Below are 288,358 nucleotides of genomic sequence, written 5' to 3'. Positions count from 1 at the left end.
GGAAACCTGGGTTTGAGTCCTGGGTTGGTACAAATTTTCACTTGTCGCCTCTGAATTTACTTAAATTCTTGTTTGCGGCTATTGAAAGAGTTTCAATTTCGTCATTACGATTATGATCACGAAAACCGTTCACAGTTGCAGTGTAATTATGTTTGACTTCGCAAGGGCAGGAAAACGCCCATATTGTAAAGGAAACAGCGTAGAAGATGTTAGTATGATCAATTCTAGAGGATTGTTTGGAGTGTTTGTGAAGTAAACATGACAGAAGATATCAAACGAAATGACAGGTACCCTGCTAATGTCGTAACAGTTATTATATACATCCGAGATCAAAGTGTAACGCGATGGATTAGGTTTAAACTGAAATTCAATGCTTTGGGTATAAATTTCTCTGATTTCGATACAATATTTGTTGATTTCAGCATAAAACTGACTTGAAAACTCAGAGATTTGCTAGTGTATGGAATATACTGTAAACATGTCGCATTGCTAGCAAATAGCAGTATCACCTCCATCATCAATGATGTCATCAGATATCTGGCAACAATATACTCTATCCTCGTTCACTGCTAGTTATACTGCAGCCGTCCATCATCAGAAGGAGAACAGACGTAAAATAGGCATCATCTGGTCGACGCCTTGGCGTCACGCTCGACAGACGTCTAACATGGCTCCAGGCCATGGAAGTACGTGGCAGGGCCGTTGAACGACTATAACGACTCTGGAACCCATATTCAGTTCTCAACCCACACTCTGGACTACCCGCCCTTATCGGTATTATTATCTAAAAATGCCTAGTACGACCGCTGCATTTGTGTGCAACAGTTGCTTCGGACATCACTGCCGAGATCCATTTCCGATGGCCACAACGAATTCAGGACTCTGCGACTGACTATATATTTTTCTCGGGACTATCTATCACAAGAACTGCACCTACTGGGTGATGTACCGTGACTGAGAGAATAGTATCGAGAAACTGCGAAAAAGTTCTACCAACAGACCAACAGTTCTGTAAATATACACATCAGAGACCTGGGTAACAAAGGCAAGTACCGGTTCACTCTATGATGATCACACTACCTTCGAGAATAATGTGCCGCGATCTTCTTCTTCTCTTTCGTCGTCTTCTTCCTCTGCCAATACAAGACTAGGCCATATAACCTATTCCGGCCTCACTAACTCTTCCTCAGTCTGCCTACACTCCTTTTTCCAGTAGGATTGAGTCCATTCGTAGTCGATGGGTTCTATGAGGTGACATGGGCTCTACATGCTCTTTCCACGCCTGCTTTAGTTGGGTCACTATTTCAGTTAATTGATATACCCCCAGAAAAGGATACTATGACAAAGAGATAAACAGGTGGTCACACCGTAAAAGTTTAGAGTTTCTAATGAGAAGGAACCAACTAAAAGGAAAGTTTCCTTCCATTTGCCGGCCGGAGTGGCCGTGCGGTTCTAGGCGCTACAGTCTGGAGCCGAGCGACCGCTACGGTCGCAGGTTCGAATCCTGCCTCGAGCATGGATGTGTGTGATGTCCTTAGGTCAGTTAGGTTTAATTAGTTCTAAGTTCTAGGCGACTGATGACCACAGAAGTTAAGTTGCATAGTGCTCAGAGCCATTTGAACTATTTTTTCCTTCCATTTGTAGAAATTATCACAGGTCACATCAGAAAAGTACGCAGAAACACAGTATCGATATGGTGTTTAAACCAAGAAGTAAGGAGCGCGAATATTTGAGCACTATAAAGGACATACACCTGCCATTTGCCATGACAGGGCACATAAAATCCCATGCACTTCTGACTACATGTACATCGGAACTACAAATAGGAGCACCAACACCCGCCTCAAGAAAGACAAGAGCAATTATTGCCTGGGCAAGACGGATAAATTGGCAGTAGCAGTTCATGTACTAGGATCAGGAAATTACTGCCCTAGGATGTACAGGGGGACCATAGAAATTCCAAAGCACAAAAATAATTTCAACAGAAAAGGAGAAGGATTGAAGTTAGACAAGTTGTGGGCCCTAGTATTAAGTAAAACAAACGCCGCCAACTGTTTCCCAGTAGAAGCTCCATAGCATACGTCAGCACGACTCCACGCTCAGCGGTCTGATGACGTCGCTAATCGACCGTTGTTTGGATGCTTATAAACGGTTTGGCTTCCTGAGCTTGGTTTGAATCCGCAACAGCTTTCTGAGTTGCTAAATCCTCTGATGAAATCTCCGAAAGTGGAAGACGAAACATTAGGCAGACAATTATGCCTTGGACCGAGGCCTGATACCCACAAATGAAGTGTCAGCATACACGCAAAAGGATTGTGGGATAGGATAGTCATAGTCAGCAGAAACAGCCGAAGCAGACAGGGCAATGTACCCACACCAGGGCCAAACGCTTGAGAGCTGCGTGACTGGGGTCTGGATAGTAATGCAACAAAGGCGCCTCCGAGACATGTAAATAGGTATGAATTTTGAGGCAGATTCGTTATGAGTCCAGCAGCAGGATCATGACACCAGGTCCATTCCAAAGGATGAGTCGACCGGGCACTGCCAGCTGCAGCTATGGTTCGTGACCGGGTCAGGCAGCCACTGCTTGCGTTGAGTCTCATTGCAGGACTTGGTGCCACATGCCGTCCGCGTCTCTCATTACCAGACTCCTGCTCAGGGTCAGAGGGTCGTGTCCCGGTCATGGCAGTATTCATTCACCTGCGCAGCGGACGCATTTGGGGACTGAGTGGCCGAGGGCGGCCGTCCCCCAGAGGAACGCCGCTGACGTCAAGGATGCGGTCTACTGGGTCTTCCCCAGGACGGAAGCAGCCACTGCCGAGCCGACACCATCCAGCAACACCGGCCAGGGTCGCAAGAGTGAGGGGTGTCCGCCTCGCATTTCTAACGATGTGGTGCGTAGTTAAAGTTGAATAAAACATTTCTCTCGGTCATCAGTGTGTCTCTGGACCTCCACACACGCACCTCCGGCACTCAGCAGTACAATGGGTCGTGCCATGACTATGTGAAATTTTATTTTGGTTACTCTTCTCGTTTAACCCTTCAATGTTCTTTGTGGCGTGCTACATATACACTCCTGGAAATGGAAAAAAGAACACATTGACACCGGTGTGTCAGACCCACCATACTTGCTCCGGACACTGCAAGAGGGCTGTACAAGCAATGATCGCACGCACGGCACAGCGGACACACCAGGAACCGCGGTGTTGGCCGTCGAATGGCGCTAGCTGCGCAGCATTTGTGCACCGCCGCCGTCAGTGTCAGCCAGTTTGCCGTGGCATACGGAGCTCCATCGCAGTCTTTAACACTGGTAGCATGCCGCGACAGCGTGGACGTGAACCGTATGTGCAGTTGACGGACTTTGAGCGAGGGCGTATAGTGGGCATGCGGGAGGCCGGGTGGACGTACCGCCGAATTGCTCAACACGTGGGGCGTGAGGTCTCCACAGTACATCGATGTTGTCGCCAGTGGTCGGCGGAAGGTGCACGTGCCCGTCGACCTGGGACCGGACCGCAGCGACGCACGGATGCACGCCAAGACCGTAGGATCCTACGCAGTGCCGTAGGGGACCGCACCGCCACTGTTGCTCCTGGGGTATCGGCGAGGACCATTCGCAACCGTCTCCATGAAGCTGGGCTACGGTCCCGCACACCGTTAGGCCGTCTTCCGCTCACGCCCCAACATCGTGCAGCCCGCCTCCAGTGGTGTCGCGACAGGCGTGAATGGAGGGACGAATGGAGACGTGTCGTCTTCAGCGATGAGAGTCGCTTCTGCCTTGGTGCCAATGATGGTCGTATGCGTGTTTGGCGCCGTGCAGGTGAGCGCCACAATCAGGACTGCATACGACCGAGGCACACAGGGCCAACACCCGGCATCATGGTGTGGGGAGCGATCTCCTACACTGGCCGTACACCACTGGTGATCGTCGAGGGGACACTGAATAGTGCACGGTACATCCAAACCGTCATCGAACCCATCGTTCTACCATTCCTAGACCGGCAAGGGAACTTGCTGTTCCAACAGGACAATGCACGTCCGCATGTATCCCGTGCCACCCAACGTGCTCTAGAAGGTGTAAGTCAACTACCCTGGCCAGCAAGATCTCCGGATCTGTCCCCCATTGAGCATGTTTGGGACTGGATGAAGCGTCGTCTCACGCGGTCTGCACGTCCAGCACGAACGCTGGTCCAACTGAGGCGCCAGGTGGAAATGGCATGGCAAGCCGTTCCACAGGACTACATCCAGCATCTCTACGATCGTCTCCATGGGAGAATAGCAGCCTGCATTGCTGCGAAAGGTGGATATACACTGTACTAGTGCCGACATTGTGCATGCTCTGTTGCCTGTGTCTATGTGCCTGTGGTTCTGTCAGTGTGATCATGTGATGTATCTGACCCCAGGAATGTGTCAATAAAGTTTCCCCTTCCTGGGACAATGAATTCACGGTGTTCTTATTTCAATTTCCAGGAGTGTATGTCGACAGGCGTTAATTTTATTACGTATGTCTTTCTCCTCTTCAAAATATAATTAACTTCCTAGATACTGCAAATGGGACACATGTTCTGTTCTTGTGTTGCTGATTATCTTAGTCCTTCTGGAGTAGTGTTCTTATTTTTATTGTTGATATTTTCAGATTATAATTTAGAAAAGTGTTCAAATGTATGTGAATTCCTAAAGGAACAAACTGCTGAGGTCGTCGGTCCCTAGACTGTGACATGGAGCCTCCATCCGCACGGCCACTCCGCGCGGCTATAATTTAGAGTATAACGCTATTTAGGAATGCAATTTGTCGTCACTATCCTGCACGATTACCTGGTCGTCTCCAAACAGCATCGTATTTAGAAATTCATCTATCTCAGTTCTTATACCTTGAGGTATTCTGTCCTTATATATTCTATGCCCAGATCATCGATATATTTGTTGAAGAGTATTGGTGACATTCTCCCTGGTTTATCTCGATTTCTGTTGTCAACTCTTGGTAGGTGCCTGGAGGAACAGCTTTTCTCTATTACTGACCAGAACTTTCTTCTGTGGGTGCAGCAAATGTTTTTCCATAATCGTCAAATGCTAGGTGTGGTTACAGTTTGAATTCTCGTCCTTTTTTGCATAATTTATTTTAAAGTGAAAAAATGGTCAGCACAAGATTTTCCTTTACGGCAGCCTGCTTGCTGTTCTAAGAAAATTAAATCAGGGATGTTTCGAAGTCTTTCATCAATATTTTTCTGTAGATTTTAGGAGAAGAAGTCAGAAGACTAATTTCCATGTACTCAGTTGTGTTACTTCTGTCTCCTTCCTTGAGTACATCTCCATTCTTCTAATATTACACCTGTACATCAGGACATGTTATAGAGATGGAGCATTCTGAATTCTAGATATGTTCCACCATATCTCAACTTTTAAGTTAATTCCTCTAATCCAAGTGCTCTTTAATTTTTGTTTTCTTAGATATATATTTTAATTCTGTCAAATCTATGGAATATATTCTTTTGTCCACCGTTTTCTTCCGTTGGCTTTTCTGCACCTGGATTACATGATAATTTTTTATAGTGATTTACCGAGTCTTCTGAAGGAATGCTATTTATGCTTACAATATCTTTGTCCGCTATTTTTAGCTATCTGACACTATTTCATACCTACCGTGAATGTTATGTTCGACTCTACTTATAAATGTATCCGATGATGGTCTATGTGCCTGTTTTACTATCTTTTTGGCCTCATATCTGATTTTATTACTTTTTCTTTAGCTTCCTCGGTCTGTTTCTGCGAGAACTCCCTAAATGTTTTATTTTTCTTTTCTGTGGCTACTTCAGTTTCTTCTGTCCAACTGTTAAGCCCCATATTTCGATCTGTTTTAGGGTATCACCTAGTACTTCTTTAGTGACTTGTATTGTGATACTTTTAATGTTTGTCGATTCTTCAGTTGGCTCTTCACTTGAAAGCATTCGTCGGATTAGTTTACTCAACCTGCACTGATGTAGATGCCTCAGACTCTCTTCGTGGAGCAGATACGGCTTAAGAGTTTACTTTGAGTTTGTTCCCTTATAACAAAGTGTTATTTATTTAATACGATATATTATTTTGAGTAGACGTTGTTTAAGAAACTTCATCGTACCATTAAAACAGCTAGGATTACTCTTTACTGTAATGACTAGTTTCGAACAGTTTTAAGACCACCTTCTGGTTATCTGTACCGAAAGAAAATGCCATTACAGAAAGTTAAAACAAATTTGAGATAATACTTACATAATAAGTAATTTTCTGAGCGCCATACCTACACATTTACTTTATCGAATGTGAACCACAAACAGCACAAACAGAAAATCTGCAGACAATAATGTATGTTGTGTGAATAAAATTCTTGTTCTGTTATTTCAAGTATTTTTCTGAATATTACGTTAACCACTCTGGCACAGTTAACATTTGCTGATACGAAAAACAGAAGAAAACTGGTCCCACTGTGTTATTCCACATGCGGCCACTATCAAACACGTGACCTGCTGGTGATTTAATACTGCTCAAAAGAGCTTCTGTCATACGTTACTCACAGTGTACATGACCTCTACCTCGATTTTTCATACAAACGTTTATCCTGCAGATGACCTGCAGCTGTATAATATTAAATGTCTGCCAGACTCCCAGTCTATTAAAAATAATCCTGTAGTCCGTCAACTGACATTTCGCACTAAGCTACATCTCGTACTGCTACATATTCATGCTGGCAAAAATATATCTAAGGTAGGAATCCAAATATTTCCAAAACCAAAATTTGGGTGTTAATATAAAACAGTAGTTTATTAAACATTATCAGGTTATTTACAAATGTAAATCCAGTGCTCAGTGCACTTATTTTGTATCAAGCTATAGGAAGTTATCCATTCACGTTGTAGGTTTTATGAAGTAACTTTCCTGATTGTGTGACTTTGTAAGCGTAAGTTTTCAAAGAAAGCTTTTACTTTTACATCTCGGTGAAACTTTTAGACTTTAATCTAACTGTGCACGTAATGTAATTACGCTCACTAGTGGTTGTATCAATATGTATGCGACTGCATGCGCTATCAATATGTTCCAAAACGCCGCGCATAAAAGCGGGATTCTTTCCGCGGCTCATTCCTCGGGTTCTGTTGATGACAGGTAAGTCAATTGTTAAGGGTAGCCCTTACTGTAACTTTCCTACAGTACAGGTTCAAAGTTTGAATATTGAACACTTCCTCTAGCTTAGCCAAATGGAGGAAATCGGTTGGCTCTTCTTGCATTAGAAGTGGTCTACGGCGCTCGTTATGGGGTTTACGGAGGCACCATTTAGTTCATGGTATGTTCCCGAGAAAACCCGAAAAAACATTTTTCACCTTTTTCTCGCCGTCAACAGCGGATATCTAAATAACTAACAGCAGGAAATTTTTTGAAAGACATCATGTTTACGCCAGTGACTGTTAAACTTTTTATTTCCACTATTGAAATTTCGCCCTTAGGTCATTATCAAGTGCAGATGTTTTGGTTTTAAGGCATGTCAACTTTATACACGCTGGCACATTTATATGTCGTTGTCATTTGCTATTATATAGGTTCGTAACGGTACTAACGCTACTAACGCGTTACGAATGTATATAACAGCAAATGACAACGACATATAAGTGTGCCAGCGTGTATAAAGTTGACATGGCTTAAAGCCAAAACATCTGCACTTGATAATGGCCTAAGGCCGTAATTGCAATAGCGGAGACAAGAAGTTTAACAGTCATTCACGTAAACATGATCTCTTTCCAAAAATTTTACATGACTGTGAATCCCAGTTATGAAAAGTTAATTAACAGGAAATTGCTCAAATTTTAATGGTATGTTCTCTGCATGGACAATCAATTCTCTGCCTGATATTCACTATGGCTTAACTGTGCAACAGTGTGGATAAACAGCTTTACCTTGCAACTACCTTCATGAAATAAATTACGCTGCTTCGTTATAATTTAAATAATTTTGCCATAGGCAGTGCAAGATATTGCGCGAGCTTAACATACAGTTAACGGTCAGATCTCGCGAACTGCAATGCGAGTCCGAAATACTTGGTTTTTGATAGCAAGTGGGATGAGGAGCCTCAGTGTCGAATAAGTTGAGAACTAATTTCGCTTCAAATTTGTATTGCTTCGGCAAAACCGAATAAGAACATACCTACATGAATGGACATTGTTTTTAACAGACAGGTGGAATTTGGAGATAGACAGTACATTTACAAAATTAGCTCTTTGACAAAACTAACATGAAATTTAGTTCTTTGAAAGGATTTGTATTCAGCATTTAAAAGTGAAAAGGTGTATAGAATGATTTACTTCTTTCCTGAGTTCATGCAGTTACGAGATAATGAAACAACAGTACCAAATAGTCAAACAGTGAAAGTAATGAATATTTTCAGAGCAGAACTGAGAATGTTCCCTAAACGCGAAATCCCGCTTTCTGCAAAGCTAGCTCATGCGCATTGATATAACCCTCTTTAGTAAATTCCAAGTTACGGCAACTGCATTTCGAAATTAGATTTCTGCACCAGTACACGAGTCGGCTTCCATCCATAGTCAACTACCAAGTCTCTTTCTCTCTCTCGCATACTGATTACTTGACAGTGACATGAACTTTGGAATCCCAAGATTCTCTTTTATACACGTACTCAGGGAAAATGTTATACGTGGTCAATACTACATATAAAGGTGCCACTTCTCATACTGTAACAGCCCTTCAACGTGTTATCATCTCCATTTGAATTAGTAGCTCATAATCCATATGATAATACAGGATATTCGGAAATTCCCGTTACAAATTTCTCGGACTTGCTTAGGCGACTGAGTAGACAATATTTTGAATCGGAACGCATGTCCGGAAACATACCGTTTCCGTGCTACGGCCATCTGAAAAATTTTGGCTAGGTTAGTACGCAACAGGATAGCCATGGTAGGGGGTGCTTACGTTGGATAGGCTGATGCCATTTGACGTCCATGCTACCACTCGACCTGGTTCGAGCCTCAACGCGACAGCTTCACAGCCGGCAGGCGCGACTGTGGTGCTCCAAGAGATGCCTCACACCCGAATTGCTGAAGACAAGAAACTGATTAAGTTTCCTTTTTGTTTCTTTGATTATTAATCACTGGCATTGTAAAACGAGTGATGTATTGGGGGACGACTAATAAATTACTTGCAAAAGTGGTCGCCTTACCAACGTATTTTCAAATGGTTGTAGCACAGAGACGCTATGTTTCCGGACCTGGGCTCCTATTCAAAATAAGATGTACTCACTCCCGTCTTCAAACCTAGAAGTTTGTAACGGGAATTTACGAACACCCTGAAAGCAAAAACACGATGGTTATATACATTTAAGTTTAATCACCAGGAAAGGTACATACATAAATAAAAATAAATTGTTTGTAATTTAGTATTAGAATCCTGAAAACAACCGACGGAAAAATGTTACTGTGTAAACAAAATTAAGTACACTCCTGGAAATGGAAAAAAGAACACATTGACACCGGTGTGTCAGACCCACCATACTTGCTCCGGACACTGCGAGAGGGCTGTACAAGCAATGATCACACGCACGGCACAGCGGACACACCAGGAACCGCGGTGTTGGCCGTCGAATGGCGCTAGCTGCGCAGCATTTGTGCACCGCCGCCGTCAGTGTCAGCCAGTTTGCCGTGGCATACGGAGCTCCATCGCAGTCTTTAACACTGGTAGCATGCCGCGACAGCGTGGACGTGAACCGTATGTGCAGTTGACGGACTTTGAGCGAGGGCGTATAGTGGGCATGCGGGAGGCCGGGTGGACGTACCGCCGAATTGCTCAACACGTGGGGCGTGAGGTCTCCACAGTACATCGATGTTGTCGCCAGTGGTCGGCGGAAGGTGCACGTGCCCGTCGACCTGGGACCGGACCGCAGCGACGCACGGATGCACGCCAAGACCGTAGGATCCTACGCAGTGCCGTAGGGGACCGCACCGCCACTTCCCAGCAAATTAGGGACACTGTTGCTCCTGGGGTATCGGCGAGGACCATTCGCAACCGTCTCCATGAAGCTGGGCTACGGTCCCGCACACCGTTAGGCCGTCTTCCGCTCACGCCCCAACATCGTGCAGCCCGCCTCCAGTGGTGTCGCGACAGGCGTGAATGGAGGGACGAATGGAGACGTGTCGTCTTCAGCGATGAGAGTCGCTTCTGCCTTGGTGCCAATGATGGTCGTATGCGTGTTTGGCGCCGTGCAGGTGAGCGCCACAATCAGGACTGCATACGACCGAGGCACACAGGGCCAACACCCGGCATCATGGTGTGGGGAGCGATCTCCTACACTGGCCGTACACCACTGGTGATCGTCGAGGGGACACTGAATAGTGCACGGTACATCCAAACCGTCATCGAACCCATCGTTCTACCATTCCTAGACCGGCAAGGGAACTTGCTGTTCCAACAGGACAATGCACGTCCGCATGTATCCCGTGCCACCCAACGTGCTCTAGAAGGTGTAAGTCAACTACCCTGGCCAGCAAGATCTCCGGATCTGTCCCCCATTGAGCATGTTTGGGACTGGATGAAGCGTCGTCTCACGCGGTCTGCACGTCCAGCACGAACGCTGGTCCAACTGAGGCGCCAGGTGGAAATGGCATGGCAAGCCGTTCCACAGGACTACATCCAGCATCTCTACGATCGTCTCCATGGGAGAATAGCAGCCTGCATTGCTGCGAAAGGTGGATATACACTGTACTAGTGCCGACATTGTGCATGCTCTGTTGCCTGTGTCTATGTGCCTGTGGTTCTGTCAGTGTGATCATGTGATTTATCTGACCCCAGGAATGTGTCAATAAAGTTTCCCCTTCCTGGGACAATGAATTCACGGTGTTCTTATTTCAATTTCCAGGAGTGTATTACTCACACGAATTACAGTTATATGTCTTGACTAATAGCTGCAGTGTGTAATGGTCGTGTGACTAGGGCCTGCCGGTCGCTGTGACCGAGCAGTTCTAGGCGCTTCAGTCCGGAAACGCGCTGCTGCTACCGTCACAGGTTCGAATCCTTCCTCGGGCGTGGATGTGTGCGATGTCCTTAGGTTAATTAGGTTTAAGTAGTTCTAAGTCTAGGGGACTGATGACCTCAGGTAGCGCTTAAAGTCATATGAACCATTTTTTTACTAGGGCCTCCCGACGGGTAGACCGTTCGCCAGGTGCAAGTCTTTCAATTTGATGCCACTTCGGCCATTTGGGCGTCGATGGGGATGAAATGACGATGATTAGGACAACACACAACACCCAGTCCCTGAGCGGAGGAAATCTCCGACCCGGCCGGGAATCGAACCCGGGCCAGTAGGGTTGACATTCTGTCGCGCTGACCACTCAGTTACCGGGGGCGGACAGATCTGATGTCATGATTAGACGCCAAAGGCGCTGAATCACACATCTCACTACAGAAGGCGATGGAAACTTCTTACGTAAAGGGACTTCCGAGCACGCACTCAGAGCCATGTGTAGGTGCTTTGAGTAAACTCTCTGACAGACAACTTTCTCTGGATTCACGAAAACCGAGCTTGATATTAAGGTCAGAGCGGGGTAGAGGAAATCGAATCGAGCTCAATTTTCCTGGCAGCCATAGGTCGGAAATGCAACAGTGTGGAAATGCTGCCAGAAAACAGCGACCAATCAACAACGAGAGTGCACAAGTTTCTCCAATAAGCAGGCCCTGCCGGATAGAGAGCGCGGCGTTGCGGTTTTGCTCTACTACGCCGCCGCCGCTGCTGCTGCTGCAGCTGTTGTGTTGCGCTGCACTCCTACTGCAGCTGATACTATAGTCGAGTTTTAGCCACTAATCGTCTCAGAAGAATACTTGACTAACGTCAAAAGTCTTAGACATAAAACATTGTTCAGCTTAGGCAAATAAATTTATTTACATTGCCTGACAAAAAAGTGAAGCACCGACCACAATCGGTTGAGACAGTACGTGGTGTAATTTGACTAATTAACATATCGAGTCAAATTTGCTAGGAACATGACAGTATGAGCCTACTTATAACGTTGCACCCCGTGAAGACTGTATGAATGCACTAGTTCGGTTTGGAAAGACGTCATGCATCCTCTGTATCCTTTTCTGAGGCAAGCTGGCTCTCAATTGCTGTAACTGGTCTTTGCTACCACGGTTACTGTCACTAGGATGGAGCTGACGTACTACCTTGTCTTACACCGTTCTACTGGATACAGAACTGAGGACCTTGCTGACCACATGTGCTTTTCAAAATAATGCATACAGTACATAGACACACCTGCCACATGTGAAGGAGCATTGTCCTGTTGAAAGGTGACACCACAGTAATATCACCTGAGAGGTAGCACATGAGGATGCATTATGTCCAGGTAGGCAACCACATGAGACGCTTCTGATGCTAGTTGTATACCACAGTCACTGGCGCTGAGATGGAGCTGATATACTAGCTTGTCCTACACCGTTCTAATGGGCACAGACATGGGGATCTTGCTGACCACATGTGATTTTCAAGATATAGCAGACAGTACATAGACACACATGCCACATGTGAACGAGCATTGTCCTGTTGGAAAGTGCAGGTGGGCAACCATGTGAAACGCTTCTGATGCCAGTTGTCTACAACAGTCACTGGCACTGGGATGGAGCTGATGTACACACGTGCCACATGTGAATGAGCATTGTCCTGTTGAAAGGTGACACCACAATAATATCACCTGAGAGGTAGCACATGAAGATGCATTATGTCCAGGTAGGCAACCACGTGTGACACTTCTGATGCCAGTTGTCTGCCGCAGGCACTGGCACAGGGATGGAGTTGACATACTAGCTTGTCCTACACCGTTCTACTGGGTACAGACATGGGGATCTTGCTGACCACATGTGATTTTTCAAGATATAGCAGACAGTACATACACACATATGCCACATGTGAACGAGCATTGTCCTGTTGGAAAGTGCAGGTGGGCGACCACGTGAGACGCTTCTGATGCCAGTTGTCTACAACAGTCACTGGCACTGGGATGGAGCTGATGTACACATGTGCCACATGTGAATGAGCATTGTCCTGTTGAGAGGTGACACCACAATAATATCACCTGAGAGGTAGCACATGAAGATGCATTATGTCCAGGTAGGCAACCACGTGTGAGACTTCTGATGCCAGTTGTCTGCCACAGGCACTGGCTCAGGGATGGAGTTGACATACTAGCTTGTCCTACACCGTTCTACTGGGTACAGACATGGGGATGTTGCTGACCACATGTGATTTTCAAGATATAGCAGACAGTACATAGACACACATGCCACATGTGAACGAGCATTGTCCTGTTGAAAGGTGACACCACAGTAATATCACCTGAGAGGTAACACATGAGAACCCAGTATGTGCAGGTAGGCAACCATATGAGACGCTTCTGATGCCAGTGGTCTACAACAGTCACTGGCACTGGGATGGAGCTGATGTACACACGTGCCACATGTGAATGAGCATTGTCCTGTTGAAAGGTGACACCACAATAATATCACCTGAGAGGTAGCATATGAGGACGCAGTAGGTCCAGATAGGCAACCACGTGAGACGCTTCTGATGCCAGTTGTCTGCCACAGTCACTGGCACAGGGATGGAGTTGACATACTAGCTTGTCCTACACTGTTCTACTGGGTACAGACATGGGGATCTTGCTGACCACATGTGATTTTCAAAATATAGCAGACAGTACATAGACACACATGCCACATGCGAACGAGCATTGTCCTGTTGGAAGGTGACACCACGATAATATCACCTGAGAGGTAGCACATGAGAACACAGCATGTGCAGGTAGACACTTCTGATGCCAGTTGTCTACCACGATTGCTGACACTAGGATGGAGCTGACGTACTACCTTGTCCTACACTGTTCTACTGGGTACAGAACTGGGGATTTTGCTGACCACATGTGCTTTTCAAAATAATGCAGACAGTACATAGACACACGTGTCACATGTGAACGAGCATTGTCTTGTTGAAAGGTGACACTACAATAATATCACCCGAGAGGTAGCACATGATGACGCAGTATGTCCAGGTAGGGAACCACTTGAGACACTTCTGATGCCAGTAGTCTGCCTTCAGGCACCTACGACCGTTTCACAGATTTTACCACCAATTGATACCACCCCACATGTGTCATACAGTTGGAAACGGAGCAGCGAGTTTCCGTCTAACGCCGATAGTGATCGCAAGCGATCTGGCTGACCGAATGGTGTGCGCCTACTGAGCCACGTCTTCAGCAGCTTTGGACTTTATTTCCTTTCATTTAATTTATTTCATACTGAAAGATCTGCTACCTATTTTAAAAAGCAGATCGTACACTTTCCAATATTGCATGTTTTAATACAATTTCAACTATTTCTTTGTCTTCAGCAATAAAACAACAGTAACAATAATGACTCGGTACTGATAAAACGAACATACGTAGAGGAAAAGAAAACAGAAACAATTTAAAAATTTAGAAGAACGTAATATATGATAGGAGAGGTTATTAACAGAAGAAACTGTTCCACTACCAGCTTGTTCCAGGTAGCAGGGCATCGAAACAACTTCGAGCCAGTCCCAAATGGAGCAGCAATTTACTTAGATCTAAATACAAATGATGTTAATATGTTATTTACAATTCTTCATTAAATATGATAAATTTGTAGACATTTCTCATATTATTTTATTGTTGATTATTGGCAGTGTCATGGCTTTTTCTAGCCGGCCGGTGTGGTCGTGCGGTTCTAGGCGCTTCAGTCTGGAACCGCGTGACCGCTACGGTCGCAGGTTCGAATCCTGCCTCGGGCATGGATGTGTGTGATGTCCTTATGTTAGTTAGCTGAGCACATGTGATTTTCAAGAAACACAGTAGTGAACTCGGTGTCTACAGAAATCTGTCTAGTTCGAGTCGGAGCGGCTAGGTCAGCGTCGGCTGACGACAAACAACAACTCTGCTGCGATGAACACACAACTGACTAGCAAGTACACAATTCGGAGGCGAGTATACAACTGAGCGGCGAATACAGAACTGTCCTAGCGCTCGCGACTCCAGTTCTAGGGGACACAGATGTTAAGTGTTATGTCCTAGCCAGTAATGCCACCCGAGCAAGCTGCCAAAAGGTTGGCAGCATCAAAGTCCGGACGCCGTCCGCATAAGCAGCGCCAGCGAGACAGCAAATCGCCGCAAGTCTGCGCGCGCCACCGCTGGCTTCTGGGTTCTTAAGCGCTGGAGTCGCGAGCGCTAGGACAGTTCTGTATTCGCCGCTCAGTTGTATACTCGCCTCCGAATTGTGTACTTGCTAGTCAGTTGTGTGTTCATCGCAGCAGAGTTGTTGTTTGTCGTCAGCCGACGCTGACCTAGCCGCTCCGACTCGAACTAGACAGATTTCTGTAGACACCGAGTTCACTACTGTGTTTCTGTATCTTCATGAATAAAGATAAGTACCGACTTTTATTTAATCTGAGTGTTTGGGGTTTCATCTTTCTGTTCACTGTTCCAGCGGACCGGTCGGCCCGCTATTAAAAGTGTGGCGGTGACTTCGTAAGCCATTTCCACAGCCAAGTGTTTGTCGCTACGAACACCGCCACAAAACTGGCGACGAGGTCTTCCGAACTCGTGTGCAGGGCTGGTTCAACTTGTTCTTGTTATACTAATTATAGAGATAAAATTTTGGGGGCTGGTTTAATTTGTGTTCACTATGTCTGCCGAATCACAACAGTTGATCTTGTTACAGAGTCAGCAAATACAAAGTCTGGTGGAAGCAATTGCCAAACAAGCGGCTAATCCTCCAACACAAAAGGAACAAGCACAGGCAGCACCACAGTTCCGGGCTTTTAATGAATCCAGAGAAGAATGGCGAGAATATTTCGCGCAGTTGCAGGCGCACATGACAGTCTACAAAATCACAGGTACTGAGCGGCAGCTTTATTTAATTTCCACTGCAGGCGTGGAAATCTATCGACTACTTTGTAAATTGTTCCCGGAATCCCAGCCAGAAGCTTTAGACTATGACGTTGTTGTTAACAAGCTTGCTGAGTATTTCGAGTCGCGAGTTCATGTGGCAGCAGCTAGATTCAAGTTCTTCAGATTAAAGAAACTGCCACATCAATCTAATAAACAGTGGTTAACAGATTTACGGGGCCTCACCCGACAGTGCCGATTTAATTGTGTGTGTGGAGCTTCCTACAGTGATGTCATGTTACGAGACGCTATTACTCAAAACATTGCAGATTCTCGTATTCGTGCTGCTATCTTAAAGTTGCCTGACCCGTCCTTAGAGACTGTGATGAACATCATTGAAGCCCAAGATACTTTTGACTATGCTGAGTGTGAGTTAGATCAGCCATGTATTTCTCAAATTGCCTGTGCTAAGCAAGTTAGGTCACGCCCGCGGCCCCACCGGCAGAGTCAGACTGTAAACACTAGCCGGCCGCGTCATGTTAAACACATTCGTCAGCCGCGTGTGCAAAATGGTAAAGTTAAGTCTTGCCCTAAGTGTGTTCTTGCTCATCCTCGTGAACGTTGCCCGTTGAGAAACGCGGTTTGTCACTTTTGTCAAAGGAAAGGACACATCCAGACTGTTTGTTTGCGTAAACGCAAGAACAATTCTAGTGCTGCCCAGCCCATGGATATTCATGTTCTTCAAAGCCAGCCCGCCCAGAAGGTCGCGTTTAAAGACTCTTCCACGGTTCGTGTGGGTAATAAACTTGTTCGCAATAAGCCACCCACCCAGCCCTCTGCTATGCGACCCAAGTGTAATTCAAACGCTGTAAACAGTAATGTACAGACTGCAAGTGAAGCGGGAGTTGTTGTTCCCCCCGCCCAACCCACGAGTTGTCGTAAGCAGCGAACACGCGCTAAACGCGCTGACTTTGTGTCTTCCGCCTCCACTGCACCGATCCAGAGACAGTGTAATAAACTATATGTGAAGCTACGCATCCAGGATAAGACCTTCAATTTTCAATTAGACACTGGTGCGTCTGTGACTCTCATAAATAGTGCTACGTATGCGGCTATCGGCCGCCCTAAACTTTCAGCGGCAAAACATTCTTTGGCTACTTATAGTGGAGAACAAATTCCTGTGTTAGGTGTATGTAGCGTGCCAGCCACATTCCGTGGCAATACAAAAATAGTTTCATTCACAGTGCTCCGCGCTACAGACAGTGTAAACATTTTCGGATTGGACTGTTTTGACTTGTTTGGCCTGTCTATCCAAGACAATGTGTTGCAAATTAATTCTGTTGTTGTTCCTCAAGACAGCATAACCGATTTGTGTAAACGATACAGTGACATATTTAAAGACGAACTAGGTTGTGCTGCGAACTTTGCCGCTCATATTACGTTAAAAGATAATGCTCAGCCTCGATTTTGTCGTGCTCGTCCAGTGCCTCACGCCCTCCGGGCACCTGTAGAAGATGAACTTCGTCGTTGGCAAAACAACGGTGTTATTCAACCCGTTTCAGCGAGCCAGTGGGCTTCTCCCTTAGTTATTATAAAGAAACCGTCTGGCAAGTTACGTTTGTGTGCTGATTTTAAGTCGACAGTGAATCCTCAGACTGTCATTGATTCTTTTCCTTTGCCTAGACCGGACGAGCTGATGGATAAGTTAGGGGAAGCTCGTTTCTTTTCCAAAATTGATCTCCGTGAAGCATATTTGCAATTGCCTCTCGACGAGCAATCACAACAGTATTTTGTCATAAACACGTCGTTGGGGTTGTTCCGTTTTCTGCGTTTGCCTTTTGGTTGTGCGTCAGCTCCAGCTGTTTTTCAGCGTTTTTTGTCACAACTTCTGGCTAATGTGCCGTCGTGTTGCAACTGCCGGCCGAAGTGGCCGTGCGGTTAAAGGCGCTGCAGTCTGGAACCGCAGGACCGCTACGGTCGCAGGTTCGAATCCTGCCTCGGGCATGGATGTTTGTGATGTCCTTAGGTTAGTTAGGTTTAACTAGTTCTAAGTTCTAGGGGACTAATGACCTCAGCAGTTGAGTCCCATAGTGCTCAGAGCCATTTGTTGCAACTATTTAGACGATATTGTTGTGTCCGGTCGGACGCCTGCTGAACATTTCCGTAATTTGGAGTGTTTGTTTAAAGTGTTGTCTCAGGCAGGCCTACGTTGCAACATCGATAAATGTTCATTTTTCCTTACGGAGATGGAGTATCTGGGCCATGTTATTAATGCTCAAGGCATTCATCCCTCCCAGTCACATTTAGCAGCTATTCGTGATTTGCCCGCCCCTCGCAATCTGCATGAATTGCAAGCAGTTCTTGGCAAATTGACATATTATATTAGGTTTATACCTAATGCATCATAGATTGCTGCACCGTTGCATCGTCTCCGCCGTAAGAATGTTCCGTTTGTGTGGTCAGCTGATTGCCAATCAGCCTTTCAGCAGCTTAAAGAGGCTTTATTGAATGATCGTTGTCTGGTGCGTTACGACCCTAACAAGCCTCTGGTGTTAGCTTGTGATGCCTCTTCTTTCGGCCTCGGTGCTGTGTTGTCTCACCGAGTCGGTAACACCGAACGTCCTATTGCGTTCGCCTCTAAATTGCTAAACAAAGCTCAGTGTAACTATAGCCAATTGGACAAGGAAGCGTTGGCTATTGTGTTCGGTGTCACAAAATTCCATCACTACCTCTATGGTAGACCATTCTATTTAGTAACAGATCACAAGCCCCTGACGTCACTGTTTCATCCGTCTAAACCAGTTCCTCAGCGGACAGCTCAAAGACTACAACGTTGGGCTCTTTTGTTATCACAATACCAGTATGAGATACTGTATCGCCCTACAGCTCAGCATGCAAACGCTGACGCGCTTTCTAGATTGCCGATTGCTGCGGATGATGTCTTCGATTCCTCTGACGCCTCTTGCCATCAGATTGACGCCGATGAGCGTCAATCCCTCCGGGATTTTCCGATTGATTATCGTCAGGTGGCACGTGAGACAGCTACGGATCCTCATCTGAGTTTACTATTACGTTTTGTTCAACGTGGTTGGCCGTCCAAGGCAAAGGACATATCGGATCCTGTGGTTCGTCGCTATTATCCGCAACGTCATCTGTTGTCTGTTTCGCACGGAGTTTTGCTGTTACGCACCGAAAATGACCAGCTTCGTGTCGTGGTTCCCCAAGTGCTCCAATCCAAGGTCCTCGCCTTGTTGCATCAAGGTCATTGGGGAGTGGTCCGCACCAAGCAGCTTGCCCGCCGTCATTGTACATGGATCGGCATTGATAAGCAGATTACGCAGATGTCTACAGATTGTTCGACGTGTGCCGAACACCAAGCTGCTCCACCTCAACGCTATTTTGAGTGGGCACGCCCTGCCGGTCCCTGGCAGCGAGTACATATTGATTTCGCTGGTCCATATTGGAATTCTCGCTGGCTCATCGTGATAGATGCATTTAGTAATTTTCCATTTGTTGTGCCCATGGAGTCTACAACGTCTGCACAAACTATACAGGCGTTGACTTCAATTTTTTGTATTGAGGGTCTTCCAGAAGTTTTAGTGTCTGACAATGGTCCACAATTTACCTCTGCTGAATTTGAACGTTTTTGTTCTGCCAATGGCATTCGCCATGTTCTTACTCCGCCGTTCCACCCTCAATCGAATGGTGCAGCGGAACGTTTTGTACGCACATTCAAGGATCATATGGACCGCCTTCGTGCTACGCACTCTCGTCAGCAGGCCCTCATCACGTTCCTGTCGTCGTACCGGACCACGCCACGCGACGGCCCTTCGCCTGCAGAGCTTCTCCACGGCCGTCGTCATCGCACCCTACTACGGTTGTTGCACCCCCCGGATCGACCCGCCGCTTCTGAGCATCGCATGCGTTTTCAGCGCAACGACGCCGTTTTTTTCAGAGTTTATCACGGTCGCCGTCGTTGGGAACGTGGTACCGTGATAAGTGTCCAGGGTCGCGGTTTTTATACTGTTCAAGGTGCTACTGGGGTGCACAGGAGGCATCAGAACCAGTTGCGCCGCGCTGGCCGCCCGGATTCTGCCGCTCGTTCTTTGTCCACAGATTTGGTCCGCGGCGGGTTCCAGCCGCGCCTTCCGACTTCGCTGCCGCCCCCAGGGCAGCAGCAGCAGCAGCAGCCGTCGCCGCTACCACGCCGACAGCCCGTCCCGTTGATGCCTCCCGCGCAGCTTCATTCGGGAGCGCCCCAGGGGGTCGCTCCGGCGCCTGCGGTCCCTCTTCAGTCGCCACCGCCTTCGGAGCTGATGGACGTCGACCCCTCAGCCGGGCCGCCTTCCCAAGCGGTGGCTGTGCAGCCTGTCCTGCAGCCGCTTTCCTTGGGCACCCCCAAGGAGTCTGACACCGCAACGCCTTGTCCGGCGCCCACTCAGCAGCCGTCGACGCAGCGTCAGGGGACGCTGCCTCTCTTCGTGGATCCCGACGCCCCGTCGCGTCCAGTACCAGAAGCTGCGCCCGTGGTCACAGGCGTGCACCCTGACCTCGGTTTTCAGTCGGTGTTTCCCGAGGCCCCCCGCAGCCAATGCTGGGGTGCGGACCGGGGACTGCCACCGACAACAGTCTCCGCCCCGGTCTCTTCTGCTACGCCTGCGGCCCGACCCCTCCCCCGCCGTCGACGCTCGCCACGTCATTATTCAACGACGGTGCGGCGATTTGGGGGGGGGGAGGAGTGTTATGTCCTAGCCAGTAATGCCACCCGAGCCCGCTGCCAAAAGGTTGGCAGCATCAAAGTCCGGACGCCGTCCGCATAAGCAGCGCCATCGAGACAGCAAATCGCAGCAAGTCTGTGCGCGCCACCGCTGGCTTCTGGGTTCTTAAGCGCTGGAGTCGCGAGCGCTAGGACAGTTCTGTTTTCGCCGCTCAGTTGTATACTCGCCTCCGAATTGTGTACTTGCTAGTCAGTTGTGTGTTCATCGCAGCAGAGTTGTTGTTTGTCGTCAGCCGACGCTGACCTAGCCGCTCCGACTCGAACTAGACAGATTTCTGTAGACACCGAGTTCACTACTGTGTTTCTGTATCTTCATGAATAAAGATAAGTACCGACTTTTATTTAATCTGAGTGTTTGGGCTTTCATCTTTCTGTTCACTGTTCCAGCGGACCGGTCGGCCCGCTATTAAAAGTGTGGCGGTGACTTCGTAAGCCATTTCTACAGCCAAGTGTTTGTCGCTACGAACACCGCCACAAAATTAAGTCCCATAGTGCTCAGAGCCATTTGAACCATTTGGCTTTTTCTGTGGTAGGGGAGCTTCGGAAGTTCGTCGAGCCTCGCCTGCCCAGGAAGTTTCAGCTCATTGTATTTCTGTACTGTACGTCATTATGAAGTTACTTACCTATAGTTACAATCCTTTTACGCTTTATACATTTTTGTACTTTTTTATTGTTGGATGATGTTCAATATATACATTTTTCATTATTCTTCTTATTTTTTATTTTATTCTATGAATCTATATTGCCTTATTCTGGGTTTGTTGAGGCAGTCGAGTCAGTTGTTGCGTTGTTGTCGGAATCGTTTAATGTGTTGTGTTGTCTTGTGGTGTGATTCCGTATTCTCCGTCTCATGTATGGCCGTTCCTGTCTGTATGCTGTGTGGAGTGCTTGTGAAATTTTGTCGGTGGTGGTGTTTGGTTCTAACCAGTCATCTGGCTGTCTAATCATTTGTTGTATGTCATTGTCGTACTGCTGCGGTCGTATGTGTCTAAACATATCGCAATATAATGTGGTGTATTCCGCTGTGCCGATTTCTCCACATGTGCATATGTCTGTATCACTTAGTCCGACACGAGGGGGATGTTGTGGGTACGGTCCATGTCCCCTAATAAAGTGGACCACGGGGCTCTCTGCCGCCGCATTGTAGGACGGCCAGGACAGCCAAAGACCGCAGTCGACTTGGAGCCACGCAAACGCCACCTTGTCGCGGCTCCGACTTCACTGTTCATGCTTTAGCATAGAGGGACTCGTTATTTCTGTTGTGATAGCTGGACTGTACTTTTTGCTGCATTATTTGTAATGAGTCTTCGTATGCTTGGAAAACACAGGTTAAGTAAATTTTCTTTTTACAGTGTTAACTTGTTTTCTGATCATTTCTACTCCTGTCCAGCTTCCTTTGACAACAGTTGCCGCACCACTCTGCAGCCCACCTCTCGTTACCGTTACGTAAGAAGTGGTACACAACAATAGGCATATTTTTAAAATTCTCAATAAATGTGAGTGGTTTCCACCGATAGTTTTTCCGAAAAGGGGGGGGGGGTCTTAGAGAGATCTTTGGTCGTTTTCTTCACGCATATAACAATGATGTTACACCCCTCCGTGATAACGCAACAGGAGGCTGTGAAACAGGAGCGCTGAAGAAGAATAAGCATCATTTGCTGTTTCGGATCACGTTCAAATTTCATAAAATGGGTTTGAATGGTCCCTAGTGATATCACCCTGTACACTAGAGTAAAAATTGCTGTCGCACTGCACTCCAAAGGGGTGAGACCACGTCCAGTGCTGTTGCTAGCACAACGTGTCGTTAGAGAAGGTTTGAAGCGTCAGGGAGATGCCAGCAGTAACAAAGATTGCAAACTTTCGTTTTTGACCGCCAAATGTGTAGGAATCAACGTCCCAAAGAAAGGCGTGGTTTCACTGACGCTCTTTATGCCATTCCCTGAGGCCTTTACAAGTCGGTTCAGAGGGGCGGTGTGTCTGAAATGCTGTCTTCGGCCGTTAATAAGAAACCTGCGCGATTTCAACGCTGGGTGTCGCGGTCCTGACCTCCATCGTAGAGGCGTCAAAGGAAGGGCTGAAATGTGGTAAGAGGGGCTCTGACGACCTTTCCGTCATGTGACACGTCCTCGGTGGCGTTGGGCAGAATTATGGGGAAATTCGGTGCCAATGTGACATTATTAACCCACTTCACATGACACGTGAATTTCTGCGCTGTGGCCCTTCTTTGTCATGTGTCGTCTCCTTACAGTTTGAAGCGTCTCTTGTGCCCGAAGGTGACGTTACAGGGTCTCTCGGTCCTGCACCATTACAGAGGGATGTCGTTGGCGCCTTTGAACCAGATTCCAAATACATGTATCGCATTGGGAGAGAATTCAAATCAAATGGCTCTAAGCACTATGGGACTAACATCTGAGGTCATTAGTCCCCTAGATTTAGAACTGCTTAAACCTAACTAACCTAAGGACATCACACACATCCATGCCCGAGGCAGAATTCGAACCTGTGACCGTAGCAGCAGCACGGTTCCCGACTGAAGCGCCTAGAACCGCTCGCCCACAGCGGCCGGCTGGGAGAGAACTACGGGGTTTCGAAAATATGATACTTTAATTCAATTGCGCAGAGTATTTACGTATCACGAGAGACCAATTAAGTTTAATTTTGCCTTCCAGATGTCCATGTACCAGGCCAGTAACATAATCGCATATTTGTTATACCTTGATAGGGAGCTGTACGTAATTTCATGGGCGTTTCTCTAGTATTCGGTTGTCATTAACGCTTAAGCGCAATGTCGTCGGAGATGCTCTGTCGCCTGGTGACTTCCTTGGAACCTCCTCTGATTTGCAAGGTGCGCGGGGGAGATGCGCACCGTTAATCATGAGATGTGGGGAGACAATAATCGACAGTGGCATATCATGAGTTGTAGTACGGCATAGGACGAGTGATACGGTTGCAGTTGTTTTGTGAGGAACGGGAACATATTGATTCACTGAGTAGTTATTTGAGATGAGAAAAGAGATTGAAGCGTTTTGAGAAGAATATTTTATTACGATTATTTTGATGAGTAATAGAATAGGATTGCCAAAGGCCTTGCCACAGTGGTGACACCGGTTCCCGTCAGATCACCGAGGTTAAGAGAATTCGGGCTGGGCTAGCGCTTGGATGGGTGGCCATTCGGTCTGCTGAGCGCTGTTAGCAAGCGGAGGTCCACTCAGCCCATGTGATGCCAACTGGGGAGCTACTTGATTGGGCAGTGGCGGCTCGGATCACGAAAACTGACAACGGCAGGGAGAGCAGTGTGTTGACCACATGCCCCTCCACATCCGCATGCAGTGACGCCTCAAAAACTAATTACATAGGCGACGCGCTTTCAAGACAAGAACAGTCTCACGGTGTTTCCATTACGCAACAGGTAAGTCGAAATTCTATTATAAGAAAAGAACATTTAGGTTTTCCAGGACGAATTTTTCGGTTTAAAATTTTAGTGATTCACAGTGTTGAATTCAAACAGTTTTCTTGCCATTATGAATGTTTAAAAAGACAGGGAACCAAATAGGCACTTTCAAGTTACATTTTAGCAGTCAGATTTTGTAACACATTCCCGCAGTCGAAATTGTAGAGATCAAAATGGGCGAATTCCTATGTTGAATGTTTACGTAAGCTTACAGCTAGCTTACGCTGCCAGCAAGCAAAACAACAGTCTTATTACTTTTAATAAGATAACTTCCATACTTTTTCATATGTACTTAACACGAATTTATTTTTCATTCTACATCTATATCTACATTCTTATGGTGTGTGGCGGGGGGTACTCCTGTTACCATCGTCTGTTGCCTCCTTCTGTGTTCCATGCGTCAACGGCGCCTGGGGAGACTGACTGTCGGTAAACCTTCGTATTAGTTCCAATTTTTCGAATTTTCTGATTGTGCTCATTTCGTGAAACAATGTGGAAGGAAGTAATATGTTGCCTGACTTTTGCCAGAACGTATATCCTCGGAATTTGAATAATAAACTGTCGGTGAAGTACAACGCCTCTTTTGTAGCATCTACCATTGGAGTTTTTCAAAATTTCTCCGTAATGATCCCATATCCACTAAACAATCCCGAGCCGAGGCGCACGACTCTTCGTTGGGCCTTGTCTGTCACTTCTATTAATGCAACCTGATAAGGGTCCCTGACGTGAATAATAGTCAAAGGCTCAGTCGCAGAAGTATTTTGTTAGGCATTTCTTTCATGCGTCAATTACTCGTACATTTCCTTAAGATTCTTCCAGTGAAAGCCTGGATCTGCTATTAAAACGCTGTGTGTGTGTATGTGTGTGAGATGACAGGTGCTGTTGTTGTATAAAAGGGAAATATCTTTGATTGTTTGCCCTAGCAAGTCAAATATGCTGTGATGACAAGGAATTTCTTCAACTGCTGCCTAGGCCATAGCACCTCTAATGTGGCTCTCAGATGGGAGCACAAGTGCAGATGAACCAGAGTTTTTCTTTGTATGTAACTGCAAAGTACACTTGTGTGTGTGTGTGTGTGTGTGTGTGTGTGTGTGTGTGTGTGTGTGTGTGTGTGTGTATGTGGGTGTGTGTGCATAATGTGACAAGATTCTTACACAGGGTGATTTTTTCTACCGTGCACAAACTCTAGGGATTGATCGATGAGAGGCCACGGAGCAAATAAGTCTAATCAACTTACTTCCGGAAATGCATGGTTTCCATGCTAGAGATCATTTATTATTCAATCATACTTCGTTACAGAGACTGCGATATAATATGCAGTGTACCATGCAGCCACAGTTACAGTATGCATGGTTTCCTCCTAGAGGGTGGTACTGTTCCTCATATGTCATGTCCTAGTGCCCTCTCCTGCCACAGTAATTGGTAGTGCTATGTTTGATTCACTTCTCTTGCTGACTCACCTTGTAGTGGATGTCATACAGTGTTGTACACAATGCTTCCGTATTGGAATCGTGAGCTTGCCGACATGGTGTTTACTTACAGAAAGGCAAATGGGAATGGGCAGAGGGCAGCAAGGTTTTATCAAGAGACTTATCCCTGCCGGCAACAACCACAGCATTCAATTTTTGCAACAGTGTTTCGCCGTTTGTCTGAGAAAGGGTCGTTTCAGGAAGCAGGAAATCATGAACCCACCCGAAATGTTCGGACACTAGACCTGGAGGAAAATGTGATTAACACTGTGGAAGGCGACCGCTGTGTCAGTACCAGGCAGTTGGCCCACCAGTACAGGTTAAGCCAGACGACTGTGTGGAACATTCTCTATGACAGTTGTTACTACCCTTATTACTTACATCGTGTGCAGGGATTACTAGCGACAGACTTTCCACATTGGGAGCAGCTTTGCCAATGGTTTCTTCACCAGACAATCACGATTCTGGGATCTGTGTGATCCATCCTATACACAGATGAACCCACCTTTACTTGGAGTGGTATCAACTTTCATAACAGTCATCTGTACGATAGTAAGCAGAACCCCCATGGCATGGTGACTGCGAATCATCGGGATCGGTGCAGCCAGAATGCCCTGGTCAATGGATCGGACGAGGGGGTACAGCTGCACGGCCTGCTTTTTCACGGGATCTCAACCTGTGCGATTTCTGGTTATGGGGCCTTCTCAAAAGTATCGTGTACGCAGAGCCCAATCCAGATGAGGAGACGATGGAGTCGTGTATTCATACTGCCTCTGACCTTGTTCGGATGCAGCCAGGCTGATGCGAGCATGTGAGACAGAACATGCTACGGCGCATGCATGCATGAGTGGAGCCACATGGGAACCATTTTCAGCACATACTGTAAGTGTGGTGGTATGGTGCAGTGCGTATTAGACTGAAGTGTCTGTAAAAATGTATGATTGAATAAATGATCTCTAGACTGCAAACTATGCTTTTCTGGACATAAGTTCATTAGATCTCTTTTGTTCCATATCTTCTCATCGATCAATCCCTAGAGTTTGTTCGCAGTGGAAAAAAATCACCTTGCAGCTTGTTACGTGTGTGTTTCAGAATTCCTCGATGATAGCATGGCTTACAGCACTGCGGCCAGGCCTGTCATTGATGTGACCATTGATCCCCGTATCACCACAGTCTAGCAGTAGCAGGATGGTGCCATCGACATCTGCGTCACCTCCTCTGGTGCAATGAGGCTACTGTCCCCATCCTAGCAATAGCAGTGTGGTACTACTGATGTCTGTGTCACCTCATCCAGGGCCATAGTGCTAACGCCCTCAGCCTAGTGGTGATAGTGTAGCACACTCGAAGCCTGCTTTACCCCATTCCCGATCTAGCTGTAACCACACCACGACCTGTCTTTTTCACCAACAACAAGTAACTCACACAGCCACATTTAACTACTCCATGCAGGGTAGGATCCTGCATTCCCAATTATAACATCAATGCTGGATTTAGAGATCCAGCTACCATCTTTTATGCGCGCCAAGCACTGTTGCTAAGGGAGCTTCCTGGAATTAACAATACTCAGGTGGTATCTTCCATTAGTTGCACAGCAGTTCTTTTCTGTGAGCTGTCGCAGTGTGAATCTGCAGATATCCCACATTAGTGCGGTAGTCGACTGGTCTTTTTTATTTGTCTGCGTCCCTATGTAGTCAGCTTTTGTCAATTGATGTCATTCCTGCCAGCTTCACTGAGCACCTAGCTATTTCAACAAATCTTAAGCGTCGCCGAGCGGTTCTAGGCCCTTCAGTCCGGAACCGTGCTGCTGCTACGTCGCAGGTTCGAATCCTGCTTCGGGCATGGATGTGTGTGATGTCCTTAGGTTATTTAGTTTTAAGTAGTTCTACGTCTAGGGGACTGAAGGCCTCAGATGTTAAGTCCCATAGTGCTTAGAGCCTTATGAACCATTTTTTGACTCTTAATCACGTCCCGTAGTGGCTACATCTTAGTCGTCCTTGCTAAATATTTTACATCTGGTGGCCCCCTCTCCGAATGATGTCATCGCTGCCTTGTGGGGGCGGGCAAGCTATTCCCAAGTGGTTTATCGCTCAGTTATAGAATGATGGGTTGCCACTGCCAAACCTCAGCTTCGCATTGCACTCACGCGTTTTAGAGATGGTAGAGCGGCCGAGTTGAGGGAAACTCGGCAATTTTATTATCCTCCCCTTTTTTTATCTTTATGATAGCGCTTGAGATGTCCCTTTGAGTCTGCTGATTTTACTTCCTTCCTTGATAGTGTTGTTATGCCAACCCTCCATGAGGAGTTTTTGGCATATTTTCACCGTGATAAGTTATCTGACATTCGCTCTCCCTCCCGCAAATCACCTGATTTGATTGGCTTTCCGAAATGATTTTTGTTAAATTTTGGACTCTGATGTGAGATACGATAACATCTATGGCGAATGAACTGGTGCAAGGCGTACACATGTCGCTCTTCTATAAGGTCGGAAAAATTATTTTAATTCCCAAAAACGCGGTACGTCTGCCTTGGTTCAGATCCGATCAATAACGCTATTACATTTTGATTATAAAATCTTAACGTTGGCGGTAAATAGCAGTTTGTTTTGCTTGTTCATATTGTCGTACATTATTAAAGTTGTCTCCTTGTTCTTACTCCCCTGACTCCCGTTGCTGAGTGTTGCGAGCTCATCTCAATTGCTTCCACTGTTCCTCTGTCGGGAGCTTTACTTTTTATTCATGTCAATCATGCATTTGACCGAGTTAGTCATGATTTTCTGTTGCGAGTGTTGACGGCTGTTGATTTCAATGATGCTACATGAAAGATGTTCGCCTCTCTAATTACTGGTTTTAATGCGTCTATTGACTTGAATGATCCCTTACTCCCCCAATAAAAGTGTGTCGAGGTGTCCTGCAAGGTGTTCCCTATCTATGTCATTATTCGTACGATTTCTGGAACCCTTATTGCGATCCATAGCTGCCCCATTGGGTGGCTCGTCGTTATTGAGAGAAAGGTTTATCGTCCGCGCGTACGCCGTTCTTCGTACTCATGACGCTATACCGGTTTTCAAGTCCGTTATGGATGCATTTTGTCGTTTTACAGTAGCACAGGTTAACGATCAGAAATGTCAGTTACTCAGTTTGTGGGGACTAGACGCGAATGAGATTCCATGGGATGTGGTGGTCGCCCGCCATCGATTGTTGGTTGTTATTAGTGATCGTTATCGAATTAAGGTGGCTGTGTTAAATTGGTCCGTCACGGGGGGGTTTCTAGGAGCGATCGTTGAACACGAGCGTAGCTCTCTTTCGTTGCTTCATAAGGATAGGACCTTGGAAATTTGTGTGTTGAGTAAAGCCTATTTTGTTGCACAAATTTTTTCCTTTCCTGCGATGATCTCCCGAAATCTTCAACGATTATCCATCAAATTTACCTGGCGAGTCCACGGTTGTTGGGAGGTTTGGGCATCCCTGATGTGCGAGATAAGATTTCAGCTTTATTTCTTCGACGCAATATTTTAACGTGTCTTCGTGATCCCCAGTCACTTACAGCTCGACTTTTTCCCTGTCTCCGACCTGTGTGCTTAACCCCTCCAGCAGATGGTGACAGGGTAAATAAGAAATTAGGGCATATTTGGGAATTGTTTTTGATTAAATTATTTGGGAGTTGATATTCTTTTCCAGTTGAATCTCCATGTAAAAAAAATGCTATTGTATCGCTGGACGTTTTAGATCGCGTTTACTTCGTGGAGTCCCTGTCGCGAGACAGATTGGATGGTTGTTTCGTCCAATTTCAGCCTACTTATTTTCCTTATGGTAGAAGCGGACTCATGGTACTAAGTTCTTCATAAACTTGTTCCCACGAACGTTCGACTTTTTCGCATTGTCCTTAGTGAAACAGATCTGTGTAGTCGATACCATGACACGGATACATAACGTCAACCGTTGGTCGCCTGCAGACACAGATAGTGGAGTTGGCTCTGCTGTCAATTGGCCTTTCTTGATACCTCCGGTGATATTCTTCTGCATCCCACATCACTCTTCTTTCCTACACGAAGAACAATACAGTTATGTGGCTTGTTGGGCGTTATGTTCATTCGTGGTGTGAAGCGGGTATGACCCGGACCATTGTGCCTTTAAATCTTGTTACGGCCCATTGGACGTAGCAAAGGATGCTACGCTATCGTGCGCTTTTTGAGACTACCTCGTATCTAATGGTCAAGGAGTTGGATAATGCACAGAGTCCCTTTTCTGTTCGGTCGTTTCATTACCGTTACCTTGCTTTTGGTGTACAAGGAAAGGTAAGTTAACCGCTCTTCATTGTATTTTCGTCATGGTCCTCTTTCAGGTGTACTGTTATAGTGTTTCATTTTCTTTTGATCCTGCTTGTCTTGTTTATTTTAACTATAAAAAATTGTTGCAGGCAATGGCTGGAAATGAATTTTTTATCCCTTTTCAGAGGCAAAAGGCATGTGGGATTAACTCCGATTTTATTTACTTCTTTTTTGAATTAAAAAAAGGGGTAGCATCTTTGACTAGTAATGAAAACGTCCTCGGTCCCAGGTTCTAACCCAGCCACTGCTTAAATTTTGAATAAAAATCATCAGTGGCCTTGTCAAAAAGAGCGGAGGGACGGACAGAGGTTCAGAGAACTCTGTTGCCCTTGGGGTGGGAAACTGCTCCCGAAAGGCGGCAAGCGATGATCAGCCGCATAAGGATGAAGATGGCAATAAAACCACTGCATTAAAGACATGTAATGTATATCTACAGAACATGTGAACTGTAATTGAAAAAGTGTCGTGATGATCTCTCCATTGGCAAAAGATTCCGGATCAGCCCCCCCTCTCCCCCTTCGGATCTCCGGGACTCTGGGAGGGGACTGTCAAGGCGGAGGTGACCATGACGAAAAGATCGAATAACCAATGAAAGGATAACGTTATACGAGTCGGGGCACGGAATGTCAGAAGTTCGTACATAGTAAGAAATCTAGAAAATCTGAAAAGGGCAGTGCAGAGGCTCCGTCTAGATGAAGTGGGTGTCAGTAAAGTGAAATTGAAAGAGGACAAGGCTTTCTGCTCAGATGAGTATAGGGTAATATCAACAGCTGCAGAAAATAGTGTAACGGGAATAGGACTCTTTGTGCATAGGAAGGTAGAGCTTAGAGTGAGTTACAGTGCAGTGACAGGGTTGTTCTCATCAAAATCGACAGCAAACCGACACCGACAACAATAGTTCAGGTATACATGCCAACGTCGCAAGTAGAAGATGAAGAGGTAGAGAATATATATGAAGATACGTAAAAGGAGATGAGAACCTTATAGTCGTGGAGAATAGGAATGTGGTTCTAGGGGAAGGAGTGGAAGAACAGGTTACGGGAGAATATGGGCTTGGTGCTAGGAATGAGAGAGGAGAAAGAATACTTAAGTTCAGCAATAAATTTCAAATAGGGAGTACTCTGTTCAAGAATCACAAGAGTAGGAGGTATGCTTGAAAAGGGCAGGAGATACGCTAAGATTCGAATTAGATTACATCATGGTGAGGCAGAGAATCCGATATGAGACGTTGGTTCGTCAAGAGTACCAAGGAGACTCAGATCACGATTTAGTCGTGATGAAGAGTAGGACGAAGTTTAAGAGACTAGTCAGAAAGAAAAAATATGCAAAGAAGTGGGATATGGAAATACTAAGGACTGAAGAGATGTGCTTGAAGTTCTCTGAGGCTATAACCACTGCGACAGTGAATAGCCCAGTAGACAGTTCAGTTGAAGAGGAATGGACATCTCTAAAAAGGGCAATCACAGAAGTTGGAGTAAAAAAAAAAGGTATGAGGAACCTTTAGCTGATCGACGAAACGAGTGAGTAAAAAAATATTCAGGAAAATACAAAAATACATAGATACAATTCACTTAGGAATGAAATAAATAAGAAATGTAGGAAAGACAAGGTGAAATGAGTGCACAAAAACTGTGAGGAAATCGAGAAAGAACTGATTATCAGAAGGAATGACTCCGCATGTAGGAAAGTCAAAACAACCATCGGTGAAATTAAAAGTAAGGGCGATAACATTACCAGTGCTATGGGAATTCCAATGTTTAATGCAGAGGAGAGAGAACAAGTGGAAAGAATATACTGAAATCATCTACGAGGGCATAAATTTTCAGATGATGCTATAGAAGAAGGAACAGGAGTCGATGGGGAAGAGATAGGGGATCCAATACTAGAGTCAGGATTTAAAAGAGCTTTGGAGGACTTAAGATCAAATAATGCAGAAGCGATTGATAACATTCCATCGAAATTTTAAAGCCGTTGGGGAAAGTAGCAACAAAACGACAATTCACGATGGTTTGTAGAATGTATGAGACTAGCGATATGCCATCTGTCTTTCGGAAAAAGATCGTCCACACAACTCCGAAGATAGCAAGAGCCGACAAGTGCAAGAATTATAGCACAGTCAGCTTAACAGTTCATTCATCCGAGTAACTGACAAGAATTACTTACAGAAGAATGGAAAAGAAAATTGAGGATGTGTTAGATGAAGATCAATTTGGCTTTAGGAAAGGTAAAGGCACTAGAGAGGCACTTCTGACGTTGTGGTTCTTAACGGAAGCAAGACTGAAGAAAGATGAAGATAGCGTTCATAGGATTTCTCGACCTGTAAAATGGTGCAAGATGTTTGAAATTTAGAGAAAAGTAGATGTAAGCTGTAGTGAAAGACGGATAATATGTGATACGTACAAGAACCAAGAGGGAACAAGAAGAGCGGGAGATCAACACCGAAGTGCTCGGATTAAAAAAGGTGTAAGACAGGGTTGTAGTCTTTCATCCCTACTGCTCAATCTATACATCGCAGAATCAATGACGAAATAAAAGGAAGATTCAATTGCACGATTAACATTAAGGCCGAAAGGATATCAATGATAAGATTCACTGATGACATTGCTATCCTCAGTGAAAGTGAACAAGAATTACAGGACCTGTTGAATGGAATGAAAAGTCTAATGATTACAGAATGTGGACTGAGAGTTAATCGAAGGAAGACGAAAGTAATGAGAAGTAGGAGAAATTAAAACAACTAGAAGCTTAACATCAGGACTGATGATCACGAAGTAGACGAAGTCAAGGAATTATGCTATCTAGTCAGCAAAATACCCCATGATGGATGGAGCATGGAGACATAAAAATCAGACCAGTACTGGCAAAAAGGGCATTCCTGGCCAAGAGAAGTCCACTAGTGTCAAACGTAGGCCTTAGTTTGAGGAAGAAATTTCTGAGAATGTACGCTGGGGCACAGCATTGTGTGATAGTGAAACATGGACTATGGGAAAAGCAGATCAGAATTGAATCGAAGCTTGTAACCTCCCCACAAAATTTAAAAGAAAATGAAAAAGACAATACTTAATAGAAATGGGAGCCGAACGTAACCTCCCTAGCAATTAAATTTAATGACAATAAAAGTGAGAATCGCAATCTGACTCAAGTATAAGTTTTTCATAAAAAAATTAAAGTCCATTCAGTGACAAGAAAATTCAATTAAACCGAAATATCGGTCTTTGGCCCTGTGCAAAACAATCAGAATTAAAGTCTTACCTCAGAATAAATGGATGTCACATTTCTGCTCTTTTTTGTGCGCACGGCTTGGAGGAACTGCATTGCAAATAATAATATTTCTTTTTTTGGTGATTTTACTGAAATTTTTCTTTAAAAAAAAATGGAGTGAAATGGGAAGTGCAACGAAATCTTTAGTTCAATAAAAAATAAAATTTTTTGAAAAAAATGCTTTTGAAATCAAAATTATTATTGGGGCATTTGTTGGAAATTAATTACAATAAACAAATTTTTACATTATCTAATGATTATATTAATTAACAGTATACCTCATTCAGTAGCTTGACCAGTGTTGTCGCCAGACCACATCACGCAATCCCACTGGACTGCTACCACTGACCGACCGCTCTGCATGACGACTACTAGCGTACTGCACGCGACGACTACTGACAGAGTACTGCACTCAACTAGACAGAGCCACAGACTCGCAACGACTGACTGACAGACTCGCAACGACTAACTGACAGACTGAGAACCGCTCGCAACACTCGCGCGGTCAAGCGCATACTCTCTGGTCACAGATGCTACAATGCCTCGCCATCGCTGCTATGTTACATACGTGTTTCATAACCCTCCACTGGGGGGGCAAAAATTTGGCAGCGATGGTGAGTCATTTGGACTTGCCAATCGCGGCAAAATTTTTTAATTAATTAATAAACTTCTACAATTTACAGAATAATTAGATGTAGTACATAAAGTAAATGTTGTGCACACGCACTAAGTACAAGATATATCAGGCAAAGACAAGATGTGAGTACAAAACATAATAACAAATCAGAAAAATGTATATACAAATTATTTGACAGATAACAAAGTGCACAGGCACTGAAAAAATTCATTGGCATATTCAGAACAAATAAACAGATTGGCAAAAAATATTATGTTGACAAGTGACATGAGTGCACATGCACTGCAGTTGAGAACATATCAGTAATTGATGAAATGTATGTACAATTAGTAACAAATGGCATAAGTGCATTCGCATTAAAGTATTGAATATACAGAATAGTAGAAAACATATTGAAAAATGAGAAAAGTGTACAGGCACTGAAGTTCAGTAGAAAACATATTAACACCTAACAGAAGTGCACATGCACTGTAGTTCAGAACATATCATAAAAATAAAAATGTATATACAATATAAAAGACAAGAGTGTACATATACTGTACTTCAGAACAAATCGAAAAATGTCTTTAGCATTTTCGCAATAAATAAACATAATGACAAAAAAAATCATGTCCAAAGTGCACACGCACTGAAAAAATGTCTTTAGCATTTTCAGAACAAATAAACAAAATGGCAAAACATCATGTCGACCAGTGACATAAGTGTACTCGCACTGGAATTCAACAAATCGAAAAATGTATAACCTATGAACATAAATGATGTTACCAAAAATTTTTTTTTTTTCTTTATGTGACAAGAATTAGGATAGGAAAGGGAAGGATTGCATCATGGTTGTAGCACTTTAGATTGCACACAGCTGCTCTGAAAGTCCATATCTTTCCACAGAAGTACAACACCAAGTGACACAACTTGAAGTTCTTTTCCCATCAGAATTTATCAGTGTAGCCAAGACACTGAACTGTCGTAGTAATGTTCCATGTTTTCATTTTGGCAGTACATTGGGTACACCAAACAGTGGGACCATAATAACGTCTTCATCGCTCACGGTGGTGGACAGCATGTCGCGTCAACACCACTCTCTTACAAGGCACACCCACGTAGAATTAGTGCAAAACCAAATATAGTGCTCCATGATCACTAGGATAAACAGGACAAATGGACATTGCAATAATTCAGGGTAGTCAGCTTATGAGGTGAAGGACATCAAGTCACATAATATTGACAATTAGAGACTTAATTAGTTTGTGGCATTCATAGCCCAGTTATTGAACATTTCTGTACCAAGTATGTAGTATTACAGAAAAATGTTCATTAATTGTTTTACATGGAATCAGTAGCCTTCTTTTCCTGGTTACAAAGCATTATTAAATAATCGCATTCTTTTCAGTTACAGAGTGTAATTAAGAATCATTAACCTTCTCCTAATTACAGTTAATTAATCATTTGTCATTCCAATAGTAAGAATTATTAGTCTTCTCCTAATTACAAAGCATTATTAAACAGTACCATAGTTAATTAATTATGTGTCATTCCAATCTATTAAGAATCACTAGCTGTCATCATGGGTAATCGTATTACAATAAACAGTGGCAGTCCTTGGCCAGTTACAAAGTATATTTAGTATGACAGAATAATGTTCATCAGAAGTCTTAGTTGAAAAGGAGAGTCAATTATTGGCCTAGCATTAACATAATACATTGAGTGATACAAATTATTGGCACTCATTGGCCATTAACCAAAACATAAAAACTCAACATGGAAAACAAGAGCTAATTAATGGCATAATTAATAACATAATTCGTTGATTGACATTAATTATTGGCACTCAGTGGCCAGCAAGTATTGAATAGAATAAAACATAGTTCATCATTCAGTATTATTCAGATCATTACGAAGTCATTATTAAAAACAGTTAATTACAGTCATAGCATTAATAATCACAGGCATTATATGTAGTCTCATTACAATAAACAGTGTTTCTCCTTCAGTAGTATTCAGATCATTACAAAGTCATTATTAAAATCAGTTAATTAGTCATAGCATTAGTAATCATAGGCATTATAAGTAGTCTCATTACAATAAACAGTGGCAGTTATTAACTAGTGACAAAGCATTATTTTAAATATATACTTTTTTTTTGTCTCATTAAGAAGTCATTACTCAAGCGACATACTATTCAGAGCTAATCAGTATTATTCAGAATTATCATAAACTAGTGACATTATGTGGGACTGGTAATACATTTTTTTTTTGTTAGCAGTGCATTGCGTTGGGATCGATAATTGATTGCTGAGGCATAACACTATTTGTTTTTGACCTATTGCTGCAAATGAGGATAGGTAACGTCATTCGTCATGAGTCAGCTGTACCAAGGTTATGTAACAAGGCAGTATATGTGATCACATTTATAAATGATAGACACAAATGGGTAAAAAAAAATAAAAATGCAAGTACTAGAACAGGTATAATAACTAACAGGTTTAGTAAGTATCATGAAAAGCTTCTCCTGAAAAAAAAATACAAAATGTATTATTGACCTGAAAGAAGAAACGCACACTATGCTGAAAAGTAGTGAACTTCGAATTAACAGGTAGTGAAATGTGTATAAAAATGTGTTCCATAGCTGTCCTTTCCAAAACTTTCCGTCATCCTACTATGCAATATAACACCTGCTGTCAAAACAAACTGCAACAAATACTTAAATAACTACGTAGCATAAATACATAACTTCAACATTATCCTCATCTGTAAAGAAAAAACTTCATTATCAATCACTTCATTATCCATATTATCATAACTTCACTATTATCATCACCTGTAAAGAAAAACTTCATTATTCATAATACCATTTCCTTCATCATTATTCATCAGTATTCATTATCATCTGCAAAAAATCACTTCATTACTCATTATACAACTATTCCTTATCTCTAGCATATTTCATCACTAAAACTAAGATGTGTAGTTCAGTCTGACAGCCTGCATCAATTACCTTGTATTCTGAAAGAAAAAATTAGTTAAGACTGCTATTCTATGATGAGTATAGTATATTCTTGTTAATGCTTGTTAATCCTGATCCATTTACTCTTCCTCATAAAGTTATTGCATCTCCTTTCGTTTATTCCGTAGGTGAAATTCCCATTTCTGCTGAATTTATTTCTTACATGCATCATTTCTTTCTGAAATTCATGAACAAAGATTAATGTCCTGCATTTAAATCATATACCCACTAAATAATGACTGGTTTATGGTGACACAATTAAGCATACAGCATAACATGACAGAAAACGTAATATGTCAAAGACATTGACAGTGTTCAGATGCAAAATTGTACACAGAATATCACAATGCAGCAGCAAAAAAATGTAAAACAGTCACGATGTTGAGATGTCATAAGGCAAAAAAAAAATCTCATAGTCAACTGGTGTGTTATATCTTCACTATTTCACAGTACATACAAATAAAACTGGAGTACAATCATACAAAAAAAATGGAGAATGTGCACGGTCTGATGTGTAACGACAAGAAAAGCGACCTGCTAACCTTACCTTGCCGGGCACTTCCCAAGAAAAATACGATAATCATCAGTAATTAGTCAGGTGAATATAATTGCATTAGTAAATGGCATCATAGTGTGTTGAATCATAAAGTGTTTTCATTCAATAAACGGTTTAATGTTTGAGATATGGTGATTGCCTTTCGATTTTCTGGTTCTCAAAGTTTCGACGTGTACAACAGTGGGGTGAGGGATGCTGCGAATCCGATATGGACCTGCGTATAGAAGTTCAAATTTACTGCACTTACCTTTTAATTTGCTGGATAAATAGTGTGTACGTATTAATATCTTCTGTCCAACGTGAAAGTCTCGGCGTCTACAAACCTGTTTTTGCTGTCTTCTCCGGCGCTCTGCGGCACGTTTGATGTTGTTTAGCGCAATGTTAATTATTTCGTGGTCTCGTAGTCGACGAGATGTAGGAAAGTTTACTAATTCTGTAATTGTGTTAGGTGGTTCAACATCTTTCAGTATAACAGACGGAGGTAGCATAGTGGATTCAATTGGAATGGAATTAATTACATCTTGGAATGAGAGTATGTGTGTATCCCAATCAATATGTCTTTTGTGGCAGTACATTCGGCACAGCTTACCAATTTCTTTCATTAACCGTTCACAAGGGTTCGAAGAAGCATGGTACTTGGATATATAGATCGGAGAAATGTTTCTGGCTCGTAACATGCGTGTCCATACGCCACTACGAAATTGAGATCCATTGTCAGAAATTACTCTCATCACATGCCCTACATGAGATAGAAAATGTTTTACAAATGCTTTTGAAACAGTTTTAGCAGTAGCTTTGCGTAACGGAGTGAAGGTAACAAATTTTGAAGTGAGCTCAACAGCGACAAAGATGTAGCAAAAACCTCTGTTAGTTCTCGGAATCGGACCAAAAATATCTACTGCGGCCATATGTCTTAATTTAACAGGTATAATGGGATATAATGGAGGAATATGTGAAGTGGTGTCTGATTTAGCTTTCTGGCAAATTTTACAAGACGCTAAAACTCGTCGTATACGTTTCTCCATGTTGGTAAAGTAACAGTTCTGTCTCAGTATAAGAAAACATTTTCGTGCTCCGTAATGTGCGTAACTTAAATGAGTGTACCAAATTAATTTGTTAACCAGTTCGTCAGGAATGCATAATAACCAAATGTTGCTGTCAGGATGAGAGCGGCGAAACAGAATGTCATTGCGTACAGTGTAGTGGTTCCTAATCGTAACATTATTCCTATCTTGCCATAGGTGTTTAATTTCTTTCCACACATTGTCTTTATTTTGCTCCTGTGCTATGTCCTGTAATGACGATGAAATAAAATTTTCAAATGCTACTTGCTGAATGTACATGACACTGAAATTTGTTTTGCAGAAGTTGGTTGCTATTTCTTGCTGATTGTTGCCGAGAGAACGCGATAGTGCGTCTGCTATAACATTTTGCGTGCCGGGAATGTGAACAATTGTAAAATTAAATTCTTGTAAATAAAGTTTCCATCTACTTAATCTGTCATGAGTAAATTTAGCTGAAAGTAAAAATTGTATAGCTCTATGGTCTGTGTAAACGGTGGTATGTCTGCCATAAAGAAAGTGCCGAAATCTCGTAAAAGCCCATACCACATAATGTTTCAAGTTCTGTAACAGAATAATTTCGTTCAGCAGGTGACAAAATGCGGCTTGCAAATGCGATGTTTTTAATTACTATTGAACCATCTTCTTCAATTTCCTTTAAAATATGTACGCCTAAAGCGGTGTTAGAACTGTCGGTGGCAATGGAAAAATTTCTGGTAAGATCTGGGTGCGATAAAAGTGGAGCATTCAACAAAGCATGTTTCAGGTTCATGAATTCAGAGTGTGCTTGCTTATCCCATGACCAAATAGTGTTTTTACCTGTTAATTGGCATAGTCTAGGCGTGTCTAAAGCGGAGTGGTGAATAAATTTACGAAAAAAGTTAATTAAGCCCAAAAAACTGCGTAATTGCTTCTTCGTCGTAGGAACAGTAATGTCACATAGAGCTTGAAGTTTCTCTGGATCAGGTGCAATGCCTTCTGCTGAAATTACGTGTCCAAGAAATTTTATAGAAGTTTTGCCAAAGTGCGATTTACTAAGATTAACTGTAAGTCCTTGTGCATAAAAAGTTTGTAACAGTTGTTCAAGAATCAGATTGTGTTCAGACCAGTTAGCTTCTGCGATAAGAATGTCGTCTACATACGTCGTAATTCTGTCCTTAATGCAAACGTGTGTCGGATGGCGTCAAAATTAATAACATTTTCGTGAAGAAGATTCTGCGTGTCAAAATTATTGCTTACGTTATTGGAATATGAAACCTGTACTGTGTCTGGTCAAATTCTGTCGTACGTGCTATTATTTACGCGAGAATATTGTGGCATATCCACTATATGAACTGTTCTGTTATTTCTTACTGACGTGTTACGCTATAGATCACGCCTATTGTCTGTTTCATTCATCATTATCCGTTGTTGCTGATGTTGTTGCTGCTCATAAGATCGACTGTTATTAAATGTACGCTGAAAATTGTGCTCGTTATTTTTACGTCTCTCATGATAGTAATTTCTATACGGCGCATTGCGATACGAGTTGAAATAGTGTGTTGTCTGTACGTAGTTTTTTCTTTGCTGCCATGCGTTACTATTTGTTGGAGCTGGGACTATACGTGCACGCGGCGAAACATTAAAGTTTGGTTGACCTTGTAGACTGCATTGTTGGTTACGTATGCTAAGCGGCTGACTTTCATGCTGTTGCGGTGAAAAACGTCTATTGTTACAAAAAATGCGTTTGCGACTACTCAAAATTTTATACATACTGATGATTACGATTTTAGCTGTAATGAAAATTACGACGGTAGTTGTCATTATGGGAGTGCCTACTGAAAATTGTCACATTCGGTAAAAGTTTGTCATATCCGGTTTTCATTACATGTTTCTTAATACTAGGTAGAGCAATAGTTAAAGAGCAGTTTGGATAGATATAAAGGATAGTAGAAGAAAAGGCAGCAGTGCAGAAAACTAAAGATGAAACAGCACTACTACAGCTCGGGGCCCTATGCTCGCTACGGCACATATTCATTAAAGCGTAATGAATCCCCTGAGGTCAATTACGCACTGCAAATAAATTTTAGCTTTTGCGTTGCAAGCAATAGCGGTAAAATTCCAAAAGTAAATCGCTGTATTCTTGCTAACTCCAGTTTCTGCATAATACGTAATGCTGATGAAAATACAATAGCAAATTGTCGCCTCAGGTTCAAGGCTAGCTTCTGCATTACAGGTAATAGCGGTGAATGTACAAAGATAAATTGTCGTATACAGTGCAAAGCGTGTACCAGTACGCTGTCATTATTAAATTCTTTAGATTTTCTTACAAATGCAAATTGCTCGAAATCTACGTTCTCGTCACTCAGTTTGATAACACGTTCAGGTTTGTGTGTGAATCTGTTCGTCTGTGTCATTTCGGATTTCAAGTTGCGTAGTTTTTCATATTTTAAGTCGCGTGGCTTTTCGGATTTTACGTCTCGTAGTCTCTGTAAATTGCTCACATTATACGTGTTGCGCGAGTCTGACGGATGTTCGCGAAGTGGCGTCTGTTGTGGCATGTTATTAACTGAAATGTTTTTCATCTCTGTTACTTCTTGTTGTAAATTTGATAACTTCCTACGTAACGTGTTGTTAGATGAATCGATCTCATTAATTGTCTGCTGTAAATTTTGAAATTCAGGTGTTTGGATAAATGAAACAGGTGCAGTATCGTCTGATTTATTGTCATTAGTATTTTCGATAACATCAATACGACTGGCCAATTCATCACATTTTTCAGTCAGTATTTTAACCTGATCATCGGTTTTAGAATCAGACGCATTAATCTGTTTTTGCAACTTGCGCGTAGTTTCGCTCAGTTTTTTAACATCAGCTTTGATAACATCACAATCCTGTGTTAGATCTAATTGTTCGAATCTATCTGTCACTGTTTGAATATTTACTGTGTGTGTATCTGTTTTTGATTTAAGGTCAGAAATTTCATCCCGTAATTCCGCGTTCAATTGTTCTATGGTATTAATTTTGTCGGACACTGTAGTAATATTATTGTCTACATACGTATTCGCTTTCGCGAATATTTTACGTTTGTCCTCATGTCTTTGTGCAGTGATTGTTTCCATGACTTGTCGTTTTACTTTGTTTTGATCCTGAATAAATCTGCGGAAACGCGTATCACTGTTCTGTATGTGCTGATTAAAGCGCTCGTTAATGTGAGTGTTCTGCTGTTCGAATTTCGCGTCTATCTTTGCGTCCATAGTGCGCGAAAGTTCTACCGTCATTGCTTTAAACTCGTCCCGTAATTGTGTACCCTTTTCAGAGCATTGTTTAGCGACAGTACTAATTTCCACTCTAAGTGTTTCTGTTGCGGCTGTTTGCATTTCTTTTAATTCTTGCGCAACATACTTAATTTCTTCGCTATTTTTTTGTGAACAAGCTTTAATTTCCACGCGCAACTGTTCCTTAGTGTCGTGGCACTGTGCGGCAACGGCTCTAATTTGTTCACCAAGCTGTCTGGAATTGTCGTCTAATTTTTCATTTAAGTATTGTTTGAGTTTTTCGTTATTATTGTCAAGTTTTTCATTTAAGTGTTTGTTATCTTCCCTAAGTTGTCTAAAATCTTCACTTTGTTGTTTGACCTGTTCACTAAGTTGTTTGAGATTTTCGTTCTGTTGTTTGGAATTGTTATCTAGTTGTTTGATATCTGCACTAAGTTGTTGTTTAAGATCCTTACTACTGTTGTCTATTTTCTCACTTTGCTGTTGTAGCAAACTTCTCATAATTCGTACCAAGTCAAAACTAGCGTTTATATTCTCTGTGCTGTTTAGTTGTGGATCTGGAATTTTCTCGTTTTGCGTGACCATTTGGTCATTCTGAGATTTAGAAAAAGGTTTGTCAGTCGGATGTACACTGTCAGACATTATTTCGGAATTAAATGGATCCGTCGTACTTTCAGTATGCTGTTCATTTTCATTAGACAAATTTGTCTGTACGTTATCTGAATTTTCCAAATCGGGTGTGTTAAGCTCGGCAGCGCTCATTACAATAGAGCGTTCTGCGTCATCAATTGTCGTCCAATTAACAGACGAGACAATTGAGTTCGTTTGTTCATTATCAGGGTAAAAGTCATCACTAGTGGTTGGAATGCACTGATTGTTAGTGAACGCAGGATTGTCATCATTACACTGCGTGTCACATGTCCTATCGGTAAAGTTGTTTGAGTCGGTAATTTCATTCATAATACCTCGCGATACACTATTCACAGTCTTTCGCGGCATTTTTACAATAGTCAAAATTTTTCACAAAACAAATAAACAATGCAAAAGCAACACACAAATACAACAAAGCAACAAATTGCCGTTGACCTGTAGAAGGAAAGTCACAAGATTAGTAAAAGCGTTGCGCCAAATCCTAATTATATCTAAGCAAATAAGAGCAGATATCTGACTGTTTTTCAAAAGATTCTCAACGAAATACGATCCTGGACTGGGTGTCGCCAAGTGTAACCTCCCCACAAAATTTAAAAGAAAATGAAAAAGACAATACTTAATAGAAATGGGAGCCGAACGTAACCTCCCTAGCAATTAAATTTAATGACAATAAAAGTGAGAATCGCAATCTGACTCAAGTATAAGTTTTTCATAAAAAAATTAAAGTCCATTCAGTGACAAGAAAATTCAATTAAACCGAAATATCGGTCTTTGGCCCTGTGCAAAACAATCAGAATTAAAGTCTTACCTCAGAATAAATGGATGTCACATTTCTGCTCTTTTTTGTGCGCACGGCTTGGAGGAACTGCATTGCAAATAATAATATTTCTTTTTTTGGTGATTTTACTGAAATTTTTCTTTAAAAAAAATGGAGTGAAATGGGAAGTGCAACGAAATCTTTAGTTCAATAAAAAATAAAATTTTTTGAAAAAAATGCTTTTGAAATCAAAATTATTATTGGGGCATTTGTTGGAAATTAATTACAATAAACAAATTTTTACATTATCTAATGATTATATTAATTAACAGTATACCTCATTCAGTAGCTTGACCAGTGTTGTCGCCAGACCACATCACGCAATCCCACTGGACTGCTACCACTGACCGACCGCTCTGCATGACGACTACTAGCGTACTGCACGCGACGACTACTGACAGAGTACTGCACTCAACTAGACAGAGCCACAGACTCGCAACGACTGACTGACAGACTCGCAACGACTAACTGACAGACTGAGAACCGCTCGCAACACTCGCGCGGTCAAGCGCATACTCTCTGGTCACAGATGCTACAATGCCTCGCCATCGCTGCTATGTTACATACGTGTTTCAAGCTTTCGAGATGTGGTTCTACAGAAGAAGTCGAGAAATACGTGGATTGATAAGATACGGAATGAGGAGGTTCTTGGCAGAATCGGCGAGGAAAGGAGTATATAGAAAACACTGACGAGAAGAAGGGACCGGATGATAGGATACCTGTTAATACACGGGCGAATAACTTCCTTGGTACTAGAGGGAGCTGTAGAGGGAAAAAAACTGTAGGGGAAAATATAGACCGGAATACATCAAGCAAACAATCGAGGACAATAATAAGCAGGTCGTGTTTCATTCCTCTTTCTCCATATATAGCTACTAAAAAGGCATGTGTTAATGTCCAGAATCTGGATGAGAAGGATGAATATTATTTCGTATGGTCGCTTCTAACGCTGACGCTGACGCTGACGCTGAAAAGACGAGCCTATCCTTGGCTCGAGGTGGTGCAGTTTAGACAAAATTTGTCATTCCTGCGGTTCCTGTAAAAGAGAGAAAGATATATTATCACTCTTGTTGATTGGTCCTAGCTGATGTAACCTGAACACTTCTAGCGCACGATACTAATTACCGAAAACATGCATTTAATGTCTTCAGGCATTATAAACTTGAAGGTATTTCATTGCCCACCAATGTCCCAGATCTGCCAAAATTGGAGAGACTGAACCTAATTATTCAGTTCACGTTTATGGTCTGGATGTAAATGAGAAGAGAAGCAAGCCAGGAGACGTACAGTAGAAGGTAACTGGACGCCTTTGCTTTTCAGAAGTTGCCGGTTAACTTTCTGAACGTGAACACTACGACTGGGTCGAAAACATTTACTGCCTACTTTTTGCCCAAATGTCGAAACATTTTGGCAGAAAGCATTTTTCATGCAGGTATCTCAACTCTTCTGCTAAGCCTCAGTATTTGGAAATACATTTGATTTATTGCGTGAGCCAGGAACTGGTACGTTTGGAATTACCCACTGAGGATAACACGCTGTTATAGTTTAAGAATTCCCACCACCAGGAATGATGCCGCTTTGTAGTATATGCTGACTTTGAGTGCTAAGTAGCTCCTGTGGCGCATTGTAAAGGTGATCTCAATCCCTCTCACATCACTTTCACAGAAGGACGCGCACTGTCTGCTGATATGATTCCAACTCGAACAAACTTGACTCATATGTCGGGGATAATTCTGCAAGATGGCTGCTCTCAGAGCTCGAAAACCTAGCGTGGGACGTTGATAGGGTTTATAGCGAAAACATTCCAAAAATTAACGCAGAGGGGAACGCTGTCTTATACATGCTGGCAGTTAAATGCCATACTTGTGACCTGCCTCTGGATAGAAAAGTGGGAACCCCATGTAGAGACCACTGTCGTCTAACAGGTGAGTTCCGCAGAGCAGCTCACAATGTATGCAGCTTGATGTATAAACTGCCACGACAGATACCCATCTTCTTCCTTAATTTGAGTGTGCATGGTGCTCAATTTCTTGCTGAGCATTTACGGTAATTCGTGTTGGGAATAATAAGGTCAGTATCATACCTGAAAATGTGGAAAAACACATTTCATTCTCCAAGTGAATCACGCCAAGAATATCACTCCGCTTCCGGGATTCGCTGCGATTTATGCAGACATCTCTTCAGAAGTTTGGTGATCGAAGCACCGGTGTATATGCATATCACTCTACCAGCATTTCCCTATGATCGAAAGTTTCAGCACGTAACAAAGAAGGTGGTCTTTCGATATGAACACTTGAAGTCGATGGAGAGACACCGCGAAACCACGTTGCGCGATAGAACTACATTCGTCATTAAACTCACAGGCGCTGCCATAATGGAAGCAGAATATAGACACTCGGTGAATGTTTGGTAGGAGCTCAACATCTTCGATTTAGAGGGGTGTGCTAAACTGGACATGGAAACAGATGCCTACTTGCTCTTGGACGTTTTTGAAAAATTCTGGATTGTATCCTTGGCCACTTACACTCTGGACCTTGGCTTCTATTACACTGTGCCTTGGCTTTTGGGGGACGCAATGTTAAAAAAGTCACGTGTCGACATCAAACTGTTGACTGATGTTGATACGTTGCTTTTTTTCGAAAGCGGTATTTGCAGGGTACTTTGCCAGTGTGTTCATAGGTTTGGCAAGGTGAATAACCCGCGATTGGGTGAGCCCATCTGATGATTTGAGTTATGTTCTATACTTGAATGCAAACAATCTGTACAGCTACAACGAACTCTGGTTTGGAGGGTTCCGATGGCTGTCCAAAGACGAAACTTCTCGATTGCAATGTAAGATCCACGATGCGGCTGCTGTGCTGGTAGGGGATATCTCCTGGAGGCAAATATGCAACATCCCACCTTACTGCACGATGAGTGTCCGGAGAGCCCAATCCTACAAAATGGTTCCACGCACAAGCTGATGGCAAGGCTGGGAAATAAACAGAGATACATTCTATGCAACAGAAACATCAGGCAGTGTCTCATGTTGGCGAAGCGACTAAATTGTATCACCTGTGGCATCTGCTTCAACCAGCGTCCCTGGTTGAAGGATTATATTGATTTAAACATCGAACAAAGGGCTCTCGCAGTGTGTTGTTTTGAAAAAGATTGTTGTAAATTAATGAATAATTCAGTTTTCGGCAAAACCATGGAGCATGCGAGAAACTGTGACGAAATTCATTTTTTCTACTACAGGGATGGGTATTATGATGGAACAGATTGTGTTAACAGGCCAAATTTTAAGCGGGCCACAATCTTCAATGAAGGACTAGTCGCGATGGAGATGGCTAAGGTTTCGGTGGAATTCAAGAAGCCTGGCTACATCGGTATGCATGTCCTGGACGTCTTCAAACTCCACATGAACCAATTCCACTACAAATTAGTAAAACCAAACATCACTGATGCCAAATTACTTTATGTAGTTACAGATAGTTAAGCTATGGGTGAAAGGTACAAACCCGAGGAATTTGACACGTCTGGATATGTGGCCGACAATTCCCATTATATAACACCTCAGAACAAGAAGGTTTACAGTGTGATAGAAGACAAGGCAAATGGCTTGCAGAATGTGGAGTTTGTAGGGCTGAGATAGAAGATTTATGTATACTGTATAGACGTAGGTGCGACCCAGAGACAGACTAATGGTGTGCATGATGCGACCTCACAGGCGCTCACGATTGAGGACTATAAGGTGTGTCTGTTTGTTGATAATGAGTCTGCTCTACGGTGCAGCATGTAGTCTTTCGGCTGTGGAACAATGAGGTGCATACTGCCTTACAAGTGGAAGTCAGTATGTCGCATCATGACGACAACCGCTTGGCCTGTGCGGATGGGGTAGGGATCCTCCCATTCTCACACTACTTGTTTCAGTGATTTTGTGTGTGTGTGTGTGTGTGTGTGTGTGTGTGTGTGTGTGTGTGTGTGTGTGTGGGTGTGTGTGTGTGTGGGTGTGTATGCGTACATGTGAACTATATATTACTATGTGTACCATGTACACAACTTCACACCATGTATGCTTATAAAAATATTGTATTTATACACTGAGGTGACAGAAGTCATGGGATAGCCATATGCACATATGCAGGTGGCGGTAGTATGGCCTACACAAGGTGTAAAAGGGCAGTGCGTTGGCGGAGCTGTCATTTGTACAGAGGTGATTCATGTGAAAAAGTTTCCGACGTGATTATGGGCGCATGATGAGAATTAACAGACTTTGAACGCGGAATGGTAACTGGAGTTAGATGCATGGGACATTCCATTTGGGACATCGTTCGGGAATTCGAAATTGGGAGAGCCACAGTTTCAAGGGCATGCTGGGAATACCAAATTTCGGGCATTACCTCTCAGCACGGACAACGCAGTGGCTGACGGCCTTCACTTAACGACCGAGAGCATCGGCGTTTGCGTAGAGTTTTCAGAGTTAACAGACAAGCAACGCTGCATGAAACAACCACGGAAATCAATGTGGAACGTACGACGAAAGTATTCGTAAAGACAGTGTGCCGAAATTTGGCGTTAATAGGCTATGGCAACAGATGACCGACGAGAGCACCTTTGCTAACAGCACGACATCGCCTGTAGCGCCTCTCCTGGCTTGTGATCAAATCGGTTGGTCTCCAGACGATTGGTAAACCGTGGCCTGTTCAGACGAGTACCGATTTCAAATAATAGGGGTTGGAGTGAAAAGTGGGTCACACAGGGGTATAACTCAGGTAAATCTAGAACAATTTCAGCTATATTTGGAATTTATATATGTATCACTCATTATTTGTATAAAATGGGTGTGAGGGACGGTGAGAATCCGTGATATGAAAAAATACATTCTATAACAGCCCTTTTTAGTTTTAGTTTTCTGTGTCTCCAAGCTCATTGATGAGAGTTATGATGACATTTCACCCTTAGGGTGTGGGTGGGACTGAGTGCAAAACAGAGTGAGGTACTAAGAAAAGCTACTCCTCATACATCCAGAATCAAATATATCGAGTTGCGGTTTTCGCCAAGTTATAGCGGAAATGTGGTGAATTTCCTGATGAAACATCCCCTTCGAAAAATTATGAATGACTGAGCTGGGAAAACTCTTACGTTATTTGATTTTCTAACAGCTGAGCAAAACTGAACGTACTCAGACATTTCTCTCTTTACTTATTCTGATCAGCACTAAACTGACACACAATATTTTTAGCGCAATTCAATCTGACTTTCAATAATCCCTACAAAAGAATGGCCGTGACTAACAATAACCTATACCTTACATGAATCACTTACCTCACAAAAATCTTCGTTACTCGAACTATTGCAATACAGCGAGCGCCTATACTGCCAGCTAAATAAAAGTTTCGAACTACTGAAAGCACTAACTACTGATAGACATAGTTAGCAAATGAAAGATTTTGATAGAGAACAAACCATGTATTTACCTTAATAGTGCTCAAAAATCATAATATATATAACAGTTCATGGCATCCAGTCTTATAAATTTCGTTTTTCTGACGGACACACGTCCAGACCGTCCGCTCTCAAAATTCTGCCATCTCTCTCCCCACATCCACCACTGCTGGCGGCTCACTTCCAACTGCGCAACGCTACGCGCTGTTCACATCCAACTACCCAACATTACAATAGCAAATATTCCAACAATGCAAATCAGCCACAGACTGCACATAGCACAGTCAGTGATTTTCATACAGAGCGCTACGTGCCGTTACCAACATAAAAACCTAAACAGCCTACTTACACTGATACACACAAGTAATTTTTATCACTTGTAGTTGCCGAATTACAACACCCACTTTTTCTCATGTAACTATATACTTTTTTCTGTAGCATTTGAAAGAATCTTCTAAGAGAACTGCAACAGCATAACATGTATGGGACCTGTTCAAATAGTATCAAGATAACAGCGCCGCAAAGCACTGTCCTGCCGTCAAGGGAAGAGATTCCACAAACGCCTGCCCTGCTGTACCACAGCAGGGGTTGACACTCTGGACTAGCATCCGGCAGGAGACGGTTCAAACCCGCGTCCGGCGATCCTAATTTAGTTTTTCTGTGGTTCCTCTAAATCATTTAAGGCAAATGCTGGGATGATTCCTTCGAAAGGGTGCGGCCGACTCCTTTCTCCATCCTTCCCTAATCCGATCTTGTGCTCTGGCTCTAATGACCTCGTTGTTGATGAGACGTTAAGCACTAATCTCTTCCTATTATACCAAATGTTAATTCTGGGTATACTTGCCGTGTCCTGTCTTAGCTGCCCCACCTTGTATACATATTTTCACTTTTGTCAATACTTAGCTCATACCAAATAACAAGTTTAAGATCTGCGTCTCCTACAAAACTCATGTAAAAAATTCTGTAACTCACTTATTGTATGGATATTTATAGTGTTTCAGCTAAGTCCCGTCCGCCACCGGTAACTGAGTGGTCGGCGCGACAGAATGTCAACCCTAAGGGCTAGGGTTCGATTCCCGGCTGGGTCGGAGATTTTCCCCATTCAGGGACTGGGCGTTGTGTTGTCGCCGGCCGCGGTGGCCGAGCGGTTCTAGGCGCTTCAGTCCGGAACCGCGCGACTGCTACGGTCGCAGGTTCGAATCCTGCCTCAGGCATGGATGTGTGTGATGTCCTTAGGTCAGTCAGGTTTAAGTAGTTCTAATTTCTAGGGGACTGATGACCTCAGATGTTAAGTCCCGTAGTGCTCAGAGCCATTTGAACCATTTTTTGTGTGGTCCTTATCATCATCATCATCATTTCACCCCATCGACGTGAGAGTCGCCAAAGTGGCGTCAAATCGAAAGACTTGCACCTGGCGAACGGTCTAACCGACAGGAGGCCCTAGTAACACGACATTTGCATTTTAGCTAAGTCCCATTTTGGATTTTCATCGCACATCGTAAAGCGCAAGAATCTGAATGTTACAGGCATCTCCAACTGCAACAGATCACTGCCAACTCAGCAGTAATGGCAACAGAGGGACGAGTATGGGGATGGGGGGAGGGGAGTACCGACTGCAGCATGTTCCCACTGGTGTATTGGTTCCGAGAGCAGTCCAGCGCGCTGGCTGTCAGATACCATCTACCTCGATCAAAATAACAAAGTGATTGACAGCCGAGCATGAGAGGGAGCTACGCAGTCGTTTAACATTGATCTGCCCACAGAATATGCCTGTTGCGGCAACAGCTGGGCGGTCCCATTCTGAATACATTCACATGCTCCCAGGTACCGTGCATTATTGGGTTTGCTTAGCAGGATGGTAACCGTTTTCCTACGAATTCCGTATCAAGTTTAGGACATTCTTCCGTGTAAAATAAACACGCCACTCAGAGCAATAATGTATATAACGAAATCGAATCACAGTTGGTTAACGGCCGCAAGAGTCGTCTGAAGATGACTAACAAGGTAGCAGAGCGACATGGCATCAGTGAACAGGTCAGAAAGTGAGACCAAGCTCATTCTCTGATTGGTTGTTGTTAGGGAAGGGCTGAATTGTAATTCTGCGATAACAATGATCTACGTGAATGGTACTTTTCGGTATTTTTAGTTGCGATTTTACAGTTTTTAGTCATATTTTACGAATTTACGATCTGTATCCCTTCGCACTACACCAATGTTATAATGAGCCTTCTATTATCTATCACTGTAGCTGTTATAATGTGGTTAGTCACGTGTAACAACTAAGAGCCGCTGGCAAGTTTACCTGCTGACTGGTATGGCCACGTGGTCTGTGGCAATGCAACAGAAGTGGTATGTTGTTGTCTGTAGAGGCGATTACTTGTTAGCATTACCAAAAATCCAGCTGAGAAAAAAGTTTTATGAGATGATATTGTTAATATCTGCAACTATTCTTCCTCAGCTGATACACAAAATACAATCATTACTTGAGAAGTGCACAGCTTGTGCACAGGAAAATTTCCATCCCGACAAAACAGTCTGTAATATGGTTTACAGTTTGGCTTTAAATTTTGTAGTAATGAAACAAGCGTGAAAATATTATTAGTGTGATGTTGAGAATCATAACATAAATTGACACAACGTACAGTACGAGTTCTTGTGTAGAATATGGATTCTAACGGTTTTCTTATGTTCATATATGTCTGACTACTTTTCCAGCAACTCAATACAGAGATTATTGACAGCAGAACTGGAGAAAATGTACTGCTCCTTCAGAGAATCATCTTCAGAAGGAAGAGATGGAGCGTGGTATTTGACTTCTCCCTTTCTTCCAAAATCTTGGATGTGGTGACACTGATCTACAGCATAGCCCAAGACCTGTGTTAGGTTGGAAAGCAATAATTTGGTTGCAAGTTGGCGAAACTAACGAATGTGAATCCAAATGAATGTAGCTGTAACACATTGACCTGTCGCGTAGCCTAATGTTTACATTCGTGTCATATTTAACCCACTTTGCCATATTTAACTTACCTTTTCTCATACAAATTAAAAGTGCAACGTAAATTAAGAAAAACTAAATTACATGGTGTGCATGTCTCCGGCGAGTATTATTATGCATATTATTCACATATATCATACATAAACTACGAAAAATGGAACGGGTGTCCACTAAGTAAATTCTACCGAAGAAAGGCTAGTTTTTGAGTCTCCGAATGCGCTTAAGTGAGATTGTTTATTGCAAATGTAAAGAACTCACACTCTCAACTGCTTTCGTTTCCGGTACTGGAAATATTAACACTTGTGTACGATGGATAACATCGCTAGTTATCAGTAACAGTATGAAAGTATAATAATCCTCGTGATTTTCTAGCCCTAGTTCCCACTGGGATAAAAGGCCGATCTACACAGGCTATACATCCACATCTTGGAGAGAGAATCGTGAATATTCAATATATATAGGAAGCGTGCAAAAAGTTTCCTTTTGAGAGCGTTGCTGCAGCGTGTAAACAACGTAGCGCGACTCCCATGTGGAAATATTAGTACCGACATGTACGGAAGGTATTAGGGTGACATTTGTGTCTTTCCGACATGCATGCGGTAAATGTGGAAACGTGGACTACTACGACGTTATTACCAAATGCGTCCAGTGTATTGTTATTCTTATCTTGGCTGCCAAAGGCCAAATACCGGTAAACATCCACAGGAGATTGAAGAAAGTGTACGGGGCAGCATGTCTGTCGAAGGCTACCGTTATGGAATGGTGCGCCAAATTCTGTGTTGGTCGCGTTGCGACACAGGACGCCAGTCGATCTTGGAGGCAAGCCTCATATATTATGGAAACGCTGGAGACACTCGAACACGCACCCTGTAGCCTTGATCTCTTCCCATCCTATTATCACACCTTCAGTCCCTTAAGAAAGGCCTTAAACGGTCGGACGAGGATGTGCGACAGGCACAGACTTCTTCATGCAGCAGTACATAGTGTTTAACCGAAGAGATGTATTCAACTTGGTGCATAGGTGGGATGTTTATGTCAGTACTCTTGGTGATTTTGCCTGATTGGCACAGTGATTCTGGACTGTATGACCTTCAAACAGAAACATTTTGATCGCACTTACATAGTGACAGCGTCAGACACAAGGTTCTTAGAACAAAATATGAAAGTCGGTCAACAGATGGCACATGACATTGAATGTTACAATTCTACTTTTATTTGCTATTTGCGGATACGAATACTGTTCGTAAGAGCAATCGAAATAATATTATACCAGTCGATACTTGATAGCATGAACTTCGGCCAGCAGATGGCACATGGTGTTGAATGTTGTAATTCCACTTTTAGTTGTTATTTGTGATTTCTAGTTGTGACTGAAATCACAGACAGATACCGACAATCTGTTATGGTGAAAACTGCGACTTTTTTGGTAATTTGTAACAGAAGTGTGAGTTTTCGCCCACCTCTAGTTTTTCTATGGCAGCTGTCTTGGGAACAACTAGCCACCAAACACGTTGTTATTATGATCCAGGTATAGTTCAAATCGATCACCGACAAACATGGAAGCTTCATCTATCAACCAATCAACAGAAAGCCCATACCAGACTAAAATTCTTATAACTACTAACTGGCTGAACATGGGGATTGTAGACATTCAAGTTCTTCCACTCCTATAAATCCTTAATCCGACGCATCCTCTGCGATGCACATATGGCATGGACTTCCGCTCCTCCTTCTTTCATCACACCCTACAGATCCTCGAACGCCATGCAATCTTCCGACTCAGAACCTCTAACAACAGAATTCTCCACCCTACTCTTCAATCTTGAACATCTTCAAGTATCTGACGTTACCTGGTTGCATTAATCACCTGCTAATTTTCCCCCAGCTCACTGATTCTAGTACTCTCCTGTGCCTTCTGTGGTATCAACGTTCGACACCACACTTGTTAGGGGTTGCAGTTATCGACCGCGGTCCGTACTAGTGTCGTTGTACTAGTGAGTCGAGACTAGCGCTGCTAGCGTCCTCCGCGGCTTGCAACAAGTCTCTAGCGTGCGCTCGGCCACTCTTCTTCGGGGCGTCAAGTAGAAAAGTAGGATAGCCTTCAGCTGATAAGAAGCAACCTCTAAGAAGGCGCTTAGTTAAAGTATGGTCTATGCGATGCCTCTATAGCTCTCTGTTAGTAATTATATTCCCCCTGAGTATGAAGACTCCTGTACCACCAGTGAAGTACAATATGTTATTTTTTTACCAACGACTTCTAATTATTTTAGTCGTTGTAGACCCAGACCAAGCAGTCAGCTCCTTATCGACTTCACTGACAAACCTCCTGTATATGCAAAGAAGAGATTTGTATCTTTCTGTTTAGCATTGGCCACCGGTCATTCACATCCGCGACGATTCAAAAAAGTTTTCAAACGTGTGTGAAATCTTATGGGATTTAACTGCTAAGGTCATCAGTCCCTAAACTTACACACTACTTAACCTAAATTATCCTAAGAACAAACACACACACCCATGCCGGAGGGAGGACTCGAACCTCCGCCGGGATCAGCCACACAGTCCATGACTGCAGCGCCTTAGACCACTCGGCTTACCCCGCGCGGCGGCGACGATTCGTTCATCGTCATCATAACACCTTCAGCATCACGTTTCCTCAACACTACATCTCCACACTCTTCACGTTCTCTTCCAACGAAGCTTTAAGCACCTTCACTTACCCGACCATGGAACCAGACCTGATACTTACCCTTCCTAGCAGATCTAGGAGAATCCACGCCTCCTCCTCTTGTCAGGGCTCCCTCCTCTTCACTTCCATCCATCCTCATCCTAAGGTTTGAATGGAAAACGCACCCCTTTTCTATCTTCCATATCCCTCCTCCAAACATCCGCCCACTCTACAACCACCTACACACTACTCCGAACACTAGATTCCCATGATACCCATATCCCGGCAGTCTGCTTCCACTCATTACTTCACTCATCTATTTTACTCAGTCAACACATTGGCTTTCTATCTTTTAACTTTTGCAACTGACCACATGTCTTTTATATTATATGAAAAATTCATTTTCGAGTCTTCTATGTATGTGCGCTGTCCACTCACATTAATATGATCACCTGTCAAAAGCCTGAATAACCAACTTTCGCAGTGCAAACTGCTGCGAAACGTCCAGGAAGAGAGTGAATGAGTTTCAGGAATGTACCAAAAGGCGTGGGTAGCCAAGCCATTTCCAGTGCTGTGGCCAACTTGTCTAGGTTTCTCGGTCGAGGATCCATGGCCCAAACAACTCAATCGAGGTGGTCCCAAAGACTCTCTGTTGGGTTTAAATCCGGGAAGTTTGATGGCGAGGAGGAAACGGTAAACTCATCCTGGGCTCTTTCGAACGCACATGTACACTGCGAACTGTGTGATATGTTACAATGTCTTGCTGGTGGATGGCGCTGTGGCGAGGAAAAGCAAACTACATGTAGGGGTGAATCTGGTCCTCAAGGATAGATGAATATGCTGATCCATTGTGCCTTCCAGAATGGCTGGATCACCAAGGCAGTACCATGTAAACATTCCCCAGACTACAACGCTCCTCCTCCTCCCTGGACCTTTCATGTTTCGCTGTCGTATACATCAGCTGCCATCTGTCCAATGGAGCACAAAATGTGACACATCTACGATGAGAAGCCACTGTTGGTAGCCCCTTGGTTCATCTGGGTGGTCAGTTACTCAACAACTGCACGTCTGTTTGCCCATACACATTTCCGCAGCCGAAGTCTACAACTGTCATCTGTGGTCCGCGGCGCACTTCTGATATCTCGACGCCAGTTTCGGGTACCGCCCTTTTGCCGTGAATGGCAGCAAGCGAACAGTTTACAGACATTGCCTTTTGGGAAATGCTTCCACCTTGACCCGAAAGCCAATGATCATGTTCTTTTGGCCGTCAGATATATCGCTCCGTTTTTGCATTACGATAACGACTGCACTATTATCCGCGTCTCCCTCCCCCCTACTGGCTGTGGTCACATTAATGTGACTCTATAGTGTGTTTTAATTAATTAACTTTGTTTTAATTAATTTGACTGACTGTTTCGTCGGTTCTTGGTAGAATGTTTTTCACATTATGAGCGGAAAAACACACAACAATGGTGTAATATTCCACAATATTTATTATTTGTTTCACAAACGTCATTGTCAGGTACAAAGACAAGTACTTGGTGCAGTGAAATTTTGTTGTATCAAAGATTTTGAACTAGTCTATCTACAGTGTGTCTCCATTTGCAGAGATGGAATATGTTAACGTTAGGTTTAGGAATAAAACAGGAGGATTTATTTAAGTGTGGATGCGATGTAAAGTTATTTAACTAAGATAAAATATGTGACACATTAACTAGTAAACTATATAGAAATTAGAACAGTTGTTCATAGAAGAAAACAAACTGCACAATAAACTTTGGTGAGATGTTCCAAAGGTGTGGCGGCACAAAATAATAGTTTCTTTAATAGGTCCTAGATTACAAGTAGATAAGACATAATAGTGACATTAAGCAGGTGAGAGAAGCAGATGTGATTATACAAAGTAAAATTTTTCGGCATAATAGGACAAATTATAGTAACTGAAATAAAGGAAAGAGGGGTAATTTACAACTTCGCTGGATGGGATTATGAGTAGTATCTGCAAGTAGAGGTGGCGACTAAGGGAATTGTTTCTGGTCGTTCAGTACTAAGCTTCGGCTGATGGACATATGTTTATTAACTTTCATTACTTCAAGATAGTTCATCTTTCTTCCTTTATGGATGTGAAGTAATACTTCATTTTCCATCTCGTAACTATGGTCTTTTTTAAGCAGGTGGTTTGCAAAAGTAGAGTTTCCTTATCTGTTTCCAACATCAGTGCTGTTCCTTCCAGTGGGTGCATATTGCGACCTGCATAAAATCTGCGACAATTACAAGTGATTTTATACACACTACTGGCCATTAAAATTGCTACACCAAGAAGAAATGCAGATCATAAACGGGTATTCATTGGACAAACATATTATACTAGAACTGACATGTGATTACATTTTCACGGAGTTTGGGTGCACAGATCTTGAGAAATCAGTACCAAGAACAACCACCTCTGGCCGCAATAACGTCCTTGATACGCCTGGGCATTGTTTCAAAGAGAGCTTGGATGGCGTGTACAGGTACAGCTGCCCATGCAGCTTCAACTCGATACCACAGTTCATCAAGAGTAGTGACTGGCGTATTGTGACGAGCCAGTTTCTGGGCCACCATTGACGAGACGTTTTCAATTGGTGAGAATGTGCTGGCCAGGGCGGCAGTGCAACATTTTCTGTATCCAGAAAGGCCAGTACAGAACGTGCAACATGCGGTCGTGCATTATCCTGCTGAAATGTAGGGTTTCGCATGGATCGAATGAAGAGTAGAGACACAGGTCGTAACACATCTGAAATGTAACGTCCACTGTTCAAAGTTCCGTCAATGCGAACAAGAGATGACCGAGACGTGTAACCAATGGCACCCCATACCATCACGCCGGGTGATACGCCCGTATGGCGATGACGAATACACGCTTCCAATGTGCGTTCACCGCAATGTCGCCAAACACGGATGCGACCATCATGAAGCTGTAAACAGAACCTGGGTTCATCCGAAAAAATGACGTTTTGCCATTCGTGCATCCAGGTTCGCCGTTGAGTACACCATCCCAGGTGCTCCTGTCTGTGATGCAGCGTCAAGGGTAACCGCAGCCTTGGTCTCCGAGCTGATAGTCCATGCTGTTGCAAACGTCGTCGAACTGTTCGTGCAGATGGTTGTTGTCTTGCTAACGTCCCCATCTGTTGACTCAGGGATCGAGACGTGGCTGCACGATCCGTTACACCCATGCGGATAAGATGCCTGCCATCTCGATTGCTAGTGATACGAGGCCGTTGTGATCCAGCATGGTGTTTCGTATTACCCTCCTGAACCCACCGATTCCATATTCGGCTAACAGTCATTGGATCTCGCCCAACGCGATCAGCAATGTCGCGATACGATAAACCGCAATCGTGATAGGCTACAATCCGACCTTTATCAAAGTCGGAAACGTGATAGTACGCATTTTTCCTCCTTACAAGAGGCATCACAACAACGTTTCACCAGGCAACGCCGGTCAACTGCTGTTTATGTATGAGAAATCGGTTGGAAACTTTCGTCATGTCAGCACGTTGTAGGTGTCGCCAGCGGCGCCAACTTTGTGTGAATGCTCTGGAGACCTAATCATTTGCATATCAGAGCATCTTCTTCCTGTCGGTTTAAGTTCGCGTCTGTAGCACGTCATCTTAATGGCCAGTAATGTATTAAAAACTTTTCCGAAGCTGAAGTGCTGTATTTGACACTGGGCAAAAAGCATCCAGTACTGCTGTCCACATAAAATGATACTTTTACGTTCGTGGAATTAAGCATTCTGGCTACATCCAGTGAGACTTCTTGTATATAAAGAGTTGTCCATCATTTACTGCATGCTTGAGCCTTTGGTCTTTTAACTTATGCAAATGTCCATCTGTATTTTTACTGTGTAAAACATTTACTTTTTGCTGCCGCCATGTCAATTTTATATGTCTTAAAATTTTTAGTGCAGTATGCCTGAAGAGCACAGGCTAATCCCCGCCCATAAGAAGCGAGGGAGATGAAACTACAGTGAAAAAAAAAGAGTTTAAATCGGACTATAGTCACCCAGGAATAAGGGTCGGTGCTAGATCGGTTATTGAGTCCAGAGAAGAGGAAATGTGACGGAAAAAGCAGCAGAGGGAGAGTGGGCTCGGGAGCGGTCATCTCCCCCACCCTCACCTCCCCTCCCCATCCTACGCCTCGAGCCTTCACCGTTCGGCATCGCCCCTCCCCTCTCCCCGCCCCCTCACAGCTATCGGTCAGCGCATTAGCTGCAGTCGCTTCCGCTTCCGCTTCCTCGCCACGGCTGGGCCCGCCGGGCCGCCCTGCGGCGAGACGATCGATGCTCCGCCACCGCAGAGGCACCGCCGGCGCGTTTTTACCCCTCGCCGGCTCCGCCAAATTGCTTCCCCTCCCCTCTCCCCCCACCATACCCTATAACCCTACTAGCACTGCACACACGCGGCCACGGGCCGGCCCGCCGCCTCGTCACCCGGGGGGGGGGGGGGGGGGGAGAGGTCGCGTCGGAAAAAAGGGGAGGGGGTTAGCCGAAAGAGCTCTGCCAAGGAGGAGGAACACACGGCCTAATTAAACCAATTAACCGAGTCTCCCGGCAGGCGAGCGTTAATGAAAATACTGCGCGCGGCGCAGAAGGGGGAGGCCGAGTCACGCCCGGCTGACACGTCGTCCTGTCCCTGACGGATCTGCTTAGAATTAGGGCCCGGCTGCTAACAGATGCGCGGAATTTCCTTCATTAAAACTGCACGGACTGTTTACGGCCGGCACACGGGCACACGCGGCCTAATCTCATTACCCGCGGACAGGTGCGGAGCTCGGGTTAGGAATCTTCATTACGGGAACGCGTTACACACTCTCTCTCCCGCTTATGCCCTGCAGGTGGCAGCTGATTTCGCCAGAGTCTCTGAACGCTCAGATCCTTAACTCACTTGTAGCAGTCAGTTTTTGCGATGAAAAGACCTGTCTGTCGGACCAGGGTTTAAACAACTAACTTCCTAATATACCAGACTGACGCATAGATTTAGTAAAACAAATCTATGAACATCAGACTCGGAAGGAGCTGGACTGAAATACCTTTCCAAAAATTGGAAGATCTTCTCGCTGCACTAAACCAATATAAAAGTTCCTCGCGTTAACTGCGATTCCGTAGAAAGTGGCATAGTTGACGTACAGTCCATTGAGGTGTCAAAAGTCGTGGGCTGGCGATACGCTCGTAAACAGATGGCAGTAGTATCGCGTATACAAGGTATACTCGGATTATTCAAGTGAAAAGTTTTCCGATGTGATTATGACTGCACGACGGGAATTAACAGAGTTTGAACGCGGAATCGTAGTTGGAGACATTCTATTTCGGAATTTTTAGGGAATTCGGTATTCCGCAATCCTCAGTGTCAACAGTGTGCCGAGAATACCAAATTTTAGGCATTATCTCTCACCACGGACAAGGCAGCGGCCGACGGCCTTCACTTAACGACCGAGAGCAGCAGCGTTTGCGAAGAGTTCGCAGTGCCAACAGACAAACAACACTGCATGAAATAACCCCAGATATCAATGCTAAGCTAACCCTTCTGTGAATTATCTTCGTTAATCGGCCTGTAGGATTTACTCCTACTTCTTTTGTACAAATCTCCCGTAGATGTACTTCGTCAAAGCAGTTCTTGTAGCACACTGAATTCTTCGAAAAATTCAAGCATATTACCTGTGATTATAATTGGACATGCAGATAGCTAATTTACTTGAAATAAGTCCCGCGTTGCCATTACTGTATGTTTATCAGCATACTCCGTAAAATAGCAAAAATTTAATAGTCTGAAACGATTCATATCAAAAAGCTAATACATTTCGAGGCCATGGTCAAGTCTACTATCACGTAAGAACAGGCTCCGTGTTTTCCCTGACGCCGACTGGCGATAACGCCGTGCGGCCGAAATCTTTTGCTTACATCATAAAACTTCATAGCTCTTCGTACATTTCCGGTAATAACGGTTTAGTTTGTTTACTGAATTAACTTGTTTGTTGCACTGCGGTTTCATGGTATAGAACCCTGATGACCTCTAGGCTTCTCCTAGTATTTGCTCTGTCAAAAGCGGACTTTAATAGCTAGTATTTAATGAAGAAAATTCTGAGTTTCACGCTAGAATCCTACATATTGAATGCCTAACAAGATTCGCTCTCAAGGCTCGCACCATATAGGTCACTCATCACTATTACCCTCATGGGGACCAGCTACCTATTCACTGATGCATTGCCGTCGTATTCTGCAGTGCTGCTTAAGGCAGCGAATTGCTTTTACTGTCTGTCGAGTTCTAGTAAACGTAAAATTGAAAAACTAAAATGCGGTCCAAAACATGAATCTCGCAAACTCCGCCTTCAGATCTTTCCACTTCAATTGAGTACTTAGGTGAAACCTTTGAAAAGGGCAAGCTCGATCCATTTCTCTATTTTTCACCAACTAGTGCTCCCTAATGACCTCCGAGGCTATGTTATAACTGTAACCATCCTTCTTTCATTTCTTCTTATCGAAGTGGTTTAGCGAGTACAGTTTTATGACTCAAAAATGTTCTTTAAGAAATTCAAACATTTTATGTGGACTGCCGGACAAAAGTCCTTTTCGCTCATTTAAACGTTCCTCGTCATAGAAGATGACAACACAGTCGTGTGACGAGTCCAGCTTATAAAAAAAAATTAGCCCTTGGCGGATTTGTGCTATATTCCAGATTTAGCTAACTTCATTTTATTAATACGCGTTTCCTTTATTGACAAGCTATCTGTTTCCACTCTCAGGTGTACAGTTCATATAACGATAAAGTGGTCCCTTGTGCAACATGAATATGTAGTCTTCCTTCACTATTGTGCTGCCTCTTACAGGAGGTGGACAAACGTATGGAAACACCACCAACACAACACATTACCATGCCAATTCGATGTAGAAAAACCGTTGGGAATCAAAAGAAGTTCCAGCGGCCTCGGAAAGGATAAAAAAGGTCTAAATAGTTTTTCAGGGAATGTTATTCCATTATTCCTGCGAAACAATGACAAATTCAGGTAATGATGTTGGAACTGCATAGCGATCACCCGTGCTTCTCTCCAAAGTGGACCGATAACACTCAATAACAGTGAGATCTGGTGACCGTAGTAGCTAGGGGGGGACGTGACAATTCATCTTCATGATCACAGAACCAGTGCTGGACGATGCGAGCTGTGTGGACACTGGCACTGCCATCTTCGGACACAGCATCATAAAAAAAAGATTCAAATGGCTCTGAGCACTATGGGACTTAACATCTTAACATCTAAGGTCATCACTCCGCTAGTCTTAGAACTACTTAAACCTAATTAACGTAAGGATATCACACACATCCATGCCCGAGGCAGGATTCTAACCTGCGACCGTAGGAGGAGTGCGGTTCCGGACTGAAGCGCCTAGAACAGCATCATCATTTTGGAACAAATATTGTACCATGGGATGGACCTGATCAGACAAAATGGTCAGTAACCCTTGACAGTAAGGCGACTTTGCAGAATTACCGTGGAACCCATGGAATACCATGATCTGGCTGCCAAAATTCATCAGTGAACCGCCGCCGCACTTCACTCTTGGAACCTAATCTCGCCCAGAAGTTGCAAACAGTGTGTAACAACAGTCATCCTATCAAATGAATTTCTTCCACTGTTTCATAGTCCAGGTTATATGGCTTCGGCACCACGTTTTACTGTTACGGCCATTTACATCACTGATGAATGGTTTTGGAATTCCAACTCGTCCTGCATTTCCATGATGAAACCTCATTAGTTTTGCTTAACGGCACCTTTCTGACTCACGTTTATATAAGCAAAAAAAAGCGCGGACTAGGTTAAACATACGGAAAAATTAAATTATGTTTCATATTGAACACGATAGTTCTTATTGAATCTGGTAACTATTATTTCACGTTTTTACAGGTGAACAAGTACCTCATTTTAACCCATGATCATCTGGCCAATGTAACACAGAATATTATTTCATTATGTTTTATTGTCTTTTTGAATAAATGTCACTCGCCTTTATCATAAGGTTCTGACTTTGTTCTTAAATCCATAAATGTTGATAAAAGTAGAGTGATACACACTCTATCTGAAAATGATTCTTAACTCAAATGTAAACTGGTTGCCAACATTATATGGCGACATTAATATGGACCAATTATAAAATGTTATTGCATTAGTGTTTGGCCCACGACTAATGTTAGGGGGACAGTTTTTCCCACAACTGCTCCAGAACCTGATTAACCCCGCTATTGAAATCAGAAAGAAACGCCAATGACACCTAATCTCAAGTACTTCTTCATTTCATTTTCATGTGGTGAAGGATATACGTAATATTTTTCTGTAAACTGGGTCCATTGGTTGACTGAACCGGTCATTTTACAAACAACTCCACATTATATTTAAAGTGAGTTATTTATGTCCATGTCTTCTTTAGCCGTAGCCGCAGCGTTATGTACAGAAACGACGTATTTCCATTTACTTGTGTATGTTTTTTGTGTCTGGTGAGTTTGTGTTAGTTTTAGAAACAACGTAACTCTGGAGTTGTGGTATTTCTGATCTTAACGTGGAAGCACTGTTGATTCTGTTGGCAATGCTGTGTGGTCTGTTTGTTTTAGTAATAAGATTTGTCACTTTTGAAGAATTCACTGTCTTTTAGACAGAACAGAACATTCTTGATCTTGGTTATAAGATTAAAAACAGCCGACCAGTTGCAATGGATAAAGTAATCTTTACCTAGGTTTCGACAGATTTAAATCTATCTTCTTCAGAAGGCGGCAGTATTACATTAATATGGAATGATATGTCATTGTCGTTTTTACAAATATCTGCATAGATCCATTAGTCCAAAATAAAATATAGCCCTGAAAATAGGGTTTGTCATGTAAATAAAAATTAGTGCATGGAAGTTGCAGAGCTCACAAGCGACTCAATTAATGTAATACTGCCGCCTTCTGAAGAAGATAGATTTAAATCTGTCGAAACCTAGGTAAAGATCCATTGCAACTGGTCGGCTGTTTTTAATCTTATTACGTGGAACCGTTGCTGATGCGCAGCTATGTTAAAAATACTGAAGATCTTGGTTATCTTATTTTATTATAAGTTGCGGGTTGATACCACCTTTATTTTAAAGTTCTGTGATAATGGAAAACTTCACGAAACGAGAGGAGTATGAGGAATGAAGGTGAATACAAGAGTGACGTAATTAAAAGACCACGTGTTCCTAGAAGTGAATACATAAACTATGCAGGAAAAACAGCATGTTTTGCTAATGTTGATATATTTCATCAGAAATTTTTGTCAGATAGATCTGATAATTTCAAGAGCAAGACGAACAGGTTATACACTTTACAAGGTCTCATCGCCTAAGAGAATGCACTAAGACCTCGTCCGTCTAAAAGTATGTTAACCATTAAGCGTCACAATTTTAAGTACTTCATCATACTCAATGATGAAAGGAATGAGTTCTACCAGAAGGCATTTATAACTTTCCATGGTCTTAAGGGTGACAGTAGAATCTGTCGTCTAACAGAACTGTTGATAGCAGGTAAGTCTCCAGTTGATTTAAGAGGAAAAAACCCCACACCAGATTCAAAGCCTGCCTAAATTAAGATGCTCATTCATCAATATATTGAGTCTTTTCCAAGAAAACGCACTAACTGTTCCCCCAAGGTAAAACATCACCTTGATGCAAAGTTAAATGTGAAAATCATTTTTCAGAGAGTCAATAAAGTTTTACTGGGTTTGTGAACGCATTGTCAATATGTAAAACTACCAACGTTTCGGTCACTGTTGCAAGTGACCTTCTTCAGGGTGTTTCTGTTTACGGTAAACAAAAACACTCTGAAAGTTACTTGCAACAGTGCCCGAAACGTTGTAGTTTTACATACTGACAATGTGCACACAAACCCAGAAAAATTTTATTGACTGTGGCCGCGGAAGCATACATGTATACATTTGTCAGATGTTTATGGAAAAACATCCTGACGTAGATATTACATGTCAGTGCCAGCTAAATACTTCAAAGACCATTTACATCTTACTTTTGGAAGGCCTCAGGTCGATACCTTCTGTACATGCAAAGTTATTGAACAGAAACTGAAGTCCCCATTCCCTAACGACAAGGAAAAGAAAGTGAACATGAACAGTCACAACCGTAAGAAACTTCTTTTTCTTTGAGGTTACAGTTAGCTTTCGTGGAGACATAGAGCCTGACCCTTTCGCCGCCACCATCTACAATCATAATGGTAGGTCTGAAGATATTCTAAAACAGACCGAAACCATAACCTCATAAAAAAAGAAAAAGTTTGTTTATTCTTAAGTAAAAATCCCACTGTTCTCCAAGAGACATGTTCTCAAAAATTACTGCAAAGAAGGTTGTTGAAGCAAAATTAATGATCCCCAAAAGAAAACAAATTTTTTTTTCAATACTCTTCAAGCTTCAAAGAACCTGTACAAAGAAATGGAGGATCTGGTTCTTATAACATCTGACTACATTCAGAATATTTCACTGCCTAATATTCCTGTGCAGGGCTGTTTTATCTTCGACAGTTAGCCGTCAAATTTTTGAAATTCATAATGAAAAATCAGAAGAAGATCATTTTTACGTCTATGATGAAACCCACGGTAACAAAGGACGAAATGATGTTGCCCCTTTTCTTCTGCGTTACGTAGGTAATCGCATTCCGAAGGACATGAAGGAACTGCACCTCTTTAGTGATAACTACGGTGGTCAAAACATAAATCACACCATAGTAATATTTTTAATAGCTCTTGTAGGAACAATGCGTTTTGATAAAACCCAGCACATCTTTCCCTTCAAAGCTACCAATTCTTCTTCTACTGTATCTCTTTCCCCCATTCCTGTCAATCGTTCCCTAATGCTCTCCCTGAAACTCTCTACAACCTCTAGATCTGTCAGTTTATCAAGGTCCCATCTTCTTAAATTCCCACCTTTTTGCAGTTTCTTCAGTTTTAATCTACAGTTCATAACCAATAGATTGTGGTCAGAGTCCACATCTGCCCCTGGAAATGTCTTAAAATTTAAGACATGGTTCCGAAATCTCTGTCTTACCATTATATAAGCTATCTGAAACCTTCCAGTGTCTTCAGGCCTCTTCCATGTATACAACCTTCTTTCATGATTCTTGAGGACGACGGGTCAATCCCGCGTCCGGCCATCCTGATTTAGGTTTTCCGTGATTTCCCTAAATCGCTCCAGGCAAATGCCGGGATGGTTCCTTTAAAAGGGCACGGCCGACTTCCTTCCCTAATCCAATGAGACCGATGACCTCGCTGTTTGGTCTCTTCCCCCCCCCCCCCCCCCCCAAACAAACCAACCAACCAACCATGATTCTTGAACTAAGTGTTGCATCTACAGCTCAATCAAGCGGCTGTCAGGGAAATGTAGTGATACTGGTCACTCTATGTTGTATGTAAAGGTCAAAATTTTAGCGTATCCTTCTTCTTTTTGGGGCTCAGTGGAAAAAGAAGCAATTGAAATTCGTCTTTCGACGAATTTAATTAATAGAAGTAGCGGCTTCAGTTTGGATAAGCCATGGAATCCGGCAATTTCTGTAATAAAATTGCAAAGACGTCATCTCAGTGCAGCACACAGTGACACATCGAGATCTCAGCGTGGATCGACCGCGCTGCCACAGATCTAATTCTTGCATGTGTGTACTTCTTTGCCGCCGATCAACGTCTATGGCGCCTGTGTACACTATGTAATGAAAAGTATCCGGACACATGGCTGAAAATGACTTACAAGTTCGTGGTACCCTCCATCGGTAATGTTGGAATTCAATACTGTGTTGATGACAGATTCCAGTGTCGCAGGCATACGTTCAGTCAGGTGCTGGAAGGTTTCTTGGGTAACGGCAGCCCATTCTTCAAGGAGTGCTGCACTAAGAGGCCTGGCACGAAGTCGGCCTTCCAAAACATCCCCAAGGTGTTCTACAGAATTCAGGTCAGGACTCGTTGCAGGGATGTTACTGTCGGGTAACCGCTCCGCCACAGGCCGTGCATTATCAACCGGTGCTCGATCGTGTTGAAAGATGCAATCGCCATCCCCGAATTGCTCTTCGACAGTGGGAAGCAAGAAGGTGCTTAAAACGTCAATGTAGGCCTGGGCTGTGATAGTGCCACGCAAATCAACAAAGGGTGAAAGCCCCCTCCATTAAAAACACGACCACACCATAACACCACCGCCTCGAATTTTACTGTTGGCACTACACAAGCTGGCAGATGACGTTCACCTGGCATTCGCCATACCCACATCCTGCCATCGGATCGCCATGTTGTGTACCGTGATTCTTCACTCGACACAACGTTTTTCCACTGTTAAATCGTCCAATGTTTACTTTCCTTAGACCAAGCGAGGCGTTGTTTGGTATTTACCGGCGTGGGGATGTGGCTTATTAGCAGCCGCTCGATTATGAAATTCAAGTTCTCTCACCTCCGGCCTAACTGTCATAGTACTTTCAGTGGATCCTGATCCAGTTTGGAATTCCTGTGTGAACGTCTGAATAGATGTCAACCTATTACACATTACGACACTCTTCAACTGTCGGCGGTTTCTGTCAGTCAACAGACATGGTCGGCCTGTAGGGTTTTGTGCTTCACGTGTCCCTTCACGTTTCCCTTTCACTATCACATCGGAAACAATGGACCTAGGGATGTTTAGGAGTGTGGAAATCTCGTGTACAGACATATGACACAAGTGACACCCAATCATCTGACCGCGTTCGAAGACCTTGAGTTCCGCGTAGCGCCCCATTCTGCTCTCTCACGGTGTCTAATGACTACTGAGGTCGCTGATATGGAGTACCTGGCAGTACAATGCACCTAATATGAAAAAACCTATGTTTTTTTGGGTGTCCGGATACTTTTCACCACATACTGTATCTGTGGCCGCATGCACAATAGCGCGGTCCGGAAGTTTAAAAGGACGAAGCGAGTGCTGACTTTCGAATCACTTTGAAGATGGCTGAGCGATATACAGGCGAAATATTAGAAGAAGAAGCGGTATTTATACGGCTGCGCACCTGAAATTCAGTGGAGCACACGTTATCCACACTTAAAGAAATTTGCCACTCATTATACCAAGCGAAAATTAGGTCTAAGTCTCTCTGCATTTCCTCTCGAAAGTTCAGCATGATACTTCCCTGTAAAACAATGTCAACAGTGAACAATCCAGTCCTGCTGCTGATCCTGTGTAATAAATAATTATGTACACTGAAAACATTAGAGGTCTTATTAAGGTTCCTTGCGCCTTTGATTGTGGCACCATACACAATCATGCCCTTCCATATTCCTCCACTGGGTTAATTCCTGTCTGGTGCGTCCACGTCGCGGGGGTGGGCACCCTACACTTCAGTAGGCCGGAGTGCTAGGATGGCTGAGTTCAGGCAGGGATCCAATCCCGTGGGGCATAAAACGGAACCCATGCCCAGGGTTACGGGTGAAGACCTTAATGGCAGCGACGGCGGAGAAGGAAGACTTTGGAACGGCGTAGCTGACAGATGAGGCAACCCTCCTTTCTGGGGATTAAATGAGAAGGGAACCACTACCTTGTGGTGGAGGAGAAACTCCAAAGGCTAAGGGAGACAACCCCAACAGAAGATACTTTCTTGCGTTAGGCCTAGCAAGCCAGTAGGAAAGTCTTCATATATTGCTTTCAAAACACAGACGAGCCTCGGAACGAACCACTCAGCGTTTGACCCCACTGCCTCTTCAAGCACTGATGCAAATGATGGGAGACCTGATGATATTCATCAGTACAAGAAGATGAAACCAACTGGACTAAAAAATAACCTAAATATTGGCACCCTTGATATATTTACCCTCAATGGAAAAATGGAAGAAATGACAGATGTACTAACAGAAAGGAAGTTAGATATATTGGGATTAAGCGAAACAAAGTGGAAGGGAAAAGGTGAGAAGAATTTGAGAGGAGAAGGAAAACTGTACTGGGGTGGGAATAACAGGTCTGGAAGAAATGGTGTGGCAGTGATGGTGAATAAGAATGTACAAAGCTGTATTGAAAATGTGAGATATATATCAGACCGGATCATAATCTTAAACCTGAGATTCCAAAAAGAAACAGTAAAAGTAATCCAGATTTATGAACCTCAAGTGGGATGTAGGGAAGAAGAGAAGATGGACTTTGAAAATGTGTTAGAAAACCCTATAGAGAGTGCTAATATAGTGATGGGAGATTTTAATGCACAGGTAGGCAAAGACAGAAAGGGATTTGAGCAAGTATTGGGATGTTTTGGATATGGAGGCAGAAATGAAGAAGGGGAAAGACTCCTGGATTTGTGCCTGAGGAATGGAATGAAAATAGCAAACAGCTGGTTTATGAAGAGAGGAAGTCATGTTATCACCAGATACAGTTGGGATGGAAGAACCATGAGTGTAATTGATTATATTCTAGTAGATAGGGAATGGGGAGAGAAAGTAACAAACGTGAAGGTAATTCCAAGTGTGAGTGCAGATGGAGACCATAGATTACTGGTGGGACAATGGAAAATGAATCAGTGTGTGAAAAATAGAAAACAGAAGAAAGTGATGAGGATACGGGATTGGAAACTGAAGGAGGTTGAATGTGCTGAGAAGTACAGAGAATTAATCACACAAAAATTTCCAAAAAAGTTTTCTGCGATATAGAAAAAGAATGGAGTTTATTCAAAGACACTTTAGTCGAAGCAGCACAAAAAGTATGTGGCAGAACATCTGGAAAGGAAAAAATAAGACAGACAAGTTAGTGGGATGATACCACAATCCAAGCAGTTGGAAGAAAAAATGGAGCATGGAGAAAATGGTAGAAAACTAAAAATGACGAAGACCATAGAAGATAAATAGAGGAAAAGAAGAAGTGCAAAGAAATAGTGGAAACAGCAAAGAAAAAGACATGGGAAGAGTTCACAAAAAAACTTGAAGAAGATGTGAAGAGCAATAAGAAAATGTTCTATAAAATGATGAAAAATAAAAGGAAGGCTTGTGAAATACCAGTAAAGATGGAAACAGAGGACGGTACCATTATTGAAGATCCAGGGAATGTAAAAGATCTCTGGAAAGAACATTTTAAGAAGCTGTTAAACGATGAGGAGCAGGTACATGAGGAAACAACAAATAATGGAGAAATGGAGAGAAGTTGGGAAGCAGAATTAGGACAAATTACACGGGAAGAAATGGAAAAAGCTGTGAAGAAGATGAATGGGGCGAAAGCCCCAGGATCTGATGAAGTATCAGTGGACATGATAAGAGCAGCAGGTCCAGTGGGAATTCAGTGGCTGTATAGAGTACTATCAAGCATCTGGAGAAATAATACAATACCTGACGACTGGAGAACAGGAGACATTGTTCCCATCTTCAAGAAAGGCAATAAAAGACTTTGTAAAAACTACAGAGGAATAACCCTTATGAGTCATACAGCCAAGATTTAAAAAGAATTTTACTAAATCGAATAAGTGAAAAGATAGAAAAGGAGCTGAGTGAAGAACAGCATGGGTTTAGGAAAGGAAGAAGCACGATCGACCTGATATTTTCTATCCGTCAACTGATGGAGAAAAGTTGGGAGTATGACAAAAGGGTGATAATGGTTTTTATAGACATAGAAAAGGCATATCACTCAGTTGACAGGAAAAGACTCTGGGAAGAAATGAAGAAGATAGATACAGAAGATGGATACGTTAATGTTATAAAGACAATGTACAGAGGACACAATTGTAGAATTAGAACACCATTGGGGAACTCTGAATACTTCGAAATAAGACAAGGACTTAAGCAAGGAAGTATTCTATCTCCTGCACTTTTTAATGTTGTGATGGAGGGAATGAATTGTGCAGTTAAAGATATAGTACAAAAAAGACAAAAAGATGATTTTTGCAGATGATATGGTAATATGGGGTGATAAAGAGGTAGATGTTCAGTTACAGTTTGATGCGTGGAAGGAAATAATGAAAAGGTATGGATTAAAAATAAATAAAGATAAGATTGAAGTAATGGTATTTGGAAGAAAGAAAGGGATCAACGGAAATATTACCTTGAATGGAGAACACCTCAAAGTGGTAGAAAGTTTCACTTATTTAGGGAGTGAAATATCTAGGGATGGAAGAATAACTAACGAAATTAATAGGAGGTTACAGAAGGGAGGCAATTTCTACCAAGCAATAAAACACCTGATTTGGAATAATGAAGTTTCAGAAATAGCAAAACTCCTTATGTATAAGAATTATTGCATCCCTATTATCACCTATGGTGGAGAAACATGGACAATGACTGAAAGGGACTGGAGCAGACTGCAGGCAAGGGAAATGAAGTTTCTCAGGGCAGTTAAGGGAAATACAAGAATGGACAGGGTAAGGAATGTAGAGATTAGAAAGGACCTTATCAAGAAAGTATGAGAGAAGAAATTGAAAGAAAGAGATTAAGATGGTATGGGCATGTTAAGAGGATGCATGGGCAGAGACTCCCCAAAATTATGGAAGAACTAAAGATGGATGGGAAAAGACCTAGAGGGCGCCCAAGAACAAGGTGGAAAATGGGAGTGAGAATATCTGTAGAAAGGAGAGGTGTGACCTGGCAGCAAGTGGAGGAAGAAAAGTGGTGGGAGGACCGTACCAAATGGAGAGGCAGTAGCTGGAGCGGGATTCGGATTCAGATATAGATAGATTAAGGTTCCTTGAGGCACACCTGACGTTTACTTTTTTCATAATTTAGCAATCGCCGTCCATTCGAACACACTGCGCTCTATTACCTAAAAATCCACCGAGCCAATCGCATATTTGCGAGGACACTCTTTGTGACTATATCTTGGTTATTAGTTGAGCGTTTGGTATAATGTCGAAAGCGTTTTGGATATCTAAGAGAACAGGACTTAATATGTTTATCTGCATCTACAATTTGTATGCTATCGTGTGAGCATCAGCGAGCTATTGTAATTTAATAGGTTTTCACAGCCAGAATCAATTTGAATAAAATCTTTATGGGTATTATGACTCGTCGTTATGAAACACTAAAACCACTAAAACGTCGACGATTCGATCGAATTTGCACAGATTCTCTTCAGGTCTACTTCTTTCGGCATTTCAGTTGTTTTAGCTTCACGCAATGAAGCGGCCTACTAAACAAAATGATTTTATTAAAGAGTGAGCAAGCTATGTTTCGCACGTATGGCTTTTCCTGAATTCGTATCGATTCTTTGAGAGAAGCAAATGTTTCTGCAGAAAAGTCATAATGTTCTAACTTAGAATACGTTCTAGGATCCTGCAACAGACGAAGATTAATGACACCCGTCTGTAATCCTGTGAATCTGTTCCTTTTCCCTTTATGTGAACAAGAGTGATCTGCTCTCTATTACACTCAAAAGTAACAGACAGTCGGTAAATACGACGAAGGAGAGCAATTCAACAGCGTATTCAGTGTCAATTCTGATGGGAATTGCTCCAGTACATAATTCCTAGTTCTAAATGAGCAGGTCTATTTCTTTTTCTGCCGATGATGTTCAGTTCTATATCTTTCATTTGTGAATGTGTTGGTACCGGTGCGCCATATGAGCTATTGCAAGAGGAAACCGGTGTTGTGCTGAAAATACAAACCGGTCCCTGCCTTGCAAATGCAGAATTCCAGACGGACGAAATGGCAAAGTTTCGTCCCCAAGACAGCTGATACTATTATATCTTAATACTGACAGAAAAAATGACTTTACCCAGTGACGTAAATGTTTCTCCTAACAAAAGTATACGGTGCAGATATTCAAATTTGGCGCTTTCGAAAACTGCCATATACTGAAGTTCCCCAGAAGGTCATAGCCAACGCAATGACCGATTAGAAAATACTTCTGGGAAAAATTTCTGCGGTGAACCGAGGAAAAGCTTCGAAATAATCATACAGAAGCAAGTACTCTTAATATTTTTATGCTATTTGAAATGTTCAGTTATTTGTATATCTCGATTCCCAGGTTGGAAGTGGAACTATTGTGTAGTCTTAAGTTGAGGGTATAGCTTCTAAATAAAATTGATGGAGCGTTAATGAATGTGTCGAGAGGCAATAAAAACGTGACTCATACAATGACGGTGTCACTGAGCTGTGTTGCTTGGAAAAGCGATGAGGATTCATCCGCTGACTGAAGTCCGGGATTACGTGGGCTGCTAGAAATTCTCGTGACGGTAGTCTCCGCCAAGATTTAACATCTCCTCTATCTCTGAGGCTGAGTTTCGTACCTGCGGTACCCTGAGAGCTTTGTTATGTTCTCAGAAGTGATACAGGGAGAACACGTGCCTCATACGTACTCGTGTGCCCCTAGTTATCCAAATGCGATGTTCTCTCATTTGTCGTGACATTTTGAACTCTCCTCTAAAAAAGGCGCATTGCTGACAGTTAATGGTTAAGAAAAAGATGTGAAAATTTGTTCCTCCAAAACTACTTGTACTGTGATAACATGATTACTTAAAGATTGAGTCCAGTGAAGGTGAACTGATGTAGATAAATAATAACTGAAACTCTCGAAAAATCCTAGCATTATGGAAGTAAAAAGATAATATACAGTAGAATCAACAATATAGTATGTCATTTCCTCGCTTGTTTGATGCAATGAGTGCATCCAGTGTAACTCCATGATCTCATAACGTTACGTAGTATCTACTCTTTATATACGTTCTACAGTGTGCTAGAAGTTTTTAGTGTTAAGACTATTCTGCTGAAGTCATATACATATGCTCCTGGATTTTGTTTCGAAGGTGTCATAGTTTCTGAGAACAGCAGGCGTTCCCTGACGCCCATCTTCTTCTTATACCTTTTTCGCTACCTTATTTTTCTTTTTGAAATTATTTTTTAAAAAACGTATTGCCGTTTGGAGTAGAAACGAGATCTATGGCGAATGTAAATGATTCTTGTACCAGCTTCCGAAGGACGTTTTTCAGGATGAGTCTTTAACCTCGTTCGTCAGGTATTGGCCAGCTGTTTTGGTATTGTAATTAAGTTGTGGATTATAGCTTAACTCTTCTTGTTGAGGGTTGCGTACAAACTTAACTGTGTATACAGACGGTTCATTCATTCCAACTGAGTGTCTCGACGATTTTTGCCTGTTATCGACATTAATACTGGCAATATATTGGTCCCAGGGAGTCCAAGACTTTCGAGAATGTTTTAATTTGAAGTCTAAGTCGGACAAAAAGCGACAAAAGAAATATTTTTCCTTGTTATATAATTACAAATTAACAATTTTCTAATTTTTTCCTATACTTGAACTGTGAACTATGTTTCTTGACAAATTTCATGATTCTACGTCAATGAGAAGTACCCTGCAGGTTTTAATGAGTGAGTTTGCTAGTATCAAAAGAAGTGACATAAATGACCGTATATTTTGATTGCATTGACTTAGAAACTTAACTTTTTTTACATCACAAAAGAACCGTAGACATCACTGTGTGCCATAAATTTCAACTTAATATGTGTACCCTACAAAAAGGAGTCTTAACAGCGGGAGAGACAGACAGACAGTCAGATAACAAAAGACATTTTTTTCGTGTGATATACTTAAAAATTGATAGTTTCGGGTTTTCCCCTTTACTTATACTGTGGAACCTGCCAAATTACATGATTATAGACCAAAAGTGTTCTCCCGCCACCCTCCCCCCCTCTCTACTCCCCGCCACCCGCCTACAATTTTGACAGCTCCCTCCATTACCAAACTAAAGATTCTTCGGTTCTTTGATGTCTTTGGAGGTCGGCTATCAACCAGTCCCTTGTTTCATCCAAGTTACGCCATTAATTTTTTTCTCTAATATTATAGTAAGTGCCTTCTCAGTAGTTATCTGCTCTACAGACAGATCATGATAACACGTCGAGTCTCGGTACCTATGTGGAAGGCAGAGTGCAAATCCTTAGGCTCAGTGTTCTCCTCTAACAATGATAATGCACTGTGGGTTGGCGTTCACTTCAAATTGTAGGTCCCCCAACAAAAATGGCGGGAAGAAGCCAGTTCAACGGTAGAAGCAAGGCAAGGACATACCGCCGTTAATAGGACCATGGATAGCAAGCGCAGTGGTATTGAGACCAACCTCAGGGTTGGGAACAGCTCTACATTGCTAATAACACATCTTGGCAACTGGTAACACTTAAAAGTTTTTTAGATTATACAGGACAAGGAAAGTTAAAAATAGTGAAAAATTGCAATTACACATAATGTTCTGATCACACGGTAACTTCCAAGAGAAAGATTGACAAATCCGTAGTATGGTATAAAAGCTTGACATTCTATGGGAAGATACAATCTCTCCGCGTGGAAATATACTCAGTTATACAGTGGGTCTTACATAAGGTGGCTTTTTCGTAACTTATAAAACAGTAAGTGAAAGGAGTGTTTATGTAGGTAGGCAAACGTAAGAACCTTTACTCTTTCTGCAGAGTTATGAACATACACTGATGAGCCAAAACATTATGACCAATTGCTTCATAGCTTGCTTCTGCGTATCGGGGCTCCGACAGTTTGTTGGTAGGTTTATGGAGGTTTGTGGCATTAAATATCTACGCACAGGTCAGATAATAAGAGTAAATAACGGGCTGCTGATTTGTGTACGTGGTATTAGCGCCCGATAGCGATCCAGACGTGTTGCATAGGGTTTATATTAGGCGAATTTCGTAGCTGAGACATCAACGTGAGTTCTCTGTAATACTCCTAAAACCATTGTAGCACGGTCCTGGCTCCGAGACACGTACAATTATACTGCTGTAAGATGACATCGCATCAACGTGTCTTCGATTACTACCACAGGTTCCATGCAGGAATTTCTCCCATATATGATACTACTCCCACCAGCCTGTGTCTGTTGCGCACTGCACGTTTCGAGCGGCCGTTCATCTCGATCACAGTGATTGTGGAGACGACCTTCGGTACAGTGTAACAGACGAGTCGACACTTTTCCATTGATCGGCGGTGGAATCCCGATGCTCCAGTGCCCAATGAAATCATAATTGACGATGTCGTTGGGTCAATATGTGAACACGTAGGGGTGGTGTGCTGCAGACTTCATGTTCAACAATGTACGTTGAACGGCGCGCTCCGAAGCACTTATGCATGCACCAGCATTGTGCTCTTTCGACGAAGATGATACAGATCACCATCTATTCTACTTTATAGAGGAGAGAATCCTCCGAATCCCACGTTCTGTGAAGAGTCGCGAACATCCAACAACTTGGCGCCTAGTGGTAGTTTCACTGTCCCACCCCTTTTCGTATATGCTCACGACAGAAGCATGTGAACATTCGAGCAGCTTCGCCGTATTCGAGATACTCCTTCACAGGTTCTGGGTAAAAATAATCTGTTGTCTGTCAAAGTCGCTTATCTCAGTGGATTTCCACATTTGCGGCCCATATCTTCGCTAGGGTGGTCCCCCTCCAACGTCGCGGTAGGCAGCGGTCATAATGTTTTGGCTTATCAATGTAGTTTATTTAGTTATTTTTCAGAGCAATGAGTTACACTTTTTATATAGAACAATCATTTTTCCTACCATGCAATGATGTATTTAAACCAACTGTGTACATGTCAATTAAATCAAATTTCTATTAGTTTTAGTTAAATGCAATAAACTTTCAAAGTTTAAGGGGGAGAGGGTTGCAATATCCTGTACATAACTGGCTGTATTGAAAGGAATGCTCATTTAAGTGAGATATTCAAAAGAGTGCCCATTTTCCTCAATGCACAACTGAGTGTGCCGTCTAAACGACCTGCGGACGAGATGTAAGGCTTTTTGCGTTAGGGAACAACAAGCTTCCTCCATGCACTGTTTGAAGTCATGCTCGTTTACATAGTGGAATGTATCCTTACCAAGCAAAAAGAAACAAATTTCGGATTGCAACGCAACAGACACGGCGTACAAATCCAACGAGTACGTTGACGTTTTGCTGGCGATCAGTGGATGCCGACGCGATGTCAATGAAACAGCCATGGATTAGGTCGTGAGATATACTGGTTGAAGAGCTCTTACAGCCATTACATTCTTACGTGCTGAAAATCCACTACAGGAAACAATTAGTTTGTGGTAGCGTGGTGGTAACAGACGACGAACAGCAAGTAGTGAGACTAGAAGTGTTGGTTTTAGCTGCAAAACAACACAATCCTCATGACGACTTAAAGTAAGTTCCTGCAATCACTGCTATCGTCCGTATATCTGTGTGGCTGACAGTACACCGTCACAGTTTTCATATGTATCAACAATCACTGATACAGGAGCTGCATCGGAACGATTTCAGTCGCGAGTAATTTTACTCTGGTCGCCTTACGGAGTGTTACGTTCTCTGATGAATCCACGTTCACAGTTTAAGGTACGTGAACTGTCATAATATGCATTACTAAGCAACAGAAAATTCTGGGTAGTTAGACCTTCACGATACATCACATTAATGTGTGGTGTGGAACCCTTGGTGATGAAATCATCGATTCACACAACTTCGCATGTACTCTTACAGGTGAGATGTGTCGAGCTTTTATCATGGGAAAATTAGGTGTTCTTCTCAAAAACGTCAATCTAGACATTAGAGCTCACACGTGGACACAGCACGATGGTCATCTAGCCTGAACTGCTCATGATGGTTGGGGCTAGAAATGAACAACGGATTTCCTGTGAGATGGTTAAGACGCCTGATCCTTAGGACTGGTCCACACGGTCTCCAGATTTGGAAGCAGTAGATTCCTTACCACCAAACTTCGACAGGTTGTAGAGAGTGTTTTGAGGAACAAATTTAGGACAGGAACTCGTGCTGGTAACGTCATCCAACGACGCTACAGAGTGTCGAAGTTACAGGCGCTGGCGCTTGCCGCTAGGCCACCGCTTCGGCAGATAGCGTGACCTTGTATTTGTACGCTGACCGATCACACGCGGAACGTTTCGTAGTAGATCTGACATCTGTAGATCTGGACGGCGCCGAGCGCATCAACGCCTGTCACAAGAAAACCGTAAAGAGCGTTAACAGCCGTGGCGGCGGGGAGAAAGACATTCGTAGTGTTGTTGGGCCACATCGTGGAGAGCTTCACTTGATACGCACAGCGCGACTTGCATTTCCTTTATGGTGAACGAGAGGAAATGGTCAGGCAACTTAACGCGTCTACGTTCAAAGATATCCAAACAGGTGTTTTTCCAAACAGGTGTCGCAGCATTCTACGTTTGTGGCTATTCATCAGCATCTGTGTGAAACAGGTGGTTTCAAAGTACGTCAAAATGACGGCGGGAAAGTGAAAAAGCGTAGGCAAACTACGATTTGAGGGTGAAGCATTAGAGAGATTTGAGGCTTCTCCTCAAGCACTCGCGCAGTGACGCACTCATTGCAAAACAACCACATATCGGTTTGGAGGGTAATGCCTGAGAAGGGAAGGCAACCTTTGAATTTTCAGAAGGCACACGAATTGTCAGCCCATGACGTTGCTTCTCGTGTGGACTTCAGGCAGTGGTTTTTGCAGCGTTTCACCAAGCAGTCGTATTATGTTGCGCATGTTTTGTATTATGCTGCGTATGTTTTGTTTACGGACGAGGTGTTTTCCAACCGTGAGCCTGAGCTCAGCCCTCAAGATTGTCATATCTGAGCGGAAGAGAATCTCCACGTTACTCACGAACGAGGCCATCAAGATAAGTTTACCGCCAATTTATGGTTTGGGATGGTACACCATTACTTCATTTGGCCCTACGTGTTCCTCTTAGAGTCACAGCCGATAGCACTGCTACGTTCACATCTACATCTACATCTACATTTATACTCCGCAAGCCACCCAACGGTGTGTGGTGGAGGGCACTTTACGTGCTACTGTCATTACCTCCCTTTTCTGTTCCAGTCGCGTATGGTTCGCGGGAAGAACGACTCCCGGAAAGCCTCCGTGCGCGCTCTAATCTCTCTAATTTTTCATTAGTGATCTCCTCGGGAGGTATAAGTAGGGGGAAGCAATATATTCGATACCTCATCCAGAAACGCACCCTCTCGAAACCTGGCGAGCAAGCTACACCGCGATGCAGAGCGCCTGTCTTGCAGAGTCTGCCACTTGAGTTTGCTAAACATCTCCGTAACGCTGTCACGGTTATCAAATAACCCTGTGACGAAACGCGCCGCTCTTCTTTGGATCTTCTCTATCTCCTCCGTCAACCCGATCTGGTACGGATCCCACACTGATGAGCAATACTCAAGTATAGGTCGAACGAGTGTTTTGTATGCCACTTCCTTTGTTGATGGACTACATTTTCTAAGGACTCTCCCAATATATCTCAACCTAGCACCTGCCTTACCAACAATTAATTTTATATGATCATTCCACTTCAAATCGTTCCGCACGCATACTCCCAGATATTTTACAGAAGTAACTGCTACCAGTGTTTGTTCCACTATCATATAATCATACAATAAAGGATCCTTCTTTCTATGTATTCGCAGTACATTACATTTGTCTATGTTAAGGGTCAGTTGTCACTCCCTGCACCAAGTGCCTATCCGCTGCAGATCTTCCTGCATTTCGCTACAATTTTCTAATGCTGCAACTTCTCTGTATACTACAGCATCATCCGCGAAAAGCCGCATGGAACTTCCGACCTATCTACTAGGTCATTTATATATATTGTGAAAAGCAATGGTCCCATAACACTCCCCTGTGGCACGCCAGAGGTTACTTTAACGTCTGTAGACGCCTCTCCATTGATAACAACATGCTGTGTTCTGTTTGCTAAAATTCTTCAATCCAGCCACACAGCTGGTCTGATATTCCGTAGGCTCTTAATTTGTTTATCAGGTGGCAGTGCGGAACTGTATCGAACGCCTTCCGGAAGTCAAGGAAAATAGCATCTACCTGGGAGCCTGTATCTAATATTTTCTGGGTCTCATGAACAAATAAAGCGAGTTGGGTCTCACACGATCGGTGTTCCCGGAATCCATGTTGATTCCTACAGAGTAGATTCTGGGTTTCCAGAAACGACACGATACGCGAGCAAAAAAACATGTTCTAAAATTCTACAACAGATCGACGTCACAGATATAGGTCTATAGTTTTGAGCATCTGCTCGACGACCCTTCTTGAAGACTGGAACTGCCTGTGCTCTATCCAATCATTTGGAACCTTCCGTTCCTCTAGAGACTTGCGGTACACGGCTGTTAGAAGGGGAAGGGGGGGGGGCAAGTTCTTTCGCGTACTCTGTGTAGAATCGAATTGGTATCCCGTAAGGTCTAGTGGACTTTCCTCTGTTGAGTGATTCCAGTTGCTTTTCTATTCCTTGGACACTTATTTCGATGTCAGCCATTTTGTCGTTTGTGCGAGGATTTAGAGAAGGAACTGCTTTGGAAAAAGGTGTTTAGTATTTCAACATTACGCGTGTCATCCTCTGTTTCAATGCCATCATCATCCCGGAGTGTCTGGATATGCTGTTTCGAGCCACTTACTGATTTAACGTAAGACCAGAACTTCCTAGGATTTTCTGTCAAGTCGGTACATAGCATTTTACTTTCGAATTCACTGAACGCTTCACGCATAGCCCTCTTTACGCTAACTTTGACATCGTTTAGCTTCTGTTTGTCTGAGAGGTTTTGGCTGCGTTTAAACTTGCAGTGAAGCTCTCTTTGCTTTCGCAGTAGTTTCCTAACTTTGTTGTTGAAGCACTATGGGTTTTTCCCGTCCCTCACAGTTTTACTCGGCACGTACCTGTCTAAAACGCATTTTACGGTTGCCTTGAACTTTTTCCATAAATACTCAACATTGTCAGTGTCGGAACAGAAATTTTCGTTTTGATTTGTTAGGTAGTCTGAAATCTGCCTTCTATTACTCTTGCTAAACAGATAAACCTTCCTCCCTTTTTTATATTCCTTTTAACTTCCATATTCAGGGATGCTGCAACGGCCTTATGATCACTGATTCCCTGTTCTGCGCTTACGGAGTCGAAAAGTTCGGGTCTGCTTGTTATCACTAGGTACAAGAAGTTATCTCCACGAGTCGGTTCTCTGTTTAATTTCTCGAGGTAATTTTCGGATAGTGCACTCAGTATAATGACACTCGATGCTCTGTCCCTACCACCCGTCCTAAACATCTGAGTGTCCCAGTCTATATCTGGTAAATTGAAATCTTCACCTAAGACTATAACATGTTGAGAAATTTTATGTGAAATGTATTCCAAATTTTCTCTCAGTTGTTCTGCCACTAATGCTGCTGAGTCGGGAGGTCGGTAAAAGGAGCCAATTATTGACCTAGCTCGGTTGTTGAGTGTAACCTCCACCCATAATAATTCACAGGAACTATCCACTTCTACTTCACTACAGGATAAACTACTACTAACAGCGACAAACACGCCACCACCGGTTGCATGCAATCTATCCTCTCTAAACACCGTCTGTGCCTTTGTAAAAATTTCGGTAGAATTTATCTCTGACTTCAGCCAGCTTTCTGTACCTATAACGATTTCAGCTTCGGTGCTTTCTAACAGCGCTTGAAGTTCCTGTATTTTACCAATGCAGCTTCGACAGTTTACAATTACAATATCGATTGCTGCTTGGTCCTCGCATGTCCTGACTTTGCCCCACACTCTTTGAGGCTGTTGCCCTTTCTGTACTTGTCCGAGGCCATCTAACCTAAAAAAAACCGCCCAGTCCACGCCACACAACCCCTGCTACCCGTGTAGCCGTCTGCTGCGTGCAGTAGACTCCTGACCTATCCAGCGAAACCCGAAACCCCACAACCCTATAGCGCAAGTCGAGTGGTGCCGAAACTATTGGAAGCAGTGCCTCATTGAGTCTGTCGATGCATGTGGCTCCAACACGATGGAGCACCCCACACTTCAGTCTAGCTGCAAGCACTCAGACTGGTCAGATGTTTCGAGATTGCTGGATTGTCGGAGGTGACCCTGTATCTTGACCGCCTCGGTCGCCCGACTTCATCCCGGTGATACCTTTCTTGCGGGGTCATCTGAGAAGTTTGGTGTATGAAATCATAGTGGAGTCAGCGGAAAACTTAGTTGAAACAATACGTGCAGCATGCGAAGATGTTCGCGTCATGCCCGGTATCTTTGAGCGAGTGCATCAGTCAATGGTATGTAGATGTCAGGCATAATGCTATGATGCTTGTAACAAGACAATAATAGTATTGTTCACTCATTGGAACTTGTTTCCTGTTGTCTGCAACAGTTGTTTCGTCCTCTTTCCTTTGCATTCATATTTCCTTTCTTTTAAGTAAAATAAAAGCCCCGAGTTCTCGAAAGCCGTGCATTGAACTCAGCTTTGGGGAGGTAGTTATAGCTGCTGCTGAATTACGGCATCCCGTACGCCAATAAACGCTGGAGGTTTTAGAGGATTCAGGAGAAAAATACCCGTGTCCGAGACTGTCTTCCACTGAAGCAACAAACCTTAACACTCATAAGAGATAAGGCCTTTCTATCTAGCACTTAGGTCCTTCTTCTCCATTGGCAATCTGTCGCGATCACTGAGTAACAAACAACACAGGTCTATTGCGAGATGATCCACCTGCGGTCCATCAGCGTATAGGATCACGTTTGCTGCTGAAGGGGTACCACTGCAGCAGGTGCTGGCACCTATAACTTAGACGGATGGAAGTATCGTTCGATGACGTTTTGGACACGGGTTCCTGTCCTCAGTTTGTTCTTGAAGGCGCCCTCTGCAACCTCTCGAGTTGTGCGGTATCGTTTTTTAACACTGTATATTACTGAGCGATTATCCTGGGGGACCAATAGCAAGCTGCCTCTTTAACGGCTTCCAGGAGGCGACAAAAACGTTTTTTTTAGTATTTCGCGCAGTTATTGACCAAATTTAAAAATCTGAGATACTGTTATCATCTGTGCATTAAGAGAAACAATCCTATGTTAAAAGTTTAACACAATAAGGAAAGTATTAATAAAATCTTCAAAACGTTTAAGCTGCATCAACTGGGAAAAGATACCCGAGCTTTCGACGGCCATCGCTGCGGCTGTATGCAAGTCAGTGGTTTTTACTGCTGACGACGATGGTGAAGATAGCCTACGAAACCTCGGGTATTTTATTTGAAGTGACATTGCTTGAAAACCGAGAAGACGCTATTCAGACGTGTCGCTGAGAAAGATGCTGAGAACACAGGGAAAGTATGTGTGTTTGTCTTGAGGCAGCGCAACTGATGGCACGCAATTATACTGATTTTATTCATCCAGTTTTTGAGAATGACAGCAGTTAGCGACTTACAGTGAACTTTACACTTAATTTGAAACATTTCTGGAACTTTTTTATTGATTACTACATTTTCGCTGTTCATGCACTAAATCTTCAGCATTAGACTTATGTTTAATTTACTCTTCTTTACTACGGACTCTATTCGCAACACAACTTTCAGACATTATCTACACATTCCACTGAATGTACCAACAAAATTATATAATTCTTCGACACATATCTCAGAGAATATGACGTCATAGACATTTCGATACGTGAAAAACTGGCTTCTGCTTACAATGGCACTCAGTAGAACTTCAAAATCAGGTACGACCTTTTAATTTACTACTAACCCTATTCGTAATACGCTCTGATGATAGTATTTACATATATCACTGAATGTACCTGCAAGATTATGTCGATGTACGACACGCACTTCAGGAGATATGGTGTCATAGACATTGAGATGTTTGAAAAACGCCCTTTTGCTTAAAACAGATCGCAAAGTATCGAGACTATATTTATCCAGTATTTCAAAATGAGAGCAGTCAGTGACTTCCCACAAACTTTATGTTTAATTTCAAACCTTTTCTAATCTTTACCTTCTTTATATACTTAACAACAAATATTTCACACATTAATTCATTTGTAAAGCAACCAGATATCTGAAGCTGTTTCATACATCCGAGTTTACTGGTATCTAGAGAATTGCGTTTATAGCTCCGATCATACAACTCCAGATAACTTCAAAAAGTGTATCGAAGAAACTTGTCGCTCCGTGACACCAGCAACTACACATCTAATTTACATCTCCTCTGTAGCATTGTGTAATGCATTCAGGAAAGCGGATATTCGTTTGAGCGTCTCATTCAAATGAAGATTCCGCCACCAGAACATCAATCTGAACACAGCCAATTATGTAGATGTTACCTCCGTCCCTAAGAGTTTGAACGTTTCTGGATCCTTAATGAAAGCTGTACACTTTTATGTTTTCAATTGATAAAAACTGATACATATTTGATTTAAATTGGCTTGAAGCCAATGAATGCATGGGATACATAACAGGAAAAAATATCATGTTCTATCTACAAATTATAATTCGTTGTTATTCCTCTCTGCAAAATACGAGGGTAATCCCAAAAGTAAAGTCTCCTATTTTTCATAAGTCCACAGACTTGTTTACTTCTACAGCTTTACAGCTTGAACATTTAGCTATTTTTCGACATAATCACCATTTCTATCGATGCATTTTTGTAGACGGTGTGGCAGTTTTTGTATGCCCATGTCATACCAGCTCGCCGCCACGTTGTTCAGAAAGTTATGAACCTCTTCTTTCACCTCGTCGTTGGAGCTGAATCACTGGGACCACAGTTAACGCTGACAGGTACTGTGAGACCCTGAAAAAACTCAAACGGGCAATTCAGTGTCGGAGAAGAGGAATGTTGAACAAGGGCGTACACATTCTCCATGAGAACGCTCGCCCACACATCGCTCAGCAAACCGTTGCTCTCCTGCAACAGTTTCAGTGGAACAAATCACCCACCCACCCTATAGTCCTGACCTGGCGCCCATTGACTATCACCTGTTCCTTAGGTTAAAAGAACATTTGGCCGGAAAGTGATTCAGTTCCGATGTCGAGGTGAAAGAAGAGGGTCATAACTTTCTGAAGAGCGTGGTGGCGAGCTGGTATGCAATGGGCATACAAAAATGCATCGACAGAAATGGTGATTATGTCGAAAAATAGCTCAATGTTCAAGCTATAAACTGACGTAAACCATTGTAGAAATAAACTGGTCTATCTACTTATGGAAAAATAGGAGACCTGACTTCTGGGATTACCCTCGTAGCTAAACAAATTATGTTCAAAACTCTGCAATAAGAGTAACGTTCCTAAATCGGTAGATGTGGAGCATATGTACAAATAAAAAAATGATTACAGTTTCAGAAAAGGATGAATGATTTATTCAACAGAATGAGCTGCACAAAGTGAGCAGGTGAATAATGCGTCGGTCTACCTGTGGCCCTTACGCAAGCAGTTATCCGGCTTGGCATTGATTGATAGAGTTGTTGCATGTCATCCTGAGGGATATCGTGCTAAATTCTGTACAATTGGCGCGTTAAGAGGACAAAATCCCGAGATGGTTGGAGGGCCCTGCCCACAATCTTCCAAACGTTCTTAGTTCGGGGAGACAGATCCGGCGACCTTGCTGGCCAAGGTAGAGTTTGGCAACCATGAAGACAAGCAATAGCTGCTCTCGCCGTGTGCGGGTGGGCATTACCTTGCTGAAATGTAAGCCCAGGAAGGCTTGCCATGAAGGGCAACAAAACAGGGCGTAAAATGTCGTCGACGTGCCGCTGTGAAGTAAGGGTGCTGCGTATGACAACCAAAGAGGTCCTCCTATGAAAAGAAATGGCACCCGGGACTACAACACCCTCAGGGCATTGTAGCGAGAAGGAAGTACTTCTCTGGGCGGTATCACTAACCTGGTGTCTTGCTGCTTCGGTAAGTCCCTCGTAGCACAGCAGTTCCATGTAGGTGGTGATCCTGCTGAAATAGAGTGTTTAGGGATGCCAGTTGTTAATTGTCAACAACGTTTGTACTGTACTTGTTTTAATACTGAAATTGCTTTGTCACACACGTCATTGAATCAGCATTTGCAATATGGCGGCTCTGCACTACGCCGTTATATCCGACCCTTTACACACATTAACACAGTTTTCCGATTTTACATAATGATAAACACTGCCTACAACACGTGGCGTTCTGATAACTAATAACTTTACTTTATATCTTAACAGCTGAAATATGCACTCACGAATGTTTTTAGAGCCACCCCGGTTACTCGACTGTGCGTTTTGAGTGGCTCCTCGCGACTAACTCGCCCTGTCTTCCCGAAGGACAAGAGAGACCACCCCACCTTTCTCACTCGGCCAATAAGGACACGTCTCTCGTTTCCTACAATATATATATATAGGGTGTTACAAAAAGGTACGGCCAAACTTTCAGGAAACATTCCTCACACACAAAGAAAGAAAATATGTTATGTGGACATGTGTCCGGAAACGCTTACTTTCCATGTTAGAGCTCATTTTATTACTTCTCTTCAAATCACATTAATCATGGAATGGAAACACACAACAACAGATCGTACCAGCGTGACTTCAAACACTTTGTTACAGGAAATGTTCAAAATGTCCTCCGTTAGCGAGGATACATGCATCCACCCTCCGTCGCATGGAATCCCTGGAGAATGGCGTATTGTATCACAGCTGTCCTCAACACGAGCACGAAGAGTCTCTACATTTGGTACTGGGGTTGCGCAGACAAGAGCTTTCAAAGGCCCCCATAAAAGAAAGTCAAGTGGGTTGAGGTAAGGAGAGCGTGGAGGCCATGGAATTGGTCCGCCTCTACCAATCCATTGGCCACCGAATCTGTTGTTGAGAAGCGTACGAACACTTCTACTGAAATGTGCAGGAGCTCCATCGTGCATGAACCACATGTTGTGTCGTACTTGTAATGGCACGTGTTCTAGCAGCACAGGTTCAGTATCCTGTATGAAATCATGATAACGTGCTCCATTGAGCGTAGATGGAAGAACATGGGGCCCAATCAAGACATCACCAACAATGTCTGCCCAAACGTTCACAGAAAATCTGTGTTGATGACGTGATGGCACAATTGCGTACGGATTCTCGTCAGCCCACACATGTTGATTGTGAAACTTTTCAATTTGATCACGTTGTAATGAAGCCTCATCCGTAAAGAGAACATTTGCACTGAAATGAGGATTGACACATTGTTGGATGAACCATTCGCAGAAGTCTACCCGTGGAGGCCATTCAGCTGCTGATCGCGCCTGCACACGCTGTACATGGTACGGAAACAACTGGTTCTCCCGTAGCACTCTCCATACAGTGACGTGGTCAACGTTACCTTGTACAGCAGCAACTTCTCTGACGCTGACATTAGGGTTATCGTCAACTGCACGAATAATTGCCTCGTCCATTGCAGGTGTCCTCGTCGTTCTAGGTCTTCCCCAGTCGCGAGTCATAGGCTGGAATGTTCCGTGCTCCCTAAGACGCCGATCAATTGCTTCGAACGTCTTCCTGTCGGGACACCTTCGTTCTGAAAATCTGTCTCGATACAAACGTACCGCGCCACGGCTATTGCCCCGTGCTAATCCATACATCAAATGGGCATCTGCCAACTCCGCATTTGTAAACATTGCACTGACTGCAAAACCACTTTCGTGATGAACACTAACCTGTTGATGCTACGTACTGATGTGCTTGATGCTAGTACTGTAGAGCAATGAGTCGCATGTCAACACAAGCACCGAAGTCAACATTACCTTCCTTCAATTGGGCCAACTGGCGGTGAATCGAGGAAGTACAGTACACACTGACGAAACTAAAATGAGCTCTAACTTGGAAATTAAGCGTTTCCGGACACATGTCCACATAACATCTCTTCTTTATTTGTGTATGAGGAATGTTTCCTGAAAGTTTGGCCGTACCTTTTTGTAACACCCTGTATATATATATATATATATCCAAACTTTCAGCTAATGGGCGTTCAGATCGCTGTTGCTAGGCGGATCTGACGTCACGTTTGCGGACATTGTGACGGAAGTTTGTCTCGGAACATTGTCTCAGATTGTAAGATCCTGCTCCCGAAAAGTCGGATCCTGTCCCTACTAAGGTTGCACAACATTGCCTCCTATGATTTCATCACTAATACTCCTTGCTGACGCTTAATTGTCAAATTTACATATTGCCTTGCTGCTACTGAGCATTCCCGATCGCATAAATATGTATAATACTTGGCTTAAACACGTGAAGGGAAGTCACATATGCATTAAAAGACTATCACTCCTTGTTGTCACGCCTTATAGCGGACGGCAGCCGGGTGATATCCCACTCATCAATGAAGATCATTCATTGCGGTCAATGAAGTCCCAGGCCTAAGGAGTTCCCAGAGACGCCTCGGACAGCGGTGGGATGCCAATCTGACTGTAGCTTCCCACACAGCCAGACAACCAGGTTTGATGGTTTGGGCTAGCCCTTCTTTTCATAGCAGGACCCCTTTGGTTGTCATCCGTGACGCCCTTACTACACAATGGTACTCCCCGTTTTGTTTGCCCTTCATGGCAAGCCATCCTGAGCTTGTATTTGAGCAAAATAATGCTTGCTATATATCGCGAGAGTTTCTACTGCTTGCCTTCATGCTTGCCAGACTCCACCTTGTCTAGCAAGATCACCAACTGAGAACGTTTGGAGCATTGTGGGCATGACCTTCTACCCAGCTCGAGGTTTCGACGAACTAACGTGCCAATTGGACAGAATTTGGCACGGTATCGCTCAGAAGCAACAACTCTCTCTATCAATCAATGCGAAACCGAATAACTGCTTGCTTAAGGATCAGAAGTGGACCATCGCGTTATTGACTTGCTCAGTTTGTGAAGATCATTCTCCTGAATAAATCATCCAGTTGTTCTGTAATTGCAACCATTTGTTTATCTGTACGTGTAAATCACAGGTACCGATTTCCGTCCCACTCTAATAATTTCTTTTTTTGTCTTAGAGTTTATTATGACTACTTGCTTAACACTGCGTTGGACGGTCTTTGGAACGGAATACAGCTGATATTCTGCTTGGCATGGCTGCGATAAGTCCTTGGTAGGTATCTGCTGGTACGTGCCACAGTATGTCACTGGCCCATATGTCCGGTAAGCAATAATTTCTCAACTGTTGAAAAACTCGAGCCCTGCTACAGAGTCTACTTTAGGACCACAGGGTATTGAATATCGTCAACGTACCGCTTTGCAGCAAGGGTGCTGTGGATGACAACCTAAGAGGTCCTGCTATGAAAAGAAATGCCACCCGAGACCATCGTTCCTTGTTGTCAGGACAACCCACCTTTACCATGTTGTGTGGCAACGCTGGACTCGCATTCGGGAGGACGACGGTTCAATCCCGTCTCCGGCCATCCTGATTTAGGTTTTCCGTGATTTCCCTAAAATCGCTTCAGGCAAATGCCGGGATGGTTCCTTTGAAAGGGCACGGCCGATTTCCTTCCCCATCCTTCCCTCACCCGAGCTTGCGCTCCATCTCTAATGACCTCGTTGTCGACGGAACGTGTGGCAACGTTGTTTATTATATTATGGGCCAGTGAACTGTGTGCTCGGAGCTGCCTCCCGATAACGTCCCAGATGTGTTCCATTGTGCTCAGGTATCACAAATTTGGCGTCGAAGACATCAAATGTGATTTCACAATCACACTACGTCGGTAAGACAGGTAGAGATTTTTCGACTCGGTATGGAGAGTATAGCTACACTAGTAATTCTGGCGCGTTAGAACATCATTTGAAACAGGAAAATCATGGTTTAAGCGCACTCCACGTTGCCTCTAATAGGCGGTTACTGGGTTTTCTTGAGCAGTTTTGAATTTACACACATCGAATATGTCAACAACATCGGTTGTTTAATGAACAACAAGGATTTAGTAGGAAGCAGCTTTGTGATTTTTTCGAGGAACTGAATGAATTCGCATGATTAGTAGGACCTATGTGGATATTCAGTTTTGTGTAGTACACTCCATAGGTCCTTTTTGCTTACTTTTGGGAGCGCCTGCCCTCCTTATTTTCCTTTCGAGTCACAAGATACACTAGATGGCGCCTAAAATTGGCGTGTTCCTTATAGAGACTCTGCGAGAGCTTTGCTGATTATCACCACCGATTGTGTGGGGCTAGGGATTGTCACAGTTATTTGAATTGAATTTTCGATCAAGTTATTGAGGATTTAATCTGTAAAATTCCGTCCGCCTGTATTGTTTTATACAAATTAACACTGAAAGTATTCCTTCTGTATATATGCTTTCCTAATTTTCTGATTTATCACTGCCATTTCCTTTTGGCGGCACGTAGTCAGATCGTCTTTTCCGGTGTTGGATGTCGTGTGTGATATATCTTACACATTCCATAACTAAGTATTATTACTTCTCTTGTGCCGGCATTACTCTCTCTTCTTTCGTATCCTCCGTGTGATACATGTCACACATTCAGTTCACTATTAGTATTATTTTATTTTGCGTCTTATTTTAGTCTTTCTTCTTCTCCTGATCCCTTTACCACTCCCACTTTATTGACATAAGCGAGATCAGTTTACTTAGTTATTGCAGACGGTTGCCCCTAATGACAATTGGTAATTTCTTGTCACGGTTTGACACTATTTCCTTTTATGATCCTCGTTCAATTGACATTAGCTAGTTGTATTAGGAATGACCTTTAGTTCATATTGCGCTGTGTGTATATATCGTCATGGGCACTTAGTTCCTATGACATTTCGGTTTTTACTTTTGCAGGGTTCATATAATTTTAGTTTCTATCTTCACACAATCTCATGATTTGTCTATTATTACTACTATGTTAAATTTATGTTATATCCTCCGATTTAACGGACTGTGCTGACTATACTTGACCTTCCAACACACACTTCCTTTTCTGTACATTGTTTTCAGAAGAACTTCACATTTATCTTTCTATCACAGTTTATTTGTGAGCTTCCAGTACGGTAACGTATCAATTTATTGTCCGTTATTTTAAGTTTTAATGAGTGAAATGCCACATGTTTTTATGATGTGTATATAACTGTTTTTCTTTTACTGTTGTATACTTCAGGTCAAAAAGAAAATTGTATGCTTCTGGCTAAAAAGGGAAAATAGTTTTATGTCATTAGTGTCTACACTGTAAATGAGTCATATTCAATGCCTACAATGTGACCATTTACAAAACTATTTCATAATGTATCTACATTTATATCTTGTAATTTATTTTAATTAACCTTTCATTTCATAATTCCTCAATGTTAACATCTAACATCCCACATGAAGTCTCTGTTTCTTTACATGTATTTATTTTTCATACTGTACATTCACATTTTTGAAGTGCTAGTATTATGCCTGGATGGTTGCTGCATGGCTTTCGAGTTCATATTGTACGTAATCGATATATTCATTGTATACTCTGCTAGTGGTTACGTTCTTTGATAGCCAGTTATTATCTGTATGGTTGATAACGCCATCTGCTTTCCTTACGACTACGTTTCACCGTGTACGGTCAGTTTGGCACTTCATTTCACATATATGAGAGCTATTTTTCCAGTAACTTCTGTGGCCATTTTTGTGTGGTTTGTTTTTATACTTCATTGCAAGTATTTATGGAAACTCTTGCCCATTGTGCATATATTTCGCCTGAGGAATGCTTTTCATATACTATATCTTTTCCTTTGCCACAGCTGTATCTGATGATGATGTATCGAAACGCACCAAAATTAATTTGCGACTAAGACCTTCCACAAGTCATTTTGTGCCAGTTCTGAATAGCCACCCGCCCCATAGATGGAAGCATTTCCATATAAAGTGAAGACATTATCATACTCCTCAATACACTGCAGCACGATTCAGGCCTTTGTGACATGATTATCCTGCTGGAAGATGCTATCGGGGTCGGGGAACACATAAGCATTATGGGTTGATAGTGATCCACAGTGGTGTTTATGTATCCCACAGCAGTCATGGTTCCCTTTATTACTACCACAAGTTTTACGGAAACACATGTGAATGTCCCCTATAGTATAATACAGACCTCACTATCCTACGTCCATAGCGGGGGCATGTACGGGGTAGCTATTCGCCTGGATGACGGTATATCCTGACGCAGTCATCCGACCAGGCAACATGTTTATTGGTTTACGGTCCACTCTCTATAATCTCGTGGCATCGCAGTCGTAATTGACGATGTCGTTGGATCAAAGCGAGAACATGTGGGAGTTGTCTCTTGCGGATCCATGTTCAACAATGTACGGTAAACGGTGTGGTCTGAAACACTTGTCAGTCGTGATATCGCTCACACGAAATGAGTTAAGTGCTTACGTCATCGTATGATGCTGGGTTGCATTAACAAGCTGGGGAGTCACTGATATCTGTCCTATATGGTTATGGAAACACATAATGTGTGTTAGGTACTGTTTACCCCTTTACCCAGGCCGAATTGGGAAACCAAGACAATATATTGTAGATCATAATGATGCCGGCTTCCGTTGTCGTCACATACCTTCTCACTCTTCTATCCGTTCCTTGTATGCCTTCCCTTTGAATTCTTAGGTATGGATGTGGGCACTGAAATCAGTGTTCACTTAGGTCCCGATCAAGTGGCCTAACGAAATGCAGTGCTTGTACGGTGGTTACCGCCTCTGTCGTCAACACTATTGTTGTTTCTCAGGGTGAGAGTACGACCAGAGTCAAGACAAAAGAATGTGCTACTGAACTACGGTTGATCAGTTATTGCTGACAGGCCAGTGGGTATATTAATAGTATCTGACCAATGCATTCACGCCGCTGTCGTGAAGGGGTGTGTTTTAAGTTTTGATGTTCACCTCTGGTGAGCAGTTGGATGTTGACCGAAACTGGTAGTTCAGAAAAAGGAATGTGTTATGCTGGATCGTTTGTTGAACTCCAGAGTAAGGAAACGTCCCTGCTAAGTAGCGATTTCTATTCAGCAGCACGTTTTTAGTTTCAGTAGAGAAACGGTAATTTTTAAACGATTCTAAACGATTCGGAGCTTTACACGCCGGGTATCGGCGCGGAATATTGATAGGTAATTCCGCTGATTCCTAAAGCTGAACACTGGTCAGCGTTGTAAGTATCGCTCCAACACCGCATATAGTCTAATGTGATGACTACTAACTTGGTGCTACTGTGTTAAAAGGTTGCGCAGTAATCTAATTAAGTTCGTAGCAGCGAGCAATACAGGCTAAGCATTGTGATGAATGGAGAGCATCTATAGCTTGGACTAACCTTGGAAGAATTACCTCAGCCATGAGTCATAGATTCGTATAAGAAATTACGTAGTTGACGTTATTGATATCGTAAAAAAACGGATCAAATGGCTCCAAGCACTATGGGACTTAACATCTGAGGTCATCAGTCCCCTAGAACTTAGAGCTACTTAAACCTAACTAACCTAAGGACATCGCACACATCCATACCCGAGGCGGGATTCGAACCTGCGATCGTAGCCGCAGAGCGGTTCCGTACTGAAGCACCTAGAACCCCTCAGTCACAGCGGTCGGCTATTGATATTGTATGGTCACAAAGTACCGATGGTCTAATAGTTGGCCTTCGGCTGTGTAGCGGCGCGGACGTACTCGGCGCTCCGAACCGTGCTCCGCTAGTGAGTGTTTGTTTACTTGCGCACGATGTTGTGCAGTAGTGTGATTTAGATCGACTCGAAGCACGATGGCTCTTTTGTACAGAAAGGCGACGATCAAGCTAACAATCAAAGCACAATACATCCGACACGAAGCTGAAGAAACGGAATCTTTCTGCGTGACATGGTGCACTTAGACCATACAAGATCTGCTAAGAATTCGTCTGCCCATTGTCTCCAGCACGACCTACCCCAAGCTCATAGTCGAAGTGGCTTGTGACAGGCTGCTAAGCAGGTCCACCGAGGGATTCCACTTTTGCCCTTCTGACGGGAACTTGAGTGTGGTGGCGGTTGGTCATGCTGCTACGGGAGTTCTAACGGTGCACCTTTTCAAACTCCCCTTCGAAGTCCCCGCCACTCTGGCCATAGAAACTTCACGGCCGTATGGCGCAGTTCTTATCCATGTGGAAGAAAAATGGGAAACTTCTGAAATGTATCCCGTACTCGCTGGACCTTCCTTCATACGTGTTCATCGATGGGTGTCGCGCAATCATTTACGACGAACAACCGACGACCTGCTCCTGTTGCGGACAGGACTCGGTCGGATTACCTTCAGAGACGTTTCTTGGAGGTTCTGCCTGCAGGACAGACACTAACGCCGTAGATGCTGTCCATCCCTCTCACATACACTATGTGATCAAAAGTATCCGGACACCTGGCTGAAAATGACTTACCAGTTCGTGGTGCCCTCCATCGGTGATCTTGGAATTTAATATGGTGTTGGCCCACCCTTAGCCTTGATGACAGCTTCCACTCTCGCAGGCATACGTTCAGTCAGGTGCTGGAAGGTTTCTTGGGGATTGCCAGCCCATTTTTCACGGAACGCTGCGCTGAGGAGAGGTATCGATGTCGATCGGTGATGCCTGGTACGAAGTCGGCATTCCAAAACATTCAAAAGGTGTTCCATAGGATTCAGGTCAGGACTCTATGCAGGCCAGTCCATTACAGGTTGTTATTGTCGTGTAACCCCTCCGCTACAGGCCGTGCATTATGAAGAGGGACTCGATCGTGTTGAAAGATGCAATCGCCATCCCCTAATTGCTCTTCAACAGTGGGAATCAAGAGAGTACTTAAAATATCAATGTCGGCCTGTGATGTGATAGTGCCACGCAAAACGACAAGGGGTGCAAGCCCCCTCCATCAAAAACACAACCACACCATAACGCCAACACCTCGAATTTTAGTGTTGGCACTACACACCCTAACAGACGATGTTCACCTGGTATTCGCCATACCCACATCCTGCCATCGGATCGCCACATTGTGTACCGTGATTCGTCACTCCAGACAACGTTTTTCCATTGTTCAATTGTCCAATGTTTATTCGAGGCGTCGTTTGGCATTTACCGGCGTGATGTGTGGTTTATGAGCAGCTGCTCAACCATGAAATACAAGTGTTCTCAACTCCCGCCTAACTGTCATAGTACTTGCAGTGGATCCTGATGCTGTTTGGAATTCCTATGTGATGGTCTGGATAGATGTCTATTACACCTTACGACCCTCCTGAACTGTCGGCGGTCTCTGTCGGTCAATAGATGAGGTCGGTCTGTAAGTTTTGTGCTGTACGTGTCCCTTCACGTTCCCACATCACTATAACGTTGGAAACAGTGGACCTAGGGATATTTAGGAGTGTGAAAATCTCACGTACAGACGTATGACAAAAGTGACACCCAATCACCTGGCCACGTTTGAAGTTCATGAGTTCCGCGGAGCGCCCCATTTTGCTCTCACGTGATGTATAATGACTACTGAGGTCGCTGATATGGAGTACCTGGCAGTAGGTGGCAGCACAATGCACCTATTATGAAGAACGTATGTTTTTGAGGGTGTCCGAATACTTTTGATCACACATTGTAATTGGAGGCGTTGAGGAATGTTGTGAATGTCTACGACGAACAGCTGTCATTTCAGGTGGCCGTCAGTTTTGCACCGGATCCTAGACGGTAGTTGTCACATTTGATCCAGCAGCATCGCGATCCCGTCATCTTACAACTACATCGATGTCAGGAACAAATGACGGCACAGTTGACTCTTCACGAGAATAATAGGTCGATACATGTCCGATGCGGAGACACGCCAACGAAAACAGAAGTCCCCCAAACGACTTAAAAAGAAGAAGAAGGGCTGCAGGAGGGAGGTACGCAACCAGAAGAAGGGGACGACTCCCACACGTCACTGCCAGCTGGATGTGACGCAGCCACTCCCGTCACACACCTGCCACAGGCCGACATAGAGGTGAGATGGAGGCTACTATGCAGCACGACGACCCCACGATTGCGTGGACAAGGGCATACCAACCGACGGAACCTGTGTTGCAGTACTCATTGGGAGACTGAGCCTATGACGTAGAATTGAACGATGTGATGCAGCGGACAGGTGACCAACTGAAGCACCTCGCCGACTTTGCGTTGGACGGGCACCGCACATAAGGTGGCCCTTCACTTGCTTGTCCGCCGCCCCAGTGACGGGACACCGATCAGTCCACGATCATGGTAGCCATTCCCAGCCGACCTAATTAATTGCGACGCCATAAATATATACCCCTTAGGTACCGTTAACATCAAGTGCACTCACACTCCGGCAAAGGTACAAATGTTAAGGGATATGGAACGAGCGACGGAAAGGATACTGTTTCCGTCCAAGAGGTGCTATTGGCTTAAGATTGGGCTTTACTAGCTAGCGAAGGTAGTGGTGGTACAGCCGTACTGTTAAGGCAAGGGATTGAGGCCTCGGACGTCGAAACGGCGGAGGGAAGACAAACTACGACACAAACAGATATTGTCCCAGCGTTCGCCCGATACGATCGCAACTCCGATGCTGACTGCCAAGAAGCGACGTGGGACTGGGAGACGTGCTGCACGACAACCCATCAACCGAGGCTGTGCAAGACGACGACACGCTTCTGGCAGATATTAACCTGGGCGAGCTGGATATGGCTTTGAAGAGTGGTGTGTTGAACGAATCACCTGGGCCTGATGGGCTCACTACTGAGTTTTACCCTTCCTTCTCCGGTATTGTAGGCGAAACATGGATCCAAATATATAAAGAACCTATGACGTCCACTTTCCGAGTCCCCACCGAATTTTGCGGGAAGTATGATTCCAGTGCCTAAACCTGGCGGCGGACAGCGCGCGCAGGGCTGTCGATCCCTTACTCTGTTAAACGCTGACTATAAGCTTTTTACACACATCCTCCGTGCCCTTCTGCTCTCCACAGCCAAGGATGCAATACATGCCGATCGAACATGCCTTGGAGGAAAGAGCAATGTTCACACGACGTTGGGATCGTGTAGGGATGTAATCGCACTGTTGTCGGCCTGCAACCTCCGGGGCGCCCTTGTTGCGATGAATTTCGATCACGCATTCGGCCGCGTTGATGATAGTTTACCGCGTGCGGTCATGGTAGGTGTAGGGCTCCGCCGCGTGTTTGTCGATGTAGTCCTGCGCTTGATTCACGGAGCACTCTCAATAGCAATGGCAAACGGTTATCGATCAGAACCCATTGCTATTGAGCGTTCGATCAGTCAAGGATACACCTTGTCCACCGTTCTATTTTAAGTAGCCGCTGTGCCGGTCCTGCTGGCAGGTATCTGTTTACGGGCCGCGAGGTTACGATGTTGTGCATATGCCGACGATGTCATATTCTTGGCCAGATCAGGGAATGACATACAGACGGCACTACAATGGCTTCAACAGTACGATAATACGGCGGGCAGTATCATCAGATCTGCGGAGAACGAAGTATATGGATGCGGGCAGGGGGCCGTCCCCGGGAACGACAGAGCCCGTCAGTTTAGTCCCAGCGCTCAAATGCTTAGGGGTACTCTTTCATGGACATACTCAACGAACTGCATTGGTCGTCGGCACTGGAGTGACTCCAGACGCTACACAAACAAAAAAGTACCAGTCTGTACAGTACATTAATATCTACTTAGCTCCAAAATTAAACCATATTGATCACGTGTTACTGATGCCCATTACAGTTACTACGAGGCTACAAGCTTCAATTAGACTTTTCGCGTGTGTTGAAATGGCTTTTAAAAGTCGTTACGACACCTTACATTGCTCTCACATGAAGGTGGCGTACGTCTGATCAATGTCAGAAACAGTTTCTTGGAACGACGCGCCGAATATTGCCTTCTGAGCAGGTGATCGACGAAGTGGTGCCAAATTCGCTGCCGGTCATATTTCGCCGCCATTCAAGCACATTAGGACGAAGGACTATTACCACCAATTGAAAAGACACCAACATGCCACCGTGGTTGAACGACGCTACCACTCTGGACGATGGAAGAGAATGTGGGGTGCGATCCCTCTGTCCTTTCTCCCAACGGAACTGCGGTATGCCATGGTGAATGACAGATCGCTAATCGTCAACGATTGCAGTCCACCCAGCTGGTCGACACTCCTTCGTGTCCACTTTGTGTAGTAACTGATCCTGATGCATATCAGTTGACGCAGGATACGGCAGCTGCATGTTGGCTGCTCACACAACGAATGTTAGCCCTACTCTTACGACGGACGCCCTCGTCGGTTGACTCTGAAGCTCTATCTCACTTGCATGCCATCTACTTCCCAGCCATACGGAAGAATGCAATCAATTGGATTAAAGGGAAGACGCGGTACTATTGTTTCTTGACGATGACGGAGACATTTTAGATTATTCGTCCTCCCCGCTGGACAAAAACACTCGGACTTAAAATGCCCGATGAAATACCGGTTCTATTTTGCCAACTATCTGCCTTTGTTGTTCATGAACCCGCCGGTTAGCTGGGGTGTTCCAGGTGCGAGAACAGATAGATGACGATGGTTCATGATTGAAGATCGATTTCAGCCTGTGTACACAGGGACACTACTCCTCATCATACAACCTGGACGATCTCTGTGCTCAGCTGTTGCAGGGGTTTCTTTTCCTAGTTATTATGGTCTTTTCTTTGTAATTTTCTATGTAACATGGTTCAAATGGCTCTAAGCACTATGGGGAACATCTGAGGTCATCAGTCTCTAGAAGTAGAACTACTGAAACCTAACTAACCTAAGGACATCACACACACCATGCCCGAGGCAGGATTCGAACCTGCGATCGTAGCAGCAGCGCGGTTCCGGATTGATGCACCTAAAACCGCTCGGCCACAACGGCCGGCTCTCTGTAACTAAAACAAAAACAAGTAAATAAATAAATAAGAAGAAGAACCCATGGTATCTCCCCTTCGATCCCTTATCCATACGCGTGAGCAGGGCAACACAGTGGCACAGTGGTCAGGCGACCCCTGCTTTCCCTGCCACCAAACTCCGCCTCAGAGAAAAAAGAAAAAAATTAATAATAATAATAATAATAATAATAATAATAATAATAATAAGGGTAGTGTCTTTGATTAGTCATCAAAACGTCATCGGTGGCGGGTTCGAACCCCCGCCACCCCTTAATTTTTGAATCAAAATCATCAGCATTGGCAGCCGAAGTTTTACTTCATAAGAAATCACATTCACACTGGCAATGGTCAAAGAAGGCGGAGGAACCTTTCTTTTATTTCCATGATTGCTCTTTCGATGTACAGATTGAAAGGCTACATCTCCGTCTTACACCCTTTTTAATCCGAGCACTTCGTTCTTGGTCGTTCACTCTTATTATTCCCTCTTGGTTCTTGTACATGTTGTATATTACCCGTCTCTTCCTACAGCTTACTCCTATTTTTCTCAGAATTTGGAACATCTTGCACCTTTTTACACTGTCGAACACTTTTTCCGTGTTGACAAGTCCTATGAAAGTGTCTTGATTTTTCTTCAGTCTTGCTTTCATTACCAACTGCAACATCAGAACTACCTCTATGATACCTTTTCCAAAGCCAAACTGATCGTCATCCAACAGATCCTCAGTTTTCTTTTCGATTCTTCTGTGTATTATTCGTGTCAGCAGCTTGGATGCATAAGCTATTAAACCGTGCGATTATTCTCACATTTGTCGGTTCTTGCAATCTTCGGCATTGTGTGTATGATGATTTTCTTAACACTTTCAACACTGCCCTCTTTACACTCGGCACTTGGCTGTGGACTGACATATTTAATGGATATTTGAAATTAGATTGCAAAGAGCAGAATAACGATAGGAATATGGTTCTTGCATTATTTAAAAGGAAATAGTAAGAGCTTTACATGAATGTGAGTTTATTTTACAATATAAAATACAAATGGATGTTATAATTAAAAAAAGAAAACACAAAAATGTCGTGGACAAAAAAGTTTTTACATGATCTCTCTCTTGAGTAATGCCATTATACTGTATCTAAATTAAAAAAAAATATCACTGGAATGTCTAACTGCAGGTACCTGTAAACCACAGTATTTTAATAGTTCAGATGTAGTTAGTCTTTGTGTGAAAATCCTGGAAACACTGTGGGACGCAAAGGCCAACGCCACAGTCCTTGCACCACCATCTACTTTCCTTCCTGATGCGCTTGCCCGTCTCTTTCTTCCCCCTGTCTGAACATACTTTGCAATACCTAGTAGTATTCACCTTGTTTGCAGTGTGTGGGTTCTTCTCTGGAAAGTGCCTTGCAAATGCTCTCTCGATTTGTGAGGATGAAGCGGCTTGTTGCTGAAAAATATTTCCGCCCTTCTCAGCAAATTTCTTCCCCACTTTGTGAATAAAGTCTACTAGGGATACATTCTTCCTAGTCTTCTCTTTATATAAAATAAAACTGTTGACAGTTGACATGATAAACAAATGGAAAAACAGCTTTTTCCACCACTTCAAAGTTTTTCGAGCAAACGGATAATAGCTGGAGAACTGATCTGCTCTGTCAGCCCCAGTTTTATTCTTATTGTAATCAATAATAACGTTTGGCTTTACAATTTCTGCTATTCCACCTTTGGCCCTCACTTGAATACTAGTGCTGGTAGAATTATGCTTTGTGGAAAAACAAAAAACACCTCGTTTTGACTTCCACTTCACTGGCAAGAGATGGTGTTTCCTTTGAAAAACTATCTGACCTTGTTTTAGTTTTAGTGTTTTGAATATTCGTGGCAAACCTTTCCTGTTTTTCATTAAGTTACCACTCCAAGAGTTTTATTTTCCCACAACATGTCCAAAAGAGATGGACTGGTGTAGTACCTATCCATATAAATGCAATGTTCTTTGCCAAAGTACTGGGAACACAACCTTTTTACAAGGCCCTGGATACTATTGTCAACATTCCCTGCAGAACCTGTATATACGTCACAGTTTAGCATATAACCAGTTGATGAATCGCAGAGAGCATACAGTTTTGTCCCATATTTATTGGGTTTGTTTTTCATGTATACTCTGATGCCTATTCTACCACGAAAGGGACACATTGCCTCATCTATTGTCAGATTCATGCCTGGATGAAAACTACTTTTGCTTTTTTCACAAAGAAATCGATAAAAGGCCTCACTTTGTGAAGTGGGTCATGCTTTTCTTCGCCTCTGGTAATGAACATAGCATTGTCATTAAAGCGTAACATCGACAATATAGCGCAAAATCGATCACGACTCAACAATTTACTCGCAAATCCTGTCTGTAAAAACGAGTCTGTTGACCAATAATCACTGATTTTCGGCAATTTGACGACGCACATATGTAAAATAATACTGAAAAACCAGTAAATCTCTTGCAATTTTACTGCAGACCACTTATGGCAAATAGAGTTTATTTTCAGGCTACCTTTGCGTTTCATTGTCGTAATAACGTTACCAGCGTACCGATTCGTTTCAATTTTGATGAGCCGAATAATGTCGTCATCAAAGAAATAACTAAAATATTGAAGCTCTTCAGTGTCATCTGAAAAATGCGTCGCTACGCCGACTACTTCGTGGAAATCCGGCAGTACGGGCTGATCGTCTAGTTCCGACCAATCCTGCTCTTTGTGCTCAGTGAGGCACATACGACCAGGTACCACAGATGGTGACTGATGGTCTGTACCAATGTCTGCATAGAAAAAAATAATGCTAAGATTGTTACTAAAAGGTACTAAATTCAAGTGAAGTAATGAACACTACTCCCAATACAAAATGCGGTAACGAACTCTTCACTTTATAAACAATTGAGACACATACATACCTGAATCATCACTTTCGTCTGGAGAGTACGAATCCTCTTTGTCAGAATCATCAATTTCAGATCCTGCATCTCCATAAAGAATATCTAAGATCTCGGCCTCCGTCAAGTCGCTGCTGGCCATTTTCACGATTGTAAACACGTGTGAATGAACTGAAGATAACTTCGTCTTTGCAGTGTTCACAACCGCTCCACTGATGAGGTAGCCGATAAATGCTGGCCTCTTGCGGAAGAAGAATGAACTACCTCCACATTAGTTGACGAAACTGCCTCGGAGACCCACTAAACGCGCTTACGGAGCCAAATAAGGGCTCGCCCGTACGGTATACGGGCGCCGTCGCCAACGTCCATGCGGCCGCGCCCGTATGGCATACGGGCACCGTGCTGTAAGTGTTAAAGTCAGATGATATATCACCAGGCTCATACATTCTGCACATCAACGTAAACCGTCAATTTGTTGCCACTTCCCCCCAACGATTTTAGAAATTTCGATGGAAATTTATCTATGTCTTCTGTTCTATTTCATCTGTAGTCCTCGAAAGTTCTTTCAAACTCTGAATCTAATACTGGGACCGATGACCTCGATGTTTGGTCCCAACCTCTAAAACTGGATCCCCTACCTCTTCCCTAAAGACTTCTGTTTTTATTTATTTTTTCTATCACGTCATATGGTTACATGTCCTACGAAATATTCGTCTCCTTCCTCATGAAACAAACTGAATAAACTTTTTCTTACTGTTTTCATAGGACTTTACTACTGACGAGGGAACGGCTCGACGTGTCATGTTAAACCGCGTCCCATAGTTTTTATCATCCTTAGTTAACTTGTCATAAAATTTAGAGGACAAATTTTAGCTGCCGATCCTCACTAATCCTATCCGAAAACAGTTATTTATTAGGGTGGTGCACCTGAGAAAGGTATGCGTACCCTATAGGTTGCTAAGTAGCTGATCTTTCAGCGAGGATAGAGCGTGAGGTCAAGAGAGCGGCAGGTTTACAGTTAAAGCGGCCGTCTCTGAAAAATAATATCTCTTTATGGCCGTGTTAAAACTGGAAGCGAACATTTGTTGTCTGTTAATGCTCTGGCGCTTAGTACCTGGTGTAATGGTTTGAAATGCACCGTTTTAACTTCAGCTCTAATTTTTAAAAAATCCGTATTTTATTTAATCTCGCCTTGCTGGTAACGGTAAACCCTGTGGATATTTTTCTGTTTGTTATGTCGATCTCCAACGGACGTTATTTTAAGCTATCAACAACAGTTAGGTGTTATATGATATGTGAAGGAGTAATTAAAGCTTCAGAGAACATTCGCAAGATTCAGAATTATGCGTGGAACAACAGAATTCCCGCAAATGGTTGCGACAAGGTTGAACTAAGATTATACTGTTTTATGTTGTATATCTGGCGAAGCGAAGTTGCAGAATGATATAAGAACCCACAAAAAAAACGGCGACAGTGAACATTTTTCTAAGGCCACGGAAAAAATCCTTCGTATTAGCAGTATTACACTGTGTTGTTGGACTGTACATTGCTGAGAGTGTAATTGCAAATGTTCCAAGTCAGATTAATGGTTTCAAGAAATTGCATAAATTCTGTCTTGAGATATAAAAAAACCTGAAGACCTCGGCTGTAAACAGTTGTAAGGGAAAAACAGAGTTATCTCATGTAAAATATGGAAAATGATGTGCTTATTCATATTAGTTGATAGTTCCATGATGAACCGACAAATGACTGCTCTATCTCTAACTTCAGTTCTCACTAATTGCAGCTTTGCTAGGATGTGCCCTTGTAAAGAGTGATAAGTGCCACCGAAATGTCTGCCAGTTGTTGCAACGTTTGTGGGGTTCGTTCCAGGAAAATGCTTTCGGGGACGATTTTTATAAATTCGAGGATGATGTGGATAACCACGACTAAGATAACGATCCTGAATGTGTTCCTGAAAGCAAATGTACTTCAAATATTTGTTGCTAATTAGGTAACAATAAATAATTGATTAAGCAGTAAACAATGTAGTGTCCCTCACACCAGTGTGGTGCAGAAAAGATCAGCTCTTGACATCATTTACGTACTGTAGAAAGACGACAATAACATTAATTTTATGTAGTGATTAATTATAAATTAATACTTGAGGTTGTTATACTTAAGTATTGCAAAAAGTGGTAAAGCATATCTTAGTGTCATGAAATGGAACAATTCGGACCTTCCAGATTTATATTTTTCAGAGGTTTCACATTAATGTTTCGTTGACTCGCTCAGAAAGTAAAGAGTGGTACGTTAATGCTAACCCATGATGCACTTAGATGCAATAAAACAATGTCATGTACGCACTGACGTATTTTAAGAATAAAATTTTGAATACAATTTACGATTTTATAAGTAGGTCCTTACAATAGAAATACTGGAAAGCAATAAATTACCGGAATAAAAAAAATTATAGTGGATATAGTTGAAACAACTTATTTATGATATTCTATTGAAAATTTTCTGCACAATTTCTCAAACCAACCAACTTGTCGCTTGCTTGTTTTACACCCGAGGTGTCCGCTATAAGAAAGGTGTTCTCGGAAGGGGAAAATTGCAGCTCATGTTTCTTCTTACACATTCATACTATGAGATTCCTGTCGCATGTCTGAATGATTGATTTTTACTTGTTTAATATGGGTATATTCAAGACTCAAATGTAAAATTCTGAAAATAGGTGTTAACACTACAGTGTTCTCTGCATAAAATCATGTGTAAAAGTCATTTAAAAAATAGGAAAATAAATTTTTGCCTTCATTATGAGTCACTTCCTTCTATTTTGATGCCTCAAAAACTTTTCTTTCTAGGCTCTTGGTCACTTCTTGTAAATTGTGTTTCTTTTTCAACAGCGTTTCGAACAACACCGATAAAGAGGTGTTTTGCTTCAATATTTCAGGTGTTACAACATACGACGAATCTATATCAACTGTTAGACCGAAAACTATTTCGTTGTCAGAGGCGTTTTACAGGATACTATCAGTGAAAACTTTTATACACATGTTTCTGCAATTTCAAGATTGCCGTCGGCAACCGTGCATAGTAATTCGCAAATGTGCATGTTTGTCGGTCCTATAGAAGTCTCGGTTTTCGTTATGTGGTGTGGACTGAGTTTGGTAGTTTCAAGCTTTGTTTCCGATGGCTTGTTGTTCCAATGAAGCATGCCACCTGATATGCAAAGCTTGTCATTATTAGAATTAGTCACAACGGCACCTGGAGTTCCAGAGTATCTACGATTTTTTTTCCTTTATTAAAACAACCATATATCTACATAAGCACAAAAACAAAATAATGAAGTGCTGGAACTGTTTCAACACGAGTTGTAGCCTACAATAGACTGAAGAACACATTTCAATATAGTGCCATTTGTAAGCTTACAAAATAGAACAGAAATAGTAAACTGACAATAGCCTCTTCAGTCCAGACAGAGACATAGAACCAAAACGCAAACATATATATAATTGACTGTCTTAACTAGAATCGCAGTTCTGTCGTTTGATTCATAACCGTCCAATCTCAAAGTCATCTGGAGCATACAAACGGATAACAAGAGATGAACAGGAACATAAATTAATGAAAACGTCATAATGAAGTTAATAACACCATTGAGAAGTCGGGAGCAGTCCTAGGAACAGGTGTAGCCCCTTATTCGTTGTGTATTTTGTTCGCTACATAGTCTTGCATGTGATTTGTGTCCTTACCGGCATCGAGAATTACCCTTTTTTTTTTTTTGGTCATCAGTCTACTGACTGGTTTGATGCGGCCCGCCACGAATTCCTTTCCTATGCTAACCTCTTCATCTCAGAGTAGCACTTGCAACCTACGTCCTCAATTATTTGGTTGACGTATTCCAATCTCTGTCTTCCTCTACAGTTTTTGCCCTCTACAGCTCCCTCTAGTACCATGGAAGTCATTCCCTCATGTCTTAGCAGATGTCCTATCATCCTGTCCCTTCTCCTTATCAGTGTTTTCCACATATTCCTTTCCTCTGCGATTCTGCGTAGAACCTCCTTATTCCTTACTTTATCAGTCCACCTAATATTCAACATTCCTCTATAGCACCACATCTCAAATTCTTCGATTCTCTTCTGTTCCGGATTTCCCACAGTCCATGTTTCACTACCATACAATGCTGTACTCGAGACGTACATCCTCAGAAATTTCTTCTTCAAATTAAGGCCGGTATTTGATATTAGTAGACTTCTCTTGGCCAGAAATGCCTGTTTTGCCATAGCGAGTCTGCTTTTGATGTCCTCCTTGCTCCGTCCGTCATTGGTTATTTTACTGCCTAGGTAGCAGAATTCCTTAACTTCATTGACTTCGTGACCATCAATCCTGATGTTAAGTTTCTCGCTGTTCTCATTTCTACTACTTCTCATTACCTTCGTCTTTCTCCGATTTACTCTCAAACCATACTGTGTACTCATCAGACTGTTCATTCCGTTCAGCAGATCTTTTAATTGTTCTTCACTTTCACTCAGGATAGCAATGTCATCAGCGAATCGTATCATTGATATCCTTTAACCTTGTATTTTAATTCCACTCCTGAACCTTTCTTTTATTTCCATCATTGCTTCCTCGATGTACAGATTGAAGAGTAGGGGCGAAAGACTACAGCCTTGTCTTACACCCTTCTTAATACGAGCACTTCGTTCTTGATCGTCCACTCTTATTATTCCCTCTTTGTTGTTGTACATATTGTATATGACCCGTCTCTCCCTATAGTTTACCCCTACTTTTTCCAGAATCTCGAACAGCTTGCACCATTTTATATTGTCGAACGCTTTTTCCAGGTCGACAAATCCTATGAAAGTGTCTTGATTTTTCTTTAGCCTTGCTTCCATTATTAGCCGTAACGTCAGAATTGCCTCTCACGTCCCTTTACGTTTCCTAAAGCCAAATTGATCGTCATCTAGCGCATCTCTATTTTCTTTTCCATTCTTCTGTATGTTATTCTTGTAAGCAACTTAGATGCCTGAGTAGTTAAGCTGATTGAGTGATAATTCTCGCACTTGTAAACTCTTGCCGTCTTCGGAATTGTGTGGATGATGCTTTTCCGAAAGTCAGATGGTATGTCGCCAGACTCATATATTTTACACACCAACGTGAATAGTCGTTTTGTTGCCACTTCCCCCAATGATTTTAGAAATTCTGATGGAATGTTATCTATCCCTTCTGCCTTATTTGACCGTAAGTCCTCCAAAGCTCTTTTAAATTCCGATTCTGATACTGGATCCCCTATCTCTTCTAAATCGACTCCTGTTTCTTCTTCTATCACATCAGTCAAATCTTCACCCTCATAGAGGCTTTCAATGTATTCTTTCCACCTATCTGCTCTCTCCTCTGCATTTAACAGTGGAATTCCCGTTGCACTCTTAATGTTACCACCGTTGCTTTTAATGTCACCAAAGGTTGTTTCGACTTTCCTGATGCTGAGTCTGTCCTTCCGACAATCATATCTTTTTCGATGTCTTCACATTTTTCATACAGGCATTTCGTCTTAGCTTCCCTGCACTTCCTATTTATTTCATTCCTCAGCGACTTGTATTTCTGTATTCCTGATTTTCCCGGAACGTGTTTGTACTTCCTCCTTTCATCAATCAACTGAAGTATTTCTTCTGTTACCCATGGTTTCTTCGCAGCTACCTTCTTTGTACCTATGTTTTCCTTCCCAACTTCTGTGATGGCCCTTTTTAGAGACGTCCATTCCTCTTCAACTGTACTGCCTACTGCACTATTCCTTATTGCTGTATCTATAGCGTTGGAGAACTTCAAACGTATCTCGTCATTCCTTAGTACTTCCGTATCCCACTTCTTTGCGTATTGATTCTTCCTGACTAATGTCTTGAACTTCAGCCTACTCTTCATCACTACTATATTGTGATCTGAGTCTATATCTGCTCCTGGGTACGCCTTACAATCCAGTATCTGATTTCGGAATCTCTGTCTGACCATGATGTAATCTAACTGAAATCTTCCCGTATCTCCCGGCCTTTTCCAAGTATATCTCCTCCTCTTGTGATTCTTGAACAGGGTATTCGCCATTACTAGCTGAAACTTGTTACAGAACTCACTTAGTCTTTCTCCTCTTTCATTCCTTGTCCCAAGCCCATATTCTCCTGTAACCTTTTCTTCTACTCCTTCCCCTACAACTGCATTCCAGTCACCCATGACTATTAGATTTTCGTCCCCCTTTACATACTGCATTACCCTTTCAATATCCTCATAGACTTTCTCTATCTGTTCATGTTCAGCTTGCGACGTCGGCATGTATACCTGAACTATAGTTGTCGGTGTTGGTCTGCTGTCGATTCAGATTAGAACAACCCGGTCACTGAACTGTTCACAGTAACACACCCTCTCCCCTACCTTCCTATTCATAACGAATCCTACACCTGTTATACCATTTTCTGCTGCTGCTGATATTACCCGATACTCATCTGACCAGAAATCCTTGTCTTCCTTCCACTTCACTTCACTGACCCCTACTATATCTAGACTGAGCTTCTGCATTTCCCTTTTCAGATTTTCTAGTTTCCCTACCACGTTAAAGCTTCTGACATTCCACGCCCCGACTCGTAGAACGTTATCCTTTCGTTGATTATTCAATCTTTTTCTCATTGTAACCTCCCCCTTGGCAGTCCCCTCCCGGAGATCCGAATGGGGGACTATTCCGGAATATTTTGCCAATGGAGGCATCATCATGACACTTCTTCAAATACAGGCCACATGTGGATACACGTTACGTGTCTTTAATGCAGTGATTTCCATTGCCTTCTGCATCCTTATGTCGTTGATCATTGCTGATTCTTCCGCCTTTAGGGGCAATTTCCCACCCTTAGGACAAGAGAGTGCCCTGAACCTCTATCCGGTCCTCCGCCCTCTTTGACAAGGCCGTTGGCAGAATGAGGCTGACTTCTTATGCTGGAAGTCTTCGGCCGCCAATGCTGATTATTTATAAAATTTAGGCAGTGGCGGGGATCGAACCCGGGACCGAAGACGTTTTGATTATGAATCAAAGACGCTACCCCTACGCCTTGTTTTTCAAAAATTATGTCTAACATGTTAGCAAACATCTTCCTGAAATTTGGGTAACGTTTCATCTTCCAGCGTGCCGTTCTCATGTAAGCCTCGAAACTAATGAGATTATCTTCACTATTGTGGATGATTGATATATGTCACAAAATGTAGTGCCATCTCCCCACAGTGGATGTATTTTAGTGCGGAAGTGCAGATGAGGAAAGAGTCGGTACTGGCGGGAAGGCGCTACCTGAAGATAACTCAAGTCCCCAACACCAGGAGCCGACTACAGCGCGTCCTCTAATTACTTCAGTGATGTGGTTACGATTGTGCCTTCGATAATGTCTACTCCATTACATCAATATTACATTCGATTGTGGTCTCTGTTGATGATTCGCTTACTTCTTGGACGATTCAATGTATTCTTCTTGACAGGTGTTGGAGATGGAAGTGGAAGTGTTTGATTCATGGTTGACACAGACAGTAATCTAGCTTTTGACGAACTTTCTATTCACTAAAATCTGTTGTGGCTTTGCATAACCACTCACGTGGGTACCAGCTAGTGCCTGTTACCTTACAAAACAGTGACACGCAACATACTGATGAACAGTTTGCTTTCTTTGCTGCCTGAAGAGAACTACCACTCACTGCACAAAATTCTATGAGCGTACCAGTTTAAATCTGGTCGAAACCGTTTCCTTTATCCTTGACAACAGTGAGCGAAAAGACTGCATATCACTCCAGGGATGTATCTACTTCGACAATGCACATCACTTGTCAATTGTCATTTGAATGTGTGGTAGCAATTATGCAGACATAAAGAGATTGGGTTGTGACATTGTTGGATGATGGGATCAATTGAGTCGAACATAAGGACCGTGAAAATAATTAACCAAATTCTTTCCCTCTTGACCAGTGTCCTGACGTGAAGCTTCAGTGATATCCAGTCAAATACTACATTTAGATGTCACACAACTTTCGGAAGACGGGAGTCGAAAGTCTCAAACCTATTATCACAGTCGTCTTTACATGCTAGGCTTGATATGATTTTTATAGCCGATCATATTTCGATTTTCTGGGCTTTAGTCGTTTTACATGAATACATACTGTGGTTTCGTCTGAAAAGTTAGATCCCGTATTAAAGTTGGCACCTCACGACGGAACCACAAACTAAGGACAGTCGCTGCCAGATGCAGCCACAAATGAGGGACGTCGACGAAGACACGTCATCAAGAGATTCGGCACGCCACTGCTGCGGGAAGTCTACTTACGTCAGAGAACAGCAACGCCCAGCCCTCTCTTCGATGGCCCACTCTGTTAGGATCAACATTGTAGTCCAGACCCAGCAGCCAGCTGGTGCCGTCGGTCATAACTTTGCACCGAAGTCCACACTTAAATACAAGGTAATACTTGACTGTCATTTACGACAAGAACTAAACTACTATTGTGTTTTGCGATAGTACCAAATATATGTCCCTCATGTGAACATGGGTTTCTTCCAAAGTTAAACATCCTGTTAAAATGCTTCATTGAACTGGTCTAATGTTTGTTATATTCTGCAGCGTATAATCGACCTCCTAAAACTAAACTAAATTCCGCCCGAACAGGCCATGAAAGCCCAACGGTACCGAGCGGCCGCCGTGTCATCCTCAGCCCACAGGCGTCACTGGTTGCGGATATGGAGGGGCAGGTGGTCAGCACACCGCTCTCTCAGCCGGATGTCAGTTTACGAGACCAGAGCCGCTATTTCTCAATCAAGTGTCTCCTAAGTTTGCCTCACAAGGGCTGAGTGCACCCCCGCTGCCAACAGCGCTCGGCAGACCGGATGGCCACCCATCCCAGTGCTAGCTCATTCCGACAGCGCTTAACGTCGGTGCTCTGACGGGACTCGGTGTTACCACTGCGGCAATCAACCTCCTCCAGAAGTATTGAAGTCATCTAGGCTTGCTGCGACATACAACATATCAATAAGTCAGTTGTTCTGATTGTTGATACAGTGAAGTGAAGTGAAGTAGTCAGTGTATTTTTAACAAAGACTGAGTACATATTTCTTATAGATGCAGATGAAAAGGAGGAGAAGCAAGGTAAGTAGGAAGAGTGACATTTAAAAACATTATAAGTGCCAAACTTTCTGATATTCTCATATAGATCTCGCCTGTTGGGAGAACAATTGCGAAGTTATCACTGATACAACATTGTTGTCCTTTAACATTTTGGAGACTCGGCATGGATAGGAAACCTAGCATTACTCTGCATAAAAATAAAGAATGTTGTGTTGCCAGCGAGTGATTGTACATCAGAGCCTTTGCCATTGAAAAATAGCGTGTGTGCACCCAAAGTAAATCAACCACTTACGTTCATCATTCTATTTAATAAAGATAACATAAACTCCCCTTCAAATACACAAACTTCCCAAGCTTTCCATCTTATATTTGCACTGAAGCGCCAAAGAAATTGATATAGGCATGCGTATTTAAATACAGAGATTTGTAAATAGGCAGGATACGGCGCTGCGGTTGGCAACTCCTATATAAGACAGCAAGTGTCTGGCGCAGTTGTTAAATCGGTTACTGCTGCTACAATGGCAGGTTATCAAGATTTAAGTGAGTTTGAACGTCGTGTTACAGTCGGTGCTCGAGCGATGGGACATAGCATCTACGAGGTAGCGATTAAGTGGAGATTTTCCCGTAAGAACATTTCACTAGTGTACCGTGAATATCAGGATTCCGGTAAGACATCAAATCTCCGACATCGCTGCGGACGGTAAAAGATCCAGCAAGAACGGGACCAACGACGACTGAAGAGAATCGTTCAGCGTGACAGAAGTGCAGCACTTCCGCAAATTGCTGCGGATTTGAATGCTGGGCCATCAAAAAGTGTCAGCGTGCGACCCATTCAACGAAACATCATCGAAATGAACTTTCGAAGCCGAAGACGTACTCTTGTACCCTTGATGATTGCACGACACAAAATTTTACGCCTCGCATGGGCCCTTCAACACCGATACTGTACTGTTGATGACTGGAAATATGTTGCCTGCCCGGACGAGTCTCGTTTCAAATTGTATAGAGTGGATGGACGTGTACGGGTATGGATACAACCTCTTGAATCCATGCACCCTGCATGTCAGCAGGGAACTGTTCAAGCTGGTGGAGGCTCTGTAATGGTGTGGAGCGTGTGCAGTTGGAGTGATATGGGACCACTGATACGTATAGGTACTACTCAGACATGTGACACGTACTTAAGCATCCTGTCTGGTAACCTGCTTCCATTCATCTCCATTGTGCAATCCGCTGGACTTGGGCAATTCCAGCACGACAATGCGACACCCCAAACGTCCAGAATTGCTACAGAGTGGCTCTGGATACCAAACCCCCCAGGCATGAAAATTATTGAGCATATCTGGGATGTCTTGCAACATGCGGTTTAGAAGTGATCTCCACCCACTCGTACTCTTACGGATTTATGGACAGTCCTGCAGGATTCATGGTGTCAATTCCCTTCAGCACTACCTCGGACATCAGTGGTGGGGACCCTAGACGATTTAGGCAGGTGTACCAGTTCCTTTGATTATTCAGTGTATTTTCTTTCGTTTCACACAAAATCACACCGTCTACATTAACCAACATTTTAAATTGGAAATACCAACCTGACGACTTAGTCACGACTCAACTGCAAAAGACCACTTAAATGGAACGTAAATAGATTGTGGGAACTAAAAATCCGGCAGACAAACCAGCCTTTACAGAATCGATGCTGGAGTATTTGTATCGTCAGCCGCATTCGATATTTGATCACTTTACTGAAAATCAGATTTGGGCCCCATGTAAACGCAGTGTCGGTGTTTGGGTGCTCGACCGCCCGGAATTGACGCCGGTTTCATCGCAACGCCTTGGTGCCTGAGGTGGCCATTAGCGTTCGCGGCTCCTAACGCGTTTAGGCGATTGCGCGACGTCTGTAGTCCTGATGTCAACGAGGCTATGGCACCGTCTGGCTCTCTGTGCTGTGGGAGACATCTGGTGGTGGGTAAACCAGCCTACCTGTTCGTCTACCTATCCGAGTCGATGACATCAAGTAGACTCTCCTCCCGCTTCTACTTAGCTGAGTGCATGTAGTGATAGCGGAGTTTCGCCTAGTAATTGTCGGTTTCGTGTTTCTACATCTACTTGCACTATGTGATCAAAAGTATCCGGACACCTGGATGAAAATGACTTACAAGTTCGTGGCGCCCTCCATCGGTAATGCTGGAATTCAGTATGGTGTTGCCCCACCATTAGCCATTCCACTCTCGCAGACATATGTTCAATCAGGTGCTGGAAGGTTTCTTGGGGAATGGCAGCCCATTCTTTACGGAGTGCTGCACTGAGGAGAGGTATCAATGTCGGTCGGTGAGGCCAGCACGAAGTCGGCGTACCGAAACATCCCAAAGGTGTTCTATAGGATTCAGGTCAGGACTCTGTGCAGGCCAGTCCATTACAGGGATGTTATTGTCGTGCATTATGAACAGGTGCTTGATCGTGTTGAAAGATGCAATCGTCATCCCCGAATTGCTCTTCAACAGCGGGAAGAAAGAAGGTGCTTAAAACATCAGTGCAGGCCTGTGCTGTGATAGTGACACGAAAAACGATAAGGGGTGCAAGCCCCCTCCATGAAAAACACGACCAGACCATAACACCACCGCCTCTGAATTTTACTGTTGGCACTACACACTCTAGCAGATTATGTTCACTGGGCATTCGTCATACCCACATACTGCCATCGAAACGCCACATTGCGTACCGTGATTCGTCGCTCCATACAACGTTTTTCTACTGTTCAGTAGTCCAATGTTTACGCCCTTACACCTAGCAAGGCGTCGTTTCGTATTTACCGGCGTGATGTGTAGTTTATGAGCAGCCGCTCGACCATGTCATCCAAGTTTTCTCACCTCCCGCCTAAATGTCATAGTACTTGCAGTGGATCCTGATGCAGTTTGGAATTCCCGTGTGATGGTTTGGATAGATGTCTGCGTATTACACATTATGACCCTCTTCAACCGTCGGCGGTCTCTGTCAGTCAACAGACGAGGTTGGCCTGTACGATTTTGTGTTGTACTGTCCCTTCACGTTTCCACTTCACTATCACATCGGAAACAGAGGACCTAGGGACGTTTAGGAATGTGGAAATCTCGCGTACAGACGTATGACACAAGTGACACCCAATCAGCTGACCAATCAAGGTCCCATTCTGCTCTTACACGATGGCTAATGACTACTGGGATCGCTGATATGGAGTACCTGGCAGTAGGTGGCAGCACAAAGCACCTAATATGAAAAACGTGTGGCTTTGGGGATGATCGGATACTTTTGATTTCGATAGCGTATATACTCCGCAAGCCACATTATGGCGTGTACCCTGTTTCAGTGACGACTGGTGCAGGGGAGACAGCTGTTGGTAAGAATCTATGTGAGCTGGAATTTCTCTGATTTTACCTACATAGCCATTCCTGAGTGACACTGTCTGACTTTTCCAGGAAAAAAACTGCACCGTGATCCATAACGCTTCTCCTGTCTGTCTCTGGAGCTCGATGAGAATCTCCGTAACGTTTAACGTTTTCGTGCTAACTAAACGAAGCTGTGACGGAAGGTGCTCCTCTTCTTTGGATGTTGCTGTAGTGATCTTCAGTACGAAGAATGATTTGATGAAGCTATGCATGTTATTCTTCATTCCCGAATAACCACTGCAACCTACCTCCTTTAGAAAATGCTTGCTGTAGCATCTCTTGGTCTCCCTCTACAATTTTTACTCCCCACATTTCCCTTCATTATTAAACTGGTGATCCCTTGATGGCGGAGAATGTGTCCTATCTACCGGTCCCTTCATTTAGTCAAGTTACGCCTCAAATTTCTTTTCTGTTTAATTATATTCAATTAGTTACGCTATCTACCTTTATTATCTTATGCAGCATTTCGAAAGCTTCTATTCACATCTTGCCCAAAATTGTTTCACTTCCGTACAGGGATACAAAATGGTTCAAATGGCTCTGAGCACTATGGGATTTAACTTCTGAGGTCATCAGTCCCCTAGAACTTAGAACTACTTGAACCTAACTAACCTAAGGACATCACACACATCCATGCCCGAGGCAGGATTCGAACCTGCGACCGTAGCGGTCGCGCGGTTCCAGACTGAAGCGCCTATAACCGCTCGGCCGCTCCGGCCGGCCACTGGGATACACTCAAGACAGATAACTTCAGAAAAGACTTCTTAACATTTAAGTCTATATTCGAGGGCAAAAAATATCTCTTCGTGAGAAATGTAAAAAAGTAGGAAATTAAGGAGATGGGGACAGGTTAAGTTGAAAGGTCCAGAGATTATTGAGAGTTTCAGAGGGAGCAATAGCCTACGATTGACTGAAACAGGTCAAAAGAATGAAGTAGAAGACGAATGGGTAGTTTTGAGATACGAAACAGTGAAAGCAACGTAGGATCAGAGAAGAGTAGGTAAAAATGCAAGGCCTTCTTTGGATTGAGACTATTAATCCTGACAACCAATATTCAAGTGTTAATGGAATATGGGCGTTGTAAGCTGCCTGCTTTGGAAGTGGGCCACACTTCTTGACGATTCGAAGTCTGACATCTCTCTTTCCTGCTATTTGTTTTATGTGGCTGGTCCACTTTAAATGGCTCCGAACGCAGTGATGGTGGTGGTGTTATGAAGTGTATCTGACTATCCGGTTTTTTAGCGACAGGCCTTGGCTTTTGGGAAAATCGATTTTGAATTTCATTGTGGGCTTTGTATACCCGTAACATAACATGTTGCGATTAAGTCAACGTAGCGCAGTGGTAAAGGTTAACGGCTACCGCGTTGGAGGCACCGTGTTTAAATCCTGCTCGTGTACTTTTTTTTCCAAAGTTTTTTCCAAGTTTTCAATTTTATTTCAAATAATATCAACAAACAATGCAAGGTGTGCGAAATTATTTAGATATATTCAGTTATTAATTTTTTCTGTCATACAATATTACAAAATCTTATTTTTCATCGTCCACATTGCTTGATGTGCCAGAACAATATTGTGGGCGATACTTATCATAGAAACAACCGAATCACAAATTTTCGCAGCACCACGCGCATTTTATAAAAGCAACCGCCTTTCAGGCGTACGGTTTCATCATGAGCGATTCCGGGAAGCGCAATTCTTTTTCATTCAAAAAGATTTCTCTTTCAACCGCTAATTTCGAAGCGAACCATGCATATCTAATCGTGCTTTCAAAATTAGGTGGTCTGAATTGATGTAGGATTAGCGAATGTAATTTTATCGAATGTTCCCTAAAAGCGATCTCCGTATTGTCTTCCATCAAGTCGGGACCATTCTGAAGAAAATTCCGATAGGTGAAAATTTTCACCTATCGGTAAAAATAAACATCGCAGGGCTGGCGATAAGGAGTGCACATTGGTGGGACCTCTTTTAGGGTGCAGGTGCGCGATTTCCTTTCATCAGTGAATAGATGATCGTATAGAGTTGAATCGGTTTGCTCTTTCCACTAATCGATAATGTACAAAAATATTTTCTGGCCCATGTACGGAAGAATTACAGAGCGCAAAAATTCTTCGTATACCAGTTTCGTGAACTTCCCGCATTTCGCGCAGAACACGACTAAATTTCTGTTTTCCCAGTTAATTTGTCTACTCGTTTTTGAACTTTAGGATCAATTTTTCTGGACGGTCTTGCATACATAAAAAAACATATGGGAGCAGGATTCGAACACGGTACCTTCAGCTCGGTAGCCGTGAAACTTAACCACTGCGCTGCGCTACGCAGACTTCCTGGGTTTCCACGTAATGTTACGGGTATACAAAGCACGCAAAGAAATTCAAAATCATTTTTCTCAAAAACCAACGCCCGTTACTAAAAAACCGGATAGCCTGGTACTCAGGGTAAGTGCCTCTACAACGTATTTGAAGCGCATCAGAATCCGTGATTTACAGTACAGAGGGTCCCCTTGTTAGATGGAAATTCCTCTCCTGTGCCATCATCTCAGAGCAGCACTTGCAACATACGTCCTCAGTTATTTGCCAGATGTATTCCAATCTCTGTCTCCTTCTACAGGTTTTGCCGTCTACAGCTCCCTGTAGTACCTTGGAAGTCATTGCCTCATGTCTTAACAGATGTTCTATCACCCTGCCCCTTCTACTTATCAGTGTTTTCCACATATTCCGTTCCTCTCCGGTTCTGCAAAGAACCTCCTATTCTTTACCTTATCAGTCGACCTAATTTTCAATATCCACGAGTAGCACCATATCTCAAATGCTTCGATTTTCTTCTATTCCGGTTTTCCGACAGTCCATGTTTCACAACCATACAATGTTGTACTCCAGACGTACTTTCTCAGAGATTTCTTCCTCAAATTAAGGCCTATGTTTGATACTAGCAGACTTCCCTTGGCCAGGAATGCGCTTTTTGCCATTGCTCATCTGCTTTTGATGTTTTCCTTGCTCTGTCCGTCATTGGTTATTTTACTGCCTAGGTTGAGAATTCCTTCTTCTTCGTGACCATCAATCCTGATATTAAGTTTCTCGCTGTTCTTACACTCCTGGAAATGGAAAAAAGAACACATTGACACCGGTGTGTCAGACCCACCATACTTGCTCCGGACACTGCGAGAGGGCTGTACAAGCAATGATCACACGCACGGCACAGCGGACACACCAGGATCCGCGGTGTTGGCCGTCGAATGGCGCTAGCTGCGCAGCATTTGTGCACCGCCGCCGTCAGTGTCAGCCAGTTTGCCGTGGCATACGGAGCTCCATCGCAGTCTTTAACACTGGTAGCATGCCGCGACAGCGTGGACGTGAACCGTATGTGCAGTTGACGGACTTTGAGCGAGGGCGTATAGTGGGCATGCGGGAGGCCGGGTGGACGTACCGCCGAATTGCTCAACACGTGGGGCGTGAGGTCTCCACAGTACATCGATGTTGTCGCCAGTGGTCGGCGGAAGGTGCACGTGCCCGTCGACCTGGGACCGGACTGCAGCGACGCACGGATGCACGCCAAGACCGTAGGATCCTACGCAGTGCCGTAGGGGACCGCACCGCCACTTCCCAGCAAATTAGGGACACTGTTGCTCCTGGGGTATCGGCGAGGACCATTCGCAACCGTCTCCATGAAGCTGGGCTACGGTCCCGCACACCGTTAGGCCGTCTTCCGCTCACGCCCCAACATCGTGCAGCCCGCCTCCAGTGGTGTCGCGACAGGCGTGAATGGAGGGACGAATGGAGACGTGTCGTCTTCAGCGATGAGAGTCGCTTCTGCCTTGGTGCCAATGATGGTCATATGCGTGTTTGGCGCCGTGCAGGTGAGCGCCACAATCAGGACTGCATACGACCGAGGCACACAGGGCCAACACCCGCCATCATGGTGTGGGGAGCGATCTCCTACACTGGCCGTACACCACTGGTGATCGTCGAGGGGACACTGAATAGTGCACGGTACATCCAAACCGTCATCGAACCCATCGTTCTACCATTCCTAGACCGGCAAGGGAACTTGCTGTTCCAACAGGACAATGCACGTCCGCATGTATCCCGTGCCACCCAACGTGCTCTAGAAGGTGTAAGTCAACTACCCTGGCCAGCAAGATCTCCGGATCTGTCCCCCATTGAGCATGTTTGGGACTGGATGAAGCGTCGTCTCACGCGGTCTGCACGTCCAGCACGAACGCTGGTCCAACTGAGGCGCCAGGTGGAAATGGCATGGCAAGCCGTTCCACAGGACTACATCCAGCATCTCTACGATCGTCTCCATGGGAGAATAGCAGCCTGCATTGCTGCGAAAGGTGGATATACACTGTACTAGTGCCGACATTGTGCATGCTCTGTTGCCTGTGTCTATGTGCCTGTGGTTCTGTCAGTGTGATCATGTGATGTATCTGATCCCAGGAATGTGTCAATAAAGTTTCCCCTTCCTGGGACAATGAATTCACGGTGTTCTTATTTCAATTTCCAGGAGTGTATTTCTGCTACTTCTCATCATTTTCGCCTTTCTTCGATTTACTCTCAGTCCATTTTCCATACTCATTAGATTGTTCATTCCATTCAGTAGATCATGTAACTTTTCTTCACTTTCACTCAGGATAACAATTTCATCAGAGAATATTATAACTGATATTCTTTCACCTTCGATATGCAGATTGAAAGACTACATCCCTGTCTTACACCCTTTTTAATCCGAGCACTTCGTTCTTGGTCGTCCACTCTTATTTTTCCCTCTTGGCTCCTGTACATATTGTATTTTTCGCCTCTCTCCCCATAGCTCACCCCTAATTTTCTCAGAATGTCGACCATCTTGCACCATTTTACATTGTCGAACGCTTTCTCCAGGTCGACGTATCTTGATTTTTCCTCAGCCTTGCTTCCGTTATCAACCGCAACGTCAGAATTACCTCTCCGTACCTTTATCTTTTCTAAGGCCAAACTGATCGTCATGCAAAACATCTTCAATTTTCTTTTCCATTCTTCTGTATATTATTCTTGTCAGCAGATTGAATGCATTCGCTGTTAAGCTGATTGTGCGATAATTCTTTCACTTGGCAGCTCTTGCAGTCTTCCGAATTGTGTAGATGACATTTTTCCGAAAGTCAGATTTTATAAATTCTGATGGAATGTTATCTATCCCTTCCGGCTTATTTGATCTTAAGCGCACCAAAGCTTTTTTAAATTCCGATTCTAATGCTGGATTCCGTATATCTTCTAAATCGACTCCTATTTCTTCTTTTATCACATCAGACAAATTTTCTCGCTCAAAGAGGCTTTCAATGTATCCTTTCCACATATCCGCTCTCTCCTCTGCATTTTGCACTCTTAATGTTACCACCCTTGCTTTTAATGTCACCGAAGGTTATTTTGTGTTTCCTGTATGCTGAGTCTGTCCTTCCGACAATCTTTTCTTTTTCGATTTCTTCATACTTTTCATGCAGCCATTTTGTCTTAGCGTCCCTGCATTTACTATTTATTTCATTCCTCAGTGACTTGTATTTCTGTATTCCCGAGTTTCCTGGAACATTTTTGTACATCGTCCTTTCAACTGAAGTATTTTTTTTTGTTACCCATGGTTTCTTCGCAGTTATCTTCTTATACCTAAGTTTTTCTTTCCAAATTTTGTGATAGCCCTTTTTAGAAATGTCCATTCCTCTTCAACTTTACTACCTGCTGTGCCATTCCCCATTGCTGTATCTATTGCCTTAGACAACTTCAAGAGTATCTCGTCATTCCTTAGTACTTCCTTATCCCACTTTTTTGCGCGTTGATTCTTCCTGATTTTTCAACCTATTCTTCATCGCTACTACATAGTGATCTGAGTCTATATCTGCTCCTGGATATGGCTTACAATCCAGTACCTGATTTCTGAATCTCTGTCTGACCATGACGTGACATGAAATTCACCCGCATCCCTTTGCCTTTCCCAAGTATACATCTTCCTCTTGTGATTCTTGAACAGAGTATTCGCTATTACTAGCTGAAATTTGTTACAGAACTCAATTAGTCTTTCTACTCTTTCATTCCTTGTCCCAAGCCCATATTCCCCTTTAACCTTTTCTTATGCTCCTTCTCCTACAACTGCATTCCAGTCCACCATGATTATTAGATTTTCATCTCCCTTTACGTACTGTATTACCTTTTCAATATCCCCATATACTGTATCTCTCTCTTCATCTTTAGCTTCTTCAGCTTGCGACGTCGGCATGTATACCTGAACTATCGTTGTCGGTGTTGGTTGGTTGTCGATTCTGATAAGAACAACCCTGTCACTAAACTGTTCACAGTAAAACACACTCTGCACTACCTTCCTATTCATAACTAATATACTCCCGTTATACCTTTTTCTGCTGCTATTGATACTACCCTATACTCATATGACCAGAAATCCTTGTCTTCTTTCTACTTCACTTCACTGTCCCCTACTCTATTTAGATTGTGCCTTTGGATTTCCCTTTTCAGATTTTTTAGTCTCCCTACCACGTTCAAGCTTCTGACATTCCATGCCCAGACTCGTAGAACGTTATCCTTTCGCTCCAGTTACAGGCCACATGTCCTGGAGATACACGTTACGTGTCTTTAATGCATTGGTTTCCACTGCCTTCTGCATCCTCATGCCGTGGATCACTGTTGATTGTTTCACCCTTAGAGACAGTTTCGCAACCCTAGGGCAAAAGAGTGCCCTGAACCTCTGTCCACTCCTCCGCCCTCTTTGACAAGGCTGTTGGCAGAATTAGGGTGACTACTTATGCCGGAAGTCTTCGGCTGCCAAAGATGATTATTAATCAGAATTTAACCAGTAGCGGGATTCGAAACCCGGACCGAGAACGTGTGTTGATTACTAAACAAAGACACTACCCCCTTTTTTTCTTTTTTGGTTGTCCTCTTTTTTTTCATGGGTCACAAGTGGTTTCTGCCTTTTTTATATATATTTTTTAATTCCCCTGGGGAGTATAAATGTGATTCAAAAATATGGAAGGAAAATTGCCACCGCCACTTTTACCCTAAATAAGAAACCGAACCACCACTTCAGGCGTTGGCCTCTATCTAATCCTAGTCCCAGTAAGACTAACCTAGAGCTATGAGGGGGCAAGAAAGGGTAAAGGAAAGGAAACCACAGGGGAGCTATGGAAATTTAACATAATAATTTTTTATTTTATTCTTTTGTAATTGTTTTTGTTTTTATCACATATTGTTATATACGATGGTAAGTCAATTATTATCCGCAATTTAGTTATATTTTTGTTTGTTTTGGTAGTACTGTCGTTTTACGTTGATGACGGGATTTGTTTATTTGTTATTATATCTTTGCAATTTTCAAGCTACTAGGTTAGTTTCATTATCGCTGCCATACTGTTAATCACGGCTTCTCCGCTGTCTATTTGCACCAAAGAAGAGCAACGTTCATTGGTCCGCTTTTTGTGGTCGGAAGACGTATCAGGGGCCGAAATTCATCGAAGACTCTCGGTACAGTACGGGAACAGTGTTTTGTCACAACGGAGTGTCTACGAATGGATTGAAAAGTTCCGAAATGGTCACACAAGTATTACGCACGATGAAGGAGCCGGACGACGGTTTACTGCCACAAATGAAGAAACCATTGAGCGTTCACGTGAAATGATTCTCTTAGACAGACGATTAACTATTGACGAAGTGGCACATCGTCTGCAAATTAGTCACGGTTCTGCCTACGAAATCATTCACAACAGACTTGGGTTTCATAAACTTTGTGCAAGATGGGTCCCAAAGCAACTCGCACAATTGCATAAACAAACGCGCTGTGACATCTGCAGAAAACATTTGGATCGCAATGGTAACGAAGGGGACAACTTCTTAGACAGGATCATTACTGGTAACGAATGGTCCATCATTACGAGCCGGAGAGTAAGCGGCAGAGTATGGAATGGAAACATCCAAATTGTCCGTGCAAGAAAACGTGCAAGACTCAACCGTCCGCAGGAAAATTCATGCTTACGGTTTTTTGAGACGCACAAGATTAAGTACTGGAACATTATGAGGAAGGGGCACAACAATAAGCAGTATACGTTACAGTGAGATGCTTATTGCCAGGCTAGAGCCTGCAATTCGAAGCAAACGCCGAGGATTGCTGTCAAAAGGTGCTGTGTTGTTGCACTACAGTGCCCGTCCACATACTGCTGCCCACACTGCTGAAACGCTCCAGAAACTCAAATGTGAAGTACTGGATCATCCTCCATATAGACCAGATCTTGCCCCTTCTGACTATCACTTGTTTGTTCCACTCAAACAAACATTAATGGACCGTCGATTTTCCTCGGACGAAGTTGTGACAGAAGCGATGCTTTCCTGGCTCGCAGCACAACGGAGAACCTTCTTTTATGAGGGCGTCAGGAAGCTCGTACAACGATGGACCAAGTGCATTGAAACGCAAGGAGATTATGTAGAAAAATGATGTTCTTGTAAGCTTCCTATTTGATTACAATAAAATTTTATAACTACTTTGCTTATAATAATTGACTTACCCTCGTAAATGTGCGCCTTCAGTAGCGGGTCCTACGTCGGCCAACATGTCCAAACGTGTCTTCTCGTTTAGTGGGATTAGATTCCGTTATTGGTTCTGTTCGTTTCTGGTAGGTTCAGATCAGTTCAGATCAGTTTTAAGCTTCTCATGGCTGGAACTTCCAACTGCGAGGCAGATCCGTAAATGTGCTCCCTAAGAAATTAGAGAGGTACTGCTGATAGTGTGGGTTGCGTGTTAGGACGCAGTGTCGTTCGTTGAGATAATTCCAATATCCTAGCGCTAACGTGTGGCCAGAATTAAAAAGATAACATTGTGTGGCCACAGATCCAGTTCACAGAGTGAGTTTTGATGGTGGGTAAAAAGTCCCCTTCGGGAATAAAAGTGTGTGGATGTCGATCAGAGCGGGTGTTTGGCGTGCAAGTGTCCAAACATAGGACGCTGGACCACAGTGGAACCGGCAGTCGTCTGTGTCGTCCACTCCACAGCCTGTACAGAGGGACGAGTCGGTTAGATGGATGCGATGCAGTCGGTCTCGGTTAACTTGTTTGCCATTCACTGTGATATACCACGCTGATTGGACGTCGGATTAGAGAAAGCGGGCGTGAACCGCTTTCCGTATGTGCCGCAACACATATTAGGGATACTTTGTCGTTGCGGCCCCTTATTGTTAAAGCGCGCGCAGAACCGACACGCAAGACGGGTTGCTAACCCGCTTTCAGCAACTCGGAGAGAAACATGCCCAGCAGACAGAAACAGTAACAGACTATCCAAATAAACACGGAACTACTTCGCCAGACAACATGTGACAGTGTTCCACCAATCGGAACTCATATGACTGCTGTAGCACTCCGTCGAACTGGCTTTATAAGCGCGCCTAGACCGTCAGACCGGCAGTGTTTACCAACCGCCAGGAATAGCTCCGGCCAGTACTTACGCCGCCCCTAGTCTTGTAGTAGTACTTTGTAGTTTGTTTGTTCTTCGTTTAAAACTTAATGTATGTCTAGAAGGCGTTTTTTCTTTAATTGTAATAAAGTGTGTTCAGATTGACCGTTAGTTCTTTTCTGCCGACCGCAGGACACTACGTAATTAATTTCAATGGGGTTGGGCGAGCAGCATTGTTGTAACGCTTGATAAACTGTTTTCGTCTGTAACAACTGTGTAAGGGGTAAAGACCGGTAGACATAACTGAAGTCCCGGAAAAATCACCGGATATGATAAAAGGGGGTTGGGATGGTCTAGGCCAATACTGGGGCTGACAGTGAGACCGGTGCAAAGTCTTGGAATAGGAGCCCAGTGAGGCTTAGCGGGCAACGATGCCAGAGTGAGTTGGAGCTGATGTACAGTGCCGTGACACTGGTTAGCACATGAATTAGTCCCACCCCATTACAGTCCCATGAGAGTGCAAGGGAGTCATACTGTACTTTTAATAACATCCCTGAACTAACGAAGGAGCCCAATGCAATCAACAGACGTCGGACCAGGGGAGTTGGGACCAGTAGTACCTGAGTCACGTGTGGTCTACTGGAGGCGCGATAGATGTTAACATATTGGGCGCGTCGGATAATGTCGAGGGTTCGTAGCCGGTGATCTGCTAGGCTAGCTCTGATAACCTGCATCAAACGGCTACTGCTAATAGCCGCTGATTGATGGAGATTGGCGGTGAATTCAATGCCAAGATATCGAACCACGGCGTCGACGCTAAGGAGAGCGACGCCTCTCTCTCCTAGGCCCTCACCAATGAGTAAGACCTTGGATTTGGACACGTTGAGGGAGCTGCCCGATGCTTCGCCGTAAGTCGCCAACCATGTCAGGGCTGCTCGAACTTTATCTTCACTGCGCAGATAAAGAACAAGGTCGTCGGCATAGGGCATGCAAAAGAAACGGTGCCCTTCCAACGTCGTACCTTCCAAACGTTGGCGCAGTTCTTGGAGCAGGGGTTCAAAAGCCAAAGCATATAAAATCGTGGAAAGGGGCAGCCTTTCCGGACAGATCGAGCTATCACAAGAGGGGGCGTTAGGCGGCCGTTGTACATGATTCTGGAGGTCGCACCACTCAAAAGGCACAAAATGACTGTGATAAAACCGCTGGGGAAACTCATATGTTGAAGAAAATCCCGCAAAAAGGAGTGGTCTACACTGTCGAAGGCCTGGCTAAAGTCCAGCGATGCCAAGGCACCAGGGAGACGTTGCTCACGAGCAAAGGCTATCACGTAGCTGTAACGGCAAAGGGCCGTACGGATATTGTTATCGCCTGGAGGTGACGTAAAGTGAGACCTGTTTGAGTCGCGATGTCAGCAGCCGTGTAAATATTTTGATATAGCTGTGAAGTGAAGTGAATGGTCGATAATCATGGAAGCTCGATCGCCCATGCGGTTTGAGAAAGGAGTTAGGGACCATTGTCGGTGGGGACATCAGCTCTTGTGCGATGGTCGTTCATGTGGAAGCCAAGGAATTAAAACTTTTGTAAAATTCGGTGGGGATACCATGGGGCCCAGGGGATCTGTTATCAGATCCCACCTTTATAGCATCTGTGGTCATGTCTTCTTGGAGTCCATGCGCTACCTCCACCAGGAGAATGCGCATAGTAAGTCGTGCAACCTCTGTGATCATTTCCATGGAATGCGGTACAGCTACATAGAATCCGGCAAAATGGTTGTGGAGAGCGTGGTCGATGGTTTTTTGGGTCTCATACCGCTGGCCTTCCGCTTCAGTGAGGACGTGGATCAGAGCCCTGAGTCTTGCTTGTCTTTCCTGGAGGAGGTGGTGCATCGGTGGATGTTCTTGAGGTATAAGATTAGAGGTCTGAGATCGGACTACAGTGCCTTCCAGGTGATAGTGCATGATCAAGGAGATCTGCGCCATTGTTGGGTGCCTGGCTTGCGAAAAATGTATCGTCGCACATTCACAAAGAATTGAATAATAAAAGTGCAATGTATTACTACGCCACATAGCTCATCAATGTTTTACGGATGGCTTAACGCAGGAGAGCCACCAAGAAAAGGCTGAGTCATAGGCATCCCGACGTCGCCAGCATCGTGCCCATGCTTCCTCGACCATATGGCGATAGTCTGGGGAGGCCAGGTGGGCGACGTTGAATATCCACAGACCACGACTATGCCACAACCACTGCCGGGTGAGAGTGACGTCGCAGATATATGCTTCATGGTTAAAGTTAATGGGCCAGACTTCTGCATGTCGGGTGCCATCAGCAAGTGGGCGGATGAGGTAGATGCGGTCTATGCCGCTTGATGAATGAGCGGTGTAAAATGTGTAACCTGGTTGGGATCCGTGGAACTTTGTCCAGGTGTCAATGAGTCGCAGGCGGTCGATGACCATCAAGGGAGCCGCGCAAGGTAAATGCCATGAGAGCTGGTCAGCGGGTCCTTGTATCGAGTTGAAGCCTCCTCCGTGCATCAAATCGTCGTGTGGGCTTGCGAAGAGCGGTGTTACCTCCTCCGGGAAGAATATATGTCCGTCGTGATGGCGGCTACAGCCAGACGGTGCGTAGATGTTAATGATATGCACGCCAGATAGCGTGAAGGCCATACCGCGTGCAGTTGGGAGGTATTCGACTTCCTCAGCAGGGAACCCGTCGCGTGGGAGGATGTCGATGCTTCTACCAGTGTCGGAGGTGTGCGAAACGTAGGCGGTGTACCCGGTCGGCGCTTGGAAGTCAGTGACGAACACCTCCGCAGGAGTGCAATATCAGCACCTGCAGAGTACACGGTGTCTCGGAACATGGCCAGTTTGTGATGGGCTTGGATGATGGCAAGATTCATTGTGGCGACACGATATTGCTGTGTACGGTCCCTTGCAGTTGATGCAGAATACGTGATGGAAGCATCCTGCAGGTGTAGACTCGCTGGGACTGCTGCAGTGGTGACTACAGCCAGGGCGCAGGCTCAGGCGCCTCTGTGGGATGCTGCTGGTCTCATCCACTCTGACGCTGAAGACATGTGACAGCCGTTTGCTGTCAGAGCGGGGGAAGCAGGCGTTGTGGCAATAACTGTGGGGGATCTGTAATCCTCATGTACTGGCAACGAGTTCGTGTTCTTGACTGAGAGAGAATTCTTCACAGGAGAGGAGCCAGGAGTGTTTATACCATGTGACTGTATGTAATATGGAAGGTCACCATCAGACATCTGGTCGTCATCTCGCGAGGTCATTTGAAGGAGAGAGTCATTAGAGGGTGCCGAGAATTATTCCGAGTTGTATGGCCGTAGTCCATGGAACTCTCATATCCCTGACGTTTCGTCCAAAGCTACGTTAGACATCTTCGGAGGTGCTCCTGGTTGTGCTGAGTCTTGCCGTCAGGGACAGAAGAGTTCCATGGACCACGCCCATACAACCCGGAAGAATTCTCGGCAGCTGAAACATTCGGTCGTGAAAGCCTTCATTGTATCATTGGAGGGTGTTCATCGGCGTTTCTTGCGCTTTCTGGGCGACCTCTGTTTCCTAATGTGTTGTTCCGAACCAGAATGTGGTCGCCCATCATCCGACGCTATACCCGTCTGGGTAAAGGCAGCAGTCGACACAACATCTAGTTCGACGTCCATGGTACGAGCAGAGTCGTCCGCCACGGTCCTGAGATTGAATGTTTCCAGTGCGAGCACTCGCGGTGACGCCCTGCTGGTTTCGTCGGCGTGTTGTGGTGCGATGGGTGGCGTTGAGGGGGCTTCAGGCGTATCCTGAAGTGACGTGGCAGGGCTCCATGCTACCGTCGCTTAGGTGACAGGTAGGAACGTGAACGTCGATGCAGGGGTCACTTCACCCAGCAGTGTCTGTATCGAACGTCGTCGTAAACATTCGGACAGTACATGACCTTCCTGGCCGCATTCAGAGCACGTTCGTGGCTGGCCATCATACATGACGATGGCCTGCACACCTCCAACCATTAGGTACGATGGAACGTGTTTCGTCTGCCGGAAGCCATTTAACACTGGTTAGGTTGTAAATGGTTTGCCACTTCTGTGTGAGGTAACGCAAGACGCTTCCATATGGCCGGAAAGAGGCAATGACCACTTCCTTAGGCACCTTTAATGGCAGCTCGACCACACGCAAAGTTTGGAGACCGAATCCCACGCGGTCCACTCTCACTGCACTTACACGTCCATCAGAGTGTATAAAGTTTAGTCCGGCGGCGTGTCGTTGGACAACTTCAGTGGATGGCGCCTCTGCCGACATCTTGATGTATACAACACATCCTGTGATGGAAAAATGTATTCCGATCACCTCCAGGGAGTTCAAACGCAGCTCCTCTCGGATGAACTGTTCAACTTCAAAAGCTCTTGGTCGTGGAACCTCGGCCTGAAACGTTACTTTGATCGTTGCACGGTGGTAAGAGTGCGCCATGAAGTACGGTAATAGTGGACTCTATAAACACGAGTACTGCGTCACGGAAGTAAAAAACGCCGAGAGTGTAGCGCTTGGCCTCACTTGGGGCAGTTCTGCACGCTACCACAACTGACAGCTGACTGGCTAGACCACTGGTTTGTGTGCATTTTCATACAATTTTTACTAAAAGGTAGGCTAATTTTTCGAGGAAGGTTTGTGTATATAATTTACAAATATTTCGTGCAAGGTGGCTAAACTATGATGAATTAAAGTCCACCGCCAGTGTGAAAACGATGCCATTGCCATCTGGCACTGAATGACATAACTCGCAGCACGGGCTTCTGCTGTCGAGAGAGTCCATTTTTAGCTTCACTGCTCCCTGAAGTATTGAAATTTCTCCACTCACTCTGAAACGCCACTGTGATGTTTACCTTCTTCTCCTACTCATTTTGTAAATTAAAGTCCCCTGCCTATATGAAAGCTAATTTTAGGAACTACTGCAAGGACGAATGATTTGGTGCGAATTGGGTGGCACGGTAGCTCATAGTTTCCATCACTGCCACGAGATGTCTCTCTCAACACCAATTAAAAATGGAACACATTGTCAGCATCTGTACTTTTTGTTTCTGCACACTGAGTGTACTAATATGTGCGAACTTTGCTTACCAATTAGCCCACAAATGGACCAAACATCTGCACTATCTTCTCAAGCCCAGGGTGTAAGATTCAAATGGTTCAAATGGCTCTGAGCACTATGGGACTTAACAGCTATGGTCATCAGTCCCATAGAACTTAGAACTACTTAAACCTAACTAACCTAAGGACATCACACAACACCCAGTCATCACGAGGCAGAGAAAATCCCTGACCCCGCCGGGAATCGAACACGGGAACCCGGGCGTGGGAAGCGAGAACGCAGGGTGTAAGAGAGATATCCTAAATAAATATGAACCTGGCCTTGTAAGGCAGTTAATATTAGGTGCAGATCGCAACAAAAATCATTAGAAATGTTGCCATCACTTAACTAGAAAGCATGAATTAATAAAAGTGAAAGTCTGGGATCTATTCTAGAAAGACAAAACAGCTATTCCCTTTTTTATTCTACATATAATTTATCGACTGTGCTTTCAGGGGTCGAGTGATACACAACAATCATGTTCAGTTATTTTGAATGCTCAATAACAAAATATTTAACTCTTGGATACACTGAACTGACGATAATTAAAATCGTTATCTCTACATATGAAAAAAAATTATCACAGGAAAGAACGATTAAAAATCTTCATCAGCTCATTTATGTCTACGTTATTGTAGCTGGTCAATACATTGAGCTGGTGGAGAATAAATTTACTATTTGAACCAATGAGAAAAACTCTCATGTACTGAATGTGAGGGCAGTTTAGTACCCAAGCTTTTGATATTCAATGGTCAAAGTGTATGCAAGCTGGAGTGAGCAGAATCTCGACTCAACCTTTACTGTGGCCTAATGCGTGAAGGTACTTTACCAAGCGGCATCTGCAATCGCGTTGTCTCCATGCTGAATCTGAAACGCTAATTCCCTATTCTGGCCTTGACTGAATTCATTCAGTCTTAACTTTCCCGTGTTCCATAGAACGTTAATCTCTCCCTAGCCGAAATAATTGCTATTGCACACTTGCTAAGGGTTGGAGCGACATGCACAATTTCTTTGCCCACAAAAATTCCTCCAGGAATAATTAACTACCTCTTTGATATCTGTCGCCATGATGTGTGAAGCATATCGTCCACACTTTGCAGAAAGCAAAGCTCTCAATACCCTCTCTATTTTCCACACACTTGTGTGGTGTGTCCTGAGGTGAGAGAGATATCCAGGCATTTTAGTTCACAAAATGATTTTATATAATGGGGATCTCCCCACCATGTCATGCCTGCATCACCCAGTATGGTTTCAGCCAATCGCTATCTCGCTTAGAGGTGAATTTTATTTTTCTTGCTGGTTCACAGTCTAGCCCTGTTAATGCTGTGCAGCCACTTACCCTCGGTCCTGGCTGTATTTACTTTAAAAGGAATAATTTATTGTTCTCTCCTTCTCCCCTTCTGCGCTGTAGCTCGTCGTTCTCTTGTTAAGTGAGGTTTTCCTATGTCATTAACCACCTGCTTGGTTCATCTCCAAATTGCCTTTCACTTTAACTTGTTTATGCATGCCCCTGTCCATATATTGGTAGATATTGTTTGGTTAGTTTTCGGTACATGAGATTACTTCCATTGCCTTTTGTTGATATAATGTAATTACTTTTTGTGAGCATCTCATACTGTATCATACTGTCGTTATGGATCAAGCTCACGTAAGGTCCATAAAATCTGGACGCCTTACAACATAATATCCATGCCTCCGGAGAAAATCCCCGGCACACGGCGCTTAAATCGTTTAAGTCACATGAAACTGACGTTATTCGGTTGCATAACGTTGTTCTCTGAATTTTAATTGTTGGCCTATGCAGTGACCCACAAATAAAATTATCACTATGCCCGACAAGTCGTCTGGCCTTAGATTTAACGCTACCTGTGCTATGCCTGGCCAGATTGCCAGTTTGTACTAAGTAGGACAAGTCAGTGAGCGCTCATAACCAAAAACTTGCAATCGTCTCGTAACTTCTCGTATAACAATACTTGCTTATTGATACGTTTTGGCTTGTGTTGGCATACACAGTGTGACTCAAAAGAATGATAATGTTTGGTACATGGTGTGGCAGTGCTGCATGGTACGTGGTGCTGAATGACATACAGAATGCTGCTCACTCTGTCTCGACATTTAGTAAACAGTGAACACGGAACAATGGAACAGTGTGCAGCGTGCCTTTGCCGTAAGAGCCTGTTACAAGAAAGATGATGTGGAGGGCTCGCATCGAGAATTTTGGCGTCATTCCAACATTTGACCGCATGGTCATGTTCCCTCAGCACACGTTATCAACACCTGGGTCCACAATTTTGAAGCAACGGATTCTGCACTGAAGAAGCAATCTGTAGGAAGATCCTAAACCCCTTGTACAGAAGACAATATCGAGGCGGTGTGAACTACATTCATAATAAGCCACAGCGCTCTGTTCGATGTCACACAGTGTCTCTATAGTTGCATCATTCGAATGTTTGACGAATACTGAAAGTGTATTTAAAGTTCTAACCGCACAAGCTGCAGATCATTGAGCAACTTCAACATAACGATCTGCTAATGCATAGACAATATGCTGAATGCACGTTAACAAAATTGCACGAAGACAACAATTTCATTAACAGCCTGTGGATGTCGGACGAAGCTGACTTCCACCTCAGTGGCTTCATCAGACAGAAAATTCGTCATTGGTCTCAGTAAAGTCCATTGCACAGCAGCAAGGTTACTGTATGGTGAGCAACGACATCCTTATAGGCCCCTATTTTTTTAAGAATGTGATGGGTGCGCAACCGTTGTATCATCTGTTCGGGATGCTGTCATGATGGAAAGTTTGTTTGCGCATGAACCGTCCCATTTTCCTTCTAACAGTTGATTTCAGTATGACGAGGCAATGGTTATATGGCACGGATATCTATGGGAGCTGAGCGACGATTGTTTGATAACAGTGTCATTTCTAGGCACGGTGACACTCCATGGCCCTCGAGACGCCTGATTTGACAGCTTGCGATTTTTTCTTGTGGGGCCGCTTTAAGAGGAGAGCCGTTTATCATATTCAACCTGCTACCAGCGAAGAACGTACAGTAAGAATACGAAAGGAAAAATCTCCACGATTTATATTGACATATTAGGTGGAGCCAGGCATAACTTTACTATCAGCCTGCAGGAGCTCGTCTGTCGTATTTGAAATTCAAGAAATAAAAAAATGCTTGTGACTTTCAATAATGGCATACTCTGTGCTATACACTGGCATAAATAAGTGAATGTATAGTGATTGTGCTTATACATTAATCTCCATTCTAAAGTTTCCGTTCTTTTGAGCCACCCTGGAGTTTCATTGGTATCAATTTTAGTTATTGATTGTAATACAAACTAAGTATCTTTCCTACTGTTAATCCAGTCATAAGCGATAAAATGCCAGATTTGTTTTATTTTGACTTTTTGTTCCATCGGTTTGCGAATTGTTTAAACTTTGTTCTATGTGATATCGCATTTTAATTCTTTGTGTATCATTCTGCCTCGGGTGGAGATTGGTGGCCAGCCCAGAATTTGCCTAAACGAGTGCGAAAACTAACCTGAAAACAAAATTAACAGTCAGCACGTTGGCACGTTGAGCTCCACCGGCAGATGTGTGTATGTGTATAGAGGGTTTAGGTAACGAAAGAGGCGAACCGAGGACAATGAAACAAGCAAGTAGTTCTACTCGTAATAAAGGTAGGTCCAGAAATCATTGGTTTCCTCCATATGATGTATGCAAAATTGCAGTCATGCCAATGTTACAACAGTGTTAAAGTCGAAGGTTATGTTTATTTCGAGATACCGCTGGTAGGTGTAAACTGCAGAGTGATAAACTGACCAAGTCTGATTTTATCATAATTCCGGATATCTGCTTGTTTTGAGTCATTAATCTGCAAACCGGTTTGATGCGACACCCCACAAATTTCTCTTCTGTGCCAGCCTCTTCATCTCAGAGTAACGCTTACAACGTTAAGTCGTCAATGATTTGTTATATTATTCCAGTCTCTGTTTTCCTCTACAGTGTTTCTACAGCTCCCTCTAAGAGCAAGTAAGTTACTCCCTGACGTCTGAACACACGCCCTATCTTCCTGTCCCTTCTTATTAGTGTTTTCCATGCCTCTATTTCTTCTGTCTATTTCTTCTGTGGAGAACGGACTTATTCCTTACATTATCAGTCTACATAATTTTCAATATCCTTCTGTAGCCCCACACCTCATACACTTCGATTCTCTTCTGTTCCTGTCTTCCTACAGCCCATGATTCACTACTGTAAATGCTGTACTCCAAACAACCATTCTCAGAAATTTCTTCCCCAAATTAAAGCCTAAGTTTGGTACTAATAGACTTCTTTCGGCCAGGAATGCCCTCTAGGCCTGCGCCGGTCTGCTTTTATGTCCTCTTTGCTTCATAGGACATAGATTTTTTAGCTTCCAAGGTAGCAGAATTCCTTAACTGCGTCCACTACGTAATCTTCTAATCTGGCGTTAAGTTTCTTCCTATTCTCATTTCTGCTACTACTCACTACTTTCGTCTTTCTTTTATTTACTCTCACTCCGCATTCTCTACTAATCAAAACTGATCATTCCATTCAACACGTCCTGTATAATTCTTCTTTACTTTCACTCAGTATAGTAATTTCATCAGCGAATCTTATCACCGATACACATCCTTTCTGCATGAATTTTAATCCCATTCTTGAACCTTTAATTTATTTCCTTCATTGCTTCTTCAATCTACAGCAGGTGCGAAAGACTACTTCCTTTTATCACACCCTTTTTTTCCGAAAACTTCGTTCAATGTCTTCCAGTCTTAGCGTTCCTCTTATTTCTTGTTCATATTATATTTTACCCGCCATTCCCTATTAACTTACTCCTATTTCGCTCAGAATTTCGAACATATTGCACCATGTTTTCCAGGTTGACAAAAACTATGAATGTCTCTTGATTTGTCTTCAGTCTTGCTTCTGTTATCAAGCGCAACGTCAGTATTGCTACTCTACTGCTTCTCTTGTGCCTACCTAAGAGCTGGTAAACAGGGTTTCGACAGGAAGTGTATAGGTCGTGGATCTCCAATACAGTGTCCTCACGGGTTCCTTGACTTGAACTCGTTGATTTTTTTTGTGTAGAGATACTTAAGTTTTTGTGTATTCCAGTCCGGTTCATACTGCCGATGAAACGTGTTGTGGATAGTTGTCAGTGGATTCGGTAAACGTCTGGGATTTTTGAATGTGTACGAGCACGGAAATGGGCCATGCTGTAGCCTGCCTTCACATGAACGGTGTGTTTATCCTCAAGTGAATATCTACAGTTAGAATCCTCGCGGACTCTGGTATAAGACGTTCAGGAACTGAATCGTACTACATCGTATCCGAGAAACCACTGGCCTCCGAACCTACGGTTATTGTGATTTTTTGCTTGTTTCATTGTCCCTCTACTCGTCTCTTTCGTTATCCAAACACCTTGTTGTTATTAATTTTGTCTCGTTGTGTGTCCCACGATAGCTCAGGAGAACCTGGAACAGTTTCCAGTAATGTTTGTACTAACTTGAATTAGTTCTTGGTGCCAATTAACTCGGGTAGAAGGCACGACTAGCACTCTTATTCATGAGATGAATGTGTGTGTAAGTGTTGGGTGGGGGGGAAATTATTTCATCCAAACTTAGTACGCATATAACTTATAAGGAAAAGTCCAGTGGTGGGTAAGACACTGCTAGCACCTACACGTATTAAGTTGGGGTATGAAAGGGCTAACGTGTATAAATAATCGACAACTAGCATTTTACTGTTGAATTCATTGTTTACGAGACCACCGATTAGTGACAGTTCCATATGCATTTAAAAAACAGTGCTTGGACTCAGAGTATGACTCGCTGAAGACATAAGCACATGATTCAGAGGAAACAAAGAACATTTCTGAAAAGCAGTTTTACAGATACTATGTTTGCTACTATATAACTTGCACCGCAAGAGAAATTTCTCTCATTCAGTTATCATAATTTGCACTGTTAGGAAAACTCTATTTTCACAGAGTAAGTACATGTACAATGGATTTCACTGATCAAGAAATTGAACCGTTGTGTGATTGATAGGCCGCGCCACGGTCTCTTGTAGACCATACAGTATTTGCCTTAGTAGGGCGTGGTTTGATTGGAGATCGGATTTCTTCCTACCACAGACAGCCTGACACGGGTATTGCTCATCACAAAGTACAAAAAAGTAGTTCACGTTACTGAAGACATAAATAATGGTATCAAGAAGACTGACTGAGTTATTACCGAATAAGATGGGGATTTAGTATCTAGTACTACAATTGATGGAGATGGAATTTGTAAATATGCTGGTCCTTGTACATCGCTCAAACTTTTCAACAAAGAACTAAGTTCAGCTTTCAGTAAGAATGCCAAAGCAAAGTTAAAGAATTACTGTATATAAACCCCACCTCGGAAAAAAAGTTCGTCCTAAATGAAAGCAACCAATCTGTACTTGCAGTGCGCTGCTTACGCCAAAAGAACGTAGTGACCTTACCAACAGATATGCAGCTACATCAAGTGAACATAGCATAGCGACTGGCAACCGAAGACCACGTGGTCGACCAGCACTAAGGCAGAAACAAGAATGTAATTACCACGAAACGCCGAAGTTGAGATGTAGTAAAAACCATCCATCCCGGCAAAGCGTCTGATTGGCTGCTGCAGCTAAAAAAGCCTCCAGTGCGATACATGTCACACTTTTGCCTTCCTGCTAGTCCAAAGACAGTGCGGCATCGATGTGTACATATCTCTTTGGGTAGGACAGTGTAGCGTTTTGTTAATGTGCCGATGAGACGAGGTGAAAAGCAGAATCGTTTCACTACGAAACACCTTTCAGTACTGAATATATTAGTAGAATACACACTGCAATTATCACTAATTTAGAAGAAATATGTGAGATATTCGCAAAAACCCTTTTGCTTGTAGTTATGTAGTCTCGAAAATTGGTCTTATTCACAGTATATAAAGTAGCTTGTGGAGTATTTATATTATATTATGAAAGCGAGGCGTAAAATTATTCAGAAGCGAAATCATTTTGCATAGATAACAGTCGAACATCGTAAAGGAGGTACATGTCATAGCTTTTTGTGATACTCATGTGCTCCAGACTTTCATTAAGGTTGCGCAATTATTCAATACCTTTTTCATTTGTGTTTAAAAAGTATGTCAGTGAGGAGCTTAACTCAGACAATATCTAAGTCGGTTTGGGCAAATTCTTTTTAGGGACAGTAACCATTACACGTAAATACATTTCTACTACGTTTACTATTTGTAAGTATAACAAGGCTTGTGAACGCAACCGCTTAGGTGGATTCCCTTCCGTGAAGTGAATTTTGTCTTCACAGTATTCATGAACAATGATCAGTGATCTTAGATGTACTGGCAGCAGTTGCACACGACTTCATATCAAAACAGTATCACTTTGAATTTTGGCTTAATTTTGGTACACTTTTAAAGCGTATAGTCGTGGAATGGTATACGCACGAAGAAGACAGTTCCCAGACAGTCTTGAACTACGGTATTTATTTCTCTACGGAAGCAACAAAAAAAAATTTGGAGCAGAAGTTGAATTTCTACAAAAGAGAAGAAACTATCTTCCTGATCTGATAAGAATATTGTCACTCTGTTAATATAGTTCTACAAAGGTACAAGAGAAAATACACAACGTGTCACAATCGATTACTTTCCGAGGTCGGAATGAGCTGTGGTCTCGATCGGGGGTGCACTGGCGTTACCTTCGTCCGTAGTACTGTATCGGTAGACTCGGTGGCACACACTGCTGGAGAGCTGCAGCGGCAGTCATATATTGGCCGCCGGGCGTAGGGGAACCCGGAAAAGGCCAACGTCACTTGCTTTTGCGGATGCGTAGTGGTGCTGGCCGTGTCCAGTCATCGTGACACGCTACATACTGCAGCGGATGGCGCAGTGAAGTCGAACAGGGTCGGATGCAAGTGTCTGGCGCGACGGCAACCCGCACGGCACTGCTGTGTTGAGGGTGTGGAGAAACGTCAGGCACCCGAGGGACACGGCATTCATCTTCCCTTCGGAGGGAAATGGCGAACCATCTCGAGACGTAGACGGCGGCCGTAGTGAAGGCGACAGCCCAGGACATAGCAACTTTATTCTCGTATTTGATGTTCAACCTTCTATGTCGATCCAGCCAACCCTAACCCATCAGTTCAGGACGTTCTAGCAAGTGCATAAAAATTTGTCTGCCTTTTGAATATTGATCCCGAAAGAGACTTTCTTTTCAATGCAAGATGTCACATGTGGTTTAAATATGTCACTGTTAATAAGTATTTTTTATTTATCACTTTCCATTGTGTTGTGTAAAATTGTTAGCAATCGCTGTACACCGATTGTGTCAGCCAAATTTTCGATATCGTAGCTGTGCTGTGGGAAAACACTTCTTGTTTCAGGACGTGGATTATTTCTAGAAGTAGCTACCAGTTTTCTCCTGAGACGATTGTGTGGCAAACGAAATGCGGCTTCCAAGGATTATTGCAGAACTGATACCATTTCTACAGCATTTTCGATGTGCAAGTCCAGCGAGTTACAACACCTAACTGAAATTTATTTTATGGCCTTTTCTGTGGGTCTGAACTGTTTTTGAAGCGTAGTTGTAGTAAGGAAAACAAAACGATACACAACTGCATTGTTCCACCTTTGCAACGTAATAGAGGAGCGAGTCTGCTTGTCATGATGTCGACAATGTTTTTGCCAGATTTTCGGAGGGCTACGCCACCAGATGTCTAAGCACAGGTCATGCAATTACTGTTACGGAGTTTCTGCTGTTATAAATATCATTAGTCTGCCAGTTTTAACTGTATTAGTTTATAGTAAATATTATTTACTCACACTGCCACTTCATATGCTCAAATCATTTTAATATTACTTGTCATTTTTAAATTTTTGTTTCTTGGGAAAGCACGATGTAAAAAGGTAATGTTTGTGTGAAACCGTGGTCCGATCTAAGAGAGCCGCTGGTGACCGTAATCAGATAAGGTTAAATAAATAAATTGCAGGGCCTGTGGACTGTGGGTGCATAGTTGGCGCTCGATAGCGTCCAGGATGTGTTTCATAAGATTCAGATCAGGCTACTATGGTAGCCACAGCATCAACGTGAGTTCACTATCACACTTCCCAAGCCGCGCGGTTCGAGGCGCCATGTCACGGACTGCGCGGCCCCTCCTGCCGGAGGTTCGAGTCCTCCATGGGGCGTGGGTGTGTGTGTTGTTCTTAGCATAAGCTAGTTTAAGTGTAATTTAAGAAGTGTGTAAGTCTAGGGACCGATTACCTCAGCAGTTTGGTCCGTTAAGAATTCTCTCTCTCTCTCTCTCTCTCTCTCTCTCTCTCTCTCTCTCTCACACACACACACACACACACACACACACACACACACACACACACCGCACACACACACGCACACACTTCTCAAACCACTATAGCACGATTATGGCCTTGTGACATGGACTATTATCCTGCTGAAAGATGCCATCATCGTCGGGGAAGACATCAAGGGTGACTGGATGTAGGTGATCTGCAACAGTTTTCACGTAGTCCAAAGTGGTCACGATGCCTTCTATCACTACCACAGGTCCTCAGGTCCCATAGTAGGCATGTGAATGTCTCTGATAGCACAATACACCTATGTAAAAAGAAACGTGATTTATTCGGCAAGGCGACAAGCTTCCACTGACCCACGGTCGAATTTCAATGATCGCGCGTCAACTGCAGTCGTAACTGACGCGTAGTTGAGAAGACATACATGGAAATAAGTGGGTGAGGTCTGCTGCACTGCTCCATGTTCAGCAAAGTTCGCTGGGAAGTGTGCTCTGAAATACTTACGAATGCGCCAGCGTTGTGCCTTGTATCATATTTGCCACAGACCGCCGCTTATCTTGCTTTGCAAAACATCAACACGTTTCGCCTACTCGTGCTATCACCGTCGTACAGCCACTACACACGATAGTAACATTCGAAAGCTGAAATACTTCATCATTTCCGAGATTGTTTTTCCCAGGTGCCAGGCAATAATCAGCTGCTCTTCGTCAAAGTCGCTTATGTCCTTGAATGCGGCCAGTATTGTCGCGAGAATGATTCCTCATTCCTCTCTGCAGACGTGGATGACTGAGGACAGTATACCGAACAACGTTACATTAGTATATACTTCATCTGCAACTGATAATTATAGCTATTACGAGTAGTATGTTTTTAGGTGGGTTAGTATATCTAAGTACATGTGGTAAAAGCAAACCAATGAATGCTTATTTTCCTCTGGGCAGCAGGTTAGGTGTTGAAGTATGGGCACGTGGAGGCAGAACGGTTAGTCTATACTGACAGGTGTAGTCGACTAAATGGTTCAGTTAAGACAGTCTAAAAACATCAGGTAGTAAAACAAGTGACTTATTTGCGGGAATACCGTTAGACGCAGGGAAAAAAAGAGCTAACAAACTGAACTACGTACGTATTAAGGTATCAATGATCACAATATACGAACTTATCCACTTATACGACTTATACCACTGATACTCTGTAAGTTTTCCGTATCATACAACGTGTCGGCATTGCTATCAAGCGCCTTTCGATCTTGCTGTACCATGTGGTCATGACATTTCGGCTTGTAAATTTATTTGTGTGAAGTAAGCATGTGTCTCTTCTCCCTGAGAAGACTACTATGTTGAAAGGCCCGTCTTACCAGTATGTCAGTACCGTTCTTTTTAATAAATATGAAAATATCTAATCTCGTCATATCTCGCATTTTTCTTTCCACACAAAGCGTCACAGCCCCAAATTCCCAGCCTGAGGACGGCACCGAAAGTAAGCCGCATGAAGGCGACGGTAAAGCCAATTGACACCAGTGAAATCCAGTAATCTCCGCTGGGGACTTAGGACAATCTTATTAGCAGCCGCTCGCAACTGTGCGAAGATTAGTGGGCTTACCCTAGAATCAGGGTCCGTAGCTTACACCCACCGGCCTAAAATTCCTGACAATGTACTTTGCCAGCTGTTTACCTTCCCTCCTTTGTCCCCCTCTCCCTCCCTCGCGCACACGCCACAAACGCACACATAGACAGACCAGAGGCGGGGCCCGTCGGACGGCAGATTACGCGGTGTAGTTACGAGAGCACACTGGGGGCGCGTGCGGCTGTTTGCTTACACGCGCGCACGAATTAACGCTCTGGGGAGACGCATGTCTGCTTCCCCTGCTTCTGAGGGACGCACACAACCGACGCCCCTACTGCTCCTACCGACTCGCCAGAAACTAAATACTGGACGCAGTGAACCAGAAAGACTAACCTAAACAAGAAAGTGTATTCTTCCTGCGATATGAACTGCAGGTACTTAAAGACGCTGTGTTGATTAGCATTAGGAGTCGAAAAGGAAGCCCGAAGTAGACTGAAACAATGAAGTGGTCGATTGTGGGGATTATATTCTACGGCCATCATTCATACCCACAAGTATCTCATCCACACCATCCTGTTATCCATGCAGATGTTGCTTGATTCATGGGGGCTTACCACTCCCCATCCCCCCCCCCTCCCCGCCTCGCCGTAGGTTTTACTAATCCCCTTCTAAACCACTGAACGCATGGAGGCAGCTGGGTTTTTCTCATTTTACTCGCACACGCATCCAGTACCACCTTATAAAGTTCCTTCACCTACTCAGACATCTGAACACAGACATCGTACCTCATATTCTTGGTAACCCTAATATACTCCCGGACGTATACATCCAAACTTCCTTTCATTTCTGGAAACTCCAAGTTATTTTCAGGGTAATTTTAACCACCCCTCTTTCACAGACCATATATACACTTTTTGAAGGCGATTTGCAATAGCTCTTCAGTAGTCAAGAAATGACGTGTTATCCATCCAGTTTCCATAAATAACCACCATCACAATACAAGAAAGCACATACAGACACCTGCGTGTTATGCATTTCATAAAACACTTAATAACTGAAATCTAACCTTCCAGCAAATAGAGCCACCAAACCTTTCCTGATTCGAATGGTACAAAACACCCTCTTTCTGCCTATCTAATACCCAGCCATCTCTTAATTCTTATAATGCAGCTATCAGTTCTCTCCTTCATATGCTCCCCACATCTTTTCTCCTATTAGTTACCACACAGCTACCAGTAGCTACCTCCATCATGATCACCTGTCACATCATACCATGAAAATCACCACTCTTCCTTATCATAACATTTAAAATATTTGAGTTTAATTTTATATTTAATATAATTTTTATATTAATTTTATTTAAAAATCGAGTAGCAGCTCGGCCACAACTTTTCAATAAACGACCTATTCTTGCTAATCGAGGTTTCTTATAATCATTTCGAATTGTAAATAGAATGAGTAAGAAACAATTTCAATCGCACAGCCATTTATTAAAAATATGATCGCTTTCGGCCATCTTTAGATAATGCGCTATGAGACAAAAAAAGTGCTGATTTACATAAGTTAGTCAGGAAACAATAAAAGGGGTATACGTTAAAATGATGTATCGCTACCCATCCAGCTGACGATGATGACGCTTGAAACAGCTGTGCGGACATTAGTCGCAAAACTGTTGATGATGGATGTTAGCCAAGGGAGAGGATTCAAACTATATTTATTGCTCTTTGTTTACGGGTGGAAGGCACACAAAGTGGTCCTTTCGCCTGTAGGGATGGTGGACGTACTTTTCTTTTACTGTCAGTCGTACTTGGCAGGACAAGTCTCGACACTTTATATTCGAGCCATTGTTGGGGAAGAATTGTGCCTACCATCGCTAACTGACGAGTGGGGTGATCTAGTACGTCGATCTTGTCAAACAGCTTTTGGGCTTTTGCCGCACTTTTTGGCGCAGGTATTTTTCGTATAGTGCGTCGTGGAGTTCCGTTGTCTCTGTCCTCCAGTATGCTCTTAGGATCCATGGGAGAAGTTTTTCTTGTGTGACTCGGAGCTTCCCGAAATCTGTGTCGTATGTGGTGCCCCAGGAGGTCGCCCCATAGAGAAATGTGGACTTGACTATGGCTCGGTATAGCTTCATCTTCGTGGCAACCTTCAGATCCGTACCCTTGATGAAGAGGATGAGAGGTCTCAATATTCTTAGTCCAGCGTTCTTCTTTTCTGCACGTGATAGCTGAAGAGTAGTTTTACGTCCAGGTAAACGACCAGGTATTTTACCACTGGGGACCAAGAAACAGGTTGATCTCATATGTGGAGCTTCGTATGGATGACCAGTCGGCGTATTGTGAAAACATTGGCCACTGTTTTATCCGGGTTGATGGTAATCTTGTGTAGTTGTGCCCATCACTCAATTAGATCCAGTTGTCACTGCATCCTCGCAATCCCTTCATCTAAGTTTCTGTCTTTTGTTAGAAACGTTCTATCGTCAGCATAGAAGCTAAGTGACACATGTGGACGTGTTTGAACGTCGTTGATATGGATGTTGGAAAGTGCTGGCACGACTACAGATGCTTGTGGGCTACCGGTACGGACTTGTTTCTTGGCAGAGTTATAGTCGTCAATGTGCACTTAGTTTCCTATTTTGAAGGAAATTATCAAGTAGCTTTACGTAGCAATCGTTTGTGGTGGTGCTTCGGTGCTGTTTTACTATTAAGTTCCCACGCCATACTTTATCCTAAGCTTCCTCAAGGTCTAAGATTCCGGTTGCCGAATATCGTTCATTAAAGTTATCTTATATGGTTTTGCTAATTCGGAAAAGTTGAAGTTTGGTGGAGAGTTTACTAAAGAAACCGAACTGCTCCAGTCCGACCACGTTGTCCCGTACCAAAGTGTCTTGTAATCCCTTGAGTAATACTTGTTCAAGGAGCTTCCCCAGTGATGATAGAAGACTAATTGTGCAGTAATTGTTTGGAAGTGAGAGATCCTTCTCGGATTTCGTCAGTGGTACCACCTTCGCCGTCTTCCGCGCCTCTTGGAAGTATCCGTTGTGAAGACAACTATTGACAACTCCTATGATTAGGAGCAGCGGCTTCTTGGGAAGATGTTTTAAGACTCCGTTGGTGGCGAATTCGTGTCCCGGCGAGTTGTTGGCCGTTTTACGGAAAAGTTGTTTAATTTCCTCCAGAGTGGCAAACCGTGGCTGGAATAGCGTTGGTGCATTCTGGAAGATCGTAAGTGCTGTCCGGACCTGCTCCATGTAGCGTAGAACTTCATCTTGCCGGTGAAGGTGGAAATATCTTCTGCTCCTGATAGGCGCCAGCATACAACTCCGCTTGAGCGAGTGGGTCGTATATCAAACCATCTGCGCCACGTACTGCTCGTTTTGGTGGATTTTGATAATGCGGGTTCTTCACAACTTGCCACTTGTCACGTTTTCGTAGCAAGAAGTCGGACATCTAGATTTACCACCCTTCCTGACGCCATTCTGTGAAACATTTGTGGAGTTTCCTGTTCAGTTGACACATCTGTCTTCTGTCCTCAAGATTCCTAAAGCGGATCCACCGTCTCCGAAAATAGTTCCATTGTGTTTTGATGGCTTGAATTAACATCTGTACCGCTGCGTTGATGGTGGTCGAGAAAACGCTGAAATCATGACCAATCGGTCTACCTCGTGATTGTGACGGCAGTTTGATGTGTGTCCTCTGCAGTGTTCCTATCACCGGTTTGTGATCTCATGATAAGATACTGATCAGCCAGAGTTGGAGGTAGACCTTGACATTCTTGAGGACGGCTATATCAAGGACGTCTGGGCACTAGGAGGCACTCTCGAAGAGTTCCTCGGACCTATCACAAAAATATTTCGGTACCCTTGTAGAGCAAATAATTGTTGACTCTTTGGATTCGTTTTTCTCGCATTGAAAGCAGTGTGCTTGCTATTCAGGTCGCCTCTCAGCCGCACCCTGCTGAAACGGTTGAGGAGTTCACGTAAGTCCTCAGGTAATAAGTGCCTATTTTGACTGGGTAGGCAGCAACACATGTGATGTTTCCTACGGCGTGGCGATGGTGACCGCCGTTGCTTGCAACTGTCGTGGCCATGGAAGTTTTTCCTCATGATGTCGAATTTCTTTTTTGAGTGAGGTGGCAGTCCCGCTACTTTTTAACCGACCCAATCTGTACAGTACACTCGCATGTTCCGAATGGGGACCTGTGCCAACTCCTTTAAATGTGTCTCCGAAATGAGCCAAAGTCAACCCTGAGGAGTTACAGGAAGGCTGTTTGTTCTGTCTTCTTCGTTTTGACAGAATTCGCGTTCCATATTTAGATCTTGAGGTGCGTTATGGGGCGTCCATTTTCCATTCTAGGGCGAAACGAATGCTTTGATAAGATTCCGTGGTGGTTGGTGTGATGAGGCCCTTGGCAGACGTCGCTGGTTCCCTGGAACGTCGTAGAAGACTTGGTTAAGCTACGTCGGCCTAAGTCGAAGCACGTCGTTACGGTCGCGAGTCGGGCCGGGTTGTTGAAGCCAGGAGCGGTGTCACTGTTTTGGTTACTCTTGAAGCTTGTCGCTGTACGTTATCGTACTGCTCTTCCTGTATAATGTTTTTGATGACAAATGTTTTCTGTCGTTGTGGCTGATGAGCTGGCTTCTCAGAAGCACTTGGTTTGTTTCGCATCCGCGGTAGGTCGCAGGATCGTCCAATCTGCAATTGGCGCATTTAGATTTCCGTGCTTTTGGTACTGGGCAGTGCGCTGATTTATGATGGTCACCACATTGGAAACGTCTCGGTTAAAGACAGAAGTAATTGGCAGAACGTTCACACCGTTGGCATAGTTTGCACTGGGCTGGGCAGTCCTTGCAGTTACTGTATTCTACACGCACTTTCGTGTAGTGGAGATAATTCAGATTGTAGATCCTATGGTAGGCGTACGCAATACACCGACTGCGGGACGAATTTTATTGTTTGCTCGCAGAACTTTGAGTACTTCTTTCTCAGGAATCTGTTCTGGTTCAAAAATGGCTCTGAGCACTATGGGACTCAACTGCTGAGGTCATTAGTCCCCTAGAACTTAGAACTAGTTAAACCTAACTAACCTAAGGACATCACAAACATCCATGCCCGAGGCAGGATTCGAACCTGCGACCGTAGTGGTCTTGCGGTTCCAGACTGCAGCGCCTTTAACCGCACGGCCACTTCGGCCGGCTCTGTTCTGGTAGTGGTTTAATGACGACTTTGGGCTCCTTGTCCTCAGGAGACTTACGACTGAAAATAAATGGATGTCTTGGTTGGCGAAAGTGGACTTGGCAAGTTGATGAATCCCGCTGTTGGCAAAAAAGGTCTTGGCTTGTTTTGGTCTGAGAACGTGTCGAAGTGGTATTTTATTCTGTCCCACTGATAAATGGCCTTCAGAACGTCGTCGAGGCGTGAACTGAGCGCCTCCTTGCGTTCAAGGTAATCCTGTGTATGGTAATTGCCCACCCGTGGTACCGCAGATGGTACCACAGGCAGTTTGAGGTGGTTAGTTTCTTGTCTTTCAGTCACTACTGCTCTTTCTAATTCTTGGGCGACTCTGGTCGGCGCCTTTGATGGCGCAGTCACGTAGTATCTGTTCGTCATCTCTATCTCGTCAACTCGTCATTTGCGTGGGTTGTGTAGTTCTTCTGCGCTCTTTCTGTGGTGCCTCTTTAATTGGACAGCGTGTGATATCGTTGTCAGAAAACTGTTGCTACCTCTCTACGTCTTCTGTCGTGCGTGACCAACGATCGTCATCATGGAACTGTTCTTCCTGCAGCTACTCTTGTGAGAGCGGGTGGCAAGGAATACGGTTTCGAGGTGGAACTGTGCAGTTTCCACCGTCGGATGGCGCCAGGGCCGCTCCTATTCTTCGTTGTGAAGTCCATTCTGCTGCCGCTGTAGCATCCTGTAGTCCTCCTCCAAGGGGAGGCTTCGATCTACCGAACGGCGGCTGGTGCCTGAATTACCTACTGGTCCCTGTCGGTCGCATGCTGCTTCGCTGATGTTGTTGTGTTGTTAATGAGAAAAGACGTTAACGGCGCCGGCTGCGGCCGTAGGTATTCGTGTGCCTCTCAAAAATCTTGTTGTTGCTGTAGTCAACTCGTGGGCCCTCCCGGCACTGCCCTGATCGTCGTAAACGAAGCGCCCAACGGGACCGGCGGCGGGACGAGCACCGGCGGCCGCCGACCGCCGATCGGCCGACTCTTGCGTGGCTCAGGCAGCTGCCGCTGCGGCGGCCGCGACTGCGACTGCGCGTGCTCTGCTGTCCTTCCCTGCGGCGTTGCGCAGTCGACTGCTGATGGCCGACAAGCCACGGGTAAAGAGTGAAAGAGGGCGCGCGTGAGCCGCATGACGTCAGTGTTAGCCACTGGGAAGCGATTTACATGTCGTATGTTAAAATTTGAATGCCCATTAAAACAAGTACATAAACTTAACTGTAAATGGCTGAAACAGGTATTTCAATAACCTATGGATAACCTGAACCTTAAAATCAGATTCATAAACATTAAATAATATGCCAACGTGGTAGGTTAAACTGTAATCCGGAACACCGTCTGGAGGCAATAGTTAATATTGCGAAGACGCTGTCCTCATACCAGTTTCTATTAAGTCATCAATTATGCACACATCAGAAAAGTTTTGCATCACCCCACTTCCCAAAACTCCTGAAGAGAGACGTTGACTGTGGATATTGTGTAACATCACAATAGGTGACGTTACATGATTACAAAAATGAGTGATGCAACTAATTAATCTCAGCCCCAACAACCGCATGCCTGTAGAAGCAAAATGGGTCTACACATTTCTTTTTCATTCTTATGTGCACGTCTTGTGTCCTGATTTTCATTTTTCACCCTTCCTGAAAGTGTGTGGTCAAGTGTGAATAATTTGAATGCAGTAGCAGACGAACCAGAGAAGTGGTGGGTTTCTTAATCTTCTACCAACCTTAATGGTGTCGGTGGAAGGCAGAGAGCAGAAACAGGAGGGCTTGGCCAAAGATAAGTAAAGCAAAACCTTTTCCTAGCAGAGGTTGGTCATGGGGCTCCTCCACCACCTCGGGCGGTTTGGAGAGAGCTCCGCGCGACGGTTACAGGTTGAGTTGTTCTGAAGACGGGTAAGCGACCAGACATTCCCTCAGAATGTCTGCGTGGAAAAGGGACAAAAGGTATTTGAATCTGTTAATAATAATTTGTTAATCTCAACAATTTTTCTCCTAGCAAGTTTTTGAATTACCTTTTAGGTTCTCGTTACAACTTTTGGCTCAGTTAATCAGTGTCATAATAGTGTGATAGATTCACAGCGCAGCCCAAGCCTTAAGAATTACTATCTGCCGTTTTATTTTATTTGTGCGGGACATTTTAAATTACCAATAAAACTGTATCTAGCGTATATTCGGCAAGATGAATCGATTTGATTCCAAGCGCTTCACGCAAATACATGAAGCCACCAAAATCCTTCTCGATGCCAGCCACGAGGTGCATACAATTCTTCCCACTGACAAATGCTGTCGACATTTTGTTTGCAGTGTGAATTAGTGCATGTGAATGTCTGTGTGACAAACTTGAGCAGTGACCACGTGCTCCCGAGATTTTCCCACCCCACAGGGCTCTACAGATTAAGGCCAATGTGGCTTGTTATTCTCGTATGAGAAAGCCATAGGATCGTATATAAATGTACCAGGGATGTTTTGTCCATCTATTAAACACAAAAAAGATTAGTGTTAACATGCGAAATATTAGTGAAAAATAAATATTTTATCATTTGAAACTATTTCCGTGATCGTTAATTTATTTTCAATACCTCTGAAAATAGTGTAGTATTGAGGATAGTGTAGTACTGATGATTATGCTCCTAAAATGCAAAGTGCTTGGCTCAAGTTTAGCTAACGGTACGTAGCTTTCTGTGATTGCCCTATACAATACCATTGCATTATCCGTTGCGACCTTTGTAAATTCAAGCAGTGAAGGAATTATTCCTAAAATTTAGATGGGCCTAAATCTATTTCAAATAACGGGCAAAACTATTCAGAGAAGGTTACGTCGCCAAAGAAAAATAAGAGCGTAAGAGCGAATGTGGACAGGATATGCCTTCATAGCAGGCTGGAACAAAAGAAATAATAATAATCAAAAGAAGCTCCTGCTAGTGAAAGTAAGTAACCCTCCATAGGCTGCCACTCAATGAATAGTAAGATGCCAGTGGTGAGTTACATTTGTCCCTCTGACTATTCAGAGCCGCGCGGTCTTGGGCGCCTTGTCACGGTCCGTGCGGTTCCCCTGTCGGAGATTCGAGTCCTCCCTCGGGCACAGGTGTGAGTGTTCTCCATAGCGTAAGTTAGTTTAAATTGGATTAAGTAGTGTGTAGGCTTAGGGACCGATGACCTAAGTAGTTTGGTCCCATAAGGCCTTACCACAAATTTCCAATTTTTCTGACTGTTCAGAGATGTCACTAAACCCGCCTAAAGATATAAACAACCAGGCATGAGCATCGGAGGGTGTCCGAAAGCCGATCAGTTCCAGTCATTCCACTAGGAAGGAGGTATGCGGCTCGTGTTGTCTGTAGTTCAACCACGCCTAGACGGTCAATACCGGGGCTCGATTGCGTCCGCATTGTTACTTTGTGCCAGGAAGGGATCTCAACAAGGGAAGCGTCCAGGCGTCTCAGAGTGAACCAAAACGATGTTTTCGAACTTGGAGGAGATACAGAGAGACAGGAACTGTCGACGACATTGCCTCGCCCAGGCCGCCCAAGGGCTACTACTGCAGTGGATGACCGCTACCCTGCCGGCCGGGGTGACCGAGCGGTTCTAGGCGCTACGGTCTGGAACCGCGCGACCGCTACGGTCGCAGGTTCGAATCCTGCCTCAGGCATGGATGTGTGTGATGTCCTTAGGTTAGTTAGGTTTAAGTAGTTCGAAGTTCTAGGGGACTGATGACCTCAGAAGTTAAGTCCCATAGTGCTCAGAGCCATTTGAACCATTTGATGACCGCTACCTATGAATTATGGCTCGGAGGAACACTGACAGCAACGCCACCAAATTGAATAATGCTTTTCGTGCAGCCACAGGACGTCGTGTTACGACTCAAACTGTGCGCCATAGGCTGTATGATGCGCAGCCTCTTTCCCGACGTCAATGGCGAGATCCATCTTTGCAACCACGACACCATGCAGCGCGGTACAGATGGGCCCAGCAACATGCCGAATGGACCCCTCAGGATTGGCATCACGTTCTCTTCATCGAGGAGTGTCGCATAAGCGTTCATTTAGACAATCTCTGGAGATGTGTTTGGAGGCAACCCGGTCAGGCTGAACGCTTTAGACACACTGTCCTGCGTGTGCAGCAAGGTGGAGGTTCCCTGCTGTTTTGGGGTGGCATTATGTGGGGCCGACGTACGCCGCTTGTAGTCGTGGATGGCGCCGTAACGGCTGTACGATACCTGAATGACATCCTCCGACCGATACTACAACAATATCGGCAGCGCATCTGCGAGGTATTCGTGTTCATGGACGACAATTCGCGCCCACATTGTGCACATCTTGGGAATGACTTCCTTCAGAATAACGACATCGCTCGACCTGAGTGGCCAGCATGTTCTCCAGACTTGAACCCTATCGAAGATGCCTGGGATAGATTGAAAAGGGCTGTTTATGGACGACGTGACCCACCAACGACTCAGAGGGATCTACGCCGAATCGCCGTTGAGGAGTGGGGCAGTCTGGACCAACAGTGCCTTGATGTACGACGAATACCTCCATGCATCAATGCAAGAGAACGTGCTACTGGATATTAGAGGTACCGGTGTGTACAGCAGTCTGGACCACCACCTCTCAAGGTCTCAAAGTATGGTGGTACAACATGAATATGTGGTTTTCATGAGCAATAAAAAGGGCACAAATGATGTTTATGTCGATCTCTATTCCAGTTTTCTGTGCAGGTTCCGGAACTCTCGAAACAGAGGTGATGCAAAACTTTTTTTGATGTGTGTATTTTTTTAACAGAATAAGATATAAAAAGTACTTATGTAACGATTAAATACACCAATATTCACATTTAGAATAATTGGTTTGTTAAAAATACTTCCAAGCAATTGAAATCTAGCTGCGTGTTTGCTATCGTAGGACGCTTAAATGATAGGCAAGTTAGGGGGCAACATCACCATGTACATAGATCATAATTAAGTGGGTTTATATTGAATCTGCACAAGTTATGTATCGCAATCATGTAATGGCCCTGATATAAATCCTACGTGGGGTGGCTAGCCTCTCATATAATTTATTCAATAAATTAATTGATCAAAGCTATCCACCAAAAATGATGATAGGAAAGGTATCTGGTGAGTATGACTCTTCAAAAGATAAATATGCCGTCCCCACAAATTTACAATTACATTTATTTTATTTAAATAAGCACAAAATTATCATGAGCTTTCAAGGAACAATCACGTATGTTAACGTAAATAAAAAAAATGGAAATAGTACTCAGTTGAAAGAGGTGTTGGCAAGAACCTAGTACAAACGACGCTGTATGGAATCTTGTGTGCTTTTGTATTACGAGTAGGGGGAGCAAAGAGAACTTGTTAAATGTGTAATATCGATAAATGAATGGGTTACCCACGATATCACCTCAGGAGGAAAAGCGTTTCCACAGATGCATCCGTTGATCAACTTCAATTCGAATTTTGGTGGGCTGAAAAATCAGCTGAAACCCTACAGGCCGGAGCTGCTGTGCTACCGACAATACGTTGCAAAGTGGCGTACTGATGACAGCTGGTACTCGTTGTCGTCACTGCTACATGGAGATGAGGTTTCGCCTTGGAGAACGATAGAAGCGCGAGCGCGCAAGAAAACTAAGTTTTGTCCAGATGGCTGGACAAGTGAAATTGTGAATTAAGTTTTTCCGCAGTAAGGGTGGCAACGTTCGCGACCGACTGCGGCGACCGGGGACCAAAACTCAGATTCTCTTCCGTCCCCGCTGCCAGAGAGCGACCGCTCCGCTTATGCAAGAACTCGGTCAGTCGTTACCGATAAAAAAAGCTTTCGCCAGTTATGGCCATAGAATAAATTCGTCTAGACACCCCACTACCGTATACTCCGTTAACCTAGGCGCCAATACCTTGCTTTCTCGCCAGTTCTCGACGGTGACAGCAAACGTGTGCTGCCATAACAGTCGAGCAGCCTATCACAGCCTCCGCCGGGACTTCTCGCGGGAAGCTTACTGGCGACGGGCGCTAACGGAATATGATGATTGGGATGCGACGTCTGGCGCCGTTCTGTCGGCTATCCCGCGAAGATCGGCGACCATTTCCTCGAAATGTCCCAGACAAAATAGCACAGTCGTGGCGCTGTGCTGGCGCGTTCCTGCGCAGAACATGAGGCGGCTCTCATGATAAAACTGTTCCCAGCCATTGTAAAAATAGCAAGTATCCGTCGCTCTGGTCCCTGAATACCAGCTTCAAAAGAAAGCTGCCAGGCGGGGATCGGGTCTCTGTCCACAGTTTCCAGTGGCCGGATGTCCTCCCACTTCCTGCTATAGTGTGCGGTTGGCCTCCTCACAGCCCAAACGAACCCACTCGTCTCCTACGTGAAATTAGCAGAATTCAGAATTACTATATATATATATATATATATATATATATATATATATATATATATATATATATATATATATATATATATATATACGCCCTACTTCTGATCATGTACATGCCGGTACATAGCGTCCGATTACCTGCTTTGCATGACAGTAGAGAAATGACATTAATTTGCTTATAAGTAAATTACATTTTATAAATGCAACATTGGCTCGTTTGATGGCCCTGATTAAATGTATGAAGAGGCCAGAGAGCCTGCCAGCTTGCACAATACAGGCAAGGTTAAAATGCCTACGGATGCTGTTTCCATAGAGATATCGTGGCCGAAATGGCTGTCGGTTATCAAAGGTGTATTCGATGGACACTGCGTATTGCCTTGACGACAGTTTTCGATACAAACCTCAAGGATGTGGTGTAATGTGTTGAAATTTTGTAGTCAGCAGCAAGACGCTGGTTGACGTTTGCAATAAAGAGACCAATTGATTAAAACTACGCTGAAACCGGAATTGGAATTCAGAAATTTTTTCCCCAAGAAGTAAAGTTGACGTATGAAACTACGTTAAAAAACGTATGAATATCAGTTACAAATATGGATTAAAAAGCTAAAACCATTGGTATGGTGATAAATTTCACCAAATCTGTGCTCGGCACAGCTGTTCGAAGCGTCATCATCGTCAGTCGGGTTGGTAACGATATATCATTTTAACATACATTCATTTTAATTTTTTCTGACTTCCCTATGTAAATCAGCACTTTTAATTTTTATATTTACAGTGCATTATCTGAGGACGGCCTGCTACTAGTGGCCGAAAGTGATCATATTTTTAATCAAATGCTGTGGGATCGAGTCTGTTTTTCACTAATTTTATTTAACTGGCAGATCGCTGTTTCGTAGTAATGTTATCTAAAATTATGAATTTCGAATTTTGTTAACGCGGCCACAAAGAAACGACAATACACCTATAATTTTTCGCGTAGTATTTTGTGAATAGGCAGAGTTCTACACTGCCATCCAGAGCAAATGTGTTTGTGTACTTTGGACGCTCAACAAAACAATAATCAGCGCTGTTGCGGTTAAAATTCGCAAACCCTTATAAGCATAAAAAGCAAAACGAATTAAAAACATACTTACTTCCTTTTTTAGTCCCATTCTCCATGATGACCAAAATCTCTCACCGAGCGAGGCGGCGCAGTGGTTAACACACTGGACTCGCATTCGGGAGGACGACGGTTCAATCCCGTCTCCGGCCATCCTGATTTAGGTTTTCCGTGATTTCCCTAAATCGCTTCAGGCAAATGCCGGGATGGTTCCCTTGAAAGGGCACGGCCGATTTCCTTCCCCATCCCTCCTTCACCCGAGCTTGCGCTCCGTCTCTAATGACCTCGTTGTCGACGGGACGTTAAACACTAATCTCCTCCCTCCTCCCTCCAAAATCTCTCCTCTGTAACGTGAAGTTGTCATCATGGTGTCTGTTATACCGTCACAAAAGTTTGCAGATTTCACAACAGAATGATGGCTGCAATAACCAGAGAGTAAGGTGTGCCTCGTAGATTACCTACAGAATAATTGGATGCGCAAGTCTCTACGAAAATACAAAATATCTCGCTACCAGTATTTTAGCAACAAGTTTAGAAATTTTATACATCTTAGAAGTCACTTGAAAATCAAGGGCAGTTCTGTCAGTGAAATGGCCTCTGCCCTCTGGTCTGATTGTGAAAGACTTTTTTCGTTTGTCTTTTCTTAATGTGGTATATTGAATCTGTGCCTTACATTCACAACTTTTTTCTGGTGCCATCAGTCATTCGATTATGACAGATTCGTATTAGTGCAAGATCATAATCTCACTGCATGGCTTGAAGGAAATCTGTCATGATGCAGCAGCTGATTTGGTAAGAGCTTGTAGTCTACGACTCCATGCCAGTCTTATTCCAATCATGATGGACTCCGTATATCAACAGCATCATGATACCACATTATAGCTTCCAGATCTGCTAATTCATTTTTTGTGATCCCATGTGTTCTTGTATCCGGCACAATGAAATCACCTTCCAAAACCTTGAGAAGCGCGTCTTGGATACTCTGGCCTAGTTTATCTGCTGAGAAAATAAGTTGTAAAGGTCGGAGTCGAGGGCCGGCCGGAGTGGCTGTGCGGTTCTAGGCGCTACAGTCTGGAACCGAGCGACCGCTACGGTCGCAGGTTCGAATCCTGCCTCGGGCATGGATGTGTGTGATGTCTTTAGGTTAGTTAGGTTTAATTAGTTCTAAGTTCTAGGCGACTGATGACCTCAGAAGTTAAGCCGCATAGTGCTCAAAGCCATTTGAACCAAGCCATTCGGAGTCGGAGTGTTTCTGAGATGGATGGGACTCATCCGCATATACTTCCATCAATTCATTTACTAAGCCGACGTTGAAGACAAGCTCCGGTAAAGCCTCAAATAATCCAGGAGTACCCATTCTACTGTAACTATATGTATCTAAAATAATTCAGCGCCACATCAGTAACAAGGGATGTAGTGTCCTGCAAATCTCAGTTAGGGTTGATATTTGTTCTAGATCAAGTATTGCTAGGTTTACAAAGATAACAAATAAACTTCCTAAAAGTCGATTCTACGGCAGGACGAACAACACTCTGGAGTGCCACCGGTTTAGCAACTGTGAGCAATCTACAATGCTGGGAATAACTGCTAACGGACAGCCAGCGGCGGCTCCCCAGCCGTAGCAGAGACACTAAGTTAATGCTGAAGCAACTTTCACTAGCCTAATCACCCTATTGTGAGTAGAATCGAACATGAGACAAGAACATATTGCTTGTACATAACTTTCTTAATTGGCGAAAACCTGTTTACTTTCCGCGCTTCCAGGGAGCAACCCTCGCAATGCCGACTCACGCGGATCGGCTGAGTACGTCGATTCACAACAACTGAATTTTTTAATGTTTATGGTACGTGAAGTTTAGAACTCAAATATTTTCCCAAAGCAGTTCGACACAACTCTCAAAAATTCCCGAGAAAATCGGCCTTGGAGTTCACTGAGAGTCCTTTATTCACTAACGCTATCATTGTTTTCCGGCTGCCTGCGTGGCTGTGCCGTAGAAAGCTTGCCTCTCCCACAAGTATGTTTGGTTCGATTCCCGGCCGACGTTCGTATTTAAACGAAGGGGCATGTTCTGTGAGCATTTCTGTGAAACGTAAAATACGTACAGATGGAAAACAAAAAATTGGTTGCGCTCGAGACTGATGATCGCTCCTTCGAGTCTGTTTTCTGTCATTGTTTGGTTTTTCGCTTTTCCACTCAGTTCGAATACCTACACCATTTAAATGCAAAATTCATCAAATATACGCTAATTAACACACATATAGTGGCTAGTTTTAACGAAAAATGGAAGTCTTCTTATTTCAATTACATATTGCTCACAAAATTCCAGTTTTCATTGCAGACATAAATTCTTAATTGCCAGTCTTTTATGAAATACAGCGAGTATCAAAAAGAATCATACGAATTAAAAAAATCATAACTATTATGTCATTTGAGATATGTGCGTGAACAACGTACTGTAGGAAAGAGCAAACTCTTGAGTTTTACTTGGTTCTCACTAGGCAGCAGCATTGTGCGCCCACTTCAGTTCTAGTGAAAATGATATCGGGACAACAGAAAGCGTTCTGTGCTCTACGTTCTGCTCAGTGCGGTCAGTAATAACTGTTCAACGTGACTTTTGTACTAGGTATGGTGTGGATCCTTCACAGCACAGAACAATAGACGATGGCATGAAAAATTCCGAGTAACAGGTTGTTTGTGTAAAGGCAAATCGCCGGGCCATTCCCGAGCGTCTGACACAGACGTCGAACGCATCCACCATAGTTTCACAGGAATCCGCAGAATTCCGTTCGCCGTGGAGCTCGGCAGCTCAACATGCCCCCGATGTCTGTGTGTTGCGTCGACGTCTACACATGAAACCGTACAAAACTGAACTACTGCAAGTTCTTCGTAAAGGTGAGAAACAACCACATGTAGAGTTCTGTAATTTCGTTCTTGGCAAGATGGAGAATGACAATTTTCTGCTACGCTTAGTGTTCATTGACGAGGCAACATTCAATTTGAATGGAAAGGTGAACCGTCATAATGTGATAACAGGGGTACGGAACAACCACATGAAGCTGTACAACATGAGAGGGACTCTCCAAAATTTAATGTGTTTTGTGCAGTTTCATGGGGAAAGATGTACGGTCTATTTTTCTTTGCCGAGCACACTGTTACAGGAAGCACATATCTCAATATGCTTGAGAACTTTCTTTTATCACAGTTGGAGACTGATTCGAACGACTTCATTTACCAACAGGACGGGGCATGGCGACACTCGCATTTGAAAGTGCGGGAATTTTTAAATCAAAGGACTACTGAACGGTGGATCGGTCGCACTGGAGCAAATGATTCTGCCGTACATTACTGGCCTTCATGGTCACCAGACCTGAGAAAATGTGATTATTTCTTGTGGGTGTTTATGAAAGAATTTTGCTATGTGCCTCCATTATCAACGACAATCAATGAAGTGACACATCGCATAACAGCGGCTGTAGAAACTGTAACTCAAGACATGCTCGCTGCAATGTGGGAATAATTTGAATACTGCATTTACATATGCCGTGCATCTCAAGTGTGACATATTGAACATCTATAAAAAGATGTGTAACAAAGAAAACTTTTTGAATTTCCCGTTCATCAGAAAGCAAAATTCATTGCATATGTTTATTAATTTCAGAAATATAGACGTGCCAAATCAGATGATTCTTTTTTATACACCATGTGAAACCTCCCCTTAGAAAAATTTATGAATTACTGTGCTGGTAAACCCGTTACGTTATTTGATTTTCAAACAGTTGAGTAGAACTGAACGTACTCAGACATTTCTCTCTTTACTTATTCTGATCATTACTAAACTGACACACAATATTTTTAGTGCAACGCAATCTGACTTTCAATAATCCCTACAAAAGAATGGCCCTGACTAACAATACCCTATACCTTTCATGAATCACTTCCTCACAAAAATCCTCGTTACTCGAACTACTGCAATACATCGAGAGCCAATACTGCCAGCTAAATAAAAGATTCTAACTAGTGACGGCACTAACTACTGTTAGGCATAGTTAGCAAATGAAAGATTTTGCCTGAAACAAACAATGTATTTACCTTAATAATGTTCAAAAGTCATCATATATATTGAAGTTCATGATATCCACTATTAAAAATTTACCCTTAGAAAAATTAATGAATGACTGTGCTGATAAACCTCTTACATTATTTGATTTTCAAACAGCTGAGCAAAACTGAACGTACTCAGACATTTCTCTCTTTACTTATTCTGATCATCACTAAACTGACACACAATATTTTTAGCGCAACGCAATCTGACTTTCAATAATCCCTACAAAAGAATGACCGTGGCTAACAATAACCTATACCTTTCATGAATCACTTACCTCACAAAAATCTTCGTTACTCGAACTACTGCAATACAGCAATACTGCCAGCTAAATAAAAGACTCTAACAACTGAAGGCATTAACTACTGATAGGCATAGTTAGCAAATGAAAGATTTTGTTAGAGAACAAACAATGTATTTACCTTAATAGTGTTCTAAAGCCATAATATATATATATCAGTTCATGATATCCTGTATTACAAATTTACTCTTTCTGATGGACGCACATCCAGATCGTCCGCTCTCAAAATTCTGCCATTTCTCTCCCCACATCTACCACTGCTGGCGGCTCACCTCCAACTGCGCAACGCTACGCGCTGTTCCCATCCAACTGCCCAACACTAGAATAGCCAATATTCCAACAATGCCAACCAGCCACAGACTGCACACAGCACAGCCAGTGATTTTCACACAGAGCGCTACGTGACGTTACCAACGGAAAAACCTAAACAGCCTACTTACACCTGTATTGTCAATGAAAATTGTTTAAACTAAGAAAACATTACAAATTAATTTTTCACCTTTATGTATTTTAACCCTCGCGCAAATGCTCATAGAACACGTACTTTTGTTTAAAACTTCTCATCGTCAAGGAATAAAACGTAGGGTCCGGCAGTGGTACACAAGCATTCTACCACGGAGCTACGCAGCCTACGAAAAAATTGTGCTAACTTTAATGAATTAACGATACACGGAAAACTTTAAAGTCGATTTTCACGAGAATTTTTGAGAGCTGCGTCGAACTGCTTCCGGAGTCTGATATTGAGTTCTGAACTTCACGTTCCATAATTATAAAAGTTTAAAAAATCCGATTGCCGTGGGGTCTCCTTGTCAGTTGTGTGCTAGCGTGACTTCCGACATTATCACCAGTGATGTGTTAGGCTTGTTTCATTACGATATTACTCAATGCTGCGGCCGAAAGAGAAAGGTTTTTGAGAGCTGGGGTCTCAGGATGGGGTAGGATAAGGTTACGATTGTAGACGGCGCCGTAATTAGTTACTCTCGGTATTTAAAGAAATTAAATTTTAAAACAATATCTTAAAAAAAAACACAATTGACCGTATGACGGCTGAAGGTCTTATCCTAGGGGAAAAAAGAAGTTAAATTATTGCTCGGCTCAAGGCCACACACAACTTCAAATAACAAACGACTGAAACCCTTTTTATAAAAGAAGTGAAATAATTCCTCGGCTGAAGGCCACAAACAATTTCAAACAACAAACGGCTGAAAGCCTGAACTAGAAGTCAGGAAAACAATTCCAAAGGACACCTTTGAAATAAATACCTTGCCTTTAAAACAAGTTTGCTTAAAAAAAACTTACTGTAAAACGGCTGAAGGCCTTATCACGAAACAAGTGAAGTTATTTCTCGGCTGAAGGCCACACACAACTTCAAATAACAAACGGCCGAAGGCCTGAATTAGAAGTCAGAAGAAATGGCACCCATTTCAACAAATAATTTTCTCTTAAAACAAGTTTGCTTTTAAAAAAACTTATTGTAACACTGCTGAAGGCCTTTCTATAAAATAAGTGAAACTATTGCTCGGCTGAAGGCATCACCGTCTAAGAAATCAGGACAAGCGGTTCTCAGCAAGTGTTCCAATGGTCGGCCTGGAAAGGTAACTCAAACATAAGGTTAAGGTGAGACAGGCAGCCAAGAGTTGTACTCACGTAACAGGCTGGCAACTCAAACTAGGGGCTGCTTAAGCGCTGACCGACCGACTAACCAATCCGCCTAACGTCCGATCACCGGTACAACGATGGAATATTTTTAGCCAAGGGCGAAGAGACAGACAGCACTACGTCTTCAGAAAACACCAAGGCCGAAGGAAACACTAGAACCAAGGTAGACCTCCCAAAAAATATGCACAGTACAATAAAAGATTCTGTCGAACTACACGCTGTGTCGGACAGCATCAACACAACAAGGAAAGGTACACTGCCGGAAAAGTACGCTAATCTCCAGGGCAGGTAACTGGGGCGTTAGCGGCGAAAAGGCAGAAAATGTCGTTGGTTGTACTTCACTAAGAAGAATAATACTAAATTGAATGACGAATAGCACATAGAGAAAGACGGCTGCAATATTTCACCACATCGAAACACTTAACTCGTTGCCGCCATCTCAGCGGTCCTGGGGGCAACAACCCACCGACAAAAGGCGAGATCTCAGAAGGTCGAGGTTGCATCAGCAGTTAACTCTTCACTCAACTTAAACGTCCAGAGTTCGGTGTGCAACGAAGTCGTCGCTCTCGCAGCTACCCCTCCTCGATCCGGCAGTGGCAGCACACCGCCAGCAGCCCTGGCTTCCCCTCACGCTGCACAGACCTGCTCGCTATTGCGCCCCAAACGAACTGATGTCCGTTCGCAACTCTCACCAAATCCAGTGCGCAAACTGCATTAAAATAACTGCTCATTCAAAACGACAAGGTACACACGGATCCGGGGGGAACAATTATACTAACAACTCACAGTGCTAAAACCAGTCAATGGGAAACAACACGGACGAGTTACAAGTCGGCACAAAAACAAAGAAGCCAGAAGCGGTCGGAAGACCGAATGCACGTCGTCCGCTGCGACGACCGACCGAACGACCGACCAACGGTCGTCCCCACTCAAATCAGGCACGGGAAAGATCCCAATATAAATCGTCCCCCCCCCCCCCCCACACACACACAGGTGAAAATTGCACTACACGAATATCACGGTCCATTCAACTAAAACTCACTGAATCCGGTCCTTGACGTGGTCGTGCACTCTCGCGACCACGTGCTTGCATCGGCCAGTGCTGCTCCGTCACAACTCCCTTTCCTCGACGCACGAAAGCGCTGCTGCTGCCACTAACGGAGAGACAAGGCGAGCAAACGTGGTGGCGCCACTATCGCTATTACAAGATGCCAAGCTATGAACGGCGTGAACGCGAGCCGCACATGGCTCAGTTATGTTTGCGCCTCTCTGCTTCCTGTGCGTTTCCTGCATTTCAGGTCTGATTGTTAGGCTGGTGAAGCTCGTTCAGAAGGAAGTAGGCGTGAGAAGATTAAATCTGTCGCACGACATCGAAGGCTATGAATCCATTATCCCAAGACTCTCCCTGGAGAAAATATTTGGGTGAGTACTTTGTGATAAACTTCTTGCTGTTATCGCTTCCTATCTCACCCGAAAATTAGCACTGAAAGTTTACGTTTTTGCTTGCCACGGTCAATACATTACGTATGTGTTTATGAATATTATTTAAATGTTATAGTGAGTGGTACCTTGAGACTTGACAGCTGTTTGTTTAACCTTTAAATCTAAAGGGGGTGGAAGGACTGGCCCAATAAAGTGAACATTTCAATTCCAATGGCTTTATTAATTAACCACAACAAAATCACTTAAAATTTGACAACGCCACTCGGGCAAGATTATTTAAGAGACATAAATCATAAGCAGGTTAATAAATAAATTTAACAAAGTACTCTAGTTAAGACACATTATTTAAGATCCTTTCAATAAACATTACATGTAGCCCACGATTTCCCACCAAAATTGACAGAAGTCACTGAGGCTGATATTAACAAACAACTCTGTACAATGATAAACGTGTAACAACAGAAGCAAGGTCCAAGCTTGTAAGGCCGAAGTTTAGCCACAAACGGTGTAACCGACTTCGAACCAAGACGTGGCTCCGTCTGCAACCCCACTTCGAGTAGGCCACCAAAATGTGAACCAAGTAAACGCTGCCAAAGAGGAACACATGAGCTCAGGCGAAGTCCACCGCCCGTAAGCCACACTTGCAATCTAAAGGGAAGCCCTGTGCTTCGGTTGCCCACTGTCTCAGCTCACTGAAACACTCGACAACAGGAGGCAGGAAACTTTTCTTAACTTTGACATTTAAGATTGACCAGTAAATTATAAAATCAAGGCTAAATAACAACTAATTTCACTAGCGAGTGCTTCCTTTAAGTTAAACAGTACTTGATAAACAAACACTAAGAGTGGCAAATGAACTGGCTCACGAGAACCGGCGCTCACTAGAACTTAATGACACACCTGTGCATATACATCAATAATATGCGGAAGCAGAGCACACGCTTAGTAGGAGGCCTCAAATGAAATCGAACAAGCATCGCATCACACGTCGTGCAACATCTTACTGCCAGACTATCACTTCGCAAGACCATAACAGCCTGTCCCTCCAAGGAAACAGGCACATCCACAGCTCACGAGGTTGCCGGAGAATGCACAGCGCCGGACAACTCTCCAGTCTCCAGTACAACCACGTGACAACCGCCGCCCGGCCTCAGGCACGCCGTTTTCGCTTTTCTCCGCCAGCCAATCGCCGACTCGCGGACCGCCGCGTTCCGTTCTCAAGAGTTGTGTCCTCTCCTTACCTCGCGGTCGGCACTCCCTTATATCTCGGGCCGGCCCAAGCCCAGATCGATGGTACTCATGTCAGAGATACTACTAGCGCCAGTCCTTCCACGGCTCAGTGAGCGACGGCATTTTTCTGATGTTTGATACACGCGGCTTATCTTCCTCTGGCTCGGGTGCTAACGGGTGAGTACCGTGTTTAACATTTTTAACTTATTATTTCAGATGGCGGCCTTCAATACTCAGTGTTTCTTTTCCCTAAGTTTTCGTGATAATTCAGGGAGTGGCAAAGCAGAACATAGTTTTAGCTGAACTTAACCACAACTACCATTTATTCATATTGTGCTGTAACCTTTTAAACGTTTTCAGAGTATATGTGACGTATTGAGCCTTATGCTGTTCAACGAAGTAAAACTGGCACCGCCAGTGCTTTTTTATAACCAAAGATTACTAGCTGTCTAAATTGATGTCTTAACGATTTAAATGCTCTTTTGTTTCTCTCTCTGTTATAGCTCTGCGTCAATTATTATCTTGCCTATTGTAAAGATTGTTACGTCTCCACCAAGACTCCAATTGGCTTCCCAAAAAGTAAAGTTTTGGCGAGTTGTCTGGCTTAAAAAGTATGCCGACTCCTATCAACATAATTATTTCAGACATCCGACTGTTTTATTCGAGTATTCACGGAATCATTTTTTTAAATTCTGCTGAAGTAAGGGCTACTTTTAATTTAACTAATTCCAAGGGCTCCACTGCTTATGAATTTGACTAAAATTGTCTAACAGATGAACTGAGTATGTGTTGCTTTGTTTACTTAGTAAATGTTGTGATCTGTTTTCAATGGAAACATTCTTTTAACAAATTCTTTATCGAAAAATTTTGTTACTGTGGGGACGCCCAAGCTAATTTTGCTTCGTAAAATTGTTTGTGCAAATATACTGGTTAAGAATTGTGCTCACTCGTTGTCTGGTACCCTACCGTCCAAACTACTTGCGTGCTTTCTAACACATATCGTACATCGAAAATCTACGCTTCTGCCTATTAAAATTGCAACACCATGGAGAGAACGCGGAACAAACGTGAAAGTGGTATGAAATCTACTCCGTGCTTCCAAGTTAAATGATCACCATTCGAGCGCGGCCCCACACAATAGGTATCAGTAGCGCTACCGACATTCTGTGTATTAGGGAAGTTTACACAGCAAGTTTCTCATTCAAAAATCGCGTTTGAATTTTGACTGTGAGAAAACCGTGTCAGAGGGAGAAACGTCAGAATTCAGCAGCTGCAGGATCGTGGCCTATAGAGACTGCTGCAGCTGCGTCTTGATGAGGGGACTGCAGTTTCTTGCAGTCGATTTCATCTACGCTGGAGAAGGCCGTCTTTCTGTTACTTTTTTAGCCGGCCGCGGTGGCCGAGCGGTTCTAGGCGCTTCAGTCCGGAACCACGTGACTGCTACGGTCGTAGGTTCGAATCCTGCCTCGGGCATGGCTGTGCGTGATGTCTTTAGGTTAGTTAGGTTTAAGTAGTTCTAAGATCTAGGGGGCTGAAGACCTCAGATGTTAAGGCCCATAGTGCTCAGAGCCATTTGTTACTTTTTTCCTGTTCCATGGTTTTCCCTCTCTTCCCTTACTCAACTTCTTGTGCTTTATGAGTTCTATCTATGGACTGCCCACTCGGCAGTACTGCTGCGTAGAGGACGGCTCGTGTGACAGCCGTTACGTCACGGCCGGTCGGTGCCCCGAGGAGTTTGTAGCCAGCGAAGCCCTTGGTGGACGGCAATGAACAGCAGCTCTGCGACCTGATCCCTGAAGCGCTCTCGTTTACGTCGGAGAGGTGCGCCCAGGTGCGTGGAGACTCGTCCTCCAGCCCAGCCTGAAGTACTTACTTCTGTGCAGAATCAGTGTCAGCTGCAGGAACGGAGGAAGCAGCAACAGTGACTCCTCACGGTGTCAGATGGTGAACAGCTTCCTGGCACCTCTGTTCAAGCCTCCAGTAGGCCAATGGGTTGATAGCGGTCTCTGCACCCCTCACTGATGACCCGGAAGTTGGCGCCACATCGTGCAGGGGCACAGTCTCTCCAGCGAGACTTGCCCCTCCGCAGATGATTATAGACGATTAGAAGCGCAGAGGGTCTACTGACATAGCCTCCCACCTCCACGGGACAGCAGAAACTGATATAATTGATTAAGAAAGGCGTGGTATTTATGTTGCACTTTCCGCTCCTTCTGCTGCCACGAGAGTAGCGCTGACATAATGTGTACTAGTTTTCTTGTCTGGTCAACTTTCCTATTGGCTTCAAACTTTCGTAACTTCATCTTGCAGACGCTCTTTCCTGCTGTATCAGTAGCTGAATAGTTCCCGTTCCAGCAGAAATACCTCTTACAAACACATCCAGAGCCGTAAAAGGATTCCTGTTGCATCACCGAAGTTAAGCACTGGGACGGGTGACCAATCGGGTAAGGCGCACGGTATTAAGTTTTCAGTTTGTCCTGGGGTAGGAGGGAGAGGGAGGGGTGGGGCGAAGTCCTGGATTCAGTTCCAAATCTCTCCGCTCCGTCTCATGAAGTGAGTGCATGCGACACCGTTGATGATGATCCGTCCGTCGGATGGGGCCGTTAACCTCGGTAACGCCCTTGCTGCTCTTCGAGAGAAAATGGTTCAAATGGCTCTGAGCACTATGGGACTCAACTGCTGAGGTCATTAGTCCCCTAGAACTTAGAACTAGTTAAACCTAACTAACCTAAGGACATCACAAACACCCATGCCCGAGGCAGGATTCGAACCTGCGACCGTAGTGGTCTTGCGGTTCCAGACTGCAGCGCCTTTAACCGCACGGCCACTTCGGCCGGCGATCTTCGAGAGGAGTAGACTATGTGCCGGTAGTGCGTGGCACCATTTCTCTTGTCTCATCATTTCCAACACGAACACAACACTACCATACAAGCCGGTAGGAGTGGCCGAGCGGTTCTAGGCGCTACAGTCTGGAGCCGCGCGACCGCTACGGTCGCTGGTTCGAATCCTGCCTCGGGCATGGATGTGTGTGATGTACTTAGTTTAGTTAGGTTTAAGTAGTTCTAAGTTCTAGGGGACTGATGCCCTCAGCCGTTAAGTCCCGTAGTGCTCAGAGCCATTTGAACTACCCTACAGACACACACACACACACACACACACACACACACACACACACACACACACTCACCATTGAAGTCATCCACAATTAACAGATACATTTAGAAACATTCCTCTCGCACTTCGCAAAAGAGAGGCGCATTTGGGCACGGAGGACAGGAAAAAGCTTTCCTATCAGGTGGCTAAACCTGACCATCGGGTGCTAGCCAAAGACTGTAACTTTTATAGAAGAACATCCCGAGACGGAGAGGAGAACTCTAAGAATGAGGGTAATTTCAATAAACGATACCAATTTCGTGGCTCCACAGCCAGGGGCGCAAGGAATACAGACAGCTACCAGGAAGACTCCTCGATCCCAAGACAAAAATATTATTTTGATAAACATTGCACCTCTTTTTCCTTTTCTGCTATCACTATCTAGCCAATGGAGAAGATCCGGGAACAAGTGACTAATAATAAATTTGCGTGCCTATTGAGTATCGTCTCAGCTGTGCGACAAGATTCGTGATTTCCAATTAACAAGTCAAAGTTCGTAGTAATTGGTGGGAAGTTATCAAGTAAAAGAGAAGTAATATATAGTGTTCTCCTCAAGGAAGTTGGTGTGTCAGCACAGCATGGAACTCAACCTTTTACACAACGACACAAGCTCAGCACAGTAGGCTGTGGGGTGGTAGGACTGCTGGACCAAGTGACACATCAGGAAATCACAATCGACAGTTGCATTGAACATTTATTTGGCACATTTAAACAAGTCAAATAATAAAACCATCAACACATTTTTTAAAATTATCATACATCTTTAAAATTACCATTTAGATGAGTGCAAGTTACTTCAGAATTTAAACATTCAACCTGAAGAACAGTTTACTAAAATTTAACGGGAACATGTCTTTCGTTACTGCAGTGATTGGTATTACCGAAGTAATTCAGAGTACAGGCAACAACAAATCAGATACTATGGCACACAACCACGTTACTTAAATGGCAGGTGCCCTAAAATGTAGGATATAAGATACAAAATTTCATGTGACCAAGCAACGTCGTGCGATTCAACAAACTACGCCCAGAAGCGGACGCCCGTTCACTCAGCTGTTTCCAATACAGGCTCGTCATGGACCCCCCAAATAGGAGCAGCAACGGTCACGAATAGGAACGAAAAATCCCGGAACTAGTGGGTCTCTGCAACAGACTGACACCTGCCTGAAGTAACTACAAACACAATAATTCATTACAGCACATTATCTGTAGAATTAATCAATCTATTAATGAACATCAGCTAAACAGTACAAATCTATTATCTTATGTGTGTAAGGCCAATTACACATTAAGCCGCGAGCGAACTAGATACACGGCCAGCCGGCACGCGCAGGCAAAGGGGCAGAAAATACACAACAGCACAAGTAGGGCACAACCCAGGACCCCGAACCCGCTACCAAGGCAAACAGCAGAAGTCCCGATAAAACGAAATCAAAATAAATCCAAGTAACTAGCGTGCAGGCTAACGGTATATCGAATTAGACGCCCCCCCCCCCCCCCCCCGACGCAAAACACAAGGCGACTTACAGCAAACACCCACACTTAAATTTGTGATAAAATCAGAATTAATTACAATATAGACATAGTGTCATTGAAGCAATTCTTGTAGTTTCGTAACAGAATCAGTTTCAAACTATTTAAACACACAATAACAACTGGCCTCTCAGTAACTCGTAAGAATTTATGAAACTACTCATTTAGGATTAGACACGTGTCTCTCAGACGCACTATTACTTCAGTTAGAAACTAACAGTAATCTTATTGCAATTCACGCCAAAATATATCCAGGGAAAATTTTATCCATGTATATCTATAGCAATTGGCCACCTTAACTCGGTCGTGTGATATAAATACAATAACCAGGCGGCACTTAGCCGGCCGCTGTGGCCGAGCGATTCTAGTCGCTTCAGTCCGGACTCGCGCTGCTGCTACGGTCGTAGGTTCGGATCCTGCCTCGGGCATGGACGTGTGTGATGTCCTTAGGTTAGTTAGGTTTAAGTAGTTCTAAGTACAGGGAACTTATTACCTCAGATGTTAAGTCCCATAATGCTTAGAGCCATTTGAACCAGGCGGCACTTAGACAAGGACCGACCAAACTGTTTTCAATGACGGTTAAACACTGACAGTAGCATTCTACAAACAGAATGTATGACTCAAGGCGTTTTTTTTTTTGGTCATCTGTCTACTGACTGGTTTGATGCGGCCCGCCACGAATTCCTTTGCTGTGCTAACCTCTTCACCTCAGAGTAGCACTTGCAACCTACGTCCTCAATTATTTGCTTGACGTATTCCAATCTCTGTCTTCCTCTACAGTTTTTGCCCTCTACAGCTCCCTCTAGTACCATGGAAGTCATTCCCTCATGTCTTAGCAGATGTCCTATCATCCTGTCTCTTCTGCTTATCAGTGTTTTCCACATATTCCTTTCCTCTCCGATTCTGCGTAGAACCTCCTCATTCCTTACCTTATCAGTCCACCTAATTTTCAACATTCGTCTATAGCACCACATCTCAAATGCTTCGATTCTCTTCTGTTCCGGTTTTCCCACAGTCCATGTTTCACTACCATACAATGCTGTACTCCAGACGTACATCCTCAGAAATTTCTTCCTCAAATTAAGGCCGGTATTTGATATTAGTAGACTTCTCTTGGCCAGAAATGCCTTTTTTGCCATAGCGAGTCTGCTTTTGGTGTCCTCCTTGCTCCGTCCGTCATTGGTTATTGTACTGCCTAGGTAGCAGAATTCCTTAACTTCATTGACTTCGTGACCATCAATCCTGATGTTAAGTTTCTCGCTGTTCTCATTTCTACTACTTCTCATTACCTTCGTCTATCTCCGATTTACTCTCAAACCATACTGTGTACTCATTAGACTGTTCATTCCGTTCAGCAGATCATTTAATTCTTCTTCACTTTCACTCAGGATAGCAATGTCATCAGCGAATCGTATCATTGATATCCTTTCACCTTGTATTTTAATTCCACTCCTGAACCTTTCTTTTATTTCCATCATTGCTTCCTCGATGTACAGATTGAAGAGTAGGGGCGAAAGGCTACAGCCTTGTCTTACACCCTTCTTAATACGATCACTTCGTTCTTGATCGTCCACTCTTATTATTCCCTCTTGGTTGTTGTACATATTGTATATGACCCGTCTCTCCCTATAGCTTACCCCTACTTTTTTCAGACCCTCGAACAGCTTGCACCATTTTATATTGTCGAACGCTTTTTCCAGGTCGACAAATCCTATGAAAGTGTCTTGATTTTTCTTTAGCCTTGCTTCCATTATTAGCCGTAACGTCAGAATTGCCTCTCTCGTCCCTTTACTTTTCCTAAAGCCAAACTGATCGTCACCTAGCGCATTCTCAATTTTCTTTTCCATTCTTCTGTATATTGTTCTTGTAAGCAGCTTCGATGCATGAGCTGTTAAGCTGATTGTGCGATAATTCTCGCACTTGTCAGCTCTTGCCGTCTTCGGAATTGTGTGGATGATACTTTTCCGAAAGTCAGATGGTATATCGCCAGACTCATATATTCTACACACCAACGTGGATAGTCGTTTTGTTGCCACTTCCCCCGGTGATTTTAGAAATTCTGATGGAATGTTATCTATCCCTTCTGCCTTATTTGACCGTAAGTCCTCCAAAGCTCTTTTAAATTCCGATTCTAATACTGGATCCCCTATCTCTTCTAAATCGACTCCTGTTTCTTTTTCTATCACATCAGACAAATCTTCACCCTCATAGAGGCTTTCAATGTATTCTTTCCACCTATCTGCTCTCTCCTCTGCATTTAACAGTGAAATTCCCATTGCACTCTTAATGTTACCACCGTTGCTTTTAATGTCACCAAAGGTTGTTTTGACTTTCCTGTATGCTGAGTATGTCCTTCCGACAATCATATCTTTTTCGATGTCTTCACATTTTTCCTGCAGCCATTTCGTCTTAGCTTCCCTGCACTTCCTATTTATTTCATTCCTCAGCGACTTATATTTCTGTATTCCTGATTTTCCCGGAACATGTTTGTACTTCCTCCTTTCATCAATCAACTGAAGTATTTCTTCTGTTACCCATGGTTTCTTCGCAGCTACCTTTCTTGTACCTATGTTTTCCTTCCCAACTTCTGTGATGGCCCTTTTTAGAGATGTCCATTCCTCTTCAACTGTGCTGCCTACTGCGCTATTCCTTATTGCTGTATCTATAGCGTTAGATAACTTTAAACGTATCTCGTCATTCCTTACTACTTCCGTATCCCACTTCTTTGCGTATTGATTCTTCCTGACTAATGTCTTGAACTTCAGCCTACTCTTCATCACTACTATATTGTGATCTGAGTCTATATCTGCTCCTGGGTACGCCTTACAATCCAGTATCTGATTTCGAAATCTCTGTCTGACCATGATGTAATCTAATTGAAATCTTCCAGTATCTCCCGGCCTCTTCCAAGTATACCTCCTCCTGTTGTGATTCTTGAACAGGATATTCGCTATTACTAGCCGAAACTTGTTACAGAAGTCAATTAGTCTTTCTCCTCTTTCATTCCTTGTCCCAAGCTCATATTCTCCTGTAACCTTTTTTTCTACTCCTTCCCCTACAACTGCATTCCAGTCGCCCATGACTATTAGATTTTCGTCCCCCTTTACATACTACATTACCCTTTCAAAATCCTCATACATTTTCTCTATCTGTTCATCTTCAGCTTGCGACGTCGGCATGTATACCTGAACTATCGTTGTTGGTGTTGGTGTGCTGTCGATTCTGGTTAGAACAACCCGGTCACTGAACTGTTCACAGTAACACACCATCTGCCCTACCTTCCTATTCATAACGAATCCTACACCTGTTATACCATTTTCTGCTGCTGCTGATATTACCCGATACTCATCTGACCAGAAATCCTTGTCTTCCTTCCACTTCACTTCACTGACCCCTACTGTGTCTAGACTGAGCTTTTGCATTTCCCTTTTCAGATTTTCTAGTTTCCCTACCACGTTAAAGCTTCTGACATTCCACGCCCCGACTCGTAGAACGTTATCCTTTCGTTGATTATTCAATCTTTTTCTCATGGTAACCTCCCCCTTGGCAGTCCCCTCCCGGAGATCCGAATGGGGGACTATTCCGGAATCTTTTGCCAATGGAGAGATCATCATGACACTTCTTCAAATACAGGCCACATGTCCTGTGGATACACGTTACGTGTCTTTAATGCAGTGGTTTCCATTGCCTTCTGCATCCTCATGTCGTTGATCATAGCTGATTCTTCCGCCTTTAGGGGCAATTTCCCACCCCTAGGACAAGAGAGTGCCCTGAACCTCTATCCGCTCCTCCGCCCTCTTTGACAAGGCCTTTGGCAGAATGAGGCTGACTTCTTATGCCGGAAGTCTTCGGCTGCCAATGCTGATTATTTATCAAAATTTAGGCAGTGGCGGGGATCTAACCCTGGACCGAAGACGTTTTGATTATGAATCAAAGACGCTACCCCTAGAGCACGGGTAGCTTTATTAAATGTTGATACTCACATGACATACAGCTCTCACTAGAACATTGCGTACTAAGCAAGTTGAAATTAAATACATTCGGGGACAGACTTCAGCCGGCCAAGAAAATGAATCCAACAGCACAGAACCCAGTAGTCGATTCCGGTCACAGTTTACAGCACAACAAGGCCCTTACCCTCTTGCTTGTTCGACGAAGCCAGCCGCCGCAGATCCCAGTGCCATGAGACATGTAGCAAGCGAAATACACCAACGGCTTCCCAATAACGTGACTGTTAGATGTACTCTTCCTGCTGTCTCGCACGGCACCTGTACTGTCCGCCAGACTTGGCAAACAATGTTACTGCTAGGCGTCCCAAAGCAAAAACCCTCGCTACTTGCTAGAGCTTACCCCTCGCTCCCCGATCGGCCCGGTAGATGGTGCCACCGCGCGCTCTGCACATACCACGGGAAAGATGACTTAGACACAATATCTGTTTGGTGCGAAAATAATGAAAATGTTTGGTCATCCACTCAGTACACGACAAAACAAACAACTCTAAAGGCTGTCAATTCAATTAAATATCTATGGATTGCAATTACGAACAGCTACAGTTGGAACGATGACATAAATAATATTTTGGGGAAGGTTAACCAAAGCCGGTGTCTTACTGGCAGAACACTGATGTATAAGATGTAACGGGTCCACTAGATCCCCTACACTAAGCTTATCCATCCTCTTTTGGCTTATTGCTGTGTAGAATCGGATCCTTACAAGATCGGACAGAAGGAGGACATCGGAAAGGTTCAAAGAAGGGCAGCACGTTCTGTATTATCGCGTTATATGGGGAAGAGTATCACGGATATGATCTGCAAGTTAGGGTAGCAATCATTAAAACAAAGGAGTTTTTCGCTGCGACGAGGTATTTTCACTAAATTTCAATTACGAGCCTTGACCTCCGAATGTGAAAAATTTTGTGAAGCTAATCAACATAGACAGAAATGATCATCGTAATAAAGTAAGAGAAATCAGCTCACTCGGAAATATTTAAGCTTTCGTTTTGCTCGCGCTTTGTTCGAGAGTGAAACAGTAGAGAAGCAGTCCGAAGGCACTTACTTGTGAATTGCAATGTTGCAGTGTAGATGTACACAGAGAAGCGTGGAGAAACATCCTTTTGACGTTGGTTTTTTCACATTGTTTCTGAACAGAAGTGCAGCAGAGGGGTCAAAACTGAGCATTAAAGAAGTAAAGAGTGACATGGCGCGGCCTGACCATCTGGAAGATTTTCCCTTCGATAAGAACCGTCACAACCACATTGAGTTCGACTGCGACTGAAAAATGCAAGTTGGCTTGTATTTATTTTGGATATGCTGCCATAGTTACTGGTGAGAGTACCTCTTGTTCTCCGTGAAAGGACGAGGTATCAAAACAATTGAGCACCATCCAATTTCAACTTTAATATTTGTAAACGTTTGAACAACAGATATTCTTTTCTCTAGTTTGGAAAAGGAGATCTTGTTCCATGGCCAGTTCGGTCACTAGGCCTCGCTCCTATGGTTTTACTTTACGGGGCTACGTGACATTTTTGTACTGTAAGGATAAGAATTAATGTTTCCTAGCTGACTGTCTCGTTATACAACTGATAACAGGGAATGAGTGTGGCAGATTTTCGATGTATGCATTGGGGATTGTTGTCGCTTTGAGCAGCTGCTAAGACTTTAAGCCTGTACATCTCTATGAGAAGGAGCGATCCTGTTTCATGACCAATGCCATTACCGATTTTTTCAACGGGATTACAAGAAATAATTGTTGTCTGAAACCCCAGTAGAAACAAGGCTGACTGGTTTTTGAGGACCTAGCTGTCGATCTTATTATACAACAGATAAAAGGGATAATTGAAAGAGTCTTTTTATTTCATAGTCTCTTCTTTTTAGTTTTCATTCTTCCATGAACCATTAACTTTTTCTGCAGATTACTCCCATTGTACAGGATCATTATATTATCTCAAATGTACTTCACCTCTGTTAACAGGAAATACAGGGTGTCTCAGGAGGAATGGTCAGTATTCTGGGATATGACAGGAACGGAAATTACGAGCTAAAAGTTCTAGTAAACATGGGCTCTAAAGTACGTACTTTAAGATCTATGAGCACTTCTTCATCTTTGATCCTGTGAAACAAATCTCTTCTGCTCAAGCTCTTTGCTTTTCATTATAATGTGTGGCTTATGCATATTGTTCGTTGTTGTTCATGTGAGTTGACTGGGGTGCCGCAGTAGTGAATACAAGATCCGTACCATACTTTCGAACTCACAACACATTAACTCTGCAAGCTGTTCTATGCCTTGTAGGTTTACACCACAGAATGGCATTGCCAATGATAGCCGCACTGCTCATTGCACACGCGGATGAGGTTTAATTACTAAAAATAATTTTAAAAAATTCATAAAAATGAAATGAAACAATTTTCATGGGTAATCAAAAATGTTCCTAGTAACGGCATTCGTTTCACACCGGAACGCGGACACAGCGAGTGCACAATTCAGTCATATACTGATGATACAATTTATCAAGAGAAAAAGGGTGCATCATCAGAAAGTTGTAGGACAGTAAAATGATAACATTCGTTAAAATTAACCATTAATTTATTGTTACTTAAAAATGATTCTCTTATAAAATTAAGTCACAGTGACAATTGACTTCAAGGACAAAAGTTAACGAGCGTGATATTACAAAAAACAATTGCCTTTATCAGTAATGAGACAAAATTCGTATCTATTTTGAAAGCATTGTATAAATGCTGAATGCACCTGAATGGTTATGTGGAAGACTGCTACTCAACAAGCAAAAGAGTTTTCAAAGACTGAGCAGCTAGCAAATGCAATAATACTCGAGAAGATCTACTAGCGATTCCAGTATAAATAATTCACTATAAAAAGCAAACTCACTTTGCGGAATGTACTGACAAATTGTCAGCAGCATAGAAGAAAATCAGCACAAATGTTAAACGCGATACATACTAAAAAAAGAAAAAAGACAGCGAAATAAGTGCTAAGTGGGTTGAACACCTAGCGATATCTCCTCGTCGATAAATGCCCCCTGCAGGTCCTAAAGGTGAACAAGTGTGTCCTGTCTGTCTTGTAACCCATCCTAAGCATCACCGGTTGCAGGGGTGGATACATTAAGTTTGCCGCCGTGACAACTGAGAACATCTCCGCATCTTCTAAAATGGAGGGGAAACCGCCATAATACCCTCTGCAAGCCCTTGTTGTATTTCCGTAAACTGGCTAGAAATTAGCACTAGACTTGCGCTCATGCAGCTCGTTTCCCACGCCGTGGACGATAAAACGGCAGTGGCTCATTATCTGCATATGCTTGCCGTATCCCAGCCTGGGAGGACCGTTACCTGCAGCAGCCTTCCCTACTGTCCTTTGGAGAATTCGGAGAAACCTTCCGAAAATCCGTTCCTCGACCACCAAACGCCTGAAGGTTGTAGTTGCCCTCTTCCTCACCACGTTCCAGCAATGCGGAATTTAATAAGGTCATACTCCAGAATTCACAAACCCTGCCCTTCCATAAAGAAACTTTAGGATAATACAACCTCAATGAATTTGTTTATCGTTATTGCGACATACGAGTAATCAGTTACTTCACATTATATTTTAGGAGACGGCAGTATGGACCAAAAAATGGTTCAAATGGCTCTGAGCACTATGGGACTTAACATCTATGGTCATCAGTCCCCTAGAACTTAGAACTACTTAAACCTAACTAAACTAAGGACATCACACACATCCATGCCCGAGGCAGGATTCGAACCTGCGACCGTAGCAGCCGCGCGGTTCCGGACTGCGCGCCTAGAATCGCTAGACCACCGCTATGGACCAAAACAAGGAAAAAATATCCATTTAAGATGAGCCGCAAAGTGCATCCCTTAAGAGCTATGAGCAGTTGTTGATCTACATCTACATCTACATTTATACTCCGCAAGTCACCCAACGGTGTGTGGCGGAGGGCACTTTACGTGCCGCTGTCATTACCTCCCTTTTCTGTTCCAGTCGCGTATGGTTCGCGGGAAGAACGAGTGTCTGAAAGCCTTCGTGCGCGCTCGAATCTCTCTAATTTTACATTCGTGATCTCCTCGGGAGGTATAAGTAGGGGGAAGCAATATATTCGATACCTCATCCAGAAACGCACCCTCTCGAAACCTGGCGAGCAAGCTACACCGCGATGCAGAGCGCCTCTCTTGCAGAGTTTGCTAAACATCTCCGTAACGCTATCACGGTTACCAAATAACCCTGTGAAGAAACGCGCCGCTCTTCTTTGGATCTTCTCTATCTCCTCCGTCAACCCGATCTGGTACGGATCCCACACTGATGCTCTTCACAATTGTTAAACCCATCTCTTCTACTGAAGAAAGTGCTTGTGGATATTTAGATACGCACTTTAGAGCTATGTTTACGGGACATTTTTGTTTTGGTTTGGTTCTACTACCTCCTCCCAAAATACGGAAAATGAAGAGCTTGCAGTAGAAGAGATCTATTTCACAGTATCGAAGATTAAGAAGTGCACATAGCTCTTCAGTTATGCACTTTACAGCCCATTTTGCTAGACCTCCTTGCTTCGAATTATAGTTCCTGGCATATTCCCGATTACTGACCATTCTTCCTGGGATAGCAGGAATTAATATACACTACTGGCCATTAAAATTGCTACACCACGAAGATCACGTGCTACAGATGCGAAATTTAACCGACAGGAAGAAGACGCCGTGATATGCAAATGATTAGCTTTTCAGAGCATTCACACAAGGTTTGCGCCGGTGGCGACACCTACAACGTGCCGACATGAGGAAAGTTTCCAACCGATTTCTCATACACAAACAGCAGTTGACCGGCGTTGCCTGGTGAAACGTTGTTGTGATGCCTCGTGTAAGGAGGAGAAATGCGTACCATCAGGTTTCCGACTTTGATAAAGGTCGGATTGTAGCCTATCGCGATTGTGGTTTATCGTATCGCGAAATTGCTGCTCGCGTTGGTCGAGATCCAATGACTGTTAGCAGAATATGGAATCGGTGGTTCGGGAGGGTAATACGGAACACCGTGCTGGATCCCAACGGCCTCTTATCACTAGCAGTCGAGATGACAGGCATCTTATCCGCATGGCTGTAACGGATCGTGCAGCCTCGCCTCGATCCCTGAGTCAACAGATGGGGACGTTTGCAAGACAAAAACCGTCTGCACGAACAGTTCGACGACGTTTGCAGCATCATGGACTATCAGCTCGGAGACCATGGCTGCGATTACTCTTAACGGTGCATCACAGACAGGAGCGCCTGCGATGGTGTATTCAACGACGAACCTGGGTGCACGAATGGCAAAACGTCATTTTTTCGGATGAATCCAGGTTCTGGTTACAGCATCACGATGGCCGCATCCGTGTTTGGCGACATCGCGGTGAATGCCCATTGGAAGCGTGTATTCGTCATCGCCATACTGGCGTATCACCCGGCCTGATGGTATGGGGTGCCATTGGTTACACGTCTCGGTCACCTCTTGTTCACATTGACGGCATTTTGAACAGTGGACGTTACATTTCAGATGTGTTACGACCCATGGCTCTACCCTTAATTCGATCCCTGCGAAACCCTACATTTCAGCAGGATAATGCACGGTCCTGTACGGGCCTTTCTGGATACAGAAAATGTTCGATTGCTGCCCTGGCCAGCACGTTCTCCAGATCTCTCACCAATTGAAAACGTCTGGTCAATGGTGGCCGAGCAACTGACTTGTCACAATACGCCAGTCACTGCTCTTGATGAACTGTGGTATCGTGTTGAAGCTGCATGGGCAGCTGTACCTGTACACGCCATCCAAGCTCTGTTTGACTCAACGCCCAGGCGTTTCAAGGCCGTTATTACGGCCAGAGGTGGTTGTTCTGGGTACTGATTTATCAGGATCTATGCACCCAAATTGCGTGAAAATGTAATCACATGTCAGTTCTAGTATAATGTATTTCTCCAATGAATACGCGTTTATCATCTGCATTTCTTCTTGGTGTAGCAATTTTAATGGCCAGTAGAGTACTAATTATATCAATTAGTATAGTTATTGTACCATTATTACCAATTATTATTTTTATTATTATATTTGATTTATGCATCTTATTGATGATGTTAACAACTATTTCTAACTCTCAATTCTTCCGATATTATTTACTACAATTTGGTTTTTTTTTCATCTGGAGACGAGATTTAAACATTCTTTCGAAACGACTCCCTGTTTAGAATTTTATGTTCTACGATCTCCATGTGTTCCAGATAATTGGCGATTTCTTGTAGTTAATGGCAACAGTGAAATTTTTTCCGGTATGATATGTCGCTCTCATTGTTAAATGTTTCGACGCACTACGGACAGTTTATTATAATGTGTGTAGTGAACCTTATAGAACGCCTGGTAACATGCAAGATGTAGCCTGAAGAACAGATAAACTATATGTATGAATAAATAGTTATGTCAGTTATATCCATTACCTTTTTGGAAAATCAGGAATATTTTTGCGTTTAAAGCAGTCGTTCGGTGCTTTACTTTGATTCCAGCGCATATTACACTGACGGATGTAGAGAACGGACATACAGCAACGGTTCCACCCACTGTTTTTAAGTCTCCGTGGGTAGGTATGTCACAGTTGCTTTCAGGAAATCATCCGAATGCATTTTACACGGACAAAAGCGGAAGTGCTTATTCCTCGAACTATATTAAAAGCAGACCACAATGCTGCCAACACTGCACGACGAGGCGCGCCATTGGCGCCGGAAATGAAAGGCGCACGTACTAGGGGCTCGGACAGCGACACTGATCCGATGACAAGCGCTGTGGTCCGGATGGAAACGTCCCGCTGACGAATGCCGCGCCATAAATCGTCCCCCGTCGACGGCCGCGAGTCGCTGGAATGCTGTCTGCTGCACTCCTCTCCCTCTCCCCCCCCATCTCCCCCCCCCCCCCCCCGACTCCCTACCCATCTGTCTAGCCCTTGACAAACGGCTTTTTTACGTATCTAGCCCATTATTCCTTCTAGTAGTAGGACATGTCCGGCAATGGGACAACGAACGCAATTACGTTCCCTTTTCAGAGCATTTAGCACCTGTCTCTCCGACTGCGAGATTACCTTAGCCATATTTATTGCGTAACAGTTAAAATTTGTTTCTAGCTTATTGCATTTTGACATGGATTCACTTAGTCTTTTTCAGTTCAGTGGTTGCACATCATGTGGTCATTATGCATTTAATGGTTTAGGTACTGTTTCACAGAGAGCGCTCCAGATAGCGGCGAGCATACTGTAATCAAACGTGCTTCACAGAATATGCGATACATTCGCTTACGATTGAGTGAGGATTGTTGCACAATCAACTTAACGTCTCATGCGTCCAAGTTACTGGCAAGAGTAATACACAGAAAAATTGAAAACAAAATTGAGGGTAAATGGGAATGCAGGATTTCTCGTAGAATCTCGATGATGAAGTTTTCTCGGTTATGAGCCTACTCAAACGTAATTCTGCGGCAATGTTTCGACAAGTTTCCTACTCGTACCTTCAGGCGTAGTGTAGAGTTCAAGCCCGCTGCGTGTTATTAGAGCCTCTGGACCACAGGCTCCTCTGTCTTGTCTGCAATGGCTGTGCCAATCTCACTCCTTCGGAAGGGGTGCCTTGGACGTACGAGGGGGACTCGCAGCAAGAGTGACAGGCAGAGGAGATTCGGGGCCATAATGATCTTGTCAACTGGGTTTCCAGCTGAGCTTCGCATGGGATGTGGCGTTTGCAAGAATACGCCAAGAGCGCTCTGATGTGAAGGCGACGAAGGCAGCTGATGGAATAGACAGGTAGCGCTAGGAAGCGACGCCCGGACACCCCAGTCGCCGCGATTTCCACCTCCCCCCCCGTCGCCAGCAACCTTCCACGGCTCTCTACACCATCGTCCGCGACACCCGTTCCAAAGGCGCGCGATTGGCACAGCCGTTGAAGACAAGACAGAGGAGCCTGTGGTCTAGCGCAATGGACATGAACTAGACACTTCACCTGCAGATGACGGTTAGGAAACTTGTCGAAACGTTGCCGCAGTATGATGCCTTGATTAGGCTGATGACACGAGAAAACTTTATCATCAAAACTGAGGATCTGTTAGACGACGATTAGTTTGGTCTTACGGTATATATGGGCATCACAAACGCAGTTCTGGCGTTCCATTTGATATAGAAGAAGGACTTTGGAAACACAAGACAAATTCATGGCATTTGTCGACCTAGAAAATACCTTTAACAATGTAAAATGGCTCAAGATTTTCGAAATTCTGAGGAAAATATGTATAAGCTATAGCAAACAAATATGTACAAGTACAAAGCAGAAAACTAAGAATGGAAGACCAAGAACGAAATACGCTAATTCAAAAGGATGTAGGACTGAGATATAGCTTTTACCCTTATTGTTCAACGTATACAGCAAAGAAGCAATGACAGAAATAAAAGAAAGCTTCAGGCGTGGGATTAAAATTCGGAATGAAAAGATGTCAATGATAAGATTCTCTTATGGCATTGCTATTCTAAGTGAAAATGAAGATGAATTGCAGGACCTGTTGAATAGAATGAACAGTCTAATAGCACTAGTATGAGTTGAAAGTAAAGCGAAGAAAAAAAGAAAACAATTATGACTTCTGATGTAGAAGGATGAAAGCTGGGTTGATCGATAAGATAATAAACAAGGAAGTTCTCCTCAGAAAAGACGAAGAAGGGAACATTCGGAGGACATTGGGAAGAAGGGACAGGATGAGGGATCATGTGTTAAGACATGAAGGAATTACTTCCCTGGAACTTGTGGGAGCTGCGGATGGTACAAACTGTAGGTGACGACAGAGACTGGAATATATACAACAATAAACTGAGGACTGAGTATATGTGGTAATATGACATGAAATTCGGTGAGAAATTCGTGGCGGGCCGCGTCGAACCATCCAGAAGACTGATAGAAACAAAATCCATTTAGTTGTCGGAAAATGTGGTTGAATAATTTATTAACATTTTTATTTTCACCTAAGGATAGTCGAAAAACTGAAACATTAACCAGCATCAGCTTAAACTGGCTATCAACAGAACCGTAAGACGGAAGCACACGTGAAGTTAACGGCGCCTCATGCTTTCACTATGACACGGCAACACATGTCGCTGCGGTAACAATCTGCTGCTTTCATCTTACGGATCTGATGATGGACAGTGTAGACTGATCGCCGTTAACGTACAGGTTTTGTAAGTCTGGCCAATATTAAAGAAAATGATTAACAGTGTCTCGCGTTAATAGTAGTTACGCTTTGGGGTCTTTAAGTGCATCTTCTATTCTACATTTGCACATGTAACACAAACGTCATACCTTTAGGATGATACAAATGGAAAACTGAGTGTTTAGAAGTGTGGATCAATGGTGTCAGGGGATACGGTGTCATGAATGGGCAATGCACGCAATGTAAGCTGCTTAAGTTTCCGTATGGATGATGATGGCACCACCTCGCTAAACAATACGCAGCTGTCTGTGATGTGATTACGATGGCTTTCTTCGAGGTCCTGTACGAGGTGGCACAGTGTACTATGTCGTTTCCTGGCCGCACCTGTGTGGTTTTCCTGTGACTGCTGTCTACGCCAGAGTAGGTACCACGGAGATAAAAACTCCTCGAGCTCTAATCCTTCTAAATGGACTGTGGAGGATACTAAGAGGCTGGCTAAAGGGCGCATGATGTGTCCAGGAGGACAGTTGTTTGTGAACACCTGCTGGGAAACGATCTGTCCATGGACCTGGTAGCAGTCAGTACTTTGCAGTGGGTGATTAGTGTGACTGGGTATTGGTCAATGAAAATGCCTACATTCGGCCTCTAATCCTGATAGGCTGAAAGGGTTAAATGGTAAATACAATGCCCAGTCACATTAATGTGATCACCTGTGGAAAGCCTGAATAACTACTTCTTACAGTGCGGACCAGCCATGCTGACTGAGGTGCCGTGGCCATCTGCGCTAGTTCTTTTGGCTGAGCATCCACTTCGCGAAAAGCCCGATCGAAGTAGTTCCACAGATTCTCGGCTGAGTTTACATCCGGGGAGTCTGGTGGCCAGCGGAGTACGGTCAACTCACACAGGTGCTCTTCGAACAAGGCACGTATACTGCAAGCTGTGTATCACATTGCTTTGTCCTGCTGGTAGATGACACCGTGCTATGAAAAAAAAACTGCTTGCAGGGGTTTACAAGGCCCCCCCCCCCAAGGATAGATGCATACTTGTGTTGATCCTTTTTGCCTTCCGAAATGACAAAATAACCCAGCGAATTGTTACAATTCACGGCGAAACCTTCAGCTGTCATTTATTTTGCACAATTCGCTACTAATTTCGGTCAATGATCATTATCAGGCTTAGCTGGCATAAACGGCAGGGAAGTTATACTATAATTTGTAGAAGAGTAATTTGCCATTTTAAGCCCATCATAATACGTAAAAAAATTCTCACAATAATATGTGGACTTGCTTCTTGACGAAAATTATCGTACGCAGTTATTATTGTGAGAAATGTTTCACGTATTGTGGTGGGCTTAAAAGAGCAAATTACTTTTGTACAAATTATAACTTCCTTGCTGTTTATGCCAGCTAAGCTTGATAACGGACATTGACCGAAACTAGTTGTTCAAAATAAATGACAGCTGCAAGTTTCACTACGAATTTTAACAAGCATTTGGCGGCAGAATTTTTCCACATGCAAACGTACGTAAACCTAGCGAATGACCCGAAAATACATTTCCCAGACCATCACTCGCTCCTTCGGCCTGGATCCTTCTGACTATTCTTCAGGTGTTTACTTTCAGACATTTCACGCCGTACAGCCCAAAGGCCAGTTGTAAGATGGAGCAAAAAATGTGATTCATTTGAAAAGGCCACATGTCGCCACTCAGTGGACGTCGAGTTGCGGTACTGGTGTGCAAATTCCAGTCTTCGTCGTCGATGAACAGATGTCAGAATGGGTGCATCAACCAAGCGCCTGGTGTGAAGGCCCATACTCAGCAACGTTCGCTGAATGCCACCGTTCACCCCACTGAGCTATGGCACCCCAGTTGCCTTGGCACCGTTTTTGGACAGTGCCATTTTACCAGGCACGGTATACTTTAAGCACGGCTGTATGCAAACAATTTACAAATTGAGCCTTTTAGGAAATGTTTTCACTCCTCGCCGGAAAGCCCATGATAATGCCTTTTTGAACGTCATGTAAGTTTTTGTACGTCCATCCTTGTGGCTGATGGTCTGCAGGACTTACATAATAAAATGAAATACCTGCAGCCGTCGTTTTGCTGTTACTTTATTGTATTGAAACCAGTTTCAGTGGCTCAGGACAACGTCAGTTATGTGCTGAGGATGGGGTAAATGGTTGCAACACAATAAAATAACAGCAAAACGACGGTTGCAGATGTTTCATTTCATTACGTCAGATAAATCGCTTCGTTTCCGCATTGTGGCAATGACTGCAGTGTTATCCGTGTCCGCTAAGCACTCTTTACATACCCTCCGCGGGTGAGACAGTTTGTTCCAGGTTACAGCTTATGAAACAAATGTATGAACGTCTTCCTCACACAGTCATCCGCTACACACATCCTTCGAACATTCTACTATGCATCTATGATAGCAAAATTGAGGCATACATATCACGTGTTTTTAAATATCTCAGGAAAATGTCTTCTTCGAGTTGGAAGAGATTTCCGCAATAGACCAGAAATTGTTTTATTATTCACTTCACAACAATAAACGAACTAATTGACAGCACAACAATAACGATGCACTGGCTGATACCCTCTTGTTGTGTCAGGATTGTTAATGTTATTATTATTATTATTATTATTGGTAGTGGTTAGACACAAGGCATTGGCAGCCTGAGGTCTTCCAAATTCTAGCATTTCAGAAGTATGGATTCCAGCAGTCAAGTGATTACAAACAGTAATCATAGTGCATACATTTTAGCTAGGTTAATTTTAAATGGTCGTGCAGGGTGCAAGTGAAAAAAGTGTCGGTGAGAGAGGAGTGGTGCAGGGAAAGAATGTTTTGTACCCTCAATATGGATAGTTAGCTTTTTTTCTGAGTAGGGGTTATAGGTAGCATTTGTGATACACTGAGAACTGCTTCATCATTGTTAGAAATTGAACCGGACAATTGGGAGTTAAGAAAGGACCGGGCCCACAAATCAAATGGTTATTATTTCATACAAATAAAAATTTATTCATAAGTTTAAATTTAAGTTAAAATCAAAGAAATAAATAGTGCAGTTTAAATCTAAGGCCGCATCTTAAAAGAAATATAACATACTTTTAATAATAATAATAAATAATAAAACACACAAAAGTTCAGGTGAAATTTGCAATTTAAAAGTTAAGGCCACAGTTTGGGGAAATGTAACACGCTTTTAATAATAGTAACTAGAAAAGAGGCAGCTATGTGAAAGTCAGGTGAAATTTGGAATTTAAATCTTAAGGTGACAGTTTGGAGAAATATGACTACAAGATTACTCTTTTCAGACTCTTTGTAGTCCAACAAAGACACACTTAATACACATCTTGTGTAAAGTGTCGGCGCTGCATGAATGCAAGAGGCGCCTTGAGATGGTAACTTTTAAACAAACAGTCGGATGGCGTATCCGGCAGATTGGCCCAGGGTGAAGCAGACGAACCAGGCTGTGAGCAACGTGAAGCGGCACTCCATACAACCCCATGAATAGCGGTGTCGTTAGCCAACGATCGGACGGCCACAAAGTTGTCACTTTCCACAGCTGGAGGCCCTCAGTAGCTGGTGGATGCCACGAAGGCAAACCCCACCAACCGACCGACACCCCTCGTACACCACTCGTCCAACAGCCAGTTTCCTGTGTCGTCCGGATGCGGCTTCCGCAGACCAACTTGGCTCAAACAGCCCGGATCAGCTCCCATACAGGAACCCGATGTCACAAACAACTCGGCTCTCACCGTGCAACTCCACTGTCTCAGACCAACTACCCTTCCATCCGGAGACACACCACACAGCCAGCACTTCCTCCCAGGATGACTTCGACCAAAGATGCTTACTGAGCCAACAGTAAATCTATCGCAAACTCGAGCCAGTGGCGCCAGAGAAGACCCAAGCGAAGTAAAACATGGCGCAACGGCTCAGAAATAAGCAATACTAATTGACCCATTGACTAATTAACTCGTGGTTTAATATAACACTAACAAAAACCAGTAACATTTTTCTTTCATCATTTTAAAATTAAATATGTTCAAAGAAAATAGTTTTTCATTCTAAAGTTTAGTTGGGCTCTAATGTAGATGATGGAGGGGTGGGGAAGGGTTACTAGCTAATATTTGATGGCAATAAGGTGTAATGGTCTGAGAAAGGTTGGGAACCGCCCACTGCGCTAACGCCAATCCGAGCTTTGGAATTCGTAAACGTCGCTATGGCGGTTGTGCCCTGTTGCCACTCCGACGACTCAAGGTCGCGTGTGCTGCTATACTCAGCGGCTGCAAAGCGTCTGTCGCGGATCGTGAGTTACCTATTCGGTTCGTGTTGAAGGAACGGAGTAAACTGCCATATTGTTAATTTCAAACGTAGGAAAGTAGTCGAGGCGCTTTCTTAAACAGCAAGTCTCGTGAACTCGTGTATAATGCACGATGATATTTTGAGGAAAAACTGATAACAGCGGCTCACGACCTCTGTGAAGAAAATAACGAGGGCGTAATGTGCCGCCGGCCGGGGTGGCCGAGCGGTTCTAGGTGCTACAGTCTGGAACCGCGTGACCGCTACGGTCGCAGGTTCGAATCCTGCCTCGGGCATGGATGTGCGTGATGTCCTTAGGTTAGTTAGGTTTAAGTAGTTCTAAGTTCTAGGGGACTGATGACCTCAGAAGTTAAGTCCCACAGTCCTCAGAGCCATTTGAACCATTTGAGTAATGTGCCGCAGATCGACAGGAATAAACTGCTACTCTTTTGACTCCAGGGAAAACCAGAAAGTGTGCTGCTATAATTCCGGAACACGGTAATTTCAGAGGACGCAATCCGACATCCATATTACTATTATGTGCAGAAAGAATATCCCACCCGGGAGAAGCTGCTTGTCTCACTACAAGTTGGAGAGTTGTTTTTCAAAGGCAAAACAAGCCTTTCCCTGATACTATGCAAGACAGGGATCTGATCGAAAACTTTTTCTGGAAGAATAGTTCCTCTTGAGCAGGAGGATTTCGTTGCCTGGAGGTGCTGTCTTTTGAAAGAGGTCTCTAAATGCAAAGCTACGAAATCGTGTGGATGGAGGAAACGCAGGTAAATGTTGATCATTCCAGACCGACAATGATGACTGATGACAGTGCACGAGAAACAATTGAAGCTCCAGTTGGCTCATTCTTTTATACGCTGGATCAATCGGTGGGTTCGTTCCAAGGGCTTTGTTGTTTACATCAAATAAGTCTGGGGGCTTCCAAGCGGAAATGACGGCAACGAAAATTAGAGTCGTTTGTAAACTCTGCGATTCAAATCGTAGAAAAGAACTCCACTGTAACATCCGATTATGCACCATCTCACTCTTTTCAACTAAACGAAGTCCCTACATGCAGGAAGATTGACACAGTGGACTGGCTAGAGAAGAATGGCATAAATTTCATAGGGAAATGAAAAAAGACAGAAGTGTGAGAAATCGTGGAAGAGCATAAATCACTTAACATCACTTATATTGAGAAAACTGCAAAAGAAACTGGTCGGTGTGCGTTGTGCCCTCCACCATATAATTGTCACTTAAGTGCAATGGAAGTCGTTTGGTTCGAGTGAAATCGTATGTTGCAAGCAGAAACAAAACTTTTAAAATAAAACACATCGAAATTATAGTGCGTCAGACATGGGACAATATTATTCCCAAAACACCGAAAAATATTGTCACACACACACACACTCAGGTGGCACGTCTTAGAAGAGATTAGAGCATGATAGCAGCACCAGAAGGAGTGAAGATAGTGATCGTGACATAGGAGATGTGGCTAACGACAACAGCCTCAAAGTTGTGAATCTCAATCCTCTTCCATGAGATGCAGGTAAGAAATGTGTCCAAACATTAAAATAGGTATAGAAATACTGAAACATTGTAATCTTTACATTATTTCTACGTGTACACTGATAGAAAAAAATCACAACACCAAAAAATAAGTAATATAGGGTAATGAAATTTCATGAATACATTTGTCTACTTAACATATTTAAGTAATTAGCACTGCAGGATCACTGTTTAATGTACACTATGTGATCGAAAGTCTTCAGACACTCACCTGAAAATCACTTACAAGTTCGTGACGCCTTCCATCGGTAATGTTGGAACTGAATATGGTGTTGACCCACCCTTAGCCTTGACGACAGCTTCCACTCTCGCAGGCATACTTTCAATCAGGTGCTGGAAGATTTCTTGGGAAATGACAGCCCATTCTTTACGTAGTGCTGCACTGAGGAGAGGTATTGATGTCGGTAGGCGAGGCCTAGGTGTTCTATAATTTTCAAGTCAGGACTCTGTCCAGACCAGTCCATTACAGCAATGCTATTGTCGTGTAACAACTCCGCCATGGGCCGTACATTATGAACAGGTGCTCGAGCGTGTTGAAAGATGCAATCGACATCCCCGAATTGCTCTTCAACAGTGGGAAGCAAGAACGTGCTTAAAACATCAATGTATCCTTGCGTTGTGACAGTGCCACGCAAAACAACAAAGGTGCGAGCTCCCTCCTAACTGTCATAGTACTTGCAGTAGATCCCGATGCAGTTTGGAATTCCTGTGTGATGATCTGGATAGATGTCTGTCTATTACACCTTACGACCATCTTCAACTGCCGGCGGTCTCTGTCAGTCAACAGACGAAGTCGGCATGTACTCTTTTGCGCCGTACGTGCCCCTTCACGTTTCCAATTCACTATCATATCGGAAACAGTAGACCTTGGGATGTTTAGGAGTGTGGAAATCTCGCATACAGACCTATGACACAAGTGACACCCAATCACCTGACGACATTCGAAGTCCATGAGTTCCGCGGAGCGTCCCATTCTGCTCTCTCACGATGTCTAACGACTACTGAGGTCGCTAATATTGAGTATCTGGCAGTAGGTGGCACTAGAATGCACCTAATATGAAAAACGTATGTTTTTGGGGGTGTCCGGATACTTTTGATCACATGGTGTATGTACGGGATAAATTGCAAATGTGAAATGATTAAATAATAACCGGCGTAACCGCCAGAATGTTGAAGGCAAGTACGCAGACGTGCATACATTGTGCTGTACAGGTGCCGGATGTCAGTTTGTGGGATGGAGTTCCATGCCTGTTGCACTCGTCGGTCAAGAGAGGGAGAGTTAATGCTGTTTGTGGATGACGCTGGAGTTGTCGACCGATGACGTTCCATTTATGCTCGACTTGAAACAGAACTGGTGATCGAGCAGGTCAGGGAAACTTTTTTCCACTTTGTAGAGCATGTTGGCTTACAATAGCAGTATGTGGGCGAGCATTATTCAGTTGAATGGCGAGTTACTAGACTGATGTACAAATTTTCAGCTAGGGTGCTTGGGATAGCCACGAGAGTGATCCAACTGTCGTGCGAAACCGCGTCCCGGACCATAACTCCAGGTGTAGATTCGGTGTGTCTTAGCATGCAGACAGGGTGGTTGCAGACCCTCCAACTGGTATCCTTCTAACAAACACACAGCCGTCACTGGCACCGAGGCAGAACCAGCTTTCATCAGAAAACACGACAGGCCTCCATCCTGCCCTTCAATGAGCTCTCGCTTGACACCATTGAAGTCGGTGTTTTGTGGTCAGTGGAATGTACGCTACAGGGCGTCTGGCTCGGAGCTGTCCTTGAAGTAACCGATTCGTAACAGTTTATTATGTCTGCTCAAATTGCTGGTGCAGATGCAGTGCTACGCTCCAGAACCATTCGCCGAACACGATGGTCTTCTCTCTTGGTAGTGCCAGGTCGCCGTACAGCGACCGATCTTCGTGTGATCGTAAACTCTCGTGACCACCGCTGCCAGGATTTATGTACAATGGCCACACTCCTGTCAACGCTTTCTGTAGTATCGAAGAAGGAACATCAAGCTTCTCGTAGCGCTATTACACGACTTCGTTCGGACTCAGTGAGGTGCTGGTAATTAGATCTTTGTCGCCTTAAAGGCATTCTTGATTAACATCAACTCACCGTGTCCAAACTCAAAGGTACTAGCGCCACTCTAACACGACTGTCGCAAAATCTGAATAGATATCGTATTTCAGGTGTAGAAACGCGCCTCTCAACTTTGGTGTATATCGTACAACTCCTTCTTGGTGTTGCAGTTTTTTTCCGTCAATGTATTTCCAAACCCTAAATTGTTTTTGATTACGAAGAGAATATGTTTCAATCCCCCAAATCCATGAGCAGTTTTTCACGCTTTATTAGTGCGGCACTGCAATGACTCTACAATTTTCTGGTGTGACATTTACAGTCGGAAACCGACACGGCGTAACAACAAACAGCCACTTAGCAACATTGGCAACGTAATCCTCCGGCTGTCGGACGTTCTAGATAGCTGAAGATCTTTTAAATTTCGACCCTGGTGTCGTATAACGTTTAACCCTGTCTGATCGGTGAAAACGAGGTTGCCGACCCCTGTTTAGAATTACTGCTAGTGCACCAGAGCAGAGAATTAATCTGGGTCCGCCAATAAACGTTTGCAATTAAATCAGCGAAGCAGCACATCGCGTAATTTGTCTCGCACGCCGCACATCAGTAACGGCTGTCCTCACATGGGACGAGGCAGATAACGTTGACGCGGACGCGGATGGAAAATACCACCTCACGAGACACAACGCCTGCATCAAACGGGACGCGCTGGTTAAAGTGATTTGCGGCTGTAGCGTTCTCTAGTGGCTTTATTTGGCTTGCAAACCACACTGTTTGTCTACGAGAATGAACGCGCGTAATATTCCTGCATTACCTCTGTTAAAACGCACATTTACTCCCTTGGCCGTATGATAGTCTTGTTATTCTTTCTGAAGTACGCACAAATAAGAAGTTCAATATCTATGAACATGTTATAAGACAAAAAAAGAAGTTCCATGTCCAGCCAGTTAGGACATTAGCTTATAAAACTTCGAGAAATCTGGAAAAATCACTTCCGAGAGAGCACCCACTTATATTTACATAAATATCTGGTTACAACGAGACAACAAACCGCTACAAATTGTCTTCGTAATCTGTATCGCTACCAACTACAGTACTCTGTACTTCTCCAGTGAATAATCTTCTATTTATGTTACGATTTTCTGTAGGCTTTAACCACCGATATATTTTTACCTGAAATTTAATTATAACAAATTCAACAAAGAACGACTCATCCTCGAGGGAACTTCAGTTTGATATTGCCTTAAAGCGGTATGTTTTCATAACACGCAAGTTATAACACGGAAATAATTGAATGTGAAAACTTTTAACCACCAATATAACGAGACAGGGGATCCATTCTTTGAATCAGAATTTAAAAGAACTTTGGAAGCCAGTGAGCGCCCAGCTACGATCTACTCTCTTCTGCAAGAAGGAAGTCAGTACCAAGACTAAGTTATCTGTGCACCGTTCAATCTTTCGACCAACTTTGTTGTATGGGAGCGAAAGCTGGATGGATTCAGGTTACCTTATCAACAAGGTTGAGATTACGGATATGAAAGTAGCTAGGATGATTGCAGGTACTAGTAGATGGGAACAATGGCAGGAGGGTGTCCATAATGAGGAAATCAAAGAAAAACTGGGAATGAACTCTATAGATGTAGCAGTCAGGGCGAACAGGCTTAGATGGTGGGGTCATGTTACACGCGCGCGGTGGTCTCGCGGTTCTAGGCGCGCAGTCCGGAACCGCGCGACTGCTACGGTCGCAGGTTCGAATCCTGCCTCGGGCATGGATGTGTGTAATGTCCTTAGGTTAGTTAGGTTTAAGTAGTTCTAAGTTCTAGGGGACTGATGACCACAGCTGTTAAGTCCCATAGTGCTCAGAACCATTTGAACCATTTTTTTGTTACACGCATGGGAGAAGCAAGGTTACCCAAGAGACTCATGGGTTCTGCAGTAGAGGGTAGGAGGAGTCGGGGCAGACCAAGGAGAAGGTACCTGGATTCGGTTAAGAATGATTTTGAAGTAATAGGTTTGACATCAGAAGAGGCACCAATGTTAGCACTGAATAGGGGATCATGGAGGAATTTTATAAGGGGGCTAGGCTCCAGACTGAACGCTGAAAGGCATAATCAGTCTTAAATGATGATGATGATGATGATGATTTGGATGCCAGAAGTGACAGTTAACATTCAGTCGAATTTCTAAATTCATTGGGGAAACTGGCAACGAAATGACTATTCGCGTTGGTGTGTAGAATGTATGAGACTAGCGATATACTATCAGACTTTCGGAAAAATATACGAGAATGATAGCACAATCAGCTTAACAGCTCATGCTTTCAAGTAACTGACAAGAATAATATACAGAAGAATGGGAAAGAAAGTTGAGGGCCAGTTAAATGGCGATCAGTTTGGCTTTAGGAAAGATAAAGGCATCAGAGAGGCAATTCTGACGTTGCGGTTGATAATAAAAGCAAGACTAAAGAGACTTGAACACACGTTAAAGTATTTGCGACATGGAAAAGGGGTTCCACAATGTAAAATACTGCAAAATGTTTCAGAAAAACAGAGGTAAGTTACGGGGAAAGACGGGTTCAAATGGCTCTGAGCACTATGGGACTGAACATCTTAGGTCATAAGTCCCCTAGAACTTAGAACTACTTAAACCTAACTAACCTAAGGACATCACACACACCCATGCCCGAGGCGGGATTCGAACCTGCGACCGTAGCAGTCCCGCGGTTCCGGACTGCAGCACCAGAACCGCTAGACCACCGCGGCCGGCGAAAGACGGGTAATATACAATATGTAGAAGAGCCAAAAGGGAACGATAACAGTGGAATGACAAAAACGAAGAGCTCGATTTAAAAATGGTGTAAAACAGGAATGCAGCCTTTGGCTCCTACTATTCAATCTGTACATCGAGGAGCAAATGATGAAAATAAAAGAACGGTTGAAGAGTGGGATCAGACTTCAAGGTGAAATGATACCAGTGATAATGTTTGCTGATGACATTCCTTTCGTTACAGAAAGTACACAAGGATTACAGAATCAACTGAATGAAATGAGCAGTCTAATGAGTACATAATATGGACTGAGAGTAAACCGAAGAAAGTCGAAAGTGATGAGAAGTAGCAGAAATGAGAACAGCGAGAAAATTAATATCAGAATTGGGGATCACGAAGAAGGCGAAGTTAAGGAATTCAGCTACCTGGGAAGCAAAATAATTCATGATGGGCGACGTAAGGAGGACATAAAAAGCAGGCTGATACAGACCTAGAGGGGTCTGCTAGTGTCAAACATATGCCCTAATTTTAGGAAAAATCTCTGCAAATGTACGTTTGAAGGAGCGCAGCATTGTATGGAGTGAAACATGGACTGTAGGAAAACCGGTACAGAGGAGAATCGAAGCATTTGAGATGTGTCGCTACAGAAGAATGTTGGAAATTAGGTGGACTGATAACCTAAGGAATGAGGAGGTCCTTCAGAGAATCGGCGTGGAAAGGAATATATATGGAAAACACTGATAAGAAGAAGGGACAGGAGGTAGAACATCTGTTAAGACATCAGGGAATAACTCCCACGGTACTTGAGGATGCTGTAGGGGGTAAAAATTGCAGAGGACGACAGAGATTAGAATACATCCAGCAAATAATTGAGGACCTTGGTTGCAATTGCTACACTGAGATGAAAAGGTTGCCACAGGAGAGGAGTTTGCTGCGGGCTGCATCAAACCAGTCAGAAGACTGAGGACTCAAAAAATAGAAAAAAAATGTTTCCCGTCATTTGATTACAACAAATCGTTTCCATAACGACGCGTTTAGAAGAAATGCTCGATGTTCTGTTGCTTAGAAACATCATATACTCATAAGGTGTATGTTATAATATAAAAGCGAGCATGTATGAGCTTCAAATGGAAACGAGAAATAGGATGTGGCATCTCGAAAGTTTTGTTTTCCCGTTGCCGAAACATCGCAGAACTTCATGAAAGGAATTCGCAATTGCGAATAAGGACTACCATCCGCTGTAGGATGGACTGACAACAATGAAAATTTGTGACAGGCCGGGACTCAAACCCGGATTTCATGCTTATCGCCAGCGGTCGCCGTACCATTCGCCTGTCCGCGCACAATTCAGCGTCAGATCCAAACTTAAGATGGAAAGTTCCTTTGGACATGCATTCATGTTCAAAGGAGCTTTGCATCATAAGAAGAATAACACAAGCCTGCAATATCGTATTTATCTGCCGATACTGTACAAGCGACTTCAAAGTTCAACGCGTGATCTATGCGGAAAAATACACAATGGATGTACGACTACAGGTCGTAGACGCATGATTGACGACATGTGGAAGTTTTTACGCACGATCTATACGATAATGCAGTGTCTGTGGTATTCTGAATATGATGCAAGCATGTCCAAAGGAACTTTGTATCGTAATCAGAATAACACAGGCACTGCAATATCGTATCGCAGCACTTGTTCCGTGTTCCACATGACATTGCTTCTCAGCGTGAAATAACACTTCTACAGCTCCACATCAACGTTAGCTAACTCTCCCCGTGTAAGGACGACTTACGAGTGTGCGGGTGCAATTTGGCGCAACGCCACGAAAGAGGCGAAGGCGAAAGGAAGTTTCAACTGTAGTAATTTACTGGGTTCGCATTCGGGGGGATGGCGGTTCAAATCTCCATCCCGCCATCCAGTTAGGTTTTCTGCGCTTCCTCTAAATCACGTAAGGCGAATGTATGGGTGGTTCTTCTGAAGAGAAAAATTCCGAGATATGAGATACCGTTGTAACGCAGCTCAAGTCGAGCCTAGCGGTCGTCACTTTGAATGGATGCTATGATATCATGTTGTTGTTACAAGGCGTAGGCTGTTGTGATGTGGGCATGGATGTGTGTGATGTCCTTAGGATAGTTAGGTTTAATTAGTTCTAAGTTCTAGGCGACTGATGACCTCAGAAGCTAAGTCGCATAGTGCTCAGAGTCATTTGAACCATTTGTTGTGATGTGACTGACACATAACACCGAGTGATGTTATTTTCCACCTCGTTTCTTGGCTGATTTTGAGCACAGTACAAGGCTTGCTAATTGTGGGGGAAGGCTTCATATCATCCCGTTAAGAAACGAGCGGGCGAGGTGTCCATTCCATAGTCTAGCTCGACGACACGGGACCAATTACAGAGGCTCTGGAGAAGGCAAGAGGGTTTCGACGGCATTACAGTTCGCGGAAGAGATTGCGATGAGCCCCTGCCCCTAACGTGGGCGGTTATGTGGCGCTGTCCTTTGAAGGTTGCAAAGGCGCCGACTCCATGGGGTCTGAGGGGCGGAGCCCCCCCTACCCCCTCCAATAATTCAAGAAAATTATTAGTTATATTATGCTTCGCAAAATCACAAAATTATATTGGAATTTTTTTATTTTCCTTGTTTGACGATAGTTACCTTTTAAAATCCATTCAGTAATGAGTTAAAACAAATAATTATTACGGTAGTAAGCAGGTTAACTGAAAACGAGTGGTGTGAATCATGATAGTGTTACGGTGCTGCGGGCACACTTAGAATTTGTCCCAGTGCGCGAGCCGTTTAGCTCTTGAGACGATTTTTACTATCGTGCAATTTCTATGCTGACAAGGACTAGCAATTAGAGGGCACGAAGATGTAAACTCAAATTTTTCTCAATTGTTGGAACTCCGAAAGAATGACATACCTGCGTTTAAAGATTGGTTAGGGCATTCAGGGTATAAGTGGACGTCCAACGATATTCAAAACGAGATCATTGATCTGCTAGGAAAGTCTGTGTTGAGAAAGGTATTGGCTTCAGTCAAGAAGACTGCACATTTTTCTATCATGTTTGGTGGAACAAGTGATTCTTCAGTTCGCGAATATGTGTCACTTTGTATTCGTACTGTCGATGATCCCTTAGTCATCAACGAAGACTTTATTGGCTTATACGAGACACCAACCCTGAATCACAAACTCTGTTTCGTATATTAATAGAATTGTTTGCTCGTCTTGATTTGTCAATGGATAACGTAAGAGGACAGTGCTAAGATGATGCCTCGGATATGAGAGGGAAGTTCAAAGGACTAACAAGTTAGTTTTGGATATACAACCAAAAGCACGTTATGGGCACTGCACTACTCACAGTTTAGACTCGGCAGTTGTAGACAGTCTCCGTCATCTTACGTCTGTGAGGGATATTATGGCTTTAGCCAAGGACTTAACAAACACCGCAAGGGAATCCAACAAAAGGATGAGAATTTTCAGAAGTCTTGAGAATATTGAAAAACTTTGAAGAACTTCTAGGGTTTTTTGAAACATTTTCTGCAGAGGACAAAACGGAGGCAGGTTACAAATGTGCAGACTACCTTGAGTCAGTGTTACAATTCAAGACTTATTTATTTTTATGTCTTTATTGTCATGCAGTGAACCTAGTAGGGGATGTCAATGGAAAAATTCAATGCCTTCATCTAAGTATTGCTGATGTGGAAAAAATATATGAGGGCTTGATTAGTATATTGAGTGGAAAACCTGATAGTTTTGAACACTTTTGGGAACTGTGTTTAAAGGAAAAATCTTCACAAGTTGATTATCCTTCGCTTCCTTGGAATCGAAGTATATCAAAGAAGTACGAAAAGAACGAAGCCAGCTCACCGCACACTTTCAAAACCCCAAAGGAATACTAGAAAACTATTTACATTGAAGTTTGTGAAACGGTGCAATATTGCATTCTGAGCGGTTTGCTTCAACTGGACTCACACAGGTCATTGCAGTTGAACAAAAGTGATTGCTTTTAGTAAACAGAGGTGAACCAAATTTGGAAAAATCAACTGAGTTTCCCAAAAATGACCTAGACATTGAGAGACTGTGCTTACACTTGAATATGTTAGCTGATAACGCTAATAAAAAACAACCTGTCTTAAAAAAACATGCGTGATGTAAGAAAGTACATTAGGCAAGATCCTGCAGTTGGAGAAATGTTATGTGAAGTAGGGAAGTGCATTAAGCTTCTCCAAGTAGTTCCAATCACGACAGCAAAAGAAGAATTGTCATTTAGCGCCCTTAGACGTCTGAAGTCATATCTCCGATCAACAATGGGGCAGAAGCGATTGAACAACTTGGCTTTCTTCATGCCCACCGAGATGTTTTGGATGAATTGGATATCCGACCAGTTATCAACGACATCATATTCAGTAATCCAGTCAGACGGTCGACATTTGCACCTTTCTAAAGATACTCTTGCCCTAATAATGGCATTTAGAGCAATATTAAAAATCTTTATAAAATAAAGAATTAAATACACACATGATGTTACATTTTCACTTTTGAAAAACATGTAAAAATCAGCCAACCGGTTGCATAGGTTTTCTATATACCTTGAGCAGGTTTCGTCACCTCTAAGGGTGACTTCATCAGAAGGTGAGGTAATTACATGAAGAACATATCGTCAAAGATATACAGTGATTTAAGAGCTGTACATCTTTGACGATATGTTCTTCATGTAATTACCTTACCTTCTGATGAAGTCACCCTTAGAGGTGACGAAACCTGGTCAAGGTATATAGAAAATCTATGCAACCGGTTGGCTGATTTTTACGTATTTTTCAAATTTGTGTATACGGTTGCTGCAAACGTCAGCCATGTTCAGAATTGTTACATTTTCAGTTTCGAAATGTTAGCACTAGTTTAGTACTGTATAACTATATTACTATAGTACTGTATTAGTTATTTCCAAATACTTAAATATTTCTGAATGTAAGACCCAATTAAAACCCGTTATTTACATACTTTTTGACTGAAAGTATTAGCACTCCGTCTTCAGGCCGCAAGCGGCCCATCGGGACCATCCGACCGCCGTATCATCCTCAGTTGAGGATGCGGATAGGAGGGGCGTGTGGTTAGCACACCGCTCTCCCGGTCGTTATGATGGTTTTCTTTGACCGGAGCCGCTACTATTCGGTCGAGTAGCTCCGCAATTGGCATCACGAGGCTGAGTGCACCCCGAAAAATGGCAACAGCGCATGGCGGCTGGGTGGTCACCCATCCAAGTGCCGGCCACGCCCGACAGCGCATAACTTCGGTGATCTCACGGGAACCGGTGTATCCACTGTGGCAAGGCCGTTGCCCACTGAAAGTGTTAGGCATACTGTATTAACTTTATTAACTGTATTAAAACATTAACTTAGAGATATTGTTTTTATTTAATGAACCCTGAGCCTTATTCAAAGGAAGCTTAAATTAGCTATTTCACTTATGAATCAAAGTGCTATTATTGTGCGACAGCAATATTTCATGTCTTATTCTTTTAATGATAGTTTAGGCTTTATTTAAATATAATCTCAGTCTTTTCAGAGCTGTATATTCACTGCTCTGTAATAGTATATAAGCATGATTATTATCGTAAATTAAATTAACTTTTTACGAAAATAGCGTGCGTGTTTGCGTTTTTTTTCTTCTTTCAAAGCCAAAAGATGTGTGAGGCTTGTCGAGTTTCCCGGAGTGTCGAGTTATTGAGAACCCAGTTTTTGGGGTTCTAATGTTGATCATATGACTCTAAAATGCTTAAAAATCTTTAAAACTCACTATTTTTCATCTAAAATTTTGAAAATTTACCGTGTCAAGACCCCCAGTATGCTCCCCCCCCCCCCCCCCCCCCGCAAGTTTGTTGCCGCTAAACCACGGAATATGCCTAGATTATTACTGTGCATGAGGAAGTCACTTCCCCATATGCAGATCTAATGTAGCGTGTTTGGGTGTTGGTGGATGTAGCTGCAACAGATTAGCAAAGATGTACCAACTGATTTTGTTTCCTAATGGGTAACGGTATCACTATAACAGAATAAATTAGCCATGGGTCACACGCTTACTACAACAGTGACAGTGGTCGGCCAAAACAACTTACCATGCTACATGTCGATTTGTAGCTGCAGTATCTTGCGGCGCAGATAAGGTGGTAGTTAAGTGGCAGCAACTGTAACGGCGGTGTGCTTTGTATCTCTTAAACATCACGTGTGGTTCGCGGATGACTAACTGTTCCCAAGTTCATGGGAAGTAATAGCCACTGAATGGTGGTAACTGCCGTGCACTGAATATCGCGATGTTTGCACTTCTAGAAACTGTAATGGAAATGGGCTGCAGAACTGCTCCGGAGGTTACTTTAAGGCTCGGTCGATGAGTTATGGTGCACCTCCGCGGTGCAAGTGAAGGACGGGAGATGGAACCGTTCCTGCTCTCCTGACCGCCTGGACTTGCCACGTTCTGGGCTTCAGGTTGGGGACCTGAACTGGCGAATATTCTCAGAACGCGGGAGAACTGTGTTTGCGTCTGACACCGCGTGGCTTCAGCGACGACTCGAAATAACGGCCGGAAACCAACTTAGATATCACCATCTTGGGCGTTTTCTATATTAATTAAACATGGAATGTTAAATTTGTCCTGTCCCCTCCAACCGATGGTGCTATATGTAGAAGATACCTCTACAGTGTCTGTGGACTTGGGCAGATTAATTTAGTAGTATCAGTTCAGTAATTAAATTTGTTAAATTGTAAACTAATTACTTGGCTGTGTTAGGTGTCAGAGTACTGGGAATTTTATTTGGAGTTAGAATCTGTGATCAGAATTCAAGGATTAATTTTATTACTCTCTCTACCTTTGTGGTGAGCACGAGAAAATTCCTTGCCTTTTCCCTCCATTTCTTGATATGCTATCAACTGAGTCTTGGGCACCACCGTGGTTAGGCTCGAAGGGTTCGACCAATGAGTGGAACCTGGATAGCAGCTGATACCAGCATTTTCCATGTTAATCTGCATTCTGTGCGCCAAGAGTGGGAAATTTCTTCAGGGTCCGCCTGTATTCACGTAAATAAAGCTAAATTCTTGTTGGTCGTTATGACAATTTCTGGGTGTCCTGCCGTGCATGTAGAATTTTTCGGAAATTCGGGAGTTAGGTTTAGATGAAGAAAATTTGGGGCACTTGTCTTGGGGAAGCCGTCTGTTGTACCTTGTTCCACAGGACGTCGGTGGCAGGGTCCACAGGACGTCTGTGGCAGCCTTTTCCGGTCGCCATGTCGGCCATCTCTATCCGGTACTCACTTGAGCATCCTGACGCACTTTTTCTGACTTTTCGCTGACCACTTTCTGAGCGACTCACGATTTTCGGGATTTGCTACGCTGCTTGAGTTGCCTGGCTAGTTACATTATTTCGTGGGCCTTGGACTCGTTTACATAACGTTTGAGAACTGTAGAGAGTAGGGAAACTTATAGAGTTTCCCAAGGAGTCTCCCACGTAGATGAGGCACCTCCCACACAGTTATCGGGCAATTCACGATTGAGTTAAGCTTTTGAGAACTTCCCTATTTCAGTGTTTTGCGCGACTTTGTACTCGTTTCGTTGGAGCAATTTCTCAGTTAAAATTACAAGACTTTATGTTGATTTTGTTAGCTGTTCTCTGTCACTTTAATATGATACACGTCGAGATTTTAAATAAATTATTAAATTCAAATTTGGTTTAAATCTTGGAATCAAACTACTATCGTAAAATTGACCTCAGTTAGGTGACCCTAGAAAAATAAATGTGGTGTCACCGCTAGACACCACACTTGCTAGGTGGTAGCTTAAATCGGCCGCGGTCCATTTAGTACATGTCGGACCCGCGTGTCGCCACTGTGTGATCGCAGACCTAGGGCCACCACAAGGCAGGTCTCGAGATACGGACTAGCACTCGCCCCAGTTGTACGGACGACATTGCTAGCGACAATACGGACGAAGCCTTCCTCTCATTTGCTGAGAGACAGTTAGAATAGCCTTCTGCTAAGTCCATGGCTACGACCTAGCAAGGCGCCATTAGCCTTACCTAGTTTGAGAGTTATCGTATAAATGTCTCAAGAAGAACGTTGTAAACCAACAAAGAATAAAGTTAAGTATATTCCAAAGCTACGTATTTTCTTGATAGCAGTCATAACGTATCCTGTTCCAGACTTGACGGCTCCCATCTCAGTGTGGCGTAGCTAGCTTGTTACGCCACAACAGATTGACGACGAGTATTCAAAGAGGATTACAGGATCGTGTTCTTTCTACTTGCTTTGCTCTGATTTAATTGTGTCATGGCTTCGCCACAATCTCCAGATGTACTGTCCGAATTTTATCGCTTGCAGAATCAGCAGACGCAGGCGTTATTGGATGCCCTTGGACAGCTCGTCCAGGGTCAACGTGCACTGCAACACGATGCGGCAGCCGCCGCTTCACCGCTACCGCAGCCACAACATGCAGTTGCACCGCCGTTTCGCAGTTTTAATGCGGCGCACGAATCTTGGACTGAATGGTCCCGACAGTTCGGATTTCATCTAGCCACCTACAGAATTCAAGGTAATGAGTGGCAGCCGTTTTTGCTTTCTTGTGTCGGTGTGTCCACCTACCGTGTGATAGTGAAATTGTTTCCCCGACGCGACGTAGCAACTCTGTCCTACGAAGAAATTTTGTCTGCTTTAGATGCCTATTTCAAAGAAACAGTTAATGAGGTTGCAAAAAGGTATACGTTTTTTCGTACAAAACGTACGGCCGGTCAAACTAATAGGGAGTGGGTAGCAACATTGCAAGGACTTACTAGGGACTGTGCCTTTGACTGTGACTGTGGCCTTTCTTATTCAGATACAATGGTATGTGATGCAATTGCACAGAACGTTTCTGATGTTCGCATACGGGAGCAAATTTTGAAACTAGTTAATCCCTCCCTTCAACAAGTGCTAGACATATTGGATAGACAAGACACACTTGACTGTGCTCAGGAATCTTTTGAAACTTCGCCAGCCGTGTGTAACGTTAACCGGCCCGCTGGACGCGCTGCGCGGCCCGGTAACCTGCGCGCACTTCGACGCAGCTGCCGCCGCGCTCTAAACCAGGTGTGCCGCGCCAGCACACAAATGCAGTGAAATCATGCCCGCGGTGTGCTACTAGAGATTCGCGTGAACATTGCCCGTCACGCCAAGCTATTTGCTTTTTCTGCAATAGGAAAGGACATGTTCAAAGTGTTTGCCAGAAAAAGCTCAGATCAGACAATCACAATCATTCCAGGCCCTTTGCTTCGCGCCGGAATCGAACCAAGGACACTCAGGCTCGTGGACCGTCGCCCATGGACATTCATGTAGTTAATTCCACTTCGTCCAGTGACACTTTCTCTAACAGACTGTGTTCGTCCCACAAAAAGTGTGCGTCGACGTCGCCGGAAATCACGTCACTTAGCAAGTGATTCTGTACCAGTGTCTGTTCAAATTGCACACAACAGTCGCTCTTGTCGTCAGCAGGACAATAAACTTTTTGTAGATTTGGACTTTAATGGCAAGGTCATACCATTCCAGCTCGATACCGGAGCTGCAGTTTCACTGCTCAATCACGACACGTACAAACAACTGGGCAACCCTCCGTTGCGTGCCGCAAATGTTCAGTTAAATACATATTCAGGACAGAAAATTCCTGTGATAGGACAGTGCACTCTTCTTGCAACATACAAGGGACAAACAAAACTTGTGTCATTTTACGTTCTTCGTTCTTCTACTGCAGTGAACTTATTTGGTTTAGATTTATTTCAGTTGTTTAACATGTCTATTGTAAATCAGGTCCTATCAGTGAATCAGACTGTGCCTTCAGACAGTGTTTCTCGTCTGTGTGAAGAATTTGCAGACATTTTTGCACCGGGCTTAGGTTGCGCTAAAAACTATGAAGCACATTTGGAACTGAAAGTCAACGCGCAACCAAAATTTTTCAGAGCGCGCAATGTTCCCCACGCATTGCGTGATGAGGTCGCAAGAACATTAAACGATCTAGAATCACAGGGTGTAATTGAACGTGCGCAAGCTTCTCTCTGGGCCTCACCCTTAGTAATTTTGCCAAAACCTTCCGGAAAATTGAGACTTTGCGTGGACTTCAAGGCCACAGTGAATCCACAACTAGTGACTGCTACTTTTCCTTTGCCCCGCCCGGAAGATCTTTTAGCTAAACTGTGCCCGGGAAAATATTTTTCAAAGTTGGACCTAGCCGATGCGTACTTGCAAATACCGGTGGACGACGAATCCCAGCGCGTATTGGTGGTTAACACGCATCTTGGATTGTACAGGTTCAAAAGACTGCCATTTGGGTGTGCATCCGCCCCTGCATTGTTTCAGCAATATTTACAAACTATTTGTGCGTCGGTCCCTACTGCAGCAAACTATCTGGACGATATCGTGATCTCCGGACAGACAGAAGAAGATCATCTTGCGAACCTACGAACGTTATTTCAGGTCTTGCGACAAAATGGTCTTCGCTTACGGAAGGACAAATGTGTGTTTTTTGCTCGTGACTTACCATACCTGGGCCGTCATCAATGCCCAAGGCATACATCCAAGTCCAGAGCACCTCCGTGCCATACAAGATTTGCCTTCCCCTCAAAATGTGCAGCAGCTGCAGAGTGTGTTGGGTAAAATTACCTACTATCATCGCTTTCTGCGCAATGCCTCTTCCATTTCAGCTCCGCTTCATCGCTTACGCCGTAAGGGTGTTCCGTTCGTCTGGACGACGGAATGCGAGAGCGCCTTTCGCCAGTTGAAATCGGCGTTGCTTTCTCATACTTGCCTTACGCCATTCGATCCCCAGAAACCCCTTTTGTTGATGGTAGATGCATCGGATTTCGGGATCGGAGCTGTGCTTGCGCACAAAGTTGGTTCGCATGATCGCCCTATTGCCTTTGCTTCAAAATTGCTCTCGTCTGCGCAAAGAAATTACTCGCAGATAGAGAAAGAAGCTTTGGCTCTCGTGTTTGGTGTTACTAAGTTCCATGATTTCTTGTATGGTCGTCACTTTACCATCATCACAGACCACAAACCTTTGACATCGCTTTTTCATCCGAACAAGCCTGTACCTCCACGTACAGCGCAGAAATTCATTCGCTGGTCTATTTTCCTCTCGCAGTACCGCTACGATATCTTGTATCGGTCCACTGCTAAGCACGGAAACGCCGATGCGTTGTCCCGTTTGCCTGTTGCTGAGGATAAAGCATTCGATTCTTCTGAACTTGCTTGCATGTTCATTGATTCGGAAACCGATGAAGTGGTCGAATCGTTTCCGATTGATTTTCGTCGTGTAGCTACAGCCACCGCTGCTGACCCTGTCCTTGCTACCGTCTTGCGTTTTGCTGCTACGCAATGGCCTTTGTCAAAGTCTCGGATCGAGGATCCGTTGGTTCGCCGATTTTTTGCTCACAAGGAGAGACTTTTTGTTCGACGTGGTGTTTTGTTGTTGCGTTCTGATAATGATCAGTCCAGAGTCGTGGTCCCACGTTCGTTACAGTCCTCTGTTTTACGGCTTCTTCACCAAGGACATTGGGGTATAGTGCGAACGAAACAACTTGCTCGTCAGCACTGTACTTGGTTCGGAATCGATGCTGCGATTACGAATATGTGTTCTTCTTGCATGGCGTGTGCCGAACAACACTCCGCACCGGCGTGGAAAGTCTTTGCATGGCCAAAAGCCACTTCCCCTTGGCAACGCTTGCACATTGATTTTGCTGGTCCGTTCTGGAATGCTAGATGGTTGGTTCTGGTAGATGCCTTCAGTAATTTTCCTTTTGTTGTCAGGATGTCTTCCATGACGTCCTCTGCCACCATCCAAGCGTTGTCTGCTATCTTTTGCATTGAAGATCTTCCGCAGACTATTGTTTCCGACAATGGCCCACAATTCATGTCCGCAGAATTTCAGTCATTCTGCAAGGCCAATGGTATTCAACATCTGACATCCGCGCCGTTTTCGCCTCAGTCCAACGGTGCAGCTGAAAGATTGGTCCGGACTTTCAAATCCCAGATGTTGATGTTGAAAGAGTCGCCTTCTCGGGAGGACGCGTTGTTGATCTTTTTGTCTTCGTATCGCTCTCAGCCCCGAGATGGTCGCTCGCCGGCTGAGTTGCTCCACGGTCGTCCTCATCGAACCTTGATGTCTTTGCTGCATCCGCCGCATCAGGTTCCTGTGGAGCGGCAGTCTTCTGCTTTTGCTCCAGGCGACGTTGTATTCTATCGCAACTATCGAGGTTCACGGCGTTGGCTCGCAGGGCGCATTCTTCGCTGTTTCGGCCGCGCGATGTATTTGGTTTTGGGGGCCTCTGTTGAGGTGCGTAGGCATCTCAATCAGCTGCGCCTCTGTCGTCGCACGGGTTCTGCCGCTCCCCGTCTGCTTTCAGCGACGGTGCCGTCCGGTCAGCGCCCTGGGGACCCATCTACTGGCTCGCCTCATCCCCAGGTGTTACCGACGATGCCTTCCATTTTGCCCCATGGCGACGCGCCGCCGCAGCCGCCGCCGCCGCCGCCTGTTCTCCCGCCGGCGCCGCTCGCATTCGACGCATCGCTGCAGCCGCCAAGCGCCTCCCTGGGTCACGCGCCGCCGATCGCTTCCCGTGACCAGCCGTCCTCCGCCATGGAACTCTTGCCCGCTCCTGACCACATGGCGTCTTCGCGCTTCGGATGCCCCGACGCAATGGATGTCGACCCTTCGGCCCCTCCTGTCTCTTTACGGGCGCATACACCGCATGTTGATGTGCACCCTGGACTAGGTTTTCAGACGTTTCCTAGCTCCCCTCGGACCGAATGGCCGGGTGCGGGCGGCACAGCCTCGCCTGTTGTTAGGCTCCCCACCTCATCGCATACGTCAATATGGGGTCCTCCCCACGGCGGGCGGAAGCCTTATCACACGACCGTTCGCCGATTTGCGGGGGAGGAATGTGGTGTCACAGCCAGACACCACACTTGCTAGGTGGTAGCTTAAATCGGCCGCGGTCCATTTAGTACATGTCGAACCCGCGTGTCGCCACTGTGTGATCGCAGACCTAGCGCCACCACAAGGCAGGTCTCGAGATACGGACTAGCACTCGCCCCAGTTGTACGGACGACATTGCTAGCGACAATACGGACGAAGCCTTCCTCTCATTTGCCGAGAGACAGTTAGAAAAGCCTTCTGCTAAGTCCATGGCTACGACCTAGCAAGGCGCCATTAGCCTTACCTAGTTTGAGAGTTATCGTATAAATGTCTCAAGAAGAACGTTGTAAACCAACAAAGAATAAAGTTAAGTATATTCCAAAGCTACGTATTTTCTTGATAGCAGTCATAACGTATCCTGTTCCAGACTTGACGCCAGTCGGCGTGTGTGTACGCGTGCCTTTCGGCTCCCTTCTCAGTGTGGCGTAGCTAGCTTGTTACGCCACAACAATAAATATACCCCTTACGCTCCTAATTTGCTCTCCTCATTGTGACGGTGTTCCATTGCAAAGCAGGTGCCAATCCTTTTGTTAAAATATTAAATTTGAGAGTATTTTGATCTGCAGTTATGATTTTGATTTACAAACATTTCACTGAACTCGTCTTAGATGTGCTGACGGAACATCACAGAGACCTTGATCCACGCCATTCATAACCTTTCACTGTTTATATCAGTATAATATTAAATATTTATTTTAACTGTTTGCTCCTTATTTCAAAATACTCGGCTTACAATCTGTATAATTTTGACCCTAACGGCTTGATGCACCTTAAATAGAAGAATTTTTGACTTCATGCTGGAACGTGAGTGTAGTTAACATAATTACAAAGCATCACTTCAAATCGTATTAATTTTAACTGTCTCGTGGCTATCTGTTAGATATCAACCATCATCAGACGGTCTCCACAGTCAGTCAGTACTCCCCGAAACTATGAACAAGTAAATTTACTAAGGACAAACATTTTTATAACTTCGAGAATGGATATTTCACTGTCCTCAAGCCCGCTATGAGGTTTCAGTTGTGTGCCTGACCCCGAACTCGAAATTGGAATCTTGCCTATGCGGCCATCCTATCACCGGCTGAGCTATCTACGCACAGCCTCACATCCCCCAGTATGTAATATCCAGCGTTTAGAACTCTGCTGAAGCCCTCTTGCATACCTGACGGGACTAGAAAGGATGTTTAGGAGAAGTGGTTTTCCGACAATCTATGGCATTATTTCCAGAATCAGACTTTCACTGTGCGGTGGAGTTTGTGCTGTTTTGAAACTATGTGGTAGATTATAAAACTGTGTGTCGGATCGGGATTCGAACATGGAACGTTATGTTTCAGTATTTTGGACGGCTTTGTGCTCGATTCGTCGGATCAATTTCTCAGTCAGCATTACGGAACCTTGTTTTCTGGATTCGTGTCTCTGTCCACACATCTACCAGGTTCCCTCATTTTATGCTCTGTTTTATAATTTGTTAGAATCTCTGTTAACTGATCTCCTGTTTGTATATAAAGCATTCTTCGTGTAACGAAATACTGGAAACATCATATTATGAACCACAAAGTTGATGAGAAATACGTGTGTATAACAGCCAGATTCCTGTATTGAGGTAGTGAAGACAGTTACAGGGAGGCGCTGTGGACAACTAACCTCAAAATTTGACTGTGTTGAACCGTAGCGATGTATATAAAGGGCCACACATTTCCTTCTATTACCAAATTCACGATTCCTTGATGCTTTGGGCTGCGTTTCTTGCAGTCAAATTGTGCCGTAAATTGCAGTTCTCCTCATTCTCCTACATTCTTGTTAGTTACTCGATCTGAACATCTGATTTTCACCATTCCTAAGTAGTACGACAATTCATAGAATTCTATTCTGTACGTTTGGAAACTGTTCATCATACAGTCACTTATTTAAAAAGCCTCACCTCAGACAAATATCTTCAGAAAAGTGTTCCCAAAATTTAAATTTATTCAGTTTAACAACTTTATGCTGTCAGAAAACGTCTTTCTTGTTATTAACAATCTTACGTTTTATATCGTCTCTATTTTGGCCCTAGTCAATTATTTTGCTGCCAAAGTAGCAAAACTCATACGCTAATTTTAAGTTTTCGTTTCGTAATCTAATTCCCTCAGTACCACCCGATTTAATTCAAATATATTCTAATACTCCTTTCATACTCTTTTTTTTTATAATCGTGTTATAACTTCTTTCCAAGGCACGTACCGTTCTTACAGATCTTACAGTTCTCTTGATGTATCTTCGAACTTAAAAGTTCTTATTTATTCTCTCTGAAATTCTATGCCCATTCCACTTTTTTCTTTGATTTCCTCTACTGCTTGCTAAATGTACGAACTGAATAGCACAAACGACTTGCCACAACCCTGTCTCAGCCCTTTCCCCAGTAATACTTCCATTTAATGATCTTCGACTGTCTGGTTTTCATGCAAGTATCTCCTGGATCTTACCCCTCTTATTTTCATAATTTAAAAGACAACGCTGTCAAAAGCTTTTTTAAAATATGCAGATGATGTAAATATGGGTTTGTCCATGTGATATCAAATATGGACACCACTCCATGGACGTCAATGTTGGCAACAGAACAGCAATTTTCTGTCTGACGCCGAAAGCTGTCGTGTGGGATCTGGTGGATCCAGTGGTGTGCGCCTACTGAGCCACACCCCCAGTCGCTCTGGACTACAAGCTCCCTCTGCCACCATGATACAGGGCGGCAGGCCCAACCCACTTGCACTTGGAACGTCATCAATATGACACTATCGTTCGTTCTTACTACAGCGAACCTCATCCTAGATGACTCTGTGATAGCTGGAACTGTTTCTTGCTGCATTATTTGTGTGAGTCTTCGTTCGCATGGGGAAATACAAGTTAAATAAATCAATTGTTTACTGTGTTAAATTGTTCGCTAATCATTTCTCGTCCTTTCCAGCTTTCCTACTGTGGGGCGGCGGATAAAAGTTTGTAAAAATAATTTTCTGTATAAATGCTTGCATATTGAATCAGTTTCTAGCTTTTAGAATGTTGTTAATGCTGTCTTTTGCCGTTGTCAACACTGGCTCTCTATTTACTTCGTGGCCCCCAGAAAGTGATTTAATAAAACTTGGAGCCAGTAAATAGATATCCTAGTGCCCACTTTACCTGAGAATGTTATTATAGCTGCAGCTTATAGCTCTGAGGAATTAGGAGATTGTCCGGGATTTCTAATCAAAAACGGTTTTCCAAAATAGTTGAGTATATTCTGAAATTCACTGATAAAAACCACAAGTATCCCTACAACCTAACTAACAGAGCAGTTCAGAGTCTAATGCGCTGATGCAACTATAAATGTCCGAATTAAATGTTAAAAAGAATGCTCGCCATAATTTGATGAAAATATTTCATCAAACGCCACGCTAAATTTTTGGTAGAATGTCTGTCCCGCGACGGCACGTGAAAAATACGACAATACGCAAACTGAAGCTAGTTAATGAAAATCATCCCAGAATTAACACTTCACATAAAATGTCTTCATGGTTCCGCGTATCTCTAGTAACTTAATACGGCACCCGAGGCTGTTTGTAGCAGATACACTGATGCGACGCGACTACCGACACAGATGGCGTGTCATTCAGCGTCTGGAGAGAACTGGGGCCTTGCTTCCTCGCGCAGTGTTCTTATATATAAAGCCGCGGTGCGGACGGCTGAGGGATCGCCTGATCAAATCCGCTCTCCCGACTAGCCGCTGGGCTAGTAACGCACCACTTCAAGATACATAATAATTTATAGCTTCTTTGGCTGATGGCCGAAGAAGCTCTTAATTTAAACGTGCATTCAGCACGCAGGTAAGTATTAATAATAAAATTTTGACGTGGCTAAGTTAAATACTTTAGGCGAGAGAATTAATTAAATTACACTGCACGCAGCAGATGAGCTCTGAACTGTCCCTTTTGAGATCCGCTAGCGCTATAATTTTATAGGTATTAAAAAGAAACTTTACACATCTTCATAATCATAGCGGACCTCCAACCTATTTAAATCTAAACATCCTAGCCTTATTTACTAGCCTACTTAATCTATCTTGCTTCCTTCAGTTTTGAGATGAAAACCACAAAATCATGAATTTCCACTAAAGTCTTAATTTGTGAAATCCAAAGTACTGTTTTTATTAAATCATTATGAAAGATGAATCTAAATATAAATTTTGAAGTCTCTAGCTCTGTTCTGTTGCGCCAATAATTTTTCCAGAAAAACGTCCAAATCTCGGAAATGGCTGAAGTTATCGAACTGATATTTAACACACATTAATTTAGTATTATTTCTGACATGCTAGAAAAGTTTTAGTTCATTTGCTTGATTTTAAGGTATTGCGCAACATTTATGACGTCAGAGCTAGTTACAGCAGACTGGCTGGCACACGATGGAAACTAATGTGAATTTACTACAGCGTGAGTAGGCTGCTTCCCTACATCACCCTCTACTTAAATTTTTTGTTTATGAATGTTAATGAATAAAAAAAAATTTAATTACAAAAAGGGAAGCAAGAGTACAGTTTACTCCCTATGAAAATCAAAATTGAAATATAAACCTGTAGAAACATTAAAGAAAACTTATTACCTACATTAATTATTTAAATTGTAGGCATGTTCACTGCCTTTTTAAACAATGTCATTACTCAAAATTTTAAGCAAAGTCAACGAAATATTTTGACATACATATTGCCTTAGACAAACAAACACATACAAATTGAAAAATTATAAAAATCTTAACTACATTAAATACATTTTTACATACACAAATTCAAAGAAAATAACATGATACATAAACAGATGATTATCTCTTAGCAGTCTTTTCTAAACCTGAAAGAAAAGTTCACAAATAATTTTTACACACGTGGTTGTAGCCGCTTTGGCTGGCGTCCTACACTTCCATTCACAAGGGTAGAGGAGGGGAAGTTGCTATGGTGTGCGTCCTTCACGTTCTCTCTAAATTACATGGGGGAAAGGGGAGGGGTCACTGTGAGTTGTGTCCAAGTCACTCCACGCTTTCACGCAGCTACCAGGCTGCCATTATCTGGTTTGTCCTGTAGAACAAACAAAAAGAGTGCCTCAGACTCTGTTCACTTAATATCTAAGGGAGGGTCACAATGAAATGGGGATATATACATTTTATCTTCCAATATTTTGCTGGAACAAAGTTAACAGAATTTTTTTTCAATTCTACTCTCGTGGTTACTTAACTGTCATAAAATCGGTAAACAAATGGCTCAAAACGCCGTTAGTCACTTACAAGAGAAAATTTTATGCTCAAGGCATATAATCATAAATCCTATTTAACCTGAATTTATTAGTTCTGGGCCGGAACACTGAACCAATGCTCGGTACATTCCTGACAAATCTGCATTTTATTTACTTAACTGACTCATCTTTGATTACTTTATTTTTAGAGACAGTATGAGTATGATTAGTGGTTGTTTTCTCAGCTTCTTTGTACATGTGAGTAACTTTTGGTAATAGTACCGTTTTGAGTGTTCAAAACACACTACGTTTAGTTGACTACTACATCCACTAATTGGTCCTCTGCTGTTGTCAGTCCCACATCTGCAATTAGGTACTTACTTACTTAGAAGTGTATTTATGCTGAGCTAAAATAATGTTTCACGCCTGTCAGTATGTTATTTATTCATTTTGCTAGTGTATGTACTTATTTAATACTCACTCTATTAATATTTAAAGCATAGGAAAGCACATTTATTTCATATTCATAGTGTATTGCAGCTGATTAGTTTGCTCACGTGGCAATCCATTTCCACTCAATCGGACGCTGAAACCACAGGTAGTCTCTCTCAGACCTACCACTAAACTGCATCAAATAATTATGGACGAGCGTAATGCTAAATTCCTTAAACCTATAGGACACCATGAGCTGCTCTGTCTCATCTAACATAAGGGTACCTATGGTCGCATTCACGCCTCCAACTCATAACCTCAATACATGTAGGTGTATCCTGTCACACACTACACTAAAATAATGGCCAGCTCCAACCTTATAAATACTTCAGGGACGTGTCCTTCACGTCTCAACCACAAACACTGCCCAATTCTATTACACTGCCTTTCCTTGCTACACCAGGTGAGTTTATACTTACAACTTATCTGGATATTTTTCATACCACTAAGCAATCTCTTTTACTATTTCTTAGTTAGCTCTAATGCATACACTAGGTTTCACTACCACTTCAGATCCTGCTTGTACATGAACTAATATATCTTTTTAAATTACTGTTGGTGGACCATTCCAATAAAACAACACTTTGTACTTACTATATTACCAGGGTACTATACATAATTGTTACTCAAATACATTTTATCTTAATTACCTCATACTTCTCTATTGTTTGTCACTATTAGGTTTGTCACATTAGGTATTTTCTTTTGTCACTAATCGGTAGATAGAATGGTTACATAACTCATGGCTTGATAGTCATGACAGAAAATTTTCATGTCTGGAAAGAAGAGGTCGAAATTTTTGTGGACAGGAAAGAGGAAGAATGAGTGAGACCTGAAAGGGAAAGAAGATCTCACACAGCTGGGACTGCACAGCTGCCACACTGTGTAGAGGTTACAGAACAACCTCCTCCCTACAGCATTCATTAGTTTAATGCTATAAAAAAGAGTTACAAATTTTAGGTGGATAGAAAATATGAAGAAGAGTGAGTGAGACCTGAAAAGGAAAGAAGATCTCACACAGCTGGGACTGCACAGCTGCCACACTGTGTAGAGGTTAAAGAACAACCTCCTCCCTACAGCATTCATTAGTTTATTGTTGGCTTGATAATCATACCGGAAAATTTTGTGTTGGAATGTAGAGGTCGAAATTTTTGGGGATAGGAAAGATGAAGAATGAGTGAGACCTGAAAGGGAAAGAAGATCTAACACAGCTGGGACTGCACAGCTGCCACACTGTGTAGAGGTTAAAGAACAACCTCCTCCCTACAGCATTCATTGGTTAAATGCTGTAAAGAAGAGTTAGAAATTTTAGGTGGATAGAAAAGACGAAGAGTGAGTGAGACCTGAAATGGAAAGAAGATCTCACACAGCTGGGACTGTACAGCTGCCACACTGTGTAGAGGTTACAGAACAACCTCCTCCCTACAGCATTCATTAGCTTAATGCTGTCTTGATAGTCATAACGGAAAATTTTATGTGTGAAAGAAGAGGTCGAAATTTTTGTAGATAGGAAAGATGAAGAATGAGTGAGACCTGAAAGGGAAAGAAGATCTCACACAGCTGGAACTGCACAGCTGCCACACTGTGTAGAGGTTAAAGAACAACCTCCTCCCTACAGCATTCATTAGCTTACTATGAATCTGCCACGTCGATCTGAAAATACTTTATGATGCCTTTTTAGAACCTGTCTCAGTTCTTCCTTTTGATTGGCTGAAATCCTATCGATTTCCTGCAATTTAGTTTCTATTTTGTCTAAAATAATTGCTTCTTCTTCTTCTTCTGTATTCAGCTTATTGTTATTAAGATTAACACCTTCGTCCCAATACCTCCCATTTTTCAGAACTCGTATAGGCAGCTCCCAAGTTCCATCATCAGTTACTACATGTTTATCACTAAAAGGTACTATAATTACTCCGGTTATTGGCAAGACCATTTTTAACTGGCTTCTTTCAAAGTCAACAACACTCTGATATTTTGACAAGAAATCTATGCCAATTAAAACCTCAATACTGAGATTATTTACAATGAAACATGGATGATCAATTAAATTACCACTTATGTTAAAGGGTAGTAAAGCTTCTTGCTTTACCGTTTTTGAAACCTTGCCAGTAGCACCAATTATTCTTAGTCCTGATACCCTCATTACTGTAAGCTTGTCCTTACCAGGTAATGCATCAAAGAAGGACTGAGATATTGCACTCACCTCACTTCCACTGTCTAAGAGACAACGTACATTGATACCCAACATATTCACTATTATTATAGGGTGGCTTATTCTAGGTTGTACAGGTGGTTTCTCAAATTCATCTAATAGTTCCTTTTGGATTTGTCTCCAACTAAAGTGATCAACATCTGTCTTCATTACATTTAGGTCACAGTGTGTAGGGGTTTCCTGAATTACATTCTCAGCTGCTTTTTCCAGTCGGTCTATTAATTTTAAATCGAAACACCGCACGACTTCATTACATTTAGTTTGCTGAACATGACCCAAATTACTGTAGTCTGAGCGATTCTGCGCCTCCAGACCGGGCATAACATTAGTTACAGCTAAACCACTTTCACCATTATCGTCGGTTTCCTTCTCAAGTGACAACTGGTCACAGCTACTGGGTTCAATGACCCCAAACAGCCTACCCTCTACATTCCCACTTATCTCCTGTCCTAAATCTATTAGTACATTATCAACATCCTGCACAGGCACTTTAGATAAGAGCACATCATTCTCATCGTAAATATAAGTATGAATTTCTTCTGCTTCTTCACCTGACAATTCAGTATTTTGTAGCTCGTCCCTATCGTTACACTGCTGCGCCTTCTCTTTCTCTTCCCACTTAGAAAGCGTCTCTAACACGGTATCTATCAAATACTGTGAGTGATCTAATATTTCTGTTGTATCCTTAGATGCTACCGACACTTCATCCACATGTTCAGTTTGAGTATTCTGATCTGTCTTACCAATTCTCTTAACTATTGGCATAGGAAAAGTAACCGCCTGGTGAGCGCCAGTGTCCTCATAGACGGGAACTAGTTTTCCTGCCTCGGCATACTACTGTTTCCTTTAGTTTCATTATAGTTAGCTGGCACAGCACTACTTTCCGTACTGTTGTTTACATGCATATTTCTGTTTGGAACAAAATTATTATCCCTTGAACGCTATTGTTGGTTCTGATAATTATTTCCCCAATTCCTACCTCTCTTAGAATGGCGAACACCTACTGTTCTGATGTTTACATTGCCATTTTGCTCGTTCCTAAAATTACTACTATTGTTATTGGCATTCCTGTTATTACGTGCTTGCTCCTCATTGGCAGCAACACGTTCTACACGTTCCAAATACTCAATGAAACGATCCAGATTGTCTCTAGGGGCTGATATAATTCTAGTTTGCCAATACCATGGCAGTTTGGCTTCAAGACCCAGTATTATCATTTCAGGTTTCAGCTTTTCCGCCAAATGTGACAAACGTGAGATCCATGACCTAGCAAACTCTTTAATTGATTCCTTGCCTGCATTGAATCGTTTTCCACTCCAAAATTCTCTCAACACTTCATTTTGCTTATTGCTAGACCAATACTCCTTAATGAAAGCTGTTTTAAATTCCGCTAATGTTTTACACTTTAACATAACATCAGCTGACCAACGCATGGCGTCACCTGCTAAATGGCTTCTAATAAACGAGATTTTCTCTCGTTCAGACCAAGTTGGTGGAATCACATCTTCAAAATAGTTCCAGAAATCTAGCGGGTGGATATTTTTATCTGGATCGAACCGCAAGAACTGCCGACACCCGATAAAAGCGGCGTTTGCAGCTACAACTTGTTGTATATTACCATTACCAGAAGTTACTGAAGCTATTTTACTCTCAATGTTAGCAATGTTAGTACTTATATTTTCTACTTTCATTTCAACATTATCTACTCTTTGCACAATATGAGTAGTGTCAGTTTTGATTGCTTCTACTTCTGTTTGACATATGTTTACTTTTATATTAACATCTTTAAATCTATCTGAGCACAGTTCAGACTCCGCCTCGATCTTTTCTGTTAACTTGTGCTCCAGCTTCGCATCTTCCATTTGGAAGTCTTTGCGAACCTCAGCAACTTCGGATTTAACTGTTTTATACATTTCAGAAAACTGTTGAGCAACCTTTTTCTTAATATCCTCATGATTGCAATCAATTTTATAGTTCAAACTGTCTAGATCCTCTTTCAACTTATTGCAACCAGCCTTGAAGGTATCGTCCATTACCTCCAACCGCTTATTAAAACTTGTTTGGCTGGCCACAATCTCAGACTTTAATTCAGCTGTCATTCTAGCATTACTGGCTGACATTTTTGCATTACTGGCAGCTATTGCTTGTAATATAACATTTAGATCAACAGCCCCAGCATCTTTGGTTTGCTCACTAGCTGGCTTTTTATCACACTCAGGTGACGAAAAACTAGCTCCAATACCAGAATCATCAAAACTAAATGAAACTTCTGATTGATTAGTCATATCTAACTGCTCCTTCTTAAACTCTACCATCTCTGATGACTGTTTCATTTTTAATTCATCAGAGAAACTATCATCCAATAAATTTACAATTTCTACTTTCTGCTTCACTACAGGGGTCTCTATTATTGAATCATTGCCCCTTCGCACACTACTGTCAGGAGACAATACTTCATATTTCACTTTAACATTACTATTTTCATGCATATTTACACTCGAACCGTTGTCTGGATTTACAGTTCCCTCAACAGACATAGGTTCTGATATAAGTTTAACCTCAGTTTCTTTTGGCGGTTCCATCGCCGACAGTCTTTTAGTGCAGGTTAGTAAAATTTTTAACAGCTTTTCACTTAACTTAGTTCCTTCTGCACGACGTATGGCGTTGCCGGCGCGTCGTACCAGGATTCCTGATGCGACGTGGCACGTTGAACTGCAGACGGCTCTCCGACGGCTGTTGTGTGTTTGCGTGGCCCGCAATTGCAGGCTCTGCGTCGGCTGCTCCAGCGGACGACTGCGGTACGGCGAAACTGGCTTCTCGCGATGCTGGCAGCACCGCTAGACTCAGTGCCAGCTCCGTCAATCCAGATGCGTTGTTAATCCAATTGCGTCGTCCACATGCACACGTAACACTTTCACTGTTTTATACTCAGTTGCGTGTCGCATTCCACTCGCGAATCCGAATAGTTAAAAATCACTTTCACTTAGTTGATTTCCCGGCCGATGCACCATATGTGGGGCGGCGGATAAAAGTTTGTAAAAATATAATTTTACTGTAGACTGTAGAAACGTTTCCCGGCCGATGCACCATATGTGGGGCGGCGGATAAAAGTTTGTAAAAATAATTTTCTGTATAAATGCTTGCATATTGAATCAGTTTCTAGCTTTTAGAATGTTGTTAATGCTGTCTTTTGCCGTTCTCAACACTGGCTCTCTATTTACTTCGTGGCCCCCAGAAAGTGATTTAATAAAACTTGGAGCCAGTAAATAGATATCCTAGTGCCCACTTTACCTGAGAATGTTATTATAGCTGCAGCTTATAGCTCTGAGGAATTAGGAGATTGTCCGGGATTTCTAATCAAAAACGGTTTTCCAAAATAGTTGAGTATATTCTGAAATTCACTGATAAAAACCACAAGTATCCCTACAACCTAACTAACAGAGCAGTTCAGAGTCTAATGCGCTGATGCAACTATAAATGTCCGAATTAAATGTTAAAAAGAATGCTCGCCATAATTTGATGAAAATATTTCATCAAACGCCACGCTAAATTTTTGGTAGAATGTCTGTCCCGCGACGGCACGTGAAAAATACGACAATACGCAAACTGAAGCTAGTTAATGAAAATCATCCCAGAATTAACACTTCACATAAAATGTCTTCATGGTTCCGCGTATCTCTAGTAACTTAATACGGCACCCGAGGCTGTTTGTAGCAGATACACTGATGCGACGCGACTACCGACACAGATGGCGTGTCATTCAGCGTCTGGAGAGAACTGGGGCCTTGCTTCCTCGCGCAGTGTTCTTATATATAAAGCCGCGGTGCGGACGGCTGAGGGATCGCCTGATCAAATCCGCTCTCCCGACTAGCCGCTGGGCTAGTAACGCACCACTTCAAGATACATAATAATTTATAGCTTCTTTGGCTGATGGCCGAAGAAGCTCTTAATTTAAACGTGCATTCAGCACGCAGGTAAGTATTAATAATAAAATTTTGACGTGGCTAAGTTAAATACTTTAGGCGAGAGAATTAATTAAATTACACTGCACGCAGCAGATGAGCTCTGAACTGTCCCTTTTGAGATCCGCTAGCGCTATAATTTTATAGGTATTAAAAAGAAACTTTACACATCTTCATAATCATAGCGGACCTCCAACCTATTTAAATCTAAACATCCTAGCCTTATTTACTAGCCTACTTAATCTATCTTGCTTCCTTCAGTTTTGAGATGAAAACCACAAAATCATGAATTTCCACTAAAGTCTTAATTTGTGAAATCCAAAGTACTGTTTTTATTAAATCATTATGAAAGATGAATCTAAATATAAATTTTGAAGTCTCTAGCTCTGTTCTGTTGCGCCAATAATTTTTCCAGAAAAACGTCCAAATCTCGGAAATGGCTGAAGTTATCGAACTGATATTTAACACACATTAATTTAGTATTATTTCTGACATGCTAGAAAAGTTTTAGTTCATTTGCTTGATTTTAAGGTATTGCGCAACATTTATGACGTCAGAGCTAGTTACAGCAGACTGGCTGGCACACGATGGAAACTAATGTGAATTTACTACAGTGTGAGTAGGCTGCTTCCCTACACTACGACGACAGTTGCTATGCCACTCTGTACCCCACGTCTCCTTACCATTGTGTACCAAGAGGTGCACAACAGCCTACATTATACCTTCTAAGATAAATAATCAGGATTTGCAATGCCTCAGATGTTTCCAAATAACTATTGCATCCAAACTGATTCTCCATGAGATCGGCTTGTAGCAAATACTTTTTACAAATCAGCAGCTATTTCCATTTTCACCACACAAAATGCGCCCTCTGTAGCGTCTGCTTTTAAGTTTATACCCCCTGACTAACTAATTAATTAATTAGGATCGGATGTAAGGAATGTTTCTGCCATGACACGTTACTGCTTCGAACATGATAACAGTGATACATGTGGACGGCTGTGTTGACCAACTCATAAAGAGAAGGTCCTAAACGCCTGCAGGTTCCATAATTCACCATTAAGATGTTGATTTACATTGTGTCTTGTAAAGTTGTCTCGATTTCATAATCGGTCTTCTTCTCTTCCGGTCGCCGGCCGGTGTGGCCGAGCGGTTCTAGGCGCTTCAGTCTGGAACCGCGCGACCGCTACGGTCGCAGGTTCGAATCCTGCCTCGGGCATGGATGTGTGTGACGTCCTTAGGTTGGTTAGGTTTAAGTAGTTCTAAGTTCTAGGGGACTGATGACCTCAGGAGTTAAGTCCCATAGTGCTCAGAGCCATTTGAACCTTAATAATGCTTTTAAGGAACGCCATTGAGCTCTACGTGATATGTCTGTAGAGGTGGCTAATGAAGACTATCAGATATCTACAGAAAGACAACACATTAATTATTTTCACTTAATACGTGAGTTATAACATTGAATAGCACAGGTTTTTCGCTGGTGCTGAGTTATCTACAAAGAGATTAAAGTTCTTGATTTAACAAATAGTCTTGAATGCTGATACATTTCGATAGACTCCGAATGCTAGAACGTTTAGTGGCTCTGTGCTGCTTCAATGAATCGTTCTCACTGCATTCTTTCGTACTGCTGTTGATAAGCCTATACGTGCTCTGAATTTGGGGGCCAAGCTCTGAGTGCGACTGCTTAAAAAGATGCGCCGGCCAGTCAGTGTCGCGGGCAGTGAGGCCGTGACAATTTAGCTTCCTCTGGTGGCGTGCATGCGTGGTGCTACCCGACGGAGAATAGCGAGCGATGGATAGCGAGCTTCCCCGGCGGAATTCTGGAGGGAGACTTAGAAGGGTCGTCTCTTTCGTAGCTGTGAGTGGTGCGTGGTGTACCTGGCGCGGCCAACAGAGGTGCCTAGTTTCGACTTGTGTCTTTCAGCGCTGTGTCACATTCGTTCTACAGTACCATATCTGCCATAATATCATCACCTTCCTCTTTGCAATCTACGACAGCGTGCTGAAAGTACTGCCTCCGAATTTTTTGTGTGATAAGTCTTCAGGCTTTTTAAATAAAATGAACGTTATTGACATACAAGTCTCGATTCGTCCATGTCTACGTATCTATTTCTACACATAGTCAACCTAGCGACGAACACATTTGTCCCAACTGGAGACCTGTTTGTTGATACCGTTATTGTAGATTTTTTGACTTGGTTGACGGAGCCAAACCTCACCTCTACTTCAACCGCCTCATCACTACCAGTGTGAAGTCATCCAAGATGTTCTTTAAGCTCTGTTAACGGATGAAAAACGGCAGTGATACAGATCGGGACAGTATGGAGGATGACTGATGACAGCGAACCAAAGACGCCGGATTGTTGTTGATGTCGCAGGGCTCGTGCCTGGAATGACCTTGTCATACTGAATGAGATGGTGCACCGTTCGTGGAGTACTCTTGGAATTCGAAGCTTGTTTACAGTAAGCTGTTTCACACTCATCGACATAGTTACGTTACGCATTACCAAGTTACCTGCAGAAATTCGGAATCCTCGGCTGCAAATATGGAGACATGAAAAAAAAATAAAGATTTAAAATGTTGGTAACATTTGTTTTATTTAAAAAGCTTTAAGAGTCTTTACATAAAAAAATCAGAGGCATTACTTTTGAGCACACCCTCATAATATTGTCGTGAAGTCTATTTTCATTGTAAATTATGTTAATTATTACTGTACCAAAACAGGGAGCAAAAAGTTAAATTTCGAACTGAAATTCAGTAAGTGTACTGTACTAAAAAGCGTTTAATACCCAACTGGCGACCGTCTAAGGCAGGCTGTTCCAACCGGGCTCCAGAGAGCCGGAGCGCTCCGGAGCGCTCACTGCGGCAGCTCGGAGCCCGCGTGGAGGTGGAAAGTGAACTCACTGCCCCCTGACCGCATGCAGCCGCAACTGACGCAATAACCCGTGTTCAATGACAGCTCTGACTATCCGCGGGAGCCCTGTACCTCTATTGGAGGATACCTTTCTATTCATTGAGAGGGATGGTCGTCCGCAGTGTCTTGTATGTCATAAAGTATTTAATTCTGCGAAGAGGTACAATATACAACGACACTGTAGACGTCTTCACACAGCGCACTACGATCAGGTAGAAGGCGTTGCACGCAGAGAACTGGTAGCCAGGCTTAAGAACGACATACCAGGAGAAGTAAGTTTAAAAACGGTTTCGTAGTAAGGAGGGTACCAAAACATGTAACATAGTTCGTGTTCTGTAATGCGTTTATAATTTTCAGGTGAATGAGAGCGGAGAAAACACTATTGAATCTGCAATTCGAGCAAGCTACAGGGTCGCTCACATCATTGCGACTAAGGGCAAGCCGTTTTCGGTGGGACCATTCGTAAAATCGTGTATGGTAGCAGTTGCAGAATGTATGTTTCCAAGGGAGGTGCAGGCAATTGAAGGGGTTTGCCTGTCGAAACAAACAATGTCTCGTCGAATCCTGGACATGGCAGCGGATTTAGAGACACAGCTCAGGAAAAAGGCGGAGCTTTGTTGCATTTTCGCTAGCGCTTGACGAAAGCACCTACATATCGGACTGTGCTCAGCTTGCAGTCCTTGTGCGTGGTGTCGACATGGAGATGCAAGTAACTGAAGAACTCTTGGATGTGGTACCACTCGATTACACCGCAATAGGACGTGACATTTTTGAAGCTGTTTTTGAATCAGTGGACAATATGAATTTGCCATGGGATAAGCTCCATTCTGTAGCGACAGACGGTGCACCACAAATGATCGGGCGTCACCAAGGTTTTGCTTCTGGTTTGAAAAATAAACTCAGGGCCGAATTCGAGAAAGACATTTTGAGTCTTCATTGTTTTATTCAGCAAGAGGCACTGTGTGCTGAAACAGTAGAGCTAGGTGGCGTAATGAAAGATGTCGTGAAGTGTGTGAATTTTGTGCGGCGTCACGGTATGAATCATCGCCAACTCAAAGGATTCCTGAAAGATATGGAAGCGGAGTATGGGGCTATAACTTACCACAGTACAGTTCGTTGGCTGAGTCGGGGAAAAGTTCTTGATGTTTTCTTTGCCATTCGTGAGGAAATATCCCTTTTTCTCGAAAAGAAAGGGGAAGAAATGTGTTGTCTGAAAGATATAAAATGTATATCAGACCTGGCGTTCCTAGCTGACATAACTATGCATCTAAATAATTTAAATCTGTCATTGCAGGGCAAAGGGCAGCTAATCGGTGACATGCACGACCAGATCGAAGCGTTCATGGAAAAGTTACGTTTATTTGAGAGGCAGATGAGCAATGGACATTTAACGTTCTTCAATCGTCTCGCTTCTTTAAAACTACCTGAAGGTACTTCCAAGAAAAGTTAAAGCAGCTCATCACATCGTTTGAAACACGATTCTGAGGCCTCAGTAGTTTGAAAATGGAGCATAAGGTGTTCAGCACTCCTTTTTCAGTTTCCCCCGATGACTTGTCATCGTCACTTCAATTGGAGATTATTGATTTATAAAATTCAACTTTGTTGAAAGAGAGGTACTACAACACGTTGGATTTGTCACGATGGTATCGTTCATTACAGCAAAAAACATTTCCCAAGCTTCACAACAATGCCGCTCAGATCATACGCATGTTTGGATCTACATATTGTTGTGAGCAGCTTTTCTCAGCAATGAAAAGAGTAAAAAGTAAGGAACGATCGTTTTTCAGGATTCAACAATGAAGGCCATCCTCCGCATTAACGCTGCGAACACTTTGACGCCTGATATTTCCGATCTTGTAATGAAAAGAAAATGACAAGCTACAGAGGCCCCATAAATTTAGTATGCAATTTCTTGTAAAACAGTTGTTTTTTATTTATTTCCTGAACATCGTATTTCCTGGTGTAGCATGTCACCACGTCTTAGCAGCTAAGAGTATGAGGTTGTCAATCTTGTAAGTCGCAGCTGGCACATCAAAACGCTTGCCTTGCCGCCTGCCACAGCCAGCCGAGCCACGTGCCGGCGTGCCGGCCCACTTGAATGGTCACAGCGAGCGTCGCGGCTCACTGGAGCAGGGAGCGCTCCGCGGCTCACAACGGAGCCGACGAGCTGGAACAGCCTGGTCTAAGGTCATAAGTTTGAAAACCATCGTATCAGTTATGGTTCTAAAAAAACGCGAGAAAATTATTAAACTTATTTCAGTGATTCCCCGTATAATCAAATCCAGGTTGAAGTAGTTGGAAATCTCTTATTTGTTGGCTGAGGCAATTTGGTATCAGCGAAAAAAGATGTTGGCTGTTATGGAACTATAATTTTTATTTATTCTTTCACTCATATACGATGAAAGTCACATCCAATAACCGGACTCCTTCCTAAAGCTAGTTGACTGAAATTATGTTTCCGAATGAGAGTGTTCTGGGCATTTACATATAGCGTTTATTGATATTCAAATGCAGTTGCAATATGTAAGAAAGTGCGATACAGTATTCATTGCCATCGAAACATCACAGGAAATACCGAAAAATATAGTACACACAACAGTTCTTGTCGGTAATTCAAATACGAATCAGTTTCCTGTACATGATAATATACATTATTCCTTACATCATTTAGCATTCCATAACAGTTCCTCCCCTCTGCTGCTATTTTTGGTGCCATGTTAAAAATTCGTGATTGCCTTAGTCCAGAGAATCTAAGACTATGCGAGCCTACGTGTGTGTGTGTGTGTGTGTGTGTGTGTGTGTGTGTGTGTGTGTGTGTTTGTGTGTGTGTGGGATATGCCAGGGGAATCAGGGAGTCACACAGTTAATATGATCATAAAATCTATTTTAAAAATACAGTAAACCTAATTTAGTACAGAACAAAACTTTAGCCCTGTCAAAGTTGTCATGCAAGTGTTCGTGTTTTCCATTCTTCTCCTTAATCGTAATTACCATGGAAAATGACTAAATTTAAAAAAACTATTTCGGTGTATTAAAACACGATACGTTTATCTGTGGCCGAAAATACACTGCTCTATTTCTCATTAAAATTATGTAATTGCCTTGTATTTGTTTTCACAATAAAATAAATTGATTGTGTACAATTATACGGATTAATCAGAAAAATGGCTACTGCTTTGAGCGGTGATACATTATGGAAAATATGTAAGCGAAACAGAGACGAATGGGATATCACTCTAAAGACGACGCGGTACGAAAACAGGATATCTACTGACACAAGCAACTTTGCCAAAGGGTAGACTGCTATGATCCTGCGTCTAGGAACTGACGACTCGGAAATCGCAAATCCAATCGGCTGTTCGAGTGCTACAGTCGTGAGCACCCATGGAAAGTGGTTGAAGGATTGTGAGCAACAAGGTGTTGGACTTTCATGCCTCGTCACAGCATGTGGAGGCCAGAGACCTGCCTGTCTATAAAGCTGGAAAGGCGCCGACATGTGGCAGATTTGACCACAGAATAGAATGCTTGTGTAGAAATAAGTGTTTCAGAATACACTGTTCAGCGCACGTTGCTGAACATGTTGCTCCACAGCAGACGACACTACGTGTTCCCATGTTAACCCAACTAAATCATCTATTTCAATTGCGGTGTGCATGACATCATCCAAATTGGACGGTGGATCAATGGTAAAGTTTCACCTCGTCGGATGAATCATGTGTTGTTACATGAAGTCGATGTGTTTGGATACTCTGTCATTCAGGCGAACGCCTACATCAAACTTGCACAGCGCCACGTATGTAGGCTGATGGGTGTAGTATCACGCTATAGGGATATTCACCGTGGCTTCTATGAGACCTGTAATAGTAACCGAAGGCACCATGACTGTTGTGGTCTATGTGAACATTGTTGTGCATCAACTATATCCCTTCCCTCTTGATATCTTCCCCGACGGTAATGACACCTAAGCAAACATGAACTCAAGTTGATGTCTTGGCCCGAAATTCGCCTGATTTGATCTCACTGCCCCACATCTTTTTTTTTTTTTTTTTTTTTGAATCCTCAGTATTTGCTTCGTGTATCCCAATCTGTGACTTCCTCTACAGACAGTGAGATCAAATAGATACAATATTCGTTGCCACGGGAACGCCTCAGGAAATGTCGAAAAATGTAGTACACACAACAGTTCTTGCCAGTGATACCGTGGTACCACGGAAGTTATTCGCTGATGTCTTAACACACGTCCTATCATCTTGTCCCTTCTTCAAAAATGGTTCAAATGGCTCTGAGCACTATGTGACTTAACTTCTGAGGTCATCAGTCCCCTAGAACTTAGAACTACTTAAACCTAACTAACCTAAGGACATCACACACATCCATGCTCGAGGCAGGATTCGAACCTGCGACCGTAGCGGTCGCTCGGTTCCAGACTGTAGCGCCTAGAACCGGTCGGCCACCCCGGAAGGCTGTCTCTTCTTCTTTCACTGTTTTCCACATATTCCTTTCGTCGCCGATTTTACCTTGTAAGTCCACCTGAGTTTCAACATTCTTCCGTAGCACCACATCTCAAATGTTTCTATTCTCCTCTACTCACGTTTTACCACAGTCCATGTATCGCTTTCACAGAATACTGTGTTCCAAACGTAAATTCTCAGAAATTTCTGCCTCAAATTAAGGCCTATGGTTAATAGTAGTAGACTTCTCTTGGCCAGGAATGCACTTCTGACTAGTGCTAGTCTACTTCCTACGTCGTTTTTACTCCGTCCATCATGGGCTATTTTGCTGCGTAGGTGGCAGAATTCCTTTTCTTTATCTACTTAAGGCTCCCAGTTCTATGTTGAATTTCTCGTTGTTCTTATTTCCGATACTTGTCATTACTTTCATGTTTCTTCGATTTTCTCTCAATCAGTATTCTATACTCATTAGACTATTCGTTCCATTCAAAATATCCTGTAATTCTTCTGCACTTTCACTGAGGATAGCAATGTCGTCAGGGAATCTTATCATTGATATTCTTTCACTTTGAATATTAGTTCCATTGTCGATCCTTTCTTTTATTTCCGTCATTGCTTCTTCGCTGTCTAGAATTAACAGTAGGGCCAAAGCATTAAGTGGCATTTCTTTTTAATTCCTGCACTTCGTTCTTGTTCTTCCAGTCTTATTGCTCCTCTTTGTTGTCCGTATATACTCGTTTTTACCTGTAACCCGTCTTTTCCTGTAGCTTACCCCTATTTTCCTCAGAATTTTGTACATCTGGCACCATTTTACATTGTCTTTTATGAGCGTGTCCGTAATAGTATAGGGAACCAACTCCGATGCCACAAACTATCTGCCCGTTATGTATGTGACTTGTGCGTAGACATCTTGTACTACATACTCCTGGAAACATACCAAGGATTTGTCGAATCCTTGCCGCGCAAAATCGCTACTGTTTTGCGTGCCGAAAGTGGACCTACACACTCTTAAGCCGGTGGTCTTAATGTTTGGAACCATCAGAGTAAACTTTATTTCATTTTGGTAATGATGTCTGTCTGGTGTGATATGCTTCGTATCATTAAGGCAGATATGATTCGATAATTCCTTGATAAGACAGCCACAGAATCATCGCCAGCCAAAATTCCTTTGTCAATATGTGTCGAATTCTACTACGACAGTTACATCACTTGATGCGTATCATTGTTTTAACTGGATTTCGGGACGTGCCCGTATAGCCATCTCAATATTGGAATAACAGCTATGAAGATACGAATATAAGGACAACACAAAGTTCTCGAGCAGAGAAAATCTCCGACGCGGCCGCGAATCATACGCGGACACCTTAGGTAAGCAACCTGCGCAGCTTTGATGCATTCTTCGTTCATTTACAGCTGTTTTATTGTGAATAAGATCAGGGCACCACTGTGGTGCAGTTAATTAGGTTTTTAGTTTTGTGTTCCACAGATCATATATACAGTTAATCGTAATGATGTGGAATGACTCATTTTACATTCATAATACACATTCATACGGTTACATATTGGTTACAAATTTATTTTTTAATACAAATACGAATGAATAATTAATTAAAGCAATATTGCTTGTGTGAAATAATTACATACATGTTTCTAGATTATCGATATTGACCGTATGAGACTACCATCTTGAGACGTGAATTAAGTATCAAAAACATGATATATAATATATAGCAGGGTCAAAATACAAACTATTGATTACCGCCGTCTACCAGTGGTTGTAAGTGATAAAAAGTGTGCTAAACAGTTCATTGCATCATGTGTGCTAAACTTTTCAAAATGAGAAACATAAGACAAAACATCAAAAATTTCTTTTCTCAGATGCTGAAGATATGATTTTTTTATAAATATAATAAAATTGGTAAAACATTTGGTGGCTAATATCTGCTAAACGGCGCTTGCTGTTCGACTGATCATTTGTTTACATAACAGTCACTCGAGTCTTGCAGGCTTCAGCAGCGGGATTACCAGTCCGTGGAGAAGTAAAAGGCTACGAATTCATATTCGGGCGTCGGTGGGTCAAATCTGCGTAAGGGCATCCAGACTTTGGTTCCCCGTGATTTCCATGAATCACTTAAAGGTGAATGTCATCATGGTTCGTAGAGATTGTTGATCGTCAGAACTTCCCTGGAAACCGCTAGTTTGAAGCGGTTGCTCATTTATGAAGCTTTCGCGGTTTTGTACTGAGGGCGCGGGCAGGAAAGTCTCGACAGGCAGTTTAATATCATCAACGGCTTTAATCTTACACTCTGTTGCAGAGTGTGCGCTGTTTTGCAACTTCATGGTGTCGGGGCATCTTGCGTTTTCCGAGCAAAGCAAGGGAACTTACATTTGCTACACACCGCTCAATGTAGCCGCCTGGTGGCCGAAAACGTTTGATTTGTAATGCGCCGCACGTTGAGAGCCAGACTGTCTTTTGATGTAGATGTTTCCACTCTGACTAGTTACTATGTATCCATAACGTATGTGATCAACTTATTCGTCACCACAATTATTCGGAGCATTTTTTATACGAAAGTTCGTTCTGTCCTTTTTACATTTGTTCCCTGAACTACAGATTTGATCTGAAGATGACGTTAAAGCGAAACGCGTGATCGGGAGCGATAATAAAGATAACATTGCGAACAAGACAAGAGCATATTTTTCGCAACGTTGTTTTAGGAAACCTTTACAAAATTCTAACTTATTTCAGTGGATACTGTCGTGAATGCATTTAAGTTGTCGTTGAAAATAAAAGTAAACAACTTAAATACGATCACGACTGTGTGTATTGTGTGTATTACAAGAGTATATTACTAAGACAAAGATGGTCGAGTCCCACTGAAAGATTCTTTTACAAAAAGTAAAGAAATTATGTATCATATGACGATTAGATTGACTTTAGGAAAGATAAAGCCACCAGGCAGACTGTTCTGTCGTTGCACTTGATAATAATACCAAGGCTTAAAGAAAATAAAGACACGTTCATAGGATTTGGCTACATACAGAAAGCTTTAGACAATGTGAAATGATGCAATATATCAGACACTCTCAGAAAAGCAGTTATAATTACTCCCCGCTACGGTCGCAAGTTCGAATCCTGCCTCGGGCATGGATGTGTGTGATGTCCTTGGGTTAGTTAGGTTTAAGTAGTTCTAAGTTCTAGGAGACTGATGACCTCCGATGTTATGTCCCATAGCGCTCAGAGCCATTTGAACCATAATTACTCGTATTAAGAAGAAAATAATATAGGGATATAGCCTTTAGCTCCTACTGAGCAAATGATACATCCAAGAAGTGGTAATGGAAATAAAGTAGTTCAGGAGTGGGTTAAAATACAAGGTGAAAGGATTTCAGCGATAATATTCGCTTATAACATAACTGTGCTCAGTGAAAGTAAGAAGAATTTCAGGCTGTTAAATAAAATGTTCTAATGAGCACACATATGGATGGAGGGTAAACCGGATAAGGGAGAAAATAATGAGAAATAATTTTGTTTCTTTTTTGTATCTTCGTATATACAGGTAAAGGCTACCCAGCCATTGACCTTCATCTGTGCGAGTGCGCACAGGTTGCCCGATCTCTTATGGGAATCGTCACCTTAGTGTGCGCGAGTAATGAGTGGATGGGCTAATGTCTATTAGGTACTTTACGTATGTAGAATGTTGACAGTTGGGAATGTGGGTCTCACGGGAAGCGTGCAAGGGGTAAGTCCCTGCAGTCGTGCTGTTCCTCTGTGTTCTCGGTGGCTCAGATGGATAGAGCGTCTGCCATGTAAGCACGAGATCCCGGGTTCGAGGCCTGGTCGTGGCACACATTTTCAGCTGTCCCCATCGAGATTTGTCAACAACACCTGTCGGCAGCTGAGGGTTTCAGTTAATTATCATTTATTCTAGAGAAGCTGCACGGTCATCAATGGTATCTGTTCTTCATATATGTATATTATAATATCAACAACAATCTTATTACAGACTTGACACACGCTTGTATCTCTACTTAACGTGGATAAGCGTAACATGAAGCTTCGTATAAGATGTGGTACGTAACTGAAATTTCTATACCACACTCGAGGCTGCATTTTATATAGTCCACATCCAGTATTACACGCAAATGAAAGCATGTCATCACGTCTAGTTGAGTTGCCGTCAAACTGCGGCTCGAAAATAATCGTTTGGCAGCGATTCTCAGCCGTATTTTCTAGTAATATGTATCTAGCAATAACGGTAGAATGCAGAAACGTCAACTAAGGTTAAGACCTTAAAAGTGCAGTTTTCCTGCTCAGGTCAGTAGCAAACAAAAACACAGAGACAGTAATATTCTAAGATGTGCTTAATTTGAATTGAGTTGGTGAATTCGACCTCCAACTATATAAAGTTGGCAGTCTGTCTCAAGGACAGAGGGGTAAGTAATGGTGCCACCGTGAGTTTAGACAGTGTAAGAGGTGGAATATTTTATTGTCTTCGGTTACCGACAACTCATGAGCGTGCGCTATCAGCTGCTATGGTGGAAATAACATGTTTTCGTGAATGCGCATCACAGAGATGGTCATCTTCAAATGCGGTATTATTTGTAACGCTATTGTAATACAATGTAGTGAGTAGAAGACAAGTGTCAGTTAAAAAACTTGTAGAACTTTTGCGATGGTATCTCATATTTAAATACACTATAAGTAATAAATGTCATTTTCACACATAGTAAAATCAACAACACATGAAGCACAACTATAGTAACACAACTGTTAGATCACTGAGTATGGCAACAATCTGAAACAGAAAAAAGGCAACACAAAATATTCAAAAAATATCAGTTGTGATGAACGAAATAAAGTTTTGAAAGATGCCGACATGTAGCGATAAGTACTTTGGGACCGCCGGGCAACTTCTCAAGCGTCTGCTGTAGAAGAAATATGAAATTAAAATAAGGCCGCTGTAATATAACGCAATGAGTAGAAGAGAAAGTCTTTCTAAACATTTGTGATCGTGTCTCGTAATGCATAATGCATTTAAATACAAGGAAAATTACTGTTATTAATCAATTAATCATTCGCTCACACGGACCATACAACACCACTTCGTCAGGTAATTATGGAGTTGCAACTTTGCGGTCACTGAGTGTGGCAGCAAACTGAAACAGAGAACGGTTGATACGAAGGGCTCCGAAAGGTGCTGACTATTAATGTTCGCTGCTTGGGGTTGGCGGTCAAATTTTCTGGCCCTTACTGGGCTAAAAGTAGAGTCTTTGATTAGTAATCGAAAGATCGTCCCGGGTTCAAAATCCGCCAGCGCTTAAATTTTGATTAATAATCAACATTGGCATCTGAAGACTTCCGGCATAAGAAGCCACCCTCATTCTGCCAACCGTCTTCTCAAAGAGGGCGGAGCAGCTGACAGAGGTTCAGGCGTCTGTATTGTCCTTGGGGTGGAAACTGCCCCTGAAGGTGGTACAACCAGCAATGATCAACGGCATGAAGATGCAGAAGGCAATGGAAACCACTGCGTTAAAGACACGTAACGTGCATCCCCAGGACATGTGGCCTGTAACTGAAGAAGTGTCATGATGATCTCTCCATTGCCAAAAGATTCCGGAATAGTGCCCCATTCGAATCTCTGGGAGGGGACTGCCAAGGGGGAGGAGACTATGAGAAAAAGACTGAATAACTAACGAAACTGTAATCTTCTACGAGCCGGAACGTGGAATGTTAGAAGCTTGAACGTGGTAGGGAAGATAGAAAATCTGAAGGGGAAATGCAATGGCTCAGTCTAGATATAGTAGGAATCAGTGAAGTGAAATCGAAAGAAGGCAATGATTTCTTGTCAGATGAGTATAGCGTAATATCAACAGCTGCAGAAAATGGTATAATGGGAGTAGGATTCATTATGAATGGACGGTAGGTCAGAGAGTGTTTATTGTAAACAGTTCAGGGATAGGATTGTTTTGCAAACCAACACCGACAACGATAGTTCAGGTATACAGGCCGACGTCACAAGCTGAGGATGAAGATATAGAGAAAGTATATGAGGATACTGAAAGGGTAAGACATTACATAAAGGGATATGAAAATCTAATAGTAAAGGGGCCCTGGAACGAAGTTGTAGGGGAAGGGGTAGAAGAAATGATTACAGGAGAATGTGGGCTTGGGACAAGGAATGAAAAAGGAGAGCCGGCCGCGGTGGCCGATCGGTTCTCGGCGCTTCAGTCTGGAAGCGCGCGACCACTACGGTCGCAGGTTCGAATTCTGCCTCGGGCATGGATGTGTGTGATGTTCTTAGGTTAGTTAGGTTTAAGTAATTCTAAGTTCTAAGGGACTGATGACCTCAGCTGTTAAGTCCCATAGAGCTCAGAGCCATTTGAACCATTTTTTTTGAGAAAAGGGAAACAATAACTGAGTTCTCTATTAAATTCTAGCTTGTAATAGCAAATACCCTGTTCAAGAATCATAAGAGGAGGAAGTGTACTTGGAAAAGGCCGGGTGTTACGGGAAGATTTCAGTTAGATTACATCATGGTGAGACAGAGATTCCGATATCAGGTACCGGATTGTGAGATGTAACCAGGAGCATATATTGACTCAGATCACAATGTGGTAGTGATGAAGAGTAGGCTGAAGTTCAAGAGATTAGTCAGGAAGAATCGATACGCAAAGAAGTGAGATACAGAAGTACTAAGGAATGACGAGATACGATTGAAGTTCTCTAAGGCTATAGATACAGCAATAAGGAATAGCTCAGTAGGCAGTACAGTTGAAGAGGAATGGACATCTCTAAAAAGGGCAATTACAAACGTTGGACGGAAAATCATAGGTACAAAGAAGGTAACTGCGAAGAAATCATGGGTAGCAGAAGAAATACTTCAGTTGATCGAACACAGCAGAAAGTACAAAAATGTTCAGGGAAATTCAGGAATACAGAAACACAAGTCGCTGAGGAATGAAATAAATAGGAAGTGCAGCGTAGATAAGACGAAATGGCTGCATGAAAAACGTGAAGAAATCGAAAAAGAAATGATTGTCGGAAGAACTGGCCCAGCATATAGGAAAGTCAAATCAAACTTCGGTGAAATTAAAAGCAAGGGTGGTAAGTGGAATGGGAATCCCACTGTTAAATGCAGAGGAGAGACGGATTGGTGGAAAGAGTACATTGAAGGCTTCTATAAGGGTGAATATTTGTCTGATGTGATAGAAGAAGAAACGGGAATCGATTTAGAAGAGATAGGGGATCCAGTACTAGAATCAGTATTTAAAAGGGGTTTGGAAGATATACGATCAAATAGGCAGAAGGGATGGATAAAAATCCATCAGAACGTCTGAAATCATTGAGGGAAGGGCAACAAAACGGCTGTTTACGTTGGTGTGTAGAATGTATGAGTTTGGCAACATACCGCCTGACTTTCGGAAAAGCATCATCCACACAAATCGGAAGACGGTAAGAGCTGACAAGTGCGAGAATTGGCGCACAATCAGCTTAACAGCTGATGCATCAAAGTTGCTGTCAAGAATAATATACAGAACGGAAACAAAATTGATTATTAGATGATGATCAATTTGGCTTTAGGAAAGGTAAAGGCACCAGAGGGGCGATTCTGATGCTGTGGTTGATAATGGAAACGAGACGTAAGAAAAATCAAGACACGTTTATAGGATTTGTCGACTTGGAAAAAGTGTTCGACAGTGTAAAATTGTGCAAGATGTTCGAAATTCTGAGAAAAATAGGGGTAAGCTATAGCGAGAGACGGGTAATACAGAATATGTACATGAACCAAGAGAGAATAATAAGAGTGGACGACCAAGAACGAAGTGCTCGGATTAGAAAGGATGTAAGATAGTGTTGAAAATTAGGTGGACTGATAAGAAATGAGGAAGTTCTCGGCAGGATCGGAGAGGAAAGGGATATGTGGAGAACACTGACAAGGAGAAGGGGCAGGACGATAGGACATCTGCTAAGACATCAGGGAATTACTTCCACAGTACTAGAGGGAGCTGTAGATGGCAAAAACTGTAGAGGAAAACAGAGACTGGAATACATCCAGCAAATAACTGAGGACGTAGGTTGCAAGTGCTTCTATGAGATGAAGTTTGATGACCACTGTTCTAGATGAACACATAACAACACGTGTAAGCTATAGCCACTCAATGTGTAAACTGACAACCACAATGAGCTGTTGCTCAATGTTCTAATCCTCAGTTTACATATTAAGTGGCTATAGCTTACACGTATTGCCATGTGTTCATGTAGCTGTAATGACATGCTTTCATTCACTAATAATATTGAATATGGACTATATAAAATATGGTATCATGAGTGAATTAGAAATTTCAGTTACATGATGCATCCTGTGATGCTTATCCACTTTTAAGTAAAGATACAAGCTTATGTCACGTATATAACAAGATTGTTATTGTGTTTTTGTAATGTATGTAGTGATGTTAAAGTGTGCCCATGTTGGTATGTTTCGTTTCAGGTGCCTGACAATGTAAATAACTGCAAATAACTGAGGACGTAGGTTGCAAGTGCTTCTATGAGATGAAGTTTGACGACCACTGTTCTAGATGAACACATAACAACACGTGTAAGCTATAGCCACTCAATGTGTAAACTGACAACCACAATGAGCTGTTGCTCAATGTTCTAATCCTCAGTTTACATATTAAGTGGCTATAGCTTACACGTATTGCCATGTGTTCATGTAGCTGTAATGACATGCTTTCATTCACTAATAATATTGAATATGGACTATATAAAATATGGTATCAAGAGTGAATTAGAAATTTCAGTTACATGATGCATCCTGTGATGCTTATCCACTTTTAAGTAAAGATACAAGCTTATGTCACGTATATAACAAGATTGTTATTGTGTTTTTGTAATGTATGTAGTGATGTTAAAGTGTGCCCATGTTGGTATGTTTCGTTTCAGGTGCTTGACAATGTAAACGTCGAAATCGGCCGGTAGCATCGATTATAAGGGATAAAAACAATACAGCCTACTATGGACCATGATTTCCTTCATGTAATGAGAAGCAGCAGCGGAGAAGTAGAAGGATTAGCATTAGCTTAACACCACACCATAATTGCGCACAACGAAGTAAATTGGCGTGAAGCAGTTCTGTTGCTTTCGAAGCAAAGTAAGACATCGCAGACGACGCAACTAGACCGTAAAAAACATACTATCACAAAGATGGTATTAATGACAAAAAGAAATACACTGGTACAAAATATCGGCGTTAATTTGAGGAAGTAATACCTGAAGATGTACGTTTTTGGATCGCAAAAGAAGAGAATCGAAGTATTTGAGATATGGTGCTGTAGGAGGATGTTGGTAATTAGATGAACTGATATGATAACAAATGAGGCGTCTATAGAATCCATGAGGATACATATGTTAGGAAAAGATTGAAAGAAGAAGCGACATGATGATAGGAATGTCTTCTATAGTAGAAGTCCAAGCTTTAGAGGGAAAGAACGATAGGGATAGAAAGAGATTCGCATGTAGCCAACAAATAATTAAATGCATTGGTAGTATGCGCTACTCTGATATGAAGAGTCTGGAACAGGAAAAGCCACGTCTGACTAGTCAGAAGAACGTTGAGAAAAATTTTAGAGTTCACTACACCACAAACAGCATGATGGCTTTCCAAGTATATGTAAATGGATGTAAGTCTTCCTGTGACGACCCAGCATGAGGTTTCTGTATTACTTCTGAGCCACGAGCGGATCGGATGCGGGACCTACCGTGTCAGACATTGGAGGAAACTAAATGCTGAGCTGAGAGTGCGGTTTACTTTATTGAGAGCAGACAACCTTTTTCGTGTAGCCTCTATGGTTTTGTAGAGCGAGCAGCTCGCAGCCTCTGGGAGGGGCGCTACCCGGCGAGCGGTAGCAGCAGCGGCGTCTGGTGAAATACGGCGGGCCAGCTCTGGAGGCGGCAGCCAGGAAGCGGAAACAGGTATTAATAACGTCGTAGCCCGCCAGCCGGCGCTACGGTGCTACCGCCGCGCTGCTAAGTCAAAGACACTGCACAACTTCTCTCTTCTGGCTGTGTCTTTGTTTCGTGTTTCACCTACTACTACACTCCTACTAGGGAAGGCCAGCTTTTTTCGTTTTCATGTAAAATGGTCTCCATGATAAAGAATAAACTGTTATTTCAATAGATACGCTTAAAAAAATAGCAGATGCATAAAAGAATTAGTTAAAATAAGAGCCCCAAATTCTATAAAGCCCTTGAAATTCTCGGAAGACATGCGCTCAGCTGCGGCTTCCATATCAGCATACCTTTCCCAATTCGCATCCTATACCAACTCATCCATCTCCTACAGCATCTTCTGTTCTTGAGACACTTTCTGACCGAATATATTAACGACGAAACCCAATTCCAGCACCCTTTTTTTTTGGTCATCAATCATCTGACAGATTTGATGTGGCCCACCACGAATTCCTCTCCTGGGCTATACTATTAATCTCAGAGTAACATCTGCAACCTACGTCCTCAATTATTTTCTGGATGTATTCCATTCTCTGTCTTCCTCTACAGTTTTTGCCCTCTACAGCTCCCTTTAGCACTACTGAAGTCATTCCCTCATGTCTTAACAGTTTTCCTATCACCCTGTCCCTTCTCATTATCATTGTTTTCCACATATTCTTTTCCTCTCCGATTCTGTGTAGAACTTCCTCATTCCTTACCTTATCAATCCACCTAATTTTCAGTATTCGTCTGTAGCACCACATCTCAAATGCTTCGATTGTCTTCTGCTCCGGTTTTCACACTGTCCATATTTCACTACCATACAATGCTGTACTGTCCGCCCCTGGTAGTTTAATGGTCACCGTGACGGATTGTCAATCCCCTGGGCCTGGGTTCTATTCCTGCCTGGGTCGAGGAATTTTCTCTGCCCAGGGACTGGATGTTGTGCCGTCGTCATCACAATCCTATCATCCTCATCGACTGCAGGTCGCCGAAGTGGCGTCAAATTGAAAGACCGGCACCCGGCGAACGGCCTGCCCCATGGAGGGCCCTAGCCATACGATTAAATAAATAAATGCTGTACTCCAGACGTACATTCTCAGAAATTTCTTCCTCAAATTAAGGCCGTTATTTGATATTAGTAGACTTCTCTTGGCCAGGAATGCCTTTTTTGCCATAGCTAGTCTGCTTTTGATGTCCTCTTTGCCCCGTCCGTCAATAGTTACTTTACTTTAACGTTATCTGCTTCGTAACCATCAATCCTGATGTTCAGTTTCTCGCTGTTCTCGTTTCTACTACTTCTTTCTTCGATTTACTCTGTCTACTCACTAGACTGTTCATTCCGTTCAGCAGATCATGTAATTATTTTTCACTTTCACTCAGGATAGCAATGTCATCAGCGAATCGTATCATTGATATCTTTTCACCTTGAATTTTAATTCCACTCCTGAACTTTCCTTTTAGTTCCATCATTGCTTCCTCGATGAACAGATTGAACAGTAGGGGCGAAAGGTTATATTCTTGTCTTAAGACCTTTTTATTACGAGCACTTCGTTCTTGGTCACCCACTCTTACTATTCCCTCTTGACTGTTGTACATATTGTATATGATCCGTCTCTCCCTACAGCTTACCCCTACTTTTTTCAGAATTTCGAACATCTTGCACCATTTTACACTGTCGAACGCTTTTTTCAGGTCGACAAATCCTTTGAACGTGTCTGGATTTTTCTTAGTCTTCCTTCCATTATTAACCGCAACGTCAAATTGCCTCTCTCGTGCCTTTACTTTTCCTAAAGCCAAACTGATCGTCAACTAGCGCATCGTCAATTTTCTTTTCCATTCTTCTGTATATTATTCTTGTAAGTAACATGAGCTGTTTCGCTGATAGTGCGCTAATTCTCGCACTTGTCAGTTCTTGCCGTCTTCGGAATTGCGTGTATGATGCTTTTCCGAAAGTCAAATGGTATGTCGCCAAACTCATACATTCTACACACAAATGTGAAAAGTTTTTTGTTGTTACTTCCCCCAATGAAATTCTGATGGAATGTTATCTATCCCTTCTGCCTTACTTGACCTTAAGTTCTAAAAAGCTATTTTAAATTCTGATTCTAATACTGGACCCCCTATCTCTTCGAAATCGACTTCTATTTCTTCTTCTATCACATCAGACAAATCTTACCCCTCATAGAGGCTTTCTACGTATTCTTTCCACCTATCCGCTCTCTCCTCTGCATTTAACAGTGGAATTCCCGTAGCACTTACCACCCTTGCTTTTAATTTCACCGAAGTTTGATTTCACTTTCCTATATGCTGAGCCAGTTCTAACTACAATAATGTCTTTTTCGATTTCTTCACATTTTTCCTGCAACCATTTCAATTTACCTTCCCTGCACTTCCTATTTATTTCATTCCTCGGCGACATGTATTTCTGTATTCCTGACTTTCCCGGAACATTTTTGTACTTCCTCCTTTCATCAGTCAACTGAAGTATTTCTTCTGTCACTCATGGTTTCTTCGGAGTTACTTTCTTTGTACCTATGTTTTGCTTTCCAACTTCTGTGATGGCCTTTTTTAGAGATGTAAACCACTCTTCAACTTTACTGCCTACTGAGGTTTTCCTTATTGCTGTATCTATAGCCTTAGAGAACTTCAAGCGTATATCTTCATTCCTTAGTACTTTCGTATCTCACTTCTCTATGTATTGATTCTTCCTGACTAATGTCTTAAACTTCAGCCTACTCTTCATCAGTACTATATTGTGATCTGAGTATATCTGCTCCTGGGTACGCCTTGCAATCTAGTATCTGATTTCGGAAACTCTGTCTGACCATGGTGTAATGTAACTGTCGCAGGTTCGAATCCTGCCTCGGGCATGGATGTGTGTGATGTCCTTAGGTTAGTTAGGTTTAAGTCGTTCTAAGTTCTAGGGGACTGATGACCTCCGATGTTAAGTCCCATAGTGCTCAGAGCCATTTGAATTTTGTAATGTAACATAAATCTCCCCGTATCACCCAGCCTGTTCTAATACACCTCTTCCTCTTGTGGTTCTTGAACAGGGTATTCGCTATTACAAGCTAAAACGGGTGACAGAACTCAATTAGTCTTTCTCCTCTCTCATTTCTTGCCCCAAGCCCATATTCTCCAGTAACCTTTTCGTCTACTCCTTCCCCTACAACTGCACTCCAGTCCCCCATGACTATTAGATTTTCATTCCCCTTTAGATACTGTATTACCCTTTCAGTATACTCATACACTTTCTCTATCTCTTCATCTTCAGCTTGCGACGTTAGCATGTATACCTGAATTATCGTTGTCGGTATTGATTTGCTGTTGATTATGATAAGAACAACCCTGTCACTGAACTGTTTACAGTAACACACTCTCTGCCCTATCTTCCTATTCATAACGAATCCTACTCCTAATGCCCACTAATTAACAATCCAGGCATCCAGCTGTGTTACTGCATCGATATTCCACCTTCGGTACACCATCATGCCTTACCCATCCTCTCTCGGCAGAACATCAGCACTACCCAATGATGAAATCCGTCCTGAGGTATACCCTCCGTTCCAATCCTAGACCCACCGCTTCACCTCACACCGTCTTTCAATTTTTCCCGGTTCCCCTTTCTCCCTGACAACGACTTTTATTCGCTACCTGCTGTTCCGCAAAGCCCAATAGTCGTTTTCATCATTCCAACTTCATCAAGAACAAGATCATGTTCGTACTTGGGGAGCATCATCATTGTACCATAGCAGCATTAGCATTAACATCAGTTATTAGAACTGTGATATAAAATCATCTAAAACGTTTTAAAAATTAAAAAAAGCATGCACTGAAGCGTATTTTCAAATCATCATTTACTTTGTCTGCTTTTTTATATAATTTAGTCCTGTTACTGGTGAAACAGCTCTGGCTGCATAGCAGTTTTATCCGCTGCCAGTATGCCCCTTCGTGTCAACTGATACAAAACATTAAAACTAAAGCAAACCGGAGTATGTAAGTCTTTCGACATAATGTTGAACCCTCCGAGTCGCAACCCCAAGCCATCGTTTACTTCAAATGTCTCCTCCAGTATAACGACCATCATGCGTATTAATGAAAAAAAAAAAACCTAACCACTTGCTCCATGGCAAGCCCCGCCATATTCGTAAAGATTGCCCCAAACTGAAATTTGCCCTCAAGTATTATACTGTACTCATAATTCACCGCTTTCCACATATCCCGACAAGTACAAACCCATACCTCCTACAACAAAACCTCTATTCACTGTCCCTATCTGATAGCTCTACAGCCCATTTCACCCAAATAAATCTCTCTGTGTCTCTATACCTGAAGATATTGAGGAGTTGACCATAGGATTCTTGCAAAATATCTCTCGTTTCCAACGTTATTACACAAGATAACGATTTTCCTCTCTTTCCCAACCTGTCTTCCACCTCTGGGTAACAGCCTCTTATTGCCAGTACTAGTCACACATAAACTATGTGATCAAAAGTATCCGGGTACCCCCAAAAATATACGTTTTTCAAATTAGGTGCATTGAGCTGCCACCTACTACCTGGTACTCCATATCAGCGACCTCAGTAGTGATTAGACATCGTGCGACAGCAGAATGGGGCCTTCCGCGGAACTCATGGACTTCGAACGTGGTCAGGTGATTGGGTGTCACTTGTGTCATACGTCTGCACAAGAGATTTCCACACTCCTAAACATCCCTAGATCCACATTTTCCCATGTGAGAGTGAAACGGCAACGTGACACTCACAGCACAAAACCGTTTAGGCCTATCTTGTCTGTTGACTGACGGAGACCGCCGACAGTTGATGAGGACATGCATCTATCCAAACCATCACAAAGGAATTCCAAGCTGCATCAGGATCCACTGCAAGTACTATGACACATAGGCGGTAGGTGAGAAAACTTGGATTTTATGGTCGAGCGGCTGCTCATAAGCCACACATAACGCCGGTAAATGCCAAACGATGCCTCGCTTGTTGTAAGGAACGTAAACATTGGACAATTGCACAGTGGAAAACGTTGTGTGGAGTGACGAATCACCGTACACAATGTGGCGATCTGATGGCAGGATGTGGGTATGACGAATGTCCGGTGAACATCATATGCTAGAGTGAGTAGGGCCAACAGTAAAATTCGGAGGCGATGGTATTATGTTGTGGTCGTGTTTTTCATGGAGTGGTCTTGCACCCCTTGTCGTTTTGCGTGGCACTATCATAGCACACGCCTACAGATGTTTTAAGCACCTTCTTGCTTCCCGCTGTTGAAGAGCAATTCGGGGATGGCGATTGCATCTTTCAACAAGATCGAGCACCTGTTCATAATGGACGGCCTGTGGCAGAGTGGTTACACGGCAATAACATTCCTGTAATGGAATGGCCTGCACAGATTCCCGACCTGAATCCTATAGAACACCTTTGGGATGTTTTGGAACGCCGTCTTCGGGCCATGCCTCACCGACCGAAATCGATACCACTCCTCAGTGCAGCAGTCCGTGAAGAATGGGCTGCCGTTCCGCAAGAAACTTTCCAGAACCTGATTGAACGTATGCCTGCGAGAGTGGAAAGGGTAAGGGTGGTCCAACACCATATTAAATTGCAGCATTACCGATGGAGGGCGTCACGAACTTGTAAGTAATTTTCATCCACGTGTCCAGATACTTTTGATCACATACTGTACCTTCAGTTCCCTGTTTACTCTAATTTATCCTCTTCAGAATCGTAACCCTTCAGCTCCAATTCCAGTGACGTTAGCTCCAGTCAGTGTGTCGACTACCAAAAGCGGTAACAGGGCATCTTTCTTGCTGCGAGAATATGGTGATTTCTTGGGACGCTAAGGTATTTGAACGTGTCAGTCAATAGGAATGCTAGGCGATAAAATCGCTTGTTCCGGGTACGCGGCTCGCTGCACACAAAGCACTTCTTCTTGGCTGATCTTCGTCAGGTGGAGTAGACACGTTGACTCTTCTTTTGTCGCCATTTGTAGCACACCGTATGAAACAGTTATTTAGACGTTTCTCTAGCAAACAAAATGGAATCTTCTGAGTAGAACACGTCGATGTAATATGGTGAGATTCATATCACCATGTGCGATGTGTTTTACTTGGTTCATCGTTTTTAGTTTCGTGTGCTAAATACAGGTTTGTTCGACTTAGGATTTATTTTGTAGCGCATGTGACCCGACATCCATTTCAATGATAGGCGTACTAACCATGAAGTGACTTAACGGAGCTTATTTTACCTTAAAGGAAATATTTAGTTCCTTGCGAAATTTTTTTTTGTAATGTGAGTTTGAGATGCTGTACACAATTCACTTAAGGGTAGTCCATTTTTGTGTGTTATTACATCTAGCAGGGACGAACTGTGGACTTGATTCCGTTTTCAGTTTAGCTTCAATCAATTTAATTTGACAACAAACAATTATTAATTTATTTCTCCTTTTCGTTAGTCACAAACTTGGTATGTGGTACGGCATCCTCATTAGAATCGTCAATGAAATCCTTCAACAAGCTCTTATAATCCATAAAATTGGTACGTAAGGAACACATTAATTTTTTAGCAGATGAAAACAATGAGCCAGACCGGGACTCGAACCTCGGATCTAATCCTCTTGTGGGCAAATGCTCTACCAACTGATCTACCCGAGCACAACTCACGACTTATCTTAAATTCTAATAGCCTTATTTCGGCCAGTATATCATCTCTTGCAAACAGTCTCCCAGTCGGTGGCTAAGCCAGGTCTCTACAATGTTTTTTCTTCCAGTAGTGCTATTCCCGCAAGTTTCGCAGGTGGAAATCTGTAAAGTCTAGGATGGACTGGTACACAGTTACAATATGCCAGAGTGCAGAGTGAAAATTCGTTCTGGAAAGAAGATTGAAATCTCCTTACATAAGATGGGAAAGGCAAAGGACTCTTGAAAAGACGTACCCACGATAATTGCGTAAGTTGTCCTTTGAAAAAAAAAATTTCAAATGTGTGTGAAATCTTATGGGACTTAACTGCTAAGGTCATCAGTCCCTAAGCTTACACACTACTTAACCTAAATTATCCTAAGGACAAACACACAAACCAATGCCCGAGGGAGGACTCGAACCTCCGCCGGGACCAGCCGCACAGTCCATGACTGCAGTGCCCCAGACCACTCGGCTAATCCCGCGCGGCTTTCCTTTGACAGTTCACATTTATTTGCAGAACACATTATACTAATAAATGGAATACAGTATTAACAGGGTCAAAGAATGAGAAACAGGATTTATTTTTACAAATAATCGGTTTAAGCCTCTATCAAAGGCCCCAAGCCACAAACTATAAATCAGTAATAAATACAAACTGCAACATAATAGGGCAAGACATTTCTCAATTAAAGCAGTTTGGCTTTGGAATAACAAAAGAATTACTCTTCCAAAACTTTAAAAACAAATCGCCACTTACAGTTCTGAAAGGGATTTTAAAAAGGAATTTAAACTAAGTTTCATATTAATCAGACTAGCTTTTGAAAGGAATATCTGCAGCTGCGATTACTACAACACAAGTGCAAACATTCAGAAAGAAGAGTTTCAACAGTTATGATCCACCAAGGTTTTCTTTTACATGTATGGAATGAATACAATACCGAAGTGATGGCAGACATTTAGAAAAACATCTCGAACATTGACCACTAGAGGGAAGTAAGCTCACAGTTTCCAAATATTACCACAATAAGTACAGGTTGAAATAATCTGATTTACAAAATCTGAAAGTTAATCGTAAATCGGATAATATTACCCTACCCATTTTAGGAGAGAAGTAAGGTATTTGGCGGGAAATCTTAACCTAAGAGCTTGTAAATAAGAGCGTGGGCGAAGCAAACTTAAGAAATACGCTGCTAGCACGAACAGCTCCACTACGATAATGTCGGGCAGCCACAACCACTCCCAAAAAACACCATTCCCGTGGGTAACAGCAACAGGTCCCCGCGGCCAAGTACCACACTAAACAGTGGACCTGCAACTCCTAAGAGCTGTTGAGAAACACCACTCAGGTGAAACATGACCTAAACGATACGAGTTAAGAAAATGCAATTCGCCCATGCTTAAATAACTTAACGGCATAAAACCTTCAAATGTGCCATAATAATCAAGCAGTAACATTATTCAAAATTACTCAGAACAAACATCACTTATAACATAAAACGGTAAAATGATGACGTAATAAACGTCTCCCACAAACCAACTTAACTGAATAAGGTGAAATGATTAATCTCAGAAAGATACTTGGAATAGAAAAACGGCAAATAAATCACCTAGGTTACACAGCCAGATACTTGTTTGCACCAAACTGAAATTTCTACGAGAAACAGATTACCTCTGGGAGGTAGTACTTAATTGTTAGCATTTACAAGTAAGGCTCTTTTCCATGGCACTTAAATTTCAGAAATATCTAAAACACAATTTGAACAGCATACATTAGTTCAACAATTTCCTTAAAATAATTAAAATATTACATAATAAATCCAAGAAAATATCCCAAGGCGTTAAAAACAACCACTTAACAAACCGGATTGGCCTCAGAGCTTATGAACTATTTGTTGTTGTTGTGGTCTTCAGTCCTGAGACTGGTTTGATGCAGCTCTCCATGCTACTCTATCGTGTGCAAGCTTCTTCATCTCCCAGTACCCACTGCAACCTACATCCTTCTGAATCTGCTTAGTGTATTCATCTCTTGGTCTCCCTCTACGATTTTTACCCTCCATGCTGCCCTCCAACGCTAAATTTGTGATCCCTTGATGCCTCAAAACATGCCCTACCAACCGATCCCTTCTTCTAGTCAAGTTGTGCCACAAACTTCTCTTCTCCCCAATCCTGTTCAATACCTCCTCATTAGTTACGTGATCTACCCACCTTATCTTCAGCATTCTTCTGTAGCACCACATTTCGAAAGCTTCTGTTCTCTTCTTGTCCAAACTAGTTATCGTCCATGTTTGACTTCCATACATGGCTACACTCCATACAAATACTTTCAGAAACGACTTCCTGACACTTAAATCTATACTCGGTGTTAACAAATTTCTCTTCTTCAGAAACGATTTCCTTGCCATTGCCAGTCTACATTTTATATCCTCTCTACTTCGACCATCATCAGTTATTTTACTCCCTAAATAGCAAAACTGCTTTACTACATTAAGTGTCTCATTTCCTAATCTAATTCCCTCAGCATCACCCGATTTAATTTGACTACATTCCATTATCCTTTTTGCTTTTGTTGATGTTCATCTTATATCCTCCTTTCAAGACACTGTCCATTCCGTTCAACTGCTCTTCCAAGTCCTTTGCTGTCTCTGACAGAATTACAATGTCATCGGCGAACCTCAAAGTTTTTACTTCTTCTTCATGAATTTTAATACCTACTCCGAATTTTTCTTTTGTTTCCTTTACTGCTTGTTCAATATACAGATTGAATAACATCGGGGAGAGGCTACAACCCTGTCTCACTCCTTTCCCAACCACTGCTTCCCTTTCATGCCCCTCGACTCTTATAACTGGCATCTGATTTCTGTACAAATTGTAAATAGCCTTTCGCTCCCTGTATTTTATACCTGCCACCTTAAGAATTTGAAACAGAGTATTCCAGTTAACATTGTCAAAAGCTTTCTCTAAGTCTACAAATGCTAGAAACGTAGGTTTGCCTTTATTAATCTTTCTTCTAAGATAAGTCGTAAAGTTAGTATTGCCTCACTTGTTCCAACATTTCTACGGAATCCAAACTGATCTTCCCCGAGGTCCGCTTCTACCAGTTTTTCCATTCGTCTGTAAAGAATTCGCGTTAGTATTTTGCAGCTGTGACTTATTAAACTGATAGTTCGGTAATTTTCACATCTGTCAACACCTGCTTTCTTTGGGATTGGAATTATTATATTCTTCTTGAAGTCTGAGGGTATTTCACCTGTCTCATACATCTTGCTCACCAGATGGTAGAGTTTTGTCATGACTGGCTCTCCCACGGCCATCAGTAGTTCTAATGGAATGTTGTCTACTCCCGGGGCCTTGTTTCGACTCAGGTCTTTCAGTGCTCTGTCAAACTCTTCACGCAGTATCTTATCTCCCATTTCGTCTTCATCTACATTCTCTTCCATTTCCATAACAGCACTAAATACCGAATTTCATAAAACACTAGGGTAACGACGTTTGCCCTGACTACTCACAGTATTACTGATTTGAAGGCAGCCAATTTAAGGTACCAGACAACTTCTGGCGTAAACAAGTAATAGTAAGACAGAACGTCAAGTAGCACCTACAATGGCAAGCAGCCACCGTTACTCTTGTGGAACAAACGCTGACCAGTAAATAGATTAAACTCAAACAGACTCTCTGTGGGTAGCAATAATTGAAACGAGTGAATTTTTTTTAATCCATTTAGTGAGAGTCACAGAGGTGGGCATATCACAGTACGAGCGATACCAATCATTGCTACACGAAGAAGTCGTTAATCCATAATTTCAGCTCAATATCAAACGCCAGCATCCAAAATCTCACAGCATGGCCGTAAGGGAAGACAATTCAGCTGAAGCACACTGAAGGGAGTGGTGAAAACTTCGATGCAATCGCTAAAGATGCATCTGCAACTAACCTGTCTCCGCACAAACAGAGCCAAAGACCCACATTGCCGACGGACCGACACTGTCTGTATTGCCCTCCCGCCACGTATCCAGAGATTATACCACTCCATACGCTCTGGCATATATCCAAGACTCCGCTCCAGCGATAACACACAGAAAGCTAAAGGTAATTCATGCCACCCAGCGGGGAACCAGCAAATGAAGGGGTAAGAGAAGATGAAGTCGCCACGGCTCAAAGACATTGCAGTAGCGTGCTCCCTTTGAACTCTATCTTCTGAAAGTTATTTTGAGCTGGTAGTGTAAGTTTGACGCTGATACAGTTTTCTCCAAGATATTCAGGTACGAGAGATGAACAAGTAGCACTTATTAATGTTGGTCGATGAGCAAAGATTTGCTGGTTGTTAAACAATAATGAGCAATTGGTATTAATGCACGTTTCCGGAGTTAACAGAGCATGTGCTTACATTGTGCGATAGTGAAAGTAGGTGCACACAGTTCACAATTCATATTTAATGTTCAAATCATTAGCGAATGGTTATCCCTGCTGTTGTTGCACTTTTGCTTAGCTTCCTTCCTATTACCATTTATATCACCTCACGGTATCCTTAAATAATTTTTGGAGGCATGTTTTAGGGCAAAAACAATTGTTTTAAACTTGGGTGAACACACAAGTTACGGATCAAAAGGTAGGGAGCAGTTACAATTGGTAGAGCATTTATCAATATTGTCCTCTGTTAGTCTCCTGAGAACTAATTTACATAGTAAAAGTCTCACGGGAAGTATCAATAATTTTAACACAATATTCTGTCAATTAGAACTTACAAATAATTTACACACTACAATATTTTTTCTCTGAAACTTTTCTGATCAAATGTCTGCAAACTACAACCAAAAAACAGTGGTAAATTTTTTTGCTAGTGCAAGCTTGTAATTAAAATGATACATTTGTGTGAATATTCGTTATTTCATTTGTAATTTTGATTATTTTATGCAGAATATTGTCCAGGCATTATTCATGTTTCACACTGACAAAATCTGTGCTCTGATGTACTCATTTACCCGTGTGGACGTCATATTGCTTAGTTACAATTATTTCCTTTGTGCTATGAAACTGTGTAACTTCAATCTGCATCTTTCTGCAACTAGTAACTGTTGGTATATGCTAAGATTAAAATGATTTTTAAGTGTACATTGATTATCTGAGCGCATCGAACTATATTCAGACTGTTCTCGTGCGTAGAATTTTGGCAGTATATTCAGTTACTAGCAACTGATTCAGACTACTTATTGCTTGATATTACACACACTTGCTTGTCTCGAGATACAGATGTTATTGGTGGTTTCATCATACAACTATGCCACGGATGTTGTAACAGTAACACTTTTACGTTCTGTATTTAACTAATAATTTATTAATACCACTGGCTGTTCTCAAATGTTTGTATTCCTATAACTGAATGTACGAGTAGTCAAGGAGGATTTTTTTTTACAATTCAAATATAAAAAATAATTTGTCATTAATTTTTGTCATTTTCGCTGATTCATGGATAGGGAATCGATATTTGGAAATATAATCGTAAGGAAACAAAAGGCAGAGGTCAGTCATTCTGTGTCTGGGAGCTGTTGAAACTTCCCCTTTGAATGGGAAGAAAGACTATGCTGCTAAACTTCTACATTCTTTGATACAAAAACAGCTGAGTAAAACTGAACGTACTCAGACAGTTTTCTCTTTATTTATTCTGATCATTTCTAAAGTCACACACAATATTTTAGCGCAACGCAATCTGACTTTTAATAATCCCTACAAAAGAATAGTAACAATAACCAATACCCTTCATGAATCACTTACCTCACAAAAGTCTTCGTTACTCGAACTACTGCAATACAGTGAGCGCCAATACTGCCAGCTAAATAAAAGATTTAACTACTGAAGGCACTAACTACTGATAGGCATATAGTTAGCAAATGAAAGATTTTGATAGAGAACAAAGAATGTATTTACCTTAATAGTGTTCAAAAGTCATAATATATATATATATAAATTCTTGACAGCAATTTGACAAATTTCCTTTTTCCGACGGACACACGTCCAGACCGTCCGCTCATATTAACATATTAAAACTCTGGCATCTCTCTCCCGACGTCCATCAGTGCTGGCGGCTCACTTCCAACTGCCCAACGCTATGGGCTGTTCACATCCAACTGCCCAACACGACACTATAGTTGAATTCTTTTATCTTGGCGGCTCGCGCATGCCCGCCCAGATGCGGGAGACTGCTGCGTTGCCAGCTACAAACGACGCATGCGCCAAGAGAAGCAGCGCCATAATGTAGTATAGTTCGCAAACTTACGTTTACGGTGGAGCGCGCAGTTTATGAAGTAAAGCCACCACGGCCGCATTAACCCTTTAGCTGTTACAGAGACGTGCTCCCCGCAATCCGCGCTGTGCGCGATTTTGTGACTGCTTTGACACACTTTTCATTCGATTTCACAAAAACTATTTGGCCCAAAAATTTTATTTTTACACATCTTCTTGACTGATATCTTCCCCCCACAAAGGACTTAATTTTGTTTCGATGTTCAACACAGTTATTGTGCAGCATAAAATGTAGTAAACCATTGCACGAAATTTTAAAGAGTTTGCAGAGGTAAAAATCGAAAGCGTATACTTTCCGTATGGTCGACTTTAGTAGCCACAATGTTGAGAATGAAATGTGGACAATAGACCTAAATTTCATACAAAATTTACTATATAACAATATCTCATTTAAGTACCAGATAGGTGTCATATGTAATATTGAGAAATATTCCGTCTTTCACGACTGTAATAAAAGTTTTATTTATACCAGAGTCATTTCGCTTTTTTCTAAAAAGTTCTGATTAAAACAAAATTGGTGAAGTACTCAAAACTGAATTGTGGATGTAATAAAACATAGAAACTAAAATATATTGTCAGTGAGGCGCAATGCGGCAAAAAAATTTGTGTTTGTCAAAATGGACACCAAATACTTGCCAAAACATCGATCAGTTGATGGAAACAATTGAATATGATGATGTTGCCACAGCAGGGAAGCAAAGAATTGCTTCAGACAATGAAGAAGCTCGGCAACGTACGAGCGGAAATTCTGCTCTAAATAACCCTCTTAATACTGTCGCAAAGAATGTATTTCAATGTGAATAGTAAAACAGCGACTGCGGAAGAGAAGATATACATACAAAACAGATTGCATGAATATTGTACGTGTACCTTTTCATTGATTTTAATTGTTGTGAAAAGAAATATTGGAGGACAAAACTAGAAAAACCGAAAACTTAATATGATTATAATGATGAGACAAAGAACTAGACATTTCAAATAATGACATTCAAACGAATAAAATTCATTAAGTAAAAAACTTCGATATTGTTTTTAAATAAACAGAATATTAAGCACTGTTCAAGGCTTGAACTCAGAACCTTTTGATTAGTGATCACACACTTAACCATTACGCTAACACAGCTATTCACTCCAATAAACTATTGGATACCTCTAAAACGTCACGCAAAATGCCGCCAAACGGTGTTGGTATGACTATGAATTATTCATGTTTCGTCGAAGTACAACATGGAATAAACGATTGCCGCTGATCTTTATTGCGAAAAAGCGGTTTGTGAGAATGATACTAGCACCTTTCCTTGCTATTGCCTGAATTACGAGGCTTATTCCTTGTTTGGTTTAATTAATTAATAGAATAAGAAGCAATTGGTATAAAGAATGCTTTTTCCAGACTTTCTATAAAAGAAAGTCTGCTATCAAGACATTGCTTTTGTTCAATTACTTTATTTATGATTGAACGTTTCTAAAACTGAAGCCACTCGTCCTTGGTCTGCACTGCAGTCAAGCTCTGGCAATGTCGTTCTCTGTTCATTGGCTGACTGTGTTTTGTCATGCCAGGTGCGCAGAACGCACTTAAACTCGGCCACCATCGTAAATGACTCGCACTTTAGCGAATACTCCAACAATGAGTCCAACCAGCCACAGACTGCACACAGCGCAGTCAGCGATTTTAATACAGAGCGCTACGTGGCGTCACCAACATAAATACCTAAACAGTCTACTTACAAAGCACCCATGCTCTCCACAAAAAATTTTACAAATTGTTTTGGGCAGTGTCCAAAGCTTATTTGCTAAAATTTTTCATATTAACGATAACAAATATATCAAATGCACACACTTATTGATACACTGTTGGTCAAAAGCAAAAATTGCCTCACAGTCCATAAAGACAGTGCTGATCATTCATCACAGAAATAATTACAGTTTTATGCACAAAGTCTGAGCAGTAAAATAAAATGCACATGCAAGTAGTGGATTTCCATGCAGTCTTGAAGAAGTAGTGTTATCCATCCAATGAAAAGACAGTGCTGATTCTTGGCATGCAGGCAGGTAATGGGTCACAACGGAGCAAACCGACAGCAGAGTCAGTCGAAGTTTTGAAGAATATCGGTAGGTAGGTCATCACAGAGCAGACCCACAGTATTTCTTGCAGAGATAATGGTATTAGTGGGCCACTACAGGTGCAGACCCACTGTAGTCCTGGCAGATATTATGGTATTGGTGGGCCACCACAGGTGCAGGCCCACGGTAGTACTTGTAGAGATAATGGTATTGGTGGGCCACCAAGGGTGCAGACCCACTTCAGTCCTTGTAGAGGTGGTCAGCAGCCATCCGTTGCGACTGTGTGGGTGCACAATCACCATTGAAGAGTCTTGCTGATAGTATAGCAAGTCCATGAACCACCACTTGTGCACTCACAAAAAAATTTTGAAATGTCCTTAGAACCAGCAGTGCTGTTAACCAGTCGCTTGCTGAAATATCAACACACATGTGAGCACTAACAGTCCTTTTTCTTTTTTTTTTAACTTCACACATATTGTGGATATATTACGACCAACAGAAATGTGTGCAGTGCAATGAAACCCTACTATATCCTTAATTTGAAGATCTGGTGTCTAATTTTATAACATGAGAATACAATTACAATGGTACAAAAAATCGTTAAGAATGTAATGATAGCATTAGTGGTAATCCAGGAGGTACAAAAGAGTAGAAATAAGCATATATATGAGTATTATACGAATTGTGACATAAGTAAATAAATAAAAAATGAGAATATTAATTAGAACCTCAAATTGATACATCGGCATAAAAAGAAAAACATAACAGAATAAGTAATATCCAACCATTTTTTTTCAAACTAAAGAACAGTTTGTATTTGAGGATAACAGTGCTCCTCATACAGCTTAGTATTAGAAAACTTCTACAACATAACTCTTATCAGATAAACACATAAAGACACCCAAAGAACATAGGCATACAAGGGTACACATAAACATATAGCAGAATAACACAAAAGGAATGGACAGGGTTTGTTTTCAGTATAACATTTGGTACTGCAGTATTTATCATATTTCATTTGCAAACATAACTTTGTTTACTTCTCCTTTAGTTCATCATTATTCCCAAAGAGTCCTATCTATGCATGATTTCTGTATTAGTATTATCACGTATTCATTGCCTCCTTACTTGTTTTCAAGAAAATCCTACCTAAACCTATTGTGCCTAAGCCCTACGTGTCTGTTCATATGTCTCTTTCAAAATAATTATTTCTCATTGTTCGCTACCTTTTTGGCCCAAACCATTTTTTCTTATAGCTTCTCAAAGCATTTCTTCCAATTCATCACAACTCATTCTCTTATATAACCTACCCCCTCTTAAGCTAAATTAAATCTACTGAGTTCAGGTGCTTAAACTAAGGGACGAGGCAATGCAGCAGCATGAACAAAAATACAAATAACAACGAGAAAAAAATGCAAACTGGCAAAGCAAGCAGCAATAAATATAAATTAGCAAAGCAAATGCAACATCTCAATCAATATGAGCTAATGTGCAGCATTAAGAAAAGTAAATCATTATTAAACTGGCTTAGCAGAGTAATACAAAGTGAAATTCAGTAGAACAATGCATGACAAACAGCAGTAGAAAAAGCAATAAACTATACCCAAACATGAAAAAACTCAAGCAGAAAAAGTATTACAGTAACGATAGGAAATGTCTAATACCTACATCACACCTTAACACCAGAGTGCTGCTTCACAATAACTTACTCTACCCAACAAGTTACCAAGTCGTTGAAGAAAATTATGTATGCAATTTCTGTGAAGGGAAATGTCTATTTACATCCTAACGTCTATATCAGTTCTCCTTCCTGTACTACTTATGTTTCCTAGTGCTCCCTTTTTTTTAAGAAAGTAGATCATAAAATTATTATGTAATAGATCTGTAGACAGAAACTGTGTACATTAGTATATGTATTAAATTTTATTTCATAAAACCAATGCTACAGTGCAACTAGAACCTAGATATCAAATAAAATAAATAAATATGTACAAGGCGAAGCATGAAAATGTCATTCAATAGCCATATAGCATTTCATAAGTCAGTACAAGTTCTCTCAAATCTTGTAAAAAGACACTTGTCACAATCAGGTGTGTAGACGAAAAAATATCACTTCATAAGCATTTCAGTAAATAGTACAAAGTACGAGCTCCACAGTGTAAGCATATGTTTCCAAGTAATAGCGTGTCGTGTTTGAGATGCTTTCTGCAAAAAAAAATGTCAATAACGAGATCAACAGCCTCTTTTCTACAACCATGTGAATGCTTGCGAAAGTGCAGGTAGCTTCAAAGTGGTTAAAGCAGCTCAACGAAAGTTAAAAGTTCACACAACAATAAGTATATTTCAAAGCAAGTAGCGAGCAGCCCAGCGCAGCGTCACTTCAAGGTCACATACTTTACCGAAATATTTATGACAGCAGTCTCTGCTACAATGACAGCTTGATACCAATAAAAAATTTCGCAGGTTAGAAATTTGAAGTGTATAGAAATGAAATCGCATGAATAACAACATCCAAAAATTTCTGTCAGCGTTGTGGTACTCACATTCACTTATATATTTACATCTCATAACTCTTCAAGTACGATTCTATCATAACATCTCATAACAGATCAATCACATCAGAAAATCGTCGTAGCTTCCTTCAATAATCTCAAAACCTTTAAAAAAATTCTCTCTGCTCGCTTTAATAGAGTCATTTACCTCAAACGTACTTCAAAAATCATGATCCCATACAAAATACATCACTCAAATCTCTCGTAGTATCACAGTGGTTCTTAAAGTAAATGTGAAAAGTTCCCAAATGCAGAGAAAGTACAATTTTATAAGTGTGAAGTAATCTAACTGTGTAATTACGTAAATATGTGTCACTGTCGTTGTAAAAAAAATGTTTGTCTCTCTCAGTTAAATGATCAGATAGCTGTGTAATTCTGTGTTAGAGAAATCCGCTACCGATGTGTTAAGTTGTACAAGCAAATACCATATTAGGTAGGGCTCCTTGCGCTTGCCACATGCATGGTACACAAAGTAAGCGTGTATCCCCCTAAGGGGTGATGAATTTTTACCCTCAGGTGTTACTGATAACAACAACAGACTGGAATGTATTGCCAAAAACCACCTCTGTATCATAGAAGTGCTAAAATATTTCTAAAAATATTCCAAGCACGAAAAATAACCACTCAAATGCATGTCATGTAGCGCTAAACTGTGTGTCTTGCTGTAGATAATTTCTGTCATTGGCTAACGGTAAAAATGTGCCAAGCGACGTAGTTATCGCCGTTCATAAGCAAAGTTCTCCAAAAGTCAGTGTACTTACCTTTTCATATACAAAAGTAAAAATGTTAAGCGTATAGCTGTCATACTTATTACGTACATTATTGTGACCAAGAAAGTACTGTACTGTAACGTATTGTTGTGTTACGAAAAATATTTATTTCATTGGAACTATGTCAAAGGATCATTACCAAAATATGTTTTACTTTTCAGAAGAATGCAGAAAAATTGTGCAGACATAAAACAAATAAAGCGTAAAAATAATAATTAAAACTGTGTCACTCATTAGGGGTGTCGTAGTATATTCGTGTAGCTGTCAAACAAACCAAATAATGTGTCTGTCGACTGTAACCTCTCCGAAAGTACTTTAAATCCAAAATGTCGTTTCAAGTAAACCAAAAGTGTTGAAGTAAAACCTCATTATCAGAGTATATTCCAAGAATGTGGACTTTATAGTTGTGACGTAATTGTGCAGCTAACAAGCAAAATGTACACACACTGAGACTGTGTCCTCTGTTCCCTATAAAAATGCACTCGTAAAATTACTGTCTTAATAAGTTCCGTAGGTTCTTGACTGAATAGTTGACTTCAAAACATTTTTGCATGTTAATAGTTTCTAAGTGTGACAAAGCGTAATAATAATTATAACAAAGACTAACTTAAAAAGCAAATTATGTCTCAATAAACGGTTTTACATGAGGAACATGGTGTAGTCCTTTACTTTTCTTCGTATGCAGAGTTTCAACAGAATTATCATACGGTATACATCGGTAAAGAATATTGAAATTTTTCTCAAGGTTAGCTTCTATGTTATTTTTCTCAGGGCCAGCTGGCGCATGTGGCTGCCTGCGGTGCGAGTCTCTTTGTTGTCAGGCATCGTTACTGGGATTTGGAGATCTAACTTCTACAATTTCAACTTGTCGAGAGGGCCCTGCCCTATTTGAATCCCACCAGTTACGATTAAATTCAGGTCTGTCGTCATGATTATAGCGTCTATCGTCATGTCGGTAATTTCTGTAATTTCTTTCTTGTCCCTCACGTGGTGGAGAATTTCACTCTGACTCGTAATTACGAGGTGGGCTGTTGCGTCTGAAGTCATTTTGTCTCCATTGACAATAATTGTTCTGGTTCCCAAATTGTCTGTTTCTACTGTTGTCTTTGTGATAATGATTATCACAAAGAGGTGATCTTTCCCTGTAACTATTGTTTCTGCCAACAGTTATTCTACGGGTGGTGTCTATTTGGGCCACGATTTGCATTATAAAAGTAGTCTTGCCGTGTCCGGTTATTATTTCTGTCATCACAGAATTGTGACGGATGTGACCTGTGATTGCTGTTTTCCTGTTTTCGCATCTTGCGACAGTCTGTGTCGATTTCCAATTCTTGTAAAAGTCCCTGAAAAGCTTCAATGTTATCTTTGCAACATCCTGCGAAAATAACTTGTCTCATATGTTTAGGCAATTTAATTAAGCAAATGCGGAAGAGTTCTGAGGGCCTGTGCGCTTTTGACAAATGCTAATTTTTGTGCAACATATCTTCAAAATATTTTACCGGGCTGGAGAATTCAGACTGTTCAAAATGTTTCATCATTATAATGCTGTGTTTTACTCAATCTTGAGTAGCCTGAGACAAACATGCTGAGAGGAAGGCCTGATAAAATTCTTCTTCACTGTGACAGTCGCGAATGACCGATCGCATTCTTACAGCTGGTTCATTCTCTAAGTAGCCAAACATAAATTCTAATCTGCGCTCTGATGACCAGTTGGGAGGAAAACAATGAGATGAACGTCGTTACCAGAATTCTTAAATGATTTGAATTTACGTGTAGTAATGAACAGCTTGTAGTCAAGTCATCATGACGATGTGTCGCATATCGTTACGTCGTGTCGGCGCTTCCATCTCAAAATTTGGTGCACCTTGCCAATTTCTTTCAAAATTTCCGAAATGGCCTGTGATATTACTTTGTGGCTTTTCCGTATTTCTAAGTCCCTCTTCCCGCGTCGGGACGCAAGAACCCTCTGAAATATGTATTTCTTGCATTACGTGTCTCAACTGATCTTGTACCTTCGGCATTTCTCTTTTGTACCGTGTATTAATTTGATTCTGATTTTGTTTAAATTTCTTAATTTGTTCACATTCTTCTGTGTCAGTGAAGGCTACCGGTCTTGTGTCATTCAGATCGTCATGTACCTTTGTAGATAAGTTAATGAACTGATCCGAAAGTTCGGCTACTTTTTTCGATAATGTGCTGATTTCCTCCATATGTTTTTCTGAACCAAGTTTCAGAGTGTCCATCTATGTCGAAAGCGTATCTACTGCGTCCTTTAAGTTTTCCTGAGTTTTTGCAAGTTGCATAACCGAATCGCTAGATGCAACTGAGTCAATTTTAGCCTGCAAGGTGCAGTGATTTTCATGAACAATAGTTTGCAGTTCTTTTATGGCTGCTTCGTGATTCATGACGCGGAAAAATAGGTTGAAAATGCTCACAAATTTGTGTTTTTACGTCTTTACAAACTTTTTGACATTTAGCTTCGATGTTATGTAACTCAGTAGTTAACTCTTCACGTGTTTGTTCAAGCGTTTGTTCCACTGAGTCTGTCTTTTGATGCTTTTGCTGTGTTTGTCTCTGATTCGTTCCATTGTGTCTAACTTTTGAAGCTGTTGCATTATTTGCAGTAACAATGTATTAGTGTCTGGAACCTGTTCCTTTGTGCTAATCTGCAGTGCATTTGCACCGGCAGCATTCGCATTTGGAAAAGCAGAAAATGTGTCTTGACTTGACTGAGAAAAGGTTAATGACACAAAACCTGAATCTACAGTGCTTGCAAGTTTTTGTCCTGTCATTTCAGACTCCTGAGGCGAGCTATTGCCGACCGATCGATCGCCGATACTACCCTGTCCACTAGCTGTTTCACTGTCTACGCCGTTATTTATTGCCTAGTCAATTTCCCTATGCGCAATTGTCAAATAACTATTTTGAATATCTGTTAATTCAATACACGGTGGTACCGATAAGCTACGCTCGTCTTCAATATCATTTCTCAATTTACTTTGCAGCCTAGTGTTACGTTTTTCACACGCCATGATTGTCAAAATATTTCACACAATAACACAAAAAACCCCATTTTGAAGAGCAAAATAAGAAAACACATTAAAATAGCACTGAAAATTATATCTAATTAATTGCAAGTGCGGCTGCGAAATAATTGGAGCAAATCTACATGCATGACACAACTGTTTTACAGTACAACATTGAGAAACTATAACTACACAGGAAATTCTCTCTACAATTACGCGCTAGCAATAAACAATAGCTACACTAATTACTCAAACTACAAGAAAAAATCCGAAGATTCCAGTGAGGTATCCTCGGCTAAGGGTCAACATATGAAACTTCCCCTTTGAATGGAGAGAAAGACTGTGCTCCTAAACTTCTACGTTCTTTGATACAAAAACAGCTTAGTAAAACTGAACGTACTCAGTTCTCTCTTTACTTTTTCTGATTATTTCTAAACTGAAACACAATATTTTAGAGCAACGCAATCTGACTTTTAGTAATCCCTACAAAAGAATAGCCTTGACTAACAATAACCTATACCTTTCGTGACTCACTCACCTCACAAAAATCTTCGTTACTCGAACTACTGCAATACAGCGAGCGCCAATACTGCCAGCTAAATAAAAGATTCTAGCTACTGAAGGCACTAACTACTGATAAGATATAGTTAGCAAATGAAAGATTTTGATAGAGAACATAGAATGTTACCTTAATAGTGTTCAAAAGTCATAATATATATATATATATATATATATATATATATATATATATATATATATATATATACATTCTTGACATCTATTTTGACAAATTTCCTTTTTCTGACGGACACACGTCCAGATCGTCCGCTCATATCAATTTTTCTCAAAACTCTGGCATCTCTCTCCCGACATCCATCACTGCTGGTGGCTCACCTCCAATTGCCCAACGCTACGGGCTGTTCAAATCCAACTGCCCAATACTACACTAGCGAATAATCCAACAATGAATCCAACCAGCCAAAGACTGCACACAGCGCAGTCAGCGATTTTAATACAGAGCTCTACGTGGAGTCACCAACATAAAAACCTAAACAGCCTACTTACACTGTTAGCGCGCCGGAGGTGGACACGTGGGCGCGAAGTCAACACTCCAAGAAACCTTAGTCAGTAGGTGATTGGCGAAGTGAGATCATCTTGGAGTAGAAAGTGAGACCAAATTACTCCAGTTTATTATATAAGGGACCTCGGATCGAAGTACTATCAGTATATTGCATGTGACGTGATGTGGAATAATATATCTCACAGTAAAACGAAGAAATTAATAGAACAATGTGTATGAACAGCCAGAACTGCGTAATACGTTCCAACACTATCGCCGCAGCAGATAATCACTCAGAGCTCTCCAGGCAATGTACAGGTTATTTAGACTTGTATCAGGGATCAACCAGTCATTCACTGCTTTGCGTCAACGTTCATGTGTAACGAGAACATCACTGACCTTAGTCATGGGACCTGAGTTTGAGTCTTGTTAAACATACTGGAAATTTCTGAGTATTTACATCTGTGAAGTTAATTATTTGAATTTTTGCTAACATTAATAATCAAAGTGATCAAAGCCATGAGTCAAATTATTAAATCAGTTTAAGAGGTACTGTTGTCAATAAATTAAAAAACGTGATCTAAAAATCAAATTTCTGCAGAAAATATTTGATTTAAATCTTCGTACTGGTATAAAATTAGTTTGCTTAAATCATTGCTACAAAATATAAAATAATTTATCAGCTACGCCTTTCTGTTATTTAAAGGTGCTATTAAAAGTGTTATTGAATGTTATAGTTTTTGGGTCCCCATACAGTAGAAATCGTTTTGATCAGTGATTTATTAATGTTCCTTTAAGTGTATGTGTTTATTAAGTTGGCCAGTTAGTAGACGATATAGTGAAGGAAGTTCTGTTACTATGTTCGTGCGTAACAGAAGGGAGTTTTATAGCAGTTGTGAGTGTTGCTGCTATCATGTTTTCGTCATTTCCAAGGTTAAGGGCTTACATCTTATTTCTGAATTCTGATTGACAGTTACCCTCAAATTGTCTGACTAATCTGGAGTGGCGATCTTTTTTGTATCAGTTCACACACTATTTCTGTTGCTTAATGAAATTAACCTCGAATCTCGTTTACAGCTGTATTATCTCTTTTTAGTACAATACTGTATTTGGAAAGGAAGCTAACAAACCGATTGCTTGAAACGGACACTTAAGTCTGTGAAAGATGTAAAAAATATGTGACGGAAAAAAGATTTGTGTTATGAACAAAGATGTAATTTAAGTAACATTTTTGGTCTTGAGCTGTAGTTCCCCTGCCTTAAGTGGACGGAAGATAATATTTCTTTGCTTTTGGAGTCGGAATATCCACGCTAACGTATTTCTGGTACTTTAGCCTATTTAAGAAAGTATTTTTGTTTTGTATGAACAGGTGCATCGGGAAAAATGAATACATGTGCTTTGTTTCACCATGAACATGAAACTGCTTTTCTAGTGTTGAGAATTAGTGAAGTCAGATCTCTAGAAAATTCTGTATTTTTGAAAACAGTGTGGGAATGGTTTTCAGTGGTTAAACTAGTGTAATTTCTACGTGAGTGCTGTAAGGTGCACTTGGCGCAATATGGGTTCTGTGTAGCATATTGAGGGTAAGAAGAAGCAAAACATTTTTTATGGTAGTATGAAGATGACCACATGCCTTTGTATTTCTGAAAATAAGTGTTGAGCTATTGGATCAAGTTAAGTGTAGCATTTGGGATAATTGGAGTGTTTTCTAGCTGCGAACGCGTTGACAGCTGAGTGTTCCGTGGTATCTGAAAAATGGAAATGGAATTTATTTTTTTGTCTGGTGAGTCACTTCCAACTTGAAATATCATATGTGCAGTTACAGTAGAGCAAATTTTCAACTTTGATGGGATCTCAGTATGCGAACATATAAATTTTCTTTTATATTGCCTGTGATGCTGAATTATTCTGCTTGACGGTGGTGATTTTCTGAAATGAAATACGTCCCTAGTAATTTGATCAGTTATATGTTATAAGAGTTATAGCTGTTGTGAGATGAAATTCATTCTAGTTTCTTGAACCAAGGCCCGAGTGTTGATCATAGTTTTTCATTGATGATATACGGAATCTGAACTTGATATACGGAATCTGAACTTGAGTTATTGGTCATATAGATTACTGTGAGACGGTTCAGTTCACCCTTGATATATTTATTAGCACCGTTGTTCTTCTGAGAACACGATTTCCTCGAATTTATTTAATACTTGGTTACCGGTGGTCGAAGTAGAAAAGAATGACGACGTGGATTTGAATGTGCACATCCTATACCAGTTGTTTCTTAGATCCTCATTTTTATTGTTTTTTGATTTATTTATGATTCGGTGATGTGTGTGTGTATGTATGTATGTATGTGTGTGTGTGTGTGTGTGTGTGTGTGTGTGTGTGTGTGTCTGCAGGGAGACAGGTGCAGGAGACCGTTGATAGTGCACGTGTAATCACTGGTTATCTTCGACCAGTCTCTTGTGTGCCTAAAGTAAACAAAAGAAATCTTCTATTCCAAAATAGTGGCGAGCCTGGACTACGGTTGGCCAGTGTAGCATGAGGATGGACCCACCACTGACCAGATACAGGTCTCTTTTGTGTGCAGACGTATTCCAGCACTCTGGGGCTGGTTCCTGAGCTGAATGGTTGATTTTGTTGTGTGTTCTGGCTATTTTTCTGCAGACTGGTATGAATGTGAAGTACTCAAGCCTATAGATAGAAATAATGTTTCTCACTTTCAAGATAACAACTATGACAAACAGATGAGAGCATGGAGGGGGGGAGAAAGGGAGGAGAATTTTGATGCTTTTCTAGGCAGATAAATCTGGGAATGTTACGATTCTTTGTTTCTGACCAATTGTCCGTCTTAGTTGAACGGGATGAGAAAGTAATGTAACTGTGTTGTTGCACCTAAGTTGAAATATTATTGTGTGTTAGTTTCTGAGCTGAGATTATTTAAGAAAGGTGTGTGATGATTTTTGATTAAGTGAAGCACTTCAAGGGTGAGTAAATTTACGTACAGTCTTTGTCACAGTGAGCTGTACAGACAAAGCAGACCAGAAGTGCGTGGACCATTCATAAGTTCAGGATTCCGTGTGTGCTATATATATTTGCGTGTAAAATTCATTCTTCATTTCACTTTTAGCAAGTTAAGTTTTTTGATACAATAAGATTAAAGACGGAATTTGCCTTCACTACAGACGTGTTGAGTTCAGAAAGAACGATCATCCATGTTAATTGTTTGAGTAGGAAAATTTCTGTGATTAAGCCAATTTAGATAAGTAATTTCGTGTGAAGCTTTTGATTTTGTTCTCCTTGAGAAAAATAAGGCTGAGTAGATTAGCCATTTGCCCAGAGACTCCACAATGGCCACATTATGCTGGGAAATACGCATGGTCGTTTCGGAGATTAAAATTAATTTTGTGAGGAAAAAATATCGTCTGTAGGATACTGAGCGTGTGGAGCAAGTCAGGGTACATATTGTTGAATACAAAGAAATGCATAGAAAATGGCACCAGGGTATGTGGTGCATAATAAGTTACCATGATCACTGCATATTTAGGCAAGTGACGTTTGTATTGGGATAAATCGAGGGGAAACGGTAAAGACAGTTCAATATTTTGGTGAGACCTTTAGCAGTAAAATAAATACTCTCAGATTAATTTCTATTGATTTAATATGTCTTCAGACGAGGTTTGCAAACAAGATAAACAAGTATAGTTTTCTTGTCAGGCAGTCGATGAGAATGAGATTGTTGCGGTGTATGAGTATGAACGCTGAGAGAGTGTGTGTTTGACTTCGTAGGTTAATAGAGCACGTGTGAAATAGAGAACATTCCAAACCATTACTCAGTTGTGCACTGTAACGTTTGATTTTACGAGACCATAGTATTTTAGGATAATTAAAGCTGAACTGTAATGTTAATGAACAAGTGTGGCTGCTGGATACTAGTAAATAATGTAACAAATATATTGTTTTAGGCACGTGAGAACTGTGGGCATAATAAATGTAAATCAATAAGTAAAGGTTGTGGTCCTTGTCAGCTCTAGTCAGTAGCCATTTTCTTGCCGCCATCACATGTTTCTTGTCCAGCCATAAGCTAATGATATGCAATAGCGACATGAAAGTTATGAGATGACGAAATTCCAAAGTTAAAATTATGCTCTGTGATTTGATTATAACATCATCAGAGACTGTATCTTAGGGATAGTTGGTCACAATATTGGTTATTAAAAGTACAATTACAGGCCAGAATTTATAGGTCATTTGTTCTGGGCATCATTGACAGAAAATCTGTTGTTCTTAATTACGCTGCGTCCGAGAAATAGGGATGAAGCATGACCGCTGATACCACCAGTATAAATATCACTCACTGGTGAAGTCACATCGATGTGATTGTACAGTAGATACGCAGGAGAGTCAAGGAGGTAAGCTCTCAACTGTCACTGGAGATTCACTAGCAGTGTTAAATAAATATCTTGTTACTACTGAGATGCATTTCATTTGAGATTTGAGTCTGGTTTCTTCTTAGCTACTTGGAACAGGGCTTCTGTTAATTAAGTTTGTTGATAGTCTACGTTGAGTTTTGAGACTTTTATGAATGTTTCCTTTTCACTTAGGATTCTAATACATCTCTGTGCAATCGATATATATTACAGTGTGGAACTTTGCCCTGAAAATTTCACTATTAGTTTACTGGAGCAATGTTTTCTCAGTTGATTATTCTTTCGCATACGCTAAGTATTTAGTACAAGGCAGTTTAGAGATAAATGATAGGTCCCACTTTCAGTGTTCATGTGAGATACTACAACGAATTGTGTATTGACAGTGGCGTGGTACAGGGGCATGTTCAGTGATTGAGAGTGAGGAGAGTCAGTGTTAGTAAAAGGTCAGAAACAGGATACCTCCCCCTCTCTTCAGCTCCCCCTTTAGTGGTCAAGTATATTGTTTCAAAGTAGTGTAACGTGCAATCATTTCCACAATTTCCACATAATTCAAGCACAGAAGGCAATACTGGCGACAATGATAGATGATTTTCAGTTCTTTCTTGAATCTTAAAGACTTTAAATTTTTTTCCAGGGATTTGACTATGTGGATATGCTTTCAAGGTCCTGATTATTGAATTTTTGGCTGTCTCTTTCTCATTGTAAACTGGAGGACAGAGAAGTTAGTGAATTTAATTTCCTTGTCAGAGGAGGATGTCGGAAGCAGACCAGATGCTTTGGAGCCCATGAGTTGTCAGAGGTGCATGATGAAGTTCACGTGGGCGGAGCCACTGACAGCTCAGTCTAGTAGATCACATCACATGAGTCAACAGTTTTTGGGCCTTTCTGCTTTACGAGTACCGACTCTTCTGTAGACTTGGACTTTCTGGATATCGTTATTGGCATTATTTCTATGTTCTGCTCCTGAAGAACTTGGCTTTGCTTGTGGATTATGGGTTCGTTTCAGATATGGGTACTTTAGAGGTGATGAGATCCCACCTTATCTAGTTTTCGTCGACACGTTCACAACCAGTATCAGTGTAATGGATTGCAAGTTCATGGAACACACTAAGGCCGATAGTCTGTGGTTCAGTAGGAACAACAAGCTGCTCTACTGCGGCTTGCGGCTCAACAGCAACCACAACCACATCAGTCGGTGGTCGTGACTGCACCCATCGCCGTTCATCCCCTTCGATGAGTCGTCGGAGAGCTAGGAAACGTCCCTCAACGTTTTGAGTTGCAGTGTCGTGCTCATGACTTTCCCAGTTCGCGGCAATGTTACTCTTTCCTTCTAGTAGTCTTTCCGAGCACGGGGTCACGCGTTCGATTCCCGGTGGGGTCAGGGATTTTCTCCTGCCTCGAGACGACAGCCTCCTGCCTCATTTGCATTTGTATAACAGCAAATTGCACTTGTTGTCTGACCATAAAAGCTCGATTTCCTCGTTTAGACATCGTTATGTGGCTCGGGATAAGACAGCGCAGCATCTCCAGTGCCGGCGCTGTTCTTAGTGGGTCTCACTCTGAAGGACAATTTCGCCTCACAGCCCAAAACGCCGACACTGAAGTCCTGTCTCACCTTCATCTTGACCCCCAACGCAGAATTCAATTGTGAGGAAGTAGTCCGTTTTGCTCTGGCTAAACAGCGTCAAACAACCCTGAACAAATTCTTGCTAATGGTGTATGATACGTTCCACGGACCAGTCATGTAGACACATCAAAAAATATTTTGCATCACCTCGGTTCCGAGAGTTCCGGAACCTGTACAGTAAATTGGAATAGAGATCAACATAAACATCATTTCCGCTTCTTTTATTGATCATTGTAAGACGTCATGGTGTCCTGACCTTCATTGCTTACATATTCCGCCCTCACAATCATATTCCGCACATAAAGACGCTTCATTCGAACCCAAAGTCGATAAGATAAAGTCAATGTTGTATGAATTCATGTAAATGATATGCAAATAACAAGTAAATCGTGGTCACTGCGATCGCAGCACGCCTCGCGCTGGCTGGCGTCGTGAGTGTGGATCGTAATGAGAACGACTGAATGAAAACAGCCGATTCATTTTGTTGTTGGAAAATAATCTACTCATTCTGCAGGGCTGGACGAAAAAACCACTCGAGACATTCGCGTTTTCACAGTAGTGGGTCCTAGCAGCCTAGATTTACTTCCGGTGAAGGTCGAGCAGATATTATAACACACACGAAATATTAGATCACTTCATTAATACTTGAACGAGATAGAATAATTAACTTGGAAACGATCCATGTCCACATGAATGTATTTATTATTATCGTTGAACATAACTTATTACTTGATGCAACATAGAATGATAGTCATATCTCAATGTACAACTGACTATAAATTTCGATATACATTTCTGGCTTCTAATACAACTCGCGCTGCTGGGTCTGACTAAGAAGAGCTATCTTCGTAAAAGTTGACTGTAGAGCGGGGCCGAGACACTGTGCATTCACAGAAGTAATCTCCCGGCAGCTGCGGCGTATGGAACGTCTTGAGGCTATGTCTACGCCGATGTCTCTTATTCGTTGCTGCGTCTGCATCTGGCATCGACTGTTCTTAGTTCTGGTCCCGTCGTGTGGTACCAACTTCGTCTGACATGGGACATCATTCTTCGGAAGGTTGTAGTTTTACGTATCGGTTGAATTATTCATTCATTCCTATCACTGAAACCAGTTTGTGGGAGTAGCCGGATGAAAACAGTCGCCTCACTCGCTTGTAGTCACACGTATTGACAGCGTTCACTCGTTATTTTCTTCCGAGAGAGGTCACCGAATGAAAACAGTTGATACAGCCCGTTGTAGTTCTGCATAATGACTGAATTACTCAGTCTTTCTTTTCAAGTGCACTTATCTGTAGATCTTCTGTCGGTTGAACCACGTACCCATTCGTTCTTTCAACTGAAACCATTCTTTAGTGGTTTACTTGACAGAGCTATCCATTTATTTTTCAGAGTAAAACCAGTTTGAAGTACTTTCATTAGTTGATCTAAAGCGGTGGTTGGCGCATCCCCGGAGGTCTCATTTAATTAGGTACTGAGTGGACTAATTCTTCTTTACATCATTTAAAACTGCTTAAATTCTTCACTTATGTGTGCAAATTGATCGTAGTTGTTTTATGATTATTGAAGGTATCTTAGCCCATCATTGCAACTACAAGAAAATGCATATTTTTGTTACCGAACAGATTTATCTTATTGAAATAAAAATCATCAGCGGTAGCACGCTATTTCAATCAAGTCGGGAAACGCCGTCTGACTGCATATTTTTAAGATATTCCTTCGTTTGTCAAGTTGTTTTGTCCCTATCTCCCACTGCTTTGGAGGCATACATTAAAAGTATCAATAAAACAGTGGATGGAATAACATGGCTGCTTGTTCGTGGAACTAACAGAATGAACCAGTCACACAAAACACATTGCAAATGCTGTCGAATTAAACTGAACAGGAATACTGACGCCATACAAAATGTAATCAGTTTTATTTCTGTTATCTCGTCATTGCCTAAAATTGATGGTAAGTCCATCGGTGGACCAAAGGTTTTCCTCCTATCAGCATACAAAACACACGACGTTAAAATACAGTCGACTGTGTGACGCCGCAAACAAAGCATTCAGACTGATATTCGTGCCGCAAAAGACAAGTATGTGGCACTCGTATTTGTCAGATCCGAAAGAGAGATAGGACCATTTGTCTCTTCTTTGAGTTCGAAATAACGTGAGGCAAGTGGCTGGAAGGAGACAACATAAAGAGTTGGTCGGTTATACCAACTACTCGACCATTCTTTGCTCATTCATTCTGTTGCCGTGGAAAATACGCCACGAGATGTAGTAGAAATCAATAAATACTATGCAGTTCGTCCCACATGAAATGGAAATGAAATGAGCGTATGGCATCGTTGGCCGGAAGGTCACATTTGGGAGAAGTTCAGCCGCCAAGTGCAAGTCTTATTTCATTCGACGCCACACTGGGCGCCTTGCGCGCCAGAGATGAGGATGAAATGATGATGAAGACAACACAACACCCAGTCCACGAGAGGAGAGAATCTGCAACCCGGCCGGGAATCGAACCCGGGCCCGCTTGCAGGGGAGACAAGCACGTTACCATCCAGCTAAGCAGGCGGACCCCACATGAAATGTGACTGACTTTATATTCGCGTAACTACTAATGACATCTGTGAACGGGTGCATAAGTTACCTAGCGTTGTATTTTGACTAACTTCCGTTTTAAATTTAACTCCGCTAGCTTCACAGACTGCTCGTATTAACCGAAACTTCAACACTATGTTCTGAACTTCGGTCGAGAAATAAGCATTGGAGCAACGTGTGAACATTAAGCTCTGTTTGGAATAGGGTAACGGTGCCACAGACACTTTTGAAATGCTACAGAGGGTTTTGACAGTGGTATGCAAGGCTTCGAAAGAAGTGAGCTTGCAGAAAAGGCGTGTCAAGAGACTGCTCATTGTTTTCTTTGATTCAAAAGGAATTATCCATAAAAAATTCGCTCCAGTAGGTCAAGTGGTGAACGCATATTACTACCCGGGTGTTTTAAGTCGTTTGTCGGGTGAAGATTTTTCGGTTTCGACCTGAATACCGAAATCAAGGAATATGGTGTTTGTGACACGACAGTCCATCAGCGTGAAAAAGGATGATTGTTCGTCATTTCTTGGTTAAAAAATGTATGTTAGTGCTTGAACATCCTCCTTATTCTCTGTGCGACTGCTGGTTATGTTCAAAACTGAAAATGGCAATGAAAGGAAATCGTTTCGACCAGTTTCAGATATCCAGAAAGCTACAACAATGGCAGTTTCAAACGATGAGTGTCACAATTGTTTGGAACAAATTTTCCAACTGTTCCAGTTGTGTATTACGTCATAAGGAGCTGGTTTTGAATAAAAATTCATGTAAATTAAAATAAACAATATCTTGTGTTTTATTTCGCATCAGTAGCCTTTACTGTGGGACGGGTTGTGTATATCAGTCAAGCCTCGAAGAACGCATGTTTCGTAAAATAAACAATTCAGACACTTTTTGAACGAGGTAGACGTGGTTTGCTTAGGCATGCATCTACTTAAAAATTATGAATGAACAAAGCAAGTAGGCCTTAAATATACTTTGAAGAGCAAAAGAAACTGGTACACCTGTCTAACGTCGTGTAGGGCCCCGCTTGAGCACACAGAACTGCTGCAACACGACGTGGAATGGACTCGACTAATGTATGATGTAGTGCTGGGGGGAACTGACACCATTAATACTGCAGGGCTGTCCATAAATCCGCAAGAGTACGAGGGGATGGAGATCTCTTCTGAATAGCACGGCGCAAGGCGTTCCAGGTATACTCAATAATGTTCATGTCTGGGGAGTTTTGTCGCTAGCGGTAGTGTTTAAACTCAGAAGAGTGCTCCTCGAGCCGCTCTGTAGCGATTCTGGACGTGTGGGGTGTCGCATTGTGCTGCCGGAAGTGCCCTAGTCCGTCCGAATGCACAGTGGACATGAATGGATGCTGTGATCAGACAGTATTAATCAATCAAAATTATATTCACAGTCGCGTTATTTATTTTGTCTGTCTGTGCAGGGTTGGTACCAAGGCAGGGTGACGACTCCAGCGAGCGACAAAATTGTGTACATTGCCCTGAAGATGACCCCATCGCGGGTTGAAACTGGTTGGCGACAAAATAAATAACGCGATTGTGACTGTCATTTTGATTGATTGATTATAAGTAAACTAATCGCTGCTATTTACACGCAACTATGTTGTCTAAAAATTTAAGTCATACAGGATGCTTATGTACGTGTCACCTGTCAGAATCGTATCTAGACGTACCAGGGGTCCCGTATCACTCCAACTGCACACGCCCAATACCATTACAGGGCATCCACCAGCTTGAACAGTCCCCTGCTGACATGCAGGGTCCATGGATTCATGAGGTTGTCTCCATACCCGTACACGACCATCCGCTCTATACAATTTGAAACGAGACTCGTCCGGCCAGGCAACATCTTTCCAGTCATCAGCAGTCCAGTGTCGGTGTTGATGGTCCCAGGCGAGGCTTAAAGCTTTGTGTTGTGCATCAAGGGTACACGAGTACGCCTTCGGCTCCGAAACCCCATATCGATGATGTTTCGATGAATGGTTCGCACGCTGCCATTTGTTGATGACCCAGTCTTGAAATCTGCAGCAATTTGCAGAAGGGTTGCAATTCTGTCACGTTGAACGATTCTTTTCAGTCATCATTGGTTCCGCTCTTGCAGTATATTTTCCCGGCGCAGTGATGTCGGAGATTCAATGTTTTACTGGATTCCTGATATTCACGGTACACTCGTGAAATGGTCGTACATAAAAATCCCCACTTCATCGCTGCTTCACCGCGCGGTGTAGCAGCCTGTTCTAAGGCGTCCTGTCACGGTTCGCGCGGCTCCCCCCGTCGGAGGTTCGACTCCTTTCTCGGGCATGGGTATGTGTGTTATCCTTAGCGTAAATCAGTTTACGTTAGATTAAGTAGTGCGTAAGCTTAGGCACCGATGACGTCAGCAGTTTCGTCCCTTAGAACCTTACATAAATTTCAAAATATAGCTGCTTCGGAGATGCTGTGTCCCACCGCTCGTGTGCTGACTATAGCACCACGTTCACACTCACTTAAAAACGTTTCATTGTAGCAACAGTAAACGATCTAACAACTGCGCCAGACACTTGCTGTCTTATACAGGGTGGTCCATTGATCGTGACCGGGCCAAATATCTCACGAAATAAGCGTCAAACGAAAAAACTACAAAGAACGAAACTTCTCTAGCTTGAAGGGGGAAACCAGATGGCGCTATGGTTGGCCCGCTAGATGGCGCTGCCATAGGTCAAACGGATATCAACTGCGTTTTTTTAAACTAGGAACCCCCATTTTTTGTTACATATTCGTGTAGTACGTAAAGAAATATGTATGTTTTAGCTGGACCACATTTTTCGCTTTGTGATAGATGGCGCTGTAATAGTCACAAACATAGGGCTCACAATTTTAGACGAACGGTTGGTAACAGGTAGGTTTTTTAAATTAAAATACAGAACATAGGTACGTTTGAAAATTTTATTTCGATTGTTCCAATGTGATACATGTACTTTTGTGAACTTATCATTTCTGAGAACGCATGCTGTTACAGCGTGATTACCTGTAAATACCACAGTAACGCAATAAATGCTCAAAATGATGTCCGTCAACCTCAATGCATTTGGGAATACGTGTAACGACATTCCTATCAACAGCGAGTATTTCGCCTTCCGTAATGTTCGCACATGCGTTGACAATGCGCTGACGCATGTTGTCAGGCGTTGTCGGTGGATCACGATAGCAAATATCCTTCAACTTTCCCCACAGAAAGAAATCCGGGGACGTCAGATCTGGTGAACGTGCGGGCCATGGTATGGTGCTTCGACGACCAATCCACCTGTCATGAAATATGCTATTCAATACCGCTTCAACCGCACGCGAGCTATGTGCCGTACATCCATCATGTTGGAAGTACATCGCCATTCTGTCATGCAGTGAAACATCTTGTAGTAACATCGGTAGAACATTACGTAGGAAATCGGCATACATTGCACCATTTAGATTGCCATCAATAAAATGGGGGCCAATTATCCTTCCTCCCATAATGGCGCACCATACATTAACCCGCCAAGGTCGCTGATGTTCCACTTGTCGCAGCTTTCGTGCATTTTCCGTTGCCAAATAGTGCATATTTTGCCGGTTTACGTTACGGCTGTTCGTGAATGACGCTTTGTCGCTAAATGGAACGCTTGCAAAAAATCTATCATCGTCCCGTAATTTCTCTTGTGCCCAATATCATAACTGTACACGATCGTCGCCATGCAATTCCTGATGCATAGAAATATGGTACGGGTGCAATCGATGTAGATGTAGAATTCTCAACACCGACGTTTTTGAGATTCCCGATTCTCGCGCAGTTTGTCTGCTACTAATGTGCGTATTAGCCGCGACAGCAGCTAAAACACCTACTTGGGCATCATCATTTGTTGCAGGTCGTGGTTGACGATTCACATGTGGCTGAACACCTCCTGTTTCATTAAATAACGTAACTATCCGGCGAACGGTCCGGACACTTGGATGATGTCGTCCAGGATACCGAGCAACATACAGAGCACACGCCCGTTGGGCATTTTGATCACAATAGCCATACATCAATACGATATCGACCTTTTCCGCAATTGGTAAACTGGTCCATTTCAACACGGGTATTGTATCACGAAGCAAATACCGTCCGCACTGGTGGAATGTTACGTGAAACCACGTACAAACACGTTTGTGACTATTACAGCGCCACCTATCACAAAGCGAAAAAAGTGGTCCAACTAAAACATTCATATTTCTTTACGTACTACACGAATATGTAATAAAAATGGGGGTTCCTATTTTAAAAAAACGCAGTTGATATCCACATCTTCAACTTTTGTAGTCCTGTCTTCCTTAGTTGCATGTAATACTACGGTATATCGATAATTTTTACTTATGGACCGTCTGACAGCAACTGAATAAAACACAATTTTAGTGCCATACGCGTTTCGCTTTTATTTTCTGTAAGGCATCATCAGTGGCAGTTTGCTTGGACAATTTCTTACATATTACGCTTCTGTTGCATTTTTGTTGTTGTTCTTCTTCTTATGAATGCAAATTTGCGGTTTTTTCCCCACATTCCACCACAATATGTACTGAACGCTTGTATTGTACTAAAATAGTGTGTTATTCACTTGCTATCAGACTGTCCATAAGTAAAAATTATCAATATACCAGTTGATATCCGTTTGACCTATGGCAGCGCCATTTAGCGGGCCAACCATGGCACCATCTGGTGGCCCGGTGACTATCAATGGACCACCCCGTATAGGCGTTGCCGACCACAGCGCCGTGTTCTGGCTGTTTCCATATCTCTGTATTTGAATACGCACGGCTATACTACATTTTTTGTCGCCTTACTGTATATACAGACGTTTAAATGTGAAAGGGAATTTACTTTTCAATTTCAAGCGAAATACGTTTTTAGGTACTTTATGTGGAAACGTTTTTTCCTCAATAAAGTGTGGTGGGACTCTGCAGCCAAGCTTAAGTGCTGTTCTCAGGGACCAGAGTTCTACATACAGATCGCACAGAGTTCACTGGAGCAATCTGCTTCGCTTGGTCTCTGAGAGCGGTCACCTGAAGAATAGCATCCAGTCAGAGCATGGCAGATTTTTGGGTAAGGCACAATGGTTGCTACGTCTTTGAAAAAAGAACTGCCTGCCTCGTGTGTTCGTCAGGAGTTGCACGCTACAGTCTGACATTTGGTGGATGTACTGCGTGTAGCCTGTTTCTTGTCTGAGTAACGAGAATATAATAACCGCAATTATTCTTTTGTAATATCCTAAAAAAACTAGACTTCTCCCGAAAACGCCATGAAGGCTCAACGGAACCGACCGGCCGCCGTGTCATCCTCAGCCTATAGGCGTCACTGGATGCCGATATGGAGGGGCATGTGGTCAGCACACCGCCCTCTCAGCCGTATGTCAGTTCCGGAGCTGGAGTCGCTACTTTTCAGTCAAGTAGCTCCTCAGTTTGCCTCACAAGGGCTGAGTGCACCCCGCTTGCCAACAGCGCTCCGCAAACCGGGTGGTCACCCAGCCAAGTGCTAGACCAGCCCGACAGCGCTCAACTTCGGTGATCTGACGGGAACCGGTGTTACCACTGCTGCAAGGGCGTTGACCTTTTTATAATATCCTGCATCCACTAACTGTCGGCTCACGACAATTTCCCCGTCGAAATTCCTTGTTTTTGTGTTGCCACCACTCTTCGCGTATATGCCACTGTTTCGTTAATTATTGGGAAGAACTACATTTAGAGTTTGGTCAGATAACCGATGTGGCTTTTGCGGTTAACCAGCAACCATGTGCAATGCTCTCGTAATGAAATACGTACTGTAATTTAATTTTACATGAAAACTTCTTTTATCCTTCATACTGTTTCCTGTTGTTTAATGACAGTTTACCCATAGGGTGACAGTTTATGAGTGAATACTCAGCTCAATATGTTAATCGTACGTCATTTAACCCTGTGTGTACCAGCGGCCTCTGGCTGAAACCACCGTTTTAGTAACTTTTTTTTTTTTTTTTTTTTTTTTTTTTGAAGTACCATTGCCTTTAGCATCAAACCTCCGAAGCTGTTGCTTTACGAGACAGACACCTAGTGGTACAGTGACGTACTTCTACGCCTCTCGTGCACTGTATCGCTGGTGATATGTAAGACAGCATTCAAAGCAGTTGTCAACGCGGAGATTATGTTACGAGATTGTAGGAAATCTTTTTATTAGTGACAATGTCGTGGAGGTCATTGCCAGTGAAAGTAAATATGTTTAAAGATCTAGTAACGTAAATTTGTGTTTGTTTGACTGCTTTCGACATGAAACCACTGGATCATTACATACTTTTGATACAAAACTTATTAAATTTTAAGCCTATTTTCACTTGTCACTTATAATTTGTTTTAGGCATTATCAATTCATCGTAATTTTGAAATGTGGGACTGTGCCCAGAAAAAAAAGCGAATTTGGTTTTAAATATATCACATGAAGTGATGGGTGGTTGAACACTCTGTGTCCCAGTGATTCCAGAGTGTAGCCCCTGCTGAAAACAATAGCTGATAGTTCGCTTTTTGCCACTATGCTTGCTATGATAATAGAGGTTAATTTTACGGAGAATTTTAAAATTACGTTCCAAACAGAAACTATCTCCAAAAAACAATTGGTAGTTTACTTATGTAAAAAAAATTAAAATTATATTTTTCTTCATGTTGGTGGGATCCAAAAGATTAAGCAATACGCAACTGCGAACTTCATTGTGAGCCTCCAGCTATCGACCGCACTTGTTAAAAGCAATGATATACGCTGGACACGCATTACCCTTACCACTTTTGGTGATGTGTTGGAATAAAACAAACCTACTGATGAAAACTGTTTAAACTCCGTCTTATGCAAAACAATTTATGTCCCCTTTTATGGGCCTAGAGATGTTTCGTCACCTATGTGTCTTCTCCCGTGGGTCAAATTTATTTCTGTAAAATATAATACAAAGTTCACGGCTGTTTGTCTCTTTTAGTCGTAAAAATTATAACGTGTGACTTTTGTTTGGTTTGTTTGGATTTCGCATCTGAGAGTTACATTACTAGTACAATCCATTTTTAAAGATTTCCTTTTTGTGCCCTTTTCCTCGTTTTGACAGCGTGTCATCTACAAATTAGTCATGAAGAAATTTGTACATTTTTGAAATATTTTTTCGTGGATGGTGGTTATGTATGTTACTGTACTTACATTTTTCATCTGTTGTGTATCTCTGGAGTATATCTGTTGCTGCTGCTATAATGTACACTGTTTTCACACCGCTTTATTTGTATCATGCCACTGTCACCTTTACTTCACATGTATTTTCCACAAAACGTGATTTTACGAAACACTTATGTCTCCATATTATCTGAAAGGTGCCATGTTATTTTCGATGCTCACTTGTTCATCATTTGTCTGGTTTAGTGAGGAGCAAATTTTGAAATTTCCGTAAGGAGTATTGTGGAAGAGGAGACAGAGAGAGAGAGAGAGAGTGAGAGAGAGAGAGAGAGTGAGAGAAAGAGAGAGAGAGAGAAAGAGAGAGAGGAGGGAAAGGAGGGAGCAGGGATTGAGAAACATACGTTTTTGGTTATTTGAGTGTGTGATTACTGTGTTCTATGAGGGTAATTGTGTTTGTGTAGTTCACCGAGTGTTCCAAACAGAGTTTTGTTGCAAAATGTTTTATTTTCGTTCAAGACTTCCTTTCCTCGAATCATTGCTTTCTGTGTGTGGTAGTCCTCCTCTAATGCTAGTTTTTGACAGAGAGTACTGCTTTCTATGATGGCATAAGTTCAGCCTCAATGCTGTTTGGTTGGTGGTTTTCTTGTATTCCTTTTTAAGACTCTGAGATGTTCAGAATATCGTTTTAAAATTTCTGAGTCTTTGTCCTACGTAGACAGATTGGCATGAACTACAGATTAAATGACAGATTGCAACTATGGAGAATTTGTGTATGAAGCTGTTCTGAAGGTTTAGACTTTTCCGCACTGTGTTGTTCTTGACAGATATTTCTGTTATATTCTTCGCATCTCATCCACCGCCCCCAAGGTTACAGTTAAATCAATACCAATTGTAATATGATCAATTTATTTCGAATAGACACACATATGGTTCGAATTTCAGCTTCCAAAGTAAGTTTCACGGCCGGCAATCTGCAAGTCACAGAGCAAGGCTACAGAGTAGCAGAAGTATGGTGTTAATTAACTTCAAAGTTTTATGCATTAGCAATGATACACAGAGCAGTAGTAACGCAGCATTAATTTCTAGGCAGTAAATGCATATTCGTATTCATCTTGTGCTAGTTCTTTGATACTTTCGAATCAGCGTGTTCTATCAAGCTTCACTCTTTGGTGGAGATAGTCTATTTTCAGTGACCTGGTTTTATTCAGATTAAAACAGTTATTCTTTCAGTATCAGTATTGCCAGCTTAGTGCATAGAAATAGTAAATTTTACACATAAATTCACACAATCAAAAGCACATTTATTACCATTTTCGCATTGTAGTACTGAAAATGCATCCTTTTCAGTCTGACGGGAGAACGTTACACAATGGCAGTCTTCGAATGTTTTCGTATTTCTAGGATCTGAAGCTCAGAGCTCGGGTTTGAATTCCGTAAAGCAGTGCAACACAGTTCACAAAAAGCGCTCTAACATCGCCACTGAAGATTAAAATATTTCCGAGCACTTAAGTACAAAACATTTTCACCAGTTTTACAGAGTCGTCGGAAGTTACCTGCGTAATGTGCATGTCTCCTACACGTGAAGTCCCTGATTCTCCATTCGCTAACAGTTAATTTTGAATCCCAGTTTTTAAATAAGAATAACATCTATTTCTAACTAGTGAACCCGACAATGGACTCTAATTGCTAAAGACTGGCTAGTTATAAATAAAATACAACTACTCACAGAGATCCAGAAAGGGCTCATCATATGGAACCGAAACTTTGTAGATATTCTAATGCGTTAATGCGGAACCACTTTACGTTGGAAAAATAGTTCCAATTTTTATCACCAGGTGCAAATGTGGCGCTCTACAACATCTCATCGACGTCTCTAGTGCAATATTGAACAAGTTGTGTAACGCGATTAACGACATCAACATTATCCCTTTCTCATTTCTTTGACCTTGTCTGCCGATTACTCATGGAATCATATCTGTACGTCTTTTTTTACGTTAATTCGTACCTAGTGGACAGAATGAACTAACTTTCTTTCGGGGAAAATCGGTCCACATTAACGCACTAGCATGTCTACCAAGTTTCGCTGCCATACGATAATTACCTCTGTAAATAGTTGCACTTTAATTATAACCACCCAATACATATGGGCATTCGGTAAGGCCTGATATAGGGTGCCATGTGAATTAAATCAGGTCGCAAACTACGTTTCCTCATTGCTACTTCACCCACTTTACAGGTACGAAACTGAAAACTATAATAAATCACATAGAATATGACTGCAGAAGACTCTTTAGTTGTCATTTTTGGTTTTAATTATTTTTAAGGTTGTTACAGTTTCAGTGAGTGGAAGGGCTAGGATGAAGTACGTGTGACATTCAATCAAGACAACATCGCTTATTAGAATATTAAAAGCTGACAAACATTTCGTTAAGAATTTTAAAAATCCCCACCGACAATTTAAAATCTCAACATTACCAGCAAGTTTATAATAATGATCTGTCACGCAATAAGAAGCATAACGATAATAATAATGAATTTGAAATTACTTCACCTTATTTCTCAAGTAATAATGGCAATAATAAGGCAGAGTTTCAAAATCTTAATTCGAAATTACTCACACAATTATAACAAGGCAGAATTTCAAGTACTTACTTCCAACCAAAAGAAACCCTGATATAAATTTATGGCTTTGGTTTTCAAGCTTGTACAAACATAAATAATTTTAAGAACATGCGCCTTTTACAATAGAAAAGTTTTAATTGAACAGTACATAGCCATACACTCATTTTGTGAAGAACGCGCCTGGATGACGATTCTACAAGGCACACATGTAACACCACCTGTCTAATTTAGCACATGAGAAAACATTATAACTCAACATCATATGCAGTATACAAAATATGTTCTTCCTCAGTAACATCCAGCATCTAGAACGCAGTTAACGTTACTTGCTTCATGATAACATTGGCCCCTTCCTTATGTGCCTTAACCAGAAAAGCGGCAGCCATAGCGCCCACCACACACGTCAGCCATGGCGCCCAATGAATCTGAACCTCAGCAACAGACTGTCTTGACCATCAGCACCAACAAGTACACCAATGACAAGTGTGATGGTGACTGCCACTGCAACTGATAGCTACCAAGTTGACAAGCTGCGTCGGTGTAGCGAACGGTGTGCAGCAGAGAGAGCGAGGCGAAGCCGACCCTTCCAATTGCAGACCCCATCCAGACAGCAGCTCCAGCGATGTGTCCTGTAAGCCGCAGCTGCAACCAGGCGGAACCCCACTCGGCGCTGCTCGCTGCACCGCACTGCAGAGAGTGCAGGAAAAGCACACGTAGGAATTCAGGTCACAGCAACTTGTAACAGCTGAGCCAGCAGAAGGGGTAGTAAATTTTGTATTCAATCAAATTACTTAACTTCACAATAGTCAGCTGTTTTCGTTTTTTGTATACTGTGTGGTAAGAGGATGAACTAGTTTTCTGCACTACCCATTCGTGAAAGGGCAACATACAATAGACCATACGAATAATTTGTGCAATTCTTTGTATGCCCTGTTATAGTAGTTAAAACCGACTGCAACAGCACATTCTTGTGTATACAATTTTTATTTTAAATTATACATATGGAGAATCAATATAGGTGGGAGAAACACTTTTTTTTTAAGAAATGCGAGAAACAATATTTCAAGTGCCTCACTGTGTTAAAACGGACCACAGTAAAGAAAGTGAAACGGCTCTTTTAAAGCACAACATAGCGTTCTCTTTCGCTACTCGCTTGGCCAGCAAGGTCGCCGGATCTCTCCGCGATTGAGAATGTTTTAACTTTATGGGAAGGGTCCTCCAATAATCTCTGGATTTTGACGACCTAACGAACCAGTTGGACAGAATTTGGCATGGTATCCCGCAGGAGGACATCCAACAACTCTGCCAATCAATACCAAGGCGAATACCTGCTTCCATAAGGGCCAGAGGTGGACCAACGCGTTACTGGTTTGCTCAATTTACGACGCTCTTCCTCTCGAATAAATCACCCACTTCTTCTGAATCTGTAATTTGTTTGTCTGTACGTGTACATCACATCTACCGATTTCCGTCCCATTCGGATAATTGCTGTGTGGCGTTTCGTTTCTTTTCATTTCTTTTTTGTCTTGGAGTGTTTCTTCGCGGCTGCGGCAGCGTACAGAAACACTTAGGGGCGCGCCTACGCCGTGTCTCCGGTCAGTTGATGCTTCTGGTAACTTTTGGTGCCGTCGTGAGCTATCAGCTTTTGCATGAGACTTCGATGTGCGGACGACACCACATTTTTTTATGCTTCGTAGTTTGAAACCAAATTTTACTGTGAGCACTCGTTTTTCCAAATTACAAATAGAAGTACATTACTTTTTCTTAAAAATATGAATCAATGTAGGTTAATTAACATTTACATTTCGCAATAAATGCAGAATTTAAATATAACTAAAATAATGTCTACTTCCAAGAATCGAACCAGGAACCCCACCAATACAAGACTTAATAACCTGCGTCGTCACCCTCCAACAACTCTACTGAATTGCTCGAAATGTTTTGACTTATCAGCACTCAAAACTCTTCTAATCGCCAAAGGCGATTTTTTTTATTTTTTGGAGAGTTCCTTCGCATTGATTTGAAACACTGTGCTCCGTCGTCCGAAGAAGATACAGCCAAGGCCAAAGCACCACGGGTGCAAAGATGCCAGCTGGTGCTAGTGCCATAGAGACTCGGCAGTTGCACGAGTTCCACTAGCGCCACGGGCGGCGCTGGGTATCAAGATATCGACTTCGCCACGACCAATTGCCGGGCGAGTACAATACGCGAATGACCGTACGACAACGGACAGAAGTCTACTCGGAAGACAGAGCTGCCGCTTAGCCCATTTGGTTATAAATAATCGTCCAGGGCTGACGTAGACAAGGACCGTCGTTTAGTGTGCTCTTAGAAGAGAACAGACAGTTGTAATTGCATTTGCTATGTTCTGTGAAGTTATTTGCACTCAGCCATTGGGGGCCTTTTCTGTGTTATATTACGTGTAGTGTTGCAGACTTCGTTAAACAACTAGCCACAAAGATAAGGCGATATTTTAACTAATTTGTATGATTTTGTTACTAATTTGTTGGAGTGTTGTAGAACCTTCGCTCTCGCATCGTGTTACTTGACCCTGTGACATAGCTGTGTAACAGTGGCAGGGAGAAATTGTCTTAGAGGAGTACTGCACCAGATGCCGTTTCACGAACTCAGCAACTCGACTTCTACAGCAGCAGCGACGAAGCGTTTTCAAAACTGACGGTAACGGTTTATAAAAGACTGATCTCTCGGCGTCGGCGTGTGTAAGCATAAATAAAATAGAAGAGGACACGCCTACTAGGTCTCCTTGTGAGAATAGTTACGCAACGCACTGCTGAACATCTCTACCTTTCAGGCATAATATCTGTAACATTTTTGAACTTGATACCCATCGTGGAACATATAAAGATGCGGATTGCATCCTCAGGCGTAACTGAAATTGGAAATCGGGGTGGTGACATTGCATTGCAACTGGTGACCGGTTTTCTTGTTTACTGCGGCATAAAGAAGGCCTCACGTCGGCTGGCAGCGCCATCTCGCGGCCCTTATCGTAATAGATGTCAAATAACTCGGCGGGCGTTCCTTCACAGCGCTGCACTCAGCCCCAATAAACAAAAGACGGCGGGTGGCGGGATGCCAAGCCTCAGGACCGCGGCACCGCACCGCTGCTGCTCTCAGCTGGCAACCACTGCTGTTATTGTGCAGCTCCAGTGAAACAGCTACACGACTCAGAGATCACAGTGGAAGGGAAGGGGGCAGTGTTACACGGCACGCTTAGCAAGGCTCTGCCTGTACACTGCAGCACCGGGGACGTTAGCAATACGGAATTTTACTTACACTACTGGCCATTAAAATTGCTACACCGAGAAGAAATGCAAATGATAAACTGGTATTCATTGGACAAATATATTATACTAGAACTGACATGTAATCACATTTTCACGCAATTTGGGTGCATAGATCCTGAGAAATCAGTACCCAGAACAACAACCTCTAGCCGTAATAACGGCCTTGATACTCCAGAGCATTGAGTCAAACAGAGCTTGGATGGCGTATACAGGTACAGCTGCCCATACAGCTTCAACACGATACCAGAGTTCATCAAGAGTAGTGACTGTCATATTGTGACGAGCCAGTTGCTCGGCCACCATTGACCAGACGTTTTAAATTGGTAAGAGATCTAGAGAATGTGCTGGCCTGGGCAGCAGTCGAACATTTTCTGTATCCAGAAAGGCCCGTACAGGATCTGCAACATGCGATCATGCATTATCCTATGTAGGGTTTCGCAGGGATCGAATGAAGGGTAGAGCTAGGGTTCTAACACATCTGAAATGTAACGTCCACTGTTCAAAGTGCCGTCAATGCGAACAAGAGGTGACCGAGACTTGTAACCAATGGCACCCCATACCATCACGTCAAGTGCTAGTGATACGAGGCCGTTGGGATCCAGCACGGCGTTCCGTATTACCCTCCTGAACCCACCGATTCCATAAACTGCTAACAGTCATTGGATCTCGACCAACGCGAGCAGCAATGTCGCGATACGATAAACCGCAATCGCGATAGGCTACAATCCGATCTTTATCAAAGTCGGAAACGTGATGGTACGCATTTCTCCTCGTTACACGAGGCATCACAACAACGTTTCACCAGCCATAGCCGGTCAACTGCTGTTTGTGTATGAGAAATCGGTTGGAAACTTTCCTCACATCAGCACGTTGTAGGTGTCGCCACCGCCGCCAACCTTGTGTGAATGCTCTGAAAAGCTAATCATTTGCATATCACAGCATCTTCTTCCTGTCTGTTAAATTTCGCGTCTGTAGCATGTCATCTTCGTGGTGTAGCAATTTTAATGGCCAATAGTATATATGAGCAACAACTCTCACAATTTAAACTGAAATACAGCCAGACACAGGCGGCGGCATAATCGAAGTTTTTGCCGAAATCAACTGGCACAACCTTTTATAAGGCTACTATATCAGCTTGTATCTTGTCAGCGTCACCTTCCACTGTTTCAAGACGCCAAGCACGGTTTATTCACCCAGATAGAAACCTAAACCCCGTGTTGACAGTAACCTGCCACAAGCCTAGGTCCCAGACACCACGAGCCTGCCTTCAGTGCTTTCCCGCGGAGCTTCCTGCTCCGATTCGACGAGCTGACTTTGGCGGCTAGGTCTTTCACGATCAGCAGCACAGCTTTGCGGTGGAGGTGAGGGAACGACTTTAGCAGATACTGAGAACTTTTAATGCTTTTCTAGTTAGTGGTGGCATGCTTACGGCCTCGTGCTCAGTTTTACATGTGAACATGCACTGTGGCCACTTGTAAATAACTTCGTGACCGAAGCCTGTGAGTGCTGAGTAAGGGACTGTCTGTGTTTACGGCAAACGCGTCCTGTGGCATTATTTGTTGTGTGAGAGAGCTGGCCTAACTGGTCAGTAAAAGCCGCGGGCGTCCTTGAGCAATTTTTTTTTATTACAGGATTTGTCCCATTGTAGACCGCTTGGAACCTAAGAGAAAGGTACAATCTTTTTCTTTTTATCTTCCGATAACTTCTTCATGCGTTGGCTGATGGCCTGCCTCCGTTCATTTGACATCGCCCTCCTATGTTGTGAATTTCGTTGTTGGATAGGAAATTTTGCGGTATTGATCAGTATCGTGAAACTTTCCGTGTTGTGTAAGGTGTTTTCTGCAATGTTAACTTTTCTCAAGTCCTTTCTTGTCCCTTCCAGCCATCCCGTAGTGTTTTTCAATTTGAAAATGAAGTTAAAAATTGTATTTGTTAGCCTATTGTCATTCATTCTGTACAAATGACTGTAAAATTTTAATCTCGTCTTTCTTATTGTGTCTGTGATTGTTTCTATGTTTCTATATAGATCTCAGTTTCTCCTCTTCGTTCAGTTGTTATCTTTATTCGTTTGTGGTCCTAAAATTTTTCTAAGTATTTTCCTTTTTTTTCTCTTTAAATTCTTCTTGTTCATCTCCTTTATTCAGTGTTAGGTATTCGGATCCGTAAAGTGCTTCCGATTTAATTGCTGTTGCGTCGTGTTTAATTTTTGCATGGAATGATACTGATCTTTTATTATATCGGTTTTGAGTGAGTTTGTGTGCTAATTCCATTTGCTTCGATCTTTCTTTACTTGTGGTGTTATCTAACCCATTTGATAGTATCCATTCTCTTAAATACTTAAACTTATCAATTCTTTTCATGTTTCCATGTTGCGTTTGTATATATTTGTCTCTGTTGTGCTTATGTTTAATGCATTCCGTTTTCTCATATGATATTAGTAATCCAGTTTTAGCTGCAGCTTTGTAAAGTGTTTCTATCATTATCTTTGCATCTATTTCGTCCTAGAAATTATTGCAATATGTTCAGCAAAAGCGAGACATTTCACCTCACATCTTCTTCTTCGTTGTGCTTGATGAATTCCTTCGATATTTTTCTCTTGTACTGCTTTATCTCACTTTCTCATGAACTATTTAAGACCAGATTGGAGAGAATCGGTGAGAGCCCAACACCCTGCCGAACACCTGTGTTGATTCTGAAGGCTTCAGAAACGTCTCCTAGAAATTTAATTTTTGAAGTTGTGTCTGTGAGAGTCTGTTTGAATAATTGTCTGGTGGGTTTGTCGACTCCTGCATTTTACAGAGTAAGGAGTACTGTCTGTCAGTCTATACACTCTTACGCTTTTTTGAAATCAATGAGTATAGTGACTGTATTAAGGTTCCGCATTGTTATGATCCTGTGGATAAGTTAAAAATTTGCTACAGGCATGATCTATTTTTTTCTGCTACCCTGCTTGGTACTCGACAGTTGTGTGTTCTGCTTGATATTCTACCTTCTTCATTTGAGCGTTGGACGTAATTTTGTAGGTGACTGGAAGTGGGGGTATGCTTCGGTAATTGTTGGTGCCTGTCTTGTCACCCCTCTTATGTAGCGGATGGATTATGGCTTGTTTACAGTTGTCTTTTTTTCTCCCAGCAATCTTTAATAGCCTCTTAAGTGGTTTCAGCTGCTCGATTTCCTCCCAGTTTCCACACCTCCGCTAATATGCTGTCTTCACCTGGCGCTCTGTTGCTTTTAAGCTCGTCAATGGCTTGTTAAATTTGATGCAGTGATGGTGGTTCTGAAGGTGGGTTTTCCTTTTGAGGCTGTCTGAAAATTTATCGTTCTGGTGGTTCCTTGCAGTTTAGGAGATTATTGAAATATTTTGCTAGTAATTCACAGTTGTCTTTGTCGTTGGTAATCAGTTTGCCTGTTGCATCTTTGAAGTGTAGGCTCATCAGCTTGTGACTTGTTATTTCTTCTTTGAAAACTTTGTAGAAGTCCCTAGTGTTGCTCTGTCTGAAATTTGTATTTATTTCCTCTAATGGTTTCTATTCATATTTCCATATCTCTGTTCGAATAATTTTTTATGTCTGTTTTCTGATTTCAATGAATGTGTTCCACTTTCTTTCCTTCTTGCAGGAGTTCCATTTTTCCCCAGCAATTAGTCTATGCTCTACCGCTTCGCCACGTATCTTATTAAGCCACCCATGTTTCCCTCTTCTTCATGTTTGCTCTAGTTCTTTCACCGTTTCTATCATTGCTTCTCTGATTTTATCCCAGTTACTCATCTTTGCGTAAAGCTTTTCAGTGATTTCGTTCCTGTTCTCAGACAGACATTTTGTGTCAATTCTATGGAATTTTTCAATTTTGGGATTTGGTCTTTTTGACTTTGACTCTGATTAAAAAGTTGTTCAAATTTATGCCACGTGATCTAGCTGATATGAGCCTAAAAGTGTATTAGGAGAAGACCAGGTCTTCTTGCTCCCTGGTAATTTTCTGATAAAGGTTGACATTAATTTTGTCAAATTCTCTGCAGAAGTTGATGAGCTGTTCACCATTCTTACTGGTGCGTTTGTGTGCAGTAAAATTCCCTACTATTGCCTTGTATTTCATTTCTCTGACGATTTGTGCGTTGACGTCTCCTACGAGTAGTTTTACGTTGTGGTTTGGTATTTTTGATGTCTCATTTTCTAGTGTCTTCCAAAATTGTTCTACTTTTCCTGGATTTTTTCTGTTGTCATTGTTGGTGCAAAAGTATCCGAACGACCTGAATTATGATCCACCTGATTTTGATGCAACCAACATAACGTAGCTATCTAGCGCGTCCTCTAATCGCTTTACGGTACAGTCGTTCGACTATACAAGATGGATACCATGAGCGACCACTAGACAACACTGTTCTTTAATGCAATCAGTGCGATGTAATATCACACCATGATACTGCAAAAACTAGAAAAACACGTAATTAGAGATGAGTTAGTCCCTAAAGCTTGTACAGGTTACAATGATTTTCAAAAGCGTTACCATCTCATTACAATCTGACACAACTAACCCCTGAATAGATCAGGCGTGCACTACACGGAGTAAGCGGCTACAAGGGTAGCGGAGTACGTGTGGAGTGCACATGTGGGTTTTTTAGGTTAGAGAATTCCCTCCCTAGGCCCGACAATATGCCTCTTGAGACGCGGAAAAGTAGGAGTAGGCAAAATGCAACAGGGAATAACAATATTAATCTGCTAATAGTAAACTGCAGGAGCGTCTATAGAAAGGTCCCAGAACTGCTCTCATTAATAAATGGTCACAATGCCCACATAGTACTAGGGACAGAAAGTTGGCTGAAAGCAGATGTAAACAGTAATGAAATTCTAAACTCAGATTGAAATGTATACCGCAGAGACAGGCTGGACAGTGAATGGGGAGGCATGTTTATAGCGATAAGAAGTGCAATAGTATCGAAGAAAATTTACGGAGATCCGAAATGTGAAATAATTTGGGTGAAGGTAACGGTTAAAGCAGGCTCAGGCATGGTAATTGGGTGTCTCTATAGGCCCCCTGGCTCAGCAGCTGTTGTGTCTGAACACCTGAAGGATAATTTGGAAAATATTTCGAGTAGATTTCTCCACCATGTTATAGTTCTGGGTGGAGATTTTAATTTGCCGGATATAGACTGGGAGACTCAAACGTTCATAACGGGTGACAGGGACAAAGAATCCAGTGAAATTTTTTTAAGTGCTTTATCTGAAAACTACCTTGCGCAGTTAAACAGAGAACCGACTCGTGGCGATAACATATTAGACCTTCTGGTGACAAACAGAATCGAACTATTTGGAACAATTAACGCAGAACAGGGAATCAGCGATCCTAAAGCGGTTACTGCATAAATGATTTCAGCCGTGAGTAGAAATATTAAAAAAGGTAGGAAGATTTTTCTATTTAGCAAAAGTGACAAAAAGCAGATTTCAGAGTACCTGATGGCACAACACTAAAGTTTTGTCTCAATACAGATAGTGTTGAGGATCAATGGACAAAGTTCAAAACCATCGTACAATATGTATTAGATGAGTATGTGCCAAGCAAGATCGTAAGAGATGGAAAAGAGTCACCGTGGTACAACGACCGAGTTAGAAAACTGCTGCGGAAGCAAAGGGAACTTCACAGCAAACATAAACATAGCCAAAGCCTTACAGACAAACAAAAATTACGCGAAGCGAAATGTATTGAGGAGGGCTATCCGAGAGGCGTTCAATGAATTCGAAAGTTAAGTTCTATGTACTGACTTGGCAGAAAATCCAAAGAAATTTTGGTCTTATGTCAAAGCGGTAGGTGGATCAAAACAAAATGTCCAGACACTCTGTAACCAAAATGGTACTGAAACAGAGGATGACAGACTAAAGGCCGAAATACTAAATGTCTTATTCCAAAGCTGTTTCACAGAGGAAGACTGCGCTGTAGTTCCTCCTCTAGATTGTCGCACAGATGACAAAATGGTACATATCGAAACAGGCGACAGAGGGATAGAGAAACAATTAAAATCGCTCAAAAGTGGAAAGGCCGCTGGACCTGATGGGATACCAGTTCGATTTTACACAGAGTACGCGAGGAACTTGCCCCCCCTCCTTGCAGCGGTGTAGCGTAGGTCTCTAGAAGAGCGCAGCGTTCCAAAGGATTGGAAAAGGGCACAGGTCATCCCCGTTTTCAAGAAGGTACGTCGAACAGATGTGCAGAACTATAGACCTATATCTCTAACGTCGATCAGTTGTCGAACTTTGGAACACGTATTATGTTCGAGTATAATGACTTTTCTGGAGACTAGAAATCTACTCTGTAGGAATCAGCGTGGGTATCGAAAAAGACGATCCTGTGAAACCCAGCTCGCACTATTCGTCCACGAGACTCAGAGGGCCATAGACACGCGTTCCCAGGTAGATGCCGTGTTTCTTGACTTCCGCAAGGCGTTCGATAGAGTTACCCACAGTCGTTTAATGAACAAAGTAACAGCGTATGGACTATCAGACCAATTGTGTGATTGGATTGAAGAGTTCCTAGATAACAGAACGCAACATGTCATTCTCAATGGAGAGAAGTCTTCCGAAGTAAGAGTGATTTCAGGTGTGCCGCAGGGGAGTGTCGTGGGACCGTTGCTGTTCGCAATATACATAAATGACCTTGTGGATGACATCGGAAGTTCGCTGAGGCTTTTTGCGGATGATGCTGTGGTATATCGAGAGGTTGTAACAATGAAAAATTGTACTGAAATGCAGGAGGATCTGCAGGAAATGGCAAGTGAATCTCAATGTAGACACCTGTAATGTGCTGCGAATAAATAGAAAGAAAGATCCCTTATCATTTAGCTACAATATAGTAGGTCAGCAACTGGAAGCAGTTGATTCCATAAATTATGTGGGAGTACGCATTAGGAGTGATTTAAAATGGAATGATCATATAAAGTTGATCGACGGTAAAGCAGATGCCAGACTGAGATTCATTGGAAGAATCCTAAGGAAATGCAATCCGAAAACAAAGGAAGTAGGTTACAGTACGCTTGTTCGCCCACTGCTCGAATACTACTCTGCAGTGTGGGATCCGAACCAGATAGGGTTGATAGAAGAGACAGAGAAGATCGAACGGAGAGCAGCGCGTTTCGTTACAGGATCATTTAGTAATCGCGAAAGCGTTACGGAGATGATAGATAAACTGCAGTGGAAGACTCTGCAGGAGAGACGCTCAGTAGCTCGGTACGGGCTTTTGTTGAAGTTTCGAGAACATACCTTCACCGAGGAGTCAAGGAGTATATTGTTCCCTCCTACGTATATCTCGCGAAGAGACCATGAGGATAAAATCAGAGAGATTAGAGCCCACAAAGGGGCATACCGACAATCCTTCTTTCCACGAACAATACGAAACTGGAATAGAAGGGAGAACCGATAGAGGTACTCAAGGTACTCTCCGCCACACACTGTCAGGTGGCTTGCGGGGTATGGATGTAGATGTAGATGTAGATGTCACATAAACTATGTAGCAATCCTTAAACAAAGTAAATGTTTGCATGAACAAGATATTCTGAGACTCTTAAGGCGTATGAGAGTTCGAAGAATTTTTCCTCTGTATAAGGTTTTCCCGCACCTGCTAAATGTCCCAGTGACGATTAGTTTTTGCATAATATGGTGCCCCGTATCACATACCTTAATGTGGCTGTGAAATGTAGATGTAGATTTTTTATTTATTCGTATGGCTAGGGCCCGCCCGTCGGACAGGCTGTTCGCCGGGTGCCGGTCTTTCAATTTGACGCCACTTCGGCGACCTGCATTCGATGAGGATGATAGGATGAGGACAGCACAATATCCAGTCCCTGGGCGGAGAAAATTCGCTGACCCAGCCGGGAATCGAACTCGGGCCCAGAGGACTGACAATCCGTCACGCTGACCGTTCAGCTACCGGTGGCGGACTAGATGTAGATGAAATAATGTGTTATTCGCAGTTAAATGGGTTCAAATGGCTCTGAGCACTATGCGACTTAACTTCTGAGGTCATCAGTCGCCTAGAACGTAGAACTAATTAAACCTAACTAACCTAACGACATCACACACATCCATGCCCGAGGCAGGATTCGAACCTGCGACCGTAGCGGTCGCTCGGTCCCAGACTGTAGCGCCTAGAACCGTATGGCAACTCCGGCCGGCTTATTGGCAGTTTATGAAATGTCTTTGTGGTTGTTCTCGTGTTATAATCAGTGTCATGTTGTGGCTTCATCTGTTTTATTATGTGTCATCTGTAGTGCCAAATGAATCCTACGTAATAAAAATTATTTTTACGTATTTAATAGGAAAAAGAATATTATTTACTCATTTTGTTAACGCTGACAGGTGATACAACAGAACCTAATCGCTTCTGGAGAATAACTTTTTTTAGTTTGCAGTTCTTATAACACATAATAAGAAAAATTGCTACGACAGCTACTTAGAAGGAGGCCCCCGTAAATTATTCCCCCGATATTTATATCTGATTTTCAAGTTCCAATCGGTAGCTAATTAGTCTTTACGTTTGTTAATTCAGGTCCCCGTCAAAGTGGTAGCAACCGGCGCTAGCGCCAACGCCGGCCCTGCCACGTCTATGTTGCGCGAGCTTGTCCTATGGTTACAAGCTGAAGAGATTTTTCTCGTTAGCAGGCGTCTTCTGCCTGTCACCAGTCTAATGGAGAACTGGAAACACTGCAGCATACATTTGGCAGCAATGTGACCTTCGAATTACTTCCTGGACTGGTGCAAAAATTTCCTTCTAAATTCACTCACTAATATCTTATCATTCTCATTAAATATCCTGATTGATTCTCTCTTAGAGGATGAAATAGAAGGTATCAAGTGAATAATTTTGATTCCAGGAAGCACGTATCAACAGAAACTGCAGCTGGTTTCGCTACTTACGTCGCTGTTCATCCGACGAATCTACGATTGAAGCGACATGGAGGCAAGGTATGTGCCAGATGGCTCCTAGCATATGCCGACACGGTAGCTCAGCGTGTTCGGTCAGAGGGTTAGCTGCCCTCTGTAATAAAAAAACCTGAGTTAATCGATCAACAACGAACTTTAATGGATGTCTTACGACGTCCGCCCCGAGCACATGCAACGTACAAAAGCGAACAAAATGAGATTACAAAAAAAAAAAAAAAAAGCATAGGGGTAAAGTGTTTGGACATGAAATTGCAAATTGCGCTTGCTGTAGGTTGAAATACTCCTGGCGACAATACTTTTTCCCCCTCTGTAAAACAGGATCTCGAAGACAGATCCACAATCAGTAAAGACATCGAACGAAAACGTCTCCGCCATTTTATCACATTTTCAGATCTCTTGTCCGTGGATGTGTAGACACAACATTTACAGAATTGCACACATGTTAATCCCTTTTTTTCTGCTTCTGTCAATAATATTGACTTAAGTGTGGCACTGAATGATTTTTTAACTTTGGCTTGCTAATTCGTAATGATTTGGCGTATTTTGTCTTAAGAAGGCAGACTTTCTTGTACCGTTATCATGATAAGTTGTAATCAATTTTTATTACTGTATTGAATATTGAATATGGTCTTTTTGGTAGTTTCTTAAACACGACACACAAAAATGAAGGAGATATTAATCAGCAGCAACGTAACTCCCATACGATTCACAACAGTCTGACCAAGTCATCTGCAAAGCATACACTTGACATTTAACGGCAGACATTAACATCTCTGCATTCTGAATAGTGTTTTACCTCCAGATTTTGCATTTTAAAAGCATCGTTGCTAAGCGCAAATAAATAAAGAAAAGCAACACGATTTCTGCTCTCAAATAAAGATTTCAGTAATTAATTTAATTTTAATGTGATTAACGAAGAATTGGATATGTCCGACATTAAATCGAGAAGTATTCCCTATACATGGAAGGAACTACATAATGACTATATTTGGGCAGATGGTTCTAAACATGATCAAAGAGCATATACCTTTCCTTCAATCATATGTTCAGTAGCAGCATATTGAAGAAAATAACAGGAATCATAACAGTAATCATCGAATTATCTGGTAACCTCACACGCTGCAGTTGTATTTCTCGAATTAAATCATTAGCTGTCATAGAAAAAATTTCATATTGGCATCAAATCGGAGCTATGAAGACTACAATGGTCCTTATATCACGCAGTCATGAGATTAGAATAATACCCGCATTAGAAACTAGCAGGTAATTAACCAGCTTCTAGGCACATCATCGGTCACAACAACACAATCAGGACGTTGTCACCTGTGAGTTGCAGTGGTCTGCTGGGGTGATCGTGGTTTGATAATTGCGGGGTATAGGTTCGATACTCACTCATGGCACCTACTCATGACATTCACGAAAAGATATAATTCATCTATAGTAACGCCAAGTCCAGAATGTTAGGTCGCACAGTGGTTTAGAATCCGCATTAAACACAATATCCATTCACTACCAACAGCGTTAGAGACTGTTTAAATGGCGCCATAACAAAGGCGGCAGCCGCCGAAGGCACAAACTCTGTCGCCAGTAAACTAGCACTAAAAAGTTTATCTCATTTAATTTAGGAATGGTTATTTCGTTCACATTGTTCATATTTAATTTGAAAATGAGACGTTGCAATTTTTGGTCCTCGACTGGAATTCGAATTCAGATCTCTAGCAATGGAACGTATCTGGGTTATAATCCTGGTCCAGCACAAACATATTCCTAATTTAATTTTACGCCCTAGCATGTGCACACTGACCTACCACCGAAAAATGATTTGCATAATTGATGTCTGTTCATGAATTGTCAACAGTAACGATAGCTACCGTTACTGCTAGTGAAGGATCTCACTACTGGTGAGCAAGCAGTTGATAGCTAACGTCTATTTATGGATGGGAAACAGCGACTGTACTTGCCAGGTTCGATTCCCGGGCAAGAAAATCAAATTGTACCCTCATACCATATTGATACAGCTTGCTGCTTGTAAATAAATTCGTTTTCTAACATCTGATTTTATTTAGTGAACAATCCGATAACGTGGTGGGTAGAAAATCCCGTCACAACATTTTAAATCATAGCATTCCAATTTTCAGCACATGAATACTTGGTTACTTGTGAAGGAGAGTATATTAAACGTCTTTCGTGGTTAGTTAACGGGCCGATAATGGTTTTGATATAATAGAAATAATTTCGTCATTTCGTTTCAAGTTCAGGTGAAAACCTTTATATTTCACGTCTCTTTACGGCTAGTCATCATTGATGATCGTTGCCTTGATCAAGCCCCGGGTAGGTGAGAAAGTGTATTTTAGTTAGTAGTGACTACGTCTGCTGGGTTTCTGTCCAGATACAGAACAAAAAATTTCGTCATGTCATTTAGAGTCCAAACATGTGGGCAAATAATTCTTCTAGAATAATTAGTACAGTCACGTTACTGATTATACTCCATTAATATTGAGGTTTCTATAGAGCGTTTACCGCTGTTTATCGCGTTTTCTTTAACTAGTCCTTTAACGACCAGTTTATGCAAAACCCAATCGTCGGTGGGACATTTAGCAGCTGCGGCAAAACCTTATACAGAGGAGAAATACTTCGAACTGTCATAGACCTCTATTAGTCCAGACATTGTCTCAGAATATCTTGTCCATGCAGACATTTACTTTGTTTAAGGATTGCTACATAGTTTATGTGCCATAGTTAGTTGTTTCAGATTGTAATGAGACGGTAACGCTTTTGAAAATCATTGTAACCTGTACAAGCTTTAGGGACTAACTCATCTCTAATTACGTGTTTTTCTAGTTTTTGCAGTATCATGGTGTGATGTGACATTACACTGATTGCCTTAAAGAACGGTATTGTCTAGTGGTCTCTCGTGGTATCCATTTTGTACAGTCGAACGTCTGTACCGCAAAGCGATTAGAGGACCCACTAGACCGCTACGTTATGTTGGTTGCATGCAAATCAGGCGGATCACAATTCAGGTCGTTCGGATACTTTTGCGCATTATAGTACAAGTGAATTTATGGTGGTATAGCCCTTGTTTACTGATCTAAACAATAGGAGTGATATTCGCTCTATTGGGGAGGTAAAATTCGTTATGTATTGTGTTAGGTTCCGTTCGGCCATGAAAACTGTTCCAAGAATACTGAATTTCTGTTTATTCTTTATGGCCCGTTTTCCTTTAGAGAGCATGTAGTCCTCTGATTCAAATGTGCTCTTATCACCGTATCTAGTTTCCTGAAGTGCTAGTATGAGTATGATGCGTCTGTTTAACACTTCCATCAATTGTTTTAACTTCCCCAGTCTTTAGTAAAGTGTTGATGTTCAATGTGACTAGGTGATGTTTCTTCTTAGACAGTGTGCGAGATGTTCTAGGAAGCTCTGACTCTTCCTTAGATGATGTTCTAGGCTCTCCTGAATCCGATGGCCTAGTTGCATCACTGTTTCCAGCGGTCATGGATTGTTTACTTCTTGTAGTACTTTTCCGTTCAGTGTTTACCGTCGTGTCTCGGTTGAAAGTAAATTAGGAAGGAGCGTTAGCCCCTTCATGAGATGTTACATCTGTGACTGAATCGGAAGATGGGTTTTAACAGATTGTGCAATATGGGAACAGACGCCTTTCATAGCCGACCTCTTTGGTAACAGACGCTACTTAATCTTGCAGCCGCCGTCAACATGTAGAGAGACGCTGACGATGTAGCTGCTTGTTGCAAGTCAGACGCGACGTGGAGTTTCGTTGTGCCTGGTGGGTTGCCTCTTCTGCTAGATCCACCGTACTGAGGTCCGTCCTCTCCGCCTTTGCTACCATTGATGTATTACTGTCAGGAGAAATTGACTCGTCCGCCTTCTCTGCCGTTTAGATTAATATCTTCATTCGCCTCAGAAGCCGTTGGTCTTCTTCATCTCAATTCCCACGTTGCTGACTAATTAACTTACTCTCTCCTCTTACTAAGCGAGCAGCTATCAGAAATAGACTGTCCTGCAAATTGTTTTTTTGCGATGATTGCCAATCTGTAATTTTCAGTGATAAGACAAAGAATCTGATATTTCAGTGGTTTTTAGAACTGATTCTATATTAATTTCATGTGTGGAAATTAGCCACTCATTCATGTGCTGTAAGATTAGTTTTGTACTGCCTTATATGAGTAA

Source organism: Schistocerca piceifrons, chromosome 7 (assembly GCF_021461385.2).
Source record: "Schistocerca piceifrons isolate TAMUIC-IGC-003096 chromosome 7, iqSchPice1.1, whole genome shotgun sequence".
NCBI classification, from domain to species: domain Eukaryota; kingdom Metazoa; phylum Arthropoda; class Insecta; order Orthoptera; family Acrididae; genus Schistocerca; species Schistocerca piceifrons.
This window is presented reverse-complemented; position numbering follows the sequence as displayed.